General features: G+C 40.8%; 2 protein-coding genes and 1 long non-coding RNA gene across 8 annotated transcripts; all 3 read left to right on the forward strand.

The window, feature by feature from the left end:
* The first annotated feature begins 8,217 nt into the window (after positions 1 to 8,217).
* Positions 8,218 to 211,839, forward strand: MICU1 (mitochondrial calcium uptake 1). 4 transcript variants are annotated; one of them, XM_079899947.1, is made up of 13 exons: positions 8,218 to 8,503; positions 44,493 to 44,654; positions 48,445 to 48,619; positions 61,108 to 61,270; positions 82,319 to 82,362; positions 104,415 to 104,477; positions 105,317 to 105,431; positions 127,661 to 127,743; positions 133,362 to 133,559; positions 159,344 to 159,481; positions 171,299 to 171,407; positions 201,922 to 202,011; positions 207,845 to 211,836. In XM_079899947.1, exons 2-13 carry the CDS (start codon positions 44,494 to 44,496, stop codon positions 208,003 to 208,005), a joined length of 1,500 nt encoding a protein of 499 aa, XP_079756073.1. In that variant the 5' UTR covers positions 8,218 to 8,503; position 44,493; the 3' UTR covers positions 208,006 to 211,836. The 4 variants fall into 4 exon arrangements, with proteins under 4 accessions (XP_079756073.1, XP_079756070.1, XP_079756071.1 ...); XM_079899944.1 differs by lacking the exon at positions 104,415 to 104,477 and having other exon boundaries at positions 8,225 to 8,503; positions 207,845 to 211,833; XM_079899945.1 differs by lacking the exons at positions 8,218 to 8,503; positions 44,493 to 44,654; positions 48,445 to 48,619 and having other exon boundaries at positions 61,255 to 61,270; positions 104,333 to 104,477; positions 207,845 to 211,839.
* Positions 211,840 to 218,730: 6,891 nt separating this feature from the next.
* On the forward strand, positions 218,731 to 238,713 carry DNAJB12 (DnaJ heat shock protein family (Hsp40) member B12). Of its 3 annotated transcripts, none has more exons than XM_079901059.1 (9): positions 218,731 to 218,960; positions 226,823 to 227,003; positions 228,212 to 228,357; positions 230,611 to 230,796; positions 230,916 to 230,995; positions 233,168 to 233,277; positions 234,767 to 234,939; positions 235,572 to 235,722; positions 236,846 to 238,713. In XM_079901059.1, the coding sequence occupies exons 1-8, from the start codon at positions 218,828 to 218,830 to the stop codon at positions 235,691 to 235,693; spliced, it is 1,131 nt and encodes a 376-aa protein (XP_079757185.1). In that variant the 5' UTR covers positions 218,731 to 218,827; the 3' UTR covers positions 235,694 to 235,722; positions 236,846 to 238,713. The 3 variants fall into 3 exon arrangements, with proteins under 3 accessions (XP_079757185.1, XP_079757186.1, XP_079757184.1); XM_079901060.1 differs by having other exon boundaries at positions 235,572 to 235,716; XM_079901058.1 differs by having other exon boundaries at positions 235,572 to 235,669.
* Positions 238,714 to 252,487: 13,774 nt separating this feature from the next.
* LOC307174871 lies at positions 252,488 to 277,703 on the forward strand. Its single transcript, XR_013824191.1, has 4 exons — positions 252,488 to 252,777; positions 255,638 to 255,827; positions 256,521 to 256,785; positions 277,584 to 277,703. It is a non-coding gene; the product is annotated as an uncharacterized lncRNA (long non-coding RNA).
* The last annotated feature ends 3,561 nt before the right edge of the window (positions 277,704 to 281,264 follow it).

Genomic DNA, 281,264 nt, shown 5'->3' on the forward strand with positions numbered 1-281,264 from the left:
AACTAAAAATTAAATTTAAAAAGACTTGCTTGTTAAATAAGAAATTAACAAATTGTGCAAAATGATTCTCATTTTTAAAAAAACTGTCTACACACACAGACACATTGATAGAAGCATGGAAAAACTTAACAGCGGTTTTATCTTTGTGTGTAACATCAGAGTATAGAGAAGGACTTATATTTTTTTGTCTCACACACTTCTCAATTGTTTGAATTTAAGGGCATGCATATGTTTGTAATTAGAAAGTAATTAAGAATTATGGGACAGACTAAAACTAAAAAATAGGACACCCCACCCCACCCCACCCCCAGTTTACCAATTATTTTAGAGGAAACTTTTGATGATGCCTATAGGAAGTTGAAAAATTAATTTTCTAAAATAATTTAAGGAAACTGGAATAAGTGTACCAACTTTGTGTTTTCTCCTTTGTTTAACCTTGATTCATCTAAACAATTATCTCAATTAGTTAATTTCTTAAAACATCTAGAATCAAATTTTAGTTGCAAATATAAAATTTTCCTGCAACTGGGCTTAGGAATTTTTTGAGAGGTGCTGGGATGTGGTGGTGCCTGGGGGGGCAGCCCGGTCTGAACTTCTGGGGACCCCCTGATTTGCTCTTAACATTAGAGATTATCTAGTCCTTAAAGGTAGTGGTTGAGAAACTATATTGTAATGAGCTTGGGGAAGGTAAAGATCACGTTATTCAATCTATTTTTCTGTATTCCCTCTGTCTTGTGTCCCGCAAAGTGCCTAGCACTTAGTAAGTATTCAATAAATATCTAGGTAGATAGATATAGATAAAAAGGAGTGATGGGTACAGTAAGCCCTTGATTGTGTATTGTTTAAAGTATATTTCTTTTAAACCTCAGGGCAACTTTTTTGTTTCATTTCAACTTTTTGAGAGATTAGGATGGCTATTTTTACAAAAGAATAGCAGGCTCAGAGGAGGTGAGAGAACTTGAACTTGTTCAAGGACTAGGAAAGGTAAACAACTGAGCATTGTTAAAGAGATAAGGAAAGATCAGACCCTGGAGGAAATTCTGTGCTACATAAAAAAGATCATGGCCTTTGTTAAGTAGGGGATGGAGAGCCATGAAGGGCCTTATGAAGTAGTAAGGGAACCAGCCAACCAGTGCGGGTTTGGGCAGAACATTAAAATGGAGTGATACAGATTAGCATAGCCTCCACACAAGGATGCCATGAAAATTTGTGAAGGGGTTCATATTTTTAAGGAAATTTTTCTTTTTCAGCTTTTTATTGTATCTATATCAAACCTTATGCTGTACACCTTAAACTTATACAGTGATGTATGTCAATTATATCTCAATAAAACTGGGGGAAAAAAAAGTTCTTGAGACCCATGTGAGAGAGGAAAGTGGCCTGAACTAGCTCAGTTAGTTGGGGTGGAGTGGAGGGTGCATTTTTTGATAAGCATTTGGATTTTAAATTATCTTCTAGACAAGGTGCTCTTTTGCTCAAAGATGTAATGAAGATGACTTGAGTGAACAGGTAGATAATGGTGCCATCAACTGAAATAGAAAATGGGAGAGCAGGAGGACGTATTTGTGGTAAGAGGATGAATTTTGTTTTGGATATATTAAGTTTGGTTGTTTGAGGCCAGCCAGCCATGAGGCCACTGAAGTGGGCAAAGTCTCTTACGTGTGGCAGAATGAACAGGTCTGGGTTTGGATGGTAACTGGAGGCTCAAGTCCAAACTCCACCAGTTGAGTGATCCTGAACATAATCTGTGACTGTATTTACTATTGTGTTTAGAAAGTCCCCTTGACTGCATCTTTTTCCCTAGCCCTGTGCTGTCAAATGCTGTCATTTAGCCATATGTGGCTACTGAGCTCTTGAAATGTGGCCAGTCCAAACTGAGATGTACTTGGGGGAAAGGGATAAATTAGGAGTTTGGGATTAATATATACACACTACTATATATAAAATAGATAAACAAGAAGGACCTACCATATAGCACAGGGAACTATACTCAATATCTTATAATAACCTATAATTGAAAAAAGAATATATATATATATAGATATATATGTATAACTGAATCACTTTGCTGTACACCTGAAACTAACACAACATTGTTAGTCAACTACACTTCAATTAAAATAAAAAATCCATGGGGAATTCCCTGGCATTCCAGGTTATGTTGCAGGAAAGGGGACCCCTTCCAGGGCCCGAGAATGGGCTCTTTTCTAACACTTGGAAATGAATTGTCTGAGGAGACACACATGCTGACAAAGCAAGAGACTTTATTGGGAAGGGGCACCCGGGTGGAGAGCAGGAGGGTAAGGGAACCCAGAACTGCTCTGCCACATGGCTCACAGTCTCAGGTTTTATGGTGATGGGGTTAGTTTCAGGGTTGTCTCTAGCCAATCATTCTTTTTTTTTTTCTTCTAATATTTATTTGGCTGCACCAAGTCTTAGCTGTGGCACGCGAGATATTTAGTTGTGGCATGTGGGATCTTCAGTTGTGGCGTGTGGGATCTAGTTCCCTGACCAGGGATTGAACCCAGACCTCCTGCATTGGGAGTGCAGAGTCTTAGCCACTGAACCACCAGAGAAGTCCTTGGCCAATCCTTCTGACTCAGGGTCCTTCCTGGTGGTGTGCACATTGCTCAGCCAACATGGATTCCAGCAAGAAGGATCCTGGGAGGTTGGTAGGATGCATGGACTGGTGTCCCCTCTCTCCTTTTGACCTTTCCTGAATTCTTCCAGTTGGTGATAACTTGTTAGTTCCACATTCCTTACCAGGATCCCCTGTTCTAAGATAATGCATGCAAGTGGCTACTATCTTGCCTGGCCAGGGTGGGCGGTTTCAGTCAGTGTTAACAGTGCTAACAGTTAGGACTCAGCTCTTTCACTGCCATGGCCCGGGGTTCAATCCCTGGCTGGGGAACTAAGATTCTCACAAGCCATGCAGTGCGGCCCAAAAAAAAAAAAAAAAAAAAATCCAAATCAAAATGTGAGTATAAAATAAGTATAAAATACACACTGATTTCAAAGACATGTTATCAAAAAAGAAAAGACTGTAAGATATCTCATTAATAATATTTTATGTTGATTACATGTTGAAGTGATATTTTGGATATGTTGGGTTCAATAAAAATATACTATTTAATTAAAAAAGGAATTGTTTTTGCCTTTTGTAATGTCAGTTGCTTTCCTTCTTACTGGTAGTATATAATCAACTAAAATTATAAAAGATAATTACCACCTGACTAGTAATAATAGTGGAAATAAAAAAACTAAATAAATTAAAAGGTTCATGATGAATGTTCTAGCCCACTTTGGAATGAAGTCTAAGAGAGAGAAATTGGAGAGCCCTTAACTTTTTTCTTTTTAAAAACAATTTAAACTTACAGAAAGATTGCAAGAATAGGAGAGAGAACTCCTGAATATTATTTATTCAAGTTCACCAACTTTTAACATTTTGCTGCATTTGCATTCTCTCTAGATATTTTCATTTACTTTTTCTGAACAATTTGAGAATAGATTGCATGTATTATGCCTCCTTACCTCTTCATACCTCGGTGTGTATTTACTATAAATATATATATTACTTTATATAATCACCACATAGTTATCAAATGTGGGAGCTACTTTTTTCTAATCTATGGTCCATATTCCAATTGTGTCAACTGTTTCAATAAATCTTTTATAGTATTTCCCCTGCTGTGGTACAAGTTCCAGTTTAGATCACGTATCGACTTTGCCAAGTCTCTTTAGTCCCTTTTATATGTAACAGTTCCTCAGCATTTTGGAGGGGGGGGGGTCTTTCATGACAGTTATTTATTTATTTAATTTATTTATTTTCTTGGCTGTGTCGGGTCTTAGTTACAGCATGTGGGATCTTTTGTTGTGGTGCGCAGGCTTCTCTCTAGTTGTGGCCTGCAGAGGGTTTTCTCTCTCTAGTTGTGGCCTGTGGGCTCCAGGGTGCATGGGCTCTGTAGTTTGCAGCACACTGGCTCTCTCATTGAGACATGCGAGCTCCAAAGTTGTGGCGTGCGGGCTTAGTTTCCCCGTGGCATGTGGGATCTTAACTCCACGACCAGGGATAGAACCCGCGTCCCCTGCATTGGAAGGCGGATTCTTTACCACTGGACCACCATGGAAGTCCCCCTCACGACAGTTATTTAATAGAATGTTCTTCAATATGGGTTTGGTTGATGTTTCCTCACGATTAGATTCAAGTGATATTATATCTTTCTCAGGGTATCACATCAGGAGGCATATGGTCACTGATCAAAGTGTTGCCTAGTTTCTCCACTGTATAGTTACTTTTTCCCCCTTTTAACAAATATACAATCTGTGGAGAGATACTTTGAAGATCTGAAAGTATACTGCTTATCAAAATTTCCCCCTAGATTTAGAATCCATTGATGATGTTTTCCAAACCAATCTTTTCTATGATAGTTGCAAAATGGTGATTTTCCAACTCCACCACTCTCTCTGTATTTATCAGTGGGCATTTTCTTTAGAGAACAGCTTTCCTTTTCCCCCATCTCCCTCTCTTTCTCTCTCTCATTAGAATATATGAATGAATTCTTATTTTATTCAATAGATCATAATTCATTACTGTTCTTATTTTCATACTCTAGTTACCCCAGATTTCCCCAGTGAGAGGTCCTTCAAGCTGGTTGCTGTTGGCATGCCCCCATTTTATTTTCTGAGCACTTTCTTATTTCTGGCCCAACAAGATATTCCAGATCATCTTGTACCTTCCTGCTCTAGCCCTGAAATCAGCTATTTCTTCAAGAAGCTTTGATTCCTTGTCATGGGGAAAGTTATTTAGAAATCAAGATCTGTGTAGGGAGTCTTTAATTTTGAAGTTATTTTCAATCATAAGATCGAGAGGAATATACATCAATTTTTATAAATCATCATATTTACGGCTGATTTAGTTATTTCCTTTTTTTCCTTTGTGTTAAGAAGAAAGGAAACATTAAGCTTATTTTTAAATTTTTTCATATTTACTTGAATATAATTCTGGCTACAATATTAGCAAAGAACACAGATTGCAATAGCAACTATGGATCATAAGTCTCTCAATAGTTGCTTGAATATAATATATCCTCAAAAGAAATTTATGATGGAAGATTGCATAGGTTTTGAAATACTATAAGCTAATCTGTGGAATCCTGAAGATAAGTGTAATGAAACATGGGACATCTCACTGAATTCATTTTAAAGAAATTAAAGAAATTGAATCAAAGCTCTATAAAATAACACTTTTTGTCATCAGATTCTTGTTGCAAAAGATGTTTTGCTTCTTGTGCTGCAAACTGCTGTGGTAACATCTCACATTATTTTTATGTGATAAAGGCAGATGAACTATAAAATGTTTGAAATAAGTACATCAATTTCTATTTTAACTGAAGGAAATTAAATATGTACTCTGTTGATAACACGGGTCTTTGAACAATGATATACTTTTGAAATATTGAAGATGAAATAAAGAGATCACATTTTATGTGTGACAGTACTAGGGACAAAGACCAAGTCCATTTCTCTGTTGCATGTACTTTGTATTCATTCCCAAACCCATCATTATATGGGAATACTCGGGTCACTTTTTAAAAATCCAAATTCCTGAGCATCACCCTGGTGCACTTAAACATCATATCTCTTACTCTAAGAATATGTATCTTTAAAATCTCCCCAGATAATTCTGAGACAGTTGATCATAAAGCTGATTTGGGAACTACTGAACGTGGCAGAAGATACATTTATTCCAGGGTGTAAGTCTCATTATATATACATAAGTTGCCTGAGGGCAGGAACAGTGCTTATAAATTTTTATAAGCCCAGCACCTATTATGAGCCTTGCATATAGTAGACATTCAATATATGCTTAAGAAAATAATTTTAACTTCAAATTTTATTTGAGTCTTAATATTAGTTTGTGCAGGGGATATAAACCCGCTTTAGTGATATTATATATTCATGTGACAGGAACCTCCTTGCATAGCAAGCTGAAAGACAGTATTGGATTGGTGGACTGATTTCTAATGCAGAATGTAGTTGTGTTCAGTTATGAACCTGAATTCTGCTAACTTACTCTATGCTCCTGATAAATGAAGAAAGAATACTCCCGTTTACAAGATTGGTTTATTCTGTAAATTATCTCTGTCTTGTTCCTCTTTCCACTAAATGTTCCACTTGATGACAAATGGTTTAAAAAAAAAAAGTAACTAACATTTGTATGGTTTAAAACAGAGGTTCTCAAAATATGGTCCATGGACTCCAGGGGTTCCCTGAAATCCTTTCTGGTGATCTATAAGGTCAAGACTTTTTTCCTAATAATAAGAAGCTGTTATTTGCCTTTATCATTTTCATTCTCTGAGTGTACAGTGGAGTTTCCCAGAGGCTACGTGATGAGTGATATTGAAGCATATTAATGAAGAAAAATATGAGAATCATCTGTCTTCTATAAGCTAGACATTAAGAAATTAACAAGAATGTAAAACCATGCTTCACTTATATTTTTGAAAATATATAGCTATTATTAACAAATACGTTGTTTATGTTAACATATTATGGGCTTATTTTTAATGACTAAAAAAATTAAAAATTGGGCTTCAATGGTGGCGCAGTGGTTGAGATTCCGCCTGCCGATGCAGGGGACACGGGTTCGTGCCCCGGTCCGGGAAGATCCCACATGCCGCGGAGCGGCTGGGCCCGTGAGCCATGGCCGCTGAGCCTGCGCGTCCGGAGCCTGTGCTCTGCAACGGGAGAGGCCATAGCAGTGAGAGGCCAGCGTACCGAAAAAAAATAAAAAATAAAAATTTCCAGTTCTAATTTCTAAAACACGATAAGTATTGATAGTTATACATACATAAACAAAAGTTGTTTGGGGTCCTTAATAATTTTTAATAGTGTAAAGGGGTCCTGAGACCAAAGAGTTTGAGACCAGCGATTTATGTTTTTACAGGTTACTTAATAATTAGCTGAACTGGTTATTTAGTTTTATACAGACAAATTTTGACCGAAATCAGTATTGAATTTCACCAAGTATTAAAAATTGATCTTTGTTCAACATTTATAACTTATATATATATAAATATTATTGATAACTTTCTTTTTCTTATTCTGAGACACACTTGACTGAGCTACGAGTTAAGATTCCAGGAGCCCCCAGAGTTCTGGAGAGTAATCTATGACACAACTTGAAATTCCCATCATTAGCGTGAATGGACATGCTGCCTGAGAAGGATACCGTGCTAAGTGCCTGCTAGTAAACCTGGAAGGATGTCTTTATCAGATTTATCATTTAACAGAGAACAGGTTCTAAATGGAAAGTAACACAGAAAAGGCACATTTTGATAGCTGAGAAGCAAATCAGCAGATTCCTAACTCCTGTGGCAAGTAGATTCAGAGGACAGCAGATGGAAGAAAACTGCTTAAGATGTCCTTGGTGACCTTTCGATTAGGTCTTTACCAGCTCCAGCATTTTTTGAGTCACTTAAGGGTCTTCACCTGCTTCCCTACCTGCAATGGAAAAAAAGTTTCCATCGACAGGGTGGTTGTAAAGAAACATTGGGTTGCCTGTAAAGTGCTAGCAGCAGTGCCATGAACACAATAATTTGTCGTTCTTAGGGTAGTGGGGAGGGACGGTCCTTTGAGAAGAAATGGAGAATAGTTGTTCTGCTTACTTCACAACTTAACCCAGTGATAGCTCTGTCTGCCTCCTTTTGTTTCCATGGTTGCAGCTTTTCTACAGCTCTAAGTAAATTCTTGAAGAAATTTTTATTTAAAAGTTCTGTCATATCATTATCAAAATATTGTCATTCTATTTCCACAGCAGAAGAGAAGACCCCTCTGGAGCCTCAGTTCGGATAACAACATCAGAGAAAAACATGCTCCTAACAGCTTACTGACTAAACTCTCCAATAACATTAGTTTGCAAAGAGAACATTTGAGAAACCTCACAGTAGAGGAAGCGGTGAGGAGGTTTCTAAATTGGAAAAAACTTCAAGGTCAAGAAATAGGCAAATTTTGTCAGACGCCTAAATCTCATAGATGCAGTTCGAAAAGAACAATTCCCAACTTACTGTGGTCCAATTTCCTTTTCACTGACTCCTTTCTGCTTAGCCAACACGTAAAAGGGTACCAACAAGGTGGCAGCAGGCACAATAAATCTCTTTAAAAGACTCCTGTACCCCTTGTGTGTCGGGGGCGGGGAGGGACGAACGCCAGAGAAACGGCCAGAGAGCTTCTGCGTACTCTCTCACCTTCCAGCCTAAACACTGAGGGGGCGGGGCCCGAGGCCGGGGCGGGGCCGGTTGCCTCCCTGGGCTCTCCCCACTCCTTTTCCTCCGTGCCCCTCCCACACGCATTTCACCACGATCCCGACAGGCTCAGCGGCTAGGAGCGTCACGTGAGGATGGGCGGTGGAGCTGCAGGCTGGTCTCGCCTGTTTCTTCGTCTCTATGGTTTTCAGAGGTGGGCGGCTTTGACGGAGAAGCAGCTGGAGCTCCAGCGTGGACGGGTAAGTCCTGGACTCTGAAGGGTATGAGGAGACAGCCTTTTAGGAAAGACGAAAGGGAAGGGGATGCGAAACAGCTTTAGGGACTTGACCTCCGGGGCCGGCTGTTTCCGGCTGTTTGTCTGCTCTGGGGTCAGGCGACTTCTCTGGTCGAGCGGGATAGCTGTCTCTCCCTGATGTGCTCAGTTTAGGGGTTTGAGAGCAGTCCTTAATCCTGCCTGCTTCCCTTCCTCAGCTTTCCTTCACCTCACCCAGTCCCTTCTCCCTGTGCCAGGAGAACTTCTACCGAGTTCCCAACCTCAGGGTTCACTTGAGCGTCGACGTCCCTCTTCTCACGGGTGACCAGGGACACATCCTTGGGATTTGTGGATGTGGTTGGAAGTGGGTGCGGAGTTTACAGTTAGATCTCTTATGGGGGAAGTGTTAATCTTTGAAACGAAGAAAAGTGGAAAAATCACTGGGACCTGAAGGAACATAACAAAGTGCAGGCTTCTTGGACTGTTCAGTTTTTCTCTTTCCCAGTGCCGTAACCAGTTTTCATTCTCTGTCGAGTTTCCTTCTCACCATACTGTCCTGGCCCACAATACGATGCTTTGAGAATGAGCCGGGCGTTATTGACTCAGTGTGACTGTTGGGAAAAGAGTTTAAAACGAACTGTTCTTTAGGTTGCGATCTCTGTTATGTTATGGTTTATGGTTTCTTTATCTTCTCTTTCAGATGCCTAAAAAGTATTGTAGATATTTGTAAATATAAGTAGAATAACCATATTATAGTTAAGGGACTAGAGTAAAATACTTTATTTTCCTTGTGGTACCTGGAAAGTCCTATTTTATTTCTGTTTTATAAGTATCAATAGATGTGTCTATCGGTTTGGGGGCAGTTTCTTGGGTATACCTTTGTTTATGTTAAAGTATTCCTTTGAGTTACATGTGCAAGTGATCTAGCAGTAGAAAGGAGTGAAACAGTTTGGGGTTGATAGCTGTAGGAGAGCTTAGGTTTCATTAAACTGTATGACAAATTAATAAAATGTCAGCATCTTGAGACAGGTGTTGGCCAGTTCGACTACCCGTTATCTTCCTAGCGTTGGGTAAGGTATTGAGCTTGTTAAATATTGCCTTATTCTAAAAAATTTTTAGAACCCACTGCCACTTGTTTGTGAGAAGGTGGCTCTGGCCTCCAGCTGCTCTAAGTGTCCTTACTGAGGATTATAAGACACAAAGTAATGCTAACAAAAAGGAAAGATTCAGGAGTTGGTTTTGTGCCTGGGGAGAAAAGGAAAGAGTGATAGAAACTAATAAGAGCAAGAGAACAAAAGAGTGTATTGCTATCTTCATTTATAATCTATAGAACATTTACTATATTCAGTAGACTTTTTAACATTTCCAAGGGGTGCATTTTGAGAGTGACTTTCCTGTATTTAACAATGGTATGTAATTTCTCCCATAATGCAATATTATGTAAAATAATTATAACTGAAAGATTTAACAGACACTTAAGATTTTATATTATTCAGAATTATAGGACAAAAGTGATAAAGTTATTATACCTAATTTGGCCACTTTCAATCTTTAGTTTTCCCTCTTGAGCAATTTTTACAATGGCTGCAGCAATTGCTGAATGTTTACCATTTTTTTTTCCGTAAGGAGTAGAGTTTTTTACTATTTCCTTTAAAAGAGAGCCAATTTTTAAAAAAAGTTTACTCGCAGCTTTTTTCCGCCCACTCAAAATGAAAATAGCTTGATTTCGTGCCAAGGGAAAAAGCTGATTCTTTTAAAGTAGATGTTTACTCACTTTGGTAAATTATGAGAAAATTATTAATGCTTTTAAGACATGAAATATTGATATCTCAGCATATTTGAGAAGAAAACACAGGGGTAGTATTTTTAAATGTTTTATATTTCCTATTATAAAAGTAATATGTGCTTATTTTTGAAAAATAAAAACATTGTAGAAAGTATGACACAAAGTTGAAATCCTAATTTATCCTTTCCCTGCCACCAGGTAACCACTAGTTCCCCTTGCATTTTTGGGAATCAGTGTGGAAAAGTAGAGTCTGGAGTCAGAGTCCCTGGGAAAAATGGTACTAATAGTATTAGGCTTACATCCTACAACCTCAGAAACTCCAGAAGAGAGATTTCCCTTTCTCTATGATAACACCAAACTACTGTGTGGGAGTCTCCTTGGCCTGACTTGGGTCATTACCCATCTTAGAGGCAATCTCTGTGCCCAGACAGATGGAATGCTTTGTGTGGCCAGGATTGGATCTTATTCCCACCCTGGAGTGGGGTGGAGGGGGATACATTTTCAAACCACATGAATTAAGGGTAGGTGACATACAGTTCCTAAAGGAAAATTGAGGTATCATTTCCTAGAGAAGGCAGAAAGATTGCTGGGCAGACAAAAACAGCAGATGTTCACTAAAATAATTTTACATATATTTAAAAAAAATAATTTCTTTCCTTTCCCAGTATAAATTAATTGTATTTTAAAATTTACATGTTGATTTTTCCTTTTTTAATGTGTATTATTTTATTAATTTATAAAACTTGAAATTTAAACTCTTTGCGCCTATTTGTGTTGTTATTACATGTATAAGTACACATGCTCTGGAGTATTCAGGTTTTCTAACTTTAAATATATTGTATATTTGGCCAGCTTGTTAAAATTGATTATTGGTAAGTATTTTTTGTACTGTGGGTGAACTTGATTATATAAACTGTAGTTTATAAACAGTAAATAAAAGTTTTAAATATTTAAGTGTATATAGTAAATATGATTACATGCTGATTCTTTTAATTATTCCGTGTTCAAAAATCTGCATAGAAACGACTTCATTTTGAGCATTGTATAAAATATAAAAGATAATTGTCGCTAATTGTTGTCACTGGGTGTTAACTTTAAATCTACAGTTAACATTAATGTCTGGTTTTATATCTTTATGGATTATTCTGACAATTCATTATATTTTAAGAGAAAATATAATAGAAGCAACATATTGTTTACTCTTGTTTTCATTTAAAAGATGTTAGTAGCTTGATTCAATGGACATTTGAATGAACTTTAATTGCTAACATTGGTGGCTAACAATTGGCTAACGGGCTTTAGTTTAGACAGGCAGGTCTATATTCTAAAACCCAACTCCATCACTTCTTGATGTTGAGCAAGTTACTTAATCTTTCTGAACTTGAGATTATTTCATTTACAAATGGAGATGATAATACCTATCTCATAAGGGTCTTGTAAGGATTAATTAACATATGCCAAGTGCCTAGGATGTAGTAGATTCTCATTAAATGTAATTGTTAATAATAACAATGACAAAAAATGTCTAGAAGAGTTTATTTTCCCAATTTCAGAATGCTTAGCCCCAGAGAGTTTAAAATATATAGGTGTCTGCAGAATTAGCAAGATGGTTCTTTGTTCAGTTTGTCTTGATTTTAGCAGGTTTTAAAATTCTATACTGCAGATATAGCAATAAATGAGAAAACTTTGTTTAAACTACATAATTATTAGCAGACTGCCTAAGTTTTTAAAGATTGCTTAAGCGCACACAGCTTGATATATATAAAGAATACAACCCAGTCAAAAAAATGGACAGAAGACCTAAATAGACATTTTTCCAAAGAAAACATCCAGATGGCCAACAGGCACATGAAAAGCTGCTCAATATCACTAAGTATTAAAGAAATGCAAATGAAAGCTACAATGAGGTATCACCTCACACCAGTCAGAATGTCCATCATCAAAAAATCTACAAATAATAAATGCTGGAGAGTAGCTGGAGTGTGTAGAAAAAAATGAACCCTCCTACACTGTTGGTGGGAGTGTAAACTGGTGCAGCCACTATGGAGAACAGTGTGGAGGTTCCTTAAAAAACTAAAAATAGAGTTACCATATGATCTTGCAACCCACTCCTGGCCGTGTATCTGGAAAAGATGAAAACTCTAATTGGAAAAGATACATGCACCCCAGTGTTGACAGCAGCACCATTTACAATAGCCAAGATATGGAAACAACCTAAATGTTCATTGACAGATGAATGGGTAAAGAAGATGTGGTACACATATACAACAGAATATTACTCAGCCATAAAAAAGAATGAAATAATGCCATTTGTAGCAACATGGATGGACCTAGAGACTATCATATTAAGTGAAGTAAGTCAGACAGAGAAAGACAAACATATGATATCACTTATATGTAGAATCTGAAAAATGATACAAATGAACTTATTTACAAAACAGAAACAGACTCACAGGCATAGAAAACAAACTTATGGTTATCAAAGGGGATAGTGGGGCTGGGGCAGGGGAGAGATAAATTAGGCGTTTGGAATTAACATATATATACTACAATATATAAAATAGGTAAACAACAAGGACATACTATATAGCACAGGAAACTATACTCAATATCTTGTAATAACCTAAAGTGGAAAAGAATCTGAAAAAGAATATATATATATATATATATAGACACACACACACATATATGTGTGTATAACTGAATCACTTTGCTGTATACTTGAAACTAACACAACACTGTAAATTAACTATACTTCAATTAAAAAAACATAAAAAGTAAAGATTGCCTCCTCCAAGTATAACTGTCGGGCTGGGGGAATGTATTGAGTGAATTTTACACAAACTCTGAGCTCAGTAAAGCTCAGTAAGTGGAAGATAGCCTGTTCCTTCACTATGCAAGGGAAGCTAAGCATTGAGCACCTTGGAAGTTCAGATCAGAATTTATGGTGACTTTAGGTAATTGGGGTATAGTTGTTTTACAATGTTGTGTTAGTTTCTACTGTATAGTGAAGTGAAGTAGAGTTCCCTGTGCTATACAACAGGTTCTCATTAGTTATCTATTTTATACATATTAGTTAGTGTATATATGTCAATCCCAATCTCCCAATTCATCCCACCTCCCCATCCCCACCTTGGTGTCCATACGTTTGTTCTCTATGTCTGTGTCTCTATTTCTGCCTTGCAAACAGGTTCATCTGTACCATTCTTGTAGATTCCACATATATGTGTTACTATACAATATTTGTTTTTCTCTTTCTGACTTACTCTCTATGACGGTCTCTAGGTCCATCCACATCTCTACAAATGACCGAATTTCGTTCCTTTTTATGGCTGAGTAATATTCCATTGTATATATGTACCAAATCTTCTTTACCCATTTGTCTGTCGATGGGCATTTAGGTTGCTACAATGACCTGGCTATTGTAAATAGTGCTGCAGTGAACATTGGGGTGCATGTGTCTTTTTGAGTTATGGTTTTCTCTGGGTATATGCCCAGTAGTGGGATTGCTGGATCATATGGTAATTCTATTTTTAGTTTTTCAAGGAACCTCCATACTGTGCTCCATAGTGGCTGTATCAATTTACATTCCCACCAACAGTGCAAGAGGGTTCCCTTTTCTCCACACCCTCTCCACCATTTATTGTTTGTAGATTTTTTGATGATGGCCATTCTGACAGGTGTGAGGTGATACCTCATTATAGTTTTGATTTGCATTTCTTTAATAATTAGCGATGTTGAGCATCTTTTCATGTGCCTCTTGGCCATCTGTATGTCTTCTTTGGAGAAATGTCTATTTAGGTCTTCCTCCCATTTTTTGATTGGGTTGTTTTAGTGGTTACTGTGTTGAACAGTGCAGATATGAAACATTTCTATCATCCCAACACATTCTATTTGACAGAATTGTTGTGGATTATTATAAATACACTTATATCTACATTTGCTAGTTTCAGATGATAGTTAATTTGTATTTCAATCATGTTCCTTGTTCAAATAAAACTTACTTTTAGATTTGGAAATTGTATTTTTAAAAATGATCAAGTAGATTCTATTGTAATGTATTTCAAATAAAGAAGCATTGCTAATTTTCTTGGGTCTTTGATCTGTGATAACATTTAAATTAAGTTGTTTCAGAATTTGATTATCAACTTAAGCATTGATATCATCTGACTTTATATCCTCATAATTCCTGAAATGGTAATGAAGCATAATGGTTAAGAGCAATGGCCTTGAGATCAGAGAAACTCTCCCCTGCCATCCACTGGCAAATTTCTTAAAAGTGTTGAGTTTTGGTGTCCTTCTCAGTAAAATAGAAGTGATAATAATACTTAGCTCAGGGTTATTGAGATTAAATAAGGTAATGGATATCAAACATTTAGCATAGTATCCCTCACAGAGTAGTGTTCATTAGATGCTAGCATTAAAGAGAATTTGAACAACCAGTTGTTTACAAGCAAAAGAATTTTTTGAAAAGTTGGGGAAATTGGAATATGGACTGGACATTAGATGATACCAGGGAATTATTGTTAAATTTGTTAAGTATAACAGTGACATGTTTATCTAAAAAGAAAGTCGATATTTTTGGAGAGCCATACTAAACTATATAGCAGTGAAATGATACCATGTCTGAGAGTTGCTTTAAAATAATTTACAAAGACAATGAGGAATAAAAGGGACAGAAAAATTGATCTTAACTTCCATTTCCTGTGAAGAAGGAGTAACAGGGACCATATTTACCCTCCCACCTGGAGCCGCTAAAAGGGGAGACAAAATATACAAAACAGTTGTTTCCTGGATTTTGGACATTGTGCAGCAAAGGACAGTGATCCCTGAGAGATGGGAAACAAACGGAGGTGAGCTCTGTGATTGTTCTGGCTTGCTGCCTGGAGAGCATTTCCCAGCTGCAGAGTAGGGAGGGCGAACCCAGGCAGAGCACAGTGGTCTTCCTGAATTGAGAGAGTCTGGGGAGGCCAAGACAGCTGGAGTTTGCTGGGCAGAATGCTAGAGATGAGAGAGCCAGAAGGAGGGAGAACCCTCATGTATTCAGCTGAGAATTGATCAGTGACTACATGTGAGGAAACTACCCGAGGCTAGGAAAAGAACTACCTGAAAAGAGCGAACAAAGGCAGGGATAGTGTTTTTTCCTACCAGCCAGAGTGGAATATATTTTAACAGGTCACCAGGTGGAGTACAGTAGTCTCCCCTTATCTGTGGGTGATACATTCGAAGACCCCCAGTGGATGCCTGAAACTGGGGAGTACCAAAGCCTGTATATGCTAACTGGTGAGTAGCACATCAAGCATGAATATGATGGACAAAGGGACGATTCATACGGGGGGCAGGCGGTACAGGGGATGGGGCATGGAGTGGGACAGTGTGAGATTTCATCAGGCTACTGAGAATAGCACATAGTTGAAAACTTATGGATTGTTTATTTCTGGAATTTTGCATTTAATATTCTTGGATCAAGGTTAACTGTTGGTAACAAGCTACAGAAAGCCAAACCACAGTGGGGTAAATTAGTCTTAAACTAAACACTGCTCTGACCCAGCCAAAAAACTTAAAAGCAAGACCTGAAACAGTCAAACTGTTTCCAAGTAACATATTCATGTCCTAGAACTAAGCTCAAGAATAGATTCAGGAATACAAAAATATCCAGCACCCAAAAAGGTAAAATTCAGTGTCTGGCATCCAATCAGAAATTACTAGGCATGCAAAGGAGCAGGAAAATATGACTCATAATGACAAGAAAAACAATGAAAACTGAAACAGAAGGACACAGGTGATAGAATTAGTGGAGAGGGATGGTAAAACAGTTTTTTAAAACTGTATTCTGTATGGTCAGGAAACTAGAAGAAAGATTGAATGTTTAAATAGAAACACGGAAGATACGAAAAAGACCCAACTGAACCTCCAGAGATGGAAACTACAGTGTGAGATGAAAGATACACTTGATGTTATTAATGGCAGATTAGACATGGGAGAAGAAAACTTAAGTCAAGATGTAACTTCCAGTTTACAGGAAATAAAGGGGCTAGAGAAATATTTAAACCATTCTACAAGGAAGCAATTAGATAAATACAGAATTTGAGAAATGCAATATAGATGTCCTGTTCTGTTAAAAAATTAGGGTTGTGCTGTGATTGCACAGTGTGGTGAATATACTTAATATAAGCTTTAAAGTGGTTAAAATGGTAAATTTCATGTATATTTTACCACTGTTTTAAAAAAATTACCATTTAAAAAAAACATTTAAAAGTATACAATTGGCAGGCATAAAGTGTATTTGCATTGTTGTACAATTATCACCACCATTCATTTCTGGAATTTTTTCTTCTTCCCAAACAGAAAACTATACCCATTAAACAATAACTCTCTACTTCCTTCTCCCCTCAGTCTCTGGCATCACCATACTACTTTCTGTTTCTTTGAATTTCACTACTGTAGGTTTGTCATATATGTGGAATCGTATAGTATTTGTCTTTTTGTGATTGGCTTGTTTCACTTAATGTAAGTCTTTAAGGTTCATGCATGTTGCAGGATGTATCAGAATTTCCTTCCTTTTTCTTCAGTTTTAAAAATTGTGGTATAATACACATAATATAAAATTTACCATCTTAACCTTTTTTTTTTTTTTTTTTTTTTTTTGCGGTACGTGGGCCTCTCACTGTTGTGGCCTCTCCCATTGCAGAGCACAGGCTCTGGACGTGCAGGCCCAGCGGCCATGGCCCACGGGCCCAGCCGCTCCGCGGCATGTGGGATCCTCGCAGACCAGGGCACGAACCCGCGTCCCCTGCATTGGCAGGCGGACTCCCAACTATTGCGCCACCAGGGAAGCCCCATCTTAACCATTTTTTAAGTGTACACTTCAGTGGTATTAAATACATTCAGATTCTTGTGAAACCATCACTATCATCCATCTCAAGAGCTATTTTCATCATGTAGAAGTGAATTGCTGCATCCATTAAATAACTCTCCAATACCCCTCCTTCCAGTCCCTGGCAACCACAATTCTACTTTCTGTCTCTGTGATTTTGACTACTCTAGGTGCCTCATCTAAGCAGAATCATACAGTGTTTATCTTTTTGTGACTGATTTATTTCACTTAGCATATGTCATCAAGATTCATACATGTTGGAGCATGTGTCAGGATTTCCTTCCTTTTTATGCCTGAGTAATATTCCATTGTATTTATAAACCACATTTTGTTTATCCATTCATGTTGATGGACACTTGTGTTGCTTTCACCATTTGGCTACTGTGAATAGTGCTGCTATAAGCATGGGTGTACAAATACCTGTTCAAGTTCCTGCTTTCAGTTCTTTTGGGTATATACCCCAGAGTGGAATGCTGGATCATATGGTAATTCTATGTTTAATTTTTTGAGGAATTGCCATACTGTTTTTTGTAGTGGCTGCACCATCTTGCATTCCCATTAGCAGTGCACAAGGATTCCACTTTCTTTTTTTGTTTTTTTTCCTAAGGATTCCACTTTCATATAATGAATAAACAAACAAACATATAATAGTCATTCTACTGGGTGTGGATAAATTTTATGTTATGTATAGCTAATAAAATAAGATTAGGGTGGTCAGGGGAGAAAAAGGTTGTATATGAAGGAACTGTCCTAGATTAGAGAGATTGGAGAAACAAAACCAAAGATAATACATGATTTTTGTGTGGATCCTAGTTTGAAAAATCAGCTATATATTTTGTGGAAGTTTGAATACGTACTACTATTAGAAGATATTAGGAAATTGCAATTAATTTGAATAAGTGTGATAATGGTATTGTAGTTATGTAGGAAAACATTATTGAAATATTTAAAGTGTTTTAATGTCTGTAACTTTGAAGTTGTCTGCCTTAAAAATAGCTTGATAGATATGGATAGACGAAGCAAATAGGTGAAATGTTAATTGTTCAGTCTAGGTAATGTACATGTGGTGTTCATAATAGTATTCTTTGAAATTTTCTGAGTGTCTGAAAGTTTTTAAATGAACTATAAAGGTTTGATGTTAATATCTTTCTTTTTAAAAAATTTTATTTATTTATTTAGGGCTGAGTTGGGTCTTTGTTGCTGCGTGCAGGCTTTCTCTAGTTGTGGCGATGAGGGCTACTCTTCGTTGTGGCACGTGGGCTTCTCATTGCAGTGGCTTCTCTTGTCGCGGAACATAGGCTCTAGGCGTGCGGGCTTCAGTAGTTGTGGCTCACAGGCTCTAGAGTGCAGGCTTAGTAGTTGTGGCACACGGGCTTAGTTGCTCCGTGGCATGTGGGATCCTCCTGGACCAGGGCTCGAACCCATGTCCCATGCATTGGCAGGTGGATTCTTAACCACTGCACCACCAGGGAAGCCCCGTTAATAGCTCTCTTTTCTGGAAAAGAAGCCTTTTTTTGTTTTTTGGCTTTGGGTCTTCGTTGCTGTGCGCGGGCTTTCTCTAGTTGCAATGAGTTGGGGCTGCCCTTCATTGCAGTGCGTGGGCTTCTCATTTCGGTGGCTTCTCTTGTTGCGGAGCACAGGCTCTAGGTGCACAGGCTTCAGTAGTTGCAGCATGCGGGCTCAGTAGTTGTAACAGGCGGGCACTAGGGTGCACGGGCTTCAGTAGTTGTGGCACACGGGCTCTAGAGTGCAGGCTCAGTAGTTGTGGCACATGGACTTAGTTGCTCCACAGCATGTGGGATCTCCCTGGGCCTGGGATCGATCTTGTGTCACCTGCATTCGCAGGCAGATTTTAACCACTGCGCCACCAGGGATGTCCCAAAAGAAGCCATTTTTAATTTGCTTTTACTCTTATAAATAATTTAATCCTTAACACTTAGCTTCTCTCTCCTTTTTTTCTTCATTAGTTTCTCTTTATAATTGATGTTATGGGTTTTGTCTTCCAGATACTCCATTTTTACTCTTTTTTTTTTAACTAAGTATGTAATTAGTGTCCTTTTTAGGAAGTGATTTTTGTGTTCATCCTGACCAATGGAGTATGCATTCTTCATATATAGCCTAGCTTTTGAAGGAGCAATTCAATTGTCAAAGCTTTAGATTACTCCCATTACTTATTTAACCCAGAGGTTTTAATTTCATGCTCTATAGGAAAATGGCTCTCAACTCATTGATAATTTCTTTCCTGACTGCATATTTTCTTTAAGCTCAGGTTAAGTCTCTGTTCAACTTCTAGGTACTACGTGTACTGTATTAAGATTCACAAAGTGTCATTTTTCGGTTAAGAGGGTAGAGGGCAGAATATTGTTATTGTGGGAAACCTAGGGTTCTACTACTATAAGAAGCATGCTAACCTATGAGTCTTGGTGGTGGTTATTGTTTTTTAACTTGTTTGCTAGTTAATTTTCCCAATATGAAGCATTTCCAGCTTTATTTCTATAGTATAAGTATGATGAGAAGAGAATTAGACAAGGAGTTATGGGAGTTATAGACCTCGTTTCTGTTTCCAGCTTTGCTGCTAAGTAGCTTTATGATTTTGATGACGTTTCTTGAAGAATCATCCTCTCTGGCCAGTTTCCTTTTGTACTGAAAATTTGAAAATTTCTAAGGTCTCTTTTAGCTCTAATATTCTGGTATATTGTTCCTTTTTCTTTCTTCTTCATATTTTATCTCTGTGTTTGTAAGGGTATTGTGGCAGACTGTGTACTGAATCCTCTTGTCAAAAATGTGTACGTTCCTTTTCTTTTCAAATAACAACAAAAAACCTTTCTCTTTTTAACCTATTCACTTCCCTACTTTTTGTGGCAACAGGAACAACTTCTTTGTACTGAAAAATATGTTGATTATAATTCCTCCTTTTGTATAATAAAATAGAAATGTGAAGGAAAGCAGTATGTCATATTGTGCCCGATAGTCTTCATTTGCCCCCTCTATATTCACTCTTCTTTTGTTTTTGGCTGCTGCGGCATGTGGGGATCTTAGTTCCCTGACCAGGGATCGAACCCATTCCCCCTGCAGTGGAAGAGTGTAGTCTTAATCACTGGACCGCCAGGGAAGTCCCTGTATTCACTCTTTACCCTTCTCCATCCTGCTTGTGCTCCAAGAAGCTGACCTTTATGGACTACATGCTACTAGCTCCATTCGCTCTGGTATCCAGTAGGGTTTGGCCAGTGGCAGCGGATAGGAGGAGAGTGAGGTCTGGGTATATAGTTTCTTGGTTCCCTCTTTGTAGGTTGGTAATTATGTTTGACCCTTGAGCAAGGTGGAGGTTAGGGGCACCGACACCCCCCGCCCCCCGCCGAGCAGTCAAAAATCCACATATAGCTCTTGACTTCCCCCAAACTTAACTACTAATAGCCTACTGTTGACCCATGTTGGGAAGCAGAGATACTGAATAATATTTTCTGAACTGAGAAGGAACTTTGAGACCAAAAAACAAAGCAGGCAACTCCATAAAGTGCATTTATGAAGTTTGTTGTGGGTAACTTACATACAGGCAGGATAGAGTGGATGATGATCTGGAGGCGTTTGCAGCTGCACTACATGCTGCCATAAGGGGTACAGGGGAATTTAAAGGACCCAAAGCTAAAAATAGAATCTGACTACTATGTTGTAGTATGTATCAGAATTTCATTTCTTTTTAAGGCCAAATGATCGATTGTATGTACACAGCATATTCTTTTAATCTGTTTTTCTGTTGTTGAACTTCTGGGCTATTTCCACCTTTTGCTATTGTGAGTAATGTTGCTATGAACACTGGTATACAAGTATCTGTTTGAATCTCTGCATTTATTTATTTATTTGGCTGTGTCGGGTCTTCGTTGCGGCATGCAGGATCTTTTTGTTGCAGCATGCGAACTCTTCATTGCGGCGCACGCAGGCTTCTCTCTAGTTGTGATGTACGGGCCTCAGAGCTCACGGGCTCAGTACTTGCTGCACGCAGGCTCTCTAGTTGTGGTGTGCAGGCTCTGGAGTGCGCTGGCTCAGTAGTTGCGGTGCATGGGCTTAGTTGCCCTGCAGCATGTGGGATCTTAGTTCCCTGACCAGGGACCAAACCCGGTCATCTGCATTGGAAGGTGGATTCTTAAGCACTGGACCACCAGGAAGTCCCTGAATCTCTGCTTTTAATTCTTGTGGATATATACTTAAGGTTGGAATTGCTGAATCACATGGTAATTCTATGTTTAACTGTTTTCCATAGTGGCTGCACTCTTACATTCCTACCAGCCGTGTACAAGGGTCCAGTTTCTTCACATTTTCTCCAGCACTTGTTATTTTCTGTTTCTTGTTTGTTTTTTTGATAATAGCCATCCTCATGGGTGTAAAGTGGTATCTAATTGTGGTTTTGATTTGCATTTCCCTAATGACTAATAATGTTGAGCATCTTTTCATGTACTTATTGACCATTTGTATATCTTCCTTGGAGACATGTCTATTCAAATCCTTTGCCCATTTTTGAATTGGGTTGTTTGTTTTTTTCTTGTTGGAGTAGATAGTTTTGAGTCAAAATACAAGGTTTCTTAGAAATGGCAAAGTGATTCCATGTATTTGAAATGGTATTTAGATTAGAAAAAGAAACAAAAATGTCCATTTCCTTGATTAGATAGCAAGGATAGATTATAGATAAGTTTATGATTGGAGTCTTACTCTGCGTTTTTTTTTTTTTTGCGGTATGCGCGGGCCTCTCACTGTTGTGGCCTTTCCCATTGCGGAGCACAGGCTCCGGCACAGGCTCAGGGGCCATGGCTCACGGGCCCAGCCGCTCCGCGGCATGTGGGATCTTCCCAGACTGGGGCACGAACCCGTGTCCCCTGCATGGGCAGGTGGACTCTCAACCACTGCACCACCAGGGAAGCCCTTACTCTGCGTTTTAATTAAATGTTTGCATTAAAAGGAAAATATTTAGGCGTTATATGTTTATGTAACATTTTAGTGAAATTTATGTTACACTATACAGTTTTTATTTGATTTATCACCATTAGGAGCATTCTCTTATATTACCTTCCAAACAAACATTTATTCATAATTTGCTACTGTGCTCAGCTTTTTACAAGAATTTTCTCATTTAATCCTCCTCATAGTTCTTTGCAGTAAGTATCCCTGTTCTGTGGAAGTACAAAGTTGCCAAAGTCAGAAACACAGGTCTGGCTGACTTCAAAATTAATGGCCAGTAAGAGGTCAAGTTAACTAGATTACCTTGAGTAAGACACTTAACTTTCTGGGCCTCAGTTTATTAAACAAAGCAGAACAAAACAATATACAACAATACAAACTTATCTACATGTTTAGTAGAACTTTAATTTGTGATGTTCTAATTTTGCTTTAATTAAATCCTAGGGTTTAAAACATCTTCAAGTAAATAAGCGAAAGTTTTAACAAAAAAGAAGTACCTGGGTAAATAGAAATTGGAGTAAAGGTAAAAAAGGCAGGAAAACATCCTGTGAAATATCTAATATTGCTGTCAGCCTAGGAGGTTTGTTTCTAGAGGGAATGTAAATATAGACAGATTGTTATAAAAGAGTATCAATAAAGATGTCTGTTGTTGTGAACACTAAAAAATTCCGCTGAAATTGTTATTTATGTAGAAAGAGACTTCCTTTGCAGAAATGTATATTATTCTTACAGATTCTTTGCTGTTGAATGAGACTCTGAGAAACATGTCATGGCCTCACAGTTGAGTTCTGACATGGAATTGTTATTACATTTTAATACAGGTACCTCGTTTTCCATGTCTGGAAATTGAGTATAGTGCAAATGAGAGTATTCGTTGGAGCATTTTAAAATATAAAGTTCTCTGCAAATGTAAGGTGACATTTTATTAAATATTGATTCCTTCATTTTATGTTCACGTATTTTTATATCACAGTAGGATTTAGAGCTTTTTAATTTAATAGGGAAGTGCATAAAGTATTCTTTGTTCTATGGTACATATAATACATTATTGTTGATCAAAATTTTTTGTTTCCCTTATTTTTAAAAAATGTGCTCTTCCTGGGGTTAGTCTCAGCTTTTTGTAAAGTTAGGTTTAGTCAACCGCTGCTTTTGCTATACATTCCCATGTTACAGCTTTATGAGCAAAGCAAACAGACTTAGCAATGAATGAATTAGACAGTTAGCAAATTACAAATGAGGATATGGTTGTAGGTTTACATAGGCCATTTAGATTTGTTCTCTTGTATGGTTAGATTAACTCAACCTAATATCAGCTTTTGAATGGTTGGGTATCGTTAAAAAAGAATTTTATATTGTATATATCACATATAGATATGGCATATAGCACATAAAGAAGACTACATGAAACAGATATGTACACTTTAAAGAATAATTTTAAAAAGTGAGCCATATCAGGCCAAAAAGAACATTTACATCACCCCAGAAGTCCCCGATGTGCCCTTCTTTGATCACACAGCTTGTTGTGTGTTGGTTTGTTATGATTTCATACCTACTTGTTTATGGCTTAAGTGAAGTTGTTTTGATCTAAGGGTGAATTTGTTTACATTGGGGAGGCTGTGTCAAGATGATATCATCAAAGTTGTTGTGCTACTAAGTGCTTGTTGATGTGAACATATGGAGGAGTGACTATGTTGTAATGAACATTTAAACTTTAAATACCAAGAACTTGTGAGGACTTACTGAGAGTGTTCAGTCTGGGCAAGGCTACTCTTTGCTGATCTAAAATAACTCTCCAGAGACCTGCTGTGGCAAGGTTACTCTTTGCCAGCAGTGATGAAAACAGTGCAGCGGTCTTGTGAAGGAGATCATCTTGTCAGCCAGCACTGGTGCCTTCATTCCACTAGCATCCAGCTCTAGCAACAAGGGACTTCAGTTTGCTCTGGCAGCTCTTGGTTGGCTAAGCTGACTGTTCGGAAAACCAACTGATAGAAAAGGTACACCTCAACTCAATTTGGGCTTTATTTCTTTCATCTTCCCTTTGCCTGGAACAATAGTGTAATCATTTGAATCAACCACCCAAAGCAATCTACCATTGCTTTAGAGTATATTTCTTTATTGGCTTATTAAGAGACATTATCCTGTATGCTGTTGGCTTGTGACATATTATTATATAATTCCCGCAATTAACCTGTGTTAAATAAGTCATTGGCAAAGACAATCTCAGTCTCTGAGCATAATTTGATAAAACAATTTATCTCTTCAGGAGATAAATTATCTTCCAGAATTTTGGTTATAATCATGGTTATGTGTATCACTAAACACTTTGTTTTGAACTTTATATAGATGAAATCTGACCATGTATATATTTTTATGATATGCTTCTCCACTGAACATTATATTTATGAGACTTACAGTGTGTTATTTGTAAAGCATTTGGGGGGAGGATGTAAATTTTCCAAAATTAATTTAGTAACTCCTTTTTTAAAAAATATATTTTATTTTGCAGTAAAATGTGTAAAAAAATAAAGCTACTCATTAATGACTATAACGTGGATCCCTGTTTATTCAATTATCCACATTAGGAATTAGGACATGTTTATCCATTTAACTGTTGATAGACATTTGGGTTGTTGCTAGTTTTGGTTATTACAAGCAGTGTTGCTATGAACATTCCTGTTCATATCTCAGAATATGTTTGAATTTTTCTACAGTAAGATTGCAGGGTTAAAGGTATTCATGTCTACAATTTATCAAGATAATGTCAAACTTTTCTAAAGTGATCGAATCAATTTACACTTCCAACATCAAGTGTGAGTGTTCCCATTGCTTCACATCTTTGCCAATATGTGGTGTTGTTGGACTTTTAATTTTACCAGTGTGTAAGGCAACCCTGTCACCTCAGAGCACAGGTGAAAATCCGTTAACTCTAGAGAAGAGGAAAAGAAAAAGAAATCCTCAACCTCTGGGGGAGGGGCAGAAGCTGAGATCTTCAGAAGTCTACATCTGAGGAGAGACAGGGCCACTGAGAAAGCTCCATGCACAAGACCCAGTGACACAAGGTCACTGTTGAAAATTGTGGCTATCCCAGGACAACAGAGAACCCATTGCTACCAGTCTAGCATGCACCAAATAACAAGTACTCAGAGGAAAAATGACATATTACACACAAAGGAACAAAGGTAAGAGTTACAGCAAACTTTTTAGAAACGATGAAAGCCAATTTCTGTTGCTCTTCCTTCATTCCCGAATTTCCAAGTTTCCCTCCAGTATTTTTTTTTTCCATCTGAAGAACTTTATATAGTTTTTTGTAGTGGGTCTGTGAGCAAATAATTCTCCTAGAATATCATGTTTTGACACTACAGATCTTACTTAAATCCTGTAAAGAATGTTGGTTTTTTTTCTTTAGCAGGCAGTTGGCCTAGTTAGGTTCAGGCTGCAAATTCCAACCCACCTTTTATGGGTTGTAGTTCCAATGTCAGTTCAGTTTTCTTAGCCTTTTCAGTACTATCCATATTTGACCCTTTTTTGCCCCACACAGTGGCCAGTCTTGAACCTTGGTGGTGGTCTACCCCATATTTTAGTTCATAGATCCTTTGCTATGCTGCTTAGGGTAAGATCTACATGTGTACCTTGGAGGTGAGCTCAGGAGATCATACTGAACCTTATGGTTTCACTTTATTGAGCTCCCCTCCTTTGTGATATCCCCAACACTTACTTGCTCCCAAGGACCCTGCTTCTCGTGATTCAAACCTGAAATTTTCCTTTCCCTACCCTGTCATATAATTCAACTACATCAGCCTCCTGGGTCTAGTGAACAAAGGATAGAAAAATAGAAGAGCTGCCCCAGTGCTCTTGGAGCACAGTTCCTCTGGTTAGAAAAGAATTTTTCCCTTCTTCTGATTTTACATGACTTCCCAGCTGCTGGTTCCTCTGTAGGAGTGCTTTGTTGCTGGGATGGGAGAAAACAAAAAAAGACACACACAACACACACACACACACACACACACACACACACACACACACACACATGCAAATCCAGGGAATTTCTCCCACTCTCTCTTACTCATGTAAGTCCCTTTTCCCACTCATCAAACCAGAAATAAATGGCTCTTCTTGGAGATTTTTATGTCTGCATCCAGAGCACATGTTTAGTGTCAGGCTAAGTTTGAATTCTGGCATGGAGAGACCAGAGGAAGAAATTTGGAAGCTCACTTCCATTTCAGCGCTACCTTGAGATCTATTTCCTTTTCCATTCTGCCTGCTGACATTTACTTTTCAGAGTCCTTAGATAGATATTCTATCCAGGGCTATAGATATTCCATCCAGGGCTTTCAGTTGCATTCAGTGGGACAGACAGGAAGGAGTGTGCTCATTTCATCTTAACTGGAGCTAGAACCTCTATAATACTTTTTGTTGTGAAAAATTTGAAACATATATGAAATTATGAAAAATGTCTTAATATACAATACAAAATCCCCATGTACCCATTACCCAGCTTCATTAATTATCAACATTTGGCCAATCCTTCATCTGTAACTTCCCACACCCACTGTCACTTGACTTCTAAATGCAAAACTCTGACGTCATTACATTTCATGTGGTTAATTTCTATAATTTTTGTGTGTATTTGAAAGGAGTGTGTAATATACAGCTGTTCAGTGTTCTGTTATATATGTGTCCATTACATTAAGTTGTTGATCATGGTGATAAAAATATATCCTTTCTGGTTTTTAAAATATTCCTTCTGATGCATTTTTTCTTATCCTGCACAATCCTTCAATCCACAAAGATTGAAGTTCTGTAAGGTAATAATGTGTAGTTGTGTTATTCAAGTCTAATATATTGTGTTCCAGGGCGTTGAAAATTTTTTTTTTTGTGGCCTTGAATTTTTTGTTTAATTATTTTAAGCTCTTCTAGAAATTAACAATTAAGAACTTTAGGACTACATATGATGAAGATATTATTCCCATGATGTATTGTTATCATGTCAGTACATTACATATTTGAGTTCTAGCTTGAAAACCTTAAAGGTTTGAGAAGTGCATTTTTAGTTTTGACAATAGCCATTCTAATGGGTGTGAAGTGGTATATCGCTGTGGTTTTGATTTGCATTTCCCTAATGATTAATGATGTTGAGTATCTTTTCATGTACTTATTGGCCATTTGTGTGTCTTCTTTGGAGAAATGTCTATTCAAGTCCTTTGCCCATTTTTAAATTGGATTATTTGTTTTTTGTTGTTCAGATGTAGGAGTTCTTTATATAGTCTGGATATTAATCCTTAATAGACATATGCTTTGCAAATATTTTCTCCTGTTCTGTGGGTTGTGTTTTCATTCTCTTGATACTGTAATTTCATGCACAGAAGTTTTTATTTTGATGAAGTCAGTTTATTCTTTCTTTTGTTACCTGTGCTTTTGATGTTCAGTCCAAGAAGCCATTGCTAAATTCAGTGTTATAAAGATTTTCCCGTGTTTTCTTCTAAGAGTTTTATAGTTTTAGATCTTATGCTTACGTCTGTGGTCAATTTTGAATTAATTTTTGCATAGGGTGTAAGCTAAGGGTCCAGCTTAATTCTTTTGCATGTGGACATGCAGTTTTCTCCACACCATTTGTTGAAAAGAGGTATTCTCTTTGTTAACAGTCTTGACACCCTTGCTGAAAATCAATTGACCATATATGTGAAGATTTACTTCTGAGCTCTCTATATTTTATGTCATTGGTATATGTCTGTCTTTATGTCATACCACACTGCTTTGATTGCTGTAGCTTTGTAGTAAGTTTTGAAATCAGGAAGTGAGAGTCCTCCACCTTGTTCATCTTTTTTTCGAGATCGTTTAGGCTATTTGTGGTCCCTTGAGATTCCACATGAATTTTGTAAAAGAGTTTACTTTTTTTAAGAGTTATTTTATGTTTACAGCAAAACTGAGGAGAAGGTAGAGATTTCCCATATACCTTCTGCCCTTATGCATGGTTTTCATGTAGTTATTTTCCCTTTCTTGTTCTGCATTTCTTTTGGAGAAAATATTGGGAGATGGGAATGAGACGTCTGTAATGTCTTCAGCTACGCCTGTTTGTTTTCTTGAAATCATATACATCCTAGCAAACCCTAACCTAACACTTTCTACTTTGATTTGATGATAAAGATTAAGTTTTGTATTCTGTGAGAGTTAACATTTAGAATATTCCAAATGAATAATCAAATATTGGTTAGCAGCATATTACTGGATTATCCTATAATAAGAATTATTTAAACAGAAACATTTTAAATGAAATTTTATGTTATATACTAAGATTTTGTGACTGCTGGTGTTGCCAAAAAATATGGCAAAGTGACCATAAAATTTTTGAGGCATAGTTAGGGCTTGAAATTGAAATGTATCTTAATTTTGGATAAACCAAAGATGTTTAGGCGAGGTGGCGAGTAAAAAATGGTTTTCCACAGTGCTTCTTCTAGACTGCTCTTCTTCCTCTTCAATTCTACACACCCTGACCTTTGCTTTGTGCAGTTAGTACTTTCTTGGCACTGTTTTCTTTTGGAGCAGTGCTTAAACTGTCCTTATTGATAGCTGATTTTTTTTTCACCCTGTAGTTTTCTAATGGTTCTTAAGTACATTAAAAGTATTTATTAACCATTAAAACTCCATGGCTACCTAATTTCCAAAGGTTGAATCGAAAGTTGGAGATGTAGTTTTTTTTTATATAAATTTATTTATTTTATTATTTATTTAGGCTGTGTTGGGTCTTTTGTTGCTGTGCACGGGCTTTCTCTAGTTGTGGTGAGCAGGGGCTACTCTTCGTTGCAGTGCACAGGCTTCTCATTGCGATGGCTTCTCTTGTTGCGGAGCATGGGCTCTAGGCACATGGGCTTCAGTAGCTGTGGCACACGGGCTCTAGAGCACAGGCTCAGTAGTTGTGGTGTATGGGCTTAGCTGCTCCGCAGCATGTGGGATCTTCCCAGACCAGGGCTTGAACCCGTGTCCCCTGCATTGGCAGGCGGATTCTTAACCACTGCGCCACCAGGGAAGCCCTGGAGATGTAGTTTTATGGAAATTTTAAATATTGAAAAAAGCTTACTTATCTCAACACATTAGCACATCCTAGTGGTCTTAGAAAATTTATATTGGTTATCATTACTTGTGTAGTTTCCTGGATGGTTTGTTTGCTTTTGTTTTAAATAGACTTTCTTAGGTTGATTTGTTCTTCTGTGCAGTTGTTCAAGGAAGGGAAACTGCTACTCTTCCATTCTTCCTTCATCAGACATGAGTTTCAGGTTTTATTATTGCAATAAAAAGGCTCTATGGAGATGGCTTCACAGGTGAATTCTATCAAACATTTAGAGAAGAGCTAACACCTATCCTTCTCCAACTCTTCCAAAATATAGCAGAGGGCAGAACACTCCCAAACTCATTCTGCAAGGCTACCATCACCCTGTTACCAAAACCAAAGATGTCACAAAAAAAGAAAACTACTGGCCAATATTACTGATGAATGTAGATGCAAAAATCCTCAACAAAATACTAGCAAACAGGGCTTCCCTGGTGGCACAGTGGTTGAGAGTCTGCCTGCCAATGCAGGGGACACGGATTCGTGCCCCGATCTGGGAAGATCCCACATGCCATGGAGCGGCTGGGCCCGTGAGCCATGGCCGCTGAGCCTGCGCGTCCGGAGCCTGTGCTCCGCAACGGGAGAGGCCACAACAGTGAGAGGCCCGTGTACCGCAAAAACAAACAAACAAAAAACTAGCAAACAGAATTCAGCAGCACATTAAAGGTATCATACACCATGATCAAGTGGGATTTATCCCAGGAATGCAAGGATTCTTCAATATACACAAATCAATCAATGTGATACACCATATTAACAAACTGAAGGATAAAAACCATATGATCAACTCAATAGATGCAGAAAAAGCTTTCAGACACCCATTAATGATAAAAACCCTCCAGAAAGTAGGCATAGAGGAAACTTACCTCAACATAATAAAGGCCATATATGACCAACCCATAGCCAGTATCATTCTCCATGGTGAAAAACTGAAACCATTTTGACTAAGATCAGGAACAAGACAAGGTTGCCCACTCCCACTACTATTATTCAACATAGTTGTGGAAGTTTTAGCCACAGCAGTCATTGAAGAGAAAGAAATAAAAGGAATCCAAATCAGAAAAGAAGAAGTAAATCTGTCACTGTTTGCAGATGACATGATACTATATATAGAGAATCCTACAGTTGCTACCAGAAAACTACTAGAGCTAATCAATGAATTTGGTAAAATAGCAAGGTACAAAATTAATGCATAGAAATCTCTTGCATTCCTATACACTAATGATGAAAGTCTGAAAGAGAAATTAAGGATACACTCCCATTTAACATTGCAACAAAAAGAATAAAATACCTAGGAATAAACCTATCTAAGGAGACAAAAGACCTTTATGCAGAAAACTATAAGACACTGATGAAAGAAATTAAAGATGATACAAACAGATGGAGAGATATACCGTGTCCTTGGATTGGAAGAATCAACATTGTGAAAATGACTATACTACCCAAAGTGATCTACAGATTCAGTGCAATCTCTATCAAGCTACCAATGACATTCTTCATAGAACTAGAACAAAAAAATTTTACAATTGTATGGAAACACAAAAGACCCCAAGTAGCCAAAACAATCTTGAGAAATAAAAATGGAGCTGGAGGAATCAGGCTCCCTGACTTCAGACTATACTACAAAGCTACAGTAATCAAGACAGTATGGTACTGGCACAGAAACAGAAATATAGATCAATGGAACAGGATAGAAAGCCCAGAGATAAACCCATGCACATATGGTCACCTTATCTTTGACAAAGGAGCCAAGAATATACAATGGAGAAAGACAGCCTCTTCAATAAGTGGTGCTGGGAAAACTGGACAGCTACATGTAAAAGAATGAAATTAGAACACTTCCTAACACCATACACAAAAATAAACTCAAAATAGATTAAAGACCTAAATGTAGGGCCAGACACTATAAACCTCTTAGAGGAAAACATAGGCAGAACACTCTTTGACATAAATCACAGCAAGATCCTTTTTGACCCACCTCCTAGAGAAATGGAAATAAAACCAGAAGAAATGGGACCTAATGAAACTTAAAAACTTCTGCACAGCAAAGGAAACCATAGACAACACAAAAAGACACCCTCAGGATGCGAGAAAATATTTGCAAACAAAGCAACTGACAAAGGATTAATTTCTAAAATATACAAGCAGCTCATTTTGCTCAATATCAAAAAAACAAACAACCCAATCCAAAATTGGGAGGAAGATCTAAATAGACATTTCTCCAAAGAAGATATACAGATTGCCAACAAATACATGAAAGGATGCTAACATCATTAATCATTAGAGAAATGCAAATCAAAACCACAATGAGGTATCACCTCACACTTATCCTTCTCGAACTCCTCCAAAATATAGCAGAGGGCGGAACACTCCCAAACCCATGGCCACAGAATGGCCATCATCAAAAAATCTGCAAACAATAAATGCTGGAGAGGATGTGGAGAAAAGGGTACCCTCTTGCAATGTTGGTGGGAATGTAAACTGATACAGCCACTATGGAGAACAGTATGGAGGTTCCTTAAAAAACTAAAAATAGAGCAATCCCACTACTGGGCATATACTCTGAGAAAACCACAATTCAAAAAGAGACATGTACCACAATGTTCATTGCAGCTCTATTTACAATAGCCAGGAGATGGAAGCAACCTAAATGTCTATCAACAGATGAATGGATAAAGAAGATGTGGCACATATATACAATGGAATATTACTCGGCCATAAAAAGAAATGAAATTGAGTTATTTGTAGTGAAATGGATGGACCTAGAGTCTAACATACAGAGTGAAGTAAGGCAGAAATAGAAAAACAAATACTAACACATATAAATGGAACCTAAAAAAAAAAGTGGTTCTGATGAACCTAGGGGCAGGACAGGTATAAAGGCGCAGATGTAGAGAATGGCCTTGAGGACACGGGGAAGTGGAAGGGTAAGCTGGGATGAAGTAAAAGAGCAGCACTGACATATATACACTACCAAATGTAAAATAGCTAGTGGGAAGCAGCTGCAGAGCACAGGGAGATCAGCTCGGTGCTTTGTGACCACATAGAGAGGTGGGATAGGGAGGGTGGGAGGGAGGGGATATGTGGATATATGTATACATATAACTGATTCACTTTGTTACACAGCAGAAACACAACATTGTAAAGTAAATATACTCCAATGAAGATGTTTAAAAAAAAAAGGCTCTATGATATGTGTGTGCATCCGGGTGTGTATGTATTTTGAAAAAGTGAACTTCGGAGGTTCTTAGCTGGATGAAGGAATGTTTCACAGAGTTTCAGGAAGTTGAGTACTATGGGATATTGACCTGCTTTTCCATAGCATCTTCATTTAGCAAGAATATGTACAAAAGTTCTGTGTCAAACCTGACATTTCTGTGAGAAGATTCTTGTGCCTACAGTTAACTGGTTTTTTTTTTTCCTGTTAGAGACTTCTGTGACTTAAAATTAACTTTACATTCCCCAGATCATTAAAATATCTCTTTCTCTGCTGTTGAAAAATACTCACTTCTCAGAACAGAGTGAGCTGAAGTGTGAGCTTTCCTTATTTATGCCGTCAGTAATGTCACTTTGAGGTATGAAAATGCATCTTTTCTAGACGTGAACATTAATCTTTACTGTATTTTGGCAGTCATCCTGGTGTCATTGCAGAACTTTCAGTCTGATTCATTTCATCTAAAAGAAATGTATAGAGATGTTTTAAAAATTATTTGGCATAATTGAAATCTAATATATTATTGCATTTTTAGAAGTGTCATAGTTGTGCGGTAAAGATTATATTTCTGGTACCTTATCCCATTCCTCAGGTAAAATAACAAAGGCTTCTAAGATAATGCATTCAAAGTCTTTTGTAAAGAATGCTTAGCTTTTTCCTACCCTAAGTAAATCTTCCTTGGATCCTTTCTTATGCCCTTTCCACTTACCCACCTAATATAATTTTTCCTTTCTTTGACTCTATGTTACTGTGTTCTTATAGCTCTTACCTTTTTTCCTGCTTTGCATTATGGTTATTTGAATAGTTGTTTTATGTCCACTACCAAATTATAAGGTGTTCTTGGGCACATTATGTCTTGTTCATCTTTGTGCCTCTTGCAGTACCCTCACAGTACCTTGCTCAATAAATAGCTAATGACTTAAATGAAATAATGACAATTGGACATTTTGGATTATATGAAATTTTCTTAAGCCAGTGAGGCTAATGTAGGATGTTATGTCATTAATAACCATTCAGGATGACTTTCTTCCAAAAAGTACAAAACACCTTTACATTTTGTTTTTCTGAAATGGACTCTTAAAGCCAGAAAAGATTTAGGAATAACCACCTGTGCCGTGCATCTCCCTGCATTATTAGAGAAGATAAGGTTTTTACTGGTCACATAACAGGATGGTAGTAGAGGTAGAAAGAGGCCCTAAGTTTTCTATATGAACTCTAGTGTAATTGAACATTAATATCTGTTATTACTGTTAGTAATAACTTCAGATTTATTAACTGGCACTTAGGATACTAAGAAGCCTAAAATATACTTCATATCTTTAGATTTGCAGTCTCTTTGTAAGTTGGCAGGTATACATGAAAATGATTTAATAAACAAGGTACCATAATAATGGTACAGAATGTTAATTCTACAGGAAATCAGAGGAAGAAATAAAGAGTGGTGATTATTTTACATAGCTTTTATGGACGACGTGGGATTTCATTTGCATCTAAAGAGGGCCTCGGGCTTCCCTGGTGGCGCTATGGTTGGGAATCTGCCTGCCAATGCAGGGGACACGAGTTTGAGCCCTGGTCTGGGAAGATCCCACATGTCATGGAGCAACTAAGCCCGTGTGCCGCAAGTACTGAGCCCATGTGCCACAACTACTGGACCTTGCGTTCCTAGAGCCTGTGCTCCACAACAAGGAAGGCACCACAGTGAGAAGCTTGCGCACCGCAACAAAAGAGTGGCCCCCACTCACTGCAACTAGAGAAAGCCCATGCGCAGCAATGAAGACCCAATGCAGCCAAAAATAAATAAATAAATTTAAAAAAATAAAGAGGGGCTGGCCAGAGGAGTAATACAGAAATAGTTTGTCATGTTAAGACATTTAGAAACAATAATAAAAGCAAGCCAGAAACTTGACTATCCTCACTTCCAGTCCAATAGCCTATTATATAGTCAATATTTTTATAATTATTAGGCATTATTCAAAATATTATATTTCTATTTAAATCTATCTAATGCCCAAAGTATTGTATTAGGCTTTGTGTATTGTATTAGTTACAGTCCTCATGTTTGTGCTTTCATGAAAACATATAAGCCCAGTTTGTTGAGCTCTGTGGGTATATAAACTATGAATATGAAATGAATTATGAAAATATTAACTACAGTAATCCTTATAGTTTGCCCAAGGAACAACTTGACTGGCTAATCTGAAGCTACTTAATTCTGCTCTCAGAAGTCCATAAATCTTAAATATAGCAATAGGAGATGCTCATTTTTTCCTTGTTATTTATTCTCCTATGTTCATTGCAACTATTGCTTTCATAGATTGCATGTACTTTGGGGATAACACACACCCTTTGCAGAGAAGTATTACAAATATCGGTGAAATAAATACACTTGTTGATGTTTGCACTACTGCCTAGTGTGTATTTAGTAAGTTGTTCTAGGTTGTAGCTTTCGTAAAATAAATTACAAAAAAGTACATATGAAAAAGTGCATCCATCTTTGTTGTGAAACACTGAAGTAGCTATGTCCCTGTACTGAAGTTGAATTGGGCACACTGTAATTTTTAGTATGTGTGAAGTGTAAATTTTAGCTTGTGTGAAGATGAAACACTTGAGGGGTATTTTTGAGAACTTTGTTACTGTTTAGATTAAATAATTCTTTTCAGTAATGTGATGAATGGATAATCAATTCAAGTATTTTGAAAGTATAACTAGCCATTAGAAAGCAAAACATTAGATGGAAAAAATCTTCCCAGTCAGATCTGGTGGAGCTCAGTCAGATTGAATAAGAAGAGTATTGAAATGGTTCAGATTAAGGAAGTTATAGCCTTTTTGTTGTTTAATAAAAATAACATTCTACTCAAAAATAACATTGAATGAAATAGTGTTAATATTACATCTAGCGTAAACATACTGTTTTATATCTAAAATAATCTAGGTGAAACAAATGCCCCCCCCCCCCGCCTTTTATTTTTTTTGCAAATAAGGAAAGATGAAGCCTGAGGACTGGGAATATTACTAGAACAAAAGAAAATAAATACAGCTTAATATTCTAATGGTCCTCAGAACACCAAAGGTGAACTCTTGAAAAGTAAACAAATATTATCAAATTCATTTACTAATCAAATATTATCAAACTCATTTACTTAGATTATTTATGTCTCATATAAATGGAAAAGATTGAGAATAACAAGTACAGGGAAAGGAATACCCTCATACACTGCTGGTGGTGTGTAAATTGGAATGTCAGTATTGAAGGGTAATTTGGCAGTATCTATCAAAGTCAAAAATGGGGGTAGGGGAGGGAAGGAATGGGAGTTTGGGATTAGCAGAGGCAAACTATTATATATAGGATGGATAAACAACAAGGTCCTACTGTATAACACAGGGAACTATATTCAATATCCTGTGACAAATCATAGTGGGAAAGAATATGAAAAAGAATATATATATATATCTCTCTGAGTCACTTTGCTGTACAGAAGTAATTAATACATTGTAAATCAACTATACTTCAATAAAATTTTTTAAAAACTTAAAAACGATCACACTCTTCTAACCTAACAGTTTCATTTTTAGATATATGTCCCACAGATATACTTGAATAAAAATAAATGCATAGGGAAAAAAGCCCCTGAGCTATATTTGTAATGGCAAAGTATGGAAACAACTTACTGTATTAATTGGCGCATAGTTAAACAGTCATAGTGGAACAGTCATAGAATGAAATACTCTATAGTAGTTAAAGAAGTATGTCTGTATATCCTTTGATGGGATATACAAATATGCATCTTATTTTCCCTCTTCTTTCTTTTAGGGAGAGTGGTGGAATTTCAGATGCATGAAAAAGAATACATAGTTTCTTATGTATTTCTCTACAACAACATTTTCAACAATAAAAGTGTATTCCTGTATTATTATTGTAACAAAAATGCAAGTAGTCTTGCTTATTCCACACAAAAATCTGTATCATGTCCAGCAAAACAATATTCCCATGATTTTCCTTTATTTAGACTCTTCATTTATTCTCTTCCCCTGACTTGGATTACACCCCGGGCAGAAGGAAGAGTGAGTGTGGATCCCTAGATTCAATGACTCTGGCCATACAAAGCTTTTGAGAAATTCTCACTGGGGTGTAAGTTTGAATGAAATGGCGAGGCAGAGGGACAAGATGTCACCATAGTCCAAGACCTTGGCTTTGAACCTTGGAAGTCCTTAAACTGGATCATATCAGTGCCTTGGAATTGGTTGGATTCAGAGAAGCTTCTTTAGACTGTGTAATATCATGGGAGATTAAAATTATAAACCAGGTTGCAGATTGCCAATTTATTAATTTACCATAAGAACTAGAAACTCCCATCTTCTGATCAACATGTTCTCTCTTTGAAGGCAATGTAAGTAGGAAGTACAAATTACTTAGTGAGCATGGAAATAGAATAAAAGAGAGTTAAGTGTATAATTAAGATACTTAATGGCTGAGGCTCTGATGGCCTACTGAATCCAAATCTATGGTTAGTATCCAGCTGCCACTGGAATGACTAGAGGGAATTCTTGTGGGCACTCCAGATAGTGCTGATTTTATAATGTGTTTCTCAGAGAGCAAAAATTTTCCAGGTTCATGGAGTGCACTGACCGATCAGCTATGTATACTAGCTGTGACAGGTGCTGTATCAGAGTCTAGAAATACAGATATAAAGGACACTCAGTCCTTGTTTTCTCAGAATCTTAGTTCATGTAGACTAAACACTTTGAAACCTTGAAGTTTTAGTTAACTGAGGTCTGAGTTTTGTTGATAGCCAAATTTAGGTAGATCTCAGAAATTTATTTTGGCCTCAGTATTAACAGATGTTGCTTTTAACAATAGTGCTGGGTAACAGTCAGAAATAGTACAAAAGAGGTTTATGTAGACCAGTGTCAGGAGTGGAAGAGCCAAGCAGTTGTTCTATGAATGTGCAGTTGCCAGAGGTCATAAATACCAGAGGCATAATAACATAGAAAGTGCAAGCAGATAAGTCAGGCTCAGGATAAGGTCTGGAATTCTAATAGTTTGGTAAGTTGAATCAGGATGTGCCAGTAATCAGAGTATCAGGATATGAATTTGATTTAAGTAACGCTTATCTTACTAGGGAAATTTACCATGATATGGGTTGATTTCTGAGACATTATTGGGCCTGAGCCCACTAATAGGGCTGGCAAGTTACAGCTCTTGGCTGAGGAGGATGAAACATCAACCTGGGTCTGCCTTTATTTTTCTTTAAATGAAAGAGTTTGAGTAAAACTCTACCCCCGGAGTAATCTTTAAATTTTATTTGCATCATCTAAATTTTTTTATAAATTAAAAAGGTACACATATTTTACATTATTTTAATTGGCATGCACATATTACCTTGTATTCTGTCTTTAAACTTCACTCAAGATGCTTGCATGAAATACTGTCTGTTGTCTGGAAAAATACGTAAGCATAGTTTTAAAACTGAAATAGTATTTCATAAAAATCTATCTTGAAAAAGCTTTTGACAATATTCAACACCCATTTATGATAAAAACCTTCCAGAAAGTAGGCATGGGGGAACTTACCTCAATATAATGAATGACATATATGAGAAACACACAGCCAACATCATCCTCAATTGTGAAAAACTGAAACCATTTCCACTAAAATCAGGAACAAGACAAGGTTGCACACTCTCACCACTATTATTCAACATAGTTTTGGAAGTTTTAGCCACAGCAATCAGAGAAGAAAAAGAAATAAACGGAATACAAATCAGAAGAGAAGTAAAACTGTCACTGTTTACACATGACATGATACTATACATAGAGAATCCTAAAGACGCTACCAGAAAACTACTAGAGCTAATCAATGAATTTGGTAAAGTAGCAGGATATAAAATTAGTGCACAAAAATCTCTTGTATTCCTATACACTAATGATGAAAAATCTGAAATGGAAATTAAGGAAACACTCCCATTACCATTGCAACAAAAAGAATAAAATACCTAAGAATAAACCTACCTAAGGAGACAAAACACCTATATGCAGAAAGCTATAAGACACTGATGAAAGAAATTAAAGATGATACAAACAGATGGAGAGATATACCATATTCTTGGACTGGAAGAATAAACATTGTGAAAATGACTATACTACCCAAAGCAATCTACAGATACAGTGCAATCCCTATCAAACTATCAATGGCATTTTTCACAGAACTAGAACAAAAAATTTCACAATTTGTATGGAAACAAAAGACCCCGAATAGCCAGGGCAATCTTGAGAAAGAACAACGGAACTGGAGGAATCAGGCTCCCTGACTTCAGACTATACTACAAAGCTACAGTAATCAAGACAGTATGGTACTGGCACAGAAACAGAAATATAGATCAATGGAACAGGATAGAGAGCCCAGAGATAAGCCCACACACATATGGTCACCTTATCTTTGTTAAAGGAGGCAAGAATATACAATGAAGAAAAGACAGCCTTTTCAATAAGTGGTGCTGGGAAAACTGGACAGCGACATGTAAAAGAATGAAATTAGAACACTCTCTAACACCATACACAAAAATAAACTCAAAATGGATTAGAGACTTAAATGTAAGACTGGACACTATAAAATTCTTAGAGGAAAACATAGGCAGAACACTGACTTAATCACAGAAAGATCTCTTTTGTTCCACCTCCTAGAGTAACGGAAATAAAACCAAAAATAAACAAATGGGACCTAATGAAACTTAAAAGCCTTTGCAAAGCAAAGGAAACTACAAACAAGACAAAAAGGCAACCCTCAGAATGGGAGAAAATATTTGCAAACAAATCAATGGACAAAAGATTAATCTTCAAAATATATAAACAGCTCATGCAGCTCAATATTAAAAACACAGACAACCCAATCCAAAAATGGGGAGAAGACCTAAATAGACATTTCTCCAAAGAAGACATACAGATGGCCAAGAAGCACATGAAAAGCTGTTCAACATCACTAATTATTAGAGAAATGCAAATCAAAACTACAATGTGGTATCACCTCATACCAGTTAGAATGGGCATCATCAGAAAATCTACAAACAACAAATGCTGGAGAGGGTGTGGAGAAAAGGGAACCCTCTTGCACTGTTGGTGGGAATGTAAATTGATACAGCCACTATGGAGCACAGTATGGAGGTTCCTTAAAAAACTAAAAATAGAACTACCATATGACCCAGCAGTCCCACTACTGGGCATATACCCAGAGAAAACCATAACTCAAAAAGACACATGCACTCCAACATTCATTGCAGCACTATTTACAATAGCCAGGTCATGGAAGCAACCTAAATGCCCATCGACAGATGAATGGATAAAGAAGATTTGGTACATATATACAATGGAATATTACTCAGCCATAAAAAGGAACGAAATTGGGTCATTTGTAGAGACGTGGATGAATCTAGAGACTGTCATACAGAGTGAAGTAAGTCAGAAAGAGAAAAACAAATACTGTATGCTAACACATATATATGGAATCTTAAAAAAAAAAAGTGGTTATGAAGAACCTAGGGGCAGGACAGGAATAAAGATGCAGATGTAGAGAATGGACTTGAGGACATGGGGAGAGGGAAGGGTAAGCTGGGATGAAGTGGGAGAGTGGCATGGACTTGTATATACTACCAAATGTAAAATAGATAGCTAGTGGGAAGCAGCCGCATAGCACAGGGAGATCAGCTCCGTGCTTTGTGACCACCTAGAGGGGCGGGATAGGGAGGGTGGGAGGGAGACTCAAGAGGGAGGAGATATGGGGATATATGTATATATATAGCTGATTCACTTTGTTATAAAGCAGAAGCTAACACACCATTGTAAAGCAATTATAGTCCAATAAAGATGTTAAAAAAAATCTCCCTGTCTCCTCATATCTCACCCACCTCCCACCCCCACCGGCACTATTGCTATTACTGTTTTGTGTGTCCTTCCAGAATTAATTAATAAGAACATACAAATACACATTCTTGTTTCTCTTTTTTTTACACGAAAGGTATCATACTATATATGTTGTCCCACACCTTGCTTTATTAAGATAACAGTATGTCTTGAAAATCTTTCCAAATCTATACATAGTTTTTTCATTTTCTTTTTATTGCTATGTGATATTGCCTTGTATATATTGATATTTATCGTAGTGTAACCAGTTCTCTCTTGGTGATCACTGGGGTGGTTTTTAGTCTTTTGCTGTTTGTTACAAACCATGTTGCAATAATGTTTGTGTGTGTAGTTTCAAAGGTGTGCAAGTATATCAATAGCGTATTATATCAGAAGTGGAATTGCTAGGTCAATATATGCAGTTTATATAGGTGATTTTGATGGATATTACCAAATTGCCCTCTGTAGATTGTACCAATTTACACATTCCTCAGCAGTGCCATTTCTACAGCATTGCCAACTAGTATGTTTTAAAACTTTTGGATTTTGCCAGCTTAATGAGTGAAAAACAGTTTGTCAATATAGTTTTAATTTGCATTGTCTTATTATGTGTGATATTAAGTATCTTTTCATAGATTATAGAGCCATGTTTACTTCTGTTTTTCAACTGTCTTTTTATATCTTTAGCCCAACTTTCTGTTATTTTGTGAAATAATATTTTAATACTTTTTAATGGTTATCATTTTTAATATTTATATTACATTGTATTCTGTCATAACATTGTGTATCTTTCTGTAATTGGACACTTGATCTCCTTTTGAAGTGCGGCTATTATATTTATTTTTCTGGGAACAGTTTTGAAGAGGTTTCCCCCCCTTATGTTATTTATTTGGGAAGCAAGAATTTTGGGATCTATTGTAGGTTTTTGTACTAATTATCTATAAGTAAACTACATAACTTATCTAGATTTTAGTTGCTTCACCTGGAAAATAATGATGTTGAATTAAGTGATTTTCCGGTTCTGTGGCCCTTTGAAAGTTACCAAAAGCAATACATTAAGCATGATAGTTTAAAAATAATAGATATAGAAACACAGCAGTGATATAGTGTTACAGGTTTTTTGTTTTTTTTAAAAAAAAACAACTTGTTCTGTTTCTTGTTGGGTAGATAATGCTTTTCTTTGGTAACAAGGTTATCTTTTACTTGCTTCTCTTGACATTTCTTGATTAGAAATACCTCTTCATCTTTTTTCAGTTGCAATTAAAAGCTATTTTTTAGAGGCATGCCTTTTTTTGGGAGAAGGATGGGGACTGTTAGGAAAGAGAAAAATGCACTGGTTTTGATTTAATTTAATCCATGTCATAAATGTGCATGTTAATCTTCATTACTGCATAACTGCTGCCAGTTGGCCTATTCAGTTTTCCAGACTCAGTTGGAAAGCTGATCTCCTTAAATCTGTTTAAACGGTCTCTCATCAAAAATTAACACATTCGACTAGTTACACTATTTCTTCAGTACAAAGCTGAGAATTAAATTATAATAGAGCCTGTTCTCAGTGGGATAATTTTTTTCCTCAGTTTATTTGACATCTATTGGAAATTACACTAGAGAAGATGACTAGATATGTATTGATGTGTACTTTGGGGAATGAGATTAAAACCAGTGGTGAAATGAGATGTAGACAGTAACATTTGAATTACAACATCAGATGTAAGTGGAATGTTAGTATAACTCAGAACCTCCAAAGTTTAAAATTCTCTGGAGCCATAGCATACGGATATGGATTCCCAAAGCTAATAAATCTTGAATATATCATATGGTCTTAGTCCCTCCCCCCGAATTGAAATAGATTAAATTTTGCCATACCTTTTTTCACCAGAGGTATGAGAACATTAAAGAAATAAAAGAAACCCTAAAGCTCCTGTAGGCAGTTTTCTCATCAATGGGTATACTCTTCTCTGAGGAGGAGAGATGAACTTCCTTTGTGCATAACCGTTTAGTAGTAGAATTGAGTCTAGATCTTGGGTCATTGGATTCCTATTCCATTTCACTTTCTACCATATTCCTTAGTGTTGTCATTATTTTAATTTCTTTTCCCTTTTTGTCTTCCTCATCTCCTATGCAGTTAGATTTTTTTTTTGCCACACCACACGACTTGCAGGATCTCAGTTCCCCAACCAGGGATTGAACCCGGGCGCTCAGCAGTGAGAGTGCAGAGTCCTAACCACTGGACCACCAGGGAATTCCAATGCAGTTAGATATTGATGTATGTCAAACACTGATATCTGATAGTTTTGTTTCTCTTTGGAAAATTTTATTTTATTTTTGGTTTCTATACTTAACCATCCTGATCTAGGTGCTCATCACAATACTTTTGGTTATTAGCTGCCTCTGACTGTACTCATTACTTCCCTGTTAGCTCTCTGCCTATGGTTCTTTGTAGTTTATTCTATTCACTGCTATTAGATAGATTGGAATTCTTTTAAAAATGTTTGCATCATGTTATTTTCCTTTTAAGGACTTCAGTGGCTCCCTGTTTGTTGTATATGTGATCAAAATTCTCAGTCCAGCATTCAAAGGATCTTCTCAAGTGATCATGGCTTTCCTATTTGGTCATTTATATATTCTCCATATCTGATCAGATGTTGTAAACTTATCTTCCAGCCTTATACCCCTTGCCTAGTCCAGCTTTTGAACTGGTTATGTTATTTGTCTTTCACATTGAGAACTTTCAAATGCTCTTTTCTTTCTGTTGTCAATGTTGAATAATGTTTTCTCCAGATATGAATGTTTTAGTTGTGCTTGTCTTTGTTACAGACAAAAGCAATGCTATGTATGAATGCACTTGTGGGTTTGGAAAATGTTAATTTAAAAATGAATCAGAAGTTGACGGATGTAAGAAAACATAAAAGACAATCTCCTTGGTGCTGGAATTTGCTAGAGTATGTGCAATAAAATGAGGTGATTTCTAGGATTGGAAGGGATGTAAGAATTGTGGTGCTGAAGCTTAGGTCATAGCATATAGGAGAAAAAATTAATTATTTCCCACTTTATCTTTAAGGGCAAGATTTAGCTCCAACTTTGGCATTGGACCTAGGTTGAATGAAGGAGGCTAAGAGAAAGATTTACTTAAGAGATTATAGGTATAGGTCCCAGAGAAGAATCAGTAACCACCTCGGTGATGTTAGGAGACAGCTAAATAGTCTAACTTGACCTGAACCCAAATAATGAAAGACATAGTTTTCTTAGTGTATTGGGGTTGAGAAATGTACTTAAATGTTCAGAGCCAGTACCTGTATAATTTGCAACTTGACATTTTTCATGTTAAAGTAAAATAGTTAAATATTTTAAGCAGCTGTGATGTAACAGGCTATGTGTTAGACTCTGTGTTTTCAAAGAGGAAAAGAATAATTTTGGCCTCAGAACCAATTGTGTATGTTGGGGGTTGGGGGGAGGCAAAGTTATGTATGAACAAATACGTGACTATGTGAATATACATACAAAGTGCAAGGTAATTTAAATCAGGAAGAAATAAACTATGCTTTGAGAAAATCAAAGGGGAGAAGTATGGATACTTTGTGTGATTTGAATGAACTGCCACTACAAAAAGTCATGTAATCAAGAAGAAATGTCTGTTTCTCCTTCAGTCACCTGTAGATGGCTTTACAGTGAGTTCTTTTGGTGTAGCACTTTAGTAAATTTCTCTGACATCCATGGCTGTATCCTCACCAGAGTTTCCAGATCTCAATCCTGTTGGGAGTGGCCTGTTTACAGATTTATTCCTTTTTTGTTGCTCTGCAACAGCCCTTTAAGTAGTGACTGCTCCCTGTATCTAATGTCTCTTTACCCCTTAGTACTTAATTGCCTGTTGTAATTAATAATGCTTTATATTAAATTTTCCCTGTTCAAATTACCATGTGGTTTCTTCTAATTATACCTTGACTGATATGTAAGGTTTATAAGTAGTAGTACATTTCTCATCAGGTTGTTCTGAGGATTAAATGGGATAATGCATAGTATTGCCAAGTGTTTAGAATACTGTCTGCCATTAAGTACTTAGTATTTGTTGGTGATGTTAATACTGTTATTATCATCATCATCACTGTCACTGCCACCAGCTAGGAGTAACATTTCTACTTTTTGTTCACAGGATGTTTCGTCTTAACTCTCTTTCTGCATTGGCAGAGCTGGCAGTGGGCTCTCGATGGTACCATGGAGCATCACAGCCCACCCAGATCAGGCGACGGCTGATGATGGTGGCTTTTCTTGGAGCATCTGCAGTAACTGCAAGTACTGGTCTCTTGTGGAAGAGGTGAGTGTTATCTGAGCATCCTGTTCCTGCATGTACTTTTATTCTTCCAGTTGTCTCCGTTATCTAAAAGGGATTGATTTCTGGCTTGACTTTGTATCGAAATTTCTTTGCTAAATCATTTGGCATTGATAATATTTGTCTATGAAATAAGATGTTTCAGGGAATTAGGCTATCATGTCAAAGCAACAAATAGGAAATATTCTGCTTCAAGGTCTGTCTGTCTTTTATAGGGTGAAAAAGAAGTTGGGAGGGGCATAATAAGCAAAGAGTCCATGGCTTTTTATTGGCTGAGTCCTTGTCAGGAAAGAAGAGGTGTCTTCTTCCTGTTGGGCTCTGCTATCATCACAGAGTGTGAGAGCTCCCGCTGACTGTAATTGAGGCTTCTGTTTATTAATTTTTTACATTTCCCCCTTTTGACCAAGATCTTTCTCTGAAAGCATTGCTGATCAAGAATCAGGTTTTCTACTATCAGTGAGTTTTCATATTTCAGTGCCAGGGAGGAACTTTCCTGGGTCTAATGTCTCATGTTGGAGAGGAAGTGCATAGATGGGAAAACTGTTGAGGTCACATTTGAGTAACAAGGAGGTGTAAGAGGGAGAACTCTCATGCACGTTTTATCTGAAGTTCACTGTTACCAAGATCATAGACATTGGAAATCATCTGAAACATTGTCATCATTAAAGGTTTCGGCAACACATTTCCAACAGGCCTTGTTCAGATATCTTGGGATAGCTGTCTCATCAGAAGTTGTCTCCTTCAGTTTCAGGAAATCTTTGGTTTCAGGTCACCAGATGATGTGCAGGTCCAGTCAGGGTTTGGCGCTTTCTTTAGGTTTCTGACGTGAATCTAATAGTCTCTTCCTTGGAGTTTGGCAGCACAAAGGTTGGTTAGCAGTACCTGATAGAGGCCTCTCCAGCAAGCTTGAAGAGAGTTCTTCTGGAGGTGTCTTTTCCAATAGACAGAATCTCCAGGTGCAAGGTGTGATGCTTAAGGTCTTCATCTCCGAACAGTGCACTGTGAAAAGATTGCTTTACCAAAGCATGATTATTTTTAATAGAAGCAATTAGGTCTTTGGAATATTGGAGTATCTCTTCTTTTATCAGTTGTGGGTCAGAAGAAGGAGACAAGTGCATTGGGCATCCTATGACTGTTTCAAAGGGTGAGAGTTTATGAGTTCCAAAAGGGGTGGATCTGAGATTTAGGAGGACCAGTGACAATGCTTTGGTCAAGGTATTTGGAGGGCCTCTACAAATTTTGCCAATAGAGTCTTAGTAATGCCTTTAGTCCTTTTCATTAAACCAGAGGGTGGTAAGCACAGTGAAGGTCTTGTAAAACCAGCCTAAATTACATGTTAAGGTTCAGTCACTAAATAGTGTAGGAATTTGAAGGAATAGAGTCATTACCTTGGCTGAGTAAGTAGGGAAAATCTTTATAGAATAGATTATCAGTTTCAATCTCTAGTTAGCCCAAGGAGCCTTTACTGAACATTCAGTTTTTTTCTTGCTGTTCATAATAGAATGAACATGGGAAGCCCATCAGATGATTTGTCTTCATGTAGAATTTTCTTTCAAGTGCAAGTTTTTATCTAAATACCTGTTTGTGATTCTTTTGGTCTCACATTTCTTCTTTCAGTGCATTTTTTGTTGTTGTTGTGGTAAAAAATATGTATAACATAAAATTCACCATCCTGCAGTATAATCTTTAAAAATTGTGAATCACTGTATTGTATACCTGTAACTTACTGTACATCAACTATACTTCAGTTTTATACAGTAGGTTCTTATTAGTTATCTATTTTATATGTAGTAGTGTGTATATGTCAGTCCCAGTCTCCCAATTTATGCCTTTCCCCACTTTCCCCCTTGGTAACCATAAGTTTGTTTTCTACATCTGTGACTCAATTTCTGTTTTGTAAATAGGTTCATTTGTACCCTTTTTTTCAGATTCCACATATAAGCGATATCATATGATATTTGTCTTTGTCTGACTTACTTCACTCAGTATGACAATCTGTAGGTCCATCCTTGTTGCTGCAAATGGCATTATTTCATTCTTTTTCATGGCGGAGTAATATTTCATTGTATATATGCACCACATCTTCTTTATCCATGCCTCTGTCGATGGACATTTAGGTTGCTTCCGTGTCTTGGCTATTGTAAACAGTGCTGCAGTGAACTTTGGGGTGCATGTATCCTTTCGAATTATGGTTTTCTCCAGATATATGCCCAGGAGTGGGATTGCTGGATCATATGGTAGCTCTATTTTTAGTTTTTTAAGGAATCTCCATACTGTTCTCCATAGTGACTGTACCAATTTACATTCCCACCAACAGTGTAGGAGGGTTCCCTTTCCTCCACACCTTCTCCAGTATTTATTTTTTGTAGGTTTTTTGATGATGGCCATTCTGACCGGTGTGAGGTGATACTTCATTGTAGATTTGGGTACCTCATTGTAGTTTTGATATGCATTTCTCTAATAATTAGTGATGTTGAACATCTTTTCATGTGCCTGTTGCCCATCTGGATGTTTTCTTTGGAGAAATGTCTCTTTAGATCTTCTGCCCATTTTTTGCTTGAGCTGTTTTTTTTTTTTTTTAAAGAGATACTTTTTTTTTTTTTCTCCCCACCATGTGGCATGTGGGATCTCAGTTCCCTGACCGGGGATCGAACCCGTGCCTGCCCCCTGTGATGGAAGCACAGAGTCTTAACCACTGGACCTCCAGGAAGTCCCGGGTTGTTTGTTTTTATGTTTTGGAGATTAATCCCGTGTCAGTCGCTTCGTTTGCAAATTCTGTGTTGATTGATAGAAATTTAGGTTTCTCCCATATCTTGGCTATTGTGAATAATACTGCACTGAACATGAGAGTGTATATATCTCTTTGAGATCCTGACTTCAGTTCCTTGTGATGTGTAACCAGAAGTGGGATTGCTTAATCATATTCTAGTTAGAAAACTAACATATTCTATGGCTAGTTTTTTGAGTATCCTCCATACTGTTTTCCATAGTGGCTGTATCAATTTACTTTCCCACCTACAGTGTACCAGGCATCCCTTTTCTCCACATGCTTGCCTACACTTGTTATCTTTTGGGTTTTTGTTTTGTTATTTGTTTGTTTGTTTTTGAGCAAAGCCATCCTACCAGGTGTGAGGTGATATCTCGTGGTGGTTTTGATTTGCATTTCCCTGATGATTATTGATGTTGAGCACCTTTAATCAGGTTATTTATTTTGTTGCTATTGTGTTGTAAGAGTTCCTTTTATACATTTTAAATATTAACCCTTTATTAAATATATGGTTTGCAAATATTTTCTTCCATTGTGTAGATGGTCTTTTCATTTTGTTGATTATTGCTCTGCTGAAGGTTTTTAGTGTCATGTAATCCTGCCTGTTTTTGATTTGTTGCCTGTGCTTTTGGTGTCATATCCTTTATATTTAAGGCTGAATATTATTCTGTTATACAGATATACCATATTCCCTTTATCCATTTATCTATCAGTATACATTTGGGTTGCTTCCACGTTTTAGCTATTGTGAATAATGCTGCTATTAACATGAGTGTGCAAAAATCTCTGAATGACCCTGCTTTCAGTTCTTTTGGATATATAACCGGAAGTGGGATTGCTGGATCATATGTTAGTTCTACTTTTAATTTTTTGAGGAACCTGTTCATGTCAAACTTTTCACGAATTTCATTGCTGTTGCTCCTGCTTAGCTTTATCTGAAAATCTTTATTTGTTTAATATGATGGACCTTCTTGATTGATAGATTTTTTTTTTTTTTTTAATATCCAGGGCCCTTGCACAATCCCCACCATCTGTAAACAACCTAAAGAGTGAACTTGGTGATAAAGGGAAGAGTAAAGATGAAGGGGAAGATTGTAACCACGAAAAAAAGGCTTCAGGTATTTGTCTTGAGCCTTATCCAGAAGAGAAAAAGAAGAAACGTTCTGGATTCAGAGACAGAAAAGTATGGAACACAGTCTTATAAATTATTAGAACTATAGTTAATTCTATTTTAGAATAATGCTGTTGAGTCTTTTATCATATATTTCAGATGGCTTATATTCACTTTGAAGTTATTCACCTCTTTGCTATTTTCCATCATGTTCTAAGGCAAAGGTACTCTTTGAATGTGAAGTTAATTGGGATAGTGAAAAGGACCTAGGATTGGTAATCAGGATTAACATGTATTTTCTTTGTTCTTTCAATTCAACCACCTAAGGTGATTATTGCTTTTTAGATCTTTCTGATTCTGAATGTTTTCATATATGTGAAGTTGAGTCTGTGATATACTGATTTGTCATGATGCCAAATTGTAAAGGCAGAATAAAATCTCTTTGGAAATATACAAATATTTCCAAAAAATCAACTAATTTTGAGGACAGCATCAACTCAACGTAATTCCAGCATTTTATATCTTTAACACAATATGCTGTTATACAGTTTTACCTGAGAAAAGTTTAGCTCCTCTGTAATAATGCCTATGATATTGGGCATTTGAATTCAGCAGACCAGTGATGAAAAGTCAAAAGGTTGAATTTCTTAGACATTTTGCATGTTAGCATTGAAATTCAGGGAATTACCTTTACTTGCTAAAATATAGCTAATCAGTGCAACAAGATAATTTGAGTTACTTTGTGTGTGTTGGGGGGGCTGTATAACTGCAAGCAAGAAAAATTTGGATCTTCTGTTTATTTGGATGAAGCTGTTAAATATGTCTTCTCATTTCCCAAATCCACTTCTGATTAAACTGAATTTGAACAAAAGTTATGTATCACAACTTAATTATCTATCATGCCATTTTTTCCAAAATGATACATTTATTTAATCTTTTGCCCTGAATGAATTTGAGGAAAGTTCAAATTTATCTTGCACAATCAGCTTCACTTATAGTCAAACTTTACATTTTACAGTGTTGGGCAAAAATGACCCAAGTAAATGTTTATTTTTGAATCTTCCATTTTCTGCTCCCGCTTTCTGCTTAGCAGATGACTATATCTTATGCTTCACAGAAAAAATGAAAGCTATCAGTGTAATTTACTTAATTAGTAGTAATAAAACCTTTCTAATCTATATCTGAAATAGTTTTTATTTCTTTCACTAAAGTCTCAGTGAATGGGTAACCATTCCATGTGTCATTTTGTCTCCCCGAGAACCTATTTAAAAACGTACTTTTTCTATCCCGTTTTTTTTTTTAAATTTTTTATTTATTTATTTTTGGCTGCGTTGGATCTTCATTGCTGTGCGCAGACTTTCTCTAGTTGTGGCAAGTGGGGGCTACTCTTCGTTGCGGTGCGCGGGCTTCTCACTGGGGTGACTTCTCTTGTTGCAGAGCATGGGCTCTAGGCGTGCAGGCTTCAGTAGTCGTGGCACGTGGGCTGAGTAGTCGTGGCTCGTGGGCTCTAGAGCATAGGCTCACGGGTTGTGGCACATGGGCTTAGTTGCTCCACGGTATGTGAGATCTTAGCAGACCAGGGCTCGAACCTATGTCCCTTGCATTGGCAGGCAGATTGTTAACCACTGCGCCACCAGGGAAGCCATATCCCGTTTTTAAGAATTTTGTTTAATTAAGAAAAAAAATTTTTTTTGGGCCACACCTTGTGGCACGTGGAATTTCCCTGACCAGGGATTGAACCCACACGCCTGCAGTGGAAGCGCTGAGTCTTAACCACTGGACAACTAGGGAAGCCCCCAACTTCATTTTTTTGCATGTGGATATCCAATTTTCCCAACATCATTTGTTGAAAAGGCTGTCCTTTCTCCATTGAACGGTTGTGGCACCCTTGTCAAAATCATTTGATGATGTGTCTGAGGGTTTATTTCTGGGCTTTCTTTTCTGTTTGTCTGCTCTATATGATTGTCTTTGTGCCAGTACCACATTTTTCTTATGACTGTAATAAGTTTTGAAATCAGGAAGTTGGAGTCCTCCAAATTTGTTCTTCTTTTTCAAAATTATTTTGGGTCTTTGGAGTCCCTTGAGATTGCATGATGGACACATAGGTTGTTACCGTACCTTGGCAATTGTGAACAGTGCTGCAATTAACATGGAGTACAGATATCTCTTTGAGATGCTGATTTCATTTCCTTTGGATATATACCCAGAAGCTGGATTATTGGGTCATATGGTTCTATTTTTTTTTTAATTTATAAATTTATTTATTTTATTTATTTTTGGCTGTGTTGGGTCTTCATTGCGGTGCGTGGGCTTCTCATTGCGGTGGCTTCTCTTGTTGCAGAGCACGGGCTCTAGGTGTGCGGGCTTCAGTAGTTGTGGCTCACGGGCTCTAGAGCACAGGCTCAGTAGTTGTGGCACATGGGCTTAGTTGCTCTGCAGAATGTGGAATCTTCTTGGACCAGGGCTCGAACCCATGTCTCCTGCATTGGCAGGTGGATTCTCAACCACTGCGCCACCAGGGAAGCCTGGTAGTTCTATTTTTAATTTCTTGAGGAACCTCTGTACTGTTTTCCATAGTGACTGAATCAATTTATGTTCCCACCAACAGTGCAAAAGTGTTCCCTTTTCTCCATACCCTCACCAACACTTGTTATCTCTTATCTTTTTTAAAAAAAATTTATTTTATATTGGAGTATAGTTGATTAACAATGTTGTGTTACTTTTAGGTGTACAGCGAAGTGATTCAGTTATACATATACAAGTATCTACGCTTTTTCAAATTCTTTTCCCATTTAGGTTAGTACAGAATATTGAGAAGAGTTCCCTGTGCTATACAGTAGGTCCCTGTTGGTTATCTGTTTTAAATATAGCAGTGTGTACATGTCAATTCCAAACTCCCAGTGTCTCCCTCCCCCCAACCCTTCCCTGCTGGTAACCGTAAGTTTGTTCTCTAAGTCTATGAGTCTGTTTTGTAAATAAGTTCATTTGTGTCATTTTTTTTAGATTCCACATATAAGCGATATCAATGATATTTGTCTTTCTCTGTCTGACTTACTTCACTTAGTATGATAATCTCCATGTCCATCCATGTTGCTGCCAGTGGCGTTATTTCATTCTTTTTCATGGCTGAGTAATATTCCCTTGTGTATATGTGCCACATCTTCTTTATCCATTCATCTGTCGACGGACATTTAGGTTGTTTTCATGTCTTGGCTATTGTTAACAGTGCTGCAGTGAACATTGGGGTGCATGTATTCTTTCAAACCATGGGTTTCTCCAGATATATGCCCAGGAGTGGGATTACTGGATCATATGGTAGCTCTATTTTTAGTTTTTTAAGGAACTTCCATACTGTTCTCCATAGTGGCTGTACTAATTTATATTCCCACCAACAGCGTAGTAGGGTTCACTTTTCTCCACACCCTCTCCAGCACTTATTGTTTGTGGACTTTTTGATGATGGCCATTCTGACTGGTATGAGGTCCTCATTGTAGTTTTGATTTGCGGTTCTCTGATAATTAGTGACGTTGAGCATCTTTTCATGTGCTTTTTGGCCATCTGTATGTCTTCTTTGGAGAAATGTCTATTTAGATCTCCCACCCATTTTTCGATTTTTTTTTTCCCCGTGCCATGCGGCTTGCAGGATCTTAGTTCCCCGATCAGGGATTGAACCTGTGCCCTTGGCAGTGAAAGTGTGGAGTCATGACCACTGGACCACCAGGGAATTCCCTGTTTGTTTTCTTGACAGAGCTGAATGAACTCTTTGTATATTTTGGAGATTAATCTCCGATTGGTCACTTTGTTTGCAAATATTTTCTTCCATTCTGTGGGTTTTCTTTTTGTTTTGTTTATGGTTTCATTTGTTGTGCAGAAGCTTTTAAGTTTAACTAGGTCCCATTTGTTTATTTTTGTTTTTATTACTCTAGGGGGTGGATCCAAAAAGATATTGCTGCAATTTATGTCAAAGAGTGTTCTGCCTATGTTTTCCTCTAAGAGTTTTATAGTGTCCAGTGTTACATTTAGCTCTTTAATCCATTTTAAGTTTATTTTCGTGTGTGGTGTTAGAGAATGTTTTAATGTCATTCTTATACATGTAGCTGTCCAGTTTTCCCAGCACCACTTATTGAAGAGACTGTTTTTTCTCCATTGTATATTCTTGCCTCCTTTGTCATAGATTAATTGACCATAGGTGCGTGGGTTTATTTCTGGGTTTTCTATCCTGTTCCATTGATCTAATTTCTGTTTTTGTGCCAGTACCACACTGTTTTGAGTACTGTAGCTTTGTAGTATAGCCTGAAGTCAGGGAGCCTGATTCCTCCAGCTCTGTCTTTTGTGTCTCCACACAGACACAGGTCTTTTGTATCTCCATATAAATGTAAAAATTTTTTGTACTAGTTCTGTGAAAAATGCCATTGGTAATTTGATAGGGATTGCATTGAATCTGTACATTGCCTTGGGTAGTATAGGCATTTTGACAATATTGATTCTTCCAATCCAAAATCTTCTTTCTTAATGTAGCCATTTATTGCTATGAATTTCCTTTTAGAATTGCTTTTGCTGCATCCCATGTTTTGATATTTTGTGTTTCCACTTTCATTCCTCTTAAGATACTTTCTGATTTCTGTTTTCATTTCTTCCTTGACCCATTGGTTTTTCAGGAATGTGTTGTTTAATCTGCACATATTTTTGAATTTTCTAGTTTTCTTCTTTTTGTAGTTGAACTTTAGCTGCATACCATTATGGTCAAAAAAGATACTTGATATGATTTCAGTCTTAAATTTATAAAGCCTTGTTTTGTGACCTAACATGTGATCCCTGCTGGAGAGGGTCCCATGTGCACTTGAGAATAATGTGTGTTCTGGTGCTTTTGAATGGAATTTTCTGTAAATGTCTTTGAGTTCATCTGGTCTAATATGTAGTTCAAGTCCAAGGTTTCCTCATTTATTTTATATTCAGATGATCAGTTGTTCAAAATGGGGTATCAAAGTTCCCTTCTATTATTATATTGCTGTCTTTTTCTCCCTTTAGTTCTATTAATATTTGCTTTATAAATTTAGGATCTCTCATGTTGGGTATAAAACTGTTTACAAATGTTTTATCCTCCTTATGAATTGATCTTATATAGTTATATTGTTCTGTTTTTTGTCTCTTGTCTTTGGCTTAAAGTTTATTTTTCCTGATACAAATTTCCTGATACAAATTTAGCTACCCCTGATTTCTGTTGGCTGTGTTTTCATGGAATATCTTTTTCCATTATTTCCCTCCAGTCTGGGTGTGTCCTTAAAGCTGATGTGAGTCTCTTGTAGGCAGCATATAGTTGGATGTTTTTTTTATTCATTTAGCCACTCTGTGTCTTTGATTTTAGAGTTTAGTCCATTTACATTTAAGGTAATTGTTGATGAATATGCACTTATGATTGCTATTTTGTTATTTGTTTTCTTGGTGTTTTATAATTCCTCTGTCCTTTTATTCCTCTGTTATTCTCTTCCTTGGTGATTTGATGATTTTTTGCAATGATATCCTTAGATTTCTTTTCGTCTTTTGTGTTTCCAGTATAGGCTTTTGCTTTGTGTGTACCATGGGGTTTACATAAAACACCTTATATTTGTAACAGTGTATTTTAAGCTGATAACTTCCAACATATACAAAAACTCTATATACTCCCCCCCATATTTTATGTTTTTCATATCACAATTTATATTTTTTATATTGTATGTCCATTTTAAAATTATTGTAATTATTTTAATACCTTTTCCTTTTACCTTTCATATTAGAGTTAGAAGTGATTTACCCACTACTATTAAAAATTAGAGCATTCTGAATATATTTACCTTTACCAGTGAGTTTTATATCTTGACATGTTTTCCTGTTAATAATTATTCATTTTTGTTTCTGCTTGAGGAATTAATTAGCTCTTTAACATTTCTTGTAAGATTGGTCTAGTGCTGATGCAGCTCCCTCAGCTTTTGCTTATTTGGAAAAGTCTTTATTTCTTTTTCAATGCTGAATCACAACTTTGCCAGGTAGAGTTTTCGTGGTTGTCAGTTTTCTTCTTTCAGCACTTTGAATATATCATCCCCTTCCCTTCTGGCTGCAAAGTTTCTGCTGAAAAAATTTGCTGATAGTATTATGGGAGGTTCCTTTGAATATAACAAGTTGCTTTTCTCTTGCTTTTATGATTCTCTCCTTGCCTTTAACTTTGACAGTGTGTGTTTTTTTTTGGATTCATCTTGTTTAGAACTCTATAGGCTTTCTGGATCTGGATATCTGTTTCTTTCCCCAGATTAGGGACGTTTTCATCAGTATTTCATTGAATAAGTTTTCTGCCCCCTTTTTCTTTTTTTGTAATTTTTATTTTTAATTCATTTTTTTATTGAAGTATAGTTGAATTACAATGTTATGTTAATTACTACTGTATAGCAAAGTGACTCATTTATACATATATATATACATTCTTTTTCAAATTCTTTTCCATTATGGTTTATCACAGGATATTGAATATAGTTCCCTGTGCTATATAGTAGGGCCTTGTGGTTTATCCATTCTATATATACCAGTTTGCATCTGCTAATCCCCAATTTCCAGTCCAACCCTCTCGCACTCTGCCCCCTTTTTCTTGTTCTTTCTACTTCTACGACCCCTTTAATGTGTATTTTGGTTCACTTGATGGTATTCCATATGTCCCTTAAGATATCTTTATTCTCTTTCATTCTCTATTCTGGCTCCTCTGTATGAGTTCCACTGTTTGTCTTTGAGTTCACTTATTCTTTCTTCTATGTGATCTAGTCTGCTGTTGAACCCTTCTATTGAATTATTCAGTTCATTTATTGCATTCTTTAGTTCTGTGATTTCTGTTTGGTACATTTCTATCTCTGTGGGGGTTTTTTGTTTGTTTTTTAATAAAGTTATTTATTTATTTATTCATTTATTATTTTTGGCTGCATTGGGTCTTTGTTGCTGCATGTGGGCTTTCTCTAGTTGCGGTGAGTGGGAGCTACTCTTCGTTGTGGTGCGCGGGCTTGTCTCTGTGATGGCTTCTCTTGTTGTGGAGCATGGGCTCTAGGCGCTCAGGCTTCAATAGTTGTGGCACACGTGCTCAGTAGTAGTGGCTTGCAGTCTCTAGAGCGCAGGCTCAGTAGTTGTGGTGCATGGGCTTAGTTGCTCCGTGGTATGTGGGATCTGCACGGACCGGGGATCGAACCTGTGTCCCCTGCATTGGCAGGCAGATTCTTAACCACTGTACCACCAAGGAAGTCCCTGTCTCTGTGTTTTAATTCTTTTTATTGTTCATGCATTGTTCTTCTGACCTTGGTGAGCATCCTTTTATAAGTGTTATTTTGAACTCTAGATCATGGAAATCACTTACCTTTGTTTCATTAAGGTCTGTTTCTGGAGTTTTAACTTGTTCTTTTTGGGAACATATTTGTCTGTTTCCTTATTTTCCTAGACTTTCTGTGTTGGTTTCTAGTCCTTAGCTGAAACAGCCATCTCTCCCTGTCTTGGCAGAATGGTCTCATGTATGAGATGAACCTTGCCAATCAGCCTGGCCCAAGCTCTTGATTGTCTCTAAAACCTTTTTGATTGTCCAAGTTGCCTTCTTTGTTTTTGGTGCCTCCCTGTAGTTGAGAGTGTGCCAAGACTTGTCAGTGTCCCAAAGCAAAGGATCACAGTCAGCACTTAGATGCATGTTGATTGGAAGCTGGCTTTTCAGGAAACATCTGGGAAACTAACTAGTGAAGCCCTTTCTAGGGAGAAACTGGGAGATGGGAGTTTTTGCCTGCTTTCCCTGAGCTTGGCCCAAGTGTATAGCCATAGGGTTGTGCTCCTGTACCCATTACAATCTGCTTTTTTTGCTACAGTCCTGTGGGACTCAAGAATGCAAGCCCTGTTGACTTGCAGAGCCAGGTGATTCAGGGACTTATACCTCAGATGACAGCTAATAATGCTGAGGTGCAGACGTGTGTATAAGCTCCTTCCAGGGAGATCCTAGCAATTTGGAGTAGGCTAGATGGAGAAGTTGGATGAGGCATCCACTCTCTTCCCCAGTCCCCATGGAGGATGTCAGCCAGCCCTTAGATGTGTGCTAAATTAGAAGCCTGACCTTCCGGCAGCAGCTTTTAATATATGCAAATAGACCTTTTTCAAGGGAAGACTGGGAGGTAGGTGTTTTTTGCCTTCTTCCTCTGCACTGATCCCTGGGGCAACAGATACTCTGAGTTCTCCAGAGCCTGTTAAAAACTGTTTCTTTGTTTTCTGTAGTCTTGTGGGTCTCATGGATGCAAGTCCCATTGGCTTTCATAGTAGTTGTTTTGGGGGCCCATCCTTCAAGTGGGAGTCTTACAAGTTGGGGTGCTAGATGCAGCATCCAAACCCTTTACTGCTCAGGGAGAAGCTGGAGTTTGAGAGTTCTCTCCCATTTGTATGGCACTGTGCCAGAGGTGGGATTTATGGCAAGAGTGTGTCTCAGTCTTTCCTACCAGTTTTGATGTTGGTACTTTCTCGTTAACCCAATGTATAGGCATTGTTCAGCTAGTTTCTGGATTTCTTTCAGAGGGAAATACTCCATGTATAGCTGTACATTTGATGCATCCATGGGAGATGGGGAGTTCAGGAGCTTCTCATGTCGCTATTTTGGATTTGGAATGGTATCTTCATATTAAGAAGCCAAATTATTTGGTTCAGTACAATTGTAAATACTTTTAAATTGATTGATAGGTGAACATGAATAATAAAAGACATAAAATATGCTCTATATACCAAACAAAATCCTTAAGAACTTAGGTGACTAGAAAACCCAAGTAAGTTTACTTATTACACACATAGCAGAACAAATGAAAAACAGAAGGAAAGTAACATTTATTGAGCATTTTCTGTCTTCCAGGCATAGTATATGTACATACATATGCACACATGTAAATGTGTGTATGTTCGTGCATATATGTGTGTATATACACACATATACATGTATGCATACATACTTACATATATACTTAATGCTTGAAGCAACTGAGTAACTTGTCTAAAGTAGTATAGCTGGTTACTTATAATAGAAGGAATCAAATATAAGTCTGTGTAACTCTAAAACCCTTGCTCTTTCCATTGCATTCTTCTAACATAACATGTTTTGGTTACAAAATTTTGCTCATGGTGTACCCTAGGTCAGTTAACATCATGCCATTTCAGATTTCTAAAGGTGATCCTGAGCCCTGTTTTTTTACTTTACCTTTTTTAATGGTTGTTACTAGTTTGCTAGTTTTCCACTGAATAGAAGTGATGTTAGCCACTTCTAGACCTGGCACACAATATCTCCCACAAGGTTCTTCAATGCCCTTTCTCCCTTTCTTGCAGGCTGGAATGGCCCTGAGTAGAACTGACCTTGGAAGCCGCATGTTGGCTGCTTTCATCTTGACGTTGGTTCTTTACTTTTGTTCCAGGGGTTGTAGTTGTCAGGGCTGTGAACTGTAGAGCTGAGAGGGACCTATTTCTCCCAGGCACAAATTTTGGGGATGGTTTGGGGGTTCTTTTATCCAAGTTGGTCTGGGCCGTTTCCAGGATCTTCTGAGCTTTACAAGAGGCTCCAGAAACAGAGGCTGCATCTCAGTGCTGACTTCCCTTCACATGAGCCCCCTAAGCCATCAAGGGAAACTGATGAAAAATGGGGGTTGGGAGAGGCTCCATCCAAGCAGACTCAGAGTGGGGGTAGATCAGGACCCTTGTCTCTGGAGCTACAGCTGTGGGTAGGAGCAAGGGTCTTGGATGCAGTAAAATGCCCAGCGCAGATAGTGTGAGCCCAGCTGGGTTGTGCGGCATTAGGGTAGGGTCACTAGGCACAGGATGGGGGTGTGGGGAGGGGGCTTTGGCTGGCTGGCTGAAGGCATGGATCTGGGAAGTGCCAGCCACCTGGCCTATCCACCCAGCCTATCCACCCAGCCATTTCTCAGAGTAGTTGGTTGCAGCTTCTATTTGGCTACACTTGTGCCTTTCATATAGGAAATATAATGCTGAATTTTGATACAAGTAAGTCTGGCTGTTTTAGTGAAGACAGCTCTCTTAACATCATGAAACTCAAGAATGTTTTAAGTAGATGATTGAATGTAACTATTATAATTTCCTTAGTAAATCTTTTCACCAGGTTAAACGTTCCAAAATTCTTCAACAGTTTTCTATATATCTTAGCTTCCAAGCCTTTGTTATCTTGGATGCTATATTTTAAACCCTTTATATAATTGTTGTTAGTGTTCCTTTAACATGACTACTTAAAAGGAGGCAGCTGCATATCAAATTGTGTGATATGGTCTTTAAGATACATTGCTAAGTGAAAAAAAGCAAAAATATACTATACAGTATGTCTATACTAAACTCTACCAGTGCAGGAATGGAGAAGGTCTATCTCCTCAACCTATTATTTCAAACTAAAACTAATTAATAATATTCAGCAGCATATTTTTTTGGTAACAATCAAGGATCTGATTTTCAGTCTGTAAATCATTGACTTTTAAGTTGTTATTTTTCTATCTTTATCTTATATATGATTGACTTTTTAGTTTACAAATCCATCTTTGGCAGTAGCTGTAGCCCATACCCTAAATATTGTAAACTGATTATTTTTTGTTCTATAGCTGGTATGATCCAGCAGATAGTTGTAGTTAAATATAAAATGCCTTTGATTTAAGACTCATAGCTAAGTCTTAAGGCTGCTAAGGGGTTGAAAGGCTGCTAAGGGAGGGATCCCCAACCCAAGGGCCACAGACTGGTACTAGTCCGTGGCCTGTTAGGAACTGGGCCTCACAGCAGGAGGTGAGCAGCAGGCGAGTGAGTGAAGTTTCATCTGCCACTCCTTGCTGTTTGCATTACCGCCTGAACCATCCCCCCCATTGCTCTCATTACCGCCTGAACCATCCCCCCCCCCAAGCTTTTTGTGTCTTCCACAAAAGCGGTCCCTCGTGCCAAAAAGGTTGGCGACTGCTATGCCATGGGACTGCTTAGTGTGTTTGCCACATGCCAAATCTATTGAAAAATTTTCTGAAATAAGTATTCAGACTTTAATGCAAATTAGCATTAGAAAGTTTCCTGTCATGTATAGTTACAAATTAGCATTCCTTTCTTAGTGGTTGAAAGCATATCTCGTAGTGGAATTGAGACCATTTTTAAGCAGCTGCCATCAATGACCTCAAAGTGACCATCTAGCCAGAAATGACAGTTACACTAATAGCTGCGTTAATAAGTTAAATTAAAACATTAATAATGTTTTTTTAAATATAGTGAATTGCTTTATAGACATTGAATTCACTGGATTTTTATTTTATTTATTTTATTTTTTCACTGGATTTTTAGATCGTATTGCCTTGACACATTTTCTAACCAGTTATTTATAAGATACTATTTAATGTTGGTTAACTCAACATATAAAATTCAGGTATGAGAGACATCTTTTCACCAAGGTACTGTGTAGGCTGTAGAAGAATATTATGCAGAAGATACAGTATTTTGTATGTTTCGTGTACAGAATGGGGGCTTGGGTGCTGGATAAGGAAACAGGCTTTTATATTAACATTATAATCTTTTAATTAAATGTATGCCATATATAATTTTGTTCCTATTCAAATATTTGCTTGTGTTCTTCCCAGGTCCACTCTTTTCTAAATATGCTATATTTAAATGTTCTCTGGAAGTCTACATTTTAAAATTAATTAATTAATTAATTTGGTCACGCTGCGTCTTAGTTGCGGCAGGCAGCCTACTTAGTTGCAGCTCACTGGCTCCTTAGTTGCAGCAGGTGGGCTCCTTAGTTGCGGCAGGTGGGCTTCTTAGTTGCAGCTTGCCCGCTCCTTAATTGTGGCACACGGACTCCTTAGTTGTAGCACACGGACTCCTTAGTTGTGGCACGCGAACTCTTAGTTGCGGCATGCATGTGGGATCTAGTTCCCTGACCAGGGATCAAACCTGCGCCCCCTGCATTGGGATCGCAGTCTTATCCATTGCGCCACCAGGGAAGTCCCTGGAAGTCTAATTTTTTAATCAAAAGTAAAAGTCTTATTGCTTCAGACCTGTTAATAATTGAGTTTCCATGATATGTAATTTTATTTTTTTGTGCTATTGTGTAATGTACTTTCTGTTTGAAGGACTGTTAGCTATTCAGACCTGTGAAGTCCCACGTCTGTTTTGTTTTTGAATTCAAGAAATTGCATGGAAGTAAAAACTGTAAAATCAGTCCCTTTTTAAAACCTTGGTAGGTGTTTAAAAAATGATAGGCTCCCATATATATGGTATTATACTCTTTTACTGAGACCTTTTGAATTCTTTTATGACATTTTTCAGTTTTGCTAGCTTTCAATGATTTAAGAAATTAGAAAATATTCAAAATTCTGAAGAAAACTTATACAAGCATTGCCTCAACTGGAGTATGAATCGTATATCACAAGTTTTTGAGACGCAAGTAATTTCTAATATAAAAAATCCAGTTAGAGAAAAAAATGATATAAAATTGCCCCCCAAATAAGAGAATATACATGAAAATGAGATGCTTAATACAGTAACACTCTCTGAATTTCCAATTTTAGGTGATGGAATATGAGAATAGGATTCGCGCATATTCCACACCAGACAAAATCTTCCGATATTTTGCTACCTTGAAAGTAATCAGTGAGCATGGTGAATCTGAAGTGTTTATGACACCACAAGACTTTGTGCGATCCATAACACCCAATGAAAAACAACCAGAACGTAAGTTGCTGAAGTGAAAAATAAGATTGTGATATTTATTTCTTGATATGCTTCTTTGTTTCTCTATGTATTGCCTAAACTGTATAAGTCCATGTAATAATTATATTCACTGTGTAGCTACTGAATATTAGGCATTATGCTAGGCTTTAGGAGTAGAAGAGAGGAGCGTATAATCTAAAGCGCTAAGGAGATTATACACCTCTGACTGAGAGTCATTGCTTGTAATTAGACTGTTCCTGAAGGCAATGGATTACATATGTGACTGCTGTCAAGTTACTCTTTGGTGGGATAGACAGAGACAGTAACAGGTAATTTCAGGAATGTGGTGATTTGTTAAAGAACAGGTACTATGGCAGTATAAAGAACGGACACTTAACTCAGTCTGGAAGTTTAGAGAATGGTTCTAGAGAATACATCTAAGTTTGAATAAAAGTTAGACAAAGAATAGAGGAAAGAGTCTCATTTAGAGGAAATGGCCGAACAAACAAGTTGTGAGAAAAGAAAATAAAGGGCTTAATATTATAAGTTAAAGGTAATTACTTACAAATGTATATGGGAGACATGGTGGAAAAAATGACAGAGTAGCGAGCTTCAAGAATCAATTCTTTCACTGAAGCAATCATTATGCTGCCCAAAATGGATGGAATCAACTTTTTTTGGATCACTGGAATCTAATAAAAAAGTTACAGCAACCAGGGTACTGCTTAATGAAGAAAGAAGCTGTTAAATTTTGGAAAGAAAGTGTTGTGGCCTTTTGCTTACCTGCCTACTATGCCCTGTTTCCCAGCTTAGCAGCAGCCATGAGGATGGCAGCCTGCATTCCTAGCTTGGCTTACTAGTGATGGGGAGATCGCTGGGAGGCAATATAGACTACTTCTCCAAAAAAAGTGGTTGTGCATTTTGACTCATCTGGTAGTTTCCTGAGCTACCAGCACAAAGGCTTGCCTTTTGTTTCACCCACCTCAAGCTAAAGTACCTTTCCAGGTGTCATCTACTGAAAAAATTTAAAGGCATATACCACCTGTAGCCATTGGGCCAAGAGAGGGCAGATGGGACCAACAGCAGACAGACTGAAAAGCCTCAGAAGGAGGAGGCTGAGGATAAAGACATTTCAGGGAATAAGAGCTTTGAAGGGCTACTGCCTGGGGAATCCAGAGTGATGCTTAGGCCAGACACATACTTGGAAAAAACTTGAGTGGGCTTGTATAGTTGTGCTCCATGCAAGAAGGAGGTGAAAGTTAAGGTGGAGTTGTAGGAGAATCTAGCTAAACATCAAAAGAAGGCCCTAGCTCAGAGCCAATCTACAAACACTAGGAGAGCTGGGTTCTGTTTTGTTTTGTTTTTTCATTCCTTTTGCCTCCAACATTTAAGGAAATCTCTGAGGTCACTTGATGGCTGCTTAGATAATAGAGCAGAAACTTCAATGATGACACGTAATGAGGAATATAATCTTTGCAAAAATAGTTTGGAAAAATCGCTAAACAAAGTGATGACTGGGGTCCTCAGCAGGTTACCATGTCAAACTCTGGGAAGAAGGGAGAATATGATTTCCAGAATTACCACATAGCAATATTCAAAGTATCTAATTTTCAGTTTAAAAAATTGCATGGCGTATCAACAATAATCAGGAATGTATGACCCATTAATAGGAAAAAAAAAGAAAGAAATTATTCCTGAGGAAACCCAGGCATTGCACTTACTAGACAAAGACTTTATATCAACTATCTTAAATATGTTCATAGAGCTAAAGGAAACCATAGACAAAGAACTGTAGGAAATAGGGAGTATTATGTATTAATAAATAGAGAATACCCATAAAGAAATAGAAACTGTCAAAAAGAATCGAATAGAAATTATTGAGCTGAAAAGTAAAGTAGATAAAATGAAAAATTTACTGAAAGAGTTCAACACAGATTTGAGCAGAAAGATAAAAGGACCAGAAACTTGGAGATAGGTCAATTGATGTCCAGTCTGAGGAGCAGAGCAAGAAGAATGAATAAAAATGAATAGAGCCTAAGATACTTGTGGGACAATATCAAGTGTACCAACATATGCATATTAGGAGTCCCAGAAGGAGAAATGAAGACATTTCTAGATAATCAGAAGTGGAGGAAGTTTGTTGCTAGTAGACATTCCCTGTAAGAAATGCTAAATGAAATCCTTTAGGCTGAAATGAAAGTATCCTGGATAGTAACCAAAGTCATACAAAGAAAAATTTTAAATGATAAAGACCAGTAAAGGTAACTACATAGGGAGATATTAGTATTGTTTTATTTTTGGTTTTTAACAATCTTTTTTTTCCTGTATGGTTTAAAAGACAAATTTGTAAAACAACAATTTAAATATGTTAATGTTGATTCAAACTAGATTATTTTCAATTTAAGATGTTAATTGTACTCCTCAGGTTAACCACTAAGAAAATAACTAAAAAATATACAGAAAAGGAATTGAGGAGGGAATAGAAATAGTACACTAGAAAAAAATCAATCAAACACAAAAGAAGGCAAGATTGGAGGAATTGAGGGACAAAAAAAGATATGACATATAGAAAACAGATAACAAGATAGAAGAAGCAAGTGCTTTCTTATCCTTAATCACTTAAAATATAAAAGTATACTCACCAGTTAAAAGACAGAGATTGACAGGAGAAGAAAATATGATCTAATTCTATATTGTCTACAGGAAACTCACTTTAGATCCAAGACACAAATAGGTTGAAAATGAAGGAGTACAAATAGGTTGGAAATGAAGGGTACAAATAGTAACCAAAAGAGAGTTGAGGTGACTATACTTATATCAGACAAAATAGACTTTAAGTAAGAAATTGTTGCAAGAGACAAAGAAGGACATTGTGTATTGATAAAAGGGTCAGTTCATTAAGTAGTTACAACAATGCTAAATATATATACCCACCAAATGAAAGACCCCAAAATATGTGAAAGGCTGACAGAATTGAAGGGAGAAATAGTTCTACAATAATGGTTGGAGAATTCATAACCCTTTTCAGCAATGAACAGAACATTTAGACAGAAGATCTTTAAAGAAATAGAAGACTTAACACTGTAAACCAACTAAACCTAATAGACATGCATAGAACACTCTACTCGAGCGTTAGAATACATTTCTTCTCAAGCACACATCAAATATTTTCCGGAATAGACAGATAGACCATATGTTAGGCTACAAAACAAATCTTAATAAATTTTAAAAGATTAAACTCATACAAAATATCTTTTCTGATCACAACAGAATGAAACTATCCATCAATAACAGAAGGAAAAATAGAAAATTTATGAATATGTGAAAATAAAACAATACATTCTTAACCAAAGCTTAACCAAACCAAAGCTCAAAGAAGAAATCACAAGAGAAATTAAAAAATACTTTGAGATGAATGAAAAAGAAAACAGAACTTAACAAAACTGATGTGATGCTGCAAAAGCAGTGGTCAGAGGGAAACTTATAGCTGTAAACACCTACATTTAAAAAGAATAGGGCTTCCCTGGTGGTGCAGTGGTTAAGAATCCACCTGCCAATGCAGGGGACATGGGTTCGAACCCTGGTCTGGGAAGATCCCACATGCCACGGAGCAACTAAGCCTGTGTGCCACAACTACTGAGCCTGCGCTCTAGAGCCCGCGAGCCACAACTACTGAGCCCCCGTGCCACAACTACTGAAGCCCACACACCTAGAGCCTGTGTTCCACAATGAGAGAAGGCACTGCAATGAGAAGCCCGCGCACCGCAACGAAGACCCAACACAGCCAAAAATAAATAAATAAAATAATAAATAAGTTAAAAATAAATAAAATAAAAAGAAGAAAGTTCTCAAATCACTTTCCTAACTTTACACCTTATGGAACTTAAAAAAAAAAAAAGAGCAAACAAAACCCGAAGATAGCTGAAATAAGGAAATAATGAAAGTTAATGCAGAGGTAAATGAAATGGAGAATAGAAAACAATAGAATCAATGAAACAGAAAGTTGGTTCTCTGAAAAGATCAACAAAATTGAGAAACATTTAGGTAGACTGACTAAGAAAAAAAGAGAAAAGAAGCCAATAACTAAAGTCAGAAATGAAAGTGGGGACATTACTACCTACTTTACAGAAATAAAAAGGATTATAAGAGAATACTGTGAACAATTATATTCCAACAAATTGGATTACCTAGATGAAACAAATTCCTAGTAATACACAAACTGCCAGAAGTGAAAAAGAACTCTAACAACTTAACAAGAAATTAACAAATGGGCAAAGGACTTGAATAAACATTTCTCCAAATAAGATATACAAATAGCCAGTAAGCAGATGAAAAGATACTTAATGTCATTAGTCATGAGAGAAATCCAAATCAGAACCAGGATATACCATCTCACAGGTTGGCTCTAATTTAAAAGCAAACAAGTGTTGGTAAAGATGTGGAGAAATTGAAGCCCTCATATGTTGCTGGTGAGAATGTAAAATGGTGCAGCCACTATGAAAAACAATTTCTCAGAAATGTAAGTAAAAAGTTACCATATGACCCAACAATTGCACTACTAGTATAAACCCAAAAGAATTGAAAACAGGTATTCAAACAAGTCCTTGTATATGAATGTTCATAGTAGCACTATTCACAATACCCAAAAAGTAGAAACATCCTAAATGTCCTTTAACAGATGAATGGATAAACAAATTGTGATACATACGTACAGCGGAATATTATTCAAATGTGGATGAACCCTGAACCAGGCACAAAAGGCCACATATCATATGATTTCTTTTTTTTTTCATTTTTATTTTATATTGGTATATGATTTCATTTGTATGAAATATCTAGATAAATCCATAGAGACAGAAAGCACATTGTTGGTTGCCAGCAGCTGGGTTGGGGGAATGAGGACTGACTGCTTAATGGATACAAGGTGGGTTTTTTTGTTTTTATTTTTGTTTTAGAGTGATGAAAATATTTTGGAACTAGGTAGAGGTGGTAGTTATGCAACACTATGAGTGTACTAAATGCCACTGAACTGGACACTTTAAAATGGTTATTTTATGTTATTTGAATTTCACCTCAATTTAAAAAGGGAATAAAGAATATATAGTCAGTTCTCATTATTTGCAAATTTTGTATTTGCAAATTTGCATGCTCACTAAAACTTACTTGTAACCCCATAATCAGTACTTAATGGTACTTTTGCAGTCATCTGTGGTTATGTGCAGTGCAGCAAAAAGCTTGAGTCACCCCATGTACATGTTCCCAGCTGAGGTCAAACAAAGTAATGCTCTGCCTTTTTGTTTCAGCTTTCATATGTGTCCTTTGCTTTGTTTATTTAGTGCCATATTTTTAGAATTTTTGTGCTTTATCTTGGTGATTGCTGTCCCTCTTCCACCTGCTCCATGTACTATCGATGTGCTGTCTAGTGTTCTTAAACATAAGAAGGCTATAATGTGCCTTAAGGAGAAAATGTGTGTGTGAGATAAGCTTTCTTCAGGCTTGAGTTGGCCGTGAGTTCATTGTTAATTAATCAAGGATATATAGAGAGAAAGAATGAATCTAATATATATATAGATATATCAAATATGTATGGAAGGAGGGAAGAGGAAAAAAGGTGTCTCTAAAAAAAAAACACATAAAATAAGGTTATGTATTGATTGGTTTAAAAAAAAACTTGTGACCAGAGGATCATAGGAACCTAACCCTGTATTTCCCCTAGGAGTAATAGGTCAGTATTCACTGATTCTTTGTTCATGGCAACTTTATAGAACATAACTCTCACAATTAGTGAGAATCAATCATATATGTTACAGTAGTAGGCTATGAAAAAGAAACTATGCATTATAAGGAAGGCATCCTAAAGTGGGTGGCATTTGAGATGGGTTTCGAAAAGTGAATAATAATAGTTATTATTATATTATTATATTATATTATTATATTATTATCATTGTATACACGAGTGGGCAGAGGCATCACTCAAAGTGAGTAAATTATGTGGGCATCACTCAGAGTGAGTAAACTGTGTGGTCAGAAATACAGACATGTGAAATAACAATGTGAGCTTGGGGAACCAGAAACAGTTATGGTGTTTTCTAACCAAGGAATTTATAATGTTTTGCCCATGTTTATTTTTATTTATTTATTTATTTAATATAAATTTATTTATTTATCTTTGGCTGTGTTGGGTCTTCATTTCTGTGCGAGGGCTTTCTCTACCTGTGGCAAGCGGGGGCCACTCTTCATCACGGTGCGCAGGCCTCTCACTGTCGCGGCCTCTCTTGCTGCGGAGCACAGGCTCCAGATGCGCAGGCTCAGTAGTTGTGGCGCATGGGCCCAGTTGCTCCGCGGCATGTGGGATCTTCCCAGACCAGGGCTCGAACCCGTGTCCCCTGCATTGGCAGGCAGATTCTCAACCACTGCGCCACCAGGGAAGCCCCTGCCCATGTTTATTAACATTCATATATCTCTAGGAAAAATGAAATCTTCAAAGGTGCAGGAAATTTGCCGTATATTTAAATTTTTTTCTTAGGGAAATTTTCAAACATAGAAAGTACAGAGAGTAGTATAATGAACCCATATGTACCTGTCACTTAGATTCAACAGCTATGAACACGTGGCCAATCTTATTTCATCTATAACCTTTTTACTTCCTCTCCTCACCCCAGATTGTTTTAAAGCCAATTTAAAGCAATTTTAAAGACACCTCTGTATGTGTCTCCAAAAGATAAATACTTAAAAAAAAAAAAAACAGTAGTACCAGTAATAACAATAATTTTAAAATATTACAGTAATTTCTTAATAGCAAATATCTAGGCATCGTTCAAATTTCCCTATCTAAAATATATTGTTTACAGTTGATTTATTCAAATCAACCTCCAAAAATGGCCACACGCTATGTTTGATATCTCTTCAGTCTTTCTTTATGGGTTTTTCTCTCTCTCTTTTTCTTCTTGCCATTTTTTCCTTGCCATTAAGCAAGACCAGTTTTATGCCTTGTTTCACGTCTCTCAGCCCACCTTTTACCTTTTGCTTAGATTGTTGCTGCAGCATTTATCAGGATAGAGATACAGCCTAACAGGAAAGACCCTCAGCTACACTATGTGTCTCTTGTTTCTGCTATAGAGCATCTCTGCTGCTATAGCATGGGTCCCCTTCGGGAGCCTGCTCAACCGTGTTGGCATGTGCACACATACAGAGGTATAAAGGACTTTACTCTTTGTTGAGACTTGGTGCATAAATACTCTCCTCTCCACTGTCTTGGATGGTCAATTCTGAGGATACAAACTATGTGGTTTCTTGGGTGGGCTAAGGAGTATTGAGCCCTAGTTTTCTACAGCAGTAATCAGCTCAATGACACACCCTTGAACTGGCTTTCCTTCCTTTCCTGTTTCACTTTTCCTGGTCCTCCTGCACTGGCTCTCTACTTTTGAAACTCAAACTGTACATCATTTATTTGTGAAAGAATGTAAGTCATTTATATTCTAGAATTTCCCACATTTTGGATTTTACTGATTGTATCTCCATGGTGTTATTTAATATGTTCCCCTATACTTTGTATTTCCGCCATGTAGAAAAATATGTAGAAAGCAGCTGAAAGAGAATATACCAAAATGTTAACTCTCTGAATGTTGAAATTTTGAGGAATTATTTTATTCTTCTTTGACTATTCCTTGTTCCTTTATTTTCTAATAAACTTCACATGCATTCATTCAACAAGTATTGATCAATTAGCTCTGCTATGGGTTAGACACTATTTTATGTGCAGGGCATGCAGGAATGAATAAAACAGACAAAAATTTCTTCCTTTATAGAGTATACAATCTTTTATAATCAGAAAGAAGGTATATAAAGTTTACATTAATTGCATTGAATTTTAGATTTTGAGCCTTTTGAATTAGTTTTAGCACCTTGTTTTGTGACATGTGGAAGGAAGGATTAAAGAAGACTTGTGTAAGACAGAAAAAAGGATTGCAAGATATATTCCTGGGTTTTATGATGGTAAAGTATTTTGTACTTGTCAAATTATTTCTAAAACCAGATGAAATCTAATATGTAACAGTAACTTTAAATAAAACTGTACTTTGCTTCCAGTGTGACAGTGAAAATGAAGCAACACTTTAGGTAGTTTACTAAAGATTATCTGGACATTTAAGGAAGTTTTTTTTTTTTTCCTGTGGAAATCATTATATACTCTAATTGCTTACACACATTTTGGCATTTAACTTTGTAATTTTGTTTTTTTAATTATTGAAAGACCTGTCACATGGACAGAATAGTTGCTAAATGTCTAATATACCAAGCACATTTCTGGTTTTCATAAAAAGCCAGAATAATGAATGATTGCTTTTCTTTTAAGATAATAATCATGAGGGAAAATTGTAGTATATTAAAATGAGATTTAATGGAAAATTTGGCTTCATTTTTGTTTGCTCATGAACACAGATTTCCACAAATGTTGATGTAGCAGAAGTAAAAATATGTATTATTCCCATGTAGGTTGAAATAAAGAAAAGAGTGAGGCTGTAATTCAAATTGTAATTTGATTTTCTATCATCAGATGGCTGGACTCTAGCCAGTAGCTCATATTTCAACTTTGTTTTGTCATGTCTTTCACACATACCGTATCCCAGGATACCTAACAGATCTAAACTTGTAAGTTTTAGTTTTAGAACAGTTCAAAAATAATCACAAAGCCCTAAAATTAAGCAGTTTTTAAATGAGTGGAGTGCTGATGAATTTCAGTAACAAGCTGATTAAGAATAATTTTGTACTGAATACCAAAAGAATTTAGAGTAGCCATAGGTAAGTAAGAAGGACATTAAAAGGAAAAAATATATATAGTGTATGACTGGAATACATCTCATCTCCCTTTCTGTGCAATCTTAGTGTCATCAAAGTCTCTGGATATAGTGGATAAGGCAGTTGCTTCAAGCTCTGGGTCGTGCTGCTTGTAGTAACCAGTTTTGCATAGCTAGCCAATGACTTGGAGAAGCAGCAGCATGGGGAGAGCTTTTAAAGTACTATATAGAAAAACTTAAGCTTTTGTCAGAGCAAAGCATACTTGAGCTTTCGTCAGAGCAAAGAGGATCTCTGTTTCCTTTCCACCATATCCCACTGGCTGACCTATTCATCTTGATCTGATTTTGTCTCATGGAAGACGAAAAGGATGTGAAAAGGGGAAACACAGATCATACTGTGATTTACTTGTCCTGGACTCCATATTCTCTCTAGGATGAGTCATGCCCTTAGTGATACTCTTACTAGAGCACTTTTAGTTTGAGACACATAATTTTACACTCGATTATATACAGTGGTTTTGGTTCAAGGTGGTGTTGTAGGAGGATCCTTAGCTCACCTCCTCCCACAGACACACCAAATCTACAACTCCTACACATCAGGCAAATGAGAAAAAACCCACACCGAAACATATAGAAGAGGCTGAGACACAATTTCACCATAAACTCTACCCCTGTTACAGTAACCAGTGGTCAGGAGAGAACTCACAGACCTGAGCTTCTACCTGAGGAGCAGGAGGTTTGAACCTCAATCTGGCATGCCAGCTTTTGATACCTACACCTGAGAGGTGAGCCCCCAGAGCATCTAGGTTTGAAAGCCAAAGAGGCTTGCATCTACAAGACCCACAAGGCTATAGTGAACTGGGGAGCATAGAGTGCTCTTGCCCGGCTGCCCCACAGGGCCCAGTGCAAAGGCAGCTGAGTGAAAGTGCCCAGTCTTTCTGTGAAAGAGACCTATTTGCTTATCTTAAAGCATTGGCCTGAGGGGCAGACATCTAATTTAACACATATCTAGGGGCCTACTGAAATATTCTCCAAAGACAGGCTGGTGGGCTCTGTAACAAACAGAGAAACCATTCTTTTTGTTGTTGTTGTTTTGTTTTTTTTTTGTTTTTTTTTTTTGCGGTACGCGGGCCTCTCACCGTTGTGGCCTCTCCCGTTGCAGAACACAGGCTCCGGATGCGCAGGCTCAGCGGCCATGGCTCACGGGCCCAGCCACTCTGCGGCATGTGGGATCTTCCCGGACCGGGGCACGAACCCGTGTCCCCTGCATCTGCAGGCAGACGCTCAACCACTGCGCCACCAGGGAAGCCCCAGAGAAACCATTCTTAACTGGCTACCACCATCAGGGCACAGCACAGAGACAGCACACTGAAACACACCTCCAGTGTTTCTGTGAAAGAGGCCCATTTGCTTGCCTTGAGCCTTTGGCCTAAGGGGCAGGCTTCTGGTTTAAAACACATCTGAATGCCGCTGAAATACTCTCCGAAGACTGCAGAGGCCAGTGGGAGCCATCTTTGCGTATCTTTCTGCCTTGCTTGAGGTCACTGGTATCTCCCAGAAGGGAATTTGTGTACATGTCTGGCGTACTGACTTTTGCAGCTGGCGCCCAGGACACATCCCTTGATCACTTGGCTCTGGTGGCCACTGGGGCTTACGTTCTCGGGTCCCGTAGGACTGTAACAAATGGAGAAACAATTCTTAACTGGTTATCCCATTCCCAGGGCACAGCACAGATAACCAGCATGAAATATACCCCAGTTGTTCTGTAAAAGAGGCTTATTAACTTATCTTTATAGCGGTGGCCTGAGGGGCAGGCTTCTAATTAAACACATATCTATGGTCTGACTACAGTCCTCTCCAGAGACTGGGGAGGCCAGTGAGCATCATTTTTGTGCCCTCCCTCTGCCCTGACCCAGGTTGCTGGTATCTATGAAAAAGGAGCTTGTGTACATGTCTGGCTCCCCAGCTTTTGTGGCTGCCACCCAGAGGACACATCCCTTGATAGCTTGGCTCTGGTGACCAGTGGGACTTGTGTTCATGGATTCCATAGGTGGTAGCAAACAAAGTAACAGTTCTTAACTGGCTATCACCCCAGGGCTCAGTGTAGAGGAATCAAACAAACACTCATCTCCCAGCCTTCTCCTGAAAGAAGTTTATTTGCATACTTTAAAAACTGCTGCCTGAGGGTCTGGCTTCCAGTCAGCCTGAATCTAGGTGCTGACTGAGATCCTCCCCGTTGGGACACTGATGGCTCTTGGCACTACTGGGAGCCTCTAAGAGCAAAGTAGGAGCCTCAACTACTGGGAGCCTCCAAGAATAAAGTAGGCTACTTGGACAATCACAGAGGCTTGAGGGACAACCAAGAGCTAGGGCAGGGTTGAATGATAAGGTTCAGCTTCCCCACGAGGCCACTCCTTCAAGACTGGGAGAGGTGGCTGTTTTATCTAATGCCTAGAAACCAACTCAGTTACAAAAAGTGAAGAAATAGAGGAATATGTTCCGAACAAAAGAACAAGATAAAACCTCAAAAAAAGACCTTAATAAAATTGAGATAAGTGACTTACTTGATAAAGAGTTCAAAATAACGGTTATAAAAATGCTTAGCAAGCTCACAGGAACAATGCATGAATAAAGTGAGAATTTCAACAGAGAGATAGAAAATACATGAAAGTACCAAATAGAAGCCACAGAATGGAAAAACAATAACTGAACTGAAAAATACAGTAGAGAGGTTCAATAGCAGACTAGATGAAAGAAAGGATCAGTGAACCTGAGGACAGTGGAACTTATCCAGTCAGAGCAGCAAAAAGAAAAAGAGTCAAGATAGCTTAAGGGACTTATGGGAAAACATCAACAGACCAACAGTCACATTATGGGGGTTCCAGAAGGAGAAAAGAGAAAGGGGTAGAAAACTTACTTGAAGAAATAATGTCTGAAAACTCCCCTAACCTGGGGAAGGAAACAGACGTCCAGATCCAGGAGCCCAGGAAATTCTAAAAAAGATGAACCCAAAGAGCCCCACACCAAGACACATAATTAAAGTGTTAAAAGTTAAAGGCAAGGAGAGACTCCTTGCAAGCAAGAAGAGACAAACAACTTGTTACATACAAGGGAACCCCTATAAGACTATCAGCAGATTTTTCAGCAGAAACTTTGTAAGCCAGAGGGAGTGGCATGGTATGTTCAAAGTACTGAAAGAAAAAAATGCCAGCCAAGAATACTTTACCCAGCAAAGTTGCCCTTCAGAATTGAAGGAGAGAGAGTTTTCCAGACAAGCAAAAGCTAAAGGAATTTTTTATCACTAGACTGGCCTTACAAGAAATGTGAAAGGGACTTCTTTAAGCTGAAATGAAAGGGCACTATTAATTAACAAGAAACACATGAAAGTATATACAATGAATGTATTTTTGAAACAATTTTGTTCTAATGTTTTTGCCCCAACAAGGTAAGTTCCTTCCATACAAGAACCTTGTCTTCTACTTTTATTTTATTAAAAAAATTTTTTTAGTGGAGTAAAATTACAATGTTGTGTTACTTTCTGCTGTACAATGACATGAATCACCTATATGTATACCTATATCCCCTCCCTCTTGGACCTCCCTCCAACCACCCCCCCATCCCACCCATCTAGGTTGTCACAGAGCGCCGAGCTGCACTCTCTGTGCTATACAGCAGGTTCCCACTAGCTGTGTATTTTACACATGGTAGTGTATTTATGTCAAACCTAATCTCCCAATTCGTCCCACCCTCCCCTTCCCCACCCCGTGTCTATATGTCCGTTCTGTATGTCTGCGTCTCTATTCCTGCCCTACAAATAGGTTCATCTATACCATTTTATTCCACATATATATGTTAATACACGATATTTGTTTTTCTCTTTCTGGCTTACTTCAATCTGTATGACAGACTCTAGGTCCATCCACATCTCTACAGATGACCCAATTTTGTTCCTTTTTATGGCTGAGTAGTATTCCATTGTATATATGTACCACATCTTCTTTATCCACTCATCTATCGTTGGACATTTAGGTTGTTTCCGTGACTTGGCTATTGTAAATAGTGCTGCAGTGAACATTGGCGTGCATGTATCCTTTATTTTAATTTCCTGCAGTGATGCTGAGTATAGAGCAGGTGTTGGTCAGCTACAGTGAACTTCCCTGTTTCTGCATGGCCCATGAGCAGAGAATATTTTTTACATTAAAAAAAATAAATCACATGAGGAATATTTTGTGCTGCCTGAAAATTACATGAAACTCAAATTTCAGTGTCCATAAAAAGAGTTTTATTGGAACTCATTCATTATGTATTGTCCATGGCAGCTTTTATACTATGATAGTAGAGTTGAGGAATTCCAATAGAGACTATAAGTGGCCCACAAAGCCTAAAATATTTACTATCTGGCCTTTTACAAAAAAATATTTGCTGACTTCTTGTGGAATAATAAGAAACAAGGGTTTCTTATAGTAAGAAATAAGGGTCTCTGCCCCTGGTTCCTGATACCACTGTCCTTAATTTGGTGTTTATCATTCTTATTTATTTATTTATTTTTATATTTGGCTGCATTGGGTCTTCGTTGATCCGTGCAGGCTTTCTCTAGTTGCAGTGAGCGGGCACTACTTTTCATTGTGGTGCTCAGGCTTCTCTTGTTGCGGAGCACGGGCTCTAGCCACATGGGCTTCAGTAGTTGTGGCACAGCGGCTTCACTAGTTGTGGCTTGTGGTCTCTAGAGCACAGGCTCAGTAGCTGTGGTGCACAGGCTTACTTGCTCCCTGGCATGTGGGATCGTCCTGGACTTGAACCCATGTCCCCTGCATTGGCAGGTGGATTCTTAACCGCTGTGCCACCAGGGAAGTCCCTGGTGTTTATCATTCTTGATGAAGACTATAACATTCACGTATATCCATTGTCCTTCCCCAGGGAATGATTGTATTCATCTCCTAGCATTGAGTTTGGACCTAACCATGTGATTTCCTCTGACCAATGAAATGTGAGCAGAAACTATATACACTATGTTCAAGCAAGAGCTTTAATAGTCAGTTTGTGATTTGCTGTGTTCTCTTTTACCTCTGCGATGTTCCAAATAGAGGTTGCTGCCCTGTCAGCCTGGATCCCAGATTCAATACCATGTGAAGCAGAGCTGTAGCCAGTATGATAGATAGGTAGCATGAGCACTATATAAAACCTTCCTTGTTGTAAGCCACTGAGATTTTAAAGTTGTTACTGTAGCATAACTTAGCCTTTTCAAGCTGCTACGTTTCCCATGCTTTTTTTATATGTTAAATATTATGTTTATATGTGTGTTTTTGTTGACACAGGTAGCTGTTGTTCTCTTATTTTCACTGCTATATAGTTGTGTATATCAGTTGTTTAAACTTGTATAAATATGCCAGTATTTAATTTACCCATGTCCATGTAGATGAACACTTCCAATTTTGTCACTCAGCTATTGCTGTATAACAAACAGCCATATAAAATGTCAGTGGCATAAAACACAAGCATTTATTTACCTCATGCATCTGCAGGTCACAAAGGGTGTGTGCTCTGTTGATCTCAGCTGGCCTTGCTCAGATAGGCTAGGGGCTGGCTAATCTGGTCTAGGTCATCTCTGCTTGATGGTTTTGTCAGATTTGTTAGTTTGTTCTATATGTTTCTCATCCTTTTTAAACCAAAGGGCTATCTGGGATATTATCCTCTCATACTGTTGGCAGAGGTGCAAGAAAGCAAGCCAGTGTCAGAAGTTCATTTTAAGGATTGAGTCATTTCATAATTGCCAGTATCCCATTGGCCAAAGCAAATTACATGGCTAAGCCCAAAATTAAGGGATTTTCCACAGAGGTCAAGGAGGAGGAAGTGAAGATTTGAGAACAAAAATCTAATATGCCAGTGTTTTTTCTGTTGTAAACCATACTGAAGTGAACATTCTTCTGTATGTCTCCTGGTGCATATTTATAAAAAGTTATTTTCAACATGTATACCTGGAAGTTGGACTTGCTGGCCTGTAGGATACCCTCTTCAAATTTGCTAAACATTGCCAAATTGATTCCCAGAGTGGATAAAATAATTTATATTTTCTCCAGGAATGTATGAGTTTCCTCCTTTGCATTCCTGCCAAGACATGGTATTATCAGACTTAAATTTTTAGCAATCTGATGGAAATTATTGTATCTGGTTTTGTTTTGCATTTCATTAGTAACTAGTAAGGCTTATCTCCAAATGTTTATTGGCTGTTCACATTGCCATGTGTATGAATTGCCTATTTATCTTCTCTACTCACTTTTCTATTTGATTTCTTTTTTTTTTTTTTTTTTGCGGTATGCGGGCCTCTCACTGTTGTGGCCTCTCCCGTTGCGGAGCACAGGCTCCGGACGCGCAGGCTCAGCGGCCATGGCTTACGGGCTAGCTGCTCCGTGGCATGTGGGATCTTCCCGGACCGGGGCACGAACCCATGTCCCCTGCATCGGCAGGCGGACTCTCAACCACTGTGCCACCAGGGAAGCCCTGATTTCTTTTTGATTAGTAAAAGTATTATGTGTATTCTCTATTGGAGTCTGCCATATAGCAGATATTTATTCCTAGTCTGTGGCCCATCTTTTTATTTTGTTTCTGATAATTTTTAATATACAGAAGCTGTCAATATTCTCAAACATACCATTCTTCTCCTTGGTTGTTTGTACTGTCTCTTTCTTTTTACTGATTTATTAAGGTATAATTAACATAGAATATCAGCATTATTTAAAGTGTTTGATGAGTTTTGATATACTAATCTCATGTATATGCTAGTGAAACCATAAGCACAATCAATATAATGAACGTATTCATCACCCTCTAGAATGTTTTCATACCCATTTGTAATCCTGCCTTCCCACTTTTTCCCAGGCAAGTCCCAGGCAGCCCATCTTTCTGTCTTCCATATCCTTACTGATTATCTGTCTCCTTTCTCTGTCAATTATTGAGAGAAGGATGTCGATCTCTGACTTTATTTGTGGATTTGTCTATTTATCTTTTCCATTGTATCAGTTTTTGCTTCAAATATTTTGAAACTCTTATTAGGTGAATACACACTTAGGATTATTCTAGCTTCATGGTGAATTGACCCTCTTATCATTATATAATTGACCCTCTTTATCCTTGCTAATATATATATATTTTTTGCTCTAAAGTCCACATAGTCTGATATTTATGTAGCCACTCGGTCTTTCTTTTGATTCATTTTTCATGATATATCTTTTTCCATCGTGTTACTTGTAACCATACCTGTATCATTGTATTTAAAATGGGTTTCTTATGGACAACATATAGTTGGATCATGTTTTTTATCCAATATGACAGTTTCTACCTTTTATTAATGTGTTTAGATGATTTATATTTAATGTAACTGTTGATATGTTTAAATTTAGGTCTACCTAAATTTAACAAATTTTATTATTTGTTTTCCCTTTTTTATGTTCCTCTTTTACCCCTTCCCTGCCTTCTTTTCAGATTATTTGAAGATTTTTTAATATTTCATTTTAATTGATTTTGGCAGGGGGTTTGACGATACTTCTTTGTGTATCTTTAATTTAATGGTTGCTATTGGGATTATAATATACATAGTTAACTTTTCACAGTTTGCTGAGAATTTATAATTTTACCACTTCAAGTGGAATATAGATATCTAACCACTATAAAGATTTCTCCCCAGTTTATGGTGTAGTGTCATATGTATTACATCTACATATGTTGAAAACTCTGCCAGACATTGTTTTAAGTTTTTATTTCAACCATCAAACTAGTCTGTTATATATATATCTAGATATTAGCTACTTCTGTTGCTCTTTATTTATTCCTTAAGTTCCATACTTTCTTCTGGTATCATTTTCTTCTGCCTTGAAGGATAGAACATCTGTTAGAGCAGTTCTGATGGTGATGAATCCTCTACGTTTTCCTTCATCTGAGAACATTTTTATTTTGTCTTCATACTTTTTTTTTTTTTTTTTTTTTTTTTGTGGTACACGGGCCTCTCACTGTGTGGCCTCTCCCGGACACGGAGGCTCAGCGGCCATGGCTTACGGGCCCAGCCGCTCCGCGGCATGTGGGATCTTCTCGGACCTGGGCACGAGTACCTGCATCCCCTGCATCGGCAGGCAGACTCTCAACCACTGCGCCACCAGGGAAGCCCTTTGTCTTCATTCTTGAAGAATATTTTCACTAAATAAAGAATTCTGGGTTGAAGTTCTTTTCTTTCAGCACTTTAAACTGGCTGCTTCAAAGATTTTTTTCTTTGTCTTTGGTTTTCAGCAGTTCGATTAAAAAAAAATTATCTCATACCTGATGAACTTGAACTGTACTTTTGCTGACTTACATAAGCTGAAAATATAATTATTTTAATAAAATTTTAGAATATTCTTTGGGTACAATTTTTAGGATAAATTCTGGTATTAAACTGAAAAAATGAATCTCTAAATTTTTGAGAGATAGCTGGGACTTCTTAAGTAAAATTGTATAGAGCTTCCATTTACCTAAGCTCTAATTTATAGATATCAAAATGACATATTTGATTGTTTCACTTTTGTCTTTTGGCAAAATGAGTAGCTATCATCTTTAAAATAAGCCTCCTTTTAGATATTCACTCTGAAGCTTAAACTGAGACTATTCTTATAGTATTTCTGCATGTTTACATTATTTTTGTCATGGATTCAAAAAGACAGGCAACTGCCACCATTTAAAAAGATTGTTAGACTTAAAATCAGAAACAATCGTTTAATCCTTTTGAGCGTCAACTTTCTCATTAATGAAAAGGGGGAGATAGTGTTAGCATTAAATGACTGTGAGAGTTCTTTGAAGAGAAGTCTGAGATTCATAGAAAGCACCCTAGGAAAAACGGCATAACATCCAGTGTTTCTAAGCTGGGACCCAAAGAATGAGGGTGGAGAAATGGAAGGATAGTCATTTGATTATATTTTCAAAGTACACATGCTGTGTTTTTTCCTTTCTTTCTCCATACTCTCCCTCCCCCAATAATTTGGCCTATTAGAATCTCAAGAGGAGTAGTGAGTAAGGATAGCATGAATTCTTTAATCCATCCACACTTTCCACACTCCATCCCCAACCAATGTTAAGAATTGATCTAATCCAACCATCTGCTTCATTTGACAGGTAAAGAAATCTAAATGTAATAAGATGAAATAATCATTTCTTCCAACTTGAAATTATGAATCTCTTGGCCTACTTTATGTCTGTATTTGCTTCTATTTATTTATTTAGGCTGCTCTGGGTCTTCCTTGTGGCACGCGGGCTCTAGAGTACACGAGCTCAGTAGTTGCAGCGCACAGGCTTAGTTGCGGTATGTGGTATCTTAGTTCCCCAACCAAGAATCGAACCTTGGCCTCCTGCATTGGGTGCATGGCATCTTAACCACTGAACCACCAGGGAAGTCCCTGTATTTGCTTTTAAATGAAGGAATTCTCACTACATGCCAGGCTGTCCTTACATGCCCCTCCTTTATTTGGCAGATGCACATGGTAAAATATTTTCCAAACTATAGTGAAGAGCACTTAATGAAAAACACAGATCTGTTCCAATTTCTCCACCCTCCCAGTTATGTCACAGAAGCAATCACTTTAATATTTTTTAACTTTTGAGTTCTTTTGGATATTATGATAATAACTTGTAATGTAGCTAGTCTGAACTGAGATGTGCTATAATTGTAAAATAGACACCAGATTTTGAAAACTTATTGTAAAAAGTAATATGAAATATTTCAGTAAGTTTTTTATTGATTACATGTTGAAATGATGCTATTTTGGATATATTCATTTAAATAAAATATATTATTAAAGTTAATTTTACCTGTTTCTATTTGCTTTCTTTTTAACATTTTTATTAGAGTATAATTGCTTTACAATCATGTGTCAGTTTCTGCTTTATAACAAAGTGAATCAGTTATACATTCTATTTGCTTCCTTAAAGGTGGCTGTTAGAATTTTTTTTTTTAATAAATTTATTTACTTTATTTATTTATTTTTGGCTGTGTTAGGTCTTCATTGCTGAGCGTGGGCTTTCTCTAGTTGCGCCAAGCGGGGGCTACTCTTCGTTGCAGTGAACGGGCTTCTCATTGTGGTGGCTTCTCATTGTGGAGCATGGGCTCTAGGCACGTGGGCTTCAGTAATTGTGGCATGTGGGCTCAGTAGTTGTGGCTTCGCAGGCTCAGTAGTTGTGGCGCACAGACTTAGTTGCTCCGTGGCATGTGGGATCTTCCCGGACCAGGGATCAAACCCGTGTCCCCTGCATTGTCAGGCAGATTCTCAACAACTGTGCCACCAGGGAAGCCCCTAGAAAATGTTTAATTATACACGTGGCTTACATTTATTGCTCACATTATATTTCTGTTGGACAGTGTTGCTCTAATTAGTAAGCATATATTTCCCTTAGTTGATGTACCAGGTTTTACTCATGAGATATCTGATCCTAGACTAATTCTCATTCCTTTTTAAAGGACTAGGAAGGTTTTTTCTGGGAATTCTGAGGATTTTCTTTTTCTTGGTATTCTAAAATTTTACAAGCATACAACTGGATTACAAGTAGGTTTTGTTCATTTTGCTTAAATAAGTTCTTTTAATTTGTGTCACTCTTCAGCTCTGAGAAATTTTCTGGTAATACTTTTTGGATTATTTCTTACCTATTTCTGAATGAGAAAAGGTCTTGTATGACATAAGATCTTGTATTGAGTCTCTGTTGCTCTATAATTCTCTCTTCTGTTTTCCATCCTGTTGTCTTTTTGGCAGTGATCCTGAGATAACCTTTTCCTAATCTTTTGACAGTATATTAAGAAATAGGGGGGAGATAGGCAATCATAGTTTTAATTGTCTACAACTCTTTCTTGTTTTCTGTCCTCTTATCATAGAAGCATGTTCTACCTTTATGACTGGTATCTTTTTGAGTATCTGTGAGGTTTCAAATTAGATTTGTTTTTAAATTTTCCTTTTTGCTGACTTACCTCTTTCTTTTTCAGTCAGTGGTTCATTTTGTTCAGGGCAGGCTTCTAGAAGGTGAAGCATATTTTAGATAAGGAGCGTGTGTAACCAAATGTGTGGAAGCAGAAATGCAAAAAGCTTCCTTTGGGAGCAGTGATAATCCTATCTTTGTAGTACTCTGGGCATAATGAGGTAAGGGTCTGAACTGGCATGAATAAAATGAGAACTGAAAGAAAAGAACTGAGTAATTATGCAAGAAAAATAAGTGTAATTGGGAACTGATTTCTCCACTTTAAAAACTCCCACACCACCCTCTTATTGAACTCATTGTATCCTTCCTTGTAATATTACTATATGTATATGTCTTTCTTAGTAAATTGTGACTCTTCAAGGCAGGGATTGTATCTTACTCATTCAATTTTTTTTTAGGTATTTATTGATCAACCATTGTTCCAAGTACTGGGATAAAGCAGTCAGCAAAGACAGAAAATCCCAGCCCTCAGGAGCACTTAATATACTTGCTTTTATCTTTCATAGTGCTTAGGATTTCACAATGCTAGGGATTCCCAAGGTTAAATTTATTATTTAACCCACCTTTATTTTTTATTTATTTATTATTTATTTATTTAATTAATTTATTATTTATCTGGCTGTGCCAGGTCTTAGTTGTAGCACGCAGGATCTTCGTTGCGGCATGTGGGATCTTTACTTGCAGCATGCAGGATCTTTAGTTGTGGAATGTGGGATCTAGTTCCCTGACTAGGGATCAAACCCTTTCCCCCTGCATTGGGGGCATGGAGTCTTAGCCGCTGGATCACCAGGGAAATCCCTTAACCCACCTTTAAAAAGTAATATTGAGATGGTCTATTTATTTGTTTAGGTGTGTTGCAAAATGTCTTCTGATATTAAAGTCTTCTTTCTTTAACTTTATACAAAAAATTATTATGCATTCAGATTAAACTAATATCCCTCACCTTGTTTAGAGGTAATATATATCATTTTGATGTAATGGAAAAGAGCATCACCTTGGGAAGAGTGCAGGGTTCTAGTTTGGCTCTACTGTTGAGTAGGTTTGCTCATGAACTTTTACCCTCTTTATCTCAGAGCTTCATATTCTCATATATAAAATAAAAGGTTGGTATCTTTTAGCACTGACACTTTGTGGGACAAAATTTTCATTTCTATGGACTTTGAATAATGTTGTGGCTAAACCATCTAGTACATTTAATTGAATGATTGGAAACAAAACTGAGAGCTGTCATTTCATATGTTTTACCTGAGTTATAATCAGTGACTAAGTATTGTTTTTTTCTCTTTTACAGACTTGGGTCTGGATCAATATACAATAAAACGCTTTGATGGAAAGGTGAGTGAACTATGATATGACGTATATATCCTGTTGTTTACTAAGAAGATTTTTAAGTTCCTCTAGAATTATTTGTGAGAAATTTCTGAATACCTGTTTGTCTTATCAAAAAAGTTAGTTGTTTAGATTGGGAGGCCTGTAAGTGCCTTCAGATGCTTCTACAGAAAAAAATCAAGCAGAAGGCTCTTCTGTGTTTTTCCGTATAGGGTAATACTGATGGGTTACCCGCTGTATATATTAAGGGCTAATTCAGTGTATGTTGACATTTGAATTTTAATTCAATAGCCATTATAAAGGTTAACAAGCCCCCCAATATTACATTTACATTTCTTATAAAAACACCTATCTGATTTGACCTTCCTTAGGCTTTGATAGTATATAGCAATAATCCTAACTAGAAAATTACAGAAGTCCTTACAGCTTTATAACAATTATGAAGAGCACCCCAAATTGCATATAAATTTGCATTATACTTACTTTCAGTTCTTTATTTTATGCCTGAATAAATCATATAATAAATCATTTAGTATAGAAAATAAAACTTTTAATTTTATTATCTCAAAACAGTCAGTTAAACATGTTTACCCCTTTCAGGCTGAATTCTCCAAAAAGAAAAAGAAAATATTACACAAGGTCAGAAAGAAAAGTAAAAGGTCAATTTTAAAGAGGAGGAAGAAAGCGCAGAAGGAAGAAGAGTGAGTCAGGGATGGCTCTACAAAGCTTAAAGAGAAGGAAATCAGAAGGAAAATGATGAAGTGGCTGGAAAAGGCAGGATTACAAACAAGGGTCTAGGTGGGTAGAAGTCAGGGTTAGTAGAAACTGATCTTGCAGGAATGTGTCAATCCTGCATCCTTATGTAAAACTACATGTACTGGTAAGGTGAAGATATAAGTGCTAAGGTCTTTTGCACAAGTAGAAGGAATGAATGGCTGCCTTAAGAGCTGCGAGATCTCAGCCAAGGCTTCCAGCCTAAAAATTACCTTTTCTATTCAGGTGGCACCGTGCCTCCATCTGTGGGTATCCTCTTTTTAAAGTCACATATTCTAAAAGAAAGCATGAACAAAAAGAAAGGGAATTTAGATGTTAGGAGACCCAGGTTTAGAGTCCTGGCTCTGCTTTGGGGCAGACCAATCTTCTCTCTGATCCTTGGTGTCTCTGCTTTATGTATGATAAAATACCTTATCCATGTGAGGGGTTGCTGCAGACATTGATGTCAGGGTCTGATTTCAGAGTCTTTGGCAGGTTAGGTCCCTGTCTTATCTGTCTTTATGTCACTCAGAGTCCAGAGCATGCCTGGCACATAAGAGGTAATCAATAAATGTTTGATGACTTGGAAAAAAATCAGTTAATCACATATTTCTTGGAGGTATGACTCATTATGCCACTAATATCTTATTGCAAAATCAATTTTACAGATCACTTTTTTTTTTTTTGGCTACTGAAGGAATCCAGAGTAGCATGAGAATTCAGTCCTCTCTCATAAACCTGGAAACATGTAAAGAAGTTGAATATGTGCAAGTTAAACAGCAACTTTACATGTTAAAAGGGGAATTTCCATTCCTAGAGAGCTCCCGAATATAAAAGTCCTAATGGTAATTCATGTTTCATATGTGCTGTTTAATTTTTTCCTGTTTTGGCCAGTACCTGTCCACTTGATCCTAAAAATTTGCAACTTTTGGCATGACTGATGAGCTCCACGTTTGTTTCAATTGTATTAAATTTATGAGCTCTACATTTCTTATCATTTGTGCCATTTGCATTTTTTTTTGATTTCCACTCATTTTTATGAAATAGCAAGAGTAAAATGCAGTAAAACATTAAAGTATTTGTGTACCCATCTTGCTATGGAAACAGAAATGGCAGTGCTTCTATGTTTGGAAGGCAATCTTAGCAGATTATAGTTGCAAGTGTTTATGCACTGAAGCATAAAATTCTGAAATCAGAGTAGGAAAGGCAAGATTTAAGGATATTAATGTATAATCTTTGAAAGTATGACCTACATGAAAGTCAGGCATATGAAAGTTGACTTCATCCAGGGGAACGGGTTCTGAAAGCAAATAGAGGAATGGGATACTTATATAAGGAGGTATAAAACTGAGCCAGTGACCCTGAGCCAGATAGCTTGTTCCCCTAGCAGAGTGCACAGATTTCCCTTTCATCCATGTTGTAATATGCATGTTTAATTCCTTTGCCAGGTTCTTCACTTAAGTCCTGTATTTATTTCTATCAAATATATTATTAAGGTTTTGTTTTGGAGTGAAGGTTATGTTTCCTAAATAGGATTCTTAAACTTAGTTCACCTCTAGTTTATATCTTTATGAATTGCCTTTTATTTCATATGAAGTCTAAGAAAGTAGTTTCTATACTGTTCTTAAATCTTATATAATGAAGAGTACAAATTTCATTCAGTGTTTAATCAGTTTAGTAGTTTTTCCAGGGATTTTTGCCATGCATCAAGTTCTTCACTCGATAATTATAAGAATCAATGCTTATTCAACTGTCGATCTTATTTTCCTTTGGATCTTCATGACTCTTTTGTTTTCCCAATCAGAAAATCTCAATTCTTGAGTAGCAGTTTCCAGAGTATATAACTCCTAAGATAATATCCTGTTGAAAAAACAGATGTACATGGCAATTATAGTAAATTTCATGCATGATGATTAGAAATCAGTAGAAAGTTAACACCCTCGAGGAATTTCCTTTCAAACTTACTTTGATTTTTTTAATGGATAATTTTCTTTCTCTCTCGCTCTCTTTTTTTTCAACTTGGAAGATGAACTAGTTATAAATTGCTTAGAGAAATATTTATTCTCATCCTCTTATTCCCCCATTGTTTTAACATTAGGCACACCATTTAATTAAGTCCATCATTTGACCAGTAAGAAACACTAGCTTATTTTATTGCCTTCTAGTTGAATTGCACTTTAATGCTTTTGTCATTGAAAGCAAGAACAAATGTAGAAGTAGTATCATCTTCCTGGGGTGTTTTCTCATTTGTACTTGAATTTCATACAAACTCCAGATACAAAGTAGAAAAGAATGGCCCAACTGATATTGACAAATAATTGAACAGTTATTTCTTACTTTGATACTTGTCATCTTTTCTCCTATTTTTTTTGACTAGAAAATTCTCAAGAAGTAAATGAAACATTCCTGTTTCAACTGATAGTCTGTGAAACTGAATTTGATTAAGCAGCTGTTGAATTTGGGGGAAGATCTTTTTCCAGAGCTTATCACTGCCTTATGTTAATGTATGCTAATCCTTTAAGGATGCTTAGCAATTTCCTTTGTAGAAGAGTCTTGCAGTACCTTGTTATTGGCACTTGCATCATTTATGCATTTCACTATCTACCATCTACTAACACAGGCGTATTTCAATATAAAGAAGCTATAGTCAGTGACCTTTGGTTTTAAGAATATATTTTATAGTTAAATGATATTTGTAAAAATATTCAGACTATGTTTAAAAGTTTAAAAACTTCAAAGCTTGAAAGAGTTCAGATTTTCTATTAGAGGATATTTGAAAATTATTATAAATAGAGTGTTAGCACTAGTATATAGATGATAATACAAAATATGGTCTGGCTTTTGTTTTAGGGTAATATATCACAGATTTTTTAGGAATGCACTCTCTCCCTACATTGTCCATGCGTTCTCCTTATGATTTGTTAATGCAGTTATTTCATGAATTTTGGATTATTTCTTTAATGAAAACTATATTTTTTCCTGAGTTTAATTCTTTATCATCCAATAATTGGTCTATAAAACAAAGCATCATTTCTAAGTGGAGCCTGTATTTTACATAATCGTCAAATATTTGTTCATTTAATCAGTTAATTGCTGTCCTGTATTGGTGTGGTTTATCTTAAGTGGTTTATACCCTTCATTATCCTGTTTCTCTTACTTCTCCTTTTTTTCCTCAGCATACCAAATATAGAAATTATGGTTTGTATTTTCTGTTCCTATCGCCTATAATAGACAACTTTCTCCATCTCAAACCCTACCTTTTTTTTTTTAAGTTACAGTAGAAAACTGCATGGTCTGGGTAAAATTGTTTCTAAGCAAAGAATACCAGTATTCCAGAGCTTTGATGTAGTCCTCTTCTCTCTTCTAAAAACTTTAAAGTTCATACTCTTCTTTTAAGTAACAGTGAATTGCCCATTGAAACTAATTGTCTATCATTATCATTCCACCATGTATTTCTTTTTTTGGAAAATAGATTTTTTTATTCTTTCCTTTCTATGAAGTTGCCTTTTTCCCTAACCTCTCCCTGAACATTTCAGAAGTCCTGCCTCTGGAATGAATTTTTTCATTATTTGTAATTACAGTCCTCTTAGGATCTCTCCTAATTTGGGAGAAAGAATTAACATGTGTTTTACTCCCATCTCCTTTATGATACTTACAAGAATGTTTGTTTACATGGAACAGGAAAACAATTTAAATCAAATTAAGATGAAATGGCCACATTGAGGTGAAAGAGATAAAAGTATGGTCAAAGTCTAGAAAAGGAAATACCAATTACAGTGTTTATAATAGAAAAGATATGCAGAAAAAAAGATGGAGCTGTAGTTAAAAAGCAAAGCTTTAATATAACAAAATGCTTTTAATTGCTTACTAGGTAAAAGTTCTTTTAAAAATATTGGTAAATGAAGTTTAAAATTCCATTCCCTTTAAGGGAAAGTCGTGGTTCCCCAAGGGGAGTGTGGACACATTTTTTTTTTCCTGTAATGTAATACTTTTAATGCTTTATTTGAGTTGTGATTATTTACTTCATATCACAGATAAAATATGAGTCTGGAATAAGGTCTAGTATTACTATTACTCCTTGACATGTATAGTAAGTTATGTGAGGGATTTCCTGTCTTCTAAGAGTAAATTGTATTGTAGATCAAACAAAGGTAAATTGGGGAGGTGTTGCTGAAATTCTTATAGGATAGAGTTTGGTGAATCTTCACATTTATTTGAATTGCTTCAATTTTGCTCAAATTTTTATAGCAGGATTGATGTTCTTATGAATTCTGCATTGTTAATTGGGCACATCTCTCTCACTCTTTCTTTTGGTTTCCAGAGACTTGAAACCAGTCAATTCTAAATTCTTGGTGAATTGATGTATTTATTCAGGTCTTTCTATTGATAAATGTGAATGTATAGGCAGAATTTTTTTATTTTTGCTCCATGTCTTTTTGATCCATGTTTCCATTTGCCCTAAAAAGTGTAACAGATTCTAAGAGGATAAAGTATTTCAGTTCTTCGAGTGCTGAAGTTCTCCACAAATATTTTCATAATTATATATTATTTTAGGGGTGATAATTGAGCCCTTTTAAAAAACCCCATTAACATATCCACTCATTGGTTGTCAGTGGTTTATTTTTCCAGTTGAAAGTAAAATCTAAATGATAAATGCTTGACTATTTGTCTCTTGAGGGAACTATTACTACTACTAATCATAATAATATGAAAAAGAAGCATAGTTGAAGTTTTTTGAGTGTTTATAATATGCCAAACACTGTTCTAAGTGTTTATACATAATTACTCTAATCCACACAGCCACTCTTTTAGATAGCTTACTATTTTCATTATTTTACAAATAAGATACTAAAGTATATAAAAGTTAAGTAACTTTTTTTTTTTTTTTGACCTAAGATCATACAGTTAGTAAGTGGTGGAGGCAAGATTCCAAATTGGTAGTCTGGCTCTAGAGTTCACCATCTTAAGGACTATGCTATATCATCTTTCATATAGCTAAGCTATTTGTCTGTATGATCTATTTGTAAATAGAAATTTCTCATCAAATATTTCTTTTATTTTACTAACTTAATGCTATTTGTGCGAGAAAGAACTTGCTATTTCACGTTGTTTTTGGTAAGAGTATTGAAGTTAATTTTTTCTGCTTTGATGAAGTACAGCTAGAAGCCAATATTAACCTGAGAAACCACATAGTGTTTCATTTTAAAGGAAGAAAACAAGAGATATACAAATTATAATGCCTGAATTTAGAAATTAGAATTTCAACTTCACTGTTATTTGCACCATTGTTTTCTCATATGCCATGAACACCACTTGCATTTTGAAAATGCTGTCGTTTTTTCTTTTTTTTTTTAAATCGAAGGCATCACTCTTAAGGTGAAAAGTGTCATCTGTATTTCGAGAACTGGATCCTGGCTCATTGTAGTCAAGATAGCAGAGAAAATAGTATTTCTGTTACAAACTAAACTATTTACTCTTTCAAATACTGATCGGTTGTGTGTTAAATGTAGAATAATTTGAATAGAGCTACTCATTATAGTTTTTAGACAAGCAAAAGTTTAAAATGTAATTACATTACCAAAATGAAATCAAGTACAGATTCAGCATTTTAGAAAATCCTTTGACACCTGTTGTAATTTCCTGTTTTATTTTTAGTCTCAGATTTTTTTGTCTTCCTTCTTTCCCATCCAAAGTTCTTTAAATTATTTTAAAACCATTTTCTCATTTTTCTCTCTTCTTACAAATTAACAATTTTAGTTCTCTTTAACACGCTGCAGTCCTCAGAAAATCTGGTTTTGGTGTCTGAAATATTTTACAAGGGATTTCCAATTTGAGCATCTAAGTATTTGACAAGCTACATGTAAACAGTTAGTAGATGTAAGTATTCTGCATCGAATATGAAAAATACAAAATTATGGATTGCTGTACTTGTTAGTGTGTAATAGCACAGGATGAGAGAATGTGGTTTTGGATATAGACAATCCTGTATTCAGATATGGACACTGCCACATACTTGATGGATAACCTTGGGCAAGAGACCACTTAACGTCTGAGTGTCAATTATCTTCTGTAACGATAAAATCAGGACAATAAGCAAAGTATCTGGCTCTACAAATTATAGCTATTTTGCATGACTTTCAGCCCTTTACTCAATTTATGAAAGGAGTTAGCTGCTATCATGTATGTTATCTTCTTTCTCGGTTTGTATGAAATACTATAGAAAAGCATGTGCTCTTCATAATTGCTCTCTCCGTTGTTCTTTCCTTTCCAGTTAAATCAGCTATAAAAATCTCCTTGTGCTATCTCTGTAATGAGCAATTGGCCGGGATTAAATGGCTAGTCTATGAACTGAAGAGAGACCTCTGGTTTGATTTCTCATATCTGAGCTGTTCTGTGTTCACAGTGATTCATCTCATCACAGTACTGTAAAATCCTTTGGGTCTCTGTCACATCAGTCCTAGCCTTGGGCTTGTAAATTGTCGATAGCATATATTTTTCAATCAAGAACTTTTATCATGCTACTAAGGTTGGTTTGAGAAGTATGATAAGTTCAGGTCAAATTTTATTTCACAGCCAGTGAAGTTTATTTGTTGAAAAAAAATCTTTAAAACCATTTGGTATATGAAGGTACTTTGGAGTGGTACCCAGCTGAATTAGCTAACTTAAACTGCTTCAACAGTGCCAGCCTTCATGATGGCTGGCTTTTTGTTACTAACATGAATAGTACTTTATTTAGTGCAACATAATTTTGCAAGAGACCTGTTTCTAAGTAGTCATTCTGAACTCTTCCTTAGAGTAGTTATTAATCCTCTAAACTCATCTGAGTTTGGTTGCCTATGTGTTAAATATAGGTGGTAAAGCAATGAATTTGCCATGAAGTTAAAAAATAGTATATCATGAAATGATAGTGACATACCCTTAAAGGAAACCTTAATTAAAGAAATGGTTTCACTACCCATGGAAAAAAGTTAAGTGTTTGCTTTCCCTTTTCTTTAAGAAATAGGTAATTATTCATGTGTTTTCTTTTTATAGTAATGTGAAGTTTTTCTGTAATTGTATGTTTTATTTCAGCGAGGTTAAGAATTGAGTTATTTGGGTTTTTGTTTTGTTTTGTCTTACTGTACCTAGCAGATAATATATAAAATATTTTTATGTATTCCTCATTTCCTGTTTCGGGTGTTCAGTGATTTTATTCCAAATCACATTTGGTCCTTTATATGTTATAATAGTTTGTGATATAAATATATTTGATTTGGGAGTTTTTGTTCATATAATCAAACAATGTTATTTTTTTTTTCTTTTTCTCATCTTCTGATCAGGATTTCTGGCAGGTACTGACTCAGCAGCATGTGCCTTAAATTAATTAATGTTTCAAAACCCATAGTAACGCTTCAGGGACAAAGGTTCAGTGCATGTTCATGTCCTTTCCCTGCTCCCTTCAGAATGATTCAGTTCCTGTCACTTTAAATTAACAAATCTTTAATATGACAATTCAAACACTGCACAAGTCCTTGAGAATGTAGTACCTAGCATAACTTAAAAGGAAGTTTTAACATTATGTGTCACACCAAAGGTCAAGAAACTGTTTTAATCATTGTATAATGGATACTCAGTTACTTGGGTCATTTAAATAGTCTTAGTAGGGATGCCATGTTCCTAGTTGAACTGTAGCAGGGATGGTGAGACAACAGTAACTTCAAGTGAAAAATTAGTAGTTTTTTTTTTTCTTTTGAAATTTCTTAAATAATAAATACAGATAAGCAGTTGCTTAGTTGTACTTTGCTCAATAAAATGACTTACGGGGAAACAGATGGAACATTTAGAAAGACTTCATTTTGCTTTTTTGAGCTAATCAACAACTTTAAATGGAAAAGCAGCAAATACATGGAGAAAATCATAAAAAAGAATATATAGATTGTAGGCTGACAAAGGAGAATTTCAAGGACACGCCTAAGAAGTACTTTTCAAATTGATCTTTGAAGGCTTAGACTTCTTAATTATAGTTTATAAACTATTAAAATGTATTCAAAATATATTCATTAAAAAACATTACTCTTGCATTTCTTAATAAAAATATAAACTAAGCTTAATTAGAACATCCTTTGGTTTAAAATAATTGTTTAATTAATGAAGGTCACAAGGTGCTGTTTATTTTTATACATTTTTCTTGTGCTTCCTTGTTCTTAAAATGGTATATATTTTTAGTAGTCTCCTTACCAAACCCCCAAACCAATCATCCTGTTATTGGTGCAGTAGATTATTTTACCACCTTTGCCTTTAATTGCATTCTGAAACAAACCAACAAATATTTAAATTACTGTATCAGAATAATTTATTGATAATCCCATTATCAATGTTTCTAATCCTGGAGATTTTGTTTTAGAGTAGCTGTGGCACAACCATCATGCAGAGTGCTAAGGAGTGTAAATCAAATGAGGTGTTAACACCTGTGATTGAGGACAGCCACTTCCAGTTCTCTGTTTATGGCAGGACAGTTTGTAGGAGGCAGCTAAAAATTCTTCCTCTCCTTTGATAATTGTGTGGTTTAAGGCTTAGAGATTTAAAATGACTTGTCTCACTTAGGTGTCCTTACTAGACAATGAGGAGAAGAGAAGAGAGGTAGGAATTGGTAAGAACTTGAAAGTCTCCAGAACCTGCAGCATTGAGTAGTCAACCTCTGTAGTTGACAAAGAGCATCAGTCTTCTTTAAACTTTGACTATTGAAGGTAGTATCCTTTGTTGATCAAGGATTCAGAATCAAGTTTTATTGTATTCTTAAGGATATCTTATTAATAAGCTTTTTATATTATATATAAAATAATTATATTTTATATTAAAAAATAATAAACTCTTTTTCTTAGAATAGGTAGTGGAGGAATTGTTTATACTGGGTTCTATAAATATCACTCATTTTGGTGACACTAGTATAAATTGTTTAAGCTTCCAAAGGTCAATGAGCAGTTACTTTATACAAGAGGACTTTCTTGCTTGCTTCCTTACAGGAATTTGTCCTTTGCATGCTAAGTTCCTATTGCCTGTGGAGAGGCTGGAATCATTTTGTTTTTCTGGTAGCATAGTATGAGTGCTGTTCTTCAGATGCAGCTTATGAATGGTGTCAGTACTTATTATATTGCTGTGAGGAGTATCCATAATGTCTCTTTCCAGTCTCTGAGTTCCACCACTACTAAAGTCTGTTGATTTAAACCATGTGCTTGATTTTTCATCTTGAACAGAGAAACAATAATATAATCGTTAAGTGCTCCCAAGGAGGGTATAGTTTACTTGGTTGTCCCAAATATTAAGACTTCTATTAAGATGTCTTTAAATACATTTTTATTTTAGATTCTGTTGTGTTTGAATTTGGGATCATCTGTGAACCCATTTGATTTATCATCGTTGATTTGAAAGCATAAACATGACTAACCATTACATTTCCAACACCTTTATGTTTAGCTTTTCCATCATGAAACAAGATTTGAAATTCACTTTGATATGAGAGGACTTCGTTCCAAACTAACTTCCGTTTTAAAATTATTTTAGCACAAACACTCTAGCATGTTTCAAAGTTACACAAATAGATTTCTATGAAAACCACTCAAAACATTTTATTTCTTCTGTTCTGGTAAAAATGGGTTCTCAACTGATATGTATTGATGACCTTTGGTTGCAGAGAAAGTGTGAGGATAGTTCTTGGTTTGCATATTTGGCTTTGCCATGGTGCATTTTTTAGAAGTTTTATATATAAATAAAAAGCTTCTCCAATTATAGATCAATGTAACATCTATTAATTGAGAAGATTATAGAGAATCATTACATTCTTTTAATGATACTCATTTTGAAAATGATTAAAATATACATTTGAACAAATCAGGGCATAAAAATATGATGTGCACCTACATCATTAACTAGATTTTCAACTTCAAGATAAATGAGCTAATACAAGTTAAGCCTCAAGATTAATATTTTACAATAATAAACTATGTTTTGCTCCAAAAATATTCAATCTGCATTAAATTTTAGAAATTGCAAACAGTATAGACACCTGATGTATTTCTGTGCATTTGATACAGTACAACATATAATAGTTCATGCATGGGTTCTGGAGTCAGACCATGACCTGTCCTGCCACTTTATAGCACTGTCACCTTGGGCTTCTTATTTAACTTCTCTAACCCTCAGTTTTCTCATCTGTTAAGTGCAGACAGTAGTATCACCTATCTCATAGAATTGCAGTGAGAACTTAAAGAGGTAATGCAAGTGTTTAGCACAGTTCCTGGCATAGAACGTGCAAACTATAATTTTAAAATTCTTGATATGTCTTTAATGGTTGGTGGTATTCAAGGAATACCTTAAAATGTTTGATTTCAAAATGATTGAAAAGTTCTTCTTCTAAAGGATTTCCTGGGAGATGATAGTTACTAGAACAGTGTAAATCAAGGGTGTGAACAGTGATCCTCAGAATGAAACTCTTTTATTTTTGTTCTTATGGTGCATTTTTTCTTGTAATAACTTTTTCCAAATGGGAGAAGGTGAAATACTATATTGACTTATTTTTCAAAATTTGTATGTGAGGTTGTTTTCCCATGAAGTGATAGGGAAGCCTTTTCTAACCCATGTGACTGAAACCAAGACTGCTGCTGAGCTCAGGACAGTTCTTCTCAGCACTGATTGACTTGAGTGGCCAATATTCAAAATTAAATTCTTAGATTTGGGTAGCAGATAATCAATAATGACAAAATATAGCTTCTCCCACCCAGAGCTGCCTTGAAGCAAGTTTGCAGGCATAATGTGGTAGAAACTAATAGAGTTGATGATTTTTCCCATCTAGGGTTTTGAGAACACCTCATCAGATACTGAGGACTGAAATAAATCATTTCAATAAAGTTATATCATTTCTTTGAAGTTAATCCTATTCCAGTAGACTTTTGAATTTTATCATTGCTTTAATCAAATCTTCTGCCACTGTTTTTTTAAGCATCTTCATTTGTATCCATATTCTCTTTACCCATCTAGTTAATGAAATAGGAAAACATTTGCATTCTAGGTGTTTGGAGTTTTTCTCAGAGCTAAAGTGGTTAGAATGGGGACTGAAAAGAGAATGGCTTTCTGGCAGAGTGAAGTTTCCAGAATCTTAAGCATTCACCTTCCACAGTTTGTTGCACAGTAATTTGTGTTTGTTGCCTCAAATGCAATAATACCTTTAAAAAGTTTGGAAACTCTGAGTCAGAAGTAGAAATCATAAAGTACTGTAAATTAGAAACATCTCAGTTTAATTTTTATCTGACATATCCCCAAATTCTATCTTCTGCAAGTTCAGGTATGGGATGGGGGAAGAAAAATAACTCATATTTTAACTGTGCAACATTTTCTGTTTGATTGAGAATAGTGTGATTGTTTAAGATTGATGTCTTACAAAAGGCTTTGGCATCTATCTGTACACCAACTAAATAATGAAGAGTGAGCATTAATTGCATGGGGAAATTGCTGAATTTTCTCTTTCTAACACCTGTTCTCCCTGCCCTCACCCCAACCTTAGGTAGAAATACTATTTGTAATTTGGAAATTATATGCTGAAATTGCATCTTTTGGGAGAAGCATATTATTATCAATAATTTGTTTTTGAAATACAACACAAGTACTTCTTGAGGGATTTAGATAGGCTTCGAAATGTATTTCAGCAATATAGAGAAATGTTAATATTAAAACAGTCCAATTATTTCAGTTTCATAAAGGATGACATCTTAATTTAAATAGTAAAGCTGCGTTCTTTATCAGATTTTCTATATACCAGAGATGTTTGGAGGTTCTAGATGATGTGTTAGCATCTATTTTGCTGGCATAGTGCATCTACTTCTACTCGATAGAAAAAAGTTTACTTCAAACTATAGAACTTGAAAAGTGGATCTTAACTAGAATAAATAATGAGGTTAAACTCCTAGATATGATTTTTCTCTTTGGCTCTATCCAGTCGAGTCCTAGAAGACAAAATTATTGGCCCTATTTTGTTCAATCCTATTATAACAGGATTCACTGTTTGAGCACTGTGAGTATTAACAACTTGGAATCATGTCTGGAATTCCCAGTCCCAGGGCTCCTGATGGTACCTGCAACTTTAGCCAGATGTTTTATAAGTTTTTGTGGTTGGTCAGAAACCAGAGTGTGAATGCTTCAGCACAAAGCCATCCTGGTAAAACAATTGAGGTTTTAGACTACCTGAGAAGTGTAGTAGTTACTTTGCTGATCTGCTGTAAGTTTACTCTTAAGTCTTTCTGCTTATCTAAAAAATTAAAAGATTCAGGATATGTTGCAGTTGAGATCAATACCAGGATTCTTATGAGGTTATTAATTTATTTGCCTGTACTTAAGGTCAGTAATTTGAATGTTTTAGTGATGTTGAGTCTGTAGCCATGTTTTAAGTTTTAAAACATATAAGATCTAAGACTAGGTCATGTAAATGAATAGTAAAACAGTTAAATTTCATTTTAAGTCAGTGAGCACACTGCTTTGAAATATTTTACATAGTCTTGTTCTCCAAAACAGGAGGAACATTTGTCAGTAAATTGAATAGAAATTCTATTGTGAGCAGTTTACCTGCATTCCACTTTCATAGCCTTAACTTCAGAGTTTCAAGTGATTAGAGTAATGTTTGATATGTAGCTTCTAAGATGCATAAAATAGTATAATGCTCTGTAAGGTATCTGCAATTATAGCTTCTTTTTAAAATACCCAGTTCTGTTTAATTTTCAGCATATACACTGAAGTAGTTGCTAGAATTTTACCTCAGGAGCTTTAATGTAAGTTTCTATAAATTTTTTTACTGAATGATATGTTAATATATTACTTAATCTCACATTATATGGTCTTACAATAGAATTGAAATATATTCTATTTCTTTTGACTTTTATATAGAATTCTTCCTTTTAGTTTGTCTTATGTTTATTTATATTGAATTTATTATTTATATTGAATTAAATACAAATCCTTGTGATAGATTTCACTAGTAAAAATGCATATTAATATAAATGTTCATTAGGAACAAAAAATATAAATAACCACCTCTGAGACAGTGAGAGAAAATGAACATTACTACCAATCTGCTAAGGAAGATTATGTTTTCCTTGCACTGTGACTCCGTATCACCCCTGAAGTATATAAATGGTATTTGCTTAGGACAAAAGTGACTTAAAATTTAGTCAAAGATTAAACTTTATCCAAAAGATTAAGTGAAGGAACGATTTACTTGACATTCTCAATTTGCAAAATTAAACACTGATAAGACTTTAGGAATAAGAAAAAATAACCAAAAACCTTCCTTCCACTCTCCTTTGAATCTTGATTTTCCATTTTCACCGTACTTCAGTGCTTTTAAAAATTTATTCATTATTAAACTCCAATATATCTATTTTCACAGATTCTCCTTGTGCCTTGGCTGTTTGACTTGAGGATATCATTTATGGTAGAATCAGGCCTTTGATTTAAGAATATCAGCTAACAAACTGTCATGCAACACAAAATAGTCTAAAAATTGGTTTCTGGTAATTCCCACTTCTTTCCAAATCTTGACATATTTATTCAATTCTCCTCCTAACTTTAAATAATTTGAGGGATCAAATATGATGGTTTTATGACAGTTTAGGTGTTTGTGATTAATATATGTCATGAATTTTATAACAGTTATCTTTGGAGTTTTAGATACTTGAAAACACACTTATAAATTCTTAGAGTTAATATTGATAGATAGTTGTGTAATCCTAAATGTACCTGAACTACTCTTTGACAAGTGGATGCCTCAGAAAACATAATGTAACTTCTCTCTCTGTCTCCTTCTACCCCCACCCCAACTCCTGAAGCATGGAAGAACAATGTAGACCTTTACTAAAGAATTAGAAGACTGTATTGCACAGGGCACATCACAAAGCATGGCTAATTTAAAAGTCCTCTTTAAACCTCTTTCTTTCTGGTTTTTATTTTATTTATTTATTTTAAAAATTAATTTATTTATTTTTGGCTGCGTTGGGTCTTCACCAAGTGCGAAGACCCAACTGAACTTCGCCACTGCGCACAGGCCCTTTCTAGTTGTGGCGAGTGGGACCTTCTTATTGTAGTGGCTTCTCTTGTTGTGGAGCAATGGGCCCCAGGCACGGGGGCTTCAGTAGCTGTGGCGCACAGGCCTAGCTGCTCCATGGCATGTGGGATCCTCCTGGACCAGGGATCAAACCTGTGTCCCCTGCATTGGCAGGCAGACTCTCAACCACTGCACCACCAGGGAAGTCCCTTTCTTGCTTTTAAAGAGCTACTGCAAAACATGTATTCTCTGTCCTTTCTCTCAAACACATGTGTGCACATATGTGTTCATATGCTTTCTTTTCTCTGTTTTCCCAACTATTACTCTCTGGTCACGTCTCCTTCCTCTTTTTGGCTCACCTTTCCAGGGTCCCTTTTCCTTCTATATTTTTTCTCCCAGATGTCTTCTTCAACTTTTTCTTATGTACAGCAATTTGACCTTCTTTTGGCCTCTCCTGGTCCCTGTAATTGTATTCAGTACAGCAGAGGTCTCATAGATAGCCCTGCAAACAGAAATATCACTTTTGCTGTATTCTGTTAGTTATACAGACCAACCCTGATTCAGTGTGGGAAGAGACTAGGTCTACACAAGGACATGAATACACAAGGAGGCAAGAAACATTGGGGTTATTTTGGAGTCTGGCTAACACATTGAAAAGAGTCTCACATCCAGAACATATAATGATCAATAATAAAAAGACAAACAACCCAATTAAAAATGGGCAAAAGACTTGAACAGATACTTCCCAGAGAAGGATATATTAATTGTCAATAAACTATTAAAAATGGGCAAAAGACTTGAACAGATACTTCCCAGAGAAAGATATATTAATTGTCAATAAACTAAGTGCTTAAAACACTTGGTCATCAGGGAAATGCTCAAAAAAACCACAATAAGATACCACTAAAATGGCTAAATTAAAGAAACTGGCCACATAAATGTTGACAATGATGTGGAGCAACTAGAACTCTAATACACTGATGGTGCAAGTAAAAGAAGTACAACTTTGAGGAAACTCAAAATAGCCAAAAACTGGAAAGTGCCTGTTTAATCATTAAAGGAATGAATAAATTGTGATATTACTTGTGTGCATTATTATATGCACAATTATATGCAAAATAATTTGCATAAATTATTTATTTTTAATATTTTTAATTTTATTGGTATTATACTGCTCTGCAATAAAAATGAATGAGTTACTGATAAATAGAGTGTGGATGAATCTCCCCAACATTATGCTGAACCATAGAAGCTGGACATCAAAGAGTATATACTGGTGATACCATTTATAGGAAGTTCTAGAAAAAGCAAAACTAATCTGTGGTGCAAAAATATGGTGGGAATTAACTGTGGAGGGGCATAAAGGAAACATCAGGGATGGCAGAAATGTTCTATAACCCAAATATATATCTGGGTTACTCAGATATGTATTTATAAAACTCATTGAATCGTATATTGGATTTGTGCATTTCACCATAAGTAGATTTTACTTAAAACTGTAACAGATATTGAACTCTAGATGATACATTCGTTTTTTGCAGGGATAATTAGCAATTGTGAAACTATCTTCCTTGTATTCTAAGCTTGAGCAAATGAGTAAATATATTGCGGATAATGGGAACCAGATTTCTCTCTGTTGCAGAAGGGAGTAACACGTGTGTAAAGGACAAGACTAAATTGTGCTCTGTGGTATTAGAATGGAATTAGAGATATCATTATGAATTCATAGTTTATAATAGATATAATAGATATGAACGTAATCATGAGGAAACAACAGCCTAATTCGAATTGAGGGATATTTTACAACATAATTCACCTGTACTTTTCAAATTGTTCCAGGTCAAAAAGTATAAAGAGACCAAAATTGGCAGAGTAGGTAACGCCAAAACTACACACGTCCACTAAGACAATAATTAAGGTAGTGAAAACTGTCAATCAGCTTTTTCAGATCTGTGGAATCTAACTAATCAGACTTTAAGCAACTAGGGGAATGCTTAAAGAAGAAAGAAGCTGCTGAAATTTGGTAAGAGAATGTTGTGGTGTTTTAACTTCTCTGATGACCACCCCCCACCCCCCAACACAGTGGCAGCCATAAAGATTGTGCGTTCTTGGTATAGCTCCCTGGTGCCAGAGGGGGCAGGGCAGACCTTGTTTTCAGAGAATGTGAATGTGGGCCTTGATCTGTCTGGCCAATGAGGAATCAGCTTGGGGGTTTGTGTTTGTTTTGCCTACCTTGGAGCTTTCTTAAGGCTGGGGTGACCTCCCAGGTGGCATTTGTTAAAAGCATAAAGGTAAATATACTAGCCACAGCAGCTGAAGACAAGCAGCAGACAAACCAAAACAGCTGGGAAAGAAGAGGCTGCAGCAGGAGATAGGTGAGAGAACAAGGACTTTGAAATGCTCTACCATATACTGGTGAATCTGGAAGGCCATGTGCACACCCAGGGCCAAATGAATACTTAGAGGAAACCCCAACAGACCCTAACCTTTCACTTCTGGCTGATGTTTAGCTTCCAAGCAAGCAAGAAATGAAGGCAAGGGCAGAATTATAAATAGTGACTAAGCATTGAAAGAATGCCAACACAGAGCCAGTCTGCAAGGATCTTGAGAGGTTTTTTTTTTCCCCACCCTTTGGATCCAGGAACTTAAGGAAATCTCTGTCAAATCACTAGCTGACTACTAAGGTATGAAACAGAGACTTGAGTGACCATGCTGGACAAAGTATTTACAAAAGAATTTACAAAAATTATTAAAGAAATGACTACAACCCATGCAAGCAGCAACAACAAACCCTGAGGAGGTGAGAGAATCCTATTTCCAGAATTACCACATTGTAATATACAAAATGTCCGGTTTTCAAAAACATTATGCTTGTAAAGAAACAAAGTATGGCCCAGGGAAAAAAAAGGAATAGGAACTACCCTTGAGAAAGCTCAGATATTGCAACTTATTACAGACAGACTTAAAATCAACTGTCCTAAATATACTCAAAGAGCTAAAAGAAACTACAGGCAATGAACTTAAAGGAAACAAGGAGAATGATGTATGAACTAATAGGAAAAAATAGATAGAAATTATAAAAAGGTATCAAATAGAAATTCTGGAACTGAAAATTTCCTATAGCTGAAAGGAAAATTTTAGTGAAGGGGTCCAACAGCAGATTTGAATACACAGGAAAAATGATTAGTGAACTTAAAGATAGGTCAATTAATATTTTCCAGTCTGAGAAACAAAAAAAGAAAATGAACAGAGCTTATGAGACCTCTGTGACACTACCAAGTGTGCCACATATGTACAATAGGAATCTCAGAAGGCAAGGAGAGAGAAAAGGGGACAGAAAGAATATTTGAAGAGATAATGGCTCAAAACTTTCCAACTTTAATGAAATATATGAATCTACCCATCCAGGAAGCTAAATAACTCCAATAGGATAAACTCAAAGAGACCCACACTGAGATACATTATAATCAAACTGTCAAAAGCTAAAGACTGTGAATCTTGAAAACAGGAAGAGAGAAGCAACTTTCCACACACAAACTATACACAATAGGATTAACAACCAGTTTCTCATCAGATACCATGAAGGCCAGAAGGCAGTGGGATGACATATTTAAAGTGCTGGAAGAAAAATAAAATTGTCAACCAAGAATTCTATACCTGCAAAATTATCCTTCAGAAGTGAAGGAGATAGATATTAAGCCATTCCCAGATAAACAAAAGTGGAGGAGTTTGTTGCTAGTAGATCTGCCCTACAAAAAATGCTAAAAGTAATACTTAAGGCTGAAAAGAAAGGACACTAGATAGTAACTTGAAGCTATATTGAGAAATAACACGAGTACCAGTAACAACATAGGTAAATATAAAAGCCAGCATTATTTTATTTGTGGTTTATAACTCCTATCTATCCCTCTGTAATTTGAAAGACAAATGCATGAAACAGTAATTATCAATCTATGTTAATGGGCACACTGTATAAAAATGTAATGTGCAAAAATAACATAAAGGGAAATGGAACTCTACAAGAACAGAGTTTTTTAATACTATTGAAACTAAGTTGGTATTTATTCAAACTAGGTTGCTGTAAATTTAAGATGTTAATTGTAATCTGCAGAGTGGCCACTAAGAAAATAACTAGGTATGGTTCCATTTATACGAAATATCCAAAAATATGAATCCATAAAGATGGAAAGCAAATTAGTGATTTCCAGGGGCTAGAGGGAGGGGGCAGTGGGATGTGACTGCTTAATGGATAAGGGGTTTCCTTCCAAATGGGGTTATGAAAATGTTCTGGAACTATGTAGTGGTGATGGTTACATAACATTGTGATTGTACTTAATACCACCAAATTTTACGCTTTAAAATGGTTCCGTGGTAAATTTTATGTTATGTACATTTTACCACAGTTTTTAAAAATTATAAAAATGTAAGCAGCATGGTACTGGCATAAGAATAGACACAAGGATCAATGGAATGAAATTGAGAGTCCAGAAATAAACCCACATATATATGGTCAATTTATTTTGATCAAGTGTGCCAAGACCATTCAGTGGTGAAAGAATAATCTTTTCAACAAATGGTAGGGGGTCAACTGGATATCACATGCAAAATAGTGAAGTTGGACCCCTACCTCACATTAATACAAAAATTAACCCAAAGTAGATCAATGACCTAAATATAAAAGCTGAAACTACAAAACTTTTAGAGAAACAGGGGTGAATCTTCATGATCTTGGATTTGGTGATAGAGTCTTAGATACGGCATCAAAAGCACAAGTAATAAGAGAAAAAAATAGACAAATAGAACTTCATCAATATTTAAAATTTCTGTACACCAAAGGGCATTATCAGGAGAGTGAAAAGGCAATGAACAGAATGAGAGAACATATTTGCAAACCCTATATCTGATATGTTTAGTGTATAGAATATATTGATATAATGAAACTTACAAAACTCAACAACAGAAAGACAAATAACCCAACTCAAAAGTGGGCAAATGATTTGAGTAGAGATTTCTCCAAAGAAGATAATATAGATGGCCAACAGACACATGAAAAGATGTTCAACATCATTAGTCACTAGGGAAATGTAAGTCAAACCTTAATAACATACCATTTCACACTCACTAGGATGGATATAATTTTAAAAAAAAAAGAAAGAAAAAGAAAATTGAGGATGTGGAGAAATTGGAACCCTTTTACATTGCTGGTATTAATGCAAAATAGTGTAGCCGCTGTGGAAAACAGGTTGGCTGTTCCTCAGAAACTTAAACATAGGGGTATGATACGACTCAGCAGTTCCACTCCCAGGTGTATACTCAAAACAACTGAAAGCGGATAGTGAAACAAATACTTGTACATGAATGTACATGGTAGCACTATTCACAATAGCCAAAAGGTGGAAGCAATCCAAATATCCTTCAGTGGATGAATGGATAAACAATTTGTGGTATATATACAATAGAATATTATTTGGCGATAAAAAGGAATGAAGCACTGATTGATGCTACAACATGGATGAACCTACAAAATATGATACGTGAAGCCAAACCCAAAAGGCCCACACATTTTATGGTTAAATGGTTAAAATGGTGAATTTTATGTCATGTGAATTTTACCACAATCAAAAATAATAATAAGCCTCCAAAGGAAAAAGTAAAGATGGGCATAAACCTCCAAAGGAAAAAATAAAGATGGGCAAAGAAAGCTGTTTTAGATTAATGGAGATTAAAAAGACATGACAACTAAATGCCATTTATGATTGTGGACTACATCCTGGACTGGGGGGAAGATAAAGGAAAGGAAATTATTGGGACAATTCACTACATTTGATAATAGACTGTGGATTAGATAATAGTATGTATCAGTATTAAATATCCTGGTTTTATGAAATATGTACTGTAATATGTAAGAGAATGTCTTTGTTCATAGGAAATATATACTGAAGTATTTAAGTGTAAAGGGGCATATGTCTCCAACTTTCAATATGGTGTAAAAGAAAATATGTATCTACATAAAATGAAAAGCAAATAGAGTGATAACATAAACTGTTGGTGATTCTGAGTAAAAAGCATATGAGAGTTCCTTATACGGATCTTTCCACTTTTATGAGTTTGAAAGTATATCAAAATAAAAAGTTGTGGACAAACTTGGATTTTTCTTTTTATCTTCTGAGCAGCAGCATAGTCCAGATGGTTCTTAGAAAAATAATGTTAGATATGCTTTTTTGGCTTATCTGCCTCATTTCAGTTTGTCCTTAGACTTTTGTCTGTTTCTCGACTTCTGGATCGCAATATATTATTTATTTTATTTGCTTATAGCAGTCTCTCCGTAAGATTATTACATAATTAACATGGGTTACTCAGCTTCTATACAAATTTATTCTGGCTGGTAATGGTATGCCTTTGACAGCCTGTTCTCATTTTGTGTATTTTTTCTTATTCACATGCTTTACTTTTGCAGTATCTTGGATAATGTTAAAAATGTACATTTTTTTCTTTTGAGAAATTAAAATATTAACTTCCCAGTGAACAGCTTTGCTGCTCTTTTCATCCAATAGCCTTCTTTTGTCTGAAATTTGTGTTTAATCTATTGGTAGATGATCAAGTGTGATATGAGATCTAACCTTAATTGAACATACTGGACTGGGGGCTCAGTTTTGGTTTTGGCTCAAAGACCTAATCTCTAAATTCTGTCAGGCCAGACCAGGCTTTCTGCCCATCACAAATGAGTCAGAAGCAGTTTCCTAAGTAGAAACTGCCATCAAAACCTCTTACCACTTTGCAGGCGTTCAACTATGGATTTTTGCCTGTCCGTGGTTACTGTTTCCTATTACAAGCAGATATCCAGTAGAGGCTGTTTTGAGTGGGTTTACTAAGAAGATCATGATGATTCATTTGGTACTTGTGTCTTCAATTGGTTAACCAGTTTTCTTTCCTTTGTGGTGTATGATGGGACCTTCACTAGACAGAGGTAACCTATTGGATAGTTGTGTACCTGGATGGTGGTGTGGTGGTGCTTGCTGGTTTAATTTTCATGATACTCCTCCCAAGGTTATGCTTGCAGTGCTGCTTCTTATTTTGTGCTTGCATGATATTATTACTTTGATTGTGCTTTGTTGGTTTGGGTTTTTAAAACCTCCTATTTCTTTTTTTGGTACCCAGAATAATTCCTGAAATTTCTTTGGTTGGTCCAGAACTTATGGAAATGTGTTTCAAGTCTAACTCTTTGGTGGATCCTTTTCAGTTTTTGAAAGTATCTTCAATGTCACCACTAAGTTTATGGTTTGGTAGCAAATCAGAAAACAGGGTAGGTTACCTTAAACACCCAGGAAGAGACTACTTCCCAGATAGACCATTACTGAACCTGAGAATTAACTCTCTTTGTGAGCTTTATAGATTAAAGAAAATAAATACATACTTAGAGTAAAAGCTAAGTTTTGGGAGAGTTTCTTCAAATAGCTGAAATTTAGGAGCCTCCATCAAGGTCACAGTAAATGTAATTAAATTAACTCATGCCTAAAGTTTGGTGTGTGTCTGACTTGACATTATATTTCAGAGATGCTGTTTACTTTGTAAACTGTTCTACATTCTACATGTTCTACATGTTCAACCCCAAACTAAGGTTCTTGGGGTTCATAAGGTAAAAGTTAAAATTAGCATTTCAGAAATTAGTTTTCTGAGCATTTGTGTGGGTGTTTACAATAGTTGCTTACCTCTTCATTTCTCATTACTAGTTGTATAGTTTCTCTTGGGCATTTAGAACTGATTTTATTTTAGTTTTTCTTTTTTTTCTCTACCTTAAATACCTCTATAGAAAAAGGTAGATTGTTTTTCAAACTAAGAGGTAAAACCAGCCCTGAAGTGGGCCTGTTATATGTTAAATGGAAGTTCATAAAATTGAAAATTTTATTCCATTGTTCACATTAAACCAGTGTTGAAACAAACAAACAAAATCATCTTTTTTCTTATAATTTTAATCATCTTAAAAACTGTAAAGGATCCATTAATTTGGAATGGCCATCAGAGAAGTGCTTATGATAAATAGCATAAAACTGTCAGATAAATGGTGATTCATCTCTAACTATTTATATTCTCATTCTGTTATATCTTCTTTTTATCTTTTGGTGGAACCCATACATTCAATAGAAAATTGCCCAGGAACGAGAAAAATTTGCTGACGAAGGCAGTATATTTTACACCCTTGGAGAATGTGGACTCATATCCTTTTCAGACTACATTTTCCTTACGACTGTTCTTTCTAGTAAGTATAAACTTTTCTTATTATTCATTTATAGGGAATATATAGGACTGTAAAAAGAGTTAAGTCGATTGGAGGGGGAAACAAGGCATGTTTGCAAAGTTAATGAATGATAAGTTACATCAAATTTCATTTCGAGTTCTCTGTAACTTGTATATAGAACCACCTGAGAAAGAGGAAGGAAAATAAAGTTAAAAGGTAAAGTTAAAAGAAAAAAAAAGAACAAAACTGTGAAGTCACATCTACTTTTAACTGTTTGAAGCTCAAGATAAATTATATATTGCCTACTCCTCTAGCCCTAATTAATGTTTATACTTCCTCAGTAAAACACATATTGATCTAGTATTTCCTCTACTAAAGAAGAAGATTGGCTCGGTTGTTCTAATTGTGTTCAATATTAATTTTTCAACCTTGGAAGATAACTTCTTAAAACACAGAACTCAAATTTGACTCATTTAGAGCACTGATGAATTTCTAATTTTTCTAAGCTAAACAATTTTGTTGATTAGTATGCTACTATGAGTGTTCTTAGTATTATTTTCCTTTAGTGTGACTTTTTTTAACCATTCAGAAAAAAAAAAAAAAGTATGTCTCTAGCTCTCTGTGTACATTCTATTAAAATCTACCTAAATTGATCCAAAGAGATCTGATTTATATATTTCAAAGAAGTGATTCTCAATTTTTTTTCCATGGGGGAACATATCAAACAAAAATAACCATATCTTCCTTCCCTTCTCCAGGCTAGGCACCTATAAAGATAAAACTATAAACAGTTTTCCAAACTTACGGTTACCAGGGGAGAAGGGGTGGGGAGGGATAAATTGGGAGATTGGGATTGACATATATACACTATTATATATAAAATAGATAACTAATAAGGACCTACTGTATAGCATAGGGAACTCTTCTCAGTACTCTGTAATGACCTATATGAGAAAAGAATTTAGAAAAGAGTGGATATATCCATATGTGTAACTGATTCACTTTGCTGTGCAGCAAAATTAACACAACATTGTAAATCAACTATACTCCAATAAAAATTTTTTTAAAAACTATAAACAGTTTTCAATAAATGACGTACACGGTTCCTGCCATAGCTATGACTACTCTTCACTCTTCTTCCCTCCAATTGACAGAAAAATGAAGAAATATAGACTAATAGGCCTTACCACAGCTGTCTTGGGCTACCAAAGTATCTGAATAAATTTGTAGTGGACCACTGCTCTAGCAACGTAGATGTGCATTGACTTGTTATGAAGATCCAAGATAGTAAACTAAGAGCACTTTTTTGATCTTAAATTGTGTATTATTATTATTTTGGTGTGTTTTCAAAACAGACTTCAGTTCAAATTCTGGTCCCATCACTTTTACCTGTGATTAAGTGTCAGGAGAACCACAGCAGAATCTTCAGAATACTTTGCACACTGTGTAGCTCCGTAAATTTAGGTTAAAAAAAAAAAAGGTCACATTGACCTGTGAGTTCTGGAAACCCCTCCAAGTAGCTCTACAGGTCTGGGCGCCTTTACTTACTGATTCTCAGCTCCTGGCTCACCATGGTGAGTAATTTACCAAAAAATGCTTAATATTACAATATCATATACCTTCTATATTTGTCAGGAATGAGGAAATTATGATATGATTTTAAGATTTTCTCTTTATCACTAGTTTTAAGCCTTTTGATTATTATTTGCTTTTAGTATTTCTCAACCTTAGCACTACTGATGTTTTAGGCAGGATAATTCATTGTTGTGAGGGCTGTCCTGTGCATTATAGGATGTTTAGCAGCGTTCCTGGCCTCTACCCGTTAGATGCCAGTCACACACACTCTTCCCCTCCCAGTTGTGACAAACAAAAGTGTCTTCAGAAATTGTCAAATGTCCCCGGGGGAGTAGGAATGGGGAGGAATAATCCCTGGTTGAGAACCACAGATGTGGTTTTTAGCAGGGTTGTTTGGTTTCTGTATTATTATGTACCTTGAAATAGTGTTCTTTATGTTTCTTGTCTTGGGATTCTTTGAGTTTTGGGGTCTGTGGGTTTAATAATTTTCATCAAATTTGGAAAAATTTCAACTGCTATTTCATCAAATACTTTGCTTCCTCATCCTCTCCTTTGAGGACTTCAATTACACATATATTTTCCTCATATCAACCCTATAATGTTTGTAGTTTATTATCTTCATTTTGAAATTGAGGCATACACAAGATTAAAGAACTTTCCTCAAGTCCCACAGTAAGTAGATGATTCAGGGTTTGAACCCAGGCCATCCCATCATATGGGCTCCTGTCACTTGGCTTTACTGCTGTGGTCACATTTTCAGCAGTGATAAGCCATAGCTTACCATAGTGCCTCTTCTTTCTCTAAGGCTGGGCTGTGGAAAGGCTGGTCATAAAACTCTCCTGTAGATAATGGGCAGTTCACGCATCCTTGCAATCTGAATGTTGTACACTGCATTGTTTACTTTATTTAACAAGACATGGAGGAAGATATGCCACAGAAATTACATTGAGACAAGTTATTTCCCACATTCTAATTGCTGCTAGGATGATAAGAAATGAGGCACTCAGTGATCAACTTCTTTGTGGATAACAAGGAATCATTACATCTAAATACACTAAATTGTTCCCAGGTTGTCCTGCAAGAAGGAATGCAGTTCTTTAAACACGAAAAGCTTTGCTAGGGAGTGGCTTGGGACTAGGGGAAGTGCATTAGCATATTTATTCATCTGTTACTCTGGTGGACAACATGGACCGTTCTTGAGATTTCCAGTGGAAAACCAGCCACAGCAACGTGAACAGCATAGCCCAGATAATGCAAGACTGTTGTATTTCTAATTAGCTGGGGTTTTTTTCAAAATTAATAGACTCAATGATGTTCAAGAAATTGTCATCATTTTGAAGAATATAAACACTCTGCCCAAATGGATTGACAGTTGGAACCTCTCAGTACTTTAGAAACTCTACCATGTTGTCTAAAATAAAATTCGACAACCTTATATAGTAAATTATTTGTTTTCTCTCTTTCGATTCATGATTCGTCTCCTAAAAATAAAATTAAGAAGGCTGCTTTACTGGGACTTCCCTGGTGGTCCAGGGGCTAAGACTCCATGCTCCCATTGCATGGGGCCCGAGTTTGATCCCTGGTCAGGGAACTAGGTCCCACATGCCGCAACTAAGAGTTCACACGCCACAACTAAGTATCCTGCACATGGCAACGAAGATCCCATGTGCCTCAACTAAGACCTGGTGCAGCCAAACAAATAAATATTTTTAAAAAGGAAAAAAAAAGGAAAGCTGCTTTACTAAAAATGCATGTTATGCAGTGTAATTTCCTGCATTAAATAGAGTTAATTCTTCTTACTTAAACTTTTTAGAAGTTTCATTTTTTTAGCTAAACAAGAATTTTTTGGACACACCCAGAATAACAACCAATTTGGCAGCAATATCTTTGCTTACAACAAGCAGTGGCATAAATTTCTCACTCTTCTTTGTATGTGCTTTGGATAATGGGGGCCTTCTTTGGCCAGCCTAAAATTTTAAATACCTTTTATTGTGTCATACACACACACACTTATGCATACACATCTCCTAAATCCCTTTTTTGCTTTCTTTTTACTCCTTGGCACTTGTCACTATTTAATAGTCTATATAATTGATTTCTTTTTTAAAAAAATTATGTAAGTTTCAGGTGTACAACATTATAATTCAACATTTTGCATACACTACAAAGTGATCACCATCACAAGTCTAGTTACCATCCATCACCATACAGTTAACCCCCTTCACCCATTTTGCCTACCCTTTAACCCCCTTCCCCTCTAGTAACCACTAATGTGTTCTCTATGAGTTTGTTTCTGCTTTATTTTGTTTCTGCATTTGTTTTTTTAGATTCCATATGTGAAGGAAATCATATGGTATTTGTCTTTCTCCATCTGACTTAGCTTCACTTAGCGTAATACCCTCAAGGTCCATCCAGGTTTGACAAGTGGCAAAATTTCATCCTTTTTTATAGCTGAATAATGTTCCATTATATTTATATGTATACCACATCTTCTTTATCCAGTCATCCATTGATGGACACTTAGGTTGTTTCCATTGGCATGGCTTTGTAAATAATGCTACATTGAACATAGGGATGCCTATATTTTTGCAAATTAGTATTTTTGTGTTCTTTGGATAACTACCCAGAAGTGGATAATTGATTTATCTTCTTTATTGTCCATCTTCCTACCTAGAATGTAACTGCCTGACAGTGATCATAGGTTTGTAATGATATTCGCTACAAATTTGTAATGATATTCATCACAAACATATCTACTGTATAAAAAGCATTGTGGCAAAGTAACAAAGCAAGAATTTTTTTTCAGTTTTCTCCAAAAGGAATTTTATCAAACATGAGACTTGACTTTGCTGTTTATATCCTGAATTGAGAGCCGTTCTTTTAGCCATTGATGTCCTCAGTCTGCATCACCAGTGGAGTGAGGGAAACATGTTTTTAAATTAATCTACTTCTAAATAAGCTTTCTTATAAGAAGTATATATACTTTCTAATAACTACAAGTTTTCTTATAATTCAGAATTCACATATTTGTATCCCCCTCTTACCCTAATCCGTAAATTCTGTTGCTTCATACCCTATCTCTCTGATCAGGTTTGAAGGATTAACTTGAAGAGTTGTCAATGTGAGCCATAGCATCTGTATTAAGTAGAATATTAAGTATTTACTAAATAACTACTCATTAATAAAATAAATTCAGATTCATTCTAGGCAAGATAAAGAGACTGTTAATAATAATTATTATTAAATAATTTCCAAAGAGCCTTTGATCCTTAAAGTAGGTTAATAGGAATTGAATGAGAACACAGAAGCATGGCTTAGTTCTCTGCACTAACCAACTACAACATTAGCGATGGTTTTAAATCTTATAGTTGAAGTCAGAGATTTTTCTCCATAACTAGGTACAGAGAAAGGTTGTCAAGGTTTATCTTGAATGCTATATATTATTTATTGATTTGGAGCATTCAATAGCTAATGCTAAGATTCACTAGGTTATGATAATATAACTTGGAATCAGGATCTTTGCCACTGACAGTTATGAAATATTTATTTTTTGTTCTTTGTCTTCACACATTTTCTAACTAAAGTTATTGACCCTGTGGGCTAATAACATAAAAACAGTTCTAGATAGCTTGAGGAGACAGTAATAAAATGATCAAAAAGTTGATTATTAAGCATTCTTACTATTTACTATTAATCTTTGAAAAGCCACCAGAAAAATCAAAAGCAAAAAATGCTACGGCATGTTCAGTACCTAGGAACAGACCTAATGAAAATCAGGCATAGGTCAATGTGTTCTGATTTTGATTCCCTCTTTATATTTGAAGGAATTAGTAGAGAAATTTAATTGGGCTTTCACTGTAGGAGAATTCGATTTACTGACAAACTGCATCCTCATTGTGATGCATCTTTCTCACAAATATACAAACCTTTTGGGAAATTACAGCAGCATTCAAGTGAAAGTTTATAATATTTTATTCCTCTTGCCATATTGAAGTCAAGAGCTGATCACAAAGTGTATGTGGCTTGGAGATAGCGGTACCATTCTGTGCCATTCTGGCTAATGAAAATGTTATAGAAGTTATAGATGAAAATAAGTTTTTCAGGTTGAGTGAGTCTGTTGAAAAATATGGGCAAGGACTGTTGGTGGGAATGTAACTTGATACAACCACTATGGAGAACAGTATGGAGGTTCCTTAAAAAACTAAAATTAGAACTACCATACGACCCAGCAATCCCACTACCGGGCATATACCCTGAGAAAACCATAATTCAAAAAGAGTCATGTACCAAAATATTCATTGCAGCTCTATTTACAATAGCCAGGACATGGAAGCAACCTAAGTGTCCATCAACAGATGAATGGATAAAGAAGATGTGGCACATATATACAGTGCAATATTAGTCAGCCATAAAAAGGAATGAAACTGAGTTATTTGTAGTGAGGTGGATGGACCTAGAGACTGTCATATAGAGTGAAGTAAGTCAGAAAGAGAAAAACAAATACTGTATGCTAACACATATATATATGGAATTTAAAAAAAGAAAAGAAAGAAAGAAAATGGTCAGAAGAACCTAGGGGCAAGACGGGAATAAAGATGCAGACCTACTAGAGAATGGACTTGAGGATACGGGGAAGGGGAAGGGTAAGCTGGGTCAAAGTGAGAGAGTGGCATGGACATATATACACTACCAAATGTAAAATAGATAGCTAGTGGGAAGCAGCCACATAGCACAGGGAGATCAGCTCGGTGCTTTGTGACCACTTAGAGGGGTGGTATAGCAAGGGTGGGAGGGAGGGAGATGCAATACGGAAGAGATATGGGGACATATGTGTATGTATAACTGATTCACTTTGTTATAAAGCAGAAACTGATACACCATTGTAAAGCAATTATATTCTAATAAAGATGTTAAAAAATTTTAAAAAATTTTAAAAATTAAAAAAAATATGGGCAAGGCAACATACTGAGATCTGTTAACAGATCTAAGGCAGTTACAAATCTGTTTTATTGACACATCAGAGTTGGGGAAGTTATAGAGAAAATTTGGTTTAGCTATTTTCTGTGTAATTTTTGTGTCTAGGATTATCTGCCATTGCCTAATTGATATTATGAAGGGTAAGACAAAGCAGAAAAGGGTTAATCTTATTCAGTGGTATTTTACCCTATAAAAAGTGCTTAGAACTTCAGAAAGACTCATTTGCATGCCGTAAGGCCAAAAATATTATATTTCACTGTGGTGTTTACCATTAACTTCTTTCGCTAGCATAACCTGTTCTTATGGTTAACTCATTGGTTTTATAATAATGTAGCTTCTATCAAAACAATAAAATAATGCATTTAAATATATTAAATGTTTATTAAGTTAAATTCATTTTGAGCCAGAGATTTATTTGAATGTGTCATTTCAGTAGAGCCCGTTGTTACAGAAAGTTGAAGCATTTACATCTTTGTATCAACAACCACACAAGAATTTTGTTCACATTAACAAGAAATAAGTGGTGTTTGTGTTTAACTCTCTCAAATCTCCTTGTGACTATACTAGAAGATCAAACTATTTCATCTGCAAAAGGAAGTTCATCCTTTGGGAACAATTGCTTGAGATTTGTTCTGAGGGTTCACAAGGCGAAGGGGAGAACAGAGACTAAAGAAGCAAAATTGTGGCTTATACAAAAATAAGGTCTAAATGTATTTTGACTGTATCTTGAGGAAGATTTTATAATTTTACACCCACTAGAAAATCAGTTCTTGTTAGCCTTTTCTTGCTTTTTATGAATAGTTTTATTTGAATTGATCCATTTTCATTTTTTTAATTGTAATATTGTAATAATTCTAATAGAATTCTAATATTGACCTAAAATCTTATGGAAATCTGGTTGAGACCACATGATTTCTGTAGCTCTACCCTTTCAATACAAGTAGTCAAGATGGGCCTATTTTCTAAAAACAAAAGAGTATTTTTTTTAATTTATTTATCTTAATTTATTTTTGGCTGTGTTGGGTCTTTGTTGCTGCACACAGGCTTTCTCTAGTTGTGGCGAGCAGGGGCTACTCTTTGTTACAGTGCGTGGTCTTCTCATTGGGGTGGCTTCTCTTGTTGCAGAGCATGGGCTTTAGGCACGTGGGCTTCATTAGTTGTGGCACACGGGCTCGGTAGTTGTGGCTCCCAGGCTCAAGAGCACAGGCTCAGTAGTTGTGGCGCATGGGCTTAGTTGCTCCATGGCATGTGGGATCTTCCCGGACCAGGGCTTCAAACCTGTGTCCCCTGCGTTGGCAGGCAGATTCTTAACCACTGTGTCACCAGGGAAGTCCCAACAAAAGAGTATTGAGTGAGGTAATTAAGAGTGTTTTCTGTACACTCTATGAGCTGATGCTGCCACTAAAATTATTATTATGTCTGCATACATTTTGTCTTCTCTTGAATGGCTTATATTGGCCTGTAAAGCTTTCTGCCACTTTTCCAGGGAGCCCCTTCTCTGTGATATATGAGATTCATATAGGAGCTCTAGAACAGAGAAGAGGAGGAGGTCTGCCCTTGGTTTTCCTTCTCTGCTCCTTAGGTTCTCGGAAAGGAAGGCCTAACGGGGAAGGCTTCCCTCTTTCTTAGGTCTCATTTATCAATGGGAGAAAATTCCTGAAGCAAGAAAAGTAAAACTCCAAATAGGCTAAATTCTCTGCCTTCTAGAAAGTACCCTAACCTATAACATTATCTATTATTTATTATAATATTATTATTATTATAGCATATCTCAGCTAAGATTTTACTTGTTTTAAACATCAGAATTTTAAAAATTTTTTTACATTGAACTGTGAATGAATTATGGTACCTCATAACAGCTCCAGAGGTATTTGTTAATTCGAAGGAATTTCTAATTGATGCAAGTTTAGACAGTATCTGTGTTATCACTAAATAATATCTTGAAGTAGGAACTATGCCATATGGCTTTGTATCTCCAAAGTACCTAACGCTGTATCTTACTAATACTAGTCATTCCAAAAATATTTGAATGAAAGGATATTTGGGATGTGGCTTCTTTGGGTCTCTTCTAGGTAGAAAGGTGACCCAGCCACCCATCCATCTCCATACATTACAGTGTCAAATGGACCTCAGTTTACCTTCCTGCCAGAGTCTTCCCTTCATTTCCCAAGAACAGATTATAGAAACTTCCCTTCTTATAACTCACCTAACATCTGTCCTATCCTCCTCAGCCTCTACCATGTCTTGTTTTGTTTATGATTGGGGTGGCTCTGTAGGAATTCAGCCCTCAGTAATTGATGATGTGTAAAAATCTTTGCTGTGGTCTATGAGTCCCACTTTTTTGCATTGTTTGCCTCTTAGAAGCTGGACTGGAATCAAATGTATCTGTCCATTCTATATGTCTGACTTTTCCCAAAAACCCACAACTTAATAGTATTTGGTTATGCTTAGGCTTAATGATGTGTTGCTTACCTGTTCCTGGAATAGCTTTAGAAAATGCTTATTTGTTATGCTGAAGAATTTGAAGGTGCAAAAAGGAAACCAGGGAAAGAAATAGTGGTTGTCATGGAATGGTTTACCTAATCACTATCCCTTCTGGAGAAGGTATCCAGCCCAGTATCTGGCACATAATAAGTACTCCATGTATATTTGTTGGCTAAGTATCTAAGAATTTTTCTGAGTAGTTACTTTAGTATACCTACTAAAATTTTATATTGCTCCAAGTACCCTTAGCATCCTGCCTAGTATTTAAAACTTTTAAAATTATAGCTATTCTCTATCTATATATACATGATGAAAGCTAGAAAATTAATTAGAATAGAAAATTTTTTTCTATTTGGACACTAAACTGAAAAGTAAAATAGTTTTTTGGGTGAACACCAAACTAAGTCACATGTAAAGAGGGTCCTTCAAAATGAGCATAAATTAAGTATCAAATATCCAATCTCTTTTTTTTTTTTTTTCCAATCTCTTTTTTAAAGCAGCTAATTGTAAGCATGTATTCATTAAGTTGTATCTTGGCATAAGTGTGGCTGTTATTAAGCACATGGAATGGAATGAAACCACATAGAATGAAATGAATGTCAAGCAGATGATTTTTTTTTTTTAGATCTCTGAAGATAGGGGTGGGGAATCTATCACACAGGCATATGTAACTTGGGCATAAAAATAGTAGCATGCATTTGAAGAAAATATATTTCGAAAGAACGTGACCTTAATACAAGGCTAAAACACTGGCATGCCTTTTAGAATTTATCTCCCAGGAACTCTTGGGGAATCAAAGCTTTTTGACATCTCTGACATTGAATACTCTTCCTGTAGCACAACTGTCAAATAACAGTGTTAAGGAAGAGCAATTTAAATGAAGGACTGTTTCTGGCAGCTCTCTGAAGGTCATCCAGTAAGTAAGGCTGAGGTATAACTCAAAGACAGGTTATGTACTGTGAACTATGAACATTAGCTATTTCTTTTCTTCAGGTGTAAAATTTTGTTTAGAGATATATAGATAGATAGATATATAAGCATATAAATTTTATATATAGATATAAAATATTTTAGAATCAGGGCTGAAATGTATTTTCTAGAAAAGATGTAAATGGAAGAAGAGCAGTAGTTCGAAGGAATAAGTGTCTATACAGCTAAAACCTTGTTGAAGGAATTCAGAAACATTTCACAATCTTATGAAGTTTTTAAACTCAGGTTTTTGACAGGTAGCGTTTCATATTATTTAGAAAACCTTGCCAGTTGACGTTAAATAAATAAATCACACTGAGACACAATAAAGAATAAAGAGCTCTCTCTGTAGCTATTGCTGGTGGTAAGCTCATAGTAACGTCTTTTGTGGTTTCTTTCATTGTCTTAGGATTTTCAAATAAAAGCAAGACTAAGTCAATATGAATTTTAAGTCTGTTCTAAGAATATATGTTAAATTTCTCAGTGTTTTTTCCTTATGGTCAAAATCTGTTAAAGTCGAAACATGGGTCTTCCAACCAAATCCTTCCAATTAGTGCTGCTAGGAATAGCAACTTAATTCCCTTCCTCCTACCCCATATTCATGGGGTCCTGGCTACCCTGTGGCTGACTATAGACCTGTAAATCAAAGGTTATGGGTTTGTCTAGGAACTATACAAAGTGTAGGCATCGTGGCTCTACCTTGCACCTCAGGCAGCTTTACCACCTGGTCTACCCTACAGTTAAACTAGCTTAGACTTGGGCTTAGTCCTCAAAACTACATGGGGTGATGAAGTCTTTCCTAAACTGAGATCACTCTCAAAGGTCTAAAGGACTCCAAGAAACTAGGATAAAGATTAGTATTGTTTACCTCTTTTGAAGGGGCGATTAGTTGTTCCTCCTCTCATTTGACTACCAAATCCATAGTGTACCCAAAGCTCTTTGTGCATCAGAATTAACTATTGGCATGACACTTAAATTTAATTGACAGTATACTGTTGGTGAAAGTATAAAATATTAACATGCTTTTTTAGAATCTTGGCAGTGTTTCCCAAACACTTTCATTAAGTGCTTACACTTTGGCCCAGGAATTGCAATTCTACAAGTTTAGACTAATAAAATGATCACATGTATAATGATATTGATGGTCAAAAAATAAATTGGGAAGAACTCAAATATCAAACAGCTGGCTGAACAAATTACAATAAAATCTATGCAATGAAATTTAATACAGCACTTCATATATGTAATGCAGAGATTTATTAGCATAGAAAACTGTTCACAATATACTGATGAGTCAGAACATACATATTGCGCGATTCCATTTTGGGAAAAGAAAAAGTGTGTGTGTGTGTCGAGTACGTGTGTGTTTTTTAAAATAGCCTGAATATTTGCATTTCATCTGTCCCCAAATTCTGTCAGCTCTACTTTGAAATAATCCAGAATCCCGCCATAAAATCACATCATCCCTCTGCTCAAAATCCCCCAAGGCTTCCATTCTCTCTTGGATTTTAATCTCGAAGTAAAAGCCAAAGTCATTACAGTGGCCTTCAAGATCCTATGTGCTCTCGCCACCACCATCCCTCTCAAGGAAAACAAAATAAACAAACATAAAAATAAATAAACATAAAAAAATAAATAAACATAGCAAAACAGAAACAGAGTCATAGATACAGAGAACATCAGGTGGTTGCCAGAGGGGAGGGGTTGTGGGTTGAGTGAAATAGGTGAGGGAGATTAAAAGGTACACACTTCCAGTTATAAAATAAATGAGTCATGGGAATAAAATGTACACCATGGGGAATATAGTCAGTAATATTGTAATATCTTTGTATGGTGATGGATGGTAACTAGACTTATTATGATGATCATTTTGTAATGTACAGAAATATTGAATTACTGTGTTGTGTAACAGGAGCTAACATAGTGTTGTAAGTCAATTATACTTCAAAAACAAACAAACAAACAAGAATCCCAAACAAACAAATGAACTCAGAAAGACCACATGAAATAGGTCAGATCTGTGGTTACAAGAGGCTGGGTGTGGCAGGAGGGGGAATTGGATGAAGGTAGTCAAAAGGTACAAACTTCCAGTTATAAGATAAGTACTAGGGATGTGATATTCAACATGATTAATATAATTAACACGGCTATATGTTTTTTATGAAAATTGCTAAGAGTAAATCCTAAGAGTTCTCATCACAAGGAAAAAAATTATTTATTTATTTATTTATTTTGCGGTACGCGGGCCTCTCAGTGTTGTGGCCTCTCCCGTTGCGGAGCACAGGCTCCGGACGCGCAGGCTCAGCGGCCACGGCTCACGGGCCCAGCCGCTCCGCGGCATGTGGGATCTTCCCGGACCGGGGCACGAACCCGTGTCCCCTGCATCAACAGGCGGACTCTCAACCACTGCGCCAACAGGGAAGCCCGGAAAAAATATTTTTTCTTTTTCTTTATTTTATATCTATATGAGATGATGGATATTCACTAAACTTTTGTGGTAATCATTTCATGATATATGTAAGTCAGATCATTATGCTATAATGCTTTCAACTTGTACAGTGCTGAATGCCAATTATATCTCAGTAAAACCACAAGGAAAAAAATACATGTTAAGTTCTATGTGTAAATGAGTATTATCCCCCTAAAAGTCGTTCTCTTCTCTTCCCATTATTTGCCCCTCCCTATACACACACCATTTAGTCAATAACTAAAAGCAGGTAAAATCAAAAGAAGTCAACATTCTTCAACTTCCAGAATTGTTCCAACCAATCATTGGTTTCATGAGTTCTCCCCCCACAACCCCCAAGAGGCTTAGAAACAGGACTTTCCAGTCATATTTATATACTCCACCTATCCCAGATATAAATATATCTATTATATATTTATCTTATAACTTCACATTACTGTTATTAGTAGTTCTGAAAGTTTTTCGTTCATTTTCTTGGAGTTTTTAGGAAGACATTTATATTTATATAATCTTCAAATAATGATAATTGTTTTTTCTAACGTGTGCCTTATTTCATCTCATTATATATTTGCTTTGGCTAGAACTTTCAAAATAATATCCGTAATAGTGAGCATCCCCACTTTGTTTATTATATTAAAATAAATGTCCTTGGCATTTTTCAGTTAAGTATATTGTGAATCTTGGTGTCAGATAAATATTCTTTTCCATATTGAATAAGTTCCTCCTCCCTCTATTTCTCAGGAAAAGAAAGATTAGGAAGACCTAAAATTTTGTCAAAATGCTTTTTCAGCATCTAGCCTGATGATCAAAGTGGCTTTATTCCTGTGACCTAGTTTTATTGCATTATAGTTGTAAAAATTCTACATTTGCAATTTCTTCTTTTACTTGTGTTTGTTGTGTGTGTGTATGTCGACTAATATCTAATGTCTTTCTAAATTTCCCTTGAAGATTTAAAAAATATATGCAGTCTCTGTTTACCAGAAAGCAGTGTTCAATATATATATCTGTTAAATTGAACTTGTGGTTTGTATTATATAAAGTGTCCATAACCTCATTAAGTTTTCTACAAAATATGTCAAAGGCTTAGATATTACAGTAATTTTTGTAATTTATTCTTTACATCTAACTAATATTTTGTTATATATTTTGCTGTGATGTTGTCCTGTACATAAAAATATATAATAGATTTTCATTATGGATGGTAGTTATGAGTAATATAAAAATGGTGTTTGTTCTTAATCCTTCTGCTCTTAGTTCATTTCTGTCTCATTAATATTACCACCTCTGCTTTCTTACTGTTTCGTTTTCTTGTATTTCCTCTTATTTTTTATCTTTCTATATTATTTTGTTTTCAGTATATTTCTTATAAATAACAGACCCAGTCTGAGAGCATGTGTTCTAATAGAGGAGTTTAGTTCATTTAACTTTGTTGTGATTTATTTGTTCTTACATCTGTCACCTTATGTCTTGTTTTCTGTGCTTTCTTTCCATTTTTTTTTTCTGTTAAGCTTTTGCTTTATTCATTGGGTTTTTCTCCCAAGTAATTTTAATGCTCTCCTATTCGTGGTAATCTGAGTTAATTTAAATGTGTATTGTATATGTATCTGTGGGGGTTGCGGGGAGACGTGGCTTTTTTTTTTCTTTTTTTTTAGCTGCACTGGGTCTTGTTTACCGCATGCAAGATCTTCGTTGCGGCATGCAGGATCTTTTAGTTTTGGCATGCAGGATCTTTTAGTTGTGGCATGTGGGATCTAGTTCCCCCACCAGTTCTCTGATAGTTCCGGGCCCCCTGCATTGGGAGCATGGAGTCTTACCCACTGGACCACCGGGGAAGTCCCAGTATGTAGCTTTTTTATGTAGGACAGAATCATCTATGTGTTTTGATGTCTTCTATTGGAAGTCAAGAAGTTTATCTTCCTTTCACTTTCTTCTCTCCACACAGTTTTTACATTTTTAATAATCTTACACTTCATTATTCTATAGCCATTCTCATATAATGGCTAAGAGTGGTGCATACTCTAGTAGACTGGCTCTTTGACTCTGGACACCCAATACCTTAGTTTCCTCTTTTTTTTTTAAGAGTAGTCTCTATTTTTTAAAAAAAATATTTATTTATTTAGGCTTAGTTGCGGCAGGTGGGATCTTTAGTTGCGGCATGCCGACTTCTTAGTTGCAGCATGCATGCAGGATCTAGTTCCCTGACCAGGGTTCAAACCCAGGTCCCCTGCACTGAGAGCGTGCAGTCTTACCCACTGGACCTCCAGGGGAGTCCCAGTTTCCTCTTTTTTAACAGGGGATGGGTATAATAGTACAATGTCACAGAGTGGTTGGGAGGATTAAATAATTCATATAAAGTGCCTGATACATAATAAACATTTAATAAGTCGACATGCCATGATTATTTTATCAATAATCATTATTTAAGCTTAACTCTGTTCTACTGATTTTATTGCTCACTTAATTTACTGCTCATTTCTGAATTGATCTCACCTTCCCCGTCTTTATTTCTTTATTTTGATTGATTTTTTTGTCATTGCTGGCTGAAGAATTTCCTCAACCAGGGGTTGGCAAACTTTTTCTTAAAGGACAAAATAATTATTTTAGGCTTGCTGGCCATAAGGTCTCTGTCACAGCTACTCATTTCTGCCCTTGTACCTCAAAAGCAGCCATGGACAATACATAATCAAATGGCTAGCCAGCAGATCATAGTTTACCAATCCTTGCTTAAGACTTTTGTTACTGTTTTTTGTGAAATTTTGTTAGGAAGAATCTGTGGATTATATAGTTTCAAAGTCCTTGCCTGTCTGAGACAGTCTTCTGTTGCTAATATAGGTAAATGATGAGTTGACTTGTATGTAATTCTTAAATGAAAATTGTTTTCCCAGGACTTCCCTGGTGCCACAAATAAAGATCCCATGTGCTGCAACTAAGATCTGGTGCAGCCAAATAAATAAATTTTATAAATAAATAAATGAATAAATAAAATTTGTTTTCCCTCAAGATTCTATAGAACTTGCTCTGTGGTGTTCATGTTGTTGAGAATTATGATACAACCCAATATTTTCTTGTTTATGATAACTTTTTTTTTTCTTCCTGTATAGTTGGGGTCTCTTTTTCTTTATCCATGGCGTTTGTCATTTCACTAGGGGAGGGTTTTTTTTTCCTGTCTTAAAAGAGCAAGCCCAAGAAGAAAAGCTAGATTGTTACATTTACACACCATGAACTTCAGCTATTTCAGATCACTTTATTGTCTTTCTTTTTTCCCCACTAAGGAAAATTTCTGGATATTATATTCCAAAAGTTAGCAATAAAAATGTCATATCATTTTATCATTTCAAATTGCACATCATGGGAAAAACTAGATATTTTAAGTGGTAGAATGTTTACTATTTTATATAGTTTGGGCCCCCTGTATTTCAATTTAATGGGAGCATACGGCTGCACAGCCACAGAAAACATATTCAGGAAACAGTCTAAATAACTTACCCATGTTTGAGCATATTCAATCACTAAATGGTTATTAATTAAAATTTGTTAGTATAGTCAAAAGTTATTACCGTGTTTTTTAAAAAATATTTATTTATTTGGCTGTGCCAGGTCTTAGTTGCAGTACACGGGATCTTCGTTGTGGCACGTGGGATCTTTTAGTTGCAGCATACAGAATCTTTAGTTGTGGCATGCGAACTCTTGGTTGCAGCACGTGGGATCTAGTTCCCCAACCAGGGATCGAACCCCGGCCCCCTGCATTGGGAGCATGGAGTCTTAGCCACTGGACCACCAGGGAAGTCCCTACAGTGTTTTAAATTGTAATTCTAGCACAACCAACAGCGAAAACCTTGGTTTAACTGTATATCATAATACAGTGTCTTCTATAACCAATTATAGTAGATGTGGATTTTTTTAAATTTGTCATTTCAGATCTTGCATTTCAAGAATAATCATTTGCCTGATTTCAGAGCAAAATGCCATAGTTATTCTCATCATCACCATTGACTTCAGATGACATGATTAATAGTGGATATTTTGGTCAGTAGATAATTCTACAAGACAATGATGAGGGCATGCCTGACTATGGGACTTCTGAGTTGATGCAGAAAGTGTAATTGTTAAATTTTTGAGCCACTGATATTGTTCATGCTATGCCTTGCTTCACATAAATACACCTTTTTACAAAGTTAACTGTGTATAAAAATTAAATAAGATACATAGCTTTATAAAAGGAAATATTCCTTGACTTTGTCCTTATCTTTTATCATTCTGTAAGTCTTCTGTTTTTCAAATATCTGCAGTCCTTTTACTAGGTATAATGTTAGACTGGCTCTTATCATGAAACCTAATATTAGAAAATGCTGAAGAGACTAATAGATTATCAAAGTAACTGTAAAATACTTTATTAACAGAAGTCAAATCAGACTTAGAAGGCAATTAGGTCATTGAAAAGAAAATTGATCTGCTGTTGCTTAAGTATGTTTTAAAAAAATTCTTAGGACATTTTCATTTAATGTAGCACCCTTCTTTGGAAGCTAAATCATCCCAAGGAAATGCTATAGTACAACTACAATGCATCATACCATAGGAACTTTTTTTCTCCACTCTGTGTAAAAAGGGCAGAAAGATTCTTCCAGGCTGCACCTAGGCATCATACCTTGAAGAATTCAGAAGAACTGAGAGAGGGGCAGTTTTTTTGAAACCTAATCTTGCAGGTTTTTCTTCTCCTTTTCCCAAGCCTAATGTGAGAAAACAAGACACTAAGCCCTTATATAAGAAAAATGTTAATATATTAGTCTGCAAAGAAGAAGTCCTATTGTTATTAGAAAGGATAAGTCATTCCAGAATTAACTATATTTAGAATACTGCATTTATGGGAGGCATTGGCCCTCTCAAGTACCCCAGAGGGGGCTATTAGGATGTTGAAGTTCTGGAAACAAGTTCTGAGAAACCTTTAGTAAAGACATGACACTATGCTTTTATGTATTCAAAGGGCCAGCATATATGAGGAAGCGGTTATATTTTTTTATTTCTCTAGAAAATTAAATTAAGACAATTTGTAAGAGCTACAAAGAATTAGATCTGGGCTCTGCATGAGGAAAAAAGTTCAATTAATATGGCCAACAATGGTTACACCACAGAAGTGGTGACCTCCCTCTCAGAAATAATCAGAGGCTGTGTGATCATCCTTATAAATTCAGTAGGCACGTTCATCATTGAAGAGAGGTGTGTCATATTATATGAATTTATTTTCTAACTCAGAGTTCTCTGATATTGCATATTAATTACCTCATTTGTCCTAGGCATCATTTTAAAACAGGAATGGTAGAGGTGGGAATTTTGTGGTAGGAGAATCAAACCAACAGAAAATAAGAAACTGGGCTTCCCTGATGGTGCAGTGGTTGAGAATCTGCCTGCCAATGCAGGGGACATGGGTTCGAACCCTGGTCTGGGAAGATCCCACATGCCGCAGAGTAACTGGGCCCATGAGCCACAACTACTGAGCCTGCGCGTCTGGAGCCTGTGCTCCAAAACGAGAGGCCGCGATAGTGAGAGGCCCGCGCACCGCGATGAAGAGTGGCCCCCGCTTGCCGCAACTAGAGAAAGCCCTCGCACAGAAACGAAGACCCAACACAGCCAAAAATAAATAAATTTATTTAAAAAAAAAAAAGAAAATAAGAAACTTGTTTATGTTATAACCTGTCCATTTTTTTTGTTGTTGTTCATTCCGTCAGTACTACCAAAAGAGAATTTAAGGCATAATGACTCATTATGTTGTGGAAAAGCCAGAATTAGAGCCCAAGTCATTTGCATTTCTATTAAAGAAAAATAAGTGAAAGTCATGAAAATCTTGAGACAGGTAGTGTTGTTGCTATCTGATTATTTGACTTACCACACATAGAAAAACGTTTTTTTTTCTTATTACTAAAACAACGTAGAAAAATCTCCTGTGCTTTGAGCAAGTCAAGAGTTGTTATTGCTGTTGTCATTATTGTCAATGATAGAATAATGTAAAAATGTTTTATTCTTAACTAGAACAGATCTAATGTATATCCATTTACTTATAGCAAAGACTATCATGGAATTATGAGCAAAGGATGTATAGTGATGAACTTTGTATAGAATTCCATTGTTTTGATCAGTTCCAATGTATAATTGTTTTAGAAATTGATGCGCAGAAAGTAGATTAAGCCATTAACACAAGGAGCGGGCAGAGCAGAACTTCACTGTCACTCTACAAGCAGCCTGGAATTCAAAAGAATTCCTCTCTCTATACCTTTCTATGGAAATAGGTTGTGAATTAATGTAAACTCAAGACACCTTTAGCTTTCCAGAGCAGCTAGATTTAAAAATTACTCCAAAGCCTACATTTAAAGGGAGACAGGAGAGTATGAGAAAATTGCCTAGCAGCATATTCCTGTGTAGCATGTTTCACTTAAAGCAAGCTGGTTTTTCACTTAAGTGCTTTGACGTGATCAGCAGACGAAGATTGAATAGACTGAGGGAACTACTCCTTGAAGGACCTTGCCTGATAGACTGCTAAGGCCTAAGTGAGAGTGTGCACAGCTGCTGCCCTGACTTGCCATATCAGTGACCAGGGCACAGGAGCTCAGCCTGAGAGTGTCAGCACATATTCTTTAATAAACACTCTGAGTCGCTCCACATAAAGCAGGTATCCTGGGAGTAAGCCAGGATAAAAAGATAAAGAAACCTCAAGCAGTATAGGATGTGCTTTGTTTGGTAAAGTGAATTTAACCTGAGTTGTAGGAGAACATATAAGTATGATTTGCCATAATAACTCATTCAGTCATATAAATGACTGGGCATATGCCATCACAGAACTCACAGGACAGTAGGAATAACAGATCATGATAAAGCTAAAATTTTGAGAACTCTGTGTCCCCTCTGTAATCAGTGGAGACAGGGAATGAGAATGCTACTTTAATTCAGGAGTAGCAGCACTTTGACTGCTTCTGGCCAGATCTTTCCCTATTTCTATTCATTTGGACCACATTTCCCTTGATGTTGTGATACCGCCTCCTCTGTCACTGCTTCCTTTCTTTTTCCTTTCACCTTAAGTATTGGTTTCCAGCTCATTCTACCCTTTCTTTACCCTTCTCCTCAACCTTCAGTTCTCCATGGACAACTTCATTTCAGGTCTTTGCGGCTAACATATTCATGCTAATGATTCCCAGCTTTAACCTCTCTCTTCTAAGCTTTAGACCCATATTTCCACCTATCTCCTGAACATTTTCATCTGAATATTATGCTATGGACTCCTTGAATTCAGCAGGTCCTATCTGAATTCATTATTTTTCTCAAACCTTTTCCATTCCTTTTATCTCTTGATTAGTGATATGCAGGCTACCTGGTAGCCTAAGCCAGTCATGCTGTCCGCCTTTTTTACTCTTAACTCATCACAGCTAATTAATCATTAAGTTATATACTTTCTGCCTCAAGTTATTTCAGATACGTTTCCTTCTCTCCATGACCACCGCCATCACCTCAGTTCACATTTGCACCATTTACAAGAGCTTTTATGATCTTCTCTGAGGCTGCTTCTTGTTTTCCAACTCATCCTTCACACTGTAGCCAGAGAAGTTCTTTCTGAATGCCTGTGTGATTGTGGCACTCCTCCACTTAAAACTTTCAGTGACCTCACATTGTCTGCAGTTCTTACAATTTCAAGAATCTGTAAGGATTAGGCAAATAATGTATGTGAGTGCAGTGGGCCAAGTTTGAGACAATAGGGGAGAACAGGGAGGCACTCCTGGTTAAAGAAATTCATATTTAGAATTTTAAAAAATATGTGACAAGTCTATCAGAGAATCTGATGTTGTCTATGCCTATGAGTGCAACCAAGCTTAAACTACTGAGCTCCTCACATACAATGTTTCTTTGATATCAGGTAAATCCCTTAGATGGACCACTTGAAACTCTGAGCTATTGCAGAGACTGATGTAACCAGTGAGTCATGTTTGGTTGTTTTGTTTCTAAGTCAAAACATACCAGAATAAAGAGTATTGGTTTATTATTTTAAGTACCACTGTCTTCATATTGGAGGCTGTGGAACATAATGAAAAGATTATGGGCTTTGGAGTCAGTGTTGACCTATGTTCACTTACCAGTTCTGCTGCCTATTAGCTGTGTGATTTTGAGCTAGTCATTTAGTGACTTTGAGCGCCAATTTCCTACTCTGTTGAAAAAATTAAGAAAGAAATAAAATTTTCAGTATTGAGAATACAAAATCAGATAACAGCTTAGAATTATTCAGCCCAATGCTTGGTACATAGTAACTCTTCAATAAACGATAGCATCCAGACAGGTAGGAATAATTTGAGAAGTGACAATAAATATACGAAAATCTAATCCCCCCCACTGCATCCTTCTCAGCAATCATACTGGTGGCCTAAGAAGAGCAAACCTGTTGGAAGCCATTATCAAGTGAAACAGGCAATTGGAAACTGACAAGCACATGATTCACCCAGGCAACTAAAAACCAGGAGCTTACCCACTTAGTTGGCTAGCTAGCTGAGAATGGAATTTAAGCCTAGAAAGTGTTGATACTGACAAATTCATGAGCATGATGGGAATCTGGACTGTCTGTAACAATGCATAATACACTAAGCCCTTTTTTACTCTTTTGTCTACATATAATCTTTAATTGTTACTATTTTTTTTTACTAAAAGTGATAATTAACTGAAAATTTAATTCAGTAGTATTAGGATATATAGGAAATTTTATTTTGGTTTATTCTTTATAGCTATATAAATTTGAAGCACCAAAGGAAGGAGATAAACGACTTAGTTTTCTTCTTTTTTTTTTTGGCCACGCAACATGGCCTGTGGCATCTTAGTTCCCCAACCAGGGATCAAACCCAGGCCCCTGCAGTGACAGTGCCGAGTCCTAACCACTGGACTGCCAGGGAAGTCGCTATTTTCTTTAGTAGAACGTTTAGCATTGGTAAGGAAGGAGGGCTGTTCTATTTATATTTTATCCTAATGCACAAATATATTAATTTTATTTTGATTAACCTAGGAACATTAAAGAAGTCTTGAAACACTTTCATCATTCACTTAAGGGAAAAAAAATATACTGTCTTCTCAAGCTTTGCACTTTTCATTTTGTTTTTTAAACATTTAAGTGTACTTTGCTTAGTAATTTGTGTACCCAGCTGACATGGTTAAAATAGGGGGCTGGGTAGCTGACATTGTGCTTTTCTGCCTTACCACAGAGCTATAGTGACATTGAGTAGAGCGATGTAGATAATAACCTGTTGGCAGAACGATATCCACTGAACTCCTGGTTGTACTTACAGTGGAGAGACTAGAAAAAACAAAGTAGAAAGCTAACTTGTTTTAAAAAGGCAAGACAAAGACTTAGAGTTTTAGCTTCTTACTTTGCAGCAGTATATCTCACCCCAAATAGACTTTCATGCCCAGATAAATAACACTATATTTAAGTAACAGAACAACGTTAATATTATTCAGTTAAGAGGATGGTTTCTAAGAAAGCAAAGCTGAAGTATTTAAAAAGAGAGTGTTGAAACACAAAGATAGACAAGTGCTATCTTTACTGGCCATGGTAAAATTCTCTTTTGGTTTTAAGGACTATTGCTAAAAGGTTGATTAAGATACATATGGTGGCATTCTGTGACTTGATATTACATTTTAATGTTTAACTATCTTTTTTTCTTAAAGAAATGATTATTTTTGGTCAATACCTTCTAAATATTTTTCTTGTTTCTTCCTCCCTCCCTCCTGTCCTTCCATCCTTCCTAACTTGCAGCTCCTCAGAGAAATTTTGAAATTGCCTTCAAGATGTTTGACTTGAATGGAGATGGAGAAGTAGACATGGAGGAGTTTGAACAGGCAAGTTTTCCTGGAAATTTCCTTTGAATACATTAATATTTAACACATTTTCATGTGCCTTGGAGTTACTGTGGTCTTGGTCAGTATATTCTGATGCTATCCAATTTTTGAAGTACCAAATGTATCATTTTTCAGAATTATCTCCACTTTTAATAGGTGAGGTTTTTTTGTTTGTTTTTACTCTAAATGTAAGGAATTATTTGAGCATATTATTAAGGTCAACATTGCTCTGATTCCCCAACATAAATTAGACTCTAATGCTGAGAGGCTAAGTTACGGTTATTCAATCATATATCCAATCAACATTTATTAAATAGCTCCTTTGTGCTAGGCAGTTCCAGAATACAAGGATGAATGACATATGTTCTGAAAGGATTTCTGTAAGAGAAGGAAAAATGGTACGATGCCTTTTACTGTAGCAGGTTCCAGCCATAAAAGTATATAGTTTCTTCTGAATCCTAGGAAGAGATTACATTTCCATCAAACTTCTGTTCTTGGAGGGCCATGGTGTCTCTCCAGGTATAATTATTATGTTTGGTAGAAGTGGTTTCAAAACAGAAAAAAATATATATGTGGGAGATAACATTTTTGTATTCACAATGAGTAAAGAGGCAAAAAGGAAGTGGGAGAAAGTATCAGGAATAGTGTATCTTTAAATAAGAAATGCACAGAGACGGGCTTCCCTGGTGGCGCAGTGGTTGAGAGTCCGCCTGCCGATGCAGGGGACACAGGTTTGTGCCCCGGTCTGGGAAGATCCCACATGCCGCGGAGCGGCTGGGCCCGTGAGCCATGGCTGCTGAGCCTGCGCGTCCGGAGCCTGTGCTCCGCAACGGGAGAGGCCACAACAGTGAGAGGCCCACGTAATGCAAAAAAAAACCAAAAAAAAACCCAAAAAAAACCAAAAAAAAACCCAAAAACAAACAAACAAACAAAAAAAAGAAATGCACAGAGACAAATATTTCAAAATACCTAGATATTTATTCAAATTTGCAAGCTATGTCCGTCTAATACCTTCACTTTTCATAATTCTGCACTTCACTGGTGTTACCAGGTGGCCTCAAATGATTATAAATAGAACTTATTTTGGTATTTTTAATTTTATTTTACACAGAACTATTTTATTTTTATTGAGATATAGTTAACATATAACATTGTTTTAGGTGTATGACATAATAATTTGACCTATGTATATACTTTGAAATGATTACCACAATAAATTTAGTTAATATCCATCACCACACGTAGTTTTTTTTCTTGTGATGAGAACTTTTAAGATCTCCTCTCCTAGCAGCTTTCAAATATACAATTTAGTTTTGTTAACTATAGTCTCCATGCTTATATCCCCAAGGCTTATTTATCTTATAAGTGGAAGTTTAGACCACCTTCACTCATTTTGCCCACCCTCCATCCCCTGCTTCTGGCAACCAACAATCTGTTCTCTGTGCCTGTGAGTTCAGCTTTTTTTGGATTCCACATATAAGTGAGATCATATAGTATTTGCCTTTCTCTCTCTGACTTATTTCATCCAGCATAATGCCCTCAACGTTCATCCATGTTAATCACAAATGGCAGGATTTACTTCCTTTTTTATGTCTGAATAACATTCCAGTGTGTGTGTGTGTGTGTGTGTGTGTGTGTGTATGTATCATATTTTCTTTATCCATTCATCTGCCAGTGGACACTTAGGTTGTTTCCATGTCCTGGCTATTGTGAATAATGCTGCAATGAATGTGGTGGGGGGTGCTGAAGACATCTCTTCGACATAGTGATTGGTTTCCTTTGGATAAATACTCAGAAGTGGAATTGCTGGATCATATGGTAGTTCTAGTCTTAATGTTTTGAGGAATCTTCATGCTGTTTTCCATACTGGCTACGCCAGTTTACATTCCCACTAGTGCCTGAGGATTCCCTTTTCTCCACATCCTCACCAACGTTTTTGGCATTGCTGTTGAAATGCTGAATGACTTGGAGCAGTCACTCCACCATTCTGCTCACTTGACAGAGAAGGGAGTATTAATTTCATCTAATATGATCCCTTGATAACTGGCCTTGTTAAACGGATGGAACTTGTAATATTGATCACAAGGAATTTTGATATAAAAACTCTTTAGAGAAACAAAAATAATTATGAGGTGGTTCAGGAGTGAATAGCTCTCATTAGAAGTTTCTCTGCTTCATTGTTCTACGTTCTACATTTTTGGGCAATATAATAATTCTTTAAGTTGAAAGTGCACTAAGCTTTAAAACATTCAAACTTTGATTTCCAGCTAAATAGGTATTTTCTTGACGGTAAATTTGTCAAGCTTACAAAAAAAGTAAAACAGAGCCAGTATGAGGACACACACATTTCATCATTGTGTATCTTCAAAGTCAATGTGGTGTGAAGCAAGCTAATACCTAATATTACTCTTTTATTCATCTTTTTCAAAAATCACTTTGATCATGCATAAACATAAATTACTAAAAAACATTACACGACTGTAAATAGTGTAGGTTTTCTCTGACCTTTCTTTTCTTTTTTTATAAATTTATTTATTTTATTTATTTATTTTTGGCTGAACTGGGTCTTCATTGATGCACATGGGCTTTCTCTAGTTGTGGTGAGCAGAGGCTACTCTTCATTTGCGGTGCACGGGCTTCTCATTGCGGTGGCTTCTCTTGTTGCAGAGCACAGGCTCTAGGCGCACGGGCTTCAGTAGTTGTGGCATGTGGGCTCTAGAGCGCAGGCTCAGTAGTTGTGGCACACGGGCTTAGTTGCTCCACGGCAGGTGGGATCTTCCCAGACCAGGGCTTGAACCCATGTCCCCAGCATTGGCAGGCAGATTCTTAATCACTGTGCCACCAGGGAAGCCCCCAGATCCTTTTCTTTAACCCATTTCATAGCAGATCATAAAACAGAACTAACCTAGCAAAAGATATTTTTTAAGAAATCTCATAACTGTTTGGGCTACATTCACCCGAGGCTGTGACAGAAATGATTTTTTAGTATGAAAGTATGAGTTGTGAGACAGAAGAAAGGGAATGAAATTTCCGCATACACTCTTCAGCACCACACTTTTGAAGCTAACATACACATTTCCACCATAGGAAGGGTATAAGCTGCAATATTATGGCACAGACAAAATTTAAATCATGACAGGTCTTGACGTTGATGCTCAATACTGGTTCACTGCTATTGGAAAATTCTTCAGTTCTCATACCCAGGCAGAGAAAATGAATTGTGTATTGCCTTCAAATAGAAGCAGCACTGTACTGATTATCCTGTATTTCAATTTAATGTCTAAAAAACTTCAACTTAAATAATTTTAAAATCCATTGTATACCTATCTTTCAAGTCTCCGTGTGCATGAAAAACAAATGTCAAGAAATCTTATTTACATGATAAAACATGAACCCAGAAAAAAATCATAATCAGAAGCATTTATGATATTAACCTAGAGTTATAAGGAGACTTAGAGACAAAACCGTGAACTTTTCCAATGAGAAAACTAAGGCCCAAAGAAGTTAAATGAACTGCATAAATTGTGCTTTCACTGCAGAGCAACAGAATTAGACCTCGTGTGTCCTGATTCCCCATCTTGTGTCTTTCCATTATACTACTTTTACCTTTTAGAGCCAGAGACTTTTAAATTGTGTTAAATAAGTCTTTTTATGGTCATAGGTAATAAATAAAACAAATAAAAGACATTTAACCATGGAAATCCATTGTTACAAATCTTAAGTTTTAAAGTATTATGCTTTTCTAATTTGGCAATTTAAAAATCATCATCCACAAGGCTATATATATTATTTATTTATATAATATACCTTTATTATCTGTTCTTACATATCACAATTTTAATTATTCTGAATAGTTGTTATTTTAGCTTGTGAAGAGGTAGAAAAGATTGCAGGAACTTGTGAAAAAAATGCTATATCAATCATAGACTTGCCTCAAAAAGCTCATTTTATATAGTTAAGCCATGGTTGCTAGTCCCCCAAATTATTCTTTCTCAAAAGCTCATTTATTTTTTTTGTATTTTTTTAAACATCTTTATTGGAGTATAATTGCTTTACAATGGTGTGTTAGTTTCTGCTTTATAACAAAGTGAATCAGCTCTACATATACATATATCCCCATATCTCCTCCCTCTTGAGTCTCCCTCCTACCCTCCCTATCCCACCCCTCTAGGTGGTCACAAATCACTGAGCTGATCTCCCTGTGGTATGTGGCTGCTTCCCACTAGCTATCTGTTTTACATTTGGTAGTGTATATATGTCCATGCCACTCTCTCACTTCGTCCCAGCTTACCCTTCCCCCTCCCCGTGTCCTCAAATCCATTCTCTATGTCTGCGTCTTTATTCCTGTCCCGCCCCTAGGTTCTTCAGAACCATTTTTTTTTTTAGATTCCATATATATGTATTAGCATACAGTATTTGTTTTTCTCTTTCTGACTTACACTTCACTCTGTATGACAGACTCTAGGTCCATCCACCTCACTACAAATAACTCAATTTCGTTTCTTTTTATGGCTGAGTAATATTCCATTGTATATATGTGCCACATCTTCTTTATCCATTCATCTGTCGATGGGCACTTAGGTTGCTTCCATGTCCTGGCTATTGTAAATAGAGCTGCAATGAACATTGTGGTACATGACTTTTTTTGAATTATGGTTTCTCAGGGTATATGCCCAGTAGTGGGATTGCTGGGTCATATGGTAGTTCTATTTTTAGTTTTTTAAGGAACCTCTGTACTGTTCTCCATAGTGGCTGTATCAATTTACATTCCCACCAATAGTGCAAGCGGGTTCCCTTTTCTCCACACCCTCTCCAGCATTTATTGTTTGTAGATTTTTTGATGATGGCCATTCTGACTGGTGTGAGATGATACCTCATTGTAGTTTAGATTTGCATTTCTCTAATGATTAGTGATATTGAGCATCCTTTCATGTGTTTGTTGGCAATCTATATATCTTCTTTGGAGAAATGTCTATTTAGGTCTTCTGCCCATTTTTGGATTGGGTTGTTTGTTTTCAAAAGCTCATTTAAAACTTCTCAAAGATTAATTCTCCATCTTCTCTTGGAGAATTACTTCATACCAACTTTATGTTTCACATTATCATTCTAATAAATGTGTTATCTCAATATCTGTGTGATATCAAGTATTTGCCTATAGCTATACCGCCTCTCATCACAACTGGAGAGTCAGTAGTGAGAAGTGTGAAATTTTTGAAAGTCTCCTGAGATATGGAAGGTATTACTGTGAGGTTGATGATTATTTTAATGTTGTGTGTCAGGTTTTGAACCTAAAACAAATGCATACTTTTTTCTAAAGAGAGATTTTAAAGGGCATCCCAGTTATAAAGGTGTCAAGCATGTGTGTTAGAATACCAGTTCAATTATTTGCTAGCTACTTGACCTCAAGCAAGTTATTTAGCAGTGTACCTCAAATTCCTCATCTGTAAAATGAGAATAATCATGGGGCTTATCTCATAGGACTGTTGTGAGCATTAAAAGAGAGCATTGTAGCGCAGTGTAGGCAAACAGTAAGCAGTCGATAGTCAGTTACTATTCTTACTTTTCCATATTTTCCACCTTGTAATGTTTTTCTGGACGGGGGTTTGCTTCTCCATTAGGTTCAGAGCATCATTCGCTCCCAAACCAGCATGGGAATGCGTCACAGAGATCGTTCTACAACTGGTAACACCCTCAAGTCTGGCTTGTGTTCAGCCCTCACAACCTACTTTTTTGGAGCTGATCTCAAGGGGAAGCTGACAATCAAAAACTTCCTTGAATTTCAGCGTAAACTTCAGCACGATGTTCTGAAGCTGGAAGTAGGTATTCCTTGGACTTCAGGGCACTGTCCATCATGTATGCACGTAGAGCTGCTAGGTTGGGAGGGGCCTGTACTGTAAATATTCTTTCAATCTGCCTCCAACCATGAGAACTGATTAGTTTGAGCCTTATCAGTGATCTACAGCCGGACAGCAGGTAGGAAATAATATGTCTTACAATAAGTTTGTTCTGGGACTGAAAGCCAAAAAAGTCAAATTGAAAATCTTAGTTGTCTTTGGATACTCAGCTTGAGGAAAAAGAAGTTCAGGGGTCAGAGTAGTTCTCAACCTGAGCATGTATGTTTATTGTGTAGAAGGCACCAAAGGGGTAAGGAGAGGGGGATAATAAGGAACTCTTTCTTTGAAAGTTTACAAAGGTAGTAACAGCTGGAAACACAAAATGTCAGAAATAAAAATATATGTGCTCAGAGTTACAAAGGTGTCATACTGGGTTTGGGGATTTACTTTTCCACTTAAAGTTTAGACCATCATGGTGTTCAGTTCCTGGACACAACTCTGTAAGAGCATTACCTTTTTCTATGCGTGTACTTGTTGAATTAAGTAAGTAATTGGGGGTTAATTGGCTACTGAGTCTGTTCAGTTCAAAACGTTCATTAAATGCCTTCTATATGCACTTTAGTCTGGAGATAAAAAAATGAAGTCTCTGATTTCTTCTGATTATTAAAAATTCCCTTATGCTGGTGTTCCTCAACCTCTGTTTTTGGTTAACATATGCCCTGCCTTAATGTTACTTGAAATTTCAAAACATTAAATCCTATGACTAAAAACACATAAAAGTATTGGAGAAAAGCACTGCTTTGTTTTTAAACTCTGAATATTACTTCTCTATCTGCTCTCCCATTTTTTCCCTGGAGATTCTAATATACTACTCCCACCTCTTCCACCTACTTCCCTCAGTTGAGACAGTTTGAAAAATCACAACTGAATTCCCATTACTGATAAGAACACTGTTTAATATTCATTCTCTAGGAGAGAAGCAGAAGAATAAATCATACTAAAAATCAGATCTAACTTTGGAATGTGCTTTTGTACTGTTTTTTTTGGAAATGGTATAATTAATATTCAAGGAACTTACCTCAAAATAATGGTTTTCCACAATTCAGCCTCCTTCAGGAGGCTCTTGTAGCCCTTATAATACATGGTAAGCACTATATATTTATTATATATATAGTGCAGGGGGCACAAAACTTTACCTCTACCCTCCTAGGGTCTCCACCTGGGCCTGAGTCTTAAATTGACATCAGACAGATTAACAAGAGAAAAGTATACAGATTTTTACACATACATGAGAATCCCCATAGGAAAATGAAGACCCAAAGGAGTGGCTAGGCCTAATTGTTTATATACTAAGTTGAACAAAGAGAGGCAACTTAGCTTTGTGAAGTTTGCATTCTTATCACCAGAAAAGGGGAGGCAAAGTCGAGAGTAATTTGTACAAACAGATCTTGTTAAAATAATTCTTATCTTCCTTTAGTCCCCCATATATTTTAGTTACTCATCCACAGTTGCCTCTCTTTGTTTCTTTCCTGGTAGTATAAGGAGGACATCTTTCACATGGGAGTTTCACTTCCGGCTTTGAGGAGTCCAACAGTTTTTGTGTAAGAGTTGGTATGTACCAGGATTCTAGACCTATGCCTTAGTATGCATACCTGTAATGGTCTTCTTTGGAAGCCTTATAACATAATCTAGGAGTGTAAATTATTTAACTTATTAATTACGTAATTACAGTTTAACATATAGTATACATCCATCAAATGTAGTTAGAGAATAAAGCACAAGCTAGAATGGTACTTTTAACAAACTCTAAACGATAAATGTAGAATGTTATAAAGCAGATTAGGGATTTCATACATGTATACCTGCACATAACCTACACCCAAATGTAGAAGAAAAGAGATCTAAAAGAGTATATCTAAGATACTTATTCTAGAAAACACTCTTGTATTTGACATTGACTTGGATCTTCTGTAGGCTTTGGGCCAAGACATACCAACACTGTTCTGTTTGACAATCAGCAATTCCTCCTGTAAGGGAACCAACAGACTCTTTTGTGAAAGAACCCAGCCTAAAATATAATAAATATTCTATTTATTATATAAACTTTTATTAATCCTGAGTCCCTTCTTTCCATATAATGCACAAGTTCAGTGAATAAGTGCCTCCTTATCAGTAAGCCCCATATTTAAAGTTTCATCAGTCAGTACTATGTCTTCCCAAGTTGATGTGTAATTCTTTGAGGAGGTGTGAATAGCAGAAAGAGCAAAGGCTTTGGTGTACTCATAACGAGACCTTGGTTAAAATTTTCCTTCTACCACTTACTGGCTATCTGACATTCGATGAGTTATTTATTCTCTCAAAGCCTATATCCTCATTTATACAACGTGGTGATGATTAAGTGAGATGATGTTTCTTATAGGCTGAATTGTGTCTTCCCCCAGAATTGCTATGTTGAATCTCAACCTCCAGTCTGGAGATAGGGCCTTTAAAGATGTGATTAAGTTAAAATGAGGCTATTAGGGTGAGCCCTAATCCAGTCTTACTGGTAGCCTTATAAGGAGAGGAAATTTGGACACACAAAGAGACACAGACACCAGGGGTGTACGTACACAGAGGGACAACCATGTGAAGAGACAGCAAGAGGGTAGCCAACTGCAAGCCAAGGAGAGAGGCCTCAGAGGAAACCGACACTGCCTACACCTTGTTCTTGGACTTCCAGCCTCCAGGACTGTGAAAAAATAAATTTCTGCTATTTGTCACCCAGTTGGTAGTGTTTTATTATGGCATCCCTAGTGAACTAACACAGTGGTGCATGCCTGAAACACTTGGCATGTACTATGCCTTTAACAGATTCTTTCACCTTCTTTTGTATACCCTCTGCCCTTTAGTATGACAGTTGGCATGTAATAGACACGTAAACAGGTCATCTCAGATGAATGACTGAAAGGCCTTACTTTCATTTTGAAATATTTTTCTGATAAAACATCTAGAAAATAGAAGCAGTTTTTGTTTTTGTGAAACACTTTTAATTTTACTTTTCGAAGTTTGGGTAATTTATCCCCTCACTGAATATGAAATATAATATCATCACAGCCAAGAGGAAAATAGGAATGATTAACAGTATCTTAGCTTTCATATGGGTTTTATAGTTCCATTATTCTTTCTATTTATCTCTTACCAGTTTTATTTCACTGCTTACTTATCTACTTTAGAATTTTAGATCGAGGAGACTTATAGCTCCATTTGGTTATTTCTGTCTTTTTCTCACCACAATAGCTTTGAGAGTGAAGAGAACACTATTTATCTGTCAATTTTAATTTCCACAGTGGTTAGGGAAGGGGAAAAAGTCCATGAAAATTTATCAAATGCCTACTATGAGCCAGGCATTGTACAGATATTACATGCCTTCTTTATTTTAGTTCTCGCCAGCCCTATTGGGCTATGAGCCAGGCATTGTACAGATATTACATGCCTTCTTTATTTTAGTTCTCGCCAACCCTATTGGGTTTGGCGGTATTATACCGGTGTTACAGAGGTAGAAACTGAAATTCGAAAAGATAAAAGTTGCAGAGCTATTAAATGGTACAACCAGGATTCCAACTCACTCTTTCAGACTAAACTCTTTTCTATTCATCATCTGATTGTTATTACTTTTAGTCTGAGATGAGGTTTCTGTACCTGACTTATTTAGAGCTCTAAAGAAAAACAAAACGTTCTGAAATTTAGAAACAAACAAACAAAAAGTCTTGAATATTTATAGTCTCCCTTCTTCAGCACCATGTTTTTCCAATTCCTTTGCCCTTCAAGTTGAATGTTGTGGCTGAGAAGAAATACACTGTTCTTTTGTGTTGATAAGATACTACCTAAACTAGCCATTTAGTTTCTTTTCATAACAATCATTAACTTGTTAGATTTTTTTAGAGTGTTCTAATGCTCTTATCTCTGGTCATATTTGTTTTATTCTACCCTTATGTCTTTATTTGGGAACTCAAAAAGCATGGGTTTGGGCTTCCCTGGTGGCGCAGTGGTTGGGAGTCCGCCTGCCGATGCAGGGGACACGGGTTCGTGCCCCGGTCCGGGAAGATCCCACATGCCGCGGGGCGGCTAGGCCCGTGAGCCATGGCCGCTGAGCCTGCGCGTCTGGAGCCTGTGCTCTGCAGCGGGAGAGGCCACAACAGTGAGAGGCCTGCATATCGCAAAAAAAAAAAAAAAAAAAGCATGGGTTTGAAAGAGTGACTTAAGAATGCACAGTTTTATAAGAAAAGATAAGTCAATAGTGAAATACCTTTGTGTTTAAGGCTGTTGGGAAAAGGAGTTATAATGACATGGAATAAAATTATGAACTATTTAATTAAATACTTAAATTTTCACATGCATATAAGAGCCACATATACATGCATTTTAATAAATCGTAATGGCTTAATGTCAAAAAAAGAATGCACAGTTTTTTAAAAAATCCCTTTTGAAGTTATTAAAAATTCCATCTAAGTCTCCCAAGAGCTATTTAGCTGAGTTCCTTGGAGACAGGTGCCAAGTCTAATTTCAGTTAATATATTCATTGATTTCTTGAGGACTACAGCAAGTAGGATGTCAGTCAAAAATGAAAGGTAATACAGAACTCTTTGAAAGATTATGATTAATTTTAATTTGGGGGGAGGAGAAAAAGGAGCTGTCATTATGTCAAAGAAAAGCAAAAACTAATTTATACAAGAAGGAAGAAACCAACTCCAGAATACGCAACAAGGAAACTGAAACAGTATCATCTAATGGAATTCCAATCTGTAGCATGATGTTTTTTATTAGTTTTGGGGGCTCGCATGCTTATTGCATAACCAACAAGATTATCACATTTTAAGATGGAATAAGTATCAATAATCTGAAGGTAAATTAGATATAGTTCAAAGGGTAACAGTAACTGTCTTACATTCCCAGTCTTCAAGAAAAAAAATATTGAAGTTAACTAGATTTGTTCAGTCAGAAAGAAAGATAACAGGGAAACATAAAGAACTATGCTAATTATTCCCATCTGCCAATAAGAGTAGAGCAAAAAAATGAGGGTTAATTTAATTTAAATATTTAGGAACTCAATATTAAGGAATTCCAGAATCACCTACCCTTTAGATCATCAGGCTGACATCTTTGTACTCGTCTCTTTAAAGTACTAAAGTAGAATTAAATCTTTCTTGTCCCGATACAGAGGGCCATACTGAAAGACAAACTTCAGCTCTTTTCTTGGCTGAAAGATTGTGGGAAATGAGACCAGAATGCTTTCAACCAAACACTAAACCAAACACTTTCTGGAACTAGAACACTCTTGGCAGAGCAGATTTCTTTTTATCTTAGCATCCTGTTTTGGGGTTTTTTTCCCCTGGGAAACTGACACTTATTATGTAAACTTAAAGATGAGAGTTGACTTTGATTTAATTAAATCTAAGAAACAATATGTGATATGTTCATTGGGTTTCTTTTAGTTTTATTCTTCCACTTTTGCCTCTACAAAGCAGAATGTGGATAGTAATAAATCTATAGTTTCTTATTCCATCCTTAGATGTTTTCAGCTTGAATTTTCCAAAAGTCATTAAAAGGGTTATTAAAGAGTACTTGTCTCTTTTAGGGATTTATAACTTTAAGGAGCCAAGTACATGTTTAAAGGTTTAAAAAAAAACCTTTATTATTATCTTAATAACCTTGTTTTAAACCTAGTCTTTCTTTGCCTAGGACACCAAGGGACTTTTTAGGAAATAATCATCACTTTAAAAAATAGAAATATAGGGACTGCCCTGGTGGTCCAGTGGGTAAGACTCTGTGCTCCCAATGCAGGGGGCCCATGTTCAATCCCTGGTCGGGGAACTAGATCCCGCATGCATGCCACAACTAAGAGTTTGCATGCCACAACTAAGGAATCTGCATGCCACACCTAAGAATTCCACATGCCACAACTAAAGATCCCGAATGCTGCAGTGAAGATCCCACATGCCTCAACTAAGACCCGGCACAGCCTAAATAAATTAATTAATTAAATATTTTTTAAAAAATAGAAATATATAAAATAATAGAATAAAAATTTAATTGCCCTCAATAATTCCTTATAAATCAGTCACCCATGACTTGATGTCAATACTTTTTAAAGCTAATTCTGTCTTCTCTCTGTACCACATTGTCAGGTAGGTTCAAAGTCTTGCCCTGATGAAACCAAGTTAGCTCTCAGGGTGAGTTACATATATCTTCTCATTAGAAGAAGATATGTAACACCCAAAACCAAACTCATTTAACTTGCAATTCCCTTTACACCCTGTAGCTCAAGTTTGCTATCATTTGTGGCTTATAGGTAGAATCAGACTGGAAATACTATACATGGTAGAATGTCCGTGGTGATATAAAGCTCCTTTGAGGTTGTAAATGTAACCTTGACAATTACTCTGTAAAAACTATACAAAACAGTGCTTTTTTGTTTCATATTTTTTGGACAATGAAGGGAAAAGTTGAGTGACACTTTGTTGCTTAAAATACATGATCTAGGCGTGATTTTTAAAAGGCATTAATTAGTACTTCTGAATCTGACCTTTCAGATTGATCATTAAAGTGCAGAAAACTCTTAGAGATTAACACTGTTTTTTTATTTGCAGATAGTGTTGCAATTCCAAAGTCAATATGTTAGTCATACCTTTTATCATACTTGGCAATCACCAGGATTTTCCTGTCGTCACATATCTCTAATTTACATTCTAAGTTAATTTTAAACTGGCCACAAGAAAAAAGGGGCTCATAAATAAATCATGAAAATCAGATCTTTCTCTGAGGGAAATTTTTCCTCAGTCTGTCATTCAAATAGTCTTATCAACCATTTTTTAGTAGAAAACAAATGCTTCTCAATTTATGAATGAGCTGTGTACCAGCATATCAAAAGTTCATAGGTCAACGCTTTGGAATTAAGAATACAGTGAAAATTTTTTTAGTCTTACAGCAGAATATTTAATTTACAATATAGTTGAATGTGATACAGTAAAATGAAAAGTGGTATGAAAGAAGATGATTGTGAATGTATAATCTGTGCCTACTCTTCTAGCCACAACAGTCTGTGGGTGTAGACCTCTAGCAGTACCAAGCATTTTAACAATAATTTGAGTACATATTCCTAATAAAAATACTAGCCAACATCTTTTGAGCGTTCACCATAAGCCAAGCACTACTCTAAGTGCTGTATGTACATTATTTCCTGTAATCTTCACAACACTGTGAAGTTGGTATTATAATTATCCACATTTAACAAATGAGAAAACTAAGGCACAAAGAAGTTAAGTAACTTGCCCAGGGTCTCTCACATAATAAAGGAGGAGCTGAGATTGGATTCTAGGCAGTCTGCCTCTAGAGTCTGCTCTTTTTTTTTTAATTGAAATATAGTTAATTTACAATGCTGTTACTTTCAAGTATACAGAAAAGTGATTCAGTTATACATATATACATACAAATATATATTACATTTTAGACTCCTTTTTTTTTACATCTTTATTGGAGTATAATTGCTTTACAATGGTGTGTTAGTTTCTGCTTTATAACAAAATGAATCGGCTATACATATACATATATCACCATACCTCCTCCCTCTTGAGTCTCCCTCCCATCCTCCCTATCCCACCACTCTAGGTAGTCAGAAAGCACTGAGCTGATCTCCCTGTGCTATGCAGCTGCTTCCCACTAGCTATCTGTTTTACATTTGGTAGTGTATATATGTCCATGCCACTCTCTCACTTCGTCCCAGCTTACCCTTCCCCCTCCCTATGTCCTCAAATCCATTCTCTATGTCTGCGTCTTTATTCCTGTCCCGCCCCTAGGTTCTTCAGAACCATTTTTTTTTTTAGATTCCATATATATGTGTTAGCCTACAGTATTTGTTTGTCTCTTTCTGACTTACATTTCACTCTGTATGACAGTCTCTAGGTCCATCCACCTCTACAAATAACTCAATTTCGTTTCTTTTTATGGCTGAGTAATATTCCATTGTATATATGTGCCACATCTTCTTTTTCCATTCATCTGTCAATGGACACTTAGGTTGCTTCCATGTCCTAGCTATTGTAAATAGAGCTGCAATGAACATTGTGGTACATGACTCCTTTTGAATTATGGTCTCTCAGGGTATATGCCCAGTAGTGGGATTGCTGGATCATATGGTAGTTCTATTTTTAGTTTTTTAAGGAACCTCCATACTGTTCTCCATAGTGGCTTTACCAATTCACATTCCCACCAGCAGTGCAAGAGTGTTCCCTTTTCTTCACACCCTCTCCAGCATTTATTGTTTGTAGATTTTTTGATGATGGCCATTCTGACCAGTGTGAGATGATATCTCGTGCTAGTTTTGATTTGCACTTCTCTGATGATTAATGATGTTGAGCATTCTTTCATGTGTTTGTTGGCAATCTGTATATCATCTTTGGAGAAATGTCTATTTAGGTCTTCTGCCCATTTTTGGATTGGGTTGTTAGTTTTTTTGTTATTGAACTGCTTGTAAATTTTGGAGATTAATCCTTTGTCAGTTGCTTCATTTGCAAATATTTTCTCCCATTCTGAGGGTTGTCTTTTTTATGGTTTCCTTTGCTGTGCAAAAGCTTTGAAGTTTCATTAGGTCCCATTTGTTTATTTTTGTTTTTATTTCCATTTCTCTAGGAGGTGGGTCAAAAAGGATCTTGCTGTGATTTATGTCATAGAGTGTTCTGCCTATGTTTTCCTGTAAGAGTTTGATAGTTTCTGGCCTTACATTTAGGTCTTTAATCCATTTTGAGCTTATTTTTATGTATGGTGTTAGGGAGTGTTCTAATCTCATACTTTTACGTGTAGCTGTCCAGTTTTCCCAGCATCACTTATTGAAGAGGCTGTCCTTTCTCCACTGTGCATTGCTGCCTCCTTTATCAGAGATAAGGTGACCATATGTACGTGTGTTTATCTCTGGGCTTGCTATCCTGTTCCATTGATCTATATTTCTGTTTTTGTGCCAGTACCATACTGTCTTGATTACTGTAGCTTCGTAGTATAGTCTGAAGTCAGGGAGCCTGATTCCTCCAGCTCTGTTTTTCGTTCTCAAGATTGCTTTGGCTATTCGGGGTCTTTTGTGTTTCCATACAAATTGTGAAATTTTTTGTTCTAGTTCTGTGAAAAATGCCAGTGGTAGTTTGATAGGGATTGCATTGAGTCTGTAGATTGCTTTGGGTGGTAGAGTCATTTTCACAATGTTGATTCTTCCAATCCAAGAACACGGTATATCTCTCCATCTATTTGTATCACCTTTAATTTCTTTCATCAGTGTCTTATAATTTTCTGCATACAGGTCTTTTGTCTCCTTAGGTAGGTTTATTCCTAGATATTTTATTCTTTTTGTTGCAATGGTAAATGGGAGTGTTTTCTTTTTTCTTTTCTTTTTTTTTTTTTTGCGGTACGCAGGCCTCTCACTGTGGCCTCTCCCGTTGTGGAGCACAGGCTCCGGATGCGCAGGCTCAGCGGCCATGACTCATGGGCCTAGCTGCTCCGCGGCATGTGGGATCTTCCTAGACCGGGACACGAACCCATGTCCCCTGCATCGGCAGGCGGACTCTCAACCACTGCGCCACCAGGGTAGCCCTGGGAGTGTTTTCTTAATTTCACTTTCAGATTTTTCATCATTAGTGTATAGGAATGTGCATTAATTTTGTATCCTGCTACTTTACCAGATTCATTGATTAGCTCTAGTAGTTTTCTGGTAGCATCTTTAGAATTCTCTATGTGTACTATCATGTCATCTGCAAACAGTGCCAAGTTTACTTCTTCTTCTCCTATTTGGATTCCTTTTATTTCCTTTTCTTCTCTGATTGCTGTGGCTAAAACTTCCAAAACTACGTTGAATAAGAGTGGTGAGAATGGGCAACCTTGTGTTGTTCCTGATCTTAGAGGAAATGCTTTCAGTTTTTCACGATTGAGGACAATGTTGGCTGTGGGTTTGTCATATATGGCCTTTATTATGTTGAGAAAAGTTCCCTCTATGCCTACTTTCTGGAGGGTTTTTATGATAAGTGAGTGTTGAATTTTGTCAAAAGCTTTCTCTGCATCTATTGAGATGACCATATGGTTTTTCTCCTTAAATCTGTTAATATGGTGTATCACATTGATTGATTTGAGTAGATTGAAGAATCCTTGCATTCCTGGAATAAACCCCACTTGATCATGGTGTATGATCCTCTTAATGTGTTGTTGGCTTCTGTTTGCTAGTATTTTGTTGAGGATTTTTGCATCTATGTTCATCAGTGATATTGGCCTGTAGTTTTCTTTCTTTGTGACATCCTTGTCTGGTTTTGGTATCAGGGTGATGGTGGCCTCGTAGAATGAGTTTGGGAGTGTTCCTCCCTCTGCTATATTTTAGAAGAGTTTGAGAAGGATAGGTGTTAGCTCTTCTCAAAATGTTTGATAGAATTTGCCTGTGAAGCCATCTGGTCCTGGGCTTTTGTTTGTTAGAAGATTTTTAATCACAGTTTCAATTTCAGTGCTTGTGATTGGTCTGTTCATATTTTCTATTTCTTCCTGATTCAGTCTTGGCAGGTTGTGCATTGCTAAGAATTTGTCCATTTCTTCCAGGTTGTCCATTTTATTACCATAGAGTTGCTTGTAGTAATCTCTCATGATCTTTTGTATTTCTGCAGTGTCAGTTGTTACTTCTCCTTTTTCATTTCTAATTCTATTGATTTGAGTCTTCTCCCTTTTTTTCTTGATGAATCTGGCTAATGGTTTATCAATTTTGTTTATCTTCTCAAGGAACCAGCTTTTAGTTTTATTGATCTTTGCTATCATTTCCTTCATTTCTTTTTCATTTATTTCTGATCTGATCTTTATGATTTCTTTCCTTCTGCTAACCTTGGGGTTTTTTTTGTTCTTCTTTCTCTAATTGCTTTAGGTGCAAGGTTAGGTTGTTTATTCGAGATGTTTTCTGTTTCTTAAGGTAGGATTGTATTGCTATAAACTTCCCTCTTAGAACTGATTTTGCTGCATCCCATAGGTTTTGGGTCGTCGTGTCTGCATTGTCATTTCTTTCTAGGTATTTTTTGACTTCCTCTTTGATTTGTTCAGTGATCACTTCGTTATTAAGTAGTGTATTGTTTAGCCTCCATGTGTTTGCATTTTTTACAGACCTTTTCCTGTAATTGATATCTAGTCTCATAGCATTGTGGTCAGAGAAGATACTTGATACAATTTCAATTTTCTTAAATTTACAAAGGCTTGATTTGTGACCCAAGATATGATCTATCCTGGAGAATGTTCCATGAGCACTTGAGAAAAATGTGTATTCTGTTGTTTTTGGACGGAATGTCCTATAAATATCAATTAAGTCCATCTTTTTTAATGTATCCTTTAAAGCTTGTGTTTCCTTATTTATTTTCATTTTGGATGATCTGTCCATTGGTGAAAGTGGGGTGTTAAAGTCCCCTACTATGAATGTGTTACTGTTGATTTCCCCTTTTGTGGCTGTTAGTATTTGTCTTATGTATTGAGGTGCTCCTATGTTGGGTGCATAAATATTTACCATGTTATATCTTCTTCTTGGATTGATCCCTTGATCATTATGTAGTGTCCTTCCTTGTCTCTTGTAACATTCTTTATTTTAAAGTCTATTTTATCTGATATGAGTATTGCTGCTCCAGCTTTCTTTTGATTTCCATTTTCATGGAATATCTTTTTCCATCCCCTCACTTTCAGTTGGTATGTGTCCCTAGGTCTGAAGTGGGTCTCTTGTAGACAGCATATATATGGGTCTTGTTTTTGTATCCATTCAGCCAGTCTGTGTCTTTTGGTGGGAGCATTCAATTCATTTACATTTAAGGTAATTATCGATATTTATGTTCCTATGACCATTTTCTTAATTGTTTTGGGTTTGTTATTGTAGGTCTTTTCCTTCTCATGTGTTTCTTGACTAGAGAAGATCCTTTAGCATTTGTTGTAAAGCTGGTTTGCTGGTGGTGAACTCTGTCAGCTTTTGCTTGTCTGTAAAGGTTTTAATTTCTCCATCAAGTCTGAATGAGATCCTTGCTGGGTAGAGTAATCTTGGTTGTAGGTTCTTCCCTTTCATCACTTTAAGTATATCATGCCACTCCCTTCTGGCTTGTAGAGTTTCTGCTGAGAAATCAGCTGTAAACCTTATGGGAGTTCCCTTGTATGTTATTTGTCATTTTTCCCTTGCTGCTTTTAGTAATATTTCTTCGTCTTTAATTTTTGCCAGTTTGATTACTGTGTGTCTCGGCGTGTTTCTTCTTGGGTTTATCCTATATGGGACTCTCTGTACTTCCTGGACTTGGTTGGCTACATCCTTTCCCATGTTAGGGAAGTTTTTGACTCTAATCTCTTCAAATATTTTCTCGGGTCCTTTCTCTTTCTCCTCCTTCTGGGACGCCTGTAATGCGAATGTTGTTGCATTTAATGTTGTCCCAGAGGTCTCTTAGGCTGTCTTTATTTCTTTTCATTCTTTTTTCTTTATTCTGTTCCATGGCAGTGAATTCCACCATGCTGTCTTCCAGGTCACTTATCCGTTCTTCTGCCTCAGTTATTCTGCTATTGATTCCTTCTAGTGTATTTTTTGAGGAAGGGACAGAGATTTCCAGGAATTGGGCCACTGCCCACTTTTTGGCCTTTTATGGTCAGCCTTGGAACTGTCATGGTGCTGGTGGGTGTGTCACTTAACATGCTAACATATTACAATGAGCGTATAATGAAATTTAAGGTCCACTGGAAGTCAAATCTTCTGCCATCTTAGACCTAACCGGTTCTAACCAGTCTTTGTCATATCCTCAACGGCCGTCATTCTTTTAGAAGCTGTGCTCTGCGCCCTTCCCTGCTCTTTCACTGGGGCCCACTAAAAATGTATATCCTCCTTGCCTCTATTAGGCAAGTTTTGATATTCTGATCATTTGCCAGTAATTGCTGTCTGCTGACTTAGAGAGTTTTTCTCCCATTATGGAAGTGGGAGAAATTACCCGTATTCTCATATGAAAAATCGTAGCAAGAAGAATTGTTTGCTTCTCTCCCCATTTTTTTTTTGATCATGTAGTTTTTGACCTTTATTTTATTGATATGTCTTACCTTAATTGACTTTCATTTGTTAAACTATCCTTTCATTTATGGGATATATTTCACTTGGTCACAGTATTTAATCCCTCATATATTGCTGGATTGGGTTTGCTAATATTTTGTTGAGGCTTTTATTTTTCTTTATTCAGTCATTCACTGTGATGAGGAAGTGATCAACTATGAATACACCAAGCCCAGAGTAAACTGTATGTCTTAATTGTCATCATTATTTTTTAACAGCTTTTCACACTGGCTCGTGCCTTCCAGTTCACTACACCTATAGGTAAAATCAGCACATCAGGCCTTCTCTAGTGGTCATTAGGTGTCAAGTAATGAACACGCTAAACCTCCAACTTTTTTCTGAGTGCTGACGTACTGTCAGCAATGCTCGGACAAAAGCAGTATGGAAATATGTTGTATTTTCAGCTAGACAGTAGATCCCAGAGAGCTATCTGCAGAAATAATGAAGTCAGAGGAAAACAAACTGACACTCAAATGAGAAAAAATAGCACTTTGCTCTCCTACCAGGATTAGTCCTTGGTTCTTATCTCCTAAAATTGGAGCTTTTATATTTTTTTCCAATAGATAGTCTTTCTGTTTTCCAAAACTCTTGTGATCTCATGAAAAGAAGAATGGCCTTGAACTCTGAATAACGTTGGGCCTCAAATCTCAAAGGAATATATAGTGCCAAGACTAAGGTTTTGTTCATGTTGCTGTGATTTAGAATAAAATGGTTGTTGAAAGCAGAAATTGGATATGGTAAGATCTACTGCCTGCTGAAAGAGTTATCGCAGAGAAAAAAATAGTTTGAGACTAACGTGATATAGCGATTCCATGTGGAAACACTAACTTCATGGATTGATTGGAATATTAAATAGCTGTTAACTTTGCCAGAATTTGGGGCTTGTTCATATTGATCAAGGTCATATCTTAGGAGAAAATAAGCACACAAATTTTGTATAATTCAAAATGCTGTGTGAAATAGTGTATAGAAAGCACTTAGAACAGGATCTGGCACATAATAAGTGCTATATAAGTATTTGCTATTATGAATGATAGAGAATGGATTATTCTTTAACAACCTGAGGAATTTTTCTAACTAAGTCCTTTCAGGCCTTCTTTTCTTTGGAACTGAACTATTTTTTTCTTGCTTTCTCCATCACTCCGTAGCTGATTATATACATTTAAACAAAAAAAGGAAGTTAACTGGAGTGAATTTCCTTGAGCTTATTCCCTCAATAAGGAGAATCTGGTTAAGTTAGGCTTAAATGACCCCATTTTAGTCTAAATTCCCAAACATTAAGACTAGTTTAAAAAAAAGTCAGCAGACTGGAGGATTTTATTTTTTATTTAATTTAATTTAATTTATTTATTTATTGGGGTTTTTTTAAGATTTCCAGTTGGTTTTATTTTTTTAATTAATTTTTATTGGAGTATAGTTGATTTACAATGTTGTGTTAATTTCTGCTGTACAGCAAAGTGAATTAGTTATACATATACATATATCCAATCCTTTTTAGATTATTTTCCCATATAGGTCATCAGAGAATATTGAGTAGAGTTCCCTGTGCTATACAGTAAGTTCTTATTAGTTATCTATTTTATATATAGTAGTATGTATATGCCAATCCCAATCTCCGAATTTATCTTTTCCCCCCCTTCCCCCTTGTTAACCATTGGTTTGTTTTCTACATCTGTGACTCTATTTCTGTTTTGTAAATAAGTTCATTTGTACCATTTCTTTAGATTCCACATATAAGCAATATCATATGATATTTGTCTTTCTCTGTCTGACTTACTTCACTCAGTATCTGGAGGACTTTTTAAAACAAACTTAGCTTTTGTTCTGAGGATTTAATCATTTTCATTGATTGACACTGAGGAATATGTTTTAATATTTTAGGTTATGTTTCCTTTTTTTAAATGAAGAAATGATAAGTCAATACTTAATTAGCCTCTTATCTAACAAGGAAAGAGTTGCTAGATATAAACCAGTGAAACAAGTTGCAGAGAGAAAGATCCATGCGTTTCACCACAATAAAGATTTAAAACTTGTGTACATAAAACGGACTTAAAATTAAAAGATGGGCAAACTGGGTAAAAAAATTTATACTGTATTAATTAAGGGTAAATATTTTTAATCTTATAAATTAATGAGACAGATATCAGCACTTCTGTAAGTGAATAGGCAAGGAACATAAAAAATTCAGCGGAAGAAATAGAAATGAGCAGTACACATGTTTGAAAAACGGTCAGCCTCACTAGTAATCAAAGAAATACTAATTAAAATGGGTTACCATTTTTACTCTAGCAAAGATTTTTAAAAATTATACTTGATGTTGTCAAGGGTGTTCTAATATACTATTAAGATTATAAATTGATACATCTTTCTGGAGATTAATTAGGCAATATATGTCAAAACCATTAAAGAGTTTATACCTACCGGTTTTTTTTGAAACATAGCTTGAAGATATCTCCAAGTTATTCTTTTTTTTTTATTTTAATACATTTATTTATTTATTTATTTTTGGCTGTGTTGGGTCTTTGTTGCTGCGTGGGCTTTCTCTAGTTGTGGCAAGTGGGGGCTACTCTTCATTGCAGGCGCGGGCTTCTCATTGCGGTGGCTTCTCTTGTTGCAGAGCACGGACTCTAGGCGTGTGGTCTTCAGTAGTTGTGGCTCGCGGGCTTGAACCCATGTCCCCTGCACTAGCAGACGGATTCTTAACCACTGCGCCACCAGGGAAGCCCTATACCTACCATTTTTACACACACTAGATTGGCAAAAAATTAAAAGTCCGACAATACCAAGTACTGGTGAAGGTGTGAAGCAATGGGAGCTCTTATACATGGCTGATAAAAGTATTGGTGTGAGTCTTTCGGAAAATAATTAGATATTACCTTGATAAGCCGGCAGTTCCACTTCTAGATATATACCCTAGACTTGGAACTCTTGTTACTGTTTCACCAGGACACTGGTATAAGAATATTCATAATAGCATTGTTCCTAATAGCAAAAGACTGACAATAACTCAGATGTCCATCTATAGGAAAACTGATAAATAGTGGTATTTTCAAATACTAGAAATCTATAATAGAGTAAAAATGAAAGAAGCATGCTTAAATGTAGCAACATGGATGAATTCTAGAACTATGTTGATTGAAAAAAGCAAATCTCAGAAGAGTACATCCAGCATGATACCATTTTATAAAGTTCAAAAGCAATGGGCTTCCCTGGTGGCGCAGTGGTTGAGAGTCCGCCTGCCGATGCAGGGGACACGGGTTCGTGCCCCGGTCTGGGAGGATCCCACTTGCCGCGGAGCGGCTGGGCCCGTGAGCCATGGCCGCTGAGCCTGCGCGTCCGGAGCCTGTGTTCCGCAACGGGAGAGGCCACAACAGTGAGAGGCCCGCGTCCCGCAAAAAAAAAAAAAAAAAGTTCAAAAGCAAGAAGAAATAAATAATATTGTTTAGGGACACAAACGTGTTTTAAACTAAACAAAAATAACAAGACAATAAAGAAAGAAGTCCAGTGGTGGTTACCTCTTAGGGGAGGCAGAGGGATGAGCTTCAACTGTTCGTTCTAATGCTTCCTCTCTCAGATTAGTGGTAGGTTCATGAGTGTTTTTTTTATTATGCTTCATGACTTGTCTATTATATATATTATTTTGTATATATCAAATACTTCATAATAAAATATTGTCAGAGCCTATAGATTTTTATTTCATAATTCATTTCTAGAGATCAACCCCAAAATAATGATGAAAAAATAAATACAGAAAAAGTTTATCCCAGTGGTGATATTTATTATAACCAAAAATTGAAAAAACCTAGATGTCCAACACTATTTTTTATATCCTGCTTTGTTCAAAAATGATTTAAGAAAGGCTTAAAGAATATATTCAGTGAGACAAAAGTAAAATAAAACTTGCTGAGAAATGAAAGTTAAAAGATGGAAGAAGGTTGGGACTTCCCTGGTGGTCCAGTGGTAAAGAATCCACCTTACAATGCAAGGGACGTGGGTTCAATCCCTGTTCAGGTAACTAAGATCCCACATGCCACAGGGCAACTAAGCCCATGTGCCACAACTACTGAGCTAGCGCGACTCAACTAGAGAGGCTGCGTGCCGCAAACTACAGAGCCCACGCACCCTGGAGCCTGTGTGTCACAACTAGAGAGAATCTGGTGCACAGGAACAAAGAGCCCGGGCGTCACAACAAAAGCTCCCACATGCCTCAACGAAGGTCCCGCGTGCCAGAACTAAGACCCGATGCAGCCAAAGATAAATAAAATAAATAAATAAATAATAAATAAATCTTAAAAAAAAAAAAGAGGTGGAAGAAGGTTGAGAGAAAGCCAGGAATAAGGTTATTATGAAAAATATGTCATAAATTCCTGTTTTTATTAGAGGGGGGCCACAAACTTGACTCTAAGCTTTTAGTAACCAGGATAAAAAAGGAAACATGATTGTTGGTGCCTTTAAGATAAGAAAACAAATCAACTGTTTTGATTGAGACCAGAGAGAAGTTTCTCCCCAGATTAACTGTGTGAGCAAGTTATTTAACTTCTCTCTGCTTTTGTGTCCATGTCTATAAAATAAAACAACAACAATAATAATACCTGTTATATAACATTGTGAGGATTACATCAGGTAAGTTCCTAGGACAGCACCTGGCAAGTTAGTAAGCACTCAAATATGTTACTGATTAGCCATATTTAATGACATTCTCGGGAGTTCCCTGGTGGCCTAGTGGTTAGGATTCCGGGCTTTCACTGCTGTGGCCCGGGTTCAATCCCTGGTTGGGAAGCTGAGATCCCACAAGCCTCAGGTGAGGCCAAAAAAAAAAAAAAAAATGACATTCTCGAGCGTATTCTTACAGAAATCTATATCATGGAAGTAGGTATTAAGGGAGAAATGGAGAGGTAATCCTTGCCTCAGATAGGAAATCCTCTCAACAGTAGGACAGAGTGCTGTGAATTAATTTCCTGGTGTTCTGTCTCTGTTCACTGGCTACATATTTATTGAGCACCTCCTTTATGGAAGTTTTCTGTCTAGTAATATATGGCCAGATTACAGGACTTAAGTTGTTCTGCTTCAGCCACCTCTAAGTAGTTTAATCTTGAAATTATTCTGTTGTGAATAATAAATAAAATTTGTTGCATTCACTTTTTCTGCTCTTCAAATATGAAAGTAATATTCTGTAAACGGAGACTGGCCAAAAGCAATTATGAAAAGAAAAGTGAGACCTAGTATGTTGAATTTAATTAATACCTACTGAGAACAGAATAATCAGTTGAGGCACTTTCCTGAGAAGTGATATCATGGTGATAAGAATATTAATTGCTACATTTATTGGAATTCTAACTATGCGCCAAACTCTGTACTAATTTCTTTACATACATTATCCCATTTAATCCTTACAGCACTTTGAGGTTGTGAATATTATCTCCGTTTTTTAGTGGGAAGATTTTGAAGCCTTAGAGGAAGTAAGTCACAGCAGCAAGTGTGGGTTCAAGCTGAAATTCAGACCCAGGCCTTGCTGATTCTAAAGCCTGTATTCTTAGTCATTTAAATATATTACCTTGTATGGAATGAAACCCAAACTTATCAAACCTTGAATCCCTTTGTTCCAGATTTAAAATATTTTTCTCCAACACCCTTAGTCAAATATACCCTGATTTTTATTAGCCTGTATTAAGTTCATACATCAGTCTTGTTATCTTCCTAATTTTTACCATCAGACTGGAAAGTTAATCCTTTTCTGGTCTGTGTGATTGGTACTCATGTCTTTTAGTCACTTGGTTTGCTCTCCAGCATGAACTTTCTTAATTAAATGAGATAATCCTATATTACTGTACTAGATTGAAATTATGACTATACACAGCTGCCTGCTCTGTTTTCAACCCCAAGGCACTGACTCTCCTCTGCCTGTTTATCTTAATTTTTTATTAGTTAATTAATTTATTATATTATTTTGGCTGCACTTCATTGCTGCGCACAGGCTTTCTCTAGTTGCGGCAAGCAGGGGCTACTCTTTGTAGTGTTGTGCGGGCTTCTCATTGCGGTGGCTTCTCGTTTGTGGAGCATGGGCTCTAGCCACGCGGTCTTCAGTAGTTGCGGCCCGTAGGCTTAGTAGTTGGGGCATGCGAGCTCAGTAGTTGTAGCTCACGGGCTGTAGAGTGCAGGCTCAGTAGTTGTGGCACATGGGCTTAGTTGCTCCGCAGCGTGTGGGATCTTCCCAGACCAGGGATCGAACCTGTGTCCCCTGCATTGGCAGGCAGATTCTTAACCACTGCGCCACGAGGGAAGTCCCTTAAAAACCATTTTAAATGGAAAGAATCCTTGGATTTGAAGCAGAAGAGTCAAGCAGCTTAGTTTGGTAATCTATAACCTCATGGTCCCAGATGCTAATGGATTGTTTTGGTCCTTGCTCAGGGCACTGAACCATGTTGCCTTCATTCCAAATTGTAGGCCTTCTTCCTTAGCCAAAAGACAATCATATTAGGGTTGACAGTGAAGATGCATCTTATATTTAAAGATCAAGAAAATTCAGGCTCCAGGCAGTTTGACCTGGGGCTCTCTGATGTCCATTGCCAATTGTAGAAACATTTCATATTCAAACTGTGAAATGTATGTTATGCTCACTGGGTGGTTTGCAGTAGAGAACTTGCCTGTAATCATTTTTTCTCCTGCTGGCAAAACAGACAGTTTTTCTGAAACTCCTGGTAGTAGCAGCAGTGACATGGTTCAGATCTCAAAAGCCAAATACTGTCAGATTGAAAAACAGATATATTCAGCTCAGTGGCTTGAGATTACTATGCATTACTTGAATCGTACAGTTCAGAAGCTAGAAAAAGCCTATGAATAAAATTATCATTCTGAAATACTTGTAAAAGGGCAGGGTTTACTCTGAGGGATAGACAGAGTCTCCTGAAACATAATTTTGTGAAAGAGAATAAGGTTGACGTTTACATTTGTTGAAATATATTAACTTCAAAAGACTTTAATAAATCAAGACCCAGTTGCAGATACTGATTTCTTTTTCCTTTTACTATTTTTCTAATCTTATTTTGGCCTTTGTTTATAATACATGTTTTCTTCCCTTCCTGACTTCCCTTCTTCCTTAAATCATTTCATCTCTAGATGCTAATGGATATATAGACCATCTGTCCTTCCAAAAAGCTGTTCTTTCTCTCAACAAGGGGCAAGGGTGGGAACAAGAAGCCAGGAAAAATCTTACAGACAGTCTTTCGGCTCCTCTTCTCTGGCCCCTCTTTGCCTGCTCTGCAGCCCCCTGGGGAAACAACAGGGAGCCAACAGCTTACATCCATTTGAGAAAGTGGCAGTGGCACAGAAGAGAAAATGCTAAGTTGTTCATTTCTCTTCCTAGACTCAGAGAAACAATGCAAATGGTGAGTGGTGTGCTGGAATGCACCTGTTCTGTGCCACAGGATCCAAAAGAATGGAATTTCTTTTTTTTTAATTTTATTGAAGTATATCAATTTACAATATTGTGTTCTTTTCAGGTGTACAGCACAGTGATTCAGTATTTTTACAGGTTATACTCCATTATAGGTTACTACGAGATGATGGGTATAATTCCCTGTCCTATACAGTATATCCTTATTGTTTATCTATTTTATACATAGTAGTTTGTATCTGTTAAGCCCATACTCCTAATTTGTCCCTCCCTCCTTTCCTCTCCCCTTTGGTAACCATAAGTTTGTTTTCTATATCTTTGAGTCTGTGTCTGTTCTGTATATATATTCATTTGTATCATTTTTAGATTCCACATGTAAGTGATATCATACAGTATTTGTCTTTCTCTGACTTATTTCACTAAATATAATGTTCTCTAGGTCTACCCACATTGCTGCAAATGACTATATTTCATTCTTATTTTTATGGCTGAGTAGTATTCCATTGCATATATGTACTACATCTTCTTAATCCAGTCATCTATTGATGGGCACATGAGTTGCTTCCATGTCTTGGTTATTGTAAATAGTGCTGGTATGAACATTGGGTTGCATGTATCTTTTGAATTAGCATTTTCATTTTTTCAAGATATATATCCAGGAGTGGAATTGATGGGTTATATGGTACTTCTATTTTTAGTTTTTTAAGGAACATCCATGCTGTTTCCATAGTGGCTGCACCAATTTACATTTGCACCAACAGTAAAGGAGAAGGGTTCCCTTTTCTCCACACCTTCTCCACCACTTATTTGTAAATGTTTTGATGATAGCCAATCCGACAAGTGGGAAGTGATACCTCATTGTGGTTTCAATTTGTGCATTTCTCTTATAATTAGCGATGTTGAGCATCTTTTCATGTGCCTGTTAGCCATCTGTATGTCTTCTTTGGAAAAATGTCTTTTCAGGTATTCTGCCCATTTTCTGATTGGGTTGTTTGGGTTTTTTTGATATTGACTTGTATGGACTGTTTGTACATTTTGGATATTAATCCCGTGTTGGTCTCATCATTTACAAATACTTTAAGTTTAATTAGGTCCGTTGGTTTTTGGTTTTTGTGGGGTTTTTTCCCCTTTGGCCTTAGGAGACTGATCCCAGAAAATATTGTTACAATTTATGTTAAACTGTGTTTTTTTCTGGGAGTTTTATGGTTTCAGGTCTTATGTTTAGGTCTTTAAACCATCTTGAGTTTATTTTTATGTATGGTATGAGGGAATGTTCTAGTCTCTTTGTTCTCCATGTGTCTAGTTTTCCCAGCACCACTTATTGAAGAGATGGTCTTTTCTCTATTGTATGTTCCCGCCCCCTTTGTCATAGATTAGTTAACCACAGGTGTATGGGTTTATTTCTGGGTTCTCTATTTTGTTCCATTCATCTTTACGTCTGTTTTCATGCCAGTATGCTGTTTGGATTACTGTAGCTTTGTAGTATAGTCTGAAGGAGCAATGAAAATTGTGGGTGGTGTCCTGGAACACACACATTCTGTGCCACAGGATCAAATAGAATGGAATTTCTTAATTGTCATTGAAGTGGAACTTAAGATGCTCAAGCAATATTTGGTAAATAAAATACAAGCCAATCATATGAATTGCCTCCAGATATACAATTAGGAACTTTCTACACTGTGATAATTTTGCAATAACCTATGTCTTTCCCCAAAGACCCTCTCATGACCTTGAGAATTACATTCATATGGTGCCACATGATGTCAAGCTATTGCCCTTGAAAATTTAGCCCTAATGCAGGTCCTTGAGAAACGACTATTAAAGCTCCCTAGCCTAGTAGGTCTTCATTGTTGCCCCAAATCAAATTACAGAGGAGGTAGTAAACTTTGAAGTGGGCTATACTGCATGGAGCTGAGTTTTATAGTTTTTAAGCCGTTTCAGGTTCCAACCACATCAAAATATTAATAATAATAATGATAGAAAAAGATAAGTCTGTGTTTTCAAAGAACATGAGTAAAAATGCTGATTTAAGCACTGGAATTGTTACTTGGGGATGTCCACTGGAAGTTCTTTACTGCCTTTGAAACATAGCAGAGGTGAGGTTTTATGCACCTGTGGAGAGCAGATGAATGCAGTCTTTCATAAACCTTGAGCACACTGCTGCTGCTGCCAACACTATGAAAAGAGACACTGCAACCTTGAATGTATCTTGTAGGATGCAGCTTAACTCATCTAGTTCAAATGTATGGGATTTCTCCACAGCTGTGAAATCTCCCAGATAAAGGTAAAGTGAGCACCCTAAATTGTTGAAGCCTAGGACCATAGCTTTGCTTCGCTTGCTTTGAAGAAGCCCAACTTTGGACGGGGTATCACATTTCACTGCAAATCTGATTTAAACACTGCAGATAGTACTCCCATTTGTAAAAATTTTATCAGTCCTCCATTTTGTTTCAGGATGGTAAACTGAATCATAAATCAAACTTAAATCCTGAAAACTTTTGGTACTGTCAAAAATTAATCAGCTCTGTGGAAGTGATGATATGACAAACATGAAATACTGAGTGGTTGAGTTACAAATGAGGCTTTCACTTAATATTGATGATGTTGATTTCTTTGGAAATAGTTTTGCTTCTCACTCAAATATGATTAAATCCCATTGCTTTATAAGTTTATCCAAAATAACATAATGCTATCCTATAGGATGAATATGTACTACTGCTTAAAAGGAGGAAATAGTATGATATTGAGATACAGTCTTTGGATCCAGATAGAGCTGCGTTTGACTCTGAGCTCTAACTTCATGTTCGCTCAGTTTTCTCATCTGTAAAATGGAGCTCATAATACCTATTCCACGAGGTTGTTACAGTGATTAAATGAAAGAATATATGGGTGAAGTACCTGGCTTGTAGTACATTTTCAGTAAGTGATTGCTGTTGTTAAAATGTAATTCTGTGTCTTGCTCACTGACATAAGTCTGACCGGTGAGAAGACAAATTAAGGTGTGTATCAACTTACCAAGCTAACCGAGGAAATAAAAACAGAGAGGGGAATTCCCTGCCGGTCCAGTGGTTAGGACTCTGCACTTCCACTAAAGGGGGCATGGGTTTGATCCCTGGTTGGGGAATTAAGATTCTGCATGCTGCGTGGTGCAGCCAAAAAAAAAAAAAAAATTGAGAGAGAATTTCATTCTTTACGTATTTCCTTATTTTGTGTCTTATGTGTAAATCTTATCTTGTTACTAGATGGTGAAGTTCCTAAGGACAGAAACCGAATCTTCTCCTTTCCCATACTCCACAATGACTAACACACTGCTAACTAACTAGTAGACATTCAGGAAATGTTTGTTGACATGACCTTACTTGGCCATGTCTTATGTCTATTATATAACCCTCTTAGGAGAAGAGGATTATACCCTGCCACATAGGAATCTGAAAGTTTCCTGGTAACTGATATTTTCCAATAAAACCATGGGGAAATTTTACCGTCTTGAAATCATTTTGCTTTCTAATTGGTTTCTGGGCCTGTCTTCAGCCATTTTATTATTTATGCATTTATAAGTATCATTAACATTGCAGCTGGCATTGAGATAACTTTCTTCTCTCCATTTTTATTTTATTTTATTTATTTTTAAATTTATTTTATTTATTTATTTTTGGCTGTGTTGGGTCTTTGTTGCTGCGCACAGGCTTCCTCTAGTTGCGGTGAGCTGGGGCTACCTTCGTTGCGGTGCATGGGCTTCTCATTGCGGTGGCTTCTCTTGTTGCAGAGCACAGGCTCTAGGCATCCGGGCTTCAGGAGTTGTGACTCGCGGGCTCTAGAGTGCAGGCTTAGTAGTTGTGGCGCACAGACTTAGTTGCTCTGTGGCATGTGGGATCTTCCCTGACCAGGGCTCGAACCTGTGTCCCCTGCATTGGCAGGCGGATTCTTAACCACTCTGCCACCAGGGAAGCCCCTTCTCTCCATTTGTAAATGAAAATCTTAGTTTTCTGATATTACTTAGATTAGCTAGAGGTCCTTTATACTTAACCTCTCCATCTGCATGTTTAAATACACTTCATGATTTTTTAGTAGCTTTATGATAAGTATGCATGTCTAATTGAGGCATCCTACGCTCTATACATTTTTTTCAAGGTCTGTTGTTGTTCTAGCATTTGATTACCATTTTGGGGGAAATCTGAAGACACTACTCTTCTTTGAAATGCTTAGAGGTCTGAATGTATAACAATATTAAGTACAGACCAAGGAACTGATATGACTTTTACATATGTATACTTGATCAAATTTGTAATAATTAGCTTTTAAGTTTTCTCTGAGTAGCAGGGACATGGATGATCCAGAGAGCACTTATTACTAATACTATTACTCATGAATTTGAATGGAGTTTTAACATTGTTTTTATTCCCAGAAGGAAGCTCCTCATCTAGAAAGTATATAAGATGTTATAGCAGCTCTTTTTTTTTTTTTTTTTTTGCGGTACGCAGGCCTCTCACTGTTGTGGCCTCTCCCGTTGCGGAGCACAGGCTCCGGACGCGCAGGCCCAGCGACCATGGCTCATGGGCCCAGCCGCTCCGCGGCATGTGGGATCTTCCCGGACCGAGGCACGAACCTGTGTCCCCTGCAACGGCAGGCGGACTCCCAACCACTGTGCCACCAGGGAAGTCCCTATAGCAGCTCTTTTTATCCGTGAGGAAATTGAGGCTTAGAGTAGTTGGGTAACTTAGTGGCAGAACTGGAATAAGAACACAAATCCTTTGGACTTCCCTGGTGGCGCGGTGGTTAAGAATCCGCCTGCCAAGCAAGGGACAAGGGTTCAAGCCTTGGTCTGGGAAGATCCCACATGCCACAGAGCAACTAAGCCCACGCACCACAGCTACTGAGCCTGTGCTCTAGAGCCTGCAAGCCACACGTGCCACAGCTACTGAAGCCCACGCACCTAGAGCCCATGCTCCGCAACAAGAGAAGCCACTGCAATGAGAAGCCTGTGTACCTCAACAGAAGAGTAGTCCCCACTCGCTGCAACTAGAGAAAGCCCACGCACATCAATGCAGACCCAACACAGCCAAAAATAAATAAATAAAATAGATACATTTTAAAAAAAAAAGAACAAAAATCTTGTTTCTGATTTTTTTAAATCATGGTGAGAATTATAGTTCAAAATATGGTCCCAGCCATCACCTATTCTCTGCCATCCAACACAGTTGATCATTCCACATTCCATGTCAAAGTACTTTCCATTTGACCCCATGAACACTCTTTCTGTTCCCTTCCCAGTTTGAACGCCATGACCCTGTGGATGGGAGAATCACCGAGAGGCAGTTTGGTGGCATGCTGCTGGCCTACAGTGGGGTACAGTCCAAGAAGTTGACTGCCATGCAGAAGCAGCTCAAGAAGCACTTCAAAGAGGGAAAGGTAGGTATCTTTGCCTAGAGGAAGAAAAGGAACCATGGGAGCATATTGTTATTGCAAAGGCACTAACATAATGAGAGTGAAATAATGACTAATTATGACTGATTTCAATTTATCTCTGGTACCTGAAAAAAAAAAAAAAGAGCAGTGAGTGAGGGAGAGGGGAGAGCCCCAAATGACCCCATGTTTTTTGTTCAGACCACGGGTGGCACCATGAACTGAGATTGCGAATTTAAAGAGACAGGCTGGTTTACAGAGGGAGATAAAGTGTTCACTTGTAGATATCTTGAGTTTAAGATGCCTGTGGACTATCCAAGCAGAGATGGTTAGCAGCCAACTGGATATTCAAATCTACTTTAGAGGACTGAGATAGATTTGGGAATCATCAACACACTATCGGAATTAAAACCACAAGAATGGATGAAGTTGCCCAAGGAGGATATTAAACAGAAAAGAACTATGAGCCAAGGGCAAGATCAAGTAGAACAGAAACATTTAAGGAGCTCCAGAATGAAATCTTGAGGAAATGGTTAGAGAAATACCTAGAGGAAGTAGTGAAATCAAAGCCAAGGAAGAAGAGTGTTCATGAACTAAGGGGTCTACAGTGTCATATGGAACCGAAAGGCTCCAGTAAAATGAGATGATAAATACCCATTGGTTTTGGTAAAATGGTGACCTTTGGGAGAGCTGTTTTATTACAGTGGTCCAATTGGAAGGCATATTAGAACAACAAGTAAGGAAGTAGAAAAGAAGGAAAGAGGAAGAATGGAGAGGAAGCTCTAGAAAGAAGAAATAGCATATGTTTAAAACTCTGAGGCAGTGTATTACTCTGCTTAGGTTGCTATAACAAAATACTACAGACTGGGTGGCTTAAACAACAGGAATTTCTTTTCTCACAGTTCTGGAGGCTAGAAGTCCATGATCAATGTGCCAGCAAACTGGGTTTCTAATGAGGGCTCTCTTCCTGTCCTATAGACAGCCACCTTCTTGCTATGTCCTCACATGATCTTAGTGTTTGTGCAGAGAGAGAAAGCATGCTCTCTAATGTGTCTTCTTATAAGGACACTAATCCTATAGGATCAGGGCCCCAGCCTTGTGACCTCATTTAACCTTAATTATTTTCTTAGAGACCCCATCTCCTAATATAGCCACAGTGGGGGTTAAGGCTTCAGTGTGTGAGTTTGGGGGGTGGGGGGGACACAAACATTCAGTCCATAACAAGGAGGAAAGATGAATCTGGCATGTATGAGGAACTAAAAGGGGACTATTGTGGTTGGAGCATACTAACAAAGAGGATAATGGTCTAAGGTGAGGTCTGAGAGAGAGATGGGGGGCAAGAACATGCAGGCCCTTGTAGGTGTGGAACAAGTTGGAATTCTATTCATAGTGCAAAGAGAAGCTATTAAAGGGTTGTGATCAGTGAAATGGCATGGTTGTGTGTATGTTTAAAGAGATGACTCTAGTTGCTTTATGAAGAGCAGTTGGAAAGGAGCAAGCGTAGAAGCAAAAAGATTGAGAATAAGATTATTAGAGATTTCAGGAGATGATTGGGCCTTTTTTGAGCAGCATTGAGATTAGAGACCATGGATTTGTGATGACACTTGTCAACTCTGCTCTGTGACACCCTTCAGAGCTGTACCTCGTACAGGAAGAGGCAGATGGTAGAATTGAGTCAGCATGTGGGGTTTTCCAGGGGGTGGGATGAACAAACTGAACCAGAAACTAGTAAAGAGGCCAGATCTCTTAAAGATCACACACACACACACACACACACAGCAATGCAAGGGCTAGAACCCAGATCTCATTCTCAATTCAATACCCTTTCCACCTGACAACAGTTACCATTTGGCCATGACTGGGAAACTGAACTGGCACTAAACATGTTCCATGAGGGATTGCCAAGGTGTGGTAGACATGGAGCTAGAAGATGAGTTCAAGTCCTGCCTCAGAGATTTCTGTGGACATTAGACAAATCACTTAACATTCCTGGCCTCATGAATTGAAGAGCCTTATCCTAGATGCAGACTCTAAGCTTTAAAGACTCAGTAACTGAAAATAAGAAATAGGATTGCTAGTGCTTGTCTCAGTTTTCTTATTTATTAGTCTTCGTGCATGAAATCTTGCATGAATAGCATCGCCCCAAGTTGGTGGAAAACAATTCTTATCAGCTAGACTTTTTCCTCCTTGTCTTGGATGTTGAAAAGCTAAACGGACCTCTGAACAGGCTGTGGACTGCAACTGAGAACAGGCTGGATTCTGAGAAAAAGTGTCAGCTTCTCTGAGTTCAGTCCAGCCCAAGGTGTTCCCTTGGCTATGGAGGAAGAGTCATTAACAGAAAGTGACAGAGGACAATGCTTTTCTCCCAGAGAGAACTCCTACACTACCTAGTACCCAGCTCATATCTGTTGGAAATTGTAATTCAGAAAATTAAGTGCAAATACAGGTGGATTTTATAGGGAACACTCCTTTCTTTTGACCAGACCTATTTTTAAAGTTTAGTCCAGGCATTGATTTGACCTTAAAATAATTATCTATCATGATAGGCTAATTCATGTTTTGTTGTGAATTTATATTTAAAAGCAATAAATTGGGTGTTGGAGACATCTCCCTTAAAGGAATAAAGTATTTTAGCTTTGGCAGGAGTTAATTTAAGACCTGAAGACCTTGCAAAAGAGCCCTGAAATGAAAGGACAGATTTTGTCAGATGATGGAAATCTGGGGTGCTAAATTATTTCTGGCCCAGAATTTCTAGCCTGCCTTAGCAGAGAGATTGAGATTGACTGTACTCTCGTGTTGATTAAATAGTTTGTGAATATAGCAGTTAACTAAAATGAGAGTTAATGACGGGCCTTTGCTCCTAAGGTTACCAGCCCATCTCTCTGGGACCATTTCCCATTAGAGGGGGATCACTGTCTGCTTCCTAATTGCTTCTTTTGTTCCACTTTGGATTTGTTAACATGAAAATGTGTTTTCATTTGGCACATGTTAATCATTTTCTGTGTGGGGTTCTGTACAAAATATGAAAACAGACCTAAAAGATTGAAGGTCCTAGTGGTGGCATTAAATAAATATTTGTGTATTACTTTATGACTATGCAGTGCTTCACAGCCATTTTTCTTTTTTGTGTTTCTAACAGCTTTGTTAGATCTCATTTCGCCTTTGAAAATATAGAGACAGAGAGAAAGAGAAATTAATGATCCACCCAGAGTCTGGACTAATAAAATCCAGGGCTTCCTATTACAGATCTTGTCCCTTCTCTTGCAAAATTCTGTTTCTCCTAACCATACTCTTGCTGTAAAGCGGTGCTTTAGACCTGGTCTCCCAGTAGGCTCGCTTGGTGAATTTTTCACAAAAGTGGTGCTGGGACCCTCTTCAAAGTAACTACATCAGAAGCTCAGTGGGTGAGTCCAGGCATCAATAGTTCTTAAAAGTCTCCCCAGGTGATTCTAATGTGCAGTTAGGCTTGCGAGTCACTGCTCTGGAAAGGCCTGCTCCATCAGCGTCTCTAGTTTTGTTCCTGAGTAATAGCTGGAAGAATTGGGGAACCTGCCATGCCTGGAAAAATTACTCTATTCATGCTCTGGGTAACTGCCATGTTTCTTACTTAACAAAGACAGATTTTTCTTCTCTTTCTTTCTTTTTTTGCTTTATGAGAAACATGTTTTGTTTTTGCTTTGTTTTAAAGTTTAGTCCCTATCCTCTATCAGATTGTCCCCATTCCCCTCAGTATCTTTTTTTTCTGTGACTTTTTTTTCTAGGTCAAATCTGACTCAACTTTAACTTTTCTTTTACTTTCCATCCTCCAAATTACCTTCTTCTCCTCATTAAAAGAAAGACAGAGTTTTCTGAGACTTCATAAGTATAATTCACAGTGGTCGTTCTCTATGGTTAAGAGTGCAGAAACTGGGCTTCCCTGGTGGCACAGTGGTTGGGAGTCCGCCTGCCGATGCAGGGGACATGGGTTCGTGCCCCGGTCTGGGAAGATCCCACATGCCGTGGAGCGGCTGGGCCCGTGAGCCATGGCCGCTGAGCCTGCGCATCCGGAGCCTGTGCTCCGCAACGGGAGAGGCCACGGCAGTGAGAGGCCTGCGTACCGCAAAAAAAAAGAGTGCAGAAACTGCAAACTTTAATAATTTAGCAAATCCACTCAAGGATGAATTGAAAATTACAGTTCAGTGGCAGACATTGCTATGTTCAAGACACAAAGCCAGGTGCTGTGAGAAAGATAAAAGATAAAACCATCACCTATCTGTAATAGTTTAGTAAAAAATAGATATATGCAAAGAACTATATAATTTCATATTCAGTATTTATTGAGCATCCACCATGTGCCAGGCACTCTTCTAAATATTGGGAACACAGGAATGAGCAAAACCAAGTCTCTGCCCTCAAGTGGAGGGAGACAGATAATAAACAATTATGGCACAAGACAACTCACTCAACTTTGAGCCTCTTGAGAGCACTGTCTTACTCATCTTTGCCATCCTCTATACGATGTTGCATAGGCAAATGTTTGTCAAATGCATTGATGAATGTATATTAAGTACCCTAATAAAGATAATGAGATCTTTTGGGAGCACCAATGAGAAAGATTAGAACCAGCTGAAGAGACTAAGTAAGAATTCTTGTACCTTGGAGGAAGTACAATTTGAACTTTGCCTGAAAGGCAGAGTAGGATTTTGACAAACAGGTTATAAAGGTATTTGCTTTTGCTATGTGATTCCTCTTACAGCCCTATCCTTAGCAGTCTTTGTGTATAGCATTACTTATTAATCTTGCTACTAGCCATTAAGTAGAGTTAGCACTTAAAAAAACAATTTTAATAAAACTATTAGATTATTAACTTTTCATGTTTTCTGTGGATAATATTCATGTGGGCTCCCCTGTTCACATATTCTCACAGATATTTGAGAGGTGAACCACATTGTGGTCTTCAGAGGATATCAGATTCTAGAAACATTGCTAGCAGAGCCCTTGAAAAACTCTAACTCCAATTATTGGGTGCCCACCAAAGCCACTATGTATAGCACCCGAGGTGTGACCCTTAAACTAAAAAAAGATTAGAACTCTACTGATTTGCTTTGTTTTACTGATTAGCTTTGAAACCTTTACTTCCCCCAAAGGAGTACTAAACTGTGAATTACTATTAAGAGATTTAATTTTATGGATTTTTTCCCCTGTTTTATTTTTGGTTTTCCCCACACACAATTAGTTTCATATACCTCAACCTTTTCCCTATTTCCTGTCCCTCAAGGCCCTACACATACCAGAGAGTGTATTTCAGAGCATAACTGAGTAAATTCACTGCCGCTGCCTCTGTAGTAATGAGCCTGCCAGCTTACTAAGGACTTTGCCCTACTATTTACTGAGTACTTTTTATGTACTAGGCATTTTACTTATCTTCTCCCTAATTATCACATCCTGCTTGGTGGATAGAATCCCCATTTTTGAGATGAAAAATACTTTTTCTGAGCCTTAGTTATTTGTCTGAGATCACACAGTGTCTTCAGAGGTGGCACTAGGATTCAAAGCCAGGACTGTCTCATTCCAGAATCCATAATCTTCCTACTAATGAACCTGTTTATTGTCACTGTTTATTCTCCATGATTTGAATAAGCAGAAAGGTTTAGAGGAAACAAGAAAAACAGTGTTGCTATACTCTAACCTATAGGTTCTTAGTGAGATAGCTAGAAAGGTAAATTATGGAATCAGATTGTAGAGGACCTTGTATACTAGGCTAAGAAGTTTGCGGTCTTTCCAGTTGACAGTGGATGTCACTGATATTTTGTCAGCAGGAGGAATGAACATATGAAGAAAGTGATGTTTCAGGACTATTAGGTTCTTATAGAAATGTAAGTAATGGAAATGGTGTAATTTCCCCCTGCTGCCAGACACCAACCAGTTGAAGAAAAGTCTGCACTTGGCAATGGGGAAATGCTTTATTGGAGCAAGACAAGTACAGAAACATCTCTGAAAAGGTACCCAAGAAATTGGTGACAGTGACCACATGTAGGGAGGGAGACTGGATGACAAGGGAAAGGAAGAATTACTTGATGCTGTGTAACATTTTGTACCATATCCATATATTACCTGGTGTAAAAATAATTTAAATGTTTTTAAAAACTAAGCAGAAAATGGAGCAGATGAGAGATTAGATTGGTGAGAAACATAGCATAGAAGGAAGAAGGAAGGAGACTTATTTTTTTAATGGGCCACAGAGAGAGCTCAGGCAATTAGATTGATTCTTGGCAGATGGATTTGCTATGACCAATTAAAAGACAAGGCAAGAAATCATTGTTACAATGTGTTTGTACTACCTATGGCCTGTCAGCACTAGATATCTGGCTTTAGAGCTGACTCCAGAGGAAGCCAAATTTTCCTTCCCCCTCTTCTCATTCTACTATAACTGCTTTTTATTTTTTAACAGTTTTATTGAGGTATAATCTGTATATCATAAAGTATATATAAATTATTTTAAGTGTACAATTCACCAATTTACCCATCAATTATTTTTAGTAAATTTATAGAGTTAGGCAATCATCATTGCAATCTAGTTTTAGAAGATCTCAATCACCCCAAAAAGATCCCTCATGCTAGTTTGCAGTCAATCCCCATTTCTGCCATAGCCTTACACGACCATAAATCTTCCTCTGTCTCTATAGATTTGCCTTTTCTGGAAATTTCATATAAATGCATTCATACAATAATGTAGTCATTTGCACTAGCTTGTTATGTTAATCACTTTGATGTTTGGGTTCCATAAAGTTCAGCGGGGAAAAAAACCTTGACCGTATTTCCATGTGTGATTCTCTACTTAAACATAATAAAAACATTCTGTTTTAAAACAAATTGTGATGGGCGATGAAAAGTGGATACTGTAGGGCTTCCCTGGTGGCGCAGTGGTTGAGAGTCCGCCTGCCGATGCAAGGGACACGGGTTCGTGCCCCGGTCCGGGAAGATCCCACATGCCGCGGAGCGGCTAGTCCCGTGAGCCGTGGCTGCGGAGCCTGTGCTCCGCAACAGGACAGGCCACAACAGTGAGAGGCCCGCATACCGCAAAAAAGAAAAGAAAAAAAAAAGTGGATACTGTACAATAATGTGGAACGGAAGAGATCATGGGGTAAGCTAAATGAACCACCACCAACCACACCAAAGGCCGGTCTTCATCCAAAGAAGGTGATGTGTATATATGGTGGGATTAGAAGGGAGTCCTCTATTATGAGCTCCTTCCGGAAAAGCAAACGATTAATTACAACAAGTGCTGCTCCCAATTAGAACAACTGAAAGCAGCACTCGATGAAAAGCATCCAGAATTAGTCAACAGAAAACATATAATCTTCCATCAGGATAACTCAAGACGACATGTTCCTTTGATGACCAGGCAAAAACTGCTACAGTTTGGCTGGGAAGTTCCAGTTCATCTGCCGTATTCACCAGACATTGCACCTTCGGATTTCCATTTATTCAGATCTTAATGGAAAAAATTTCAATTCCGTGGAAGACTATAAAAGGCACCTGGAACAGTTCTTTGCTCAAAAAGATAAAAAGTTTTGGGAAGGGACTTCCTTGGTGGTGCAGTGGTTAAGAATCCGCCTGCCAATGCAGGGGACACGGGTTCGATCCCTGGTCCGGGAAGACGACACAGAGCAACTAAGCCTGTGCTCCACAACTACTGAACCTGCGCTCTAGAGCCCGCGAGCCACAACTACTGAGCCCGCATGCCAAAACTACTGAAGCCCATGCGCTCTTGAGCCAGTGTGCTGCAACTACTGAAGCCCACGCATCTAGAGCCCGTGCTCCGCAACAAGAGAAGCCACTGCAATGAGAAGCCCGCGCACCGCGACGAAGAGTAGCCCCCACTCGCCGCAACTAGAGAAAGCCCGCGCACAGCAATGAAGACTGAATGCAGACCAAAAAAGAAAAGTTTTGGGCAGATGGAATTACGAAGTTGCCTGAGAAATGGCAGAAGGTAGTGGAACAAAATGGTGAATATGTTGTGCAATAAAGTTTGTGGTGAAAATGAAAAATGGGTCTTTTATTTTCACTTGAAAACCAAAGGCACTTTTTGGCCAACCCAATAATAAGTATGTAGTGGTATCTCATTGTGATTTTAATTTGCATTTCCCTAATGAATGATGATCCGGAGCATTGTTTCATGTACTTACTAGCCATTCATATATCTTGTTTGGAAGATGTCTATTGAAATCTTTTTTTTAATTGGTTTATTGTTATGATCTCATTGAGTTGTAAGAGTTCTTTATATAATTCTGGATACAAATCCTTTATCAGATATATGATTTTTAAATATTTTCTCCCAGTCTGTGATTTGTCTATTTTCTCAGTATTTTAAAGCACAAAAGTTTTTAATCTTGATGAAATCTAATTTATCAATTTTTTTTCTTTTATGGATTGTGCATTTGGTGTCATATCTAAAAACTCTTTGCCTTACCCAAGGTCATGAAGATTTTCTGTTTTCTCCTAAACATTTTATCAGTTGCTTTTAGTTTTGAAAGGCAATTCTATTTGCTTGTTTAACAACTTCTCTAATGTTAAATTCATTTTTAAACAACATAAAGAAGTACTTCTATTGTCAAAGTACTGTTAATTTTATCTTCTTTTTTTAGTTATTTAGAGCCCAGTCTTAAATATGTTCTTCTTTCCAAAGATAGATAGATAACTGGTTTGTTGAACAGTTAGTCACAGAATAAAATAACTCCTGCTTCTTCCACTTCGCCATAGTATGTCAAAAAAAAAAAAAAATCCCTTTAATGCCAAGCCTCAGAGAAGGATATTTCCTTTTCACTACTATGTCTGCAGTTCAAGTCACCTGACAATAGATTGTGCTTAAACTGTAGCCTTCTAAGTCTGAGCAACTCAACTTGCAAAAAGACTATCTTTGCACTTTCTATCCACGAACCTCATGCTATAGTCTTATTCTAGCTTTATTCTAATAGACCTCTGGATTTTTTCCTAAGGTAATTACCAAGAAATAAGAATTTCGTGAATGGCATCATCTTTTCTTTAAGGAGGCCCATGTCCAATGTAATTTTATTTTCCTCACTGTTCCTGGCATAGTGCTCGATAAATATTTTTTATTATATCTATGTAATAAAAGGCAAAATGTTACACATTTTTATTTAATAATGGCATAGTATGAGTTGTATTCCACTGTTTTTCTAAATCATCAAATGAATAACCACTCAGTTCAGATTCTTATATCTGTTCTCAAATAATTCTCAACATAAGCACTGTGGTCTTGAGCATTTGATGTTTCACAATAAATTAACTAACATACATCAGAGGTTGTTTATCAGAGTGGGATGCAATTCCTTTACCATGCCCTTTCTGTTTTAGGAATTTTATGTCAACCTTTTAGCCTTAAAAACCCTTTCATAAACTCAGACCCCTATCCTTACCTCGCCTGTGGAAATTCACATCCTAATAAAAAGAAGTAGAAAAGCTTTAGCGTGTCTTTTTTTAAATTGTGGTAAAATATACATAACAAAATTTACCATTTTAACCATTTTTAAATGGTTTAGTAGCAGTAAGTATACACTGCTGTGCAAAGACCACCACCACCATTCATCCCCAGAACTTTTTTCATCTTCCCAAACTGAAACTCCATACCCATTAAACAATAATTCCCCATTATCCCCTGCCGCCCACCCCTAGAAACCACCATTCTACTCTCTGTCTCTATGAATTTAACTGCTCTAGGTACCTCGTATAAGTGGAATCATACAGCATTTGTCCTTCTGTGGCTGGATTATTTCCCTTGGCATAATGTCTTCAAGGTTCATCCTTGTTGTAGCATGTATCAGAATGTCTTTCCTTTTAAAGGCTGAATACTATTCCATTATATGTATACACCACATTCTGTTTATCCATTCATATATCAATGGACACTTGGGTTGTTCCCACCTCTGCACATCTTTAGATGGAGAGGAAGAGAAAATGGTATTAGTGTATCCATCCACAAGCAGGTGATATTGTAAAACCTGTGCTTCTGTTCCAGTGGAATTCTTCCCTCTTATAATGTTGTTTCTAGCCTAGTGCTTACATTAGATAGCATACTATGGCATTTGTACAAGGAATGAACCCTACCTCTGAGAATGACCTTAAGAGAATGACCTCAAGTTGGGGCAGAATTATTTAATATAGGCCTTTTTCACTGCCAGAAGTTATGGAGCTTGGTATATAGTAGTTGCTCCATAAATGTTTGAATGAATGCTTAAATACAGATGGACAACCGTTCGTAATTGCCAAAAACTGGAAATAGCCCAAATAGTATAGTCACACGGTGGAATACTTACAGCAATAAAAATGAATGAACTACAGATATACACAAAAACATTGAAAAATCTTAAAGAGAGAATCCATATATAATAGAATACATATTGCATGGTTCCATTTATAAAATTAAACAGACATACTTAAACTCCTTAAACATATGTCTAAGGATGCATAAATAGATAGTAAAGCTATTTTTTATGAAAAGCAAGGAAATGAATATTCTAAAAGTCGCAGTAGTTATCACTGGGAGGAGAAGAGGCTCATAACTGGGAAGAGTCACGTTGGGGAAGGGAGGGAGATTTCTGGGATGCTGATAATTGTCTGTTTCTTGACCTGAATCGAGATCTTATGGGTGTTCATTTTACAACAGTTTGTTTTATGCGCCTTTCTATATGATCAACATATTCCACAATTAAAAAAATTTTAAGTTCTATGATTCTAAGGAGAAAAACTAAAACGATCATGTGACATAATCATACACACAGTATTTTAGCTTTTAGTTTGATTGATGAAATGAGAAAGATACCATTGGCCAGTTTGGAGAGTACCAGGAAAGTGCTATAGATTGTCTATATTAAGGTTTCCTTTTTACTGAGTTACCTATGTGGATTCCTGGGCTCTGTAGTTTGGGGAAATGGAGATCGGAAGAGGATCAGTACTGAGTAGAAGCCCGTCAACATCTGCAGTCCATAAAAGGACCTGATGCTTCATTAGAAGGCGTTAACCTCAGTGTTTCCCCAGTGTTACTCATTTCTTAGAGATTGTATTCATTTCCATCACAGCATGATGTGTGAGAAATGGGAAACAGGCATATAGGACAAATCTTCCTCCCTCTAATCCCTGTTTATCCAACTACTCTCTTGAGCCATCATAGAAAGTAGCATCAAAGATCAGCAAATCTTTGACCAGCTTCTGAAAAGAATTTCCTCATTCACAGACTTTCATCAGATTAAAGTTACATGGCAAATTGCTTCATTAGTAGCTTTTAAATTGAGATAATGAACAACTTTCCCAGTTGCTTGGGTTCTGCTAAATGCTGAAACCGTTCCCATGTATATTACTGGCTTTGGTGGTTCTTCAATTAGCTTAAGCCTCAAAAAGCTTGACTGGCCTATGAGTAGATTATTAAAATGGAAGTCCTGATGGGTCTTACTTGTTACAATGTATAACAGATCAAGTGGCTACAGCTCATTTAGGAAGTGTCACAACAGATATTGTGACTAATTGGAGGGTATAGTTAGAAATATTTTCTTTAAAGATATCCAGCCATAACTTTAAACAGCTTCATGTCAGATTTTACATATGAGGGGAAAGCAATTAGCCAACGTACATTTCTCAGGGTAAAATACCAGAGTTTTGTTCCCCTGTTGTGTACAAATTTGACATTCCTTGACTAATTTGTTGAGTCTCTGTTCTAGACATAGCATAAATTTCTGATTTATACATGAATAACTGCCTAGTTTTCTGCATTTTTATGCTGCTTTTTGTACAGGTTCCTGCCTTACTTAACTGTCTTTCTTCTTTCAGGGTCTGACATTTCAGGAAGTGGAGAACTTCTTTACTTTCTTAAAGAACATTAATGATGTAGACACTGCATTGAGCTTTTACCATATGGCTGGGGCATCTCTTGATAAAGGTAATGAAACCCAAAATTTTTTTCTTGACACTATAAACACTGAATCTGTAATCTATTAGGTGACTACCTGTCCTTAACAGTAATACATGAATTTTTCTTGACATTGTTTTTTGATTTGTTTTGTTGACACTGTATGAGCCCTGCATTTCACCCTGGGAGGCCAAATTCAGCAAATATATTGTCTTGTGCTAAAGGCTATATAGTCAAGGCAGATTCCCATCTTTAAATGATTAGTCTTGGAAACATGCATCTAAGCTGAGGCACAGTGAATGAAATTCAGAAATTCTCTCTTTAGAGCCAGACTTATGACATATATAATGTGAAGCTAAAGTTGCTGTTCATTGTAATTCATTCTTTGTTGAGAAGGAATGGTTTGTTTTGTTTTTCATGTTAAAGTTTTTGTGTTTTTCTTTAAAAGATAAAATCATGATTCTGAAAATAGCACCCCCTATTGGCTTACTTCATACAAATTCAGTTGCAGTTTGTACAGTCAATGTGAGAGAGCAGAGGAATTGAAAACAGTTTTTTCCCCAATATTTTATTATGAAAAATTTCAAACATACATAACAGTTGAAATAATTATTCAGAGAACATCCATATATCCACCTCAATGAATATTTTGCTATATTTTCCTGATAGAATATCTATGCATATATTCATCCTTCTGATTATCAATCTCTCTTAATTTTTGACGCATTCAAAGTTAAGTTAGAGACATAAGTACTTCACTCCCGAATACTTCAGCATGAATATTAATTGAAGTTCAGTAGATTTTTACAGTTCCCTTGTGCCCTTTCACAGTCAATTTCTGCCCTGGTTATCATGAGGCAATCTTAATTCTGTGTATTTTTCCACCATAGATTAATTTTGTCTGTTCTAGAACTTCACACAAATGGAATTATACAATGTACACTCTTTCTAAAGTTTCTCTCAGCGTGTGCTTGAGATCCACCCATGTTGTTGCATGTACAGTAGTTTGTTCCTTTTTTATGAATAGTAATCCGTTGTATGAATACACCACAATTTGTTTATCCACTCTTCTGTTGGACTCCTTGGCTGTTTCTAGTTATTGACTATCTTGAATCAAGCCACTATGAACATTCTTATGTTAGTCTTTTTGAGGACATGTATTTTCATTTTTCTTGGATAAATACCTAGGAGTAAATTGCTGTGTCCAGAGAAAGGTATTTCGTTTATAAAAAAAAACTTTCAGACCCTTTTTCATACTGTATCTTTTTTATACTCCCACTAAAAATGTACAGCGGTTCAAGTGGTTCCACATTCTTGTCAACAGTTGGTGGTATCAGTCTTTTTTAATTCTTGTGATTCTGGAATGTATATAAAGGTATCTCATGTTTGTTTCATTTTTTTTAATATTTTTTTTTTGTTTTATTTTTGGCTGTGTTGGGTCTTTGTTGCAGCACGTGGGATCTTCGTTGTGGCATGCAGGAACTATTGTTGCAGCATGCGGGCTCTTCATTAAGGTGTGCGGGCTTCTCTCTCTAGTTGTGGCACCCAGGCTCAGTAGTTGCAGCACGCAGGCTCAGTATTTGCAGCGCGAAGACTCTCTGGTTGTGGCGCACAGGCTCCAGAGTGCATGGGCTCTGTAGTTGTGGCACGAGGGCTCCAGAGCACGTGAGCTCTGGAGTTGCAGCACTCAGGCTCTCTAGTTGTGGCTTGCATGCTCAGTAGTTGCAGCGCGTGGGCTTAGTTGCACTGTGGCGTATGGGACCTTAGTTCCCCAACCAGGGATCGAACCCATGTCCCCTGCATTGGAAGGCAGATTCTTAACCACTGGACCACCAGGGAAGTCCCCTCATTGTGTTATTCATTTGTACTTCCCTGATGACCTCTGCTATTGAGCAACTTTTTGTGTTCTCATCATTCAGATATCTTCTTTGGTGAAGTGTCTGTTCAAATCTTTTACCCATTTTTATAAGTTTGCTTGTCTTATTGAATTGTGGAATTTCTTGATATATTCTAATATAAGTCCTATATCAGATATATATTTTGTGAACAGCTTCCTAGTCTGTGGCTTGCCTATTCATTTTCTTAATGGGGTCTTTTTTTTTTTTTACATCTTTATTGGAGTATAATTGCTTTACAATGGTGTGTTAGTTTCTGCTTTATAACAAAGTGAATCAGCTATACATATACATATATCCCCATATCTCCTCCCTCTTGCGTCTCCCTCCCACCCTCCCTATCCCACCCCTCTAGGTGGTCCCAAAGCACCGAGCTGATCTCCCAGTGCTATGTGACTGCTTTTCACTAGCTATCTATTTTACATTTGGTAGTGTATATATGTCCATGCCACTCTCTCACTTCATCCCAGCTTACCGTTCCCCCTCCCCGTGTCCTCAAGTCCTTTGTCTATGTCTGCGTCTTTATTCCTGTCCCGCCCCTAGGTTCTTCAGAATCTTTTTTTTTTTAGATTCCATATATATGTGTTAGCATACAGTATTTGTTTGTCTCTTTCTGACTTACTTCACTCTGTATGACAGACTCTAGTTCCATCCACCTCACTACAAATAACTCAATTTCGTTTCTTTTTATGGCTGAGTAATATTCCATTGTATATATGTGCCACATCTTCTTTATCTACTCATCTGTCGATGGACACTTAGGTTGATTCCATGTCCTGGCTATTGTAAATAGAGCTGCAATGAACATTGTAGTACATGACTCTTTGAATTATGGTTTTCTCAGGGTATATGCCCAGTAGTGGGATTGCTTAGTCATATGGTAGTTCTATTTTTAGTTTTTTAAGGAAACTCCATACTGTTCTCCATAGTGGCTGTATCAATTTACATTCCCACCAACAGTGCAAGAGGGTTCCCTTTTCTCCACACCCTCTCCAGCATTTATTGTTTGTAGATTTTTTGACGATGGCCATTCTGACTGGTGTGAGGTGATACCTCATGGTAGTTTTGATTTGCATTTCTCTAATGATTAGTGATGTTGAGCATCCTTTCATGTGTTTGTTGGCAATCTGTGTATCTTCTTTGGAGAAATGTCTATTTAGGTCTTCTGCCCATCTTTGGATTGGATTGTTTCTTTTTTTGATATTGAGCTGAATGAGCTGCTTATAAATTTTGGAGATTAATCCTTTGTCAGTTGCTTCATTTGCAAATATTTTCTCCCATTTTTTTTTCAGTGCTTAACCATTTCTTTTAATTCTAATAATACTGAAAGTTAAGTGTTATTATTATCCAATTTTTTTTACATCTTTATTGGAGTATAATTGCTTTACAATGGTGTGTTAGTTTCTGCTTTATAACAAAGTGAATCAGTCATACATAAACATATGTTCCCATATGTCTTCCCTGTTGCGTCTCCCTCCCTCCCACCCTCCCCATCCCACCCCTCCAGGCTGTCACAAAGCACCGAGCCAATATCCCTGTGCCATGCGGCTGCTTCCCACTAGCTATCTACCTTACTGCGTTTGTTAGTGTGTATATGCCCATGACTCTCTCTCGCCCTGTCACAGCTCACCCTTCCCCCTCCCCATAACCTCAAGTCTGTTCTCTAAGAGGTCTGTGTCTTTATTCCTGCTTTACCCCTAGGTTCTTCATGACATTTTTTTCTTAAATTCCATATATATGTGTTAGCATACGCTATTTGTCTTTTTCTTTCTGACTTACTTCACTCTGTATGACAGACTCTAGGTCTATCCACCTCATTACAAATAGCTCAATTTCGTTTCTTTTTATGGCTGAGTAATATTCCATTGTATATATGTGCCACATCTTCTTTATCCATTCATCTGATGATGGACACTTAGGTTGTTTCCATATCCTGGCTATTGTAAATAGAGCTGCAATGAACATTTTGGTACATGACTCTTTTTGAATTATGGTTTTCTCAGGGTATATGCCCAATAGTGGGATTGCTGGGTCATATGGTAGTTCTATTTGTAGTTTTTTAAGGAACCTCTGTACTGTTCTCCATAGTGGCTGTACCAATTCACATTCCCACCAGCAGTGCAAGAGTGTTCCCTTTTCTCCACACCCTCTCCAGCATTTATTGTTTGTAGATTTTTTGATGATGGCCATTCTGACCGGTGTGAGATGATATCTCATTGTAGTTTTGATTTGCATTTCTCTAATGATTAATGATGTTGAGCATTCTTTCATGTGTTTGTTGGCAGTCTGTATATCTTCTTTGGAGAAATGTCTATACTACAAAACTACAGTAATCAAGACAGTATAGTACTGGCACAAAAACAGAAAGATAGATCAATGGAACAGGATAGAAAGCCCAGAGATATACCCACGCACATATGGTCACCTTATCTTTGATAAAAAAGGCAGGAATGTACAGTGGAGAAAGGACAGCCTCTTCAGTAAGTGGTGCTGGGAAAACTGGACAGGTACATGTAAAAGTATGAGATTAGATCACTCCCTAACACCATATACAAAAATAAACTCAAAATGGATTAAAGACTTAAATATAAGGCTAGAAACTACCAAACTCTTAGAAGAAAACATAGGCAGAACATTCTATGACATAAATCACAGCAAGATCCTTTTTGACCCACCTCCTAGAGAAATGGAAATAAAAACAAAAATAAACAAATGGGACCTAATGAAACTTCAAAGCTTTTGCACAGCAAAGGAAACCATAAACAAGACCAAAAGACAACCCTCAGAATGGGAGAAAATATTTGCAAATGAAGCAACTGACAAAGGATTAACCTCCAAAATTTATAAGCAGCTCATGCAGCTCAATAACAAAAAAACAAACAACCCAATCCAAAAATGGGCAGAAGACCTAAATAGACATTTCTCCAAAGAAGATATACAGACTGCCAACAAACACATGAAAGAATGTTCAACATCATTAATCATTAGAGAAATGCAAATCAAAACTACAATGAGATATCATCTCACACCGGTCAGAATGGCCATCATCAAAAAATCTACAAACAATAAATGCTGGAGAGGGTGTGGAGAAAAGGGAACACTCTTGCACTGCTGGTGGGAATGTGAATTGGTACAGCCACTATAGAGAACAGTACGGAGGTTCCTTAAAAAACTACAAATAGAACTACCATATGACCCAGCAATCCCACTGGGCATATACCCTGAGAAAACCATAATTCAAAAAGAGTCATGTACCAAAATGTTCATTGCAGCTCTATTTACAATAGCCTGGAGATGGAAACAACCTAAGTGTCCATCATCAGATGAATGGATAAAGAAGATGTGCCACATATATACAATGGAATATTACTCAGCCATAAAAAGAAACGAAACTGAGCTATTTGTAATGAGGTGGATAGACCTAGAGTCTGTCATACAGAGTGAAGTAAGTCAGAAAGAGAGAGAGACAAATACCGTATGCTAACACATATATATGGAATTTAAGGGGGAAAAATGTCATGAAGAACCTAGGGGTAAGACAGGAATAAAGACACAGACCTACTAGAGAATGGACTTGAGGATATGGGGAGGGGCAAGGGTAAGCTGTGACAAAGCGAGAGAGTGGCATGGACATATATACACTACCAAATGTAAGGTAGATAGCTAGTGGGAAGCAGCCTCATAGCACAGGGAGATCAGCTCAGTGCTTTGTGACCGCCTGGAGGGGTGGGATAGGGAGGGTGGGAGGGAGGGAGATGCAAGAGGGAAGAGATATGGGAACATATGTATATGTATAACTGATTCACTTTGTTATAGAGCAGAAACTAACACACCATTGTAAAGGAATTATACTCTAATAAAGATGTAAAAAAAAAGAAAAAAGAGGTAAGATTGTGATTACAATAACATTGAATAAATAGATTAATCTGGGGAGAATTGACATCTTAGTGATAGAGTCCTCCAGTTCATGAACATATTATCTCTCTCCATTTTTTTAGGTCTTATTTTATTTCTATCATCAGTGGTTTGTAGTTTTAAATACACAGGTCTTACACATATTTTTTAAAATTTATGCCCAAGTATTTTATGGTTTTAATGCTATTAAAAATTGAATTTTTATTTCATTTTCCAATTGTTTGCTATTATAAAATACAATTGATTTTTGTATATTGATCTTGTATTCTGTAGTCTTGCTAAATTTGCTCATTCTTCTAGGTATTTTGCAGATTCCTTAGGTTTTTATATGTAAGCAATCATGTCATCTGCGAAGAGAGTTTCACCTCTTCTTTTTTATATTTATGCCGTTTTTTCTTGCCTTATTGCACTTGCTTCAACCACCAATACAGTGTTGAATACAAGTGCTGAGAGTGGGTATCCTTGGCCTCTTTCTGATTTTAGGGGGAAAGCATTCAGTATTTCACCATTAAGTTGGATATTAGATTAGACTGTTCATAGATGCCCATTATCAGATTAAGGAAATTCCTTTCTTTTCCTAATTTAAAAAAAAGTTTTTGTCATCAATATTGAATTTTGACAAAACTTTTTCTATATATATACATAGCAATTATTATATGGCTTTTCTCCTTTATTTTCTTAATATGGTAGTTGCATTGATTATCGTTTATTGTCCTGAAATAAACCCTACTTGCTAATGATGTATTAGTCTTTTTGTATATCGCTAAGTTTATTTCTAGCATTTTGTAAAATACTGAGGAATATTGGTCTGTAATTTTCTTTTCTGTAATGTCTTTTCAGATGTTGTAATCAGAGTATACTGTCCTCATAAAATGAGTTGGGGAATTTTTTCGTCTTTATTTTCAGTAAGAGTCTGTGAAAGATCACTGTTCTTTCATTTTGAATTGTTTGATAGAATACACCAATGAAACTATCTGGGCCTGCAGTTTTCTTTGTGGGAACATTTTAATAATTTAATTTTTAAAATAAGTACATAGGTATTCAGAGTTTGTGTTTTATCGAGTGAATTTTAATACGTTGTCTTTTTTTTAGGAATTTGACCATTTTGTCTGTTATTTAATTTATTGACATAAAGCTGTTCATAATATTCCATCATTATCCTTTTAATATCTATGGATTCTATAAAATCTGAAATCTTACCTTTTACTCCTAACATTGATGAATTATGTCTTCTCTCTCTCCCTCTTTTTTTTTTTTTCCTTATTTAATCTACCTCGGGGGTTAGCAATTTTGTTAAGTTTTTCAAAGGACCAATTTTTGACTTTGTTAATTTTCTCTCTGGTTTTTTGTATTGCATTGATTTCTGCTCATATCTTTATTATTTCCTTCCTTCTACTTATTTTCAGTATACATTACTTTTCTCTTTTTAGCTTAACATGGAACTTTACCTACCTTTTCTAAGATAAGCTTTTTTTTTTTTTTTTTTTTTGTCTGTGTTGGGTCTTTGTTTCTGCAAGTGAGCTTTCTCTAGTTGTGGTGAGCAGGGGCTACTCTTCTTTGCAGTGCGCGGGCTTCCCATTGTGTTGGCTTCTCTTCTTGCAGAGCACGGGCTCTAGGTGCACAGGCTTCAGTAGTTGTGGTTCTTGGGCTCTAGAGCGCAGGCTCAGTAGTTGTGGCACATGGGCTTAGTTGCTCCACAGCATGTGGGATCTTCCCCGACCAGGGCTCGAACCTGTGTCCCCTGCATTGACAGGCGGATTCTTAACCACTGCACCACCAGGGAAGACCTAAGATAAGCTTTTGAGGCTATATATTTTGTTCTAAACATCACTTTATCTATATTTTGATACGTTGTATTTTCACCATCATTCTATTTGAAATATTTTCTGATTTTCCCCATGATCTTTGGTGACTCATGTTATTTAAAGATATGTTTTTTAATTTCCAAATATTTTGTTTTTTCTAGAGACACTCTTGTTTTTAATTTCTAATTTAATTCCATTGTGGTCAGACAACACACTCCATAAAATTTCAGTTCATTAAAATGGATTGAGACTTGTTTTATGGCCCAGCATATGGTCAGTTTTTTGATAAATGTTTCATATACATTTGAAAAGAATGTGCGTTCTACGCTTTTGAATATAGTGTTATAAAAATGTCAGTTAGGTCAGGGTGGTTGATAGTGTTCAGATCTTGGATGTCCTTACTGAATTTTTGGCTAGTTGTTCTATCAGTTAGTGAGAATGGAATGTGAAAATCTCCCAAGTATGGGGCCTCCGTGGTGGCGCAGTGGTTGAGAGTCCGCCTGCCGATGCAGGGGACACGGATTCATGTCCGCAGGAAGATCCCACATGCTGCAGAGCGGCTAGGCCCGTGAGCCATGGCCGCTGAGCCTGCACGTACAGAGCCTGTGCTCCGCGATGGGAGAGGCCACAACAGTGAGAGGCCCACATACTGCAAAAAAAAAAGAAAAATCTCCAAGCATGATATGTGAATTTGTCTGTTTTTCCCTTTATTTCTTTTTTCATATCTCCATGATTTAATCAAGGATCTCATATTGCATTTTATTTTATTTTTTATACAGCAGTTTCTTATTAGTTATCTATTTTATACATATTAGTGTATATATGTCAATCCCAATCTCCCAATTCATCCCACCACCACCACCACCCCTGCCACTTTCCCCAGCGTGGTGTCCATACGTTTGTTCTCTACATCTGTGTCTCTATTTCTGCCTTGCAAACCGGTTCATCTGTACCACTTTTCTAGATTCCATATATATACATTAATATATGATTTTGTTTTTCTCTTTCTGACTTCCTTCACTCTGTATAACAGTCCATAGGTCCATCCATGTCTCTACAAATGACCCACTTTCGTTCCTTTTCATGGCTGCATAATATTCCATTGTATATATGTACCAAATCTTTTTTATCTATTTGTCTGTCAATGGGCATTTAGGTTGCTTTCGTGACCTGGCTATAGTCAGTAGTGCTGCAATGAACATTGGGGTGCATGTGTCTTTTTGAATTATGGTTTTCTCTGGGTATATGCCCAGTAGTGGGATTTCTGGGTCATATGGTAATTCTAGTTTTAGTATTTTAAGGAACCTCCATACTGTTCTCCATAGTGGCTATATCAATTTACATTCCCACCAACAGCGCAAGAGGGTTCCCTTTTCTCCACACCCTCTCCAGCATTTGTTGTTTGTAGATTTTCTGATGATGCCCATTCTAACCAGTGTGAGGTGATACCTCATTGTAGTTTTGATTTGCATTTTTCTAATAATTAGTGATGTTGAGCAGCTTTTCATGTGCTTCTTGGCCATCTGTATGTCTTCTTTGGAGAGGTGTCTATTTAGGTCTTCTGCCCATTTTTTGATTGGGTTGTTTGTTTTTTTGATATTCAGCTGCATAAGCTGTTTATATATGCTGGAGATTAATCCTTTGTCCATTGATTCGTTTGAAAATATTTTCCCCATTCTGAGGGTTGTCTTTTTGTCCTATTTATAGTTGCCTTTGCTGTGCAAAAGCTTTGAAGTTTCATTAGGTCCCATTTGTTTACTTTGGCTTTTACTTCCATTACTTTAGAAGGTGGATCAAAAAAGATCTTGCTGTGATTTATGTTAAAGAGTGTTCTTCCTATGTTTTCCTCTAAGAGTTTTATAGTGTCTGGGCTTACATTTAGGTCTCTAATCCATTTTGAGTTTATTTTTGTGTATGGTGTTAGGGAGTGTTCTAATTTCATTCTTTTACATGTAGCTGTCCAGTTTTCCCAGCACCACTTATTGAAGAGACTGTCTTTTCTCCATTGTATATCATTGCCTCCTTTGTCATAGATTAGTTGACCATAGGTGCTGGGTTTATCTCTGGGCTTTCTATCCTGTTCCATTGATCTGTATTTCTGTTTTTGTGCCAGTACCATACCATCTTGATTACTATAGCCCTGTAGTCTGAAGTGAAGGAGTCTGATTCCTTCAGCTCTGTTTTTTTCCCCTCAAGAGTGCTTTGGCTATTCGGGGTCCTTTGTGTCTCCATACAAATTTTAAGAATTTTTGTTCTAGTTCCGTAAAAAATGCCACTGGTAATTTGACAGGGATTGCATTGAATCTGTAGATTGCTTTGGGTAGTATAGTCATTTTCACAATATTGATTCTTCCAATCCAAGAACATGGTATATCTCTCCATCTGTTTGTGTCATCTTTGATATCTTTCAACAGTGTCTTACAGTTTTCTGAGTACAGGCCTTTTACCTCCTTAGGTAGGTTTATTCCTAGGTATTTTATTCTTTTTGTTGCAATGGTGAATGGGATTGTTTCCTTAATTTCTCTTTCTGATCTTTCATTGTTAGTGTATAGGAATGCAAGAGATTTCTGTGCATTAATTTTGTATCCTGCAACTTTACAAATTCATTGATTAGCTCTAGTAGTTTTCTGGTGGCATCTTTAGAATTCTCTACGTATAGTATCATGTCATCTGCAAACAGTGACAGCTTTACTTCTTCTTTTCCACCTTGTATTCCTTTTATTTCTTTTTCTTCTCTGATTGCTGTGGCTAGGACTTCCAAAACTATGTTGAATAATAGTGGCGAGAGTGGACAGCCTTGTCTTGTTCCTGATCTTAGAGGAAATGCTTTCAGTTTTTTACCATTGAGAATGATGTTTGCTGTGATTTTGTCATATATGGCCTTTATTATGTTGAAGTAGGTTCCCTCTCTGCCCACTTTCTGGAGAGTTTTTATCATAAATGGGTATTTAATTTTGTCGAAAGCTATTTCTGCATCTATTGAGATGATCATATGGTTTTTATTCTTCAATTTGCTAATATGGTGTATCACATTGATTGATTTGCGTATATTGAAGAATCCTTGCATCCCTGGGATAAATCCCACTTGATCATGGTGTATGATCCTTTTAATGTGTTGTTGGATTCTGTTTGCTAGTATTTTGTTGAGGATTTTTGCATCTATATTCATCAGTGATATTGGTCTGTAATTTTCTTTTTTTGTAGTATCTCTGTCTGGTTTTGATATCAGGGTGATGGTGGCCTCGTAGAATGTGTTTGGGAATGTTCCTCCCTCTGCAATTTTTTGGAAGAGTTTGAGAAGGATGGGTGTTAGCTCTTCCCTAAATGTTTGATAGAATTCACCTGTGAAGCCATCTGGTCCTGGACTTTTGTTTGTTGGAAGATTTTTAATCACAGTTTCAATTTCATTGCTTGAGATTGGTCTGTTCATATTTTCTATTTCTTCCTGATTCAGTCTTGGAAGGTTATACCTTTCTAAGAATTTGTCTATTTCTTTCACTTTGTCCGTTTTAGTGGCATAGAGTTGCTTGTAGTAGTCTCTTAGGATGCTTTGTATTTCTGCGGTGTTCATTGTAACGTCTCCTTTTTCATTTCTAATTTTATTGAGTCCTCTCCTTCTTTTTCTTGATGAGTCTTGCTAAAGGTTTATCAATTTTGTTTATCTTCTCAAAGAACCAGTATTTAGTTTTATTGATCTTTGCTATTGTTTTCTTTGTTTCTGTTTCATTTATTTCTGCTCTAATGTTTATGATTTCTTTCCTTCTCCTAACTTTGGGTTTTGTTTGTTCTTCTTTCTCTAGTTCCTTTAGGTGTAAGGTTAGATTGTTTGAGATTTTTCTTACTTCTTGAGGTAGGATTGTATTGATATAAACTTCACTCTTAGAACTGCTTTTGCTGCATCCCATAGGTTTTAGATTGTCGTGTTTTCATTGTCATTTGTCTCTAGGTATTTTTTGATGTCCTCTTTGATTTCTTCAGTGATCTCTTCGTTATTTAGTAACATATTGTTTAGCCTCCATGTGTTTGTATTTTTTACGTTTCTTTCCCTGTAACTGATTTCTAATCTCATGGCATTGTGGTTGTAAAAGGTGCTTGATATGATTTCAGTTTTCTTACATTTACCAAGGCTTGATGTGTGACCCAAGATGTGACCTATCCTGGAGAATGTTCCATGTGCACTTGAGAAGAAAGTGTAATCTGCTGTTTTTGGATGGAATGTCCTATAAATATCAATTAAATCTGTCTGGTCTATTGTGTCATTTAAAGCTTGTGTTTCTTATTGCTTTTCTTTCTGGATGATCTATCCATTGGTGTAAGTGAGGTGTTAAAGTCCCCCACTATTATTGTGTTACTGTCTATTTCCTCTTTTATAGCTGTTAGCATTTGCCTTATGTATTGAGGTGTTCCTATGTTGGTTGCATATATATTTATAATTGTTATATCTTCTTGGATTGATCCCTTGATCATTATGTAGTGTCCTTCCTTGTCTCTTGTAACATTCTTTATTTTAAAGTCTATTTTATCTGATATGATTATTGCTACTCCAGCTTTCTTTTGATTTCCATTTGCATGGAATATCTTTTTCCATCCCCTCAATTTCAGTCGGTATGTGTCCCTAGGTCTGAAGTGGGTCTCTTGTAGACAGCATATATATGGGTCTTGTGTTTTTGGGTTTTTTTAATTAATTAATTCATTATTTATTTTTGGCTATGTTGGGTCTTCGTTTCTGTGCGAGGGCTTTGTCTAGTTGCGGCAAGCAGGGGCCACTCTTCATCGCGGTGCACGGGCCTCTCACTATTGCAGCCTCTCTTGTTGCAGAGCACAGGCTCCAGACGCACAGGCTCAGTAGTTGTGGCTCATGGGCCTAGTTGATCCGTGGCATGTGGGATCTTCCCAGACCAGGGCTGAAACCTGTGTCCCCTGCATTGGCAGGCAGACTCTCAACCACTGTGCCACCAGGGAAGCCCTGGGTCTTGTTTTTGTATCCATTCAGCAAGCCTGTGTCTTTTGGTTGGAGCATTTAATCCATTTACATTTAAGGTAATTATCAATATGTATGTTCCTATGACCATTTTCTTATTTGTTTTGGGTTTGTTTTTGTAGGTTCTTTTCTTCTCTTGTGTTTCCCACTTAGAGAAGTTCCTTTTGCATTTGTTGTAGAATTGGTTTGGTGGTGCTGAATTCTCTTAGCTTTTGCTTATCTGTAAGGCTTTTGATTTCTTTGTCGAATCTGAGTGAGATCCTTGCCAGGTAGAGTAATCTTGGTTGTAGGTTCTTCCAATTCATCACTTTAAATATATCGTGCCACTCCCTTCTGGCTTGTAGAGTTTCTGATGAGAAATCAGCTGTTAACCTTATGGGAGTTCCCTTATATGTTACTGGTCGTTTTTCCCTTGTTGCTTTTAATAATTTTTCTTTGTCTTTAATTTTTGTCAATTTGATTACTTTCTGTCTTAGTGTGTTTCTCCTTGGGTTTATCCTGCCTGGGACTCTCTGCACTTCCTGGACTTGAGTGGCTGTTTCCTTTCCCATGTTAGGGAAGTTTTCGACTATAATCTCTTCAAATAATTTCTTAGGTCCTTTCTCTCTTCTTCTTCTGGGATGCCTATAATGCAAATGTTGGTGCATTTAATGTTGTCCCAGAGGTCTCTTAGGCTGTCTTCATTTCTTTCCATTCTTTTTTCTTTATTCTGTTCCATGGCAGTGAATTTCACCATTCTGTCTTCCACGTCACTTATCCATTCTTCTGCCTAAGTTATTCTGCTATAGATTCTTTCTAGTATATTCATTTCAGTTATTGTATCATTCATCTCTGTTTGTTTGTTCTTTAACTCTTCTAGGTGTTTGTTTTTTAATTCTTCTAGGTCTTTAAACATTTCTTGCATCTTCTCGATCTTTCCCTCTGTTCTTTTTCCAAGGTCCTGGATCATCTTCACTATCATTATTCTGAATTCTTTTTCTGGAAGATTGCCTATCTCCACTTCATTTAGTTGTTTTTCTGGGGTTTTATCTTGTTCCTTCATCTAGTACATAGTCCTCTGCCTTTTCATCTTGTTTATCTTTCTGTGAATGTGGTTTTCATTCCACAGGCTTCAGAATTGTAGTTCTTCTTGCTTCTGCTGTCTGCCCTCTGGTGGATGAGGCTATCTAAGAGGCTTGTGCAACCTTCCTGATGGAGAGACTGGTGGCGGGTAGAGCTGGGTGTTGCTCTGGTGTGCAGAGCTCAGTAAAACTTTAATCCGCTTGTCTGCTGATGGATAGGGCTGGGTTCCCTCCCTTTTGGTTGTCTGACCTGAGGCAACACAGCACTGGAGCCTACCCCGCTCTTTGGTGGGGCTAATGGCAGACTCTGGGAGGGCTCATGCCAAGGAGTACTTCCCAGAACTTCTGCTGCCAGTGTCCTTGTCCCTGCAGTGAGCCACAGCCACCTGCCGCCTCTGCAGGAGACCCTTCAACACTAGCAGGTAGGTCTAGTTCAGTCTCCTATGGGGTCACTGCTCCTTCCCCTGGGTCCTGATGTGCACAGTACTTTGTGTGTGCCCTCCAAGAGTGGAGTCTCTGTTTCCCCTAGCCCTGTCGGTGTCCTGCAATCAAATCCCACTAGCCTTCAAAGTCTGATACTCTAGGAATTCCTCCTCCCATCGCTGGACCCTCTGGTTGGGAAGCCTGACGTGGGGCTCAGAACCTTCACTCCAGTGGGTGAACTTCTGTGGTATAAGTACTCTCCAGTTTGTGAGTCACCCACCCAGGGGTTATGGGATTTGAGTTTCTTGTGATTACGCCCCTCCTACTGTCACATTGAGGCTTCTCCCTTGTCTTTGGATGTGGGGTATCTTTTTTGGTGAGTTCCAGTGTCTTCCTGTTGATGATCGTTCAGCAGTTAATTGTGATTCCGGTGCTCTCACAAGAGGGACTGAGCACATGTCCTTCTACTCTACTATCTTGAACCAATCTCATCGGTTTTTCCCTTTAAATGATGTCAGTCTTTGCTTCATTAATTTTGAGCTCTGGTATTAAGTACATACATACTTAATGATTATGATTATTGTCTTTTCTTGATGAACTGGCCATTTTATCATTATGAAATATTCCCCCTTTATGTTTAGTAATACGCCTTTTCTTGAATTCTATTTTGTCTGGTATTGATTTAATTACTCCAGCTCTTTGGGTAGTTATTGTTTGCATGGTATGTCTATTCTTTTATGTTAAACCTATCTGTGTCTTTAAGGTATATCTCTTCTAGACATAGAGTTGGGTCTAGTGGCCTTTTAGCTATACTTTTTTGCATTTTATATTTTAGTGGTTTCTCTAGAAATTATAACTTTTCATGGTTTACTTAAAGTTAATATTGTACCACTTCAAGTGAAATGTAAGAACCTTGCATTCGTACAGTTCCATTTCCCATCATTCCATCCTTTATGCCATAGTTGTCATTTTGTATTTCCTCTATATATGTTATAATCCCTATCATATAATGTTAGCATGTTTGTTTTCAACAATTATATTTTTCAGTAAATTAACAGAAAAAAATAATTTTTATACTTAGCCACATTTACCATTTATTCATACTTACCATTTTGAGTGTTTTTCATTTATTTCTGAATATCTAAAATTTTATCTGGTATCACTTCCATCAGTTTGAAGAACTTCCTTTATCATTTATGGTACGAATCTGCTGGCAGTTAATTCTCTTAGTTTTTGGTTTATCTGACAATGTTTTTATTTCACCATTGGGTACTGTGATTTGTGATTTTTAAATCTCTCCAAAGCACTGACTCAGGTTTTATAAGCACAGTCTTGCTTATTCAACACTTTCTGATGGATTTCTTAAGATTTTCTAATATAAGATCATGCTATGTGCAAACAGAGATCATTTTACTTCTTCCTTTCCATCCTGGATGCCTTTTATTTCATTTTCTTGATCCACATAACTTTTTAAAACAGCATTTGTCTTCTTGCTTGTTTACATATTTATTTTTGTTTGTTTAAAATAATACCTCCTCTGACCTTTGTAGAAGCCTTTGGAAAAAATTAATGAAATCATGGAGGTTATGTATGTGTATGTGTAATACCACAGGGTCGTTTCTCCAGAATAGCTTTGGTTGTATTGCTTTGTTTCACAAAACAGATTTGACAGCATCTGCAAATCCAAAGATGTAAGATTTGAAGTCATCACTCATTATTAAAATAAAATTAATAAGCTCCTATTTATATTTGCATACCTTTTTTTGAAAAGTCCAACTAAAGACAATAGATTCACTTTAAAGAACAATTATATAGGATGAATCACTGTCTGTGTTAAAATTATAGGATGTACAAAATAGAATGATTCAGGGTAATGGTAGCAAAGGAAAGTGCAACCTGGTGGTTAAAGAAAAAAAAGATAAAGTGTTTCTTTCAAATGACTTCAAACCATTTCCTGGGATGTTTAGTCTCTCCATAGAGTTCATGCCTCATTATCCTTGTTAACAGAGGCAGTGGTACAAATTATACAGTCTTATCTGATATCCAAAAATATGTTTGGTTTTGAGATAGATGGTATTTGGCATTTATTTTGACTTCTTAGATTGTTTTATCTGTGTAACTTTGGAGTCCCTGAGTGTAAAAGATAGATATCTAGGGGAAACTGCCCTAGATTCATACTAAGTAAGAGGAAGAAGCCAAGTGTATTCATTTCCCAGGGCTGCTGTAACAAATTACCACAAACATGGTGATCTAAAACAACAGAAAGTTATTTCACAGTTCTGAAGCCCACAAATCTGAAATCAAGATGTTTGCAGGGCCACACTCCCTCTGAAGGCTCTAGGGAAGAATCTTCCCTTGCCTCTTCCAGCTTCTGGTGGCTTAGTCACTCCTTGGCTTGTGGCTGCATATTACCAATCACTACTTCTGTCTTCACGTGGTCTTCCCCTTCCTTCTCTCTTCTGTATATCTGTGTGTCTATCCTTTTTATATCTCTTGTAAGGACACTTGTCATTGGATTTAGGGCCCACCTGGTATCATCTCAAGATCCTTAATTACATCTGCAAATCCCCTTCTTCCAAACAAAGTCATATTCACAAGTTCTAGAGGCTAAGATGTAGGACATATCTCTTGGGGTGGCCACCATTCAATGCACTATAGCAACCAAGACCTAAATATCACTCATACATAGTCCACAAAGTTAGGCAAAAATAGAAGCAAAAAAGTATATGAGGTTAATTTACCGTGAGAATATTTGTATTGTCTGTTTAAAAACTCATTTTTGGGCTTCCCTGGTGGCGCAGTGGTTGAGAGTCCTCCTGCCGATGCAGGGGACACGGGTTCATGCCCCAGTCCGGGAAGATCCCACATGCCGTGGAGCGGCTGGGCCCGTGAGCCTTGGCCGCTGAGTCTGCGCATCCGGAGCCTATGCTCCGCAATGGGAGAGGCCACAACAGTGAGAAGCCTGCGTACTGCAAAAAAAAAAAACTCATTTTTTTAAACCTAATTATACTCTTTGCATGGCTAACTTCTATTTCTTCAAAGAGGCCTTCCCTGACTACTCAATATAAATTATAAAAAAACTAATTATATTGTCTGTAGCTTTTATAGTTTTTTAAAAAATAGGCATTAACCTAAAATCTTCTGCCTTCACTACTGTCATCAATTCCTATCCATAAATTATAGACATGGGCTTGAATTTTCACAAATATGACTTATCAGGTAGAGCAGAGACTACTAACTGTGATATTTTGTACATAGATAGGCCCTCAATAAATACTTATTAACTGAATTATGCCTCATCTGTCCAGGAGCTCGAACAAACAAAAGTAAGCATTATCCTTAATTCTGTACTCATTCATCCCCGTATTTATTTCTTCAATAAATCTGTGTCCCTGCTTCCAGAACATCCTGAATCTGACTCTGTTTCTCCACCTAGCCTACTCTAGTCCTGATCTCTTTACCTACGCTTACAGGGCTCCATATGGCATGGCTCTTATATACTCTTTGAGTACATCAAATATCACTTTCTTACCAGTTCACTCCATTCCACATGTTCTTTTATATTCTAGATATATCAAGTTCATTCCCACCCAAAAGCCTTTGTTCGGGCTGTTCCTTCACCTCAAGTGCTCTTTCCCAGGATCTCTGTGTATTTGGCTCCTTGTAACTCAGGTCTCATATAAATCACTTTCCTGGTAACTCCATCAGCCTGTATCATAGGCTTTATCACTACCTGATATTTTCTTGTGTATTTATGTGTGCATTTATTATCTGTCTCTGTTTACTAGAATGCTTATCTGTCTTGTTCCTGGATATATTCCCTGTGCCTAGGACAATATCTGGGATATAGTAGACACCCTATAAATATTTGCTCAATAAATGAATGAGTGAATGAACATCTTGATAGATGTGAAAAAGACATAGGATCTCAAGCCAATAACCCCTCACCTTTGACAGTAGACCCAGAGAACAAATTCATGTCATGAATTCACTGTGTACTATAACCCCTATCTTTTAGACTTAACATACATTTCACCTTCATCCGAGCTTAAGGGGGTCATGATATCCGCAATGTTAAGTGATGTACTGCAGGGTGCATGCAAAGACTAGCCTGTGCTTGGCTACCGTTCCAGGTTCCTTCCCTCTGCCAGATGTGCCTGTGTTCACTTCCTTTGCTCTGCCAGATGTGCCTGTCTTTTGCAGGCTCTCCTTGCACTCTCCCCTTTGCTTTTAAACATTCCTGATCCTAATAGTCATACTAGTGATTTTTCCATTCGTTTGAGTTCTATACCAATTCTCCTTCCACTGAATCATGGAATTTCACTGCTGAAATGAATCTTAGAAGAGAGGAAGAAAAGTGTAATAGTTAAGAATACTGGATTTGAATCTTGGCTCCATCATTGACGAGCTGAGTAGCTTTGGGCAATTTCTGAATTTGGTTTCTATGTTTTTAGAATGAGGATAATAATATCCACCTCATAGGATTGTTCTGAGGATAAATCTACACAAAGCACTTAACCTTGTGCCTATCATGCAGTGAATGTTTAATAAATGGCTGCTGCTTCCATTATGAGGTTGATGATATAACCAGATTTAGTGTGGTTCATCCATTCATTCAGCTAGCAGCATAGGCACTATGCTGGGCACAGGGTTCTACTCTCAAGAAGCTCATAGTCTATTAGGGGAGAAAGAAAAGGATACAAGCTGTTCACGTTGTTGTGATAGGTGCTAATGAGGGCCTCTGACCCCTATGAGGGGTGGGGAAAGAGTGAGGCAGGGGTTGGCACAGGAGTACTTTTGTCTGCCTGCTGCTCTGTCTCAGCTGTCTTCATTTTTTCCCAAAAGGTTAGGACCTTCAGAAATTGGCACCTTTTAGAAGCCCTGGCACTCTCTCTTCCTTGGCTACTTTAGAGCTTGCAAACCTGTCTTTAGACATAATTTAGTACAGAATTTCTGAAACGGCATCGTGAAGGACATTATATACTGCAATATGTTAATGGTTTTGTGGGTTTAAAACAAAACCCAAAAAAAGTGTTCCATGGTTCAAATAAGTTTGGAAAATGCCAGGTTATACAGAATTTCTTCCTGCAGCACTACTCCTGCCAACTTTTTAATATGCTAATGTGCATTATTAATCTCCAAGAGAGTGATATAGTTCCCAAACTTGACTTGCCTCAGAATGTCTTTAACAACTTATAGAGCTAATGTTCCTCAGAACAGTTGGAGAACCCAGGCAGGTGGCAACTGCAGATTTACATTCCAGCGTGATGTAATCCCTGAGTGAAAATGCCAAATTTCATTGTGGCTGTTTCTTTAGTTCTACGTGGTTCATGTGAGAATGACAACTCTCAGGCAAGAATGACATGTCTTTGTTGAATTTTGACCATTTGGAGAAAGAACCTTTCTGCATGAACTATAGTACCTTTCTACTATAGGTCACCTCTTTTGTTTAGCACTTAAGAGGAATTGGTTCTATTGCTTATTCATATACATACTGGGCATAGAATTAGATATATAACCTCTCAAGGGCTGTCTGAATGATTTACCTAGTCTGCTGAAGAAGGTAATGGAAAATTGAACATGGGTCCTTCCCCATGGCATCCTATGATGGAAGAGTTAGAAATTATTTGAGTTGGAGCTCTAGAATGAGCTATGGCCTGTATGACTTAGAGTATTCTCATTTCTGCCAAGAGAATAAAAGGTTTCTAGGTATGGTAAAGCCCCATTATAAGCACCTTAGGATATTAGAGATTTGGGAAACTTGTAGGTTCAGTTGTGTCCCCTGTGTACTTTGAACTATAATACAGGAAATAATCACACAGATATAGGCCATGGCCTTTAGTACTCATGCCCCAGCACAAGCCCACTTAAACTGAAAATCATAATTTATGACATGGTTGTCCTTAATTCTTTATAGTTGTCCTATACATACAGTTTACCTTATTACCTGACAAGCCAAGAAAATAAATAGTAAAACCTGTGGCATATCCCCTACAGGATAGTCTCTGCAATCCCAAGTATTTTTACTGAAAGTTAGGTAGTATTATCCCCCATTTTATGAATAAGGAAATATAAAATGAAACAGCTTACTCTTGGTTACCCTGCTAAGTAGAGCTAGAATTCAAGCTCAGGTCTCTCTGATCCCAGTCTGTGTTCTTTCCACACCATCATGTTGTCTCTCAGTATATCCCAAAATGCTGCTGGAATTTGAAAATCATTGCTGAAACACAATCCAGGAGGAGACAATGCAGGTTCACCATTTTGAACTGTGGTTCTCAATAGCTTAGGGAAGACAGGCTCTAGGCTATTTCCTCCCAGTTCCCTTTGGCTAAGAGTTGACCATTCTTGGGTGAGAATAAAGTCCTTTTGGTAAACTATGATGTTTTGGAGTTAGTGTCCTTCTCTTGAAGATGAAATATGACATTTTCCCCCTACAATTGTCTCTTCTGTTCAGGACAAGGTTCTCCCACTCAGACATGCTCTGACGTCTGTAATGCATACCCTACAGTGACACAGACTCTTGGAGTTGTCTAATCTAGCTTCTTATCCCACACAGGAACATCTTAGTAGACACATCTGTGTTCTTCACTTTTCTGACCATATTACTTTTTTTTTTTTTTTTTTTTTTTTTTTTGTGGTACGCGGGCCTCTCACTGTTGTGGCCTCTCCCGTTGCGGAGCACAGGCTCCGGACGCGCAGGCTCAGCGGCCATGGCTCACGGGCCCAGCCGCTCCGCAGCATGTGGGATCTTCCCGGACCGGGGCACGAACCCGTGTCCCCTGCATCGGCAGGCGGACTCTCAACCACTGCGCCACCAGGGAAGCCCTATATTACTTTTTGGTGAAGAAACCAATACACAAAAGCCTAAAGTTACTTAAATAAGGTCATGTAGCAAGGAAAGTTAGTATCCCTTTAAAGGATACCACAGAACAGAAAAGACATATGTATATACTAAGCTGTCAGTTTCTGAACATCAAATTATAGGATATACAGATGTGGATGGACTTCTCAGCTTTTAACGATCCAGCTGTTCCTCATCACCTCTACTCACTGGTGTAGCAATACTTTGTTATACTTTTAGAGACGATTCTAACATCTAGCATTTATTGAGAGCTAAATATATGCAAGACATTTGTAAGCATAAATTTTGGGTTTAAACTCAAACCTGATTTTGAGTCCCTATTACTCACTAGCTTTGGACTTTGAACAAATCACTGAAACTCTCAAAACCTCAGTTTCCTGATCTGTAGAACGGTGATAAAGGCTACTTGCCTCAGGGCTATTGTGAAAATTAAATGAGATAACCCTAAATTACTATACTAGATTGAAATTATGACTATACACAGCCGCCTGCTCTGTTTTCAGCCCCAAGGTACTGACTTTCCTCTGCCTGTTTATCTTATTTTTTTAGTTAATTAATTAATTTTTTATTATTATTATTTTGGCTGCTTTGGGTCTTCATTGCTGCGCGCGGGCTTTAGTTGCGGCAAGCGGGGGCTACTCTTCTTTGTGGTGCGCGGGCTTCTCATTGCAGTGGCTTCTCTTCTTGCAGAGCATGGGCTCTAGGCACACAGGCTTCAGTAGTGTGGCACACAGGCTCAGTAGTTGTGGCTTGCGGGCTCTAGTGCGCAGGCTCAGTAGTTGTGGCACACGGGCTTAGTTGCTCTGCGGCATGTGGGATCCTCCCAGACCAGGGATCGAACCCATGTCCCCTGCCACCAGAGGAGTCCCAAAAAGTTATTTAAAAAAATAATAATCCTAGAACCTGATGAGGCTTAATTTTGTTCTCTTAGAAAGTAGTATCTACTGCTTTTTTCAGTACTTTTTGAGATTCGTATTAGTTTAGAAGTTATAAGTGGTTTTGTTTTGTATTTTTTAAATAGGAAAATTGGAGCTTTTAGTTTCTCCTAAGTTTCATCATTCATCCAAAAATTCTTGAGATCATTGCTTTCAGAAGGCATTATCATTATTTAACTTCTCTGTTCCTAGGAATATCTAAGCAGTATTAATATCTCTAGTATCCACAGCATTCAAGGGGGAATTTTCTACTGGACTGTAAACTCCTGAGGACGAGAACAATGTTTTCCACATCTTTGTGTCCTACTCTGAGCCTAGAAGAATTATGTATATTTATGCAGTAGATATTTAATTAATGTTGAATAAATGAGTGAATTAATTCTAAACATGGTCAGATCCTGAAAAGGATGCTAAAGCTCTAATAAAAACCTAGGGTGAGGGGGAGAATGATAGGAGTATGACACCTTCCCATGTCATTAATTTCCTTGACACATGGGCAAGTCACAATTTCTCTGACCTCAAGTTAGAGTTATACTAATTATCTCCAAGCATTCTTCCAGATTTGAAATTCTATAAATAATCAGCTTTTTATTGAATGTTGTAATGTTTTAAGGGACATGTTATAGCCTAAATATCCAAATCTGTGTGAAAATGAACTAACTTATAATTATCAGATACATTTGAAATCAGAGCAAGGCTGCTGAATTCCCAAGAGAAGCGTGGCGGTTTTAATTTGTTTTCTTGTTAAGAAATTTAAAACTTAATTAGATCTTGGCTAGTGCCTCTATAAGAGCTAGTTTATGGAGCTTGGTATAGTAGTTGCAGAAAAGTGACAGCTCCATAAAATATACCTAGAATGAGTGTAGCTGTATATAAAGTATGATTTGAGGAACGTCAAAAGGACATTCCCAACCATAAATACCTTCCCTACTTAACTTTCTTGCTTATAACAAATTACTACAAATTTGCAGCTTAAAATACCACCTATTTATCCCCTGACTTATAGTTTCTATAAGTCAGGGTCTGAGCATAGCATAACTGGGTTCTCTGCTCAGAGTCTTAACAAGGCAGAAATCAAGACATCGGTAGGACTGCTTTCTCATCTGGAGTTCATAGTCCTCTTCCAAGCTCACCTGGGTTCTTGGCAGAATTCATTTCCTTTTGGTTGTAGGACTGATGTCCCTTTTTCTTGCTGGCTGTCACTCGCAGCAGACTGCTGCAGTTCCTTGCCATGCGGCCCTCTCACAGGCCCTCTTACAATATGGCAGCTCACTTCTTCAAAGCCAGCAGGAGAATCTCTTTCCCCAGTGTGCTGAGATGGGTTCTTATATAACTGTAATCATGGGAGTGACTATCCCATTACCTTTTCCATATAAAGTAACCTAATCACAAGAGTGGTATCACATCCTATTCACAGGTCCTGCCCACATTCAAAGAGAGGAGATTTTACAGGGTGTGGGGATGTTGAGAACCATCTCAGAATTCTACCCACCATACCAGAAATTACCACCATTCTATTCTTTGAGGACTTCTGAAGATATGGACATTTTAACTGATCTAAGCCATGTTATCTAAAAAGACGTTAAGAATGGCAGTCATAAAATTTTAGGGCTAGAAAAGAACTTAGAAATCATTTTACTTAAACCCTTGCTTTATTCTTTTAACCTGTTTGTTTACACTTGAAGGAAAATGACTTGCTCAAATCACAGCTAGTGCGATGCAAAACTGAGACCAGAGATTCAGGTTCACTCACTTCCATACCACTGTTCTCTTTAGTACGTGGGATCCACTGCCATGAGAAGGACCTAGAGAATTCTATTGGGGACTCAGTGCTTTTATGGGAAGGCAGAAATAGGGAAAAATTCACAGCAAAAATGTACGGGAGGGCATCCCCAGACAGCCATAGAACGAAGGCAGGAAATGGGAATGTCATAAAGACGTGTGTTGAAGAGATTATGGGAAAAAAGCTCCTATTTTATAAATTCTTTTAAAGTTTGTGGAGGCAAGCCCCTATGCTTCAGTTTGTTATTGCATTTTGTAAAAACATTTATGTGTGAAGAAGAGTGTTGGCCAGGATTTCATTCATTTAAGACAAAGTCATCAATTTTTTAAACACAATTATTGATGATGTAGGCAGGGAAGCTCAAATTCTGAAAGAAATATTTGCTTCATGAGGCACTTTCTCTGCAGAGACCTGATTTTTTTCCCCTAATTTAAAGTTACTTAGCAATTCTAAAGATTGATTCTGGCTTAACTATGTTGCTTTGAATATGTTGTGATTTAGTAAAATTATATATAAGTACCCCAAGGAGGAAGGGAGCTGCTTTAGGGATTCATGATTACCACTGTGGGAGAGAGGAGAGTGAGGGTAGGATAAACTGCCAAAACATCCTCTTAAATAGATAAGTGAGAACATCAGCCAACATTACATCCTACTATGAAAAGGATCAGAAAGGAATTATACCAACTGGGGAAGTATAGAGATTACTTTTTAACGCATGTGCTGCTTTTGGGGGGCTTAAGGGGTTACTACCCTTAGAAGCCTCTGAAGGTTTTATAAGACACTTGTTAAGGTGAAGAGTATTTAGCCTTTTGGCATAATTTCAGCAAACTGAACTTAAATATCTCAGTTGCTTTCAACTTTAGCCATCAGAGATTCAGACTCTGTTGAAGCTGACAACCCACAGCCCACCCATAGGCCACCAAAGAAGTCATTTTGTAAAGGGGGGATAAAAGGCACTTCCTCCTCAAGACTGAGGTTCGAGTAATATGAGGAAGTGGTTATCTAAATAATGATACATCCTCTTGGTGGAATACTGTGCAGCTGTTAAAAAAAAGAACTGTTTATGTATTGGAATGGAATTATTTCTTAGATATATTGTTAAATGAGTCAAGCAAAACCATTTAATATACCACCATTTTGTGGGAAAAAGTGAAGAATAAATATTTGATTTTATATCTATAAAATATTTCTGGGGAAACTGGAGATATTGGTTGCCTCTGGACAAATAGGGGGCGGAGGTATAAGTTTGGGAAGGAGATTTCAGCCCTTTTGTACCATTTGAATTTGAAACAGCTGAATGTATTATCTAATGAAAAATAACTTTTTAAAATAAAAAATAATGAAAATTTAAAGAGTCAAAGAGGGAAAAGCAAGTTAATATGGTAAATTGGTCTCCGAATAAGACCTGGCTGTGTTATAAAGGTTTCCCTGCAAGGAGACTTGACTGGCCCCCTGCAAAATCTCATCCCCACCTGCACCTCTGTTCTAGCTCTCTAATCAGGCATTAGCATCCTTTCCTGCTTTCAGTACTTTACTCAGACCCCCACCCCCCATCACCTACTATTGTACCTGCCAACTCTGGAGCAGTATGTCTCTTTAATCCTTTAGAATTAGGATCCAAAATGTACCTCCAACGAAGTACAGTCTATTCCACTGTGACCCAGATGTGTCCGTTAATGTCTGATAGTTCTCCTATGTACTTCTCCATCGTAATGGTTTCTATAGTTTCCCCCACTGAACTGTGATTGCCCTCTGAGCATGGCACCTGAAACCACTGCCTAATGGTACTGATAGAAATGCTTGCCCTTTGTGGACAAAATGTGTTGAGCGTTAATGACGCCAGATACAATACTGGACAATGGCAATAAACCTTACTGTAAATCAGTTTTACTAGATTAATCATGTAAGCCCATTGAAGCAGTCATCTGGGATGATGCTCTGAGATTCAGAAAACCTGACCACAGGTTTTCTCTGTGGCGTATACCAGTATTTAAGAGCCAGGATCACCAGCATCACCTCTGACGGTGGACTGCCTGAGCACACAGAGGGGGTCAACCTGCCTGCAGCTCAGAAGCACCGTGCGGAACACAGAATTGTTATATTTTTCATTATTAGTATACTGCATTGCTCTTGGCTCCTTAAATTGCTTGTCATCCTAAATATTGTCCTTTCCTCCCCACCCACACCCCCTCAGTCGGGCTGAAATGTGTATGTTGTATTAGCCAAAGTATCTTGGAAGAAGATACTTCCAAGAAAGGACAGGTGCTTTTTAAAGGAAAATCCTTCCCCCGTCCCCGCCTTCCCCGAAGCCATCTAGGTATGGATTTAAGAAACTAGGACCTCTGCATCATAAGCCCTTCCAAAGCTGAAGCAGAAATGTCTTCCCTTACTTAACCTTGGCAGTCACCAGCCAGCTTTTGATTTTCTCCACTGCAGTCCAGGAAGACAGGAATAATCACATGGCTGCACAGCTAGAGACTGCCAACCCAACGTGGCATATCACCTTTCCAAACATCTTTGCATTAGGAAGAGACAGGCAGTTCCTAACTGGGTCACACTGTCCGTAGATCTATCTATGCATCAGAGATATAGAAGCTCCCAGGGCCACCTTTGTTTTATATGCTTTTCACTGGGTTGCATTTTCATAAACTTCTTTAAGTTCTTAAAATTGTCAGTATGCATTCCAAGGGAATGCTAATGTGTAGGGCAATCAGATCTGTGGTCAAACTATAATGCTGGCTCTTCACAACCCCTAGTTGTTACTCAGTTATTCGTCCCTGCCCACTAGCAAGGAGTAATCCCCAACTTGGCTTTTCTTTCATCTGAGCTCTTTCTCTTGTTTAGAGTGACAGATTAATGGGAATTCCCTGGCAGTCCAGTGATTAAGACTCCGCGCTTTCACTGCCGAGGGTGTCGGGGAACTAAGATCATGCAAGCCATGAGGTTCGGCCAAAAAAAAAAAAACAAACAACAGAGTGACAGATTCATGGGGGGATCCGTTGTCCATATAAGGGGTCGAGTGGATCCAGTGTGTATAGGGAAAAGAGCATTGGCTGGAAGTCAGAAGACCCTGATTCTAGACCCAGCTGTGCTACTAGTTAGCTTTGTGACCCTGAGCAAGTTATTCAAATTCTCTGCATTTTACCTTTCGTCTGAGGTCTCTTCCAGTTCTAAGATTCTGATTCCAAGTGGATGTCTGGGCTCTTATCCCTCCAGAACTCTCCTTTCCTCTGTTCAACTACTGTTGTGAATACTTTTATGTAATATAGCTTCTGACATTATAGTCACACAAACTCAGTATGAGTTTCTGTCTGAGGCTGAATTGCCCAGTCATGGACTGTGCCAGAGAGTAAATTGGGGGTCCTGGCACAATTCAGATTCTGCCTGGACTTTTCAAAAAGCCAGATGGTTAACACATTTTTGAGTGCCAATTCAGCACGCTTCTGCAAATTCCTTCCCACCACAATCTAGTAGAAATCACCCAATCTCATGTCCATCTATTGTTCAGGCAGCTGGACCAGATTTGTACCAAAGGAATAGATAGGCCTTGGAAACGTAGGCTTCTCCAGGGTGACTTCATGCTCCATAGAGACATCTTTCAGATTAGAACCCCAACCATCAATCAATTAGCATCATGAAATAAGGGAGGCCCAAATTCCAGTACCAACATCTGGTCTGCATGGGGAAGTTGAGATCTGGGGCAGAGGGGGTGAGGGATTGTTCTCCTTGCTGTGATTTAATTATGGCTTTGTGGTTCAGAGATGTGGAAGAAAATCTGAATGAGCCAACTCTCAGGACCAGCTGTCAAGCACTTGGCTTGTAATCTGCTGTCATCCTACTTGTCCCAAGTGCTCTTGGCTGTACAGCTCACCAGCCAGTTTAATGTTTGTTTCCTCCACTGCTCTGATTCACACCCTGGGGGCTTATCTGAGGATCTTGAACTGTGAAAGGGCACCCCAGCCAGGCTCTTTGCTGGCTGGTAACATCCCAGTGGTTTGAATAACTTAGCTCCTGTAGTACAGATGGCATCAGAGCCCTCTCCATGTGAGATGGAACATATTCTGTAACTGTTCTGTCAAGAGATGGTATTTGTAATGAGGGATTCCTGACAGTGGCTTCCAGAAGTCCCTGTTCTACAACCACTTAGTACCACTTTAATGAGCTTTCCACTAAAAAAAAAAAAAAAAGCCAAGAGCTCTCACTGACATTCTTGGATATTATTTAGTTAATGGTTTATTTAGAGGAAAGAGTCTATCTTCATGGGGAAAAGGATAGGCACTTGGAGCATCAAGAAGAATTAGCACTACTATATAGCACAGGGAACTCTAGTGCTCTGTGGTGACCTAAATGGGAAGGAAATCCAAAACAGAGGGGATATATGTATATGTGTAGCTGATTCACTTTGCTGTACAGTAGAAACTAACACAACATTGTAAAGCAACTATACTCCAATTTTAAAAAAAGAATTGGCAATAGGCACTCTGCCCTGAGAAAATGGAACTGGGAAAGAGAAAAAGAGGGTAGTTATCAGTTATAACAGGTGTGGTATTGGTGTGAAAAAGGCATGGTTAACAAACATTGGCAGAGAAAGGAATGGTTAACATAAAGCATTCATGTTTACCTACATAGAACAGGTTTTGAGCCACTTCTCAGGACACATTTCTGTGGCCGCAAAGGGTAATTCAGTAAATGATCACAGTTTGAGAGCATCCAGTGTCTTCTGATCTGATTCTCTTTTCACTGAGCAATCTTCTGTGGTGAACTGAGTTTCCTTAGTAGATTTTCCTACTGAGAAGTATAATGGCCAGCTGTCATCAGTTTAGTTCTCTTAACAGTTACTATTTTCATTGTAAATTGGCCTTCTGGTTTCTCCTCTTTCCCCGGGCCATTTAGTTAGCAGGAATCAGTTCTTCCTGAGCCGACTGAGAGAATCAAGTGTCTAGACCTACGAGGCTAAGTTTCTAAACCCTAGAATTTCTACAGTCTAGTAGAGGCCCCATCTCCCCCATCAGCACTTAACCACATCTCGTGAACATCCACACAATAATATATTCTGCTTAAGTCTTTTAGTTCCAGGGGATGTTGATTCCTCTTTCACTCTCGCATCCCGGGAAGAGGGGCGGTATGAGCAGTAACCTAAAGCTGCAGGAGGAGGAATCTGACTCTTTCCGCTCTCGTGAGCAGCCTAGTCCCCCTCCAGCCAGAGGCTGTGGACACTAAGGTACAGCCCAGCTTGTGGCCTTTATACCTTTCTTCTGCCCTTCGCCACACAAGATCTTCAGCTGTTTCTGTGTACCTCCACCCCTATCCCTCACCCTCAGATTCTAGAAAATGCCAATAAACCATTCCTTGCACTACTAAGCCACCTCAGCAGCTATCCTGTGGCATCCCGTCATTTGAATATGAGAATATTATACCTAAAGAGATCAGGTGACTCCACCACAGCAAGTTGATGGAGCCAGGACTAGAGCTCAGGTCTTGTGACTTGCAAGCAGTTTTTCTACTGCATCTCCTTGCTCCTCTGCATTGTTCTGGCATTTGTATCAGCTGACCTCAGGGGCCCTGTGGTGAATATAATGGAGGCTATAGAGGTGAAGTGAAAGAGCAAATGCAGAAAAAAAATGACAAGAAAGAACTGAAATTATAGGAATGAAATAAGCAGAGAAGGCACACTGCCTTTAGTTTAAGTTTACATTGCTTCTAGAAGAATCTAATCTGAGGTTTATAGATATGAACACTTCATTGCTGGTTGGTTCATAAATAGAAATTCATCTTTTTCTTTCCTCTGAGTTTTACCTCACTTAAGAGTGTGTCTATAAGCAATAACATAATTTATAGATGTAGCTGGATCAGGCTTGAGGATAAATGGCAGAGAAGGCAGGGGAAATTGCCTAGTCCCTCCTGGCTTGTTTTTTGTGAGAACCCAGTTCTCACGTGATTGCTAGTGTTTAACAGTAAATGTCAGAGAAAGAAAAAATGGCAAGAGAGAAGAGATTTTCTGATGAGATCTGGAAAAAGGAAAAAAAAAAAGAGACTGTATTGATCTAGTGAGATGGGGCCACTGCTTCTCCCAAGCGGCACAGTTGGGAAAGACAAAGTGGCTGATGGAAAACCTGTTGGGAGGAAGGGCAGGAGCTCAGCCATGCAGATTCTCCACTGTCAGTCAGTAACGGGTGGGTGAAGCCTCAGTGCACTCAGACAAGTCTCCTTGTTCCCCACTTCCCCATACTTTCTCTGCCTCATTATTTCCTTGACTTTTTGTTATTGTGTTCTTTCCAGTGGGAGGGAAATGCCAAGACGGAGACTATCAGGCATTCTTTATTTTTTTTCAAGGCACTCTTCTGGTAATAATTTATTAGAAAAGCCACCACTGCATGCTGAAGACTTCGAATTCCATCCTTAAATATTATGTGGATTTTCACTTTTTAAATTTTTATTGTGGTAAAATATATATAACAAAAGTTGCCATTTAAACCATTTTTAAGTATGTAAGTCAGTGGCATTAATTACATTCACAGTGTTGTACAACCATCACCACTATTTCCAAAACTTTTCCATCACCCCAAACAGAAAATCTGTACCGATTAACCACTAACTCCCCAGCCCCTTGTAACCTCCAATCTACTTTCTCTATAAATTTAGTATCAGGCATTCTTACTTAATTATATATACCTCCTAGATTGTGGCAGCAGTAGAAAGAAAATGGAATCTGAAGTGAAAAGGAAAGGGGGTTATGGATTAAAAACTGAGTTATCATTTTCTTAAATGTGACGTAAATACACTTGAAAATTTTTTATTGTGACTGAATAGTTTTATCCTTCCATTCAGAGAAAGCAAAATGAAAGTCCCTCTGCTGTGCTAACTCAACATCTTTCTTCTTTCAGTAACCATGCAGCAGGTGGCCAGGACAGTGGCTAAAGTGGAACTCTCAGATCACGTGTGTGATGTGGTGTTTGCGCTCTTTGACTGTGATGGTGAGTGGGGCCCTCTGGAGTCCGGTGGAAAAACCAAGCCTTACTGCCCTTGAAGTAGACACTTTTATGATGGAGCCAGCTCCTTGCAGCCAGCTCCAGGGTACCAGCCTAGACTGCTTCAACTTCCCCATTTCCCACATCAGTAGCTCAGCCCTCAGACTCATGACATTGAGAAATATCACCCCTGGTCCTGGTTTGTGTTCTCCATTTCTTCTTATAATTCTAATTTGCCTATAGGCCTAAATTCATTTATGACCCTAAGGATCCTAAAAATAAAAACAAGGGAATTCCCTGGTGGTCCAGTGTTTAGGACTCCCCACTTCCACTGCAGGGGGCACGGGTTCGATTCCTGGTTGGGGAACTAAGATCCCGCATGCCGTGTGACACGGCCAAAAAAAAAAAAAATTAGACCCAGCTTACTGCTTAGTAGATAGGAGCACTTGAATATTTGAATGTCTCTAGGAAGAAGATGGTACTGGTCACTCCACCACCCAGGGCACATTTCAGTCATTTACAACCCATCATAGCATTCCAGCTGCACACTAAGGTCTGTTGTGTCTGTGAGCACTCTGCAGTTTATTTAGCCCATTTAAGAGATCCTGGTTCTGCTCTGGCCTTATTTCTCAGCTATGTTGGCTGATACAATGATGATAATATTAACAATGGAGGCTCACAGTTTTTTCTCTCTCTCTTTTTTTTTTTTTTGCCTTAGATTTATTTATTTTTACTTTATTTTTATTGGAGTATAGTTGATTTACAATGTTGTATTAGTTTCAGGCATGAAGCAAAGTGAATCAGTTATACATACACATCTATCCACCCTTTTTTAGATTCTTCTCTCATATAGACCATTATAGAGTACTGAGTAGAGTCCTCTGTGCTATACAGTAGGTCGTTATTAGTTATCTCACAGTTTTTTCATAGCTTACTATGAGCCGGATACACTGTGCAAGCTGCTCATTTAAGCCTCTGACACAGGAGTAGTTATTAACCACATTTTACAGATAAGGAAGCTGCAACTCAGAGAGGTAAAGGAGTTTTCCCAGGATCACAAAGGTAGTATTAGATAGCAAATCCAGGATTTGAACCAAAAGTGCACTGCCCCCCTCTGAACTATATGACCTCCATTCCCTGTCTCACAGCCAGGATTCACTGTTCATCTTCTTCCAGGAAGCTAGGCTCACAGAATTCAAGAACAGATCAAAAGCTCCTGCATGTGTGAAACCTTCCCTTTTAATCCCAGCATAATGAATCACTCTGTTTTTTTTTATTCCTTAACTTGGTTCAATTTGTCCACATTGCTGCATGTTACACTCCATCTCTGTGTATGTGACTTAATGTCCCTACCAAATTGTGAGCTTTTTATGGGTAGTTACAAGTCCTATCCACCTTCGGATCCCCCCTCCCCTGCAAATAGGACCTCAGACAGTACTTTGCACATAACAGGTGTTCATTAACTTTTTGTTTGTTTTTTATTTTTAGTTGTGCCAGGTCTTAGTTGCGGCAGGTGTGTTAGTTAGTTGTGGCATGCAAACTCTTAGCTGTGGCATGCATGTGGGATCTAGTTCCCTGACCAGAGATCGAACCCACATCCCCTATATTGGAAGGTGGATTCCCAACCACTGCACCACCAGGGAAGTCCTCATTAACTTTTTAAGTTGAACTTGAGTTATTTAAATCTCCCCCCCTGAACCCACAACCGAGGTCTGAGTGAAAGGAAGCCCCAGAGGGAGGACAAGGAGAGTCCTCATCCACAGGGAAGGGTGATTATTCTCTAGAGCTGCCCTGTCCAATATGATACCACAGTTACATGTGGTTATTTAAATTTAAATTAATTAAAATTGAATACAATTTAAAACTCACTTCTTCCAGTATCACATGTGGCTGGTGGCTCCTGTATTGAAAATAGCACAGATAAAAATGTTTCCCTCATCACAGAGAGTTCTAATGGACAGCACTGCTGCAGAGAGAGTAACTCTCCCCAGGTTTTGTTTTTACTCTAATCACTTTTAGGTAGTTTGAGTTTTTTTTCCAAAGAACATTTTTATAATTTTTGAAGCCAGTATCCAAGAGCTGGTTTGTGAAGTGAATATGGGAGTAATGGCGACCAGCATCACAGTTCCCCTCTTCTCCTGGGAAGTCCTGGGAAATGTTTGATTTTCCAGCCTTTTAGAAGGAGGCTCTATCAATATCTACTTCTATTACCTTTAAAAAATCATTTTATCTCTGGGACCTAATTTTTTAATTGACATATAATTGACATATAACATATTAGTTTCAGGTGTACCACATAATGATTCAATATTTGTGTATATTGCAAAATGATCACCATAATAAGTCTAGTCACCATACATGTTACAAATTTTTTTCTTATAATGAGAATTTTTAAGATCTACTCTCTTAGCAACTTGCAAATATGCAATACAGTGTTTTTAAATATAGTCTTCATGCTGTACATTATATCCCCGTGACTTACTTATAACTGGAAGTTTGTACCTTTTGAAGCCCTGCACCAGAATTCATCCACCTCCATCCCCCACCTCTAGCAACCTCTAATCTGTTCTATATATCTATGAACTCAGTTATTTTTGTTTGTTCGTTTTAGATTCCACATATAACTGATATCATACAGTATTTGTCTTTCTCTGATTTATGTCAGCATAATGGCCTCAAGGTCCATCCATGTTGTCAAAAATGGCAAAGTTTCCTTCTTTTTATGGCTGAATAATATTCCATCGTACACACAATATATATACACACACACACATATCACATTTTCTTCATCCATTCATCTGTCCATGGACACTTAGGTTGTTTCTGTGTCTTAGCTCTTATAAATAATGCTGCAGTGAACATAGGGGTGCATATATCTTTTCAAGTTAGTGTTTTTGTTTCTTTCAGATAAATACCCAGAAGTGGAATTTGGATCATATGGTAGTTTTATTTTTAATTTTCTGAGGAACTTCCATACTGTTTCCCATAGTGGCTGCACCAATTTACATTCTCTCCAACAGTACACAGGGTTCCCTTTTCTCCACATCCTGGCCAACACTTGTTATTTGTTGTTGTTGTTGTTGTTAGCAGCCATTCTGACAGGTGTGAGGTGGTATCTCATTGTGGCTTTGATTTGCATTTCCCTGATGATTAGTGATGTTGAGCATCTTTTCACGTGTCTATTGGCCATTTGTATGTCTTCTTTGGGAAGCATCTGTTCAGGTCCTCTGCACATTTTTTAATCAGGTTGTTTGGTTTTTTGCTGTTGAGTTGCATGAGTTCTCTGTATATTTTGCATTTTAACCCCTTATCAGTATATGATTTGCAGATATCTTCTCCTGTCTAGTAGATTGCCTTTTCATTTTGTTGATGGTTTCCTTTGCTGTGCAGAAGCTTTTTAGTTTGATATAATTCCACTTGTTTATTTTTGCTTTTGTTACCTTTGCTTTTGGTGGTAAATGGGGTTTATTTTCTTTTTGTTTGTTTGTTTTGGGGTTTTTTTTTAATTTTTTTAATTTTTTTTTTTTTGGCTGCATTGGGTTTTCTGCTGCTCACGGGCTTTCTCTAGTTGCGGCGAGTGGGGGCTACTCTTCATTGCCGTGCGCAGGCTTCTAATTGTGGTGGCTTCTCTTGTTGCAGAGCATGGGCTCTAGGTGCGTGGGCTTCAGTAGTTGTGGCACACGGGATTCAGTAGTTGTGGCTCACTGGCTTAGTTGCTCCGTGGCATGTAGGATCTTCCCGGGCCAGGGCTCCAACCCACCAGGGAAGCCCGGGGTTCATTTTCTTAATCTACAGAAAAGGGAAGTAGATATTAAATTCGAAAGCCATTGTCATTTCTACCAGTGCAAGATGTTAGGTCAAAATGCCAGGGGACAGAGAATTCCAATTTTCAAACAGACTTGTTTGTCACAGAATTTAGAGTTGCAGTCACAGATCACACATGCACACAAATGACATTCAGTCATATATCCAATTCACAGGTAACAAAGGCTGTTCAGACTGGTCAGCCCTGGCCTTAGGGAAGCAAGAAGCAAATCCCAGAGTAGTTTGAATGAAATAACCTCAGGTTTGGGGAATTCCCTGGTGGTCCAGTGGACTCTGCGCTTTTACTGCCCGAGGCTACAGGTTTGATCCTCCGTCAGGGAGCTAAGATCCTGCAAGCCCCACCACCAAAAAATAAATAAATAAAAATAACTTCAGGTTTTTTCATCTTAAGCTTCTTTTTATACAAAATATTAAGAATCCTAGTTAGACCTTTTTGTTCTTTTAATTGCATTCTTAATAAGCCATATTACTGATTAACTTTCAGCCCAGCCAGGCTACTTTTTAAGTTAAAGTATAATATACATACAAAAAAATGCAAATACCATAAGTGTGGAGCTTGATAAATTTTTAAAAACTGAACACACCCATGCATCATCCTGAAGCAGCACATCACCAGGACCGCAGAGTTGCCTGGTGCTGCTGCCCTCCGGTCACTTATACCCCCGAGGGCGGCCACTTCCCTAACTTCTAGTGCCATAGGTTAGCTTTACCTGTTTTTTGTTTGTTTTAATCTTGCTCTGAGGTATCCCTGAGGCTGCCCATGCTCTTTTCAGACAGCAAACATGGGCCCGTTTAGATTTTCAGGTACTCTATACAGAAGTAAACCAATTATTCCCTCTTACCACTTTCTTCCCAGACTGATCATTAGTAGAGGTCTGTTTGCTAGCTTCCTGTCACCACCAGTAATGGCTGCGATTCTTTTAATCAGCAGACATTTACTCCTGAGCATCTAGTCAAATGGTAACTGTCCTCTACTTTTGGAGTGGTTACTATTCCATGTGGCTTGAGAAGTGACCTTGGGTCAGACCAGATGCTCTCCAGGTTCTCCTCTAGACCTGAGAGTCTGCCACTGAAGAGGGTCAAATGAGAAGCCATGAGAAAATGGGCTTAACCCAAAGCCAGGTTTTGATTTTAGTTTTCACCATGAAAAGCCTCATCATGTCTTACCCGGACTATTGCAGCAGCCTCCTAACTGGCTCCCATACTCACTCCATCTGTGCCACTCCAGTCTATCACCATCATCCAGCTAGAGAAATCTACCCAAAATGGAAATCTAACTACATCTTACTCCCCTCTCCCAGTCCTTTCCTGCCCTGAAGATAAAGTGCAAACCCTTTCATAAGGATACAAGATCCTTGAGGACCTGTCTCCTGCCTTCCTCTTTGGTTTACTGGCCATATCCCTATCTTTGTGTGTCCAGCAATACCTAACTCCTTGTAGTTCTCTAACAGCTGTGCTGCTTCCTACAGGTGCCTTTGCTTATGCTACTACCACTACTGGAATGCCTCCCCCGTCTCACTCCCCTCTGCTTGGCCACTTCCTGCTCATCCTTTGGGATTCAACTTAGGAGTCACCTCCAGGAAGCCTTTACTGACCTGTACTTGCACCCTCCCCAGCCTGGGTTAGATAGTCTTCCTCTGTGCCCCCATAGCATCTTCTGTTTACCCCATTATGGCATTTACCATACTATTGAAATAATGTACTTGTCTCTCCCATAACCTGATGGTATTTCAAGGGACAAAGTCATTTTTATCTCTTTATTCTCAGCACCTAGCACAGGACCTGACATATATATTCTCATTCAACTTCTGTCACACTACACGGAACTATCACTGAGTTGCAATTGGAAACATCAAGGACAGTACAAACCAGTTCATTTTTAACCAAGAGAATTGAGTTTGGCTGTGAGAGAGCGCTAGGCTTTGGGACCTACATGATGTGAGCAATGGAATTGTCTCATTGTCTTTGTTCCAAGGCTGTCACTTATCCCTGTTGTGTTTGCCTCTTCTTCTAGGCAACGGAGAGCTGAGCAATAAGGAATTTGTTTCTATCATGAAGCAACGGCTGATGAGAGGCCTGGAGAAGCCCAAAGACATGGGCTTCACCCGCCTCATGCAGGCCATGTGGAAATGTGCACAGGAAACTGCCTGGGACTTCGCTTTGCCCAAACAGTAACCCAGAACTGCACGAGGAGCCACGCCTCCAGGCCAAGCACCCTGGCCCCTTGGGCAGAGCCTTGGCACAGTCCTCCCCGCTGCTGCTTCCGGAAGTAGTGCTCCCCTCCTCCTGGGAATGATCTCAGGACTCATCAAGTTTCCCCTCTCCCAGTGTTCTGATAGGCCCTGGTTCTAAACCAGTGATTCTCCCTAGAGGTCCTCAAAAACATGAGCAGGTCCTAAAAGCGCAGACCTTTGGCACGTTCGACAGTACTACCCATTCAAGCACCCTACAGACAAAGAATGCGGGACCCATCCATGTACCTGCCAACCCTGGGAAACACCCATTTCTTGAGTCATCTTGGTGTGGGTTTATATTAACAAGAACATTCCTTGCTTCTCCTCCTGCTGGTGTTTTTTAAGCTACAAATTGGGAAAACCTCTGGCAGAAAAAGGAAATCAGTGATGAATGATAACGAGGATGACCCAGGCACCCTGAGCTGGTGGGAAGCCTGGGCCAGAGGAAGGATCTGTGTCAGTCCCCGGGGTGGCTCTGAGGCAGTGTGCACAGTGGGCATGGAGCAAGATTAGGAATTTAAAGTAGCTGCTGCATGGCTCTCTCCACTCCCTTCTTTTCCTCTCAGGCTCCGTAAGAAGACTCCAGCACGACTGTGCTTATTAAATGAGCGGCAGTGATTAAGCTCATGGCCCCTGCGAGTGCCATTTCCCCTCCAGGCGTGTGCCTCTGAAGCTGAGTCCTGGCTCAGAGCCTGTCTGCCCTGTCTTAAACACTTGTAAAATAGCACTTTAATTATAACGGTTTGCAGTAAAGCCCCACCAACCACCGCCAAAGGCTCTTGTCTCCTTTATTTTAGGGTCCTCTGGGGCCCTTTTCATTTCACTTCTCCACTGGCTTTGAGATCCTAGCAGCAGACCTGTTTTCTTTCCACCAGAGCCTGGTCCTTCCTGTTGAGAAGGCACTTTAAGCATAAACAAAACGGGCATTTGGAGGTTAGTGGTGGCATTTTCCAGCAAGGTTTGGATAGCATTTCATCCTGGACCAAGGCTACCAGGTCCAATGTAGTCCTTGATTACTCATGCCCCACGAGAAGGAACCAAGACAGGGTGGTGGGGGATATGAGACATCATCTGGTACGGTGGACCTAAGTGTTAAGAACCATAGCAACCGGGAATTCCCTGGCAGTCCAGTGGTTAGGACTCTGCCTTCTCACCGCTGAGGGCCCGGGTTCAGTCCCTGGTCGGGGAACTAAAATCCCAGAAGCCGCGCAGCACAGCCAAGAAAAAGAAAAAAGAAATGAACCGTAGCAACCAGTGTTTTATGTGGATTCAACTCTGCCACTAACTCAGTGTGACCTGGAGCAAGCAAGCAATTTCCCATGTTTTCTCAACTATAAAATGACAGATAGGGTTGAGCTTAATGGGCTTAGAGGTTTCTTCCAGGTCCAGAAACCTCTCCTTCAGCTCTTCTCCAGAATTCCTACAACCTCCAGAACCTCCAGGTAGTGCTCCTTGGCACGATAGGGTCTCGCATCCAATGTAATAGCACCACCACACCAAAAACCCAGTGCTTCCTGCAAGGCCTAGAAGTTGGTAGGGAGCGTTTATCAGGCAGAGAAGAGCAGAGACATAGGTCTGCACCTGTGGCTCCACAAGGACAGTACTAACCCCAGCATTTTCTCCAGAGCAATTTAATAACCTCACTTCTAACATCCTTTCTGGGAGCAGATTAGATTATCTCTCAAAGGAGCTTCCCACTCATGCACCTCATCTATCTTCCACTGTTTCCTTTCTTGTGGCACGTATTCCTCGCACCCAAGTGTAGCCTTTGCCTTGCTCATTGCTCCAGGGCTGAGGCATCAGCAAAATGTGAGCTTTGTCTTAAATTTGTCCCATAATCCCCAAATCACTCTTTTCCCCAATCCTCTTTTCTCCAGCCTGAAAGAGAAGTCCCTTTCACAGCCGCTGTGGGGCATTCACTCCCTCACCAGGAGAGACCTGCCAACTGGCCTGGGTTCACTGAAGCTGAAAGCCAAAGCATAGCAGGAAAGGATAAGGATCTCACCTGCAACATCTTGAAACCCAGGGTCAAGAGCACCTGTGACAAGTACGTGGAATTCCAACTGAACTCCATTAGCTCCTAGGAGAGCCGGAGAAAGCAGAGGCGGTCCAGGTGCTCAAGAAGACAGGACGGCCACACTTTGGCACAACAGGGCAAATGTTTAGGTGAAAGGTACAAGCTAAGTCACCCAGAAGAGGCCAGGATGCCCCAAGGAAGTCCTTGACCAAGGAAGCATGTGAGCTCCCTGGTCATCTAGTGGCTAGGATTTGGCGCTTTCACCAAGGAAGCATGTGAGCAGGCTGAGGGGACTTTAGTAGGCAGAGTTTGGGGGTAAGGCTGGGAGCATTTGGGAATACAGAAGGCTGATAATGTGCTTCTCTTTTTATTCCCATTGTTTCTAATACCTAGACAGAATAACCTTCCCTTCTGCCTTCAAGATTCAGATCAAACTGTCCCTTCCTTAATCCTCTTCCAGACAAGATTAATGGCCCCTCCTTTGCCTCCCAAGGATCTCCTGCCCACCCATAACGATGCTGCTGTAACTTGACGTAATTTTTGTGAGATAGTCACCCACAAAGTTCAGACCCAAAGCAGTGACATAATCAAAGAAAGAGTCCACCACCAAAAGCAAATTTTAAAATATTTCTCGGGCGAGGTAAAAGTGATACTAGCAGTGCCTCAATAAATTCCTCCTGAGACAGGCTGGGACCTGGGGCCTTTACTGCAGTGCTTGCACCTGGACACACATCTCCACAGCAACAGAGTACAAAGAAACTAATGGAATTAAAAATAACTGCATGCATGCCGCAATCCAGGCAATTATGAGCAATAAGATAAAAGGCCACAAACCGACTGCCACTTAGGTACTGGGAGCAAAAGCAGGGTTCTGTGCATGATCCCTGCACACGGCACCACCAAGAGGGTAGGCAGAACACCTAAGCCACTCCTCCGGCCCCATCTGCAGATCTGCCTCCGTCCTCACCCCACTGAAGGAACCAGCCTGCCTTCCACGGAGAGCGAGCAAGGGCACCTGTTACTACTTGTCGCTCCCTCGTGCTGCAGCACAAGTCCCAGTAAAACCTTGCCTGAATTCCTCATCTGGCCTCTTACCAATTTCTGTTGGTTAAAGAGTCCAAGGACCCAAGTCAGTAACACTCCTACACACCCACAGCTGTTGTCTACTTTTGTTATTGTTCTCTTACTTCTTAAAAAAATAAATAACTCCCCAGTTCTAGCCTCTAAGCTTTGGAGAGGAAATGAAACTAAGAGGGGAGCCAGGCTGCTAGGCTTCCTTGATGGGCTCAGCTGGGCTTCCTAGATGATCTAAGAGGACAAGCAGGGAGAATGTGGAGAGAGAGTTACTAAGGAAAGAGCATAAGAACATACATGATATACAAAAATCATCATTTTCATAGTTTTTAGTGCCCCACCTAGTTTTATGTCTGGTTGGAGCACAGGCACTGAATAGGACTCTTAAGACAAAGGAAAAGGCCAGACAGTGACTGCTGCTAGACAAGGAAGAAAGGACAGCAGCAGGGGAGCCCGGAGTCAGGTTCCCAGGCCAGAGCATCCTCTCCAAGCCCAAGCACAGCCCAAGCCAGGTTATGTGTCCCAACAAGCAGCTCAGAAAAGGAACGTGGAACAGAGTAGTTCAGCTTTCAGGCTTTAGGTGCCACCTGCTGGCAAGAAGGCTTAGCGCCAGGAGTCACTGGCAGGGGAGGGGCAGCTGCTGGAGTCCAGCCTAGCCCCAGTCCTGCTCCAGAGAATAGGCCTCCCAGGGACCTGGGTGGCATGGGGTGGAGGGAGATGAACAACCAGAGATAAACCATAACCACAAAGAGAGACACAATGGATATGACGATACCTGAGGGGAGGGAAGCAGCTGTGTATTGTTCTCTGTGGCTCCAAAATGGGAATTTTTACCAGCAAGTGACAGGTAAGAATCACCATTCATTCTACAACTCTTTACTGATCACCTACTGTGGGCCAGGCACTGAGCAAGGTCTTCAAGGAGTTTGCAGGAGGAATCTAAAAGTGAGAAAAACAGAAAAGAAGCAAAAAGGTTAAGTACAAGCTGTGTGAGAGCACTTAGAAAAGCAGAAGGCTATCTAATCCAGATTTGGAAGTTCAAGGCAGGCTTGCAGAGAATTTTTTTTTATTAAAAATACTGAGACCTGAGGGTTAAGTAGGAGTTAACAAAGGGGGAAGGAGGAGTGTCCGGGCAGCAGGTACGGAATGTACAAAGGTCCAAAGGCCAAAAAGCATGTTTCTGGGAACGGAAGTTCTAGGGTGTATCCAGTAAGTACAGATTGGGGAATGATTTTGTTACCCAAGGATGAATTAAGATGGCGGTCATTCACAAAAAAAGATGACAAAAAATACCGTTGGGCATTTTGAAACACACTTATAGATAACTAATAGGTTGTAGAAAAAATCATGATGGAAATTTTTAAATGCTTGGAACTGAATATGATAATGAAAATACTAGATATGAAAACTTGTGGGACACAGCTAAAGGGAAACTTAGAAACATCTTAACTTCCATACTTATTTACAGAAGATGGGCTGACAGTTAATAAGCTAACCATCTGCCTCAAAAAGTTGGAAAAAGGGACTTCCCTGGTGGTGCAGTGGTTAAAAATCCGCCTGCCAATGCAGGGGACACGGGTTCGAGCCGGGAGGATCCCACCTGCTACGGAGCAACTAAGCCCATGCGCCACAACTACTGAGCCTGCGCTCTAGAGCCCATAAGCCACAACTACAGAGCCCGAGTCCCGCAAGTATTGAAACCCGCACGCCTAGAACCCGTGCTGCACAACAAAGAGAAGCCACCGCAGTGAGAAGCCCGCACACCGCAACGAACAGTAGCCCCCGCTCACCGCAACTAAAGAAAGCCCGCACGCAGCAACGAAGACCCAACACAGCCAAAAAATAAAAATAAATAATTTTTTAAATTTATAAACAAAATATTCAATAGCTATAGTAAATTGGATCAGTAGTTAAAAATCTGCTTACAACAAAAAGTACCAAACCCAGATGGCTTTATATAAGGGAGAAAAAAAGAAAATAGGACCAGGTTCTATAGGGTCCGGTAAGCTCCAATAAGGAGTTTGGACTTCTATCTTAATGCCACTTGGGAGCCACTGAAGGGTTTTAAGCAGGAAAATGACATAATGAGCTTTGCATTTTGGAATGATGACTTTGCCTGCAAGGCTACAGATGGATTGGAGTGGGATCCAGGTTGGAGACTGCTATAATAATCCAGTTAACAGATGCTGGAAGCCTGGATTAGGGGAATGGCTGCAGAGTTGGAGAGGTGCTAACAGATTTGGAGATTTGGAAGATGTTCAGATCACGCCTGAGGGGTAAGCGTGGGGCATATAAATTGGAGGATGGTAAGGGAGAGGAAAGAATTCAGCATGAAACCTAAATTTGTTTGGGTAACTGGGTGTGTGAGAGTGCTTTTCGGGGGTAGGAGGCTGAGAGAACCAGGTTTGGGTGGAGAATGATGAGGCAGTTTTTTGATATGGTGCCTGAGAGATATTCCAGTAGAAATACCTAGTAGGTAGGTAGATATGAGTCTGGACCCAGGAAAGAGGTCTAGGGAATCTCCTAAAAACCTGGGTTCTCCCAATTTCAAGGCCAACTAACCATGAACCCATGAGGTCTGAATCAGTGTCCTAATACCAGCTCCATCTCTTCCCCAAGAGAAGCCGGGAATAGAGACCATCAAAGAGAAAGGAATTTGAATCAAAGAACCCATACTTGGGATGTCCCTGAAACAGACATGTTTGGGAGAAAGGACTTCAAGTGCCCTGTGCCCTTATCCTCCAGCTTCTGGCCCTCCCTAGATGTGAGGTCTCCTCCCTCTTTAGGGAGAAATAGGGAGCAAGGGACTGAAGTGGAGATCCAGAGATGCTATGGAGACATCTTCATGTGTTCATTCAACAAATAATTTATTGAAGCTAAAATTGAAAATTCAATTACCTATCAGTCATTCACACTCTTGGGTGAATTTTCATCATCTTCAATGTGAGGTTTAGGTTTCTCTCTCTTTTTTTTTTAAATAGGTGAACATTCACATGTTTCCAAAATCAAACTTACATTAAAAAAGTATACATTGGAAAGCCTCATTCCCAACCATTCCCACAGCTGTATTCCATTGTGTTCCATAGTTTAATCAGTAAGGGTCGTTTTTTTGGAGAGAGATTTTGGAGCCTGGAGCTCTCTGAAAGGAAGGCCTTGGTGGATAGGCATTTGGAGGCAGCAGGGGACACTGCGGAGTCAGCAAGCAAAAGAGCAAAGGACAGGAAGTGGGGGACATTCCACTGACTTGGTAATTCTTCCTGGAGCCTTAGGAAGGAATTTATCCCTCTGGCTAGCTCAGGAAAACTCTGGATAAAGTGTTTGGGGAGAGAAAAACCTGTCTCTGGGATTCATTTATTCTATTCATTTAACAAATATGTATTGAGCCCCTATTCGGTGTCAGGCCTTGTGCTCAGACTGTGGGGAGCATAAGGGCAAGATCTCCATCCTGGTTTAGTGGGAGACAGGATGTAAACAGACTCACAAGCAAAGGGCACCAACTGTGCAGAGCGGTGAAGGTGGGTGTCCATGGAGGAGCCAAGCGAAGTGCTATGGTAATTCACGCAGGGAGAGCTCTTGGAGGAGTTGGCCCTTTCTCAGCCTCAGACCCAGGCTCAGATGTCATCTCCCCCAGGAAACCTTTCCAATTCTACACACACAAGTAACAGCTCCCTCTTCTGAGCCTCTTCAAGCTTACACTCAATCCCACTGTTGTACTTACCACACTGTCTTCTAATTCTTTTAATATCTCCCCTACTAGACTGAAAGCTCCCTGATGTCGGGTCCTGTCCTTTATTCTCGGTGCATCCCTGAATCCCTAAAACTCTGCACAGTGCCTGGCTTTCAGTGTAGACATCTGTTAAATTTATTCCATCTCTCCACAGAGGAGATATAGAGTTTAAGCTGAGCCCTGAAGAACTAGTTAGATTTGGACAGGTGTAAAAGATAATTAAGGAGGACAGGCAGATGGATGGGGGGTGGGAGAAGGGGATGAAATGTATCTTAAGAGTGATGGGGAGGGGACCATAGGAGATTTAAAGCATGTTAAGGTCAGACTGAATTCTTAGTGTCCCTGGAGGAGAGGAATCTGGAGGCTGGTGGTCACCTAATACAGCACAAGGTTTTTTTCAGCTCTAGGAGCAAAATGAGGAGAAGCTGAGATTCATTGGGAGAATCATTTTCCCAGTGACTTCACCTGGATTTCTATGAAGGCAATTAACGATGTTATCTCTCTTTTTAGGCCTCATCCTCCCACCCATGCCATGATTCCAGCTAGTCAGGATAGAAATTTCTAATTTTTTCCTTAGATCAACATCATGACATCTTGATTTCAAGAACTATCGAGGTGAAACTGTAACTTCAGGTCACCCCTGGCATACCAGTTCCATTTTCAAACAACATCTATAGACCAAGGGCCATAATGTTTAACATGAACTGAGCAGGAATGTGACTCTCTTCCTGGCCTTTGGACGGAGAAGGAACCACAGAAAGTCAAATTGCCTCTGGACAAAAAGGACACCCGGTTTGAGATCTTTAAGAAAGGTAGGGAGTGATAACATGGAAGAAGCTGGTTAGACCAGCATTCAGGCTGAATTTATAATCCCTTCTGAAACAACACAGCCTTTCTGAATTGAAACAGTTCTGTGAAACGAGGCAGGAAGAGGTCCTACCACGCACGCACACACTCCGCCGCCTCTCCAGACCCTGCCGACCAAGCCAAATTATGGACTATGGACTCAAAATTGACACACCTTGTGGGAAAGGAGAGGAGGGCTTACAAGCCAGTAGCTGAGCAATCACAGTCCAGTTCCTTAACACAACAAATTACAGGCCTTTTACACAGGAGCACCCTTCTCACAAAGTGATGTGCCTGTTGCCAGCCTGACAAGGGGGGTGCCTCGTGACACTCAGGAGATGGAAGAGATACTTAGCAAGAGAGGGGACTACCTAGCAGTCCCGGTCAACAAACCTTAGAGAGGCTATTTGAAAGGTGCCCCAGTGTTTATCCTTTAACACATATGAAGGACCGATCAATTTGTGGAGACCTTAACTTTCTCTAAGCGTAGGGCTGTCTTATTAAGGAGACGCTGATTTCTTCACACCAGGATACTCTTTACAGCCCAGCTTGGAGTTTTCATTGGGAAGAGAACAGTGGGAATGGAAAGAAAGGTTGGATGTGAAGAAATTTCCAAGGGTGAACCTGTAGCCAAGGAGGCCATGACCTTGCTTCTTACTACACTGAGCAAATAAAAGCTATCTGAAAAGAACTTCCTTGTGTTCCCACTTCCAGATCTGCCAGCTGGCCCACAGTATACCTAGCCACACTCCTGAAAATCAATGAGTTGTCCATGCCACTATCTAAAGCCATGCCATCACCATGCCCGGTATGCCACCTCCTCTGTCTATTCCTACAATTGTCTCCTCTCTTTCCTTTTACCAAAATTTCTCACCCAATTAAATAATTCCTATCACAAAATGCTATAATATATCCCATCTTAAAAAACAAAAACTTCCCCACAGTCTTCCTCACATTCCCCATCCATTTCTTCCTTACACTCACTCTCTGAAATTCCTTCCTGTCAGGCTTTCACTGCTTATCATCCGCTGAGAGCAGTCCTGTCAAGGTCACCACCGACCTCCACCTTGTAAAATCCACTGGTCATTTCTCAGTCCTCACAAGTGCTTGTCCTCCCACAGGGTTTACCAGAGTTTGGCCCCTCCCTCCCACTTGAAACATTTGTTAAGTGAAAGTAATTTTCTTACCTTGCCGAGCTGCTTCTTCATTCCCCCTTCCTGGATGCTCCTGTTCCAGACCTCTAAATATGAAACTGGCAAAGGGCTCAGTAACCAGACCTCTCCTCTTCCCTACCTACCTTGCTTCCTTGGGGCATTTAGTCCCACAGCTTTAAATACTATTTATATTTCTTTGTCCACCTAGCCTCGAAGATTTAAATGTCATTTATATATAGTGATAATTTCCAAAATTATATTTCCAGGCCCATCCTCTTCCTTACACCCTACTTACATACAAATTCCTACTCTACATCTCCACTTGACTCCAAAAGGCATCACGAACTTAACACACCCTAAATCAGACATTTAATATTCCTCCTACCAAACTGCTCCTCTCACAATCTTCCCCCAGCTTCGGTAAATGGAAACTGTTCTTCCACTTACTCAGGGCAAAATCTTGGAATCATCCTTGACTCCTTTCTTTCTCTCACATCCCACATGCAATCCATCGGCAAAATCATTTTGATTGTCTTCAAAATATATCCAGAATTTGACTACTTCTTGCCACCTCCACCATCACCTTTATCCAAATTACTATTAATTCTCACCCGGATTATAGTAGTAGCCCCCGAACTCTCACCTGTAGTAAAACTCTTATCAAATCTCGCTGGGAAGGCCACATAAGGACTGAAAAATGACTGATGGGGACTTCCCTGGTGGTCCAGTTGTTAAGACTCCTCACTCCCAATACAGAGGGTTTGATCCCTGGTCAGGGAACTAGATCCCACATGCTGCAACTAAAGATCCAGCATGCCGCAACTAAGACCCAGCGCAGCCAAAAATAAGTTGTTTTTTTTTAAAGAGAGAGAAATGACTGATGGATTTGCCGAAGTGGGTCACTGGTAACGTTGATAAGACTGCTTTCACTGGATTGATCGGTAGGCATAAAAGCCTGACAGAACTGTATTCCACTCTACAGTGGAATCCTACATGCTCCTGTTGATCTGTAATAACTCACCAAGAAAATTTCCCTTTCAGAGCCCTTCTATTTGCTCTTCCTTCTGCCTGGACCACCTTTCTTCCAGGTAGTCACATCTGGAATACCTGCTTTCTCTCTCTCTCTCTCCTGAATTCAGATTTCTATTAAAATGACAGCTTCTGAGAGAAGATTTCTCCTATCAGCCTGTTTAAAATAGCACCATCCACTCTCAGTCCCTTTATTTCTTTATCTTTTCTTTTTCTCTTCATAGCATTTATTAATTTTTTTTTTTTTTTTTTTTTGCGTTACGCGGGCTTCTCACTGTTGCAGCCTCTCCCGTTGCAGAGCACAGGCTCCGGACGCGCAGGCTCAGCGGCCGTGGCTCACGGGCCTAGCCGCTCCATGGCATGTGGGATTTTCCTGGACCGGGCCATGAAGCCGTGTTCCTTGCATCGGCAGGCGGACTCTCAACCGCTGCGCCACCAGGGAAGCGCCAATCACTGTTTGGATCTCTCTCTTTATTGGACGTCTCCCCACCCCACTACACACACTAGAATGTAAGCTCCATGAGGGCAGGGCCTTTGTTTTGTTCACCTACGGCATACCTAGCCGGGCAAATAGTGGGTACTCAATAAATATCTGTTGAATGAATAAATAAGAGACATTCGTCTCAAACGCATAGAGTTACTACCAAGAACGCGCAAGCATACAAAACTTTAAGACCTCCGAATATGCCCCCTTGGACTCCAGGAATGTGGTCTTGCACCCTTAGCGCCTCACTTTGACGTCCCCCTCTTAGAAGACATACGGTAGCGCCTCCGCCCTCGCTCAAATCTCGGAAAAGGCGGGGCGGAGGGTTTATGTCATCACCCTGCGACCGCCTGCCCCGCGACGCGCCGGGTGCTGGCTCAGCCTTTCGCTCTCCCGGCCTCCCCCTCCCTGGTTCCGCGCTCTGGTTCCGCCATGGAATCCAACAAGGATGAAGCCGAGCGCTGTATTAGCATCGCCCTCAAGGCCATCCAGAGCAACCAGCCTGACCGGGCGCTCCGCTTCCTGGAGAAGGCGCAGCGGCTGTACCCGACGCCGCGAGTTCGCGGTGAGTGTGAGGTGCCGGAGACACGGAGGGGACATTAGAACTGATGGGGGGAATACGGGAACGGACCGACAGGAGCAGTTGGAGGAGGGGGAGGGGTGGCGAGGCGCGGCTACGCCTGCGCACTGAGACGCGCGGTGGCCGCCGGGAGGTGTAGTCTTTGGCTCCCACGCCTCTCCGGGATGCTGGACACCTGATGACAGGGGCGACAGCGACTTCAGATTTCCAGGTGCTTGCACAACGCTCTGAGATTTGGAGTTCCCAAGAATGAGAGGCGCTGGCAGACGGGGCGAAAGGAACTTACGTGGAAGAGAAACCGAAACTACTTTTCCCAAGGGGCCTTTCGGTGGCCCAAGGCCAGTTGCCGGCCTGAGAAATATTATAGTTCAGGAAAATAAAGATAACTCCTCTGAAGGAGAGAATGAGTTCTATAGAGGGAAAGAGGACTTCCGACCTTCGGACGGCCTGAAAAGGCATCTCCATATCTTCACTCCCTCGCACGTCTCCGGGCGAGGGCCAGGGACCACCCTCCCCAAACTAGAGCCTGCCTTTTTCACATTCCACACACCACCTTGGAGCGTCTGTCCTGAGACCGGGCTCTTCACTCCCTCCTGGAGACTGTTCTCCCGCTTGCGAGACTCAGAGCGATGGCCTTACCCTCCCCCACCCACCCTCGCCCCCAAGAGTCCATCAATGGCCGGCCATACGGACGGCTGGACAGCCACAGGCTGCTAAGCGGCCCTAGACTGTTTCCAAACCAGAGAGGGAATAGTGAGGTTGTCTCTACTACTGATCACCTTCCTCTACCCAGGAACCCTTTTTTTCTTTAACCTAAGTCTTCTTTGGAGTTTTTCTTCATACACGCTGGAGGGGAGAAAGAGGTTGTCCATTAAACATACAGAGTTTGCGCCTGCAATAACCACTTAGTAAAGTGGCGTGTAGCAGGTACTCAGAAGACCCGGGTTCTCATCCTAACTGCTACCATGTGATCTTTCTGAGCTTGGGTTTCCTCAACTGGAAAATTAGAGGGTTGGCACAGATAATGTGAATAACAATCATACCCATAGTGCTTTTCAGTTTAGAGAGCTCTTTCAGTGCATTTTCTCTCTTGAGCCTGCCCTATCAGGGAGGCAGAGGAAAGATCATTATCTTTGTTCTATAGATGAGGAAATACCTCAGAGGCCAGGGACTTACCCGGATTACACAGCTAGAAATTGGAAAGTTCTGTGACTCTCTGCATGTTTAGTAAAGGAATGAAGTGAAACTGAACAGCAGCAGCCAGCCTTCCAACCCTCTTACCTGCGTTATGCAATTGAGAAAGCGTAATAGTGGTGGAAGAGGCAGCCTGGAATGCCTGAATTTTTCTCCCTCCTGATTCTGCAGGTTGATCTTTGGCCTGTTTGCCTTAGAGAGAGTTTCAGTCTGTATTTTCCAGGAGTCCTGAGGTAACTTGCTCAAGGAACTTTTCTGTGAAATCACACTCTGTAAAAGGGGAGCCCTCTATATGGGGCAGGGGGGGCTTCCAGCTCTCAACGTTCTGACTCTGATACTTCAAGGGTTCAGAAACAGGCAGCCAAGAAAGGATGGTAACAACATGGCCTGTGGAGCTCTTCTGTCAGCAAGCCCCCTCGTCCAGTTCAGGTGCTTGGATGGGTGTCCTTCCTGGGGCACAAGTACTGGAATTTGCTCAGGCAGAAGAGCGACCTGCTGCATATTTGTCATATTCATGTTATTCTAAAAAGAGTATATGGCTCGTGATTCTCTGTGAACTTCACCTTGTGCCATCTGCAGCCCTGCACTGAGCTGACAAGGATGTGGGGGTAATTTGGGCTTGAGATGGGGAAAGCTTGGTTAAAAAATATTAGGTAGTTGTCTACACTTGATGTTTAAAGTTTGAACTCATTCCGGATATGCATTTAATGCAAAGACTTCTTTCTTTTCTTTCATTTGTAAAGTCTCTGCTTGTTGCTAAGTGGTAATAACAAGATTGGTAAGACGTGATTGTTCACCTTAAGGAGTTTCCAATATAGTGAAGGAGACAGAGTTACAGAAAACGTAATATTGCAAACCATAAAACAAGAGCTGTGATTAAACAAAAATTAAGCACAGTGTTAGATGCTGAGAACTTAAAGATGGATGTGAAAAATCCGGTCCCTTCCCTCCATGAGTTCAGTCTGCTGAGGTGGAGGGGAGTATGGGGGCCGGGGGCGGTGTGGAGGATACACTATAAGCAGTATCATGACGGGGACGTAAAATAATTGTAGATCACAGCAAGGGAAGGCTTCAGGGAGTAGGATGGGAGGCCGCATTTGAACTGCACTTTGGAGGAAGGTAGGAGACTTGAGAAGGGCATACGGGGGAAAAAGACATGGAGGCTGCAAGTTGTAAGAGGTGTGGGGGAAGGGATTGAGTTTAACAAGATGTGGAGGCTGTGGCGGTAGTAATTTGAGTGCAGAGAGGACTATGGTTGGAAAATAGGATGGAGCCAGATGGTGGGAATTCTTTCCTGCCATGCCAGGATATTTTCACTTTTTTCTGTAGTTAATGGAAAAACTACTGAAGTTTTTGATAGCAGGAGGAAGATAAGGGTACTGTTCTTAAAAAGAGAACAGCATAGGGGCTTTCCTGGTGGCGCAGTGGTTAAGAATCTGCCTGCCAACGCAGGGGACACGTGTTCGAGCCCTGCTCCGGGAAGATCCCACATGCCACAGAGCAGCTAAGCCGTGCACCACAACTACTGAGCCTGTGCTCTAGAACCCGCGAGCCACAACTCCTGAGCCTGCGTGCCACAACTACTGAAGCCCGTGTGCCTAGAGCACGTGCTCTGCAGCAAGAGAAGCCATGACAATGAGACGCCCGCCTACTGCAACAAAGAGTAGCCCCTGCTCACCACAACTAGAAAAGCCCACACAGAGCAACAAAGACCCAACAGCCAAAAATAAAAAACAAACAAACAAATAAATAAATTTATTTTAAAAAAAATAGAGAACAGCATAAAGGGTTAATGAGTGGGAAGAGAGACTCAAGGCAGAAACCTGTTGGGAGACACTTGCCTTGTGTGGGTTAGGAGTTACGAGGGCCTGAGATAAGGCAGCATGGATCAGGATAAAGTCACTGGAGGAAAAGTACCGAGCCTTCTGTGAGAGAAGGATGCTGAGGAGAAATAGGGACTCAGAATTCAAGCCTGTGTGACCAGGAAGAAACCAAGGCTGAAGAACATGGGTGGGAAGAGATGGGCAGAGTGCAAGGTGCCTGTGGGATGTTCCAAAGAAGCTGTCAGCTTGGAGCTCAGGAGAGGGCTCCCGATTCCAGGTGAAAGTCTGCTGTCATCAGCTGGATGGAGCTCATTGGAGTTGTGCCTGGCTGAGGTCACTGGGAAAGTGTGAAGCGTGTAGCAGAGGCTGCTGCAGGCACAACCATTGCCACATCTGCCCTTAGGCAATAGGCAGAGACAGAGGAAGCAGGAGAGTGAGCTAGAGCAACAGCAGGAAGAGGCAGTCCCAGGAGAGGGCAGTGGCCAGGGAGCCACGGAGCCATGTGTCAGGGAGGCTGTGAGCAGCACTGTCAGTTGCTGCAGAGGCCACGTGGGAAAAGGGCAGGTCGAGAAATGAAGGGGAGAGGGGCAATAGCATGGGGGAAGATTGGTCTTGGAGAAGTGGAAGGACAGGCGGAGGGCTGGGGTGAGAGGAGGCTCAGAGAAACCTCAAAGGGTCAGGGGACCTCACAGTGAAAGGATGTGAGGGGACTTGAAACTCTGCCACAGGAGGTGGGGTGGGGAGGCACCGAGGGCTGGACAGGTGTAGCAGGGCCCTGAGCTGGGAAGTCACAGGGCAGGAGGCCAGTCTGTCCCTTTCTGAGAGTTTCTATCCAGCCCCTGCAGCCTGGTAGCCCTTGGCTTCACTGCAGGCAATGATGGAAGGCACTGTGTTTTCCAGGGAGCTGATGAGAACATCTGCAGACCTCAGTTTCCCCAGCGTACAAAGTGAGGGTTAGCCATGGAGGACAGCTCGGCTGCCTCAGATTCAGTGGAAGCACCTGGCACAGAGACTGACACAGTTCAGAATGAGTAGCTGGTAATACTGTGATCTGGGCTGATGAACTGGCAAGCCACGGGAGCAGGCTGGCCAGGGAGGTAAGGGATCCCAAGGTGGGGCACTGGGGAACTCAGGGCTTCGGAAGGTAAAGTCTCAGCACTCAGCAGGCTTTGGATCTAGTTGTAACCGTGAGATGTCAGGCCGTCCCAGACTCCAGGTCCATGCCAAAGGCTGCCCAAGGTTCTATGCAATGGCTGGCTCTGGGGTCCAGGCTAAGTCAGGAAGGCCAGCGCACGGGAGAAGGGAGGATTGGTAGCTGAGAGAGTTTGGCATTCAGGGTCCAGGAATGAGGGATGTACCAGGGCTGGCAAGGTCCAGGGTGGGGCTGTCTGTCGAAGGACTGAGCGCACCCCCCATTGTGCGATCAGTCCTTCCATTTACCTTATTTCATAGAATCTTACTAACCCCCCTGAACAACTCTGTGAGGGCAGGGACTGTGTCTTCACTGAGGAATTAGATAACTTGACAAGGCCATGTGGCTAATTAGCAAAGGCCCCAGACTGTCCAGCCCCACTCCCAGGCTCTTTCCCTAATCCAGCCTCCCTCTCCTCACTTAGCTTGGGCACTGCAGGTACATGGAGACACCTGGAGATGAAGTTACAGTAACAGATGACACAGTGTTTGTTGGGCATTGTGCTCAGTTCTTTGTAAGCATTCACTCATTTACTGATTTACTCTTGCAAGTTTCTTGAGGAAGATAGTTTTACATGGAGAAGCTAAGTTAACTTGTCCAAGGTGACTCTGATAGCAAGTGGCAGGCCAGGTTTGAAGCGGGCAGTCTGACTCTCCAGTCTGGGTTTGAGGAGGGGCCTCCCCTAGTAGCTTTGGCCGTAGAAATGCTCTCACATCTACCTGAGCTGCTACTGCTCCCACCCCAGCTTTGGTCTCTTCCACCAATTTCCCTTCTTTTTTTTTTTTTTTTTTTTTTTTTTCCCTTCTTTTTAAATGTCTGCCAGCTTTACTGGGAAGCGGCAGAGTCAGGATTTGAACCCAGTCATGTCTGTCTAACTCTATCGCCACATTAAGCTATTCTGTCTCCTACTCTTTTGTTACTTTGCCTGTCAGCCACTGTGCCATGAAGGATGTAACAGTGAGACAGGATGAGGCGGTCACATTCGGGGCCTAGCAGAGGGGATGTCCAGGCCACAAGAGAGACAATTGTCGACAACCAGAAATCTTGAACTGCCACCTCAAATAGGAACGTTCTGTGTGACCCAGAGCACATCCATTCCCCTTTGGGCTCTCTTTCTGCAGTGTAGGGAAATTAGAGGGGCTGATTCCGTGTAACTGCCTAAAAAGCTTCGAGACTCTTCCCTGAAAGGTACTGGAGCGAGTCCATCCCATCTCCTGGCTGCTGAACCTGTGCATCTACAGCAACGGAATGGCTGGTCACGTTGTCCTTAGGGCATCAGCCTGGACCACTGGGGCTTCCAGAGAAATTGAAATAAACAGCTTCTTTAAAAGCCCTAGGAAACCAGCAAACCAGCTCCTCCCTCAGTGCCATCTTGATCAGCATCGCTTTACCTGTTGGTTTCTTCCTTTGCCATTTCCTTGGTGCCTGGCATAGACCTGGAGCCTGGGACGGCCTGACGTCTCACGGTTACAACTGGATCCAAAGCCAGCTGGGTGCTGAGACTTCGCCTTCCTAAGACTTGCAGCTCCCCAGCGCCCACACCTTGGGTCCCCTCACCTCCCTGGCCAGCCAGTTCATCAGCCCAGGTCACAGTATTATCAGCCCCTCATTTCGAACTTTTACTCTATGTCAGTCTTTGTGCCAGGTGCTTATACACATCTCATTTCATCCTTATCTACTGTGAGGAAAGCGAGATTCAGAGCAATTTCACAGATCAGCCAGGGTCAGTGTTAGGAAGTGGCTGAGCTGAGATTTGAAACCTGGGTCTTTGTGAATGAACTTCTCTCTTGGAACAGCTGTGCTGGAAGGGGCTCCCCCTGCCAGGCTCGTGTGTTCTGGGATAGCAATGTAGTCAAGAGCATCGTTTCAGGAGCTGGACATCCTGGAATTTAAGTGCTGCTACTCATCTTGTATAGCCACAGGCAAGGTGATCAAACGCAGCTCCTCCCTTACAACAGGGATGGCAGTAATAATACCCAGCTCTAAAGTCACTATCAAGATTAAATGGGTGTGGGCTTCCCTGGTGGTGCAGTGGTTGAGAGTCCGCCTGCCGATGCAGGGGACACGCAGGGGACACGGGTTCGTGCCGCAGTCTGGGAAGATCCCACATGCCGCGGAGCGGCTGGGCCCGTGAGCCATGACTGCTGACCCATGACCGCTGAGCCCGCGCGTCCGGAACCTGTGCTTCGCAACGGGAGAGGCCACAACAGTGAGAGGCCCGTGTACTGCAAAAAAAAAAAAAAAAAAAAAGATTAAATGGGTGAATACATGCAGAGCACCGTGTCCAGGCCTGCTGACTCAGTGAGCACTCATCACTCTCTCCTCTCTGAGTGCCTTCTCAGGCTTTGCTACAAGGGCCTCTCCACCCCATCATGCAGGGCAGGCTCACCTGTCAGCCTCTGTATTGGGATTTCCCAGCTGCTGACTCAGTGAGGACACGTGAATTTACAGCGGTGGCTCAGGACACAGTGGTCCACTTGAGCCCCAGTGCTCTGCTCTCAGCGAGCCCTGCTCCAGGCTTTGGGTGAGACCCACATGCGTCGCAGTAGAGAGTGTCTGACACCCAGCACGGTGCCTGGAGCCCCACAAGCACCTGGCACATTTGAGAAGGAAGCTGATGACCATCCAGACTGTGCTGCCATCCTTCCTCTGCACAGAGGTGTCCTGGGTCCCTGCAGTGGTCCAGATGCCTGGTTTCCCAGGGCGCTGTACCCCAGGCATGACTAGGGGGCTCAGAGCTGGTTTTGTACCTGTAATAAATGGGCACAGGGGACTCCTGCCAGAGATATAGGCCTTTCCTCATTGAGTCAGCAGGCACCAAGGACTTGGGTTTGAATAACTGTGACCCTCTCTGAGGGTGACAGCTAAGGCCCTGTATAGACTATGAACATTGAAGTAGGACATTTGATGTGGCCAGCCATTTGGAAAAGGTGAGCAATAGCAAGCAGTGAACACAGCAGATGTTAGTCCTGAGTCTCACACCACCCCTGGCCCTCCGGGGCAGAATCACTGCCCCCCCCATTCCTCTCCATGGCTAAGGGAGAGGAAGCCTTCTCCAGGAAGCCTTCCGACCAATCCCAGCTGACTCAGATGGTCCTGCTAAGTGGAATCCCCATTACAGAGTACTTTGCCCATCTTCTCACTCAATGGAAGGTGGCTATTAAACACGTTACTTTGGGATTTTAAAAACCTAAAGGCGTTAATGGTTTATTTTTATGCTGAGTTTAAAAATGATCTATACCCGGGCTTCCCTGGTGGTTGAGAGTCTGCCTGCTGATGCAGGGGACACGGGTTCGTGCCCCGGTCCAGGAAGATCCCACATACCACGGAGCAGCTGGGCCCGTGAGCCATGGCCGCTGATCCTGCACGTCCGGAGCCTGTGCTCCGCAACGGGAGAGGCCCGCGTACCGCAAAAAAAAAAAAGATCTATACCCTAAGAACTGTGGATCCTAAGAGAGCAGGCAACTATCCTGTTAGCCCTCCACAGGCCCAAGTCAGGGAAGGAGCGAGCTTCGTTGGGAAAAAGACTGGGTGGGATGTGGGGGTCCCAGGATCTCCCAGGGCCAGGCAGTCCCTCAGCCATTGCACATGGCCTTGCTGGAGGAGGAGCCCTGAATAGTTTCCTTGCTTTTGCACAGCACTGATCGAGTCCCTCAACCAGAAACCACAGTCGGCCAGCGACCAACCACAACCCACAGAGGCAACCCAGGCGACCCATAGGAAAGCAGGTGGGGCCGGCACCCCCTCGGCCAACGGTGAAGCCGGAGGAGGAGAGAGCACCAAAGGCTACACTGCCGAACAAGTAGCGGCCGTGAAAAGGTAGAGGGCTGGGCGGCAGGCAGGGGCCAGAGCCTGGTGTGTTGGGACATTTTCAACTCTAGAGAAGGCTTCCTGCAGCCTGTCATCCACTTCACCTCGGAGGGTCTTAAGGCTGGAGGAGGTTCAAGAAGTCGAGCTCACCAGACCCTCTCCTTGTTTCCCACAAGGCTCTGGAGTGCCGTCCTCAGGGCTCCACTGTTCCTCCCGCCAAGACAACCCACAGCAGAGGCTGGAAATGCTGACGCTGCCGGCTTCCTCTGCCACTGGCCAGCAGGTCTTGGGCCTCGTTACACAGCCCTGTTTGTCAGAGATGAGGCCTGGTCTCCCCTCCAGATACTCCCACAACCCACACTCCTGCCCCCAACAAAGGCCCTTTCAGATCAGAGTCTGTGTTGGGTAGAGTGGAGACAGGAGACGGTTATCCCTCCGAGGCTTGGGCCGACCCTGCGCAGAGCAGCTCAATACCAGGCTGAGACGGTCCAGCCAAGGCTTCTCAGGCGTAGCTACTCCTCCCATTTCTCCTGAGGCCTCCCTACCAGCCAGCCTCGGGAATCCCTCTTCAGTCATTCCCACATGGTCCTGGCTGCTACTGAAGACATTGGCAGGCTTCAGGCCTGGGGTTCAGCCTCTGTGTGACCCAGCGTGACTATAGTTTGCCATAAAAGCATTTGCCAATTTTACATCTTTCTGACCAGACAGGATTTTGACCAGACAAGCCCATGGGTTATAAGCAATAGAAACTGATTGTGGGCCAAGAGTCAGGGGTTCTCCAGGGAGCCCAGGAATAAGAATTAGTGGAAGAGAAACAGCGTCTCTTCAGGGCCCTGAGATGGGGTGAACAGACACCTACCGTGTCTGGCCTCTCTGTTACCCCCTCAGACTCGGATAGCCAGGAGAGTAGAGCTGGCAGAGCCTGGAACACACCTGCCCTTGGGCAGAAGCCCCTGATGGACGGACACTGACAGTCCTGTGGTTGCCTGCAGTGAGGGTGCTGTTAGCTCAGGGAAATGGTTCCTGGCCTGGCAAAAACAGCGACTGTCCCCTCTTAAATCCTGAGTGTATTCTTGCTGTCTCTACTGGGCCTGTCCTGCTGGTCCCCAAGCCTGCTCAGAGCTGTGCACCCACACTGCTCTTTCCTCGCCCGCCACACCTCCCCTACGTGTTTCTCCATGTAGAGGTCCCCCACCAAGCTCCACTCCCTTCTCTAGGGTCAAGCAATGTAAAGATTACTACGAGATCCTGGGGGTGAGCAGAGGGGCCTCAGATGAGGACCTGAAGAAGGCCTACCGCAGACTGGCCCTCAAGTTCCACCCTGACAAGAACCGCGCGCCTGGCGCCACTGAAGCTTTCAAAGGTGAGCCGGCCCTGGTTCCCTAGTGTTTGGGTGTTCTGATCGCCTGTCCTTGGGAGGGAGGTAGGGAAGGAGGGGGGGGGGGAAGGGAGGGGGGAGGAGGGAGGGAGGGAGGGAGGGAAGGGGGGAGGGAGGGAGGGAGGGAGGGAGGGAAGGAGGGAGGGAGGGAGGGAAGGGGGGAGGGAGGGAGGAAAGGGGGGAGGGAGGGAGGGAGGGAAGGAGGGAGGGAGGGAGGAAAGGGGGGAGGGAGGGAGGGAGGGAAGGAGGGAGGGAGGGAGGAAAGGAGGGAGGGAGGGAGGGAGGAAAGGAGGGAGGGAGGGAGGGAGGGAGGGAGAAGGGGCTTTTCCAGGAAATGGCCTTGGGAAGTGGCTCAGGTCCTCCCAGCTCAGGAGCTGCTTCCTGGGAAGAAGGTCCTAGTAGCCGCCTCCAGCCACATGGTCTGTCAGAGCACAGATGGCGCCGCTCCTCCCTCTCGTTGCCCCTCAATCCCCGGGTGTTACAAGCCGGGAGCTGAGGCAAGAGAGGCCAGGTGTCTTCTCCAAGGTCACATGGTGATTGAGGGGCAGAAGCAGGCCTCCTGACTCACCCGTGTTCACGTCCTCATCCTGGGATCTTGGTAATAGTTTCCCTGTGCTGAGAAACTAGGTGGCCCTGAGTCAGAGCTTGGTGGCCTCCTCAGCACCAGCAGCCATGGCCAACCCACCCCGGCCTCTTTACACACACACACCCTCCCTCTCACACCACACACAGCCTAGGGCCTGCCCTGGGGGGACATGAAAGTCTCTCTGGCCTCAGGGCCTGTTGGTTCTGGGGTGGGTGCTTCAGTTCTGGCTGAAATGATAAGCTGCCCTTTAATCATTTATATTTTCACTGAACAAATCAGGCACACGTGCGGGCTCTGTGCCAGCACTGAGTTGCTGGGCGCTGCAGTTCCACAGACATCTCTTCTCTCACACCCACCTTGTCCTCCGTGGGACCTTCAGGATCTTAGGCTCACTCCCTCTGGGCGATGGCGTGGTGACTAGCCCTGTCTGGCCCAAGCAGGGTGCTGTGCAGTACGGGGGCTGGGACCACAGCCAGATGGGGAGTCTGTGGCAGAGCAGACCCCAAGACCCAGCGTGCCGTCTCACAGCGCTGCCCCAGGTGCTCCATTGCAGGCTGCTTGGGGTTGGTCCCCAGTGAGGCAGTCTGCAGGCATCTTCCCCCACTGCTGGTCCGCCAGCCCCAGGGGAAGAAGGAGAATGGGACTGGGGAGGCAGGTTAGCTGTGGTTAATGTTTCTCCAGCCCTGACCTCTGCCTGCAGCCCTGCACTACAGGCACTGAGAGACCACACCTGGCCTCGGGGCCTGTCACAATGGGAAGAGGAGGAACATTCTCCTTATTCTCAGGGGTTGCAGGTTGTGAAGAGATGCAGCTTTGACCTCCTCCTTTGAGAGAGTGGGCCGCTGGCGAAGGAGCAAGAGACGAAGGAGGGCTCGGAGCTGGGGCCTTCGGGGCACAGGCCTCCCACCTCGGGGGCTCTAATGGGGAGGCCCCTGGGCTGGGCCAAGGAAGAGCAGCTGGGACCTGGACCCCAGGGAAGACAGGGCTCGCCCTGCCACACCGCCAGCAGTGGTGAGCCGGGGGACGTGGCCCCTCCTGGGAGTTCCTGCTGCTCTCCGGTTTACAGCAGCACACCACATGTTTGTGCAGCCCTCATGTCGTGCTATGACTTCAAGATTACATACCCTCCAGAAAGGGGGTGCCCCATCCCACTGGACACCCCAAGAGAGAGTGATGAGGTGGGGGCGTTTTGGTGGTTTTCATAAAGTCAGAGAGCCGACTTGAAGCAAGACACACCTGGGTTTGATTCCTGGCTCTGCAGCATCAGACCTGCGTGAGCTGACACTACACCTCTCTGAGCCTCAGTTTTCTCATTGGTAAAATGGAGATGGGCTGTTAGGAGTAAGAAAGATAATGCCCATAAAGGGCCTGGCGTGTAGAAAAAATCGGACCGTCATCGCGAGGTGGAGAGCAAGGAGCCTGAGCATTAATCCTCCACCCGGCCCAGGCTGCCCGCATTCACGTAGAGGTATTCCTGCATGTCCCCCACCCGCCCCCTCTTGCTCAACAGCCAGACTTCCCGCTGGCCCCTAGGACTCCTGCTTCCTAGAGCAGCACTTGAGTACCTGAAGGAAGTGAGTGCTTGGCTGCCACGGGCGCCTCCAGCCGCACCCCCAGCATCCTCGGGCCTGACCTTTCTACCTCCTTTCTAGCCATTGGCACAGCATACGCAGTACTTAGCAACCCAGAGAAAAGGAAGCAGTATGACCAGTTCGGCGATGACAAGAGCCAGGCAGCCCGGCACGGCCATGGGCACGGGGACTTCCACCGAGGCTTTGAAGCTGACATCTCCCCTGAAGACCTCTTCAACATGTTCTTTGGAGGTGGCTTCCCATCTAGTAAGTCCCCCCGCTGTCCCCACAGCCAGGCCTCCCTGGTGGTGATGGTGGGAGACTGGATGCCAGCCTCTCCCGTTCCCAGCAGCCCCACTCCTGACTCAGTCCCTCTGACCCTCCAGGTAACGTCCATGTCTATAGCAACGGCCGCATGCGCTACACATACCATCAAAGGCAGGACCGCAGGGAGAACCAGGGTGATGTGAGTGAGGAGAGCGCTGGGGAGGGGATGGGGAGGGTGCCCGGTGACACCCGAGGGGATGGGCCCTGGGCTGGGGAGTGATACCCCTCGCTGACACTCTGCGGCAGCAGTGCCCCCAGAACTTAAGCCAGGAAGCCATCTTGGCCCCCCCGTGCCATCCTGCTGAGGGACACCAGAGGGAACCATACTGCCCAGCACCCACGGCCAGAGTGGGGGTTTCATGGCCTCTGCTGGGGAACGTAATGCAGAAATTTCTCTACCTGCAGGCAGGTTCCAGTGTGAATGGCCTTTGTGAGGTCCATTTGTTCTTTTGGGGTTTTTTCCTTTTTTTAAGATTTAATTTTATTCATTTTTGGCTGCATTGGGTCTTTGTTGCTGTGCACAGGCTTTCTCTAGTTGCTGCGAGCGGGGGCTACTCTTCGTTGCGGCGTGCGGGCTTCTCATTGCGGTGGCTTCTCTTGTTGCAGAGCACGGGCCCTAGGTACGGGGGCTTCAGTAGTTGTGGCACACCAGCTCTAGAGCGCAGGCTCAGTAGCTGTGGTGCACGGGCTTAGCTGCTCTGCGGCATGTGGGATCTTCCGGGACCAGGGTGTGAACCCATGTTCCCTGCATTGACGGCGGATTCTTAACCACTGCACCACCAGGGAAGTCCCGGTCAATTTGGTTAAGTTCTAAGTGACATTTTCCAAGCAACGGAAAGTTAAACTTAATGATAGAATTGAAAGCATGACAACGTAGGGCTGGCTCTTCTTGCTTCTTTTCAGCACTCTTTAAAAATGTATACAGGGACTTCCCTGGTGGTACAGTGGTTAAGAGTCTGCCTGCCAGTGCAGGGGACACGGGTTCAATCTCTGGTCCAGGAAGATCCCACATGCCACAAGGCAACTAAGCCCGTGCGCCACAATTACTGAGCCTGTGCTCTAGAGCCCGCGAGCCACAACTACTGAGCCCGTGTGCCACAACTACTGAAGCCCACGCACCTAGAGCCCGTGCTCCGCAACAAGAGAAGCCACCGCAATGAGAAGCCTATGCACCGCAACAAAGAGTAGCCCCTGCTCGCCACAACTAGAAAAAGCCCGTGCCCAGCAACAAAGACCCAATGCAGCCAATAAATAAATAAATAAATAACAGCAAAGAGTAGCCCCTGCTCGCCACAACTAGGAAAAGCCTGTGCCCAGCAACGAAGACCCAACGCAGCCAATAAATAAATAAATAAAATTTATTAGAAAAAATGTATACAAAACTATAACAAGACAGTGCATCAAACATATTTTGAATGCCACAGATTATAAGACCAGCTGGCTGACTAAAATTAAAGCAGTTAGCTAAGATTAAAATACTGCGGACAGTTGCAGAATATTTAAAATTATGCCAGGCAGAGGGATTCTCTTTTGCTCTGATAACGTGGCCTTCTGTTTTTATCCATGTTTTAAACTTCTATTTTGTGTGTATTTAACACACAGAAGAGTTTTTTAAATCACAGATTATCACACAGTGAACAAATTTTTTTATTTATAATTTCTTAACTGGCAGTTTTTAAATTGGTAATATAGTCATATGGTTCAGAATTCAGAAGGGTGTATATAGGGAAGGTCTCCCTCCAGCCCTGCCTCCCAAGTGTCTGGAGGCAGACACTTTTTTTGTTTGTTTTTTGTTTTTTGTTTTTTTTGCGGTACGCGAGCCTTTCAGTGTTGTGGCCTCTCCCGTTGCGGAGCACAGGCTCTGGAAGCGCAGGCTCAGCGGCCATGGCTCACGGGCCCAGCCGCTCCGCAGTATGTGGGATCTTCCCGGACCGGGGCACGAACTGTGTCCCCTGCATCGGCAGGCAGACTCTCAACCACTGCGCCACCAGGGAAGCCCTGGAGGCAGACACTTTTGTTCGCTTTTTTTTTTGGTATTCTCTCACAAGTAAATACGCGTACCCACCTCCCACCCCAGCATTTAACCCCAGTTGCTGCTTTGTTTTTATCTGGGGAAACTGGCAGGTAGAGGAGTTTCTGTATTTTGGGGACCCGTGGGAGGGAAAGGGAGGGAGCGGCGTCATGGCCTATCTGCATGGCAGCTGGCTGCCACCACCTGGACTCCATTGTGCTGGGGGAGCTGGAGGCGTTTGCCGCCAGCGTTGCCCCCCACCCAGGTCCAGCTTGGGTGACCGTTGGCTCTTCCCTCCAGGGTGGGCTGGGGGTGTTTGTCCAGCTGATGCCCATCCTCATCCTGATCCTCGTGTCAGCTCTCAGCCAGCTCATGGTTTCCAGTCCACCCTACAGCCTCAGCCTGAGACCGTGAGTACCTGCAGCTGGGGTGAGGCCGGGATGGTGGGTAGACAGGGGCCTTTGAGTCTCAGCCCCCATCAGGGGCCTTCCTTCCCATCCTCGTCCTGCAGGTTCTTGATCAAAATGCAGAAAGATGATTAGAATCCAGACTTTCCCTGTTAAGCTGAGGTTCTTGATGTTGTAAGGATCATAGTCCCCTAAGAAAATGCAATGAAACCTGCAGATCTTTCCCCTAGAACACTGCACATACACCTGGTTTGCATATGATTTCACAGGCTGCATGACACTCTCCCGATCGTACCTGCAAGCCTTGAAATAAGAACCGCTTCTCTTCCATTCTGGTTGGGGGCCCTGGGGCCATGGGAAGAACAGGGGCTCTAGAGTCAGAGCAAGGGTGGCTTTGAATCCCAGCTCCTCTACTAACTAAGCAGCTGTGTGACCCTGGAGTAGTTACATAACTTCTCTGAGCCCTGGTTTCCCCATTTATAAAATGGGAAGAATAATAACATCTACCTGCTTATGAAAAATAAATGAGTAATACACATAAAGTGCCAGGCTCATTAGAAATGCTTGACAACATTTGTTGAATGACTATATGGTCTCAACCACTGATAGTGAACTTGGGCAAGTTATTTGCCCTTTTAAAGCGTCAGCTCCCCTCATTTATTTCCAGCACCTGGCCCAGGATCTGATACAGAGCTGGTGCTCAGCTTGTATTGCTGGAAGCCCTCTGCTCCCATCTAGTGGCCTGGCTCTGCCTGGGAGCCTGGCAGGATCCCTCTCAGCCAGCAGGGAGCAGAGTCGGTCCACTGGACCCACACCAGCAGGCACAGGCACTCTGTGGCCTGATGCCAGCCTTTTTCTCTGCAGCCCGAGAGCTGAGAGGCAAGAATGGGCAGACAGGGGCTGTTCTCACCAGAGCACTAACTCCTGTCTGCATGTTGAGGCTCTTCCCTGAGCCTGCAGAGCCTGCAGTTGGAGCTGGAAGATAGAATCCAAGAGATGGAAGGATACAACTCCTTGGAATCCTTCCTGTCATTTTGTTCCTAAGACTTTTCACTCTATACTGGGAGCTCCTGGATACACAGGCAGGCCCTTAGCAACGATTGGCTTAGGGGATGAATGAGGGAATGGAGGCACAGGGAGCTCAGGTCACACAGCTCGTTAGAGGTGGAGCCTGTGTTCGCTCCGGGTTCCCTCCTTACCTGACCAGGCCCTCCCAGAGAGGGGCTTCTCCACAGAAGCCCCAGCAGCAGTGTGGTAAGCAGAGAGCCTGAGGAAGGCCTTGCCGTAGTCTGTGCCACTCATACGGGAGGGACCCCCTGCCTTTTCTCCACACCCTCATTTGGGTAGCGTGGAGTTCCTGCTCTAGTTTGGGAAGGAAGCAGCTGCTCCTGTGGCCTGTGTGGCGCCTCCTGTTGGGAGCCCCAGTCATCCCTAGAGCTGCCCTGGGCCTGGGGACCCAAGCCCACTTTGTGCCTGGTCTGTTTCTGGCCAGGTCGGTGGGCCATGTCCACAGGCGAGTCACTGACCACCTGAACGTCGTTTACTACGTGGCAGACACGTTCTCTGAGGAGTACACAGGCTCCAGCCTCAAAATGGTTGAACGGAATGTGGAAGACGATTATATTGCCAATCTCCGAAACAACTGTTGGAAGGAGAAGCAGCAAAGTGAGTGTGTGTGTATGTGAGAGAGAGAGAGAGAGAGAGAGTGTGTGTGTGTGTGTGTGTGTGTGTGAGAGAGAGAGAGAGAGAGAGAGAGTGTGTGTGTGTGTGTTTGGGGGCACAAAGCTTGAGAGCAGGGAAGGAAAAAGCCCTGCTCCCCCAGTGATCTGTGGGCACAGCACCTGGCACTGCCCTGCGCCAGCCATGTCCTAGCCAAGAACCGGCCTCCACCCCTGTGTTTCCCTGGGGCTGGGAGCCAGGAGCCACCTGGAGATGTCCTCCAGCTTCCCTGCAATCAGCCTGTTGTTTGGCTGCCGCAGGTAAGTATGTAGAGAGAGATTGGAACATTTCTCCTCCCCACCCACCGATTGGGCATCTGGATCTATCCGTGGGACCCTGGGGCCGTCTCACCAGAATAACAGGTTCCCTCTTTGGCTGGCCTCACCTATACTCTGTAGAAAGGGGCCTCTATTCTGCTCCCAAGGTGGGACCATATTTCCTTCTCCAGGGTCTACCCTAAGGGAAGCCATCTCTGCCCCAGCTCCTGGGCCTGTAACTACCTTTCCCCTCCCGAAAAGGCCAAGCAGGCATCGTAGCAGCCTTAGAGGTTGCCCTAACCCTGCCACATTGCTTTGCAGAGGAAGGCTTGCTGTACCGGGCCCGCTACTTTGGCGACGCAGACATGTACCACAAAGCACAGAAGATGGGCACCCCGAGCTGTAACCGACTGTCAGAGGTGCAGGCCTCCCTGCATGGATAGTCCTGGGCCCGCCTGCCACCGAGGTCCAAGTATGAGCCAGGGCCTCCTCTGCCCTGCAACTCCTGGCAGCTCTGGCCTTGGTCATGAGGCAGAGGAGGGTGGGAGGAGGGAGGGAGGGAGCCTGTGATCGTGGCACGGTTTCCCTGTCCCCAGCCTGGCCTCCAGCCTGCAGAGTTGGGACAGCTCTGGGGTGTGCTGGGAAACTGCAGTTTTAGTGCCCTTCAGTGCTCCTCCACAGCACCCTACCCCGCTTGCTGACTCTGGAGCTGTGGGGTGCCCAAGGCTGCTGCTGAGGGCCACTCATGCCTCCTTGGTCTACTTCGGCCATCCAGTCCCCCATGGCCCTTTCCCAAGTGCAGCAGACTATTATCTGTGCCCTGGGATTTAGGCTGCCGAGTATTACTGGGCCCCCGAAAGCCCCCCCGACACTCCCCTGCTGACACCAGGATGAACCACGTGGGAACGGGTGGGCCGAGAGCCCTTCCTCTTCCCCTGTCCTTCCAGGCAGGAGGAAATGGAACAAGGTGGTTGGGCAGCCAGACAGCGCCCCGGGGGGGGAGCCGACAGGCTGGGAGCAGGAGGGGCGCGTGCCCCCAGACTGGTCCTTGTCTGGTGGGGTCAGAGGCACTCTTAACGCCACTGCACCTGAAAGCCGCAGGCATCCGGCCCGCCCAGGCCTCTCACCTGTGGTCAGAAGAAGGGAACAGAAGGTCATGAGTTCAGGGTCGAAGGAACAGAGAACCCTTAGCACAGAATGAGTGGGGAAAAAAGGTGCTGGTCGCAGGCTCCCCGCCTCCTTTACCCCTGTGTGTGGATAGCAGGCTCTGTTCCCAGCATTTGCCAGAGGGGACAGCTTGGACCAAGTCCAGAGGAGTGTGGGCAGAGCCGCTAATGGTTCTTTTTTGTGTTGGTCCGCTTGCCCACCCCCTCCTCTGCCTGTGTCCCCTCAGCAGGGATCCAGCTACAGACTCTGCTTAGAGGCCGTTTGCTGGTGCCTCTGGGAGAGAGAAACAGGCTGCAGGAGGGCGACGGGGCAGGGGCTGAGGTGGGCGGCGCCGGACAGGGCCGAGGAGTTGGCTTGTTAGTGTGGGCTGAGCTGGAGGCTCTGGGGCACGTAACTGCCAAGCTAACTGTTACCACTCTCCTCCCCAGACTATGAAATCTCTGGAGAATTTGTGGTGACATGCACTGAGCCAAGGTGACGAACTGTATATTTAAGGAAAGACAAAAAAAGAAAAAAAATTAAAATGGAATTGGAGGCCGGACGCTGCACAACTGCCCTCTCTCTCACCCAGTAACTGCAGAAAGCTGTTAGGACAGACAGGAAAACCTGACATGGGGCTGCTTCCCTTCCTCCCAGGGCTGGCAGAAGCTCAGGCTTCTCATCGGCTCTCTCCTAGGATACAGAAACCATGACAACGAAAGTAGAATGTAAAACTTGCAGCAAATGTCTGTAGGAAGGGCTGGGGAGGGGGCACCCAACTGCCTTTCTTCCCCCCTCCCAGGAGCTACCACCAGTCACCTCAGTGGAGGTAATCAGAGGTGTTGGCCAAGGATAGAGAGGAGGAGGAAAGAGAACTCTGTAGAATGTAATTTATAGATGCGTGTATATGTATGTATCTATTTATATGTAAATAACACATATAAAGATATAGAGATATATAGAGATATAGTCTACTTTTTAAACTATGCAGGGATTTGGTTGTTGAGTTGATTTCTTCCCTGTTTTAGAAAACAAAGCCTGTTTGGGGAAGGCAGCCTGGTCCTTCAAAGGCTAGACATTAGCCGTAGCTGACAGCATGAGGAAAGTTGGGCCACAGCTTGTAGCGTTCCCCTCAACCCCAGCCTGTTCTTGATGGCAGCAGCAATCATGATAGCATAAATCTACAGAGAACTCGGAAGGTTGCCAGCTGTATGGTTAAACTGGAGGGGAGCAGGCTGCGGGGGAAGAAAGGACTCCTGGGGCCAGATGCCAGGTCAGTATTGAGTCATGGTAGAGGCCCCAGATGGCCTGTGGGGATGAGACCACCCACCGCAAGTTTGGCCAGCTCAGGTGGGCGCTTTGTTTTGTCCTGGTGCCCGGGACCCCCTTGCCCCCACTGCCACTGAGAGCAGCAGTGTTGGAGAGGGGAGCCAGGTTCTGCCTGACCACCTCCCCGCTTAGTCCCTATGTGAGTTTTGCCTTATAGGTGCCCCAGGGCACAGCCCCATTGTTGCTACTGGTTTTTCCTAAGCCATGTACCAAGGACTCCAGAAGGCTTTTCCTCCCAGAGTCAACCACGTGGGGCCCAGGACGCTGGGGCAGAAGCCGACTCCTGAAGAAAGTCCATGACCGTGGGCGCCTCTGTCTCTACCCTCCGTGGACATGATGCCACCCGGCCTTCTCTTGCACGTTGGATAAAGGATGCACCTGAACCAGAAGGGTTTTCTTATGGTCACCCTCAAATGAGGATTTTTCTCCAAACAGCAGTTGCTGCCAGGGCAAGGGAGGGAGGTTTTATTTATTCCCACAGTTTATACTGGGCCTTTTGGAATTACCGTTTTTCCCAAATTTTCCTCTGGTGGTGGGTGTGTCATTGAGCCTGCCATCCTCCAAAGCCTTACTACCCCAAGCTGCCAGCCAGGAGGGGATCACTACCCTCCCAGAGCTTCTCTTCGCTCTTTTTATAAAAGTCCCCCAACAAATAGGATTCTTGCTGGGAAAAGGAGCTTGGTTGAGGAGAAATGTCAAATAAGGTTTTTAAACAAGGTCCTGCCCTGTGATGAAGCGCCCTTCCCCGCCCCCCCCCCGCCCCCGCCCAAGGAGATGCTCAGAACTGGATGTGGGTGAGAGCGCCCTGCCCGTGGTGGCCCTGGTGCTCGGCTCCCACCACCCCAACCCTCTGGTCTCAGTAGATGTCCCTAGACGGGCTGAGCCATGTGCAATAAGAACATAGATCCTAATGGATCCACTGAGAAGCTGTATTTCTTGAAATAGAATTCTGAAATTGTATATCTATAAATATATGTTTATTATGTGATTGGTTGGCCTTGGTGGGTCTGTGTTGAGCAAGGGGGTTGAGCTGCGTGGGGAGCAGGGCACAAGCACCTGTTGCTGCTGACTCCAGCCCATACCACCGGGAGTTTTGGTGGCAAGCCTGAATGTCCCCTCGCCCCAGCTGACAGCCGCTTCAGTCACAAGTGTTGTTCCAGGGCTGACTCCATCCCCGCAAAGGGTAAGAGGCTCAATTAGGCCAGGGCCCTGGGGTCCCTGACGCCAGTCCCGGGTGGGCAGCCTGGGCCACGATCACAGCCCCTGCCTCCCCTTGGTCCTGCTCCCTCCCTTCCATCCCTCTGATTCCATCAGGCCTGCTGTGAGCCCAGCAGATTTCCCTTCTCCCCAGCCCGGAGCTCGATCCCACCCTGGCCCAGAGCAAGGGAAAAGTTCTCCAAGTTTCTTTCCGTCTCTGGCTGCACAGCCTTCCCAGCCACCCTCCTCCCCCAGAGGGCTGGAGAAGTTCGAAATATGGCAGCCCAAGTAGGGCTTTACGTGAATGGAGCAGCAGATCTGCCCGGGCCTCCCAGAGACAGGGCACAGCAGCCCTGACTGGTGGCCCCAGGCCCCTCCTGCTGCCGCTCCAGCCAAAGACAGGCAGGCTGCCCGGTGGTGCCACTGCAGCCCGGGAGCTCATTGGCTGCCCCCACCCGGGTCACTGCAGCCTGCCCAGCCTGGTCTGCGAGCTGCCACTTGTTGGCTGCACTTGGCAGGGGCGTTGCCAGCCGCCCCCATTAACCCACCCGAACCCCCTGCCCTCGGCTGTGTGGCTCTGTGAGCCAAAAGGGGTGGGACAGACGCCGTGGACTGTTTGCTGCAAAAAAGAGCCTTTGACAAGCGTCCCCACCCACTGTCAGGTGGCAAAACAAGCGCCTAGTCCATCCAGGCTCCTGGGATCAGCCAGCTTATCTCCTTGTCCCAGGCTGCCCCCAGGTCTCGAGAAAGGAACTGCTCCAAGGGGCAAGGAACACACACCCCAGCCTGACTGTAACCTCATCCCTGCCCCGAGTTCCCTGGGCAGGGTCACCTGGTTGTTGGGGGCAGGCGCACAGACAGATTCAGGTAAATAGACTTGACACGGTGTCGGCTCTGGAGCAGCTCAGAATCCTTACCAAAGGTCACACCATGTGATTTGAGCAAGTCTGCCCATTTCCCAGAGCAGCAAACTGAGGTCTGGGGTAGGGAAGGTGATGCCCAAGGGTCTCCATGAAGCTGTGCATATCTTTGGGGTCTATGTGGCAGAGCAATCATTCTGAAAACATTTGCTGTCCTCGAGGGGATCAAACCCACTCGTGCCAAGTAGAGTGTCAGGAGTCCTGAGTTCAGAAGGGTGGGAAAGGGGGGAAAGACCACACTAAGGAAATGGACTTAATCTGAGGGGCTGGAGCTGGGGCCGGGCTGCCCATATGAGCCATGCACTCTCTCTCCAGGCAATGACAAAGGCGTCCACCCTGCTATGCAGGGCGGCTTCCCTGAGCTGGAGTCACACCCCAGAGGCAGTGTGGTGGATCAGTTGGGTGTCAGTGTGGACCCCACAGCCCAGCTGCCTCCTGGGCTGATCCACAGACTAGCTGGGTGGTCTTGGGTGTGTCACTTAAGCTCCCTCTCTCTCAGTGGCCTCATCTTCAAAATGCAGGGAATAAAACCACCTACTTCACTGGGTTATTTTGAGGAGTAAAAGTTATCACATATACACACTTTAAAAGAAACAGTCTGGTACATAGGAAGATCTATTTAAGTGTTGTTATTCATTCTCAGTCAAAGATTAACTGAGCACTAACTGGGTGTCAAATCCCACTCCAGACACCGAAACCACAAAGGTGGCTGAGACTCGGGCTGCCCTGGAGGAACTACCGGCCGGTTAGGTGAACCGGCGTTCAGCAGACCCCAGTGGGCAGAGGACTGTGACGGCAACAAACCTGGGAGCATGGAGGTGCGAGCGGCTCTGGCTGGGGACTCTCGGTAAAGAAACTGGCATCTGTGAAGGAGGTGAGAGTGTGGGCAGAGCCTCGGGTGGGGTGAGTCCTCTGGCTAGAGGGGACAGTGTGGGCAAAGTCCTGAAGCTGGGTAAGTACAGGAGGGACCGCATTCAGGGAACAATGCGTATGCCAGGTCCCCAATCTATAATTGTCACCTCACAAGGTACACCCAGTGGCCTTGGGCAGAGAAAGAACTTCACTGGGAATGAATGAACAAGAGACCCTGAGCCTCCCGAATCCTGGCTGTCCCCTGTCCACTCTGTTCAGCATTCAGCAAGCGTGTCTGAGCCTTTCTTGGTGCTGGGCCCTGCCCTCAGAGACAGCCCTGTAAGGCCAGCCATGCGGGAGGCGGGCAGGGGAGTGGGGACAGAGGTTGGCAAAGCTGGAGGGCTAGGCCGTGGCATTCACACTGTTCCCCCTGTCCCCCCTGACCCTCATGGAGGGATGTTTCACCAGGAACAGAGCCCAGGCTTCCTGTTACTTCCAATAGCCCCACAGCTGTTTGGGCAGGAAATAAAGGTCCAGGGCCCAGACAGGACAAGGGGTGCGAGGGGCATCTCTAGGACCCCCATGGCCAAACAGCCCTCCCAGAGCCCAGGAGTTGGGGCTTTGCTTGGGAGAAGAGTGGGGAGTCTGACTGCCACACCCTGTTTACCCCATTCTCCCCTTTCCCTTCATTAATTTAGTCTAAACAAAGTCCCAGGGAGGGCCTGGCTGCCTTCTGTAGCTCTGACTCGGGCTGGAGTTTTCCTTGGGGAGGACGGGGTACACTTCTCCAGTGGAGCTGGTACTCGTAAGGCCAAGAGGTCAGGCTTAGGGCCTTCAGGGACTCTGGTCAGCACTCCCACTACCTTAACTGGACGGACTGTCGCCATTTTTCTGATGGACACAGTGAAGGGGCCCAAGAGACAGGCACCCAAATAGTGCAGGAGGATGCTGACGATCTCTTTACAGGTAAGGGAAGTGGAGGCCGGAAGGATGGAGTGAGGTCCTTTTCCTGTCTCCAGGTGACCTGCAGGCCCTCACACTCTGACCTCACTGCCCGACGCAGCTCCTTCTGCCCGGAGCCTCCCTGTGGCTCCGCCACTGTCCTCTGGGAGGCCTGCCTGTGTTCCCACAGCCTGGGCCTGCCCTGCCCTCTCACTGAAGGTGCTCATGCAGTTCTTGGAAGAAGGCTTCACAGCCTGAAGAGGCAAGGGCCTGTCCACTTGTTCAGCGCTGCAGTCCTGGGGCCTGGACACAGTGGGGCCTCCATGAACACTGCTGAGGAAGAAAGGGGCACCCCCCAGCACTGAGACACCTTTCTGACGGCCACTTGTGGCTGTCCCTCTGCAGCTTTCTCCACCTTGCATACCCTGCCCAGCGTCACCCTGTAGGTAGCTTTGTAGCCATAAACCCACATGCAGGACCAGGGACACTTCTGTCAAACTTGACAGGCTCCAATGAGGACGAGCATCCAGCTGGACGGATAGCATATGTGAACCAGGCTCCTGTGAGATAAGCACTGAGTGAGGCCTCTCCCTTTTCCCCACCTCATGGGGGAAGCAGAGTCCTGCTGAAAATGCCCACCACTTCTTCTCTCCCTGAGGGGGGATGGCTGTACCAGGGGCTAGTATGAGAATCATAAACAGTGCTCATCCTCGAGGGGACCTCCGACGGCTGTCCAAAGTGTTCCCCACCCCTAATGGGTGGAAGAGGATGTGTTCTCCAGTGCTCAGGCTGGTGTCAGTTGGCACCACCCACGCCTGGACACAGACCCAGTTCTGTCCCTGGGCTGCCCCAGTGCTGCCCTGGCCACAGGCCTCAGGGTCACCGCTGGCAGACTTTGCTACCTGCTGGTCACCAACCCAGGGCCCCGGGTGTTGAGGATGGCATCCTGGGCCCTGTGTGTCAGACAGCCTCCCACAGTGCCACACGGGTAGCAGCTGTTTCCATGGCGTTCAGGCTGTGAGCCCCAGGCTCACACAGCATGGGGGGGGGGGCGGTTCTTGGGGCCATTTCTCTTGGGACTGCAAGGGGCCTCAGTCTCCTTCTGGTCCCTTCTCAGCACTGAAGCACTGGGCACAGAGTCCAGAGATCAGGTTTCAAGCCTCAGCTGTAAAGGACATTTGTATTGTATTTCATTTGTATCATTTAAAATTTTTTGTTACAATTAGCATCATTGCACAGACCTCACCTGTTGAGTCCTTAATGTCAGCCTCTGTCACCTGTGGGACCTATGGGCTGTTAGCCTGACTGGGGTGGGCTTCGTACAAACAGGGCCTCACCCCGGGGCCCCAGGACTGGAGCCTGGGGTTCACGCATGGGGGCGGGATCCAGGCCGTGGGATGGAGTTGTGTGACCCACATCTGTTTGTATTATTAGCTCAGGAGCTGGCAGGCCGCGGCGGCAGTAACACAATTCGAGGAACTGTTGACTCCGCTCTGGCCCCTCCCCATGCCTGCTGTCGTGAGAGCCAGAGAAGACAGCGTGAGGACTGCACGTCCCTCCAGGGCACTGCTAATGTCAGCGTTGACGGGGGCCTCCCCAGGGGCCTTGGGTGACCCCGGGTCAGCTGCCTGGCCTCTGGCATCCTCCCGTACCCGTTTGTGCAGTCCCAGCTTCTGCGGTCCTGGCGACCCCTCCTCCTCCTGCCCTCCCTCCTCTCCTTGCCCCTCTCTGACTTCAGCAGGGAAGGTGATGGGTGGAGTGGGGGTAACCCTAACTGTTCGGTAAGCTGGGAGGAATGACTGCCCCAGACCCCCAGGATGAGGACAAAAGTTTTCCCTCTTTCCTGCCTTCCTCATACATTCCTACCTCCTCTTTCTGTCATTGGTGCCTGCAGGTGCCAGCATCCCGGGGATAAGCTAGGGAAAGCCTGGGCCTTGGCCAGGTGCCCAGACTGTGGCTCCAGGGAAGGACCTGGCTTCCTGGCTACGTGCCCAGCTCTGCACCCCAGGTAGGGGGATCTTGAGACAATCTCCCAAGATCCGTGTCCCATGGGATTCTCAGGCCTCTCCTGCAGGCTGTCAGGGGGCACATGAGATGAGGTCATGGAAGTCCTTCACAAGCCCAGAAGTGCCCCACAAGGTTAGCTGTGGCGTAGGTTTTGGTCCTGTAACTTCCCTGAGACAGGACCAGGGGCCTGTGGGCCCACTGAACTCTGTAACAAAGGCTGAAACAGACCTCAGTGTCAGCAGGAACCAGGAGTTAGAGAATTTAGTAGACGGTGCCAAGTGCTGGGCTTGGGGTCTAATTCTGGGCTACCTAGAGAGGGAAACAAGGACACCTTTGCCATCGAGGCACAAATAATAAAAGTGTTAGAAATGGCAGGCACCCCAAAGGAGGGTCTCATACTGTGTCCCCCTGAGCCCTTGGGCCCCCGGGGGTGCGAGGGTGAAGGTGAGAGGGGGCCAGCAGCCCTGCTCGTGTTTCAGTCACCCACTGAAAAACAAACGTTTAGTCCAGTTGGACCTTTGATTGGAGAAGAGGTTCTACTACAAAAATAAATATTGAAAAACCAGGGACCTCATCTAACCCCACAGTTTCACCAGTGAGGAAACTGAGGCCCAGAAAAGAGAAGTGGTTAGCCTCAGGCTGCCCAGCTCAGTTGTGTCAGAGCCGCTGCCTAGGCCAGTCACTCCTGGTCTGTGGAAAAGAGCCAAGACCCCGAGGATGACGAGGACAATGGCAAAGCGGGGTCCCCCCATCAAGGTCTGGGCTTCAGCCACAGCTCCTTTAATATGACCCCTGAGGTGAGGCCTCAGGTCCAGGAGCCGTGTTGACCAGATGCTGATCTGGGCTGGAGAGGAGGGCAAAGGCCCACTTCCCCGACCAGCTGAGAGCTCTGCGGGCTGTCAGCCCCAGCAAGGCCTCTCCAACTAACCAACTACCCCAGCCCCAACTTTCCAGCCTGCCACCCACTGCCCCAGGCATTCTCTCAGAGTCCTTACTGCAAGTAGCTGGGGCAGGCAGACAGGTGCCCCTCTCCCCGATTTTACAGTTGACGGAGGCGCCTAGCGGTAAGTGGGCCCGGAACCCGAGCCTCCCCAGTGCCAACCCTGTGCTCTTGTCATTACTTCCTGCTCTTCCCAGTGTCTTTCCCCAGCACCCCTCCTCCCCCAACACCGGCTCTGCTCACCCTTGCCCTCAGCCCTGTGCTGACTGGCCCAACCTTCCCCTCGTTGGCTTTAGCAAGGAGAGGCACCCCGACCAAGGTGCTGCCCGGGTCTCTCAGCCTGTGCAGAGCTCCCAGCCTTTCGCACAGCCCAGGCCCAGTCCCTCCCCTTGGAGGTGGACTTCTGTTCACCATCCCCTGACTGCAGAGAGGGCTCAGGCCAGGAACTTGGTCCTCCAGCCATGACTGGGTGAGACTAGGCCAGGACATCCAAACAAGCTCCCAACACCTGCCCTTTCCCCAGGATACAGACCATACTCAGTGCCAGGGCAACCAACAGTCTCGGCTTACCCAGAATTCTCCTGCTTGGCACTGAAAGTCCCAGGAAATTCCTCAGACCCGGGCAAGCTGGGACAACTGGGCACCCTACTCAGCACACACACACCCAGGGTCTTTGTGCCTTCCCCGTCCCCTACTGAGCCGGGTCTTTCTTCATTCTATACCCCTGGTCTCCACTGAGGCTAATGAGTGGGACCATGGTCAGTCCACTCAAACTGTCTGGCCCCCTCAGACTGGGCTGGGGCCTAGCACAGACCCAGAGTCTGCTAAGGTGAGCAGAGGGTCCACAACCTGCTGGAGGTGTCCTGCCCCAGGCCCTGTGAGATAAATAGCAGAGGGAGCCCACGAAAAGCCTGGTGGGATCCTGGGCCTTGATCCCAACCCAGCTTTATCCTCAGGGTGGGGGGCAGGCCACTCTGGGGTGACCCCAGGTGGGGCAGTCCTAGAGCTGGAGCCAGGCAGGGCCTGCCTGGGGCTCACTGAGGCAGCCTCTACCTGTCTAGGCTTGAGGTGAGTCATTTCCTCCCCCAGCTGGTATGAGGCTGGGAGGGGGAGGGAGGGGATGTTATCTAAAAATAGCAGGGCCCAGCCTTAGACATACCCAAAGAGCTTCTCCTGGGGCGGGGGGGAGGAGCTGACACCAGCTGTGGCCCCAGCCAGATGCCTGCACTGAGCCGAGGAGGAAGATGGCCCTGAGACCCCCGCCCCCCACCCCTTCCCAGGCTCAGCTAGGGCGCTGAGGTGTGGAGGAAGCATCTGAAAGGCTGAGACAGAAGGAATGTCGGGATGGGGTAGGAGCTTGAGGAGAAGAGAGGCCTCAAGCAGACACGGCCTGGGAAGGGCCGGGGGCTCTGTGACTCGGCAGGCTTGGCCCTGGCTGGGGCTGGCAGAGACAGCAGCGACTGGATCACCAGCCTGGGTTTCCCTCCACATCATCCCCACAGGACCACGTTCGTGCCACACCCCCACCCACACAACAGAGACGCACTCGGAGACAGAGACGCACTCGGAGCCACACAGACACAGCTGGCCCATGTGAGTCACTTCCCTCCTAAGAGGACTCGTCCCTAGCTAAGCGGGACTCAACTTCTCTGGTCAGCAGCATAGACTGAGGACCCACTGCGTGCTTGAGCCACAGCCTGGGAGACAAGGAAGCAATAATCATGACTGTCCCTGGCCTTGGGGACACCTTAAGAGGCCCACTCAGGAAGGGGCAGGACAACACACAGAGCAGAAACACAACAGGTAGGGAGGGCCCTGTGTGGCGGGACAATCTGGAGTCAGGTTTAAATCCTGGCCCTGCCATTTTCTAGCCATGTGACCTGAGACAAGTTATTTGACCTCTTCCTGCCTCGGTTTTCTCATCTGTATAATGGAGGTCATATAAGGCCTCCGTCACATGTCAAATACAGTATTGTCTATAAAGTCCCCCAGCAAACAGACCTCTTTCCATTAAAGCTCATGGCATGAGGCTATCAACTTAATAAAACACTACAGATTTCAGTACACATTTCTAACCCAAAGACCCAAGATGATAATATTCCAGCTGCGATAGGTTAAGGTGAGGAGCAGTGAGGTAAAAAACCTGCATTTTACAACAATAGCAATGGCCACTGTTATGAACACTTCATATTTACCTCATTATCTCTTATCCTCACAACAGCCTCATACAGCAGGCATTACTGTCCCCATTTTATGTGTGGAAAGTGGAGGCCCAAAGACAGTGAGTAACTTGTTCCATCCACATCATACAGGTAGCAAATGGTAGAGACCAGGTTTGGACCCACTCTTTTTTTTTTTTTGGGCTGTGGCTTGTGGGATCTTAGTTCCCGACCAGGAAATGAACCCAGGCCCTCAGCAGTGAGAGTGTGGAGTCCTAACTGCTGGACCGCCAGGGGATTCCCTGGACCCACTCTGAGTCCAAATTTCTTGTGCCTCATGGGGTGTAAGTGGGGGTCTGCTATGTCTGGAGTTGGCTGAAGGTCCACTGATCTCTGACTTTTGGGGGAGGAGGCCCTTGGACACTAGCCTGGGGTGACTAGACTATGCCAAGCCTTTGGGGGCTGCCTTCTTCCGTCTTACCTCCCTCACCCTGAGCCCTCACCTAGAAACACAGAGTGTACTCTGCCCTCTCTCGGGGTTACCACTTTTACTGCTTACAGTAGCCCAGCGAGGGAAATGCCACGACTCCCACTTGACAGAAAGGGCAGACAGATCAAAGGGATCATGAACCTTTGGTGGTCACAGAGCTGGGGGTGGCAGAGTCTAGACCTAGTGCTCTCCCCTCGAACTCCTAGGCTGAGGCTCTGTCCCGGAACCCCAGCTGTCTGATGTCGGGGAGGGGCAGGAATTCCTCTGCTCTCCCAGGCTCTTTTTTTTTTTTTTTTCCCCAGGCTCTTTATACCTTCCCCAAACCATCTCTGTTCCCACTCTCTGTACTGCACGTAAAACCCAAACCTTGCATCAGTCAGTGGCCCCTGGCTCCAGTAAGAGCCTTTTTCTGTGTCTGTGGGCTTTCCCCACCCTTGTCTGAGTCATCCTCTGCTGGTTCCAGGAGACTGGAGAGAGGAGGCCTCTTATCCAGACAGTACAGATGGAGAGACTGAGGCAGGAAGTGACTTACTGCAATGAGTCAGGGGCCAGAGCTGGCCACAGTCCAGGCTGGGAGGCTACAGGTGTAGCTGGCAGGGCCTGAGGTGCCACATACTCAAAAAAGAGTTTTTAATGCAGTGTAGTAGGCACAGATATCAAGAGATTTGTGTTGTAGGCCCTGGGTGAGGAGAGGCGGGGTGATATGGCAGAAAAGATGAACATGATACAGGAAAGCAAAAAAAAAAAAAAAACCCAGAAGCCCAGTCTTGCCCGTTACAGACTCCTTGAGCTCAGCTGGGGCGTGTAGCTCAGTTTTCTCCTCTATAAAAATCATCATGGGGCTTCCCTGGTGGCGCAGTGGTTGGGAGTCCGCCTGCCGATGTAGGGGACACGGGTTCGTGCCCCGGTCCGGGAAGGTCCCACATGCCGCGGAGCGGCTGGGCCCGTGGGCCATGGCCGCTGAGCCTGCGCGTCCGGAGCCTGTGCTCCGCAACGGGAGAGGCCACAACAGTGAGAGGCCCACGTACCGCAAAAAAAAAAAAAAAAAAAAAAAAAAAAAAAAAAATCATCATGGTTATCCTTTATTGGATGAGTCCTAATGATCGTTCCGGCTTAACACTTTATAGACACTGTCTTATTTAATTCCTACCACAATGCAGTGAGGTTGTACTATCATCAGCCCCATTCGACAGATGACTTATCTGAAGCTCAGAGAAGTTAAGCAACTTCCCCCAAAACACAGCGCTTGTTCCAACAAGCATAGGACAACAAATCTAGGGGCTGAGTTAGAATAGCTCTCCAAATACAGTGGGGCAGATGGGGCCCCGCGCGTGCGGCGCCCACGTGGAGCTGCCCAGGCGTGTGGGCGGGTTGGCACCAGGAACTGGTGTGTCTGTCAGCGTAGTGCGGCGGTGGAGGGACCAGCGCGGAGGAGAATACCAACAGCCCGGGGATAATGAGCCAGGGCTTCCGGGAGGCTGGGGGGATTCGAGCAACCCTGCCCGGGCCGTGCGCCCGCGCATGCCCACGCGTGCGCTCAGGACGCGGCGTAGAGAGCTTCCAGCGCGGCTCCCCCCACCTCCCGGAGCCCAGCACAGGTGGCCGAGAGAGCAGGGAGCCGGGAGGGGGTTAGGTGCTGCCGGCGGCTCCCGCCAGCGCCCTCCCCTCCGCCCCAGCCCCCGCTCCGCACGGGCCCAGCCGCACGTTGCCGGCGATTGCCTCATCAGGCCGCTGCAGCTCGTGCCCTCCCGCACGTGGCGCACACTGCACACCCAGCGCACCGGGCTGACCCCGGCCTTGTCCCTCCCCGTCCACCGGCCCAGACCACCGCCAGCCCCAGCGGCCCATTCACCGGGCAGGTGCCGGCGCTTCGTCCCAGACACCTTTGATGGCTGCCCTTTGCTCCGTCTGGTCCGAGCGGACAAATGAGGGAAATTGAGTAAGCCAGTTTAGCAAGGCAGGAAACTCCTGGCCACTTTGTTACGCGTGATTTTTCAACAACTTTTCGGGGCGGGAGGGGGTGGCGCAGGGAGAATTTCTAGATTGAAGATGATGGGGAACTCATGCAGGTCTCTGGGGCTGTGAGTATCCTCCAGGCTGGCCTTACTGCCCTGTACCTCCCAGGCCAGGCACAGTGCTTGACACCCGTGAGCGCTCCACAAATTCTCTTTAAAATGCATTTTCTCACCCTCCTCCTGCTTTTGAGTGGCTGCCGAATGCACAGGTGAGAGAGGGTGGGGTTTAGGGCTGGAGCCGAAGGCAATTGGGGCCTTAGGTTCTGCCTTTGGCATGGGTTTGCTGTTTCACTTGGGCAAATCCCTTGATCTCTCTGGACCACATTTCTCAGGGGGACTCAGCAATAAGGTAACATGCCTGGCCCTGAAGCTCAGGACAGGCTTTGAACTCGTAGCAAGCAGGAAGAGGAACCTTCCATTTGAAGCAGAGATTTCCTCTCGAACATTAATATTCTCCTGGGTCTTTCTAGGCAGGAGCCCTCAGTATTCTGTGTCTAGACTCAGTGACATGAGTGGCTCTGTTGCTTAGAGAATCAAGTCCAAATTCGTTGGCTTGGTATTCAAGTCTTTCTCTCATGAATTCACCCAGCCTGTCTAGCCTCACCGCAACTACACCCCTGCACTGTAGCCTTAGGAGGAATCTCAGACTTCCCCAAACATACCACACACACGGACAGCTCTGCCCTTTCTCACATTGTTCCCTCCACCCAGAATGCTCTTCCCTACACTCCTCAAATGACTGGCTCCTTCTAATATAGATCTCCGTTGAAATGTCCCCACCCCAGAGAGGTCTCTCTCAAGTGCCCAGTGAAGCAGGGGCCCTGTTATTCCCTCTAGAGCTACCTGTTTCTTCCCTCCTTAGCTCTTACCGCGTCTTGGGATTAGAAGTTTATCTCTCCACTGGGCTGAAAGGTCTGTGAGGGAGAGACCACGTCCATTTTCTTTGTTTTTTATTTTTTAAAATTTATTTATTTACTTTTGGCTGCCTTGGGTCTTCGTTGCTGCGTGCGGGCTTTCTCTAGTTGCAGCGAGGGGGGCTACTCTTTGTTGTGGTGTGCAGGCTTCTCACTGCAGTGGCTCTCTTGTTGTGGAGCACAGGCTCTAGAGTGCAGGGGCTTCAGTAGATGTGGCGTGTGGGCTCAGTAGTTGTGGCACGTGGGCTCTAGCGCACAGGCTTAGTAGTTGTGGCACATGGGCTTAGTTGCCCCACGGCATGTGGGATCTTCCCGGACCAGGGCTGGAACCCGTGTCCCCTGCATTGGCAGGCAGATTCTTAACCACTGCACCACTGGGGAAGTCCACCACATCCATTTTCTTCATCTCCATATACCCAGCACTGATCAAGGTGCCTGGCACATAGTAAGAGATTAATAAATATTTATGGAAAGGAAGAAAGGGTGGATGATTGATTAGCAAAAACACTGAGAACAGCCTAAATGTCCATCAGTAGAGGACTGCTATTGCAAATGATGGTACAGCCATATGGTGGACACTATGCAGCCATTAGATCAATATATACCCACGTGGAAGAGTGTTCCTGATGCCTTGAGAAGTGAAGAAAGGAAGTCAGTCCCTTTCTAATTAAAGGAATCAGAGCATGTATATAGATAAAGGCATAGATATGTCTGTAAACATAAGAAAATGTCAAGACGGCACACATCAACCTAAGTACCCCTGAGGAGCAGGATATAGACATTGTCACAGTTTATTATGTATCTAGAACCTTGCTTAGACATCATCTCCTCTGAGTCCTCTCTGATCCTTCCTTTGTGTTGGAGGGGCTGCCTCGGAGCATGCAGCCAGGTGCTCCAAAGCAAGGCCTGACGCTTCTTCCTCAGCATTCAGTCCAGAGGCCATGAGTGTGTGCGGGCAGCTGGGACAGGGGACAGCAGCTCCTCTGCGTGCATGAGTTTGTCCGCACGGGCAGGTGAAAGCAGAGCTGGTGAGGACAATGGCCATAGCAGGACTGACAATAGGCAGCCCATCGTGACCTGCCAGGTGACATCACTGCAGGTGGCCTTGGGCTATCAGAAGAGCCAAAATGTGGCGGGAAGCCTGACCTTCATGCAGGGGGGCCCGGCCGGCTCAGTTCCAGATTTGGGACGGTCAGCCTCGGCTGTGGGAGGTGCACAGGGCAGCTTCTCACTGCCCGCCGGGTGCCTCGGAGTCGAGAAGCGTCAGATGCAGCTTGATGAGAGCAAAAGCCCTTCTGCAGCCTGCCCACTTGTCCCTGTCTGTCCCACAGCAGCTCCCACGAGGCCTGGAACAACACAGTTCAGACCAACTGGGCCAGGGGAGAGGAAGGAAGAGTGGCAAAGGGCTCAGGGTCAGATGTCTGAGTTTCTGTTCCCACGGGTGCCTCTCATTATGCTTGTCAGGAAGCGGAAAAGAGTGCAGACCTTCGCCTTCACTTTGTTTTGCATCTCAACCCAGTCTCTCTTCCCCTGCCTGTCTCAGAAAAGGTTCCCCACCTGGAAAATCACGGGGTGGTGAGAGGTGGACCCTCCATCTGGAGTCACCTAGTTTCCAGCGGTTTCAGGTCCACACCTACCAGCCAGCCGTGTGACCCTGGACGACTGGCTTCGCCCCCCTGTGCCTCGGTTTCCCTAGTAAACTAGGTAACACGTGGCAAGTGTTTAGAAGTGGGCCTCATACACGTAGGTGTATCTGTTATCTACATGTGTTTGCTATTATCTGTCTGTCTGGGGTAATAACAGTACCTACTTTACTGAGCTGTTGTGAGGACTAAATTAGATAATGCATGTCAGGTGCTTTGTGTTAAGCGTTTACTTGTTTTACTAAAGATAACAAGATGGAAGTACAGATCTTGGTCCCAGAGATGCGGCGGGCGGGGGTGGGGATTGGCGTGGTGGCTGCTTGTGACTTACTGGGAACAGCGTGCAGGCCCTTCAGTGGCCCAGGCAGCCACGTTGGTTCGGTGTTGTTACCGTGCTGGGTGTTGCTGAGTTGTCCAGTTAGTCGTCTGCCTGCTCCCTCAAACCCATTTAAACCAGCTCCGTCTGGCCTAGCTTTCCCAACACACCATCCTGGCAGCTTTCATGGGCCCAGAGCACTGGGCAAAGTGTCAGGCCTGCTGCAAAATATGTTGGAACTTTATCTGACCCCTGGCTCCCATCCCATCCAGAAATACATTGGCTGGAACTTGCAGGCAAGCTGGAGCAAGCCTGGGGGCTGGAGGAGAAGGCAGTTCTGAATCACAAACCAGATATTCCCCCCACACCCTCCATCTTTGTTGACCCCCCCTTTTTATTTGCACGGTTCTATGGATTAATGCTGTTCCTAGTTATGAAGCAGGCTTTAAAACTGAAGGCTTAATCCTGAGCCCTGGATTTGCACAGAAGGGAAAGAAAGAAGACCGTGCCCCCCCAAACTCAGGGAAGTTCACTGAAGAATTTTCCTCTTTTTCTTCTTTCAGTGTTGCTTTGCGGCAGCCTTTTGGGAGGCCAGGATGACCCTCTGGGCCGCCATCTGGAACTCCCCAGAAAGAGCCTGTGACAATGGCAGCACTGGTAAGCACGCCACCCTGGCACCTGGCCAGCAGTGGAGGAGGTGGTGCTCAGTCTGGGAGTCTCCACCCCGGTCAAGGTCAGGTCGCGCTACCCTCCCCACCCAGCTCCCTTTGGCGACTCCCCCCAGGGAGGTCCCCAGACCAAACAGGTCTTCCTGCAGGTACTCCTCAAAAGGCCACTGTCTTAGAATAGAAGGAATTCCAGGAGTGCCCCACCCCAAGCATGCATTGGAGCTTTCATAGAGCTAGCTTGCTAGCCAAAGGAAACGAGAAAAAGAAACATGAATGTGTGGGGCCTGAAGGATTCTAGATGTTAGTTTAATTTTCAGCTCCAAAATTTCCCATTACACAGGTCATACTGTCAAGACCCTAAGCCTCACAGATTTGGAATTCGTTAGATTCAGAAGTTTTGAAAAATCAGCCTGGTCAAATTAGAGCACCGACTGGGTATGAGATGATATTATAGAACAACTGGTTTTCTCAGGTTTGAGAATCACCGTGTGATTATATAGAACAGCTTATTCCTAGGAAACTCATGCTGAAATATTTGGAGCTGAAACATCATGATGCCAGCAACTTCTTTTCAAGTGGTTCACCAAAAAAACGTGATACAGATAAAGCAAATGTGGCAAAAGGGTTAACAATCATTGCATCTAGGTGGAGGGTATGTAGGTGTTTATTGTGCTATTGTTGCAACTTTTCTATTTGTTTGAAGAACTTCTCTGTAAAAAAAGGGAAACATTTAAATAAAATAAGCTATTCACATGCAAAACAAGACAATACAGAATTCAGCCTGCTCTAGCTGAATTTCACCTCCTCTCTGAGGATAGAAGTAGTAAAAACAAGATGGTGTCCAGGATTGCAGAGTTGAGCCAACCAAAGAGAACCAATTATTTTTAAAGAGTTTATTAAGTACTTGTCTGGAAACAGTACTGGTCGTTAAAAATCCTTTTAGTTCATGGCCAGAGGAGGACTCATTTTGGAAAATGGGAGAGTCCAGCCCTTTTAGCTTATTGGCATCAGATGTAACACAAGTCAAGAAACACATCTTTTTTTTTTTTTTTTTTTTATCTATTTGGTTGCGCTGGGTGTTAGTTGTGGCACACGGGCTCCTAGCTGCGGCATGCATGTGGGATCTAGTTCCCTGACCGGGGATGGACCCCGGGGCTCCCTGCATTGGGAGTGCGGAATCTTATCCAGTACGCCACCAGGGAAGTCCCTCAAGAAACACATCTTGAAGACTTACTATGAGCATAGCCCTGATATGTCACCAAAGGTGTTTTTCCCCTGCCTATAATCTGGTATTGAGTACAAGGTAGCCGCACTTTCTCATCGTGGTTGTCGTGGGCTGAACTGTGTCCCCCACAAAACTCCTGTGTTGAAGTCTTAACACTTAGTACCTCAGAAGGTGACCTTATTCAAGAATAGGGTAATTGCAGATGTCTTTAGTTGAGATGAGGTCAATAGGGTGGACTCTATCCAATCTGACTGGTGTCCTTATAAAAAGGGGAAATTTGGGCACACGGAGAGAGCCACATATACACAGGAAGAACACCATGTGAAGATAAAGGCAGAGATTGGAGTGCCGCTTCTACAAGCCAAGGGAAGCCAAAGATTGCCAGCAAACCATCAGAAGCTAGGAGCAAGGCACGGAATAGATTCTTCTTCACAGCCTTCAGGGGGAATCAACGCTATCAATACCTTTAGACTTCTAGCCTCCAGAACTGTGAGACAATACATTGCTGTAATTGGCCACCCAGTTTGTGGTAATTTGTGGTAGGCTGTTATGGCAGCCCTAACAAACCAACGCAGTGGTAAAATGAACACGTCATAAAATTTGCTGTATTAACCATTTTAAAAGTGTGCAGTTTAGTGAATGAAGGGGATTCACATTATTGGGCCGCCATTTTTTGTTTTTAGCTAGGGAAAAACCCAAGACTGTGGGAAAGTTGGAAGCCCAAGTTCCATATCAGCTTCTGTTTAGCTGAGTGACCTGTTTCATCATGTGTGCAGTGAAGAGGCAGGCAGGTGACTTCCTGCTCTGATGCTATCATTGCCCGTGTGGAGAAATTATAATAGTAATAATAGCTCACAGCTTATTGAGCAATTATTGTGTTCCAGGACCATGCTAAGGGCTTTTTTTTTTTTTTTTTTTTTTTGCGGTACGCGGGCCTCTCACTGTTGCGGCCTCTCCCATTGCGGAGCACAGGCTCCGGATGCGCAGGCTCAGCGGCCATGGCTCACGGGCCCAGCCGCTCCACGGCATGTGGGATCTTCCCGGACCGGGGCACGAACCCGTGTCCCCTGCATCGGCAGGCGGACCCTCAACCACTGCGCCACCAGGGAAGCCCCATGCTAAGGGCTTTACAAGGATTATCACTCTTGATATCACAATAACTTTATCAGGGAGGTATCATTAGTCCCATTTTACAGATGGGGAAATCGAACCTCAAAAAGATTAAGTGCTTGATTTTGACAGCCCTGGGATTTGAAAGAAGCTCATGACCACTGTGCATACTGCCTTCTAGCTCTTTTGGCTGCACTAGCCTAGGAGGAAATTAAAAGCATAAGGTACTGATCAGATTGAAACATAGTTTATGTTTATGCCAAATCAGCCAACTGCCCTAGAGCCCCCATTGCACACGCTGTCACACACCAACCCAGCTCTCTCATGTCCCTGTGTTCTTGGGGAGGGACTCTGAAGAGTCCAAGAATTCTGAATTCCAACTTGACTTTCCAGGTCATTCTGAAGGTTTATATATGGAGGTAGGAAAATAAAACATTTTATTTGACAGCTTCTTAGCTTGACTTGCACATTTTGGATAGCTAGACATGTGGTATGTGGGTTTCCATTTGTGCAGTGCCCCGAAGGATAGAGGCAGCCCCGTTACCATGGTTCCCCCGAGCCAACAGATCTCCAGTGGCCTCCCAGTGGCAGCCGGAGCTTGGGACTCTCTCAGAGTCAAAAGGAGAAGCCATAACCTCTGAGCATGAACCAGGCCAGGATCTGCCCTCCAGCAGTTTCACCTGTTTCCATCAAGGGGCAGGAAGGTACGTTGCTACAGCGTGGGGCGAAGCCCAGCTCACCCACAGGGCCTGACTTACTGCTTCACCCGCTGCAGAGGCTGCTTCTCTGTAACGCACACCCACCTGCTCAGCCCAGGTCCGCCTCGGTTCTCTAATCACATTTGTTTTCTATATCCCTCTAAAAAAACCACCTCTCTGTTTCCCACAATAGAAAAGGCTAGAGCAGGTTCGCTGGCCAAGGAGAAGGAAAGACAAGGTTGAAGAGACAAGACAGAAAGGGTCCTGGAGAAGACAACAGGGTGGTGGGGAACACAGGGAGAGGGCCGGGGGCCCTCAGCCTCCGGGGGCAAGCGAGAGAGCAGGAGAAGATGAGTAAGCTGGAGGGCTCAGCGCGGCAGACTGGGCCTGCTGGGAAGAGCAGCTGTGCCTGATGGAAGGAGTGGGGGAGGGGAGGGGAGGGGGAGGGGGCGGCTTAGCGAGGCCCCCCCGGCAGCCTCTTGGGTGGACTGCAGCCCCACCACAGAGCCCCAGTGGAAACACTGACTCCAGCTTAAGGGTTGACCGAGGAGATGAGAGGAGGTGGAAAGTGGCTAAAAAGCCCAAGTTTGGCTGTCGCCCCGTTCAAATGCCTTTCTTCCACAGCACCCTGCAGCTGTGACCACACTGATGGGCTTCCAAAGCACGATGGTAACCTGTTCCCCGTGCCCCTCTCGGCAGGCCAGGCAGTTGTTAAACCCGTTTCACCAGCGAGGACATGAGAAGTGGACAGGTGATGTGCCTCACTCAAGGTCACATGGCCAGGAAGGTGTGAACATAAGGTGAGGCCAGCAGCCGGACGTGGGAAAGGAAAACCAGTGGCCAGATTCCAGCGAGGATACACAGCACTCGTCATCACCGCCGTCAGAGCTCCCAGTGACTGAGCACTTCCTGGTTGCCTGTGCTCTCGCCCAACCCCCTGAGCCTATGGGAAAAGGCCTTTAAGGTAATTATTATCCCCATTCTACAGATGAGGTGTCTGATGTCCAGCGAGGTTAAGTCCATTGCCCAAGGTCACACAGCTGCAAGTGATGAGATTGACAGCCCAGGTCAGAGGGCAGAGTGTGTGCTGGCCTGGTCCACAAGTGTGAGCCTCTGCTATGAGTACACATGAGAAAAACCCACAGAGAACACATATGCGAGACAGAGGGCCTGATTCCAAGCAGCGGGGAACAGCTGTGTTGGCAGGAGGGGGTGAGAATGTGTGTGTGAGCGCAGCTTTGACAGCAGCCAACAGCGCGTGGGAGTGTGTTGACAGCAGGGTGTGGGATGGCAGCGCCATCGCCATGTGTGTTTCTGCTGGCAGCGGAATGTTCTGGTCTGTGTTGATAAACAACAGTTTGGGCAGGCGCGAGGCTGGAGCAGGGACAGAAGAGAAGCACTGGGGGTGGGTAAAGGCGGGGGGGAGGGGGTGTGCCCGGGGTGATGGTGACCCAAGCCTGCAGCTCCCCGAACGAGGGGCCTCAGGGTGGCGGCTGTCGTTTTGTCGGTTGACCTCATTGGGTGCACAGTCTGGGTGTGGATCCCTCTGCAAACCACCTGATGCCCATAAACATGAAAAACAGGAGCGGGGGACACACTGTGAGGAAGAGAGCGTTCTTCCTGGGTTGGTAGTGGCACCGATGGAGGTTTAATCAACAGCTGAGGCCAGTGTAAACACACCACGATTGCTGTGGCTAGGCAAATTCCTCAAAAGTCAGCTTCTTGGAAGAAGGGGCACCCCCGAGACCATCCCGGGTCATGACTGTAACTGGAGCCCCTGCATCTCACCCTCGCCTCCTGGCAGACACAGGTGTAGGCCTGCAAGCAAGGGCATCTCAGCCTGGGAGTCACTGCATGAGAGACTTCCCGGGGCTTGGCCCCAACCCCATCACTGCCCTGGCAGGTCCTCCCATCAGAATGCCCCTCTGCTTGCTCCGTCTCCATTAGCTGAACTGTATGCTACCTCCAAGACCCTAGGTATTCCTCACCTCCTCCTGGATGCCTTCCAAACCATCCGGAGGGCCTTAGAACGGCCTCTTTCAGAACCCCAACTGCTCTTGTTGCCAGGGCCTCTCACACAGGCCTCACCATGTGGATGTCGCCTAAACCTGTGCTCTGTGCGAGGCACTGAACTGGGCAAAAACAGGAGGCTATGAAGACCCCTGAAGCCCCAGTAGCCGCCCTCAGGAATCTTACAGCTCAGTTGGGGTGCACAGAGGGAAAAAACAGGAATGAGGGTGTGAAAGGCTGAGTGAGGGCGCACAGTAAATGTGGTGGGATATCAACAAAGACAGCCAGCACTCCTGATCTGGAAGGGGGTGCAGTTAACACACAGGGGTGAGGGGGTAGCCCTGCCCAGGTAGTTTCAGCTCCTCAAGTTCAGGGATCTTCTGAAGCCAACACATGTTCAGGGATCTTCTGAAGCCAACACATGGCATCTGCTAAATCAATGCCTGGGGTTCCATGATTGAAAGCGTCCCAACCACACTCTGAAATCGTTGTTTGGGAACTGGAGGCTCCCCCACCGCCCCCTGCCCTCCGCAGGGTTGGAGGAAGGAAGCTTTGGCCTGGCCATGCTAGTGGAGGAGGCTGACGCTGCCCTTCCCTGGTCTGCTGGCTGCCGCCTTCCTGCCAAGGGCCTCTTATTCCCCAGGGTCGGTTATCTGTACCCGACTTGCTGCCATGTCCTGGCCCTTCTTGTCCTCCAAAGTTCCCAGCTCCTGATCACCCCAGAGGCCAGGGCAGAGAGAAACAACTTAGACTGAGGCTCCTGGTGGCTAATCACAGACGCATTCGCCCTCCTTGTCTCAGGCTGTTCTCTTGTAGAAGTTCAGCAAAACCATGTCCCTCAGTTCTCCTCATGCGGCCCTGTTAAGAGGCAGACCTGCTTTCCTCTGTACACCCAAATGGAGTTACTCTTGGCTTTAATTTCCTAACAGGACCAACCTTACCAAACACAGTGGCTGGCTGCATCTATGTTTCCATTTGAACAATGTCAGAAGGGCCCTTACCCCAAAACATCTTCCCCACTGGCCCATGGAGGTTTCTGAAGTTGCACTATTAGTCCGATATTCAGGAGACCTTATAAAACTATGATTCGTGTGTACTTTAAAATGGTTAAAATGATAAATTTATGTTATGTGTATTGTACCATGAAAAAAAAATTTTGGAAGGATGTGCTCTAAACTGTCAACAGCACTGTTTTCTAGATGATAGAAATTTGGGTAATTTTGGGACTTCCCTGGTGGTCCAGTGTGTAAGACTCCGCACTCCTGATGCAGGGGGCCTGGGTTCGATCCCTGGTCGGGGAACTAGATCCCACATGCATGCCGCAACTAAGAAGCCCGCATGCCACAACTAAGACCTGGCATAGCTAAATAAATAAATATTTTTTAAAAATGAACCCATGTCACTAAAAAAAAAAGAAATTTGGGTAATTTTACCTTCATTTTTATACTTTTCTATATTATTTGCTATTTTTAAACAACTGGGCATATACTATTTGATTAGAAAGGAAGATAGGGATTCTCTGGTGGCTCAGTGGTTAAGAATCTGCCTGCCAATGCAGAGGACACGGGTTCTATCCCTGTTCCGGGAGGATCCCACATGCCGCAGAGCAACTAAACCTGTGTGCCACAACTACTGAGCCTGCGCTCTAGAGCCTGCGAGCCACAACTACTGAGCCCACGTGCCACAACTACTGAAGGCCACACCCCTAGAGCCCGTGCTCCGCAACAAGAGAAGCCACTGCAATGAGAAGTCCATGCACCACAGCTAGAGAAAAGCCTGTGTGCAGCGATGGACCCAGTGCAGCCAAAAATAAAATAAATAATTTTTTTTAAAAAAAGAAAGGACAATAATACCCTCTTTGTTTTGAGAAATAAATACTATGACTTTCAAAAATAAATAATACAATTCATCCCCTGGAGAGGCAACACCTTAAGTTAGTATGTGTCTAACTTTTCAGATCAGGGAGTTTTGAAAAGGATCCCCTAGAGAGGACTGAAGAAATGCGGGTTCCCTGGCTCAGGTGGCCAAGCAGCCCCGGTGGTTCTGAGAACAGCCAGGCCTTCAACTCCCAGCCTTGGAGATGTGTTCTGGGAGCTGCCAGAGCAGTGGGAAGGGAAGGGGGCGAGCTAATGCCCTGCCACCCTGACCTGCTGTTGCTGACACTCCCTCACAAGGCAGGGCCAAGACAAGGTGTTCCCAGTTCCTTTAAGTGGGAGCCTCCACATGCCTTTCCTTGTTTAATAGATGCTTTGGGGAAACATGCACCCAATCTCTGGGCCTGGATGAGGCCTGGAGAGGTCATTCAGTCCATCCTCCTGCCTCTAGGCAGCACTGGCATGATCCCAGCTGGGCAAGCCTTGTTTTGAGGAGTTGGGAAGTTGGGCATTCCAGACCCTTCCTTGCTCAGTCATTCTCGTGTCTAAACATTTCTAGCCAGGAAGTCCTTCATCATGTCTAATCCAAACTCTCTACTCCATGAGTTGCCATCCTGTGGCTCTTGTGGGTCTGGTTGGAGACAGAAAAATGCCTCTTGCTTCCCTGCCTTCTCCAGGTCAGGAGCCACTAGACCCTTGAATCAGGACCAAAATCCTAACTGGCTGTGTGACCCTAAGCAAGTCACTACTACTCTTTTTTTTTTTTTTTTTTTTAATGTTGAGCCTTCTTTTAATTAATTTATTTTTTATTTTTGGCTGTGTTGGGTCTTCGTATCTGTGTGAGGGCTTTCTCTACTTGTGGCAAGCGGGGGCCACTCTTCATCGTGGTGCGCGGGCCTCCCACAGTCGTGGCCTCTCTTGTTGCAGAGCACAGGCTCCAGACGCGCAGGCTCAGTAGTTGTGGCTCACGGACCTAGTTGTTCCGCGGCATGTGGGATCTTCCCAGACCAGGGCTCGAACCTGTGTCCCCTGCATTAGCAGATTCTCAACCACTGTGCCACCAGGGAAGCCCACTACTACTCTTTGAGCTTCAGTTTCCTCACCTGTAAAATGGGGCCAATGACGTCCATAGTGCAGGAACTTAGAGACTGAATGAGACTGCAAATGCAGATGCATGGAAGAGGCATACAACTTGCTGCTAACATGAGGCTATAATTATTATTTATAATAATAACCACCCATCCTGGCTGAACCATTGTACAAAATCATTTCCACTGTGGTGGTACACAGGGTAATTTTAGGTGATACAAAAACAAGTATTTTAAATTAAAATTTAATGTGTGTTAGAAAAAAATGAAACTGACACATCAAATCCAGGATTTCACAAATATTATTGCTTAGAACAAGGGCAAGTTAAAACAACAACAATGACAATAACAACAACTGAACATTGTTTTAAAGAAAAACTATTAAGTAAATAATACTCTGGGTAGCACAAGGTTAGGGCAGAAATCATAAAGGTGGTGTAAGAAATGCTGGCTGAGGGGAGACAGCAAAGCGGGGAAAGGAGGCTGGTTCTTGAGAGTGGGCAAGAGTTGCTGAGTCTGGGGAGGGCTGAGAAGGGATGTCCCAGAGGACAGGAGGAGACACCTGTTGAGCGGATGTTGAGCATCCTGCCCACAGATGCAGCCCTTTCTGGGTTCTGGAACAGTCTGTCTCCCCCAGAGCTGGGCTGTTACCAACTCCAGCAAGGCTGGTGGGCAGGCAGGGTTAGGATTTCCTGCCCATATTCATGGTCGCCAAGGCTCAGTGCCCTGTCTGCATCCAGCTGTCCCCTCCAGGGGGAATTGGACAACTCAAATCCCACCCTTGAATCCCTCCTGCAACATTGCCCATCCATGGTTTGCAAGCCTGCAGTGTGGAACTCAGCCAGTGACTGGAAACCACAACTTCCCCAATGGATCCCCCTCTTCCACGCTCAACGTGGGGTTCGGCAAAGATGCCCTGGCAAAAAAGGTCCTCTGAGACCTGCTGTGTGCCAGGTCCCTGTCTGGGCACCAGGGACACAGAGTGAAAGAAGCCCCTGCCTTCCAGGGGCTCATAGCCAAGCCAGGGAGACCCGCCTCTCACAGCCATTTCAGAGGTTTTGGAGGAAACAGTCCCCTCTGCCTGGGGGTCCTCAGCCTCCCAGCACCAGACATTCTATTGGAAGAGGACACCACCTCCCTTTGCCCCTGGGAAGAGGCTCCAGGCCCCTCATTTATCTTCCATCTCCCAGGCCCAGGACTGAGCATTGTAATGCTTCCTCTTGAGCTGGGGTTTTTCAGGCCCCGGGGGTGTGTATATGGATGGGTTCTCTGGAGCTTGAGAGCCCTCTATGAGACAATAAAATGTTTGTGTTTTCATTTTGGAATAATCTAAAAAAAATCAATATAAACATATTCTATATCATCTGGATGCCTTGCTTACAGCCGATTATGTGAGCACAAAATTTTGGTATCTACCTTTGCATTGATGTTTATGGAAGGCAGTCTTTTTTCTTTTTAAAGTAGAAGCTACGTGCAGAAAAATATACAAAGCTGAAGTATAGAGCTGGATGAATTTTCACAAAGAGAACACATCTGTGAAACCAACACTCAGATCAAGAAACACAATATTATTACTGTCCCCTGGACACCCTCCTTAAGACCTTCCACACTCCCCAGAGGTAACCACTATCCTGACTCCTTTGAACTTGATATAAGTGGGTCATATAGAATGACTCTTTGGTCCCTGGCCTCTTTCTCTCAACCTGATACCATGAATTTCATCCACGTTGTTGGCGTATAGCCGTAGTTGACAGTGGTTAGCTTCTAATCCAGTGTTTCTCAAAGTGGGATTTTCAGAAGTGGTTCTGGAGGGTCTATGACTCTACCATTTGGAGAAAAACAAATGTGGGTACCTGCTGGTTCAGAAGGGTATTGAAACAGCCAACTGCAGGGCACACAGTCCTGTCCTGGGCATTCACTCCACAGCCTAGGTCCTGTCGCAGTCCTCCTGACTTGTGGTTTCCCCATGCATCAGGCTCGCCCAGGCCTCTAGGTCTTTGGAGATGTTGTTCCTTCTGCCTGGGACTCCCTTCCCTTGCTCATCTGCCTGGCAAAGGCCTACGTGTCTTGTGACCTCTGAAAGGCTGCCTCCTCTGTGAGGTCTCCCCTGGCTTTGCTGGGCAGGCTCAGGCACCCCTTCTCTTGTGAGGCCTCTGTGTTCTGTCCAGGTTGTCCCTGCAGCATTTATTCACACTTGTGCGGTCCTTGAAGGTCTGTCTCTCTGTTTGACTGTGGGCTGCTTCTTCTTCCTCTTTTTCGTATTAATTGAAGTATAGTTGATTTACTTGTGTTAGTTTCTGGTATACAACAAAGTGATTCAGTTATTCATACATATACATATTCTTTTCCATTATGGTTTATTACAGGATATTAAATACAGTTCCCTGTGCTATACAGTAGGATCTTGTTGTTTATCTATTTTATATATAGTAGTTTGTATCTGCTAATCCCAAACTCCTAATTTATCCCTCCCCACCCTTTCCCCTTTGGTAACTGTAAGCTTGTTAGTTCTATGTCTGTGAGTCTGTTTTTGTTTTGTAAATAAGTTCACTTGTATCATTTTTTTTAGATTCCACATATAAGTGATATCATATGGTATTTGTCTTTCTCTTTCTGATTTACTTCACTTAGTATGATAATCTCTAGGTCCATCCATGTTGCTGCAAATGGCATTATTTCATTCTTTTTAATGGCTGAGCAGTATTCCATTGTGTCTATATACCACATCTTTATCCATTCATCTGTCAATGGACATTTAGGTTGCTTCCTTGTCTTGGCTATTGTAAATAGTGCTGCAGTGAACATTAGGGTGCATGTGTCTTTTCAAATTAGAGTTTTCTCCAGATATATGTCCAGGAGTGGGACTGCTGGATCATATGGTAACTCTATTTTTAGGATCTTTTTTAAAATTTACTTATTTTGTTTCTTTATTTTTGGCTGCGTTGGGTTCGTTGCTGCGTGCGGGCTTTCTCTAGTTGTGACTAGTGGGGCTACTCTTCGTTGCAGTGCACGGGCTTCTCATTGCGGTGGCCTCTCTTGTTGCGGAGCATGGGCTCTAGCCGCGCAGGCTTCAGTAGTTGTGGCTCGCGGGCTTCAGTAGTTGTGGCTCACGGGCTTCAGTAGTTGTGGCTCACGGGCTCTAGAGCGCAGGCTCAGTAGTTGCGGCGCACAGACTTAGTTGCTCCGCGGCATGTGGGATCTTCCCGGGCCAGGGCTCGAACCCGTGTCCCCTGCATTGGCAGGCGGATTCTTAACCACTGCACCACCAGGGAAGCCCTATTTTTAGTTTTTTAAGGAACCTCCGTACTATTTTCCATGGTGGCTTCACCAATTTACATGCTAGACTGTGGGCTTCTTGAGAAGGGGAGTGTGGAGTGATGCTGCATTCACTCTCAGAGTGACCAAGGAGGCACTTACTGCACCCCCCACCCCCAGAGCCATCAGAGGCAGGGGCGGGGTTCTCTGTGCTATTTCACCTGCCTTGTTAAATATGGAGCTTAGGTGGCCCCAGCATCCCTGTATCATCAGCAAGGGTGGACAGCATCAGAACAGTGGCATGGGGCTTCCTTGGACAAGCTACCACGCCAGGGAACTAAAGGCCTGGAGAGCCCTGCTTGGACCCAACGCCGGGCCCTAGGGCCCAAGGGTGAGATACTTTACCAGGCAGGCATCAGTTTTCTCATCTGTAAAATGGGGACAATGAACCTGGTCACCTTTCTCTTTCCTGGGTAGAGGACGAGGTTAATGAGTGCCCAAGGCTGGACGTAACTGTACTGAAGATGGAGTGCAAGCTGCCCAGAGGCAAGGTAGTGGCCTCGGTGACCCTTGGTTCTCTCTTCCTGCCTGAAGGTCTGTGAGACCCACAGTTCGGCTGTGGCTACTCATCTTGGTCCCCCACCCTGTCCTGGGTGAGTCTCGGCTTGGAAGCCTTAAACTGCGTGCTAAGCACCTACTCCACTCATTTCTACCTAAATTTGCCCAGCCCTGTGCCCTGCCCCTGCAGTGCTCCGGCCGCTCCAATACAGTACATTGGGTGTCCTTGTCCCTTCTAACAGAACGCTACTCGTACGTAGTGTTCCTTCTGCAGGCAGCCTTCTCTTAGCAGTGGTGTTCACGTGGGGCTCACCTACACGGTCAGCATTTGTGAAGGGTTTGGGCCCTAACTGGCCCTCTACTTTGACACCCGCCCCCCCCAACCTAAGGTAGAACTGGGGCCGCAGACTGTGACCTGGCTGGTCCCTGGAAGAGTGGGCTCCGCCGGATGGGGGTAGCAAGATACAGTTCCCTGTTGCCGTGACAACTAAAAGCACCCCCGTGAGCCTTTTCATTGGCCACGGAGGTTGAGATCCCGCCTCCGCTATCGGAAGGCACCAACCCGAGGCAGACTGGGTGAGACCCCACTGGGGCATTAGAGGGGGTGACAGGTTTCGCTTCCCATCCGGCAGGAAGACCCACGGGCACATGATCCCACTTCTCATGGACATCCTGGCTACAGTGGAGCTGTGTCCAGGAGTCGGTCGCGGGTGGAGGTGGGGAGCATCTCGCTGGCCTTTTCCTCTGGCGGGGCTGGCTAGACATGGAGCTGGGTGAATGGACCGGGGAGGAAACAGTTTTTCTTACCAGCAGTTCAGGCCCGGGAGGTCTGGCTCCTTGGGGCTGCGGCTGGGAGATCCCCAAGGGCTGTCAGGTGGAGGCGGGGAGTGGGGGGAGGCTGAGGAGGAAAAGTATTAGGGAAGGGGGTGGGGAGGATCTCACTAGTAAAAGAGGCAGACGTTACTGGAGGTAAAGGTCGGCTTGGAGTCACAAAAGACCCGGGTTCGAATCCTCTCTGTCCTCGCCAGCACACAGGTGCCTCCCTCTCTCTGTTTGGGGCGAGGTTCGAACACTCATGACTTTTTGCCGATCCTTGCGCTGAACACCCTGGGACTTTTCCCTCCGTTATGCCCTCAAAACGACCCTGAAATAGGTGGGTGCCGTTTTACAGGTGAGGAAACTGAGGCTCAAGGAGGCTACGTGGGAAAAGCCCAAGGTGAGCTCAATTCCCAGACGTGAGAAAGATCCGGCGGGGGTTGGCGGTTATCGGGAGGGAAGTAGGAGGTGCCGTTCCCACCCCCACCTCCAGGCATCCTGGCCTGTCCGGAAGGAAGGGTAGTGCCAAGCCTTGAGGCTTGCGTGGTTTCCTCTAGCAAAACTGCCGTCAGGCTCTCTCTGGGGGGTAAACCGCCTGGAGCCTTCTCCAGAAAGTTCCCTGTGCAGGAGACTGCGGGTTAAAGATAGAGCCGCCCTCAGGGAGGAAGGGAGAGAGTGTTTATAACTCCTTTTTGCCCTTTCAAAACTGTCTAGAATTGCTAATGGAAGCCCTCATTTAACAACAACGGACCCACTTAATTTAGCCTAGCTGGGATTGAGACCTCGCCCCACCATGGGACCACACTGACGTGCTCCAAGGGAGGGACTGAGCCAGTAGAGGGGCGCTGGATTTAGCATTGGATTGGACATGATCTCTGAGCCTCACATCCTTCACCTGTAAAATGGGCTTGATTAGATCGTGAGGGCTAGCAAAATTAATCATGACCCCCACTAGAGTCTTTCTTGGTGGTACCTGTGATCTGCATGGACAAGGCAGTCCTCCCTGCAGAGTGCCCCCCACACCACCACCACCCCCAGAGATTCCTGGGACCCCTCAGAGTTACAGGAAGAGGCTTTTTCCCAGATGCCCTTGCAGTTCACCTCCTGGGGCCAGATTCATTAACAAACACTTACAGAGCACCTAAAAGTTGATGCTTTTTGAATGTCTAACATATGTCAGGCTCTATGTGAAGTGTTGGACCCTGACCAATTCTTTTAATCATCCTAGAACAACCCTTCCTTTCTCCTGAGAAATGCTATTACCATCATCCCCTTTTTGTAGATGAGGAAAATGAAATTTATAGAGAGGTTAAGAAAGTTCACCATGGAAATTTCAGACTCTTTCTGATGCAAATGACAGAAAGCCTGACTCAAACGGGTTTATGCCAAGAAGAGAATTTACTGGCTGTGGGAAACTGAAGGAGGCTCAAAAACGTCATAAACACTGAATCCTTCCACTCTGCCATGAGTGGTCTTCGGGGGCTCCAGGTTCATAACATCCCAAATTCCAGGTCAGTAGAAAAGGGTCTCTTCTTAGCAATTGTGACACAGGTCCCAGGATTTACTCTAATTAGACAGTTGGTGGTCACATGACCACACATAAAAGGCCCTGCCCAGGAAGATTTATTGCTGATTGGTGAGTCTGGTCACAGGCCCCATGACTGCAGCCTCACCTGTTCCAATGAGCTGAAAAGGAAGACGGGAGGAATGTTTCTCCAAAGAAGAACCGGAAGAGATGGGAGATGGATGCCAGCTTCTAACTCTACCTGTGTCCTCCACGCTGAGGTCAAAATGTCACACAGTTGAAAAGAGGTAGAGCCTGGACTGAGCCCTGGCAGTCTGACTCCAGAACGCATGGCCCTTCTACTACAGGTGCCAGCCTGGTACTAAGGTCCTAGTAGAGAAAACATAGATGTGGAAGATGAGGCTCCCCGCCCCTTCCTCACTGGTCCCAGGTCAGTCCTCATCGCATCTGGTGCCCATCCCCACCTCTGGCCCTGGCTCCTGTTGTTCCCGAGAGGGTTCCTGGAGCCTTTCTGATAGCTGGGCCTGGGCTATTGCCCACCATGCTGCCAAAGGCACTCCATATTTAGCTGAAGTTATGCACTGTCCTGGGGTCTAGTTGCTTCCTGTTTCTCCAAGCAGAGGGGAGGTTCCTTGGGGACTGAGACTGTGTTCTCCCTTCCCCTGTGTGTGGTCCTCCTCTGGGACCTGGCAGTATTTGTGCAGCAGGCAGCAACCGTGCTTGTGAGGGACCCTAGGAAGGCCCTTGTCTACCCACTATATTCCTCCTTTACTTTTTTTTTTTAATGTATTTATTTTATTTATTTATTTTTGGCTGTGTTGGGTCTTTGTTGCTACGCGCGGGCTTTCTCTAGTTGCGGTGAGCGGGGGCTACTCTTCGTTGCGGTGTGTGGGCTTCTCACTGCAGTGGCTTCTCTTGTTGCAGAGCACGGGCTCTAGGCACCCGGACTTCAGGAGTTGTGGCTCACAGGCTCTGGAGCGCAGGCTCAGTAGTTGTGGCGCACGGGCTTAGTTGCTCCGCAGCATGTGGGATCTTCCCAGACCAGGGCTCGAACCCGTGTCCCCTGCATTGGCAGGCGGATTCTTAACCACTGCGCCACCAGGGAAGCCCCCTCCTTTACTTTTAAAAATTCTATCATTAGATGGGATTTCAGTCCTTTAATTCCTGTTAAGATTCAAATTCCTCTGAGAGAGGGGGCATAGTCTTGTTACTCATTCACACTTTAGTGACAAATAATTCACAGAATCCTTCCTGAGAGCAGGCTTTGTTATCATGGCCACCATTTATTGAGTGCCTGCCATGCGCTCTCCACTGATCTAAGAGCTTCTCATACATTATCTCATTTAAATCTCACAACTCTGAAGTGAGTACCGTAATTTTCCTTGTTTTACAGATAAGGAAACTGAGGCCCAGAGAGGTTAAGCATCTTACCCAAGGTTTGCAATCAGTGGAGCAGGAATTTGAATGTAGGAAGTCTGGTTCCAGAGCCCACACTGCCTATCACTCCACCAGGTTAATCCCTAACACTCTTCAGTGTACAGACGTATTCAGTGTATTCACAGACATCTTTTGGACCTTCCTACAATTCAGTGAGGTAGTTGGTACGATCATCCTCATTTTACAGAGGAGAACACTGAGGAGGCTAAGTTCAGTCAGCTGGCAACAGGGTTTAGACCCAGCACTCCCATCTCAGCTCAACTCTCCTCCCTAGACCACATGCAGCAGCACACAGTGATAGGAGCCTTGAGGCAGCTCCTGGGTGGGAGAGGGAGGGTGCAGTGGGCACGGAAACTGGGAGAGCCCAGAACGGAGCTGCTCCTTCCTCTCTTCTCCCCCTCCTCCTCCCTCCATCGCTTCCTTCTCTCCTTCCTTCCACTCATTCATTCACCTACCTGGGCATCTACTAAAGGTAGAGGCTGTGGGTAAGAATGGCCAAAACAAGTGTCCCTCGTGCTGTCACAGGGCTGACAGTCTAAAAAACAAACAAACAAAAACACTTGCTATATCTTAAGTGTTAATGATGAGCTGGGCCCTGTGCTGAGTACTGGACGTGCGTCATGCTCAGAGCCCTCTTTTTCAGGTAGGAGACTGAAACTTAGGAAGGGTCCCAGCATCTCACCATTAGGCTGAATTGCCTCCGTCTTGGGGTGTAGTGAGGATCCAGTGAATATTTTTGGAGTGATGAACACGCACACACACAGCCCAGGCTTTGTGACCCCAGCACCCAGCACCAGAGGCAGCCATGTGTGCTGTCTCTGGCACCCTCCCTACCGCCAGGAGCCAGGCCCCATCCCATACAGGAAGATGATGGGGAAAGGCCATCTCCCAAAGCAGGGACAGGATGGCACGCTTCAGGACCTCTGGATTGAAACTCCCAGGGAAATTGAATGAGAGTGATCTAACCAGAGATCCCAGAGGGAGAAACCAGGGCTGGGGGTGGGGGTGCGGGTGGGGCAGGGAGGGCAGGCTTTTAGCGTGGCTTCCTTGTGCCTCAGTTTCCTCTTCTGTAGGGTGACTTGCTCACAGCTGTGTCTGAAGTGTGACCCATCAGAAACTTCCTAGAGCTGGCTGGACGCTTCATCCTCTCCACTTTCTGACCTGGTTCTCCCAGACTCTTCGTGGGGATTATGTTTCCTACTTTACAGATGTGGAGACAGGGCTCGGAGAGGCTGACCCCCAGCCACATAACGAGCGTTAGAAATGCGATGAGAGCCCACCAAGGTCTTGAGTCTATTGCCCCAGCAAGTATCTCCTAAGCACTCAGTGGGGTCTGAGCTGTGCCTGGGACATATAGCAGTGAGCAAGACACACTTGTCCTACCTCCAGGGGCACCAGTCCCAGTAGCGGGGGACAGACAAGGGAGGAAATGTTGAAAATGTTGGCAGGACAAAGTGAAGAGCCAAGAGAGACCACAGAGGTCGGCTCAGGGCTGTCTCAGCTCCCGCACTTGGGAGGACCCAGCAGAGCAAAGGTTTGGGGGCTGGAGAGTTGAACTGGGGAAGGCTGGGCTCCAGGACCAGTATTCCTGGCTCAAGTGGGGTGCTGACTGGGAGAGGGAGTTGGAGCTGCCTCACCCTCAGAAATACCCATACCAAGGCCACTTTCGGCCTCTGCCTGCTGCCTCTCAGGCCATGCTCTGCCTGCCAGGAGTTTCCATCCTTCAGTTTCCTTGTCTTGGGTGGTTTCCTGCCCCACCTGCTTTCCTGGAGCCCAGTTCCCCATCACTCCTGCCAGACATGTACCAGGGTCACTCTGAGTAACTGCAGGGACCCAGGGTGACCTCACCTGATTCAGTTTGACTCACCCTCCCCATTTCTGGAAGGTGGCTCTTGGCCATTCTTACGTCATGCTGCAGCACCCAGGGCCTGTGGGAGTGGCATATCCCCCTCCCCGCTCCCAGCAGTTCACCCGGTCTGTGTCACAGAGGGGAAGTGCGGGAGCCCTGAAGAGGGAGACCTCACACACCCAGATTAACTCACTCCGTCTACAGCTCACTTTGGACTGTTTCCTTTCCAGTGATCGCGAACATTCTCCAGTCTACTTTCTTGTTTTTAACAGGAAAAGGACATTTTCTAGGAAGACTAGCTGTTGTTAATTGACCACTTACTATGAGCTGGGCAGTCTGTAGGTATCATCAGAGTCTCAAGCATTTCATTATTGGTCTTCATTTTCTAGATGTGGAAGCCAGAGCTCAGAGAGGGGACTTGACTTGTCTGAGGTCACACTGCAAAGAATTGTCTGAGCTGGGTTTTGGAACTCAGGTGTACTTGACTCCAGAGTTGTTTAGCCAGGGCCCCACTCCTGGCCACGCCCTCCAGCTGCCCACAGGTCTGGGAGGGCAGAGGGAGATCATTCCATCCCCAGCTTGAGCCTGCCCAGATCCAGGCACCCCCACTAGGACCCCTTCAATAGTGGTGCTGGAAGGGATAGAAGCTTTGAGAGGAGCCACCGTTTGCTCCACCCAGGGGTCTTAGGGCCATCGCTTTCTTGGTGGGCAGAAGCCCAGACCCACATAGCGCCCATGGGAGGGGATCCTCTTGTGAGTGGGCCAGACATGTGCTACTTGGTGGGATTCGTGACTGGTCATCCCACCTCATTTTTAGGTGGGCCCAGGTCTGCCATCTCAGCTCTCCACCCTTTCCCTTCCACAGCCGCTCCCCAGTCTGCTCCAAATCCCTCCCCCGGGCCTCTCGCACCCAACCTGCTTTCACACCAGATGAGGCTGCACAGCCCACAGTGGCCACTAGTCATGAGTGGCTGTTGGGCACTTGAAATGTGACTAGTGCAGCCAAGGAACTGAGTTATCATGTTATTTAATTTTAACCAGTTTACATTTAAGCTTAAAAAGTGACACTCCATGCAGTGCTTAGAAAACACAAGTATGTTTGGAACAACTTGAATGTGAGGATCTACTTTTTCAACTGCAGATTTTAGGAACTCTAAATACAGATCGTTTTCTGAGAAAAATTTAGCAAGGGTTTTACATGTAAACTAGCCACCAGATCTTGAAGACTTAGTAAAATAAAATGTAAAAATATCTCATTAATATTTTTATATTGATTATGTGTTGAAATGATAGTATTTTAATATATCAGATTAAATTTTTAAATATTATTAAATGTTTAAACTATTATTAAAATTACCTTTGCCTAATTATTTTGTAACGTAGAAAATGTTTAGAAACATTTTCAATTACTTATGTGGCTCTTATTTCTATCAGATAGTGCTAGTCGAGAGGGTAAACGTGTGGGTTCAAATTTTGGTTCTGTGTATCCTTGAGCAACGTAACCAGTCTCTCTGGACCTCAATTTCCTCACCTTTAAGAGAGAGATAATAGTAGTACCTCCCTCACAGAATTGTTCAGAGGAATAAATGAGATAATGTTTGTAAAGCGCTTAGCACAGTGCCTGGCATATAGTAGTGCTCAGGAAAAAAACGACAATATTATTATAGGCTTCCTTTTATCATAGCACCCAGTTGCAGTTCAATTAAACTCAACAATATTTATGGAGGGCTGCTATGTGCCTGGCTCTGAGGAGTCGATGAAGAACAAGCCAGATCACAGCCTCTGCCCTTGTGGAACTCCCATCCTCCAGGAGGGAGGTGGCCGCTGAAAGAAACAGGGAATGTGCAGGTAGTGAGTGCTCGGGAGAAAATGAAGCACGGAGATGTTGCTAGAGGCTGCTGTAGCAGGAGTGGCGAGGGAAGGTTCCCCTGTGGAGCATGACCGACGTGGAACCACCACGTGACGCTGTGAGGGAAGGGTGTTTCCGGCAGAGGGAACAGCTAGTGCAAAGGCCACTGCGAAGCCCCTGTGACTGCAATCTGTCTCCTGTATTGCACCATCTGCTTCACCAAACTTTCCACTTCTCTCATCCAACTCTCTCCTGGCCACTGCACTATCCCTGTGTTCATGGCAACCTTTGTAAAGCTGGTCCAACGTAATTCCCCATCTCATCTGCTCTCCTCTCTCCTGTCTGCCCCGGAAAACCTCCTCCCTCCTCTGGCCCTCCAGCTCAGGTCCCCTCTTCTAGGAAGTTTCCCCTGATGGTTCCTGTCCCCACTGGTCTCTCTCTGGGATTCTTCTAAGACTGAACACTTTGTTTTACAACATCCCAGTTCCCATCTTGCCTCTTCATCTTTCTGGGGCAGTCATGCCTTCCCCACAGACTTGCCCCTTTTCCTAGGGCTGGAACCAGAATCAGGTCTTACACTCTTCCTAGCACTCAGCCCAGCCGTTCATTAACACCTGTGGATTGCCAGGTCCTGGGAGAGGCATGTCTGCCTGGGCAGAGTGGAAAATCCCTGGCTGAGGAAAGGGCCATGGAAATTTCTTCTTAACGTTCTCCTTCCAGACTTGGACTTGCCCCAGAAAGCAGTCAAGCATTTGCCCAGTGCCCTGCAGGGCGGCCTCTGTTCTTCCTCCTGCCCCCACCCCCAACCCACCCCAGGCTTGAACCCAGGGAACAGTGACAGGGTGGGGCTGGGGAGAGGCAGCAGCTGGCAGCTGAGCTCTGCTGTAAAGAATCGCTCTTGATGTCATCCAGTCCCACCCCCTCAGTTCAAAGATAAAGGAACAAGGTCAATGGCAAAATCATGCTAGACTGCGGGTCTCTCCTCTCCCGTTGAAGCTCATTCCATTGCTCCATGTTCCTTGGTTTCCTCATCTGTAAAATGGGAATAATAATAACAGTACCTCCTTCATAGGAATGGTGATATGTGAAGTGAGTTAAAGATGTAGAGATAAATATAAGCCCTAGGTCTGCCCTTCCTCTAGCCCCTTGGTGGAGTGTGCAGTTCCCATTCTTCAAGCTGCCAACTTCTGGGGGGACTTAAAAGAGGGTTTGAAGTTATCACCGGGGGCTGGCAGGTTCCAAGGAGGATTGCCCGGTGTCGTCTGTACACTGTGTCCACAGCACATCTGGCTCACATTTGTCCTGCTGCTTTTTAAATGTCCGTAGATGCAATTTTGGTGAGTAAAATATGTATTCACTTAACATTGTTACTGAAGTCACAGGTTTGTAATATATTTGCTCAGTCAGTGATAGCAAAAGTCAAAATTTTTGGAGGATGAGAATTGGTTAGGGGCCACTGGGGCAGGTTCTCCAGTCCTCAGCCCTTCTCTCCTGGGAACCCAAGCCCCTCTCCTGTCCTCTGAGATGTGCCAGCCCAAATCAGCTCTACTATTCTGTCACCAGCCCTCAGATTACCCCCTCCCCTCCCCTCCGAGGGAATGGGAATGTGGGCTGGGGGGAGGCCTAGGTGAGAGAATGAGAAAAGCTGCCTTCTCATGCTCAGGGCTGAACTCTCATCCGTCCTCCTCTGGGAACCTGTCCTCACTCTGTCTCCAAATTCCTAGAACATATAGGATACTGCAGATCCATCGCCCTCATTTGGCTCTTTACACCTTACTACCTGTAGGCGTGGGTGCGGTGGGCTTAACTGTTGCGGTAATTTGGACCTGGGCTGAGATGTGGAGAGGCATAAAAGTGCTTAGAAGTATTGTGCACTGTTGGTGGGAATTTAAACTGGTGCAAATTGTATAGAAAACAGTATAGTGGTTCCTCAAAAAGTTAGAACTAGAATTATCATATGATCCAGCAATTCCACTTCTGAGTATATACCCCAAAAAAGTGAAAGCAGGGTCTCAAAGAGATTTGTACACCCATGTTCATAGCAGCATCATTCACAATAGCCAAAAGATGGAAGCAACCCAAATGTCCGTTGATGGATGAAAGGTAAAGCAAAATGTGGTATATCCATACGGTGGAATGTTATTCAGCTTTAAAAAGGAAGGAAATTCTGACATTTGCTACAATATAATTGAACCTTGAAGACCTTGTATTGAGTGAAGTAAGCCAGGCACAGTAAGACAAATACTGTATGATTCCACTTATGTGTTGTATCTAGAGACATCAAATTCATAGAGACACAAAGTGGAATGGTGATTGCCAGGGGCTGGGTGGTGGTGGGGGGATGGGATATTGTTATTTAATGGGTATAAAATTTCCATTTTGCAAGATGAAAACGTTCTGGAGCTTGGTTTCACAGCAATGTGAATATATTTAACACTACTGAACTGTACACTTAAAAATGGTTAAGATGGTAAATTTTATGTTATGTGTATTTTATCACAATTTAAAAAAAAAGTGTTTGGAAGTGGCTCCAATGGGCCTCTCCAGGAGATGGTGGATTTGAGATGTCATGATCCTTTCTGTCCTTCTTTTCTTCCATACATGTGCATTGAGAATTTTCTATGAGCCAGGCACTGTTCTAGGCACACAGAAAATGTAGGCTGACATTCTGTTAGCAGAGACAGACAATAAATAAAATTTGAACCAAAAGGCTCATGGCTTCTCTTTGCTTTCCTTTACTTAGTGAAAAATTTACCGTATTTACACTAAATGGGACCCTAATTATGGAGCTATAATTTATGTTTTAAAACTTCTAGAGCTCATTTTATGTACTTTTTCATGTGTGTTAAAATTTTTTTAATTGAGGTATAATTTGCATACAGTAAAATGTGCCCTTTTATTAGGTGTTCAATTCTATGGATTTGAAAAACATGTACTTAAAAAACAGTTTTATTGATATAATTTACATACCATAAATTTCACCTATTAAATTATATTAATTTTATTATATTAATTATTATATTACTAATTATATAACAGTTATTATATTAATGGTTTTTAGTATATTCACAGAGTTCTGTGAATATACTAATTTAGAATATTATCATCACCCCAAAAAGAAACTCTATACCTATTAGCATTCACCCCCAACTCCTCCCAGTCCCCCAGGCCTAAGCAACTAATCTTTCTATTTCTATGATTTGCTTATTCTGGACATTTCATATCCATGGAATCATACAATATGTGGTCTTTTGTGATTTGCTTCTTTCAATTAGCATAACGTTTTTGAGGCCCATCAAATGTGGTAGCATGCATTATTACTTCATTTCTTTTTATTGACAAATAATATTCTGTTATATAGGTATATCATGTTTTGTTTATCCATTCATCTGTTGATGGACATTTGGGTTGTTTCCACTTCGATATTATAAATAATGCTGCTATGAAGATTCATATATAAGTTTTTGTGTGGACATATGTTTTCATTTCTCTTGGGTATATACTGAGAAGTGGAATTGCTGGGTCATATGGTAACTGCAGGTTTGACATTATGAGGAACTACCAAACCATTTTCCAAAATGGCTCTACCATTTTACAATCCCTCCAGCAATGTATGAGGGTGCCAGTTTTTCCACATCCTTGCCAATACTTGTTCTTATCCACCTCTTTGATTATAGCCACTCTGGTAGTATGAAATGGTATCCCACTGTAGCGCTGATTTACATTTCCCTACTGACCAGTAATGTTAAACATCTTTTCATAAATGCTTATAGGGCGTTCGTATATCTTTAAAAAAAATTTGTTTTCACAAGTTTTTTTGTGTGTTTTTTTGTTTTTTTGTTTTTGCTGCATTGGATCTTCATCACTGCGAGTGGGCTTTCTCTAGTTGTGGTGAGCCGGGGCTACTCTTCCTTGCGGTGCATGGGCTTCTCATTGCGGTGGCTTCTCTTGTTGCAGAGCATGGGCTGTAGGGTGCGTGGGCTTCAGTAGTTGTGTGTGTGGGCTCAGTAGTTGTGGCTCACAGGCTTAGTTGTTCAGAGGCATGTGGGATCTTCCCAGACCAGGGATCGAACCCCTGTCCCCTGCATTGGCAGGCAGATTCTTAACCACTCTGCCACCAGGGAAGTCCCTGTATATCTTCTTCGAAGAAATGTCTATTCAAATCTTTTGCTCATTTTTTAATTAAGTTGCAAGAGTTCTTTATGTATGCTAGGTGAAAATCACTTATCTTGTATATGATTTGCAAAATATTTTCTCCCAGTCTGTGAGCTGTCTTCTTACTTTCTTGATTATGTCCTTTGGAGCACAAATGTTTTAAAATTTTATAAAGTCCAACTTGTTGATCTTCTTTTAAACTTGTATTTTTGGTGTCATATCTAAGAAATCATTGCCTAATCCAAGATCATGAATATTTACTCCTATATTTTCTTCTAAGAGTTTCTATAGTTTAGTTCTTCCATTTAGGACTGTGATCCACTTAAATTTTTGTATATATATACTTTAAAAAAATTCTGGTATTAACATATAATTTACATTCAATAAAATTCACCATTTGAAGTATACAGTTTAATTAGTTTTATCTTATATACTTTTAATCCTTCTGTATTGGGACGTCCCTGGTGGTCCAGTGGTAAAGAATCCGCCTTCGAATGCAGAGGACATAGGTTCGAGGAACTAAGATCCCACGTGCCGCCGGGCAACTAAGCCCACGTGCCACAACTACTGAGCTTGTGCACCTCAACTAGAGCCCGCCAGCCGCAAACTACAGAGCCCACGCACTCTGGAACCCGCGCACCACAACTACAGAACCCAGGTGCCCTGGAGCCTGTGTGCCACAACTAGAGAAGAGAAAACCTGCACATCACAACTAGAGAGGAGCCCACACACCACAACGAAAGATCCCACATGCCTCAACGAAGATCCTGCGTGCTGCAACTAAGACCCGATGCAGCCAAAACTAAATAAAATAAAATTTTAAAAATCCTTCTATACTGTTAGATTTTTTTTTCCCTGGGAAGTTAGGGATAGGGAAAATTGAATGTGTGCCCATTTTCTCTTTTTTCTTATGCCCCACAGTTTTGCTTGTAAATGTATGTGTGTGATTATGTGGGAGCATGTGTGAAAGAGAAAGAGAGAGAATTTTGATTTTGATATCAGCTTCTTATGGGTTCCCACTTACTTTGGCTTTCTCTAGCAGCTCCATGGACCCATTTAATTATATATAGGTTGAATGAATGAATGCAGTAATCAAGTGACAGTCTATCAGTGTCTGCCCTCAGAGCCATCAGTACCACATGGCCACAGATGTTTCCATGCAGCTGCCCATTGTTAGGACTGAGATGGAGACTCCCCAGCTGGGCCCATGCGTGGACGTGTCTGGGTTTAATGGACTGTTTTCTAATTTGTGATTCCTTCATAAAGAGCCCCCTTTTCAGGATAATTACAGAGTCTTGTAATAATCTATTACTTAGGACTGGTTTCTGTTCCTCATGTTTTTGCAGCCTTCCACTGGGCTGCCCCAGCAGCACTGGCCACCTCCAGCAGTGAAAGCAGGGTGAGGCTGACCAGGACACCTTAACTGAGGAACCAGGAGAGCTCAGTGGATTGAGTGAAAGGCCCAGGAGGTAGGAGACCACACTTCCCATCTTAGCCCTGCAGCCCTGCTCACTGAGCCACTCTGAGCCTTCAAATTTCCTTCTGAAACATGAGGTAGAATTAAAGGAACCTTATCTAGGGTGCTTAATATACACTGGGCTTAGAAAAATACCACTTAGAAGTGAAGCAGTCTGAGCACGTTAGCTCACAGTGATGTTTTTTACCAGAATTTATTAAGGTTACATATTGACGTGACTGTTGTCAAGATGATGACTTTTGAATGTTAGAGAAAAGGCGGACCAGAGGTGAGGCAGTCAAAGGTGGTCCCTATCACAGGGTGCCTGTTCCACTGCAGCCCAGGCCCCCCATCTCTTGCCCAGCCACTGGCTTCCTCTGCCAGTGGTGAACTCCAGTTATACCTTTATATATTGAATACATCATTTCCTCACTATTATCCCCATTTTACAGAAGAGAAACTGAAGGTGACTTGCTCAAGGTCATCGGCTAAGAAATGTCTGAGCCGGGATTTGAATCCAGATTTCACTAACTCTACTGCATGGTGGTCTTACGCATTAAGATACCACTTCCGTTCTAGGACCTCTATATTCCTCTAAACTAGGTGGCAGGCAGAGTAAAACAATGAAGTGTTTGTACCCTGCCCTCCTCTCTCCTTAGCCTAGAGTCTGAGGCTGGTGGGGGAATCTTGTGTTGTCTGAGCCCAGGGAGAGGGAGATGATCAAGCAGTCCGACAGCCAGGCTTGAAGGGAACCCAGGAGTGGGATACCAAACAAGTGCATACAATGAGATTGGAAAACTGCTGAATTTTCTACACTGCAATTGTGAAGGATGAGGCTGGGCGAGGGAGAGGGGAGTCATAAAAGGGCTGGAACTTGCTCTGGGCCTTAAAGGAAGGGAAGGGTTTTCAGGCAAAAGAGGGGGATCACATCCCTGGTGGAGGGTACTGGAAAAAGCAGAGTCTGGGGCTAGAGGAGGGAGCAGGCCAGGGGAGTGGTAGAGAGTGGTAGAGGCTGTCAGCCTGGGTAGGGTGAATAGGGCCTGATACCAAAGGTCTTCAAAGGCAGGCAGTGGAATCTGATAATAGGGAGCTATGGTAGGTTCTCCAGTAGTATTCTGTTGGGGTGGGAAATAGAACTAAGGGAGGGAGGGAATCCTATACAAAGGGAGGGAATCAATACAAATTTTATAGGCTAAATAGAACGATTTCTGAAAGCATTTTCCAAAATTGGATTTTATGTGGAAGTCTCATATGCTTTATTAACTTTCAGTCTTAGCAACAAGGGAGCCTGTTCCATCTTCTCTTCAAAAGCCCAATACCTAGGACAAAGCTCCCTGCCACATCTTAGGAGACCTAAGAGCCCTAACCTGGGGCTCTTTCTGTCCTATTTGGGGGGATTTTCTAGGTCTTTCTGTCCTATTTGGGGGTATTTTCAAGCCCTGTGAGAATGAGGAAAGGCAGTCTGGCCTCAGAAAAGGGCATCTTAGCTGAGACTTCGTGGGAGCCCAAGTTTTCCTCCAGCCTCGATCTGACCATCCAAGAGAAGGAACTTAGGAGCAGAAGCAAGAAAAACTACAGTTCTGCAGCCCATGGAACGAAAACCACAATCACAGAAAAATAGACAAAATGAAAAGGCAGAGGACAATGCCCCAGTTGAAGGAACAAGATAAAACACCAGAAAAACAACTAAATGAAGTGGAGATAGGCAACCTTCCAGAAAAAGAATTCAGAATAATGATAGTGAAGATGATCCAGGACCTCGGAAAAAGAATGGAGGATCGAGAAGATGCAAGAAATGTTTAACAAAGACCTAGAAGAATTAAAGAACAAACAGAGATGAACAGTACAATAACTGAAATGAAAAATAGACTAGAAGGAATCAATAGCAGAATAACTGAGGCAGAAGAACGGATAAGTGACCTGGAAGACAGAATGGTGGAATTCACTGCCGTGGGACAGAATAAAGAATGAAAAGAAATGAAGACAGCCTAAGAGACCTCTGGGACAACATTAAATGCACCAACATTCGCATTATAGGGGTCCCAGAAGGAGGAGAGAGAGAGAAAGGACCTGAGAAAATGTTTGAAGACATTATAGTCAAAAACTTCCCTAACATGGGAAAGGAAATAGCCACCCAAGTCCAGAAAGCACAGAGAGTCCCAGGCAGGATAAACCCAAGGGGAAACACACCCAGACACATAGGAATCAAATTGACAAAAATTAAAGACAAAGAAAAATTATTAAGAGAAGGAGCTGAGGGTGCCTGCTGCTTCCCGGTCTAGGAGAGGGTTAATGCTTACCTCCCCATCTAGCTCTTGCCTCCAAACACCAATGAGACTCTCTGTTCTGGAGCCAGACACGGCTTTTTGTTTTCCTCTTTGGGGGTCACGGAAGCACAGCCATGAGCATTGGCCCTGATCTCAATTCCTGGGAAACTGCCCCCAGGTACCCCCCAAGTGCTGAGCCTGCTTCACCCTCACCTCCACCCTGAGGGGCTGAGAGCGGGCAAGGTCAGCCATGGTCAGAAGAAGACCATCATTCAAGGGCTTGGGCCTCTGTTGACTAATCTGTAAAACTTCACTAACCCCCGCCCTACCCACCCCTCCCAGGGTAGCTATTAGGAGGATGTGCTAAGAAGTAAGGGCTCTTAAAACTACTCTGGGCACCCTCTTCCTTGTTACCACCATTTTCAAATCTAGTTCTAAACAGTTCATTCATTTTGGGGAACAAGTCATCTCTACCAAAGAGATGCGAGTCTTCTAAACCATCCCAAAGTTCAAGACCCTGTGTCAGGATCCTGGATGAAAATGCAGATTCCTGGGGCCCTGCCCCGGACACATGTGGTCAGAATCTCCTCCAAGGCAGGGAGATATGTGTTTAATTCAGGCCCCAAGAGATTTGAGTATACAATCAAGTAGAAGAACTACTGTTTTACAGTTGGGCAAACAAGGCCTGTCTGAGACCAGGAAGAGAAACAAGGGAGATAACAACTCTCCAGAGGCTGGTGTGGGAGGACTGGCCGAGAGTCACTGGGAGGGAGGAGTGGGAAGGGCCTTGGCCTTCATCTGGCCCCATCCCAATTTCACCGATAATGAAATTGGGGCCCAGAGAGTGCGATGAGGCCAGGTCACCGAGAACATTCATGAAGACAGGCCTGTAGTCTCCGGGCTCTTGAAGCCCTCACCACACCTCCTACATATGTTGTGTGTTTTGCTCCTGCCTGGAGGTCATGCCCCTCTCCGAGCCCTAGGTTTTGTGTCTAGTCAGAGGCTTGAACCAAGTTAAGTCTTTTTCAAACTCCGTTTCTTAATGCTCCTGCTCCCTAGCCTTTTCATATCCAGAGATAAAACGTGTGATTTTCACTGCAGAACAAATAGAACTGTGCCTTTTTTCACAAGGAAAAAAGCCTCTTGCCGTCCTTTAAGTGCCTGGAAGGACCTTGGGCTCAGGAGTCCTTTGTACCAGGCCCTTCTAACCCAGGGCAGCCAGGTGAGCTCTTTCTACTGAGACTGTGGCTCTGAGAGGTCTGACTCACTCCCTATCTTCCAGGGCTTTCCAGTGCTTTCCCTTG

The sequence above is a fragment of the Stenella coeruleoalba genome (genome assembly GCF_951394435.1).
Source record: "Stenella coeruleoalba genome assembly, chromosome: 16".
In the NCBI taxonomy this organism is placed as follows: Eukaryota; Metazoa; Chordata; class Mammalia; order Artiodactyla; family Delphinidae; genus Stenella; species Stenella coeruleoalba.

Coding starts and splice junctions, on each gene's coding strand:
- MICU1 (XM_079899947.1), top strand. CDS start 44,494: ATGTTTCGTCTTAACTCTCTTTCTGCATTGGCAGAGCTGGCAGTGGGC. Junction 127,744..133,361: donor ACATGGAGGAGTTTGAACAG/GCAAGTTTTCCT, acceptor CTTCTCCATTAG/GTTCAGAGCATCATTCGCTC. Junction 202,012..207,844: donor TGCGCTCTTTGACTGTGATG/GTGAGTGGGGCC, acceptor CTCTTCTTCTAG/GCAACGGAGAGCTGAGCAAT.
- DNAJB12 (XM_079901058.1), top strand. CDS start 218,828: ATGGAATCCAACAAGGATGAAGCCGAGCGCTGTATTAGCATCGCCCTC. Junction 230,797..230,915: donor TGGAGGTGGCTTCCCATCTA/GTAAGTCCCCCC, acceptor CTGACCCTCCAG/GTAACGTCCATGTCTATAGC. Junction 234,940..235,571: donor TTGGAAGGAGAAGCAGCAAA/GTGAGTGTGTGT, acceptor ATTGCTTTGCAG/AGGAAGGCTTGCTGTACCGG.